Below are 250,223 nucleotides of genomic sequence, written 5' to 3' on the forward strand. Positions count from 1 at the left end.
GATTGTGTACAAGGCAACTTCCTATGTGCCAGTTGCTGGGATCCACAAACAGAGAGAACGAGAGGGCTCTTGCGCTCATGTCCTGCTTGTGGGCTTCCTTCCCATAGGCATCTAACTGGTCGTGGTGAGAACAAGACACTGGACTTCCAGTTGGGCCTTTGGTCTTATCTAGCAGGGCTCTTGTTATATTCATATGTAGAATTCCTGGAAGGGGGAGGGATAGTTTGACACACCTTCATGGAATCATTATTTACATGCTTTCCAGATCCTTGGAGGAAGCTGTGTGGTAATTGAATTGTACTCATCGTTAATTCCAGAGCCTTTAAGAACAACAGTGCCTCTGTTGTTAATATGATTGTTTTGAAACCTTTAAAATGAAACACAATAATTTGAGAATGCGTGGTATTTCTTCCTATGCTTCTAAGTCTAGACTCCTTTCCTTTGCCCTTCCCAGTTTACAAGGAGAGCTGCAAGAACCTCCAAGTTCCAACATAGCCTGGGAAGACATGTTTTTCCAATGACTGGATTTTGTTTGATCTACTCAATCTGTCAGCAATGAGTCAAGCCCATAGGCAGGCAACACAAATAACACCCTCTTTGGGAAGCTGACCAACCATTTTGTTTTCATTTTGTGCATTTTCTTTTGCAAATGGGTTTGAGCTCAGCCTCTGAACTTTCCGTAAACATTTTAGTGAGATCTGTAAAATAAATCTCTGCAGAAGGAGGCGAGAGCAAGAAGGGGGGGGGGGAGAGAGAACCCATATAGTAGCATAGAATCTGTTATGAAAAATATGAGTTATAGCAATGGCTTTTTGATAACCAAAGCTGACTATCCTCTGAGTCATAAAAGAAGACAAACTGTGGAGATGAAATAAAGCAGCAGAAGAGAAGTCATGGCATCCTACAGTACCTGAGAAAAATGAAGGTGTTTATTTTCAAAGCAGTTGACATGGAATTAAAAAGGCATCAGCACAAATATCACATGTCACCTTGACAGAAAGTGTGTGGGTTTGAGGGAAATGGAACAATATTAGAGATTTGTGAACAATTGTCTCAATATAGAATGTGCTCCTCCTTAGAGGAGCTGCCCAGGAGGACTGCCCTGCTTGAGTGCCTGAGAGCCCCATTCCTGCCAGTCACCACCTGGCCAGGGCGGGCCTGACAGGCCTCATAAGGACGGTTGCCACTGCTGCTGTTGCTGCCCAGGAGGACTCCCCTGCTGTGAATGCCTGCAGATCCTGTCCCTGCCTCTCACCACCCTGGCCCAGGGCAGGGCCTGCCCAGGAGAACTCAGAACAGTGCAGAGTTCTTTTTAAAATGTTTTTAAAATTTCTTTTTTACCTTTCTTAATTCTTTTTGGTGTGGAGGGTGGGATGGGTGTTTAGTTGGGTTTGGGAATTTGTTTGATTTTGGTATGTTTGTAATTTTTACTGGTTTTGGTTTTTATTGCTTTATTGTGTTGTTTTGTTTTTATATAGGTTTTATTTTGTTCTTAAGGGGAGGGGTCAAGGCTGCCTGGGAGTGGGTCCCAGCCAACAAAATGGCTGGGGCAGGTTCCACTGCGACAACCGATCTCAGTGATCATGGGGAGGAGGAGGAGTTACGCTAAGACCAGACCATGTCATTACCGAGGAGGCAGGTTTAGTCATTATTTGAGGACTATCTCTGCCTCCGGGTCTGGTCTCATCTTCAGTTGAAGGGCATCACAGTCTGTCACGGCCACAATGTTGTTGTCATCCAATGGCTAAGGAAAGACCATGGACAGTATCCAGTGCATTCATTTCATTAGCACAAGGATTTGTGCTTGCATAATGGAACTACTGCCTCTCCCCCTGTGCGTGTCCAATGTCCTTCCCAGATCTGCTTCAGAGGGTTGATGAAACCCCAGAACAGATTGTGTGGACATGTGGAAGGAGGAGACGGAAGAGGCGAGGAGTTCCATCGCAAAAGCGTAAATCCCTGTGCTAATGGAGTGAATTATTTAGTGCTACATTGGATATAAATCCACAGGTTATAAACTGTGAGGCTTGTATTTGCTCAGAGATATGAAAGGCCAGGAATACTCAGACATGCATTCTGATGAAGTATTTCACCTTATTCATTGAGCTTGAAGTTCAGGTGTTTTCACCTGAAACCTGTTAAGTTCATTGGGGCTGTTTGTTCTGTTTTCCTCCAGGGGAAGGTGTGGGGAAGAGCAGGCCCCCTTCTCCAAAGATGGCTCTCCACTTCCAGAACAGCCTCTGGCCATTTTCTTGTCAAAGGAAGATGGTCTAACAATTAGCCTCTATGGTAACATATCACCTTAGTTTACATAACAATAGACCGTGTCTGTTCAACTGTGGGTTTTTTTAAAAAAACAAAAAACCCCTCCTTGCCCTTCTGTTTTTATAATCACAGAATCACAAAGTTGGAAAGGATCCTGAGAGGCCCTGTAGCCCAGTCTCAGTCCCATAACAGTATCCAACACATACGCAGAGCACCCTTTGGCCAGACCTGCATACACACTATACATTTAAGAAACATGACTCCCCCCAAAGAATCCTGGGAACTTTAGTTTATCCCTCACAGAGCCACAATTTCCAGCACCTTCAAGAGACTAGCATATTTTGGTGGGGATCATGGACCTTAAATGTGTGGTGTGTATGCCACCTGTAATTCTGTGATACAGAAACTGTTTACAAAGAAAGGATGGGAAATGATGCGATAATTCTGTTTTCCTACACAAACATGCTGCTAGCTTTATTACCAAATGGGAATTTTTATTATTATGGGCTGGGGACAATCAGCCCAGGGTCTGAACAAGTATCAGAATGGTCAATGATCAAGGATGATGAGAATTAGAGTCCAGCATCACCTTGGTGTCTTGTCTCTCTCATACACACACACACACACACACACACACACACACACACACGTTGAGGGAAGCCATTCAGAGTCTAGGCCATTTCCCCCAGTCCTGTTTTGTAGGGAGAGCTGTAACTATCATATGAGGGTGAGGGGACAGAGCAGTAGCATTGCACTGGGCAAAGTCGTGACCAGAACAGGGGTAGTTTTGGTTGGCAGCAGTTGCCCCTTCCCTTACGCACTGAAGTATCCAGGTGAAAAAGAGAACAAGGTTCCTGCCCCTTTTATAGTTGTCAAGCTATACTTGCCGAAGTTCCCTTTTCTGTAAAGCTATTGAAAGGTGTAGGAGTCCTGACCTCTTTTGTACCATCCTCTTAGCCTGGATTCTGTAGTGCTTTCTGGAATCAAAATAATACTTGACATGCAGATTCCCACCCGCACCTCCTTAATTGTTTTATTATATTAAATTGCCATGGTTGACGCTAGCTATTCCATTGCTAAAATTGCATTTTCTGTATAATGGTGATAAAAAGAAACATAATAGTATGCCATTATGAGGCGAAAGAAAGCATATTTGTATGGGTTCTACTATCACATCTTCATCTCCTAACATAATGAAGCCATTATTTTCCTATACAGATTATTTTCCTGTAGGAAACACTATTTCCTATGAATATTTTGTGATAGAAACAGTTTTGATTTTCAGGGGCCTATTTTCAAGATGTGGGGTTGACTTGCCTCTGTAAAAAAATGATGTATTAACCACAATACAATATGAAATATGTATGTTCTAGAAAATGTCAGAAATCTGCTGAATCTTGACAACCACAATCTGAGATGAATTTTGTGAATGCCTTAACACTGCTAAATATTTTTATCCTTTAAAGATTTTTCAAGATAACCATCAAATCTACATTGCAATCCTCTACCAGTCAGTTCAGAAAAAAATCCCCATTGTTTTCAATGGGGTTTGCTCCCAAGTAAGAATGTGTAGGATTTGCCAGCTTAATGAGTTTTTGAACAGCATTTTTCTGGATTAGTCCTCATTCATCTTTGGTGCTGAGCACCCTGACCACAGTCTGCCAAAAAGAGATTAGAAAAGCTCAACTATGACACCAAGCTTCACCATCATATGAATGTGCCATTCATTGCTGGAAATCTTGTAAGGACATTTTCACACATGACATCACAAAGTCAAGCTTTCTGTGCTATTTTTGTTAATGTTTTATGAATCCTGTGAATGTGGGCTTCCACATGCCCGCCTCCTTCTCTGGTGAGGCTGCAACAAGAGGATAATATGTCACCAGCTGGGTTCTGAACATGCCGACTCAAAATAAAAGGAATACTATTAGCAAATGGCATTGCCTTCATGCTTCTAGGAGGCTGGTTCCTTACAGAAGGGTCAGAGATTCATAATTCAACAGCTTTCGGAGCCAGCCGTGCTAGAAATAATAATAATAAACCTAATGAAAACTAGCAATATAAACCTAGGAATGTTTACTCAGAAGTCCCACTGTGTTCAGTGAGACTTTCTCAGATGTGTGCCTAGGAGAGCCTCAGAAGAGCAAATGAGAAAGATGTTTGCATGGAGACTGTTTTCAGGAATAACAGGAGGATCTGGAAATAAACAAGAGAAAGATAGAGCAGGAACTGAGAACACAATACTTAGCATTTAGTTAGAATTTTGGGAAGCTTAGGGTGCTTCACATACATTAAAAGTGCAACCCTATAAATGACATGAAAGCAAGTCCCACTGTTTACAATGGAGGTTGCTCCCGAGTTAAGACAGCCTTATTTACTCAACTATCTATGGCTTCCCTTGCGAACCATCTTATCTTCTTATTCTAAAGCCACTTCAGTGGTACCTCAGGTTACATGCACTTCAGGTTACAGATGCTTCAGGTTACAGACTCCGCTAACCTGGAAATAATACCTCTGGTTAAGAACTTTGCTTCAGGATGAGAACAGAAATCGTGCAGCGGCAGCGGGAGGCCCCATTAGCTAAAGTGGTGCTTCAGGTTAAGAACAGTTTCAGGTTAAGAACAGACCTCCAGAACGAATTAAGTTCTTAACCCAAGGTACCACTGTATGTGGCATTTTTCCAAATTAAAACTCACCCACTGCATTTGACATTTGCGGTCACAATCCAGTGGAGTTCTATGCATCCATAGGGAAGAGTGAGGGCATGCAACCATGGTTCTCATTTTCCTATCAAGCATGTGTGCTGCTGCTGAGGCAAAGCGCTTTGGATTGACTCTTTGGCAGATGGCGGCAAAGTGAAAGTCACCGCCATTTCCCTCTATTCAACACTTTCCTCTCTTACTATTCGTGGCACCTGTAAAATGTAGCAGGCCATTATTCAGTTTCCCCCAGAAATATATGGGTTTCTGTCCTTCATGAGTCTGTAATCCCATGGTAGGCTACATGGCATATTTCTTGAGTATTCAGTTTTCCTTAGCTCCTGGACATGCTGCTTGTTAGCCTACAACACATACCATTACTTCCTCTGGGTATGGTGGAAAATATTTTCTAGTAGCTAGAGACTTTATGTCTTGGGAGATCTAGATGGATTTTATTTAAACATTACTTGACGGAGTCATTTGTTTTTTTTCCTTTTCAGGGTAGTGAAGGGATTTGTTTAGTTTACAGGAAAGGGAAGCAAGAGGTGGCATGATGGAAGTTTATAAAATGACACATGCTGTGGAGCAAATGTACAGAGGAAAGTTCTGCCTCCTCTCTCATAACTCTGGAAGGCATTGACATCCAATGAAACTGACTATTGGAAGATTCAGAACCGAGAAAAAGGAAGTGTATATTTAAACTATGAAACTCACCCCCACAAGAAGCAGTGATGGTCACTGACTTTGATGGCTTTAAATGAGGATTAGACAAATTCAGGGAGGCTAAGGCTATCAAGACTACGGTGGGGGGGGGGGTTCAAAAAGTATCTACATGGTGCTTAGAAAATAACTTGCACCTAAATATTAGCAAGACAAAGGAGTTGGTGTTGGACTTTCGGAGGAAGAGAGGGGAACTAGCCCCGTTATATATCGGGGGTGTGGGGTGTGGAGAGAGTCTCTTCCTTTAAATTCCTGGAAGTTTACCTTAGTGAAGACCTCCTTCTACCGGTCCACAATAGAAAGTGTCCTCTCATATTGTATCACAGTGTGATACGTTGACTTGACAGCCATGGACAGAAAGTCTTTACAGAGGGTGGTGAAAACAGCACATGATATCATGGGCTGTCCCCTGAGCCTGCTAGATGACATTGCAAGGGATCGTTGCCTTAGGAGAGTGAGAAAAATCCTCAGGGACGATTCAGACCCCAGCCAGCACCTCTTTAATCTTCTACCCTCGGGCAGGAGATATAGAAGTATAATCAGTTGTACCGACAGGCTAAAAAACAGTTTCTATCCATGGGCTGTTAGGCTGCTGAACAGAAAATAATATACAATGGTACCTCTGGTTAAGAACTTAATTCATTCCAGAGGTCCATTCTTAACCTGAAACTGTTCTTAACCTGAGGTACCACTTTAGCTAATGGAGCGTCCCGCTGCCGCCACACCGCTGCCGTGCGATTTCTGTTCTCATCCTGAGGTAAAGTTCTTAACCCGAGGTACTACTTCTGGTTTAGCGGAGTCTGTAACCTGAAGCATTTGTAACCCGAAGCGTTTGTAACCCGAGGTACCACTGTGTGTTGTGCGACAAGCACACAGAGTGCAATGAGATTGAGTGTTTGGCAGGGGGGTGGGGTGGGGAGGCTTGGTTAATTTCATTGTACACAGGTTGTACATTGGCAATAAAGGTATTATTATTATTATTATTATTATTATTATTATTATTATTATTAGCTTCAAACTAGGATGGCTATGCTCAGCCTCAATGGCTGGAGGCAGTATTGCTTCTGAATACCAGTTGCTGGAAATGGCAGAGAGTGCCTGCTTGCGTATTTCGCACAGGCATCTGCTTGGCCACTGTGAGAACATGATGAGAACATAGGAACAGCCCCTGAAGGATCAGGCCCATGGGCCACCTAGTTCAGCATCCTGTTCTCACAGTGGCCAACCAGATGCCTGTGGGAAAGACGCAAGCAGAATCCGAGTGCAAGAGCCCTCTTTCCTCCTGCCATTTCTAGCAGCTGGTATTTAGAAACATTACTGCCTCCAACCACGGAGGCAGTCAGAGCAGAGCTAGGGAGTGTGGAATATGAGCCCAAGAAACAAAACACCTGTTTGGGGATTTCCTCCTTTTGCGTGTGCTTTATCTCACTGGACGCAGCCTTATCTTTCTTGTTTTCATTGGTTTTACTGTAGATGTTCTGCTTTTCCAAATAAGTATATTAGATGTTTCTCTGCCTTTATAAGAGAATTCCAGCAATCTAGTTTGGCAGCGGCAGCAGCACATGACCAAATAGCAGCTAATGATAACGAAGGGTTTGCAAACAGAACGCAGGGGTGAAAACTAAATGAAAACAAAAACATTTCCAGAGCCTGCAGTGAGATATAATTAGGGCTGTGACATTTCTGAAACACAGTCCAGAAAGAGAATCAATTTTCCAAACAACCCTAAAATGTATTTCATAAAACTGATAGCCTGAAAGCTACTTTAGCCATATCCCCAGATAGTTTAGAGAAAGGTCAGACTTCCTTTGGAAATACTGTGCCTGCCAGGCTACACCTTTATATTCTGTCATGTGCAGGTTGGTGATGTCTTTCCCCCTTATAGGAAGATGGCACTCGTCAGTTTCTAGGGTCACTTTGCAACTCATAATGATCAGACCAGGGTCTTGGAAGCCTGGACTTTCTAATACCTGCCAGATTCTGAAGTCTTGTCACAGCATTTTATGGTCAGTAGAATCAAAGTCTGAACACACACACACATTTGTGTGTGGGCAGTGCAATAGGGGAAAGTGACAAGCTACCCAATGGATAAAGTTCATTCTTCTCCCACGCATGGGTGTAGCCAGGGTTTTTTTTACAGGGGCAGGACTTTTCGGGGGGGGGGCAGAACCGATGTGATTGGACAGTTAAGTATTTTTATTGTTTTACTTGATGGGGGGGGCAGCTGCTCCACTCCCGCCCCCTTGGCTACACCCATGCTCCCAAGTATATCAAACCACTTGAGCCTGAGCACGAAAATATACATGGCTGGCTCTTCCCGAAGGGCTTGTCTGCACTACTTGTTTAGCGCTGATCAAGGACAACTTAGGTATGACATTGAATGTGTCTTTGCGTACGCATTTTCTGCAAATAGTGAATGCAAGCAGCAGAGGAGTTACCGTAAGCCCTTTCTGCTACAACAAGATGAACACTGCCCCATGGAAGATGTTAATTTCACTGGGGCCAGTGAAGGAGTTCATCCCAAAGCCTGCTGTGATCCCAATATTTATCAGTCCTCCCTTCCACAGCAGCTGATGTTTGCATCAAAAAAATGTGTGAGTTAAATGCACATTAATTTGCACCCCAGATTTTCCCCAGAATCAGGACTCAAGGTGGCTTACAAAAATTTAAATGAGCTGTAGTGGTTAGGGGAGGAAAGCAGCTGGTAAACAATTGGAACTGAGATGAGATTGGCACACGACTTTGCCCACCCTGCTCTTCAAATGGAGGGCAAAGGTTGTATGGCAAGCGTTGAGACAATGTCTCAAAATGTCCTACCTTGTGCTTACCCATGCACCTTAGAGCATTGCTTTGAACCACTGATCGTCTAACCTACGTATACCTGATCTATGTTAAGTCATGTAGTGATTTTTCAAATAAAACCTTCAGTGATAATCAAGCTGAGAGTCTGAGTACTGTATCTATGAGTGGGAGCCAAGACACCAGATACCATCTCTATCAAAGCAGCCAAAGGGAGAAAAATCTATTGAGTGTTTTGCTGATTCAATCAATGAAACTAATAAAACTCTCTTTCAAAATGTGTTAAAGTCTGTGTGGCGATTCCATAAAGCCTAGGTAACTGATCAAGAAGACCTTGCTTCTAGTGGAGTGTAAGGACATCTGGACTCATATTTTGCTGCCTGTACTAATGTTTTGAAGAATAATAGAGCATTTTCTGGGGCACGAGCCAAATGGGAAAGTCTCTGGATGTGGAAATGTTTTGGCTTTTCTCATTGTGGCCGGGACATGACAGTTCCTGTTTTTATTCTTTTTCTTGACAAGAGCATCCAGTTCAGATCAATGACATGAGAGTCTCAAAGGCATTTCTGGAACTTCCAAAGCTTCCCTTACCCTTTGTTCCATGTTTCTTTCTCTTGATTTCGTGCCATTGTTCCCAGCTAGACACAACGACCTAAATCCCAGCCACAAACTTTGTTTTACAGTATTTGATACTTTTCACCTAAGTTTCCCCTTGGCAGAAAATAGCTGGAATCCCTAGTCTGGAACATGCGTTGGTGGAATAATGTAAAGGGGGAGAGAGGCAGAAGAAAAGCCTGAAAAATGGAAATACTAATTACTATGACGACAAGAAAAAAAATAAACAAAACTTAAAGGGAGAGGGTTTAAAAAACAAAAAACCACACATTTATATTGTAGAACGAAGGGAGGGGGGAGAGACCAGGCAAGCTTTATTTGCACGGGCTGAAAATTCAGGGAATATTTAGAATCAATCGTAGAATAATAGAATATAGAGCAGGAAGAGAACTTGAAGGTCATCTAGTCTTACAATGCAGGAATCTTACAGCCAATGTGGAGCTCAAACCCATGTCCCTCAGATTAAGAGTCTCATGCTCTACCGAGTGAGCTATGCATGCCAGCTTACCAACATCCTTCTTAAATTGTGGTGTCCAGAACTGGACACAGTACTCTAGGTGTGGTCTGACCAAGGCAGAATCATACTATTTGAATCGTAGCTTTACAGTGATTCGTATTTGTGATCAGTTCAAAGGGGTTCCATTCCTAATGGTGTTACAACTGGTGGCCACCTCATGAGAAGAGAAGACTTCCTGGAAAAGACCCTGATGTTGGGAAAGATGGTGGGCACAAGGAGAAGGGGACGACAGAGGACGAGATGGTTGGATAGTGTTCTCGAAGCTACCAGCATGAGTTTGATCAAACAGCGGGAGGCAGTGGAAGACAGAAGTGCCTGGCGTGCTCTGGTCCATGGGATCGTGAAGAGTCAGACACGACTAAACGACTAAACAACAACATCATTATTAACATAAGCACGTAAACACACACACCTTTTTTCAGGCAAAGAAGATGCTCAGAGTGGGCTACAAATATCGGCAAGGAGATAACTCCTATTCTCAGACTTGAAATCTAAGGCCACTTTCAGACTGTCTCTAATTCTGGGTGGAATTCAATCACATACCAGTAAAGCCAAGTTGTGCAATTCTATCTGACTGGGAGGTCTTGCACAGCAAACTCTCAAAAGACAGATTTCATGTGATAAGGAACATGATGGAGAAAATGCACTGGGACTTGTTTGGCACAACATTGTTTAATCTCCCTGTGGACAGAACAAATGCTCATTAAATAGCCAGTGTTGTCTAGCCTCCCTGCATAGAAATCAAGATGAAGGCAAAATAAATAGGTTGTCTGGAAGTGCACTCAGAGACAAAGATACAAAGGAAAATGGACTGGGGAGAGGGGAGTATGGAGAGAGAGAGAAATGAAATTTAGGAACTGCTTCTTAATTACAGAGACCTTGTAGTGAAGAGCAGGGGAAAATAATCAGAGAAAAGTGACAAGTTGCTGGTTTTTCAATGGAACCATTTGAGATCCTTGCAGTCCTACTTCTCTCACTTTCTTGCAGCCTGATGGGACCAATGTTTCCTTACTATGGTGATATCTCACTCTTCTTCCAGAAACTTCAGATCAGCTTATATGAAGTCCTCTATCTTTACTTCAGAGAGCTAAGAGAATGGCTTAGATGTAAAATGTAGCATGATCAACTGGCTTCTGACCAAGATAAAAGCAGCTGAAGCTTGTAAGGACAGACTTTGATTTCACAAACTCTAAGAACTAGTAAGGACCCAAAGGTTCCAGTTTGTAGCATTGAGTCAAGACACTAAGTACATTATCTGTAAGGAGCTCATGTCAAAAACGATGGTCAAACGAATGATATGCCACAGACCATACATCTCCTGTTCAGTAGTCAAGTGGATGATCAAATGAATGTCTTTGTCCATTCATTTCTTGCAAGGCACTCAGGACAGAGTATATCGTCATATTCTCAAGAGGTAGGGTAGACTGAAAGAAAGTGGCTGGCCCCAAAATCCAATCCTCTATTTAATCATCAGTTGGTTTTGCCCTTCTCTGAAAGAACAAGCACAATGCTGTTTGTTATAATTACTTGTCTTCCTACAAATGCACCTTTTAAAGCAGGGGTGTCATTTGGTTTGATGTTTATCCTCAACATTTTGTTATTTAAAACCCAGCAAGAAATGTTCTTTTGATGGACCTTCTTTCTTTTTCTCGGTGGTGAATTGGTACTCCTTGCCGCTCCTTCGACTTCCGTGTCTTTGGACTTTCAGGCGCATGTTTGGGAGCTGTTTTAATAGGTTATATTTTGACTGTGGTATTTTCCTCACTTTTTCTTGAGACTACTAGGAATTAGAAAGTGGAGCATATATGAGCTATGTACACTGGAATGTTCGTTGCTCAGGGATTTAATGGGCTACTGGAATACACAGACTTCGCCTCAGGTTTCAGCACGCACACTGTAAATCTTCTATACAGATTTTTCTTTTCTTTTCTTTTATTAAAAAAGGAACATGTGCACATGATGCAGAAGTTCAAACAAATGACAGGGCAGCTTGGAAACAATAAAAATGTGATGAACTACAGCACAGTTATGGACCGGCCAAAGGTGAACACCTTTAAGCCTCATTGATTTTTATGGAAAAGTTAGGCAACTTGGCTGGGTTGCTCCTATGGAATTTGTAGAGTGTAAAAGGGTAACAAAATCTGGGGTGGTAAAGGACCATTTCCCTAATAGTGTTGGCTGAAGCAGGAAAGGAAAAGGTGGTCCCTTTCACATTGCCTCATGGCAAGACTGGCCCTCATTGGGTGGGGCGGGGCTCCTTCAGAAGGAATGGTGGCATATAAATTGAATATATAATGATAAAAAATAAAGAAAGATGTGAGCCTATTGAACAGCTGGGGTTTATGCAGGGAGTCTATTTAGGAAGCAGAAAGGTCCAAGTGGGAGAAGGGAATTCACACCATATATTTGAAGCACATTCAATGCCTTTTAAAGCGCATGCTTCCTCTCCACAGAGGATTCTGGGAACTGCAGTTTCCCACTTGTAGACCTACAGTTCTCAGCACCTTGTTCCTATGATTGTTTGGGGGAAGCCATCCGCTTTAAATATGCGTTGAATTTGCTTAAAATATATAGCGTGGTGTCACGTTTTGTGGTGACAGAATGAACGAGACCATTTCAGCACTATTGGAGAATCACATTTTTCATCTTCCTTATGTCAAAAACTGGTTGCAAGAAGAAAACCAGCACCTCAGCAAAGAACTGGGCTGGGACTTTTCTTCTGGATATGTAACTTTTTCTATTTGCAGAGAGGTTTTGTGTGTGTCTCTTTTTTCAACATGGAGACACATTCAAAAGTTGTGTTATTTCATCTGTAATTTAAAATGGTACAGTCCATTCTGTCACCTTATTCCTCCCTCATTCTGCTGAATAGTAGACTGTTTTATGTTTCAGAAACCCTAGTAGGTGTTACTCTGTAAAGGAAGAAGATGGGTTTGAGGGACTTTGAAACTGCATATTTAGCTGTGTCTGCAAAGCCATCCTGGCTCCTATCATGTTTTGGGTGAACATCTGCACAGGGAAGCCTCTTGTATCCATGGAGGTTCCCTGTGCACCTATTTTCCAAAGCAGTTTTTGTAAAAAAAAAAAAAATTAAAATCAAAATCAAAATGTAAACATTACAATGCCTCTGGTAAAAGGAGGAAAGACAAGCAACAGAGAAAACATTGATCAAGATATAAAAAAAATACCAGGTTGTCACTTCATAATATATTCCAGAACAGAACAGGTCCTGTTCTGGATCAGCACTTGCATCATCTCAGATGGCAGGAGGGACCACAAAAGAGCTTCTGATAAGGATCTTAGGACCTAAGCAGGTTTTTGAGGCAAGAGGTGATACCTGAGGTAAGGTTTGGAAAGTTAAAACCAACATCTTAAATCTTTACTTGTGTCTATTATTTGTTTGGTGTATTTTTTGACTCATTTCCTCTTTTGCTTGGAAATATTTTACCCAGATTTAGCTGTTGCTCAATGTTTTTTCCATTTCTGAAGAGAATTCAGCTCTCCTCCAGGCTCCTCATATCATTGCCTGTCTGCAAGTGGAGTTAAGATGTGTTTTCTATGAAGTACTGAAGTCTTTCCGCTGATAGCTCATAACTGTGTTCCTAAGCACACCACATTGGAAGCAAATCAATAGGACCTGACATCTGGTTGGCTCTTGTGAAAACAGAGTCATAGACTAGATCCAGCGGTGCTTCTCTTATGCTCTTATTCTAACTTGAAAGGACATTTCACGTATGCAAAAAGGCACTTTCAAACTTTCACAAAGAAACAAATTACATCATAAAGCAATGCAATGATAAATGCATCTTGGCATTTAATGGGATTAAAAGAGATTTAGCACTCACACACTGTGGTTTTGTTTTATGATTTTAATTGTATGATGTACTTAGTTGAATTGTGATGTTACTGTAACCTACCCTAGAATCATTTGCTGAAGAGCAGGCCATAAGTACAACTAATAAAAATCAATTTTATAATCTTATCCATCAGCTCTTCTAGTACTAGCAATTAGAACAGTCCCATATGCACACTGGCTTTCTCACTGGAATACACGACTTGCAACAAGTTATATATAAAAGGAAACAAAATACAGTTCATCTGTATCAGTAGCATTTTCCTGAAGGTACTCATACATATTTGCTGTATGAAGGTCAAGTGTGCAGAGCAAGGAGAATGAGTATCTCTTGCTGCCACCATGAAGCTATTTTTGGCAGCAAACGGCTTCACCTGAAAGAACATTTCCACCCTTGTTCAGTCCAGACACTGAGGTCCAGTTCTGAGGGCCTTCTGGCGGTTCCTTTATTGCAAGATCTGAAGTTACAGGAAATCAGGAAGAGGACCTTCTCAGTAGTGGCACCCACCCTGTGGAATGTCCTCCCATCAGATGCCAAACAGATAAACAACTATATGACTTTTAGAAGACATCTGAAGGCAGCCCTGTGCAGGGAATTTTTTAAGTTTGAGGTTTTATTGTGTTTTTAACATTTGTTGGGAGCCGCTCAGAGTGGCTAATAATAAAAAAATTGTTGTTATTGTTTGAAAGGAAGCAGCAACTTGCTATGACTGCTCCTAGAAACCAAATAGCACAGGTGTCCTGGGATGTACCAAAATGGGAAAAAGGAAGCGTCATCAAAGATGTCAGAAAGGCACAATCTACAGAGACGGAATAATTTCACTTTCAGCTGGTTTTTGGAACTGGTACCTTTCACACCTATACTAGTTATTACTATACTTATTAGATTTTTTTTCCTAGTTAGGAAAAAAACCACATAATCCAAGGGCAGGGGGAACCGAGATATGTTCAAATACAGTTTGACATTATGTGAAGGTACACCTAAATATGAGGGCGTGGGGAACTCCAGATGTGTCATAAAGGGCAGGTCTAGAATTGCCATGGCTTTCAAGTTCCAGTAGTATATTCTTTTTTAAAAAAAATATTTTATTAAGGATTTTCTTGTTTTACAGAAGTGTAGTGCCTCGTTTTTTGTTTGTTTTTTCCATGTAACATTTTTACAAATCCATTTCATTTGTTGAGGCATTAGGGGGAGAAGAAAAAAGAAAGAGAGAAGAAAAGGGGGGGTGGAGAGAGGGAAGATGGATGGGGGTGGGGTCGGGTGGCGGTGTTTCTATTATGTTTAATGTGTGTAGAGTTTGGTGTCAGCGTTGTTTGTGTTGTTCACTTGTGTTCCTTTGGTGGTGAGAGAGGTTGGGGTTGGCCTAGGGTGTGATTGTTTGCTTGTGATTGGCTGTGGTGATCTTTGTTTTCGTGTGTGAGTGAGGTGGGTGGGTGTTTTGGATCAGGTTAGCCATATTGATTTGTATGCTGTTGGTGGATTATTGTCATTGTCCTGTTGGGCTGTGTGTGTGATAAAGGGGAGCCATACCGGGGTGAAGGTGTCTTCTTCTGTTTGTCCCCGTGTCAGTTTCAGTTTATTAGTTAATTTTTCTAGTAGGGCTGTTTCCCATACTATTTGGTACCATTGGTCCATGCTTACTCCTGACAGGTCTCTCCAGTGTCTGGTTATGGTATTTCTGGCTGCTGAGAGCAGGTGGGTTATGAGTTCTTTGTGGTGTAAATGGGCATTGTTGTCTTGGAAGATGTTTAGTAGGGCCAATTCTGGGGTTATGTCTATTACTTGCTTAGTTATTGTACATATTTCTTGTATGGCTGTCGTCCAGAATAGTTGGATTTTGGGACACTCCCACCACATGTGGAGGTATGTGCCTGTGGAGGTGCACCCTCTCCAGCATTTGGGTGAGGTTCCTGGGTGTATTAGCGCTAGTTTCCTTGGTGTTAGGTACCACCTGTAGGTGAGTTTCAGTGTGAGTTCTTTTCTTTTCATTTATATGGATTTAAAGGGGGGTTTAGACCACATTCTGGTCCATTGAGTGGGGTTAATCTCATAGCCTATGTCATTCTCCCATTGTTTTTTGATTGCGTCTAGGGGCAGTAGTATATTCTTGTTGGCTTTTAGGCTGCCTGTTTATTAAGATGTGGCAGCACCAGTTTGCAGGTGGGGAGGGAGTTACATGCATAATCGTCAAACAAGGGGGAAAGGAAGGGGCTTGACAAAGTATGTAAGGAAGGCATGCAGTGATGAGAATCCCCAGTGTAGATGGAAGCAAGCTAATTCTCTCCTTTCTTCCCCAAATTTTGAAAATTGGCCTAAGACTTCAGTGGAACTTCTCCAGCCTCAAACTGAGCATGAACCATTGTGTTTTGGAGCTTCACTTCACAGCTGTGATTCTTCATGACTCCATTTTTCACATGCTTGTGGTTTTTAATATATCAAAAATGGCTTACAGTAACAAGAGAAGATAAACAACGGCTATCAGTTAAGCAAGGACTGGTAGCGTCAATTTGTAGTTGTCCAAATCTGTAAATAATGGAAAACAACAAATAGTTTCTAAGCTGCCTCTTCTTCTAGAAAAGAAATAGCTTTGAAGGAGAAAGCCTTTTCAGGCACGACTCCACAAAACATGGGCTGCAGGGGGTGGAGTTGGCAAGGATCCATCTGGAGAACAGAATGACTATGTACAGTATGCATGATAATGTCATAATAGGGCTGAGAAGACTTAGATATGGCTGAAACAGACCTGGAAGAACAGATTCATGCCAATAAAGAGATCATGGGAGGAATTCAGTGTAGTGCTATGAAAAATTGTTTCATCAGTGCAAGGTTGTCAGCTTGTCAGAAGGAAGGGTCTTCTTCTCCCCACCCCCTGTATTCTTGGGGATTCTCCTGACCCTCCCAGACCCAATTTCAGGGGACAAGGGGGCTGCAGGGAGGGGAAAGCCCTATTGCGCTAGTGGAAATCCTTGCAAAGGCTTCCTCTAGTGGGACTCATTTATTCACTGAGTCCCACCCAAAGACTCAGTGTTTTAGTATTTGCAATTAGGCTTTGAACCCTAATCGTTTGATCAACTTGTCACAGAGAAACAAGTGTCATGTGTTGCAATTCACTGATGAGATATATCAGGTAATTTCACACTTTTTTTTTCTCCAAGCAGCTGCAAAATCCGAAATAGCTTCCTTTCAATCCACACAATAGCCATTGGCTTCTACAGAGTGAAAATTTCATTAATGGAAAATGTGCTACATATGTTTGCTCTTACTGAGATTTCAGTGTTTGAGGGTCAAGATGAATCATTGCCACAAATTAACTGATTCTGCTCCCCCACCCCATTCCAAGGCACACAATTAGTTTCTTGCATAGATCTATGGGAACCAAGTTCTTCTGAAAAACCAGGTCATGGCAACGACCAGCTGTACTAACTTCATTTGATGAGAAAGTTGTGACCCTTCTTTTCCTTCTGATTTTGGTCATTCATGTCTTTCTTAATGCTGGGTGCTCTCTGTGGTACTGCCTTTGATGACTGCTTTCTCACAGTGATACACTCCTTTTCCTGGGTCTGCTCTGGCATCCTGCCGCCTTCTTTGCGAGTGAAGAAGCTGCTTTTGATCTTTTTGACTATTCATATTATAGGGCAGAAGCTGATATCTTGTCCAGAGGGCCTCACAATATGCTTCACCAACTCAAAGGGGCATCGCCATCATCAACAACCTGCCACCAGTGTGCATAGCACTGGTTTCTTTTTTCTTTTTTAATTTATTTTTATTGAATATTTTATTGGTTTACAGAAGTACATACCTTGTCTCTTTTTTCAGGTTGTACAGTCTTTCTTATAAATCAGTTACATTTGTTGTGAGACATTAGAGTTGGGTACAGTCTAAGGCTGGGGAAGAAGATGGGGGAGAGGAGGGGGGGAGGCTTATATTATTTTGTATAGTGTACATGTGGGGTTTTGTGTCAGCGTCAACTGTGTAGGTTCTCTTTCTATTCATTTATTACATTTCCTTGGTAGTAAGAGGTATTGGGGGGCAGGGTATGGTTGCTTGTCTGTGATTGGTCGCAGTGAGGTTTGTTTGCATTTGTGAGGTGAGGGAGGGCTTGTTGGGTCAGGTAAGCCAGATTGATTCCTATGCTGTCGGTGGATTCTCGTTGTTGTCTTGTTGGGCTGTGTATGTGATAAAGGGCAGCCATACCGGGGTGAAGGCGCCCTCTTCTATTTGTCCCTATGTCAGTTTCAGTTTATTGGTTAGCTTTTCTAGTAAGGCTGTTTCCCATACAATTTGATACCACTGAAGAGGACAGGTTTCTGATCAGAGGGCTTATGATCAATAATTCAACACAGGGAGACAACAGCAGCAGGGGAAGAAAGAGAAGGCAAGGAAGAAGAGGGGGAGAATATGTGTTTCTACAGTAACAATATTTATGCGTAGTTAGTTGGATGTTTTCACACTAGCCTTCATGCAAGGTTTTGGGTATATGGAAAGGAAGAATCTGAATTCCGGCCTTGATCGCTAAGGTTATTATTAATAACACAGCGCTTAGCAGTAATACAGTGGCATTCATTCATTCTTATAAAATCGTGTACCAAGGTACCCGCAATGAGTTTTTCCCCCACTGCCCCCTCCATCAGGAGGTGGCAATGGTGGTTCCCTCCCCTCACCAAAAGTACATGTAGCTGGAAGGGTGACACTGTGCCCCACTTCCTCTTTCAGTTCCAAGTGCTTTTGAAGTCTGTGTTTGGCTGACGTTAACAGAGAAGCTGAACAGAAAATGGAGTGACCAAAATTGGAGGAAAGAAAGGAGAGCAGTCTTGAAAACTAGGAGGGGGGAAACCAGAGGAGTCAGGGGTGAGAAGGAGGAAGGAGAGAGAGATGGCATGCACACACACACCCTTTAGGTGGTTTTTAATTACAAAGAGTAGACCCACTGGAATTAATGTATCTAACTTAGGGCTCTTCCACACCTCCCTTTCACCTGCCACTTTCCCCAGGGAAACCCACTCTTTACCACTGAACCAGAACAAACAGCAATTGTGTTTTCTGTGGATTGCTGTTTGTTCCAATTCAGCAGTAAAGAGCGTGTTTTCCAGGAGAAAGCAGCTTATACCCATTTCTAGAAAGCACAGGTCCCAGCGCCTGCCAACCTAGCAGTTCGAAAGCACCTCTGGGTGCAAGTAGATAAATAGGGGCCGCTTTCTAGCGGGAAGGTAAACGGCGTTTCCGTGTGCGGCTCTGGCTCGCCAGAGCAGCGATGTCACGCTGGACACGTGACCCGGAAGTGTCTCCGGACAGCGCTGGCCCCTGGCCTCTTGAGTGAGATGGGCGCACAACCCCAGAGTCTGTCAAGACTGGCCCGTACGGGCAGGGGTACCTTTACCTTTACCTTTTTAGAAAGCACAGGGCAAGCGGGAAACAAATCAGACCCATGCTTTCTAGGCATGGGACAAGCAGAAGTGTGGACAAGCCCTATGTTATGTTCATTAACTTCAGTGGGTCTACTCTGTGTAAAACTAAAATGAGTATCCCTCCCTGTCTCAGTTGATTGAATTGTAAAAATCGTGGATCTTTCAAGCACTGCTATGATTCCAAAACACAGATCCGAGCTATGAATCTTTATGGATCCTCTTAGGATTCATCTAAGTTGTTTAGTGCACCGAACAAGGTGAAACAGGATTTTCCCCATCTCCCATCCCATATTTCCTTCGCAGGCCTATAGTTCCTGGAGCGGTTTAACAATCAATCATTCTTCCCAGGGAACTCTGGGAATGATAGCTCTGTGAGGGGAATAGGGGGTCTCCTAATAATTCCCAGCTAACTACAGTTCCCAGAATTCTTTGGGGGAAGCCATGACTGGTTAAAGTGGTATGATATTGTTTTAAAATTTATGGTGCAGATGGAGCCTAAAGCTGTTTTGGAATCAACACACAGTACTGGAACATTAAAAGTACCATTGGCTTTGCTGGCTGTTGTCGATGGCAACTGTTTTCCAAAACATCTGGATAACACCAGGTTTGGGAAAAGGCTGGTCTAGATCTAGCTACCATAGTTTGTCAAACAATGTTATCTACTAAAATATATTTTGGGGAGGTGGGAGGAATCTGGAAAGCTGCTTTCGAAGAAAAGCAACAACTTTCTGACAATATTTCCATAGAGATAGTTACAACATCTACAGGGTTGCCAAATTTGAAATCAATATATTTCTGCCAGCTTTCTTGCTCTCTCCCCTCTTGCACCCTGACTTTGAAATACCAAACATGATTAGATCATGCTATGAGATTATTGTCTGCCAATGTTCATGTTTTAAATCATGGTGAACTATGTAACCTTATTGAAAGAATCTTCAGCAGACAAATGTTTGTTTTACACTGAAATAATGAAGGGGGAAAACCTCTGTCAATTTAGTCAGGAGTTAGAGGTACTTTGCAATTTAACACAATAGTTCAGAACTATTTCATCACTGATAATTTACCAGTTTACACTGGAACTATGTTATGTGTGAATTCACTAGAGTTCAAAAATAGTGGGCTCACAATGGTCTGGTTTGCACATCATGTTAAGCCAACCCATGGTGTAATGTGAATTCTGGGGAGGACCTTGAAGCCACTTCACTCCCTGGTTGTTTTTCTGCTGAGGTAAACCATGGTTTGACTCAGTTTGTTCTCCAAACCTGGGCTTGTGATTCAACTCTCTCCAAGCTATCCCAAGCAGTAACCAAGGTTTGTTCTTGGTGTACAGCTTCTTGTGGTTTCTCTGGGAGAGCCAATTATGAGTCAGAGTTTGGATGACAAGCTAAGCCAATCCATGGCTTAGGGTACTGCAGTACTGCAGCAAAATGGCTGAAGAGAAAAGCAGCCACATTCCCCTCTCACACATTTGCGCTAAACAATGGTTAGGCCAATACAACATTACTGAGCTTGTAGTAGTAGTAGTAGTGCTGGTCGTCGTCGTAGTAGTAGTAGTAATTTATTATTTATTCCCCGCCCATCCCCAGCCACTCTGGGCAGCTAGATGTATTTTGAGGAGAGCATCCTGGCCTTTAGAAATGGTTTTCTGCTTGTAATTGAACCTGAGAATATTAAGTGCCTATTTTGCACCTGTGGGCTGCATCCCTCAGGGCCAAAGTAGATGAGATGCTATACATCTTTACATTTTAACAAGATGCACATTTTTAAAAATAATGTTACAGTTGTGTCCTTGGAATGACTTCATGGGTAGAATTTTATCTGGGCTAGTGGTTTGGCTTCCAAGTGAGTGGAGCCTCTTCACTCCTTCCAGGCACCAAGCATCCAAGTAGCACATTTACCAAAGGCAGGATGGGGAGGTGCCTCTGTTCTGGACGACCAAGCCCCTCCTCCCCCACCAAAAATTATATCCTCTCTAGGAAGTTAGCCTCTCTAGGAAGTCTCCTCTCTGTAACTTAACCCTTAGACAGCCATGCAGCATAAATAAATAACCACCTGGGAATCCGAGCCTGCACAAACCACTGCTGTTTTAAAATGTGGATTGAAAAAACAACTTTCTATTTACATAGTTATTTTTGTAACTCTGTAAAACGACTTGGATACTTACTTATTGCATGGTATGTTGTTGTTGTTATTGCTGTTTAGTTGTTTAGTTGTGTCCAACTCTTGGTGACCCCATGGACCAGAGCACGCCAGGCACTCCTGTCTTCCACTGCCTCCCACAGTTTGGTCAGACTCATGTTGGTAGCTTCGAGAACACTATCCAACCATCTCGTCCTCTGTTGTCCCCTTCTCCTTGTACCCTCAATCTTTCCCAACATCAGGGTCTTTTCAGGGAGTCTTCTCTTCTCATGAGGTGGCCAAAGTACTGGAGCCTCAGCTTCAGGATCTGTCCTTCCAGTGAGCTCTCAGGGCTGATTTCCTTACGAATGGAGAGGTTTGATCTTCTTGCAGTCCATGGGACTCTCAAGAGTCTCCTCCAGCACCATAATTCAAAAGCATCAATTCTTCGGCTACCAGCTACCAGCATGAGTTTGACCAAACTGCGGGAGGCAGTGGAAGACAGGAGTGCCTGGCATGCTCTGGTCCATGGGGTCACGAAGAGTCGGACACGACTAAACGACTAAACAACAACAACCTTGGGTTACAGATGCTTCAGGTTACAGACACTTCAAGTTACAGACTCCGCTAACCCAGAAATAGTACCTCGGGTTAAGAACTTTGCTTCAGGGTGAGAACTGAAATTGCGTGGCCGCAATGTGGCAGCAGCAGGAGGCCTCATTAGCTAAAGTCGTGCTTCAGGTTAAGAACAATTTCAGGTTAAGAACGGACTTCCAGAATGAATTAAGTTCTTAACCCGAGGTACCACTGTATTAGCAATAACAATAACAATATCTTGCTGGAAACCACAATTAACGCTACAAATATTTGCACATAAACTCAGGCACAGGCATTTGTGGGGTATTAATTTAAAGCAGTATCAGCAAGATGACCGCATTGTGTGTGCCTTTTAAAGGAAAGAAAAAAATCAGCTGCACAGAGGTGAGTGCATAGGAAGCCCAGCACACCATTCTGGCTTTTAAGTGCTCCTGGAGGAATTTGAACACAGGGCTAGATATTGCACTGCCTGCCCATGTGGTTGAACCTACAGTTCAAAAGGCAGCGTGGGCATAACCAGGATTTTTGTTAGAGGGGGCAGGCTTTTGTTGGGGGGGCAGAACCTCAGATTTGCATTGATTTGCATTGATTTGCATTGATTTGCATTGATTTTCCATGAAGGGCAGTGCATTTCTAGTTGTTGTTCCCTCCTCCAAGTAAGTTATAAAAATGTTCACCTCTGATGCTACAATGTAGTCTGGCATTTCCTTTAACAGACATGTGTTTTGCTACCTCTTTACCGAAAGGGCGCCTGAAGTCAGCAGTTATGTGCTGAAGGGGGAAATAAAAATTAGTGATAATCTTTCATTAAACTGCTGCTTCTGCTCAAGCCTCGGGGCTGCATTCCATTTGAATTTAATTTGTGTTCAGAGATACAGATATGCTTCGGGCTCTCACTGTGCTTACATTTCCCACCCTCCATCTCTCTAAATGCTTTCATCAGGTGGGACTATGACTGCCTGCATTTTAAGCATATTACTTGCCCCAAAGGAACTAGGAAGTGTAATTTGTTAAGGGTGCAGGGAACTCTCGCTCTGTGAAGGGTAAACTACAGATCTTAGAATCCTGTGTTTGTGTGGTGTGTGATTTAAATGCATAGTGTCATACCCTCCAACTTTTCTCCAATGAAAATTGGGACGTCCCATTCCATAATGATAATTTTACTATTTATACCCCACACATCTTACTTTGTTGTCCCAGCCACTCTGGGCAGCTTCCAACAGATATAAAAAAAACACAATAAAGCATTAAACATTAAAAAAAACCCTTCCCTATACAGGATTGCCTTCAGACAGCTTTGGGGTCAGGTAACTCCATACCCTCACAACATTTCTCCAATGAAAATAAGGACATCCTAAGGAAAAGTGGGACATTCCGGGATCAAATCAGAAACCGGGACGGCTTCTCTAAATCAGGGACGTCCCTGGAAAATAGGGATACTTGGAGGGTCTGTAGTGTGTATGCATAGCTGTGTTGCTTCCGACAAGGACCGGCATGAGGGACAGGCATTGTGAGGCATCTATGAGGTCCACACCCTGCAGGGAATACCATGGCCATTCTCTGATGCTCCTGGTTTTGCTATCCTGTTCACTAGTCGTGTCTAAGTACTCAAGTGGAATAGATGAATCCTGGTGTCCTAGGTTCTAGTAGTGCTTGTTATCCAAACACTTCCCTGTCACTTGCCTTATGGCAAAAAAATCAAAATTTGGGCTTGGTGGGTGGGAGGAACTGGGTTTGTTATGCAGGCAGCTTGAATTTCCCAACACACTAATAGCCATGGATAGTCTTATCCTCCATGAATTTGCCTAAGGCTCTTTTTTAAAGCCATCCAAAGGGAGAGTTGCTCTTGTGCTCAGGTCCTGCCTGGGGGTTTCTCAAAGGCATCTGGTTGGCCATTGACAATGGGATGCTGACTTGCATGGTCCATTGGCCTGATCTATCAGGCTCTTCTTGTGTTTGAGTAGCTAGCCATTTCTACAGCTTGTGGGAATATCCTATTACATGAAAGGAGCAAGTAAGATGGTTCTGGAATGGCTTGGGTTTAAAAAGAAAAAGATGAGGAAGATCCTGAGGAAGAGGAGAATTTAAAAGGGAGTGAGAAGCAGCGTAATGAACAGAGGCAGGAACAGGGCTTTTTTCAGTCAGAACCTGCCAGAACTCAGTTCTGGCACCTCTCAGGTGGGCACCATTGCCATTCTAAGAGAACGAGGGAGGCGTTCATGGTGGGTACCTGCACCTTCCCCCACCCCCTAGAAAAGTAGTACTATTTCTCTCTCTCTTTTAGAATGGCAGTGATGTGCACCTGAGAGGTGCCGGAACTGAGTTCTGCAAGCTTCAGAATCAACCAAACTCAGAATCTTCTGAAATAATTTTGCATCCCTTTATTGACTTCATTACATTGGAGTAGAATATCACATTGCATCATCCAGAAGGTTTTCCATTGTTGCAATTTATGAGACTAGCTGTGGTTCTATGTTTAACTACTTTCTAATTTAAGCAAAATTCTCTCCGTTCTATGTCACTTCAGAGAGCACATGGCAGTGGTGGGTGTTGCATGTTTGGATACGGGAGGGGGGAATCACTATGCGGGGGGAAACTCTCACATCATATATTTAGCACACACATTTCTTTCTTTAAGCAGATTTGTATCCTGCCCTTCAATCCCTAGCCATCTTAGCTTCCCATCAGATCAGCTTTAAAAGAAGAGCTGTGGAGTTTCTTTTTTGTTTTAGAAATGGTTGTTAGAAGAATTAATGTATTAGAAAAGCCTGCCTCAGTGTCAGCTGAATGACATAACCTTTTGAGAATCTCCCAAACCCATAATTCTTTCATCTTGGTATCTGTCATAACGCTTTGTTTACATTCAGCACTTCAAAGAAAAAGCTTGCATCTCATCTACGGAGTGCAGTGGAATCATAAAAGCTGCACACAAAATGCAGGGCCCAAAGGGGCTGATAAATATATACAGGAAAAACCCAGAAGCCAAATGTTGCAGTGGGGTTCCAGAGGGCTGGTACACTAGATCACTGCCATGCATTATCCATGGGGCTATGATGGCAATGTTCTGCCTCCACGTTTGGGGGCAGTAGGCTTCTGAATCCCAGTTGCTGGAAACTTCATGAAGGAAAAGTGCTGTTGTACCAAAGTCCTGTTTTTGGGTTTCCCATCGGCAGGCACCTGATTGGCCATTGTGAGAGCAGGATGCTGGACTAGATGGGCAAGTGGCCTGATCCAGCAGCCTCGTCTTATGTTCCTGTTGTATAGTTATTAGTTGGTGCTGAACTTACTTGTAGCTGGGTGGAGTCAGGAGATTCCTGTTGCTGTTCTGCTCCAGCATAAGAAAGACAATGGCTGCTTCCAGGCCATGCCTTTATTGATTATTCACCCCAATTTGTGTGCATAAAGTTTGTGGGGAAGTTAGATGACATTGGGCATTTAATGAGCAATCATTCTGATTTGCTTGCTGTTATACCCAGGTGCATCATGCAAAGCTCATCCCTCTCTTTCAGGTCACTTTTCTTATAGCGATTGAGGGAGATGAGTTTGTTGCACAAAAGCGCCAAATCAGCTTCAACTTCCAACTTAAATTTGCCGCTATGTGATTGAATCACACCTCAATCAAACAGCAGCCCGGAAGCACCCAGTAAGGTTCCTGACTGCAGTGTCTCTCTGGAATTCTGCACATGTTCAGATGCAAAGCAGCCCACATATGCCAAGAGTTAAACCTCGGCACAGAAAAGAGGTTCGAGGGATCCCTGCTGGCTCTGATGCAGCCCTGCTCCAGGTATCTTTCACAAGATACGCGAGGAGCTGCCCCAAGCACATTGTCCGCCCGTTCCCCCGCCCCTCCGCGATGACCTCGTGTCCCTTGCACTCGAGAAGCGCGACGCGTGTGTTGCTGGGCGTCCAACGGGTCCCTTCCTCTCGCTCCCCTCCCGCGCAGAAAGAGTTAAAAGGAGCAGCTGAGAGGTTTTTTGGGGGTGACGTCGTCTTGCTTCTGGCCGTCTGAGGAGTCTCTTGAAGGTAGTTCCCCCTTCTGATGATGAGGGGAGCCGAGCCGAGGTCTGAAATCTGAGAGCCTTCACAGAAGCACCACTTGCAGAGGTCCCAGCAAAAGCTGCTCGCCTGCCTGCCTCCCTTGCCTTGCCTTTTCCTGAGCAGCAGCCACCCGCTTGCCCTGGGCGGCCTGACTCTGAGCAGCATGGAGACAGCACCCTGGACCCACCTGGGACTCGCAGTCCTCTTGCAGCTCCTGTTCATTTCCTGCTTGCCAAGAGGTACTGTAAGTAGGCGACTCGCTTTTTAGGCATGCTTAACAGGACGGGTCTCTGCCGGCGCCCCCGCCCCTTCTAGAGAGACCGGTGCCCTTTTTGGTCTCCCACCGTGTGGTGGGATTAATCCTGTAACCTTCTGGGACGAGTTTCGTGGGAATTTGGAGGAAAACAATAGGATCTGACTGAGCCACACTGCTGGAAATCTACTTTTTGCTTAGTTTCCCTGAAATAGTAGAAAAGAAAAACACCACCCCTTTTTCTTTTAGCAAAGTGTAATTTGTTTAGCTTGCCAAAAGGCAGATTTTCCTTTTCAGTCTGACTCCGAAGAAAAGAGGGGAAGACAAGCAAAACAAAAGCCAGATTTGAGTTCCGACCTGTGCTTTACTTTTGCCAATACTGTTCTACTTTTTTTTTTTTTTTTACTTCAAAGAGAAAATAGTGTGGAAGTTAAACGGGGCTATTTTATTTTATTGCATGGTTGTCGTTTGGATGTTGGCCTGCCAAGCTGGCATGCATAGTGCCAAAATAGTTCTTCTTTCAATATATGTTTGCCGGAACTGTCTCCAAAGCGCGCTGCTTTCATGCCACCTTGTTTTGCCATGGAAGCCCGGGCACCTCTCGCATTCCTTTTGTTGCTCCCAGAGTCCTTTGCAGTCCCTCGCAGGTTACCCTTCTGAGCAATGGGTGGAAAGGCCAGATCAACTTTTTAATAACTAATGGGCAACTGGAAACTCTGGAAACTGAAAGGAGGAAATCCGCAACGTCCCTTGGACAGTATGTGGACATAAAAAGGCACGTTGTGGCGTTCTGTGGGACCCTTAGGCTTTTAGAGTAAGCAGTGGCCTTTTGAAATAAGGAACATAAGCATCCATTTTCCGGGTAAGGAAGCCTGCCGATTGCTGCCTCATTAAAGAAAAGAATGATGGTAAAATCACATGTACCAAGTAAACATTGCAGCATTCCAAACACCCAAGCTCATAGTGTGTATAAATAACTCCATATGTAAAGTTATGCATCAGGTCTTGCGCTCCACTTGAATGCATTTAAAGTCAAATGAAATGGATTTCCTGGGCAATTCCCCCAGGCCAGCAGATTCTGCTTTGGGGCCTTTCAGAAGTCTAGAAGCTCTGGTTGTGGTAAGCATACAAGAGAATTCAGGTAGTCTCTGCATTTGCCTCCGGAAAGTAGTTGAGCAGCTCCCTCTTAAGGGCTTAGTTACGCTGCAGTTTATTACTGCCCAAGCTTGTGCCTTCAGTGCTGAAGCAATCCAATAATAGCACAAGTGTAGCTGTCCGGTTACACAGTTGATTTAAGGAACAATAAAGTATTCCCCTCCCACCTCCCCAGTGCTGTGTGCTATGAACCAGAAAGAGAGTAAGGTTGTGAGAATACACAGTGAGTTTTTTGTGCAGACAAAGGCGATGATGATGGAGACTGGGGAATGGGGGCAAGGGAGAAATAGACCAATAGCTTACTAGGACAGGTCTGTCCTTGGAACTTCCTGCTCTGCTATTAGGTCAACTGTTCTTTTAGCAGGGAAATTTGCCCTCCTCAAAGCAGTTTAAAAACACAGCTTCTGGGAGTATTTAATACCAGCTTCCAGATGTTTTCAATGTAGATGCTGCAGGTCAGGCTACATCAACAGCACTCTGGCACTGTGAACATGGAACATAGATAAGCCCTAACTTTTTCCACCTCAGCGATGAAAGCAAAGATCCCTGGATAAGAACATTTTTGTGGGATACCCCTGCATTTAATTTCCTCAGATAGTAATCCGCATTCCTTCCATAGGATCAGCTTCGTCTGTTGGGTTAATTTCCTATTGCCAAAGTTGCCCTGCAGCCTAACAGTGACAGACTCTCTAGCAGAGTCAGCAATTAGTTTTACCTGCTGAGTCACTTTATAATGCATGATAGTCAATGTTTTCTCTGATATTCAGCTGTGGCTCCCTTGCCTTTACCCTCCATTCTACCTAATTGCTGTACATTAAACACTGCAGGGTAGTGATGGATAGGTGTGGAGAAACAGAAAAAGGGCCTCAATCTGTAAGGGCATTCCTGTCTCCATTTCTCTCCCCTCTATATGTGTATGTCTGAGGGCAGAGCTGTAGCTACAGGGGGCAGGGGGCTAGCAAGGTTTTTTTTGCTCCAGGTGAAGCCTCCAGAAGGGTGCCATGGAGGTTCTCAGTCTGTATGTGTGTGTGTACGCAAATGCGCATGGGTGTGTGTGCCAAAGTGAGCCTGACCCAGGTGAAAGAAAGTCCAGTTTCAGCCCTGCTGAGGGATGGGCCAGGGGCAGGAGAATGCTGTGATGCTGGTCTTTGTCTCCATCTTTGTCACAAACTATGTAACCATCATTCCTTCTCACCTGGACCCCATAGTTTTGTAAGAAATGGGGAGGAATCTGTTCCAGCACACTTGCTCTCACCAATCTATAATTCTCAGAATTCTTTAGGACAGGAGTGAAGAATCGCGGGGCCAGGGACCAAATGTGGCCCTCCAAGCTTCCACATCTGGCCCTAGTGACTCTCCCCCCACCACACCCTCTCTCTAGGCCACACCCATCACCACTGAAGAACCATTCTCAGCCCAGGGGCCTCATTCTCTTCTGGGGGCCACACAGTGGTAGGCGGGGCCAGAGGCAAAAGTGAGCAGAGCAACAGCTGTGAGTTTTACCTTTGCACCATAGGCTACACATTCCGTTCCCCATGCAGAAAAACAAGAGCCATTACCGGAGGTCAATGGCATTTCAGCCAGGCAAAAACACTACAAAGGATGCAAAGCAGAGCCAGTTTAAAGGTAAAGGTAAAGGGACCCCTGACCATTAGGTCCAGTCATGACCGACTCTGGGGTTGCGGCGCTCATCTCGCATTATTGGCCGAGGGAGCCGGCATACAGCTTCCAGATCATGTGGCCAGCATGACTAAGCGCTTCTGGTGAACCAGAGCAGCGCACAGAAACGCCGTTTACCTTCCCGCTGGAGCGGTACCTATTTATCTACCTGCACTTTGACGTGCTTTTGAACTGCTAGGTTGGCAGGAGCTGGGACTGAGCAACAGGAGCTCATCCTGTCGCAGGGATTCGAACCGCCGACCTTCTGATCAGCAAGTCCTAGGTTCTGTGGTTTAACCCACAGCACCACCCGCGTCCCAGAGCCAGTTTTTCCTGGAGAAGAAAGGTGTGGAGACCCCTGAGACTTCCATCCCACACTTACTTATGAGAATACATGGGACGCCTTTGGCTTGCTTGAGGCAGAGTGGGTGGCAGGGAGACGGCAAAAAACACAGAGGCAGTCCCATTTTATCTCCCTAGAGCCAGGAGAGAGAAGATTGGCAGGTGCAGCAGAATTCTTTGATCGAATCAAAGGCATCAAAGGGAGTTTGAGGCAAACATGATGTAAGCAAGCAGCACTTCTGAAGAGAGTGACTGATGCTTTTCTGACCCAGGGAGATTAAAAAAATTCTATCTATGTAGAATTGGGGGTGTGTGGAGTGGGGATAGGATCACAGCTGCAGGCTGTGCCGCTGGCCTGCATCACCTTAGATAAAATGTCTGAAAAGGGCCACTGCAGAACAGCAGGGGCAGGGAGCACTGTGGGTGATGTGCCCAAGATTCCTTCATCTTCCTTCTTCAAAACATGATACCCTGCCTTTCAGTGATATAGGGTTGACACCTTCTGTGCCAGGGATGGATGGAGAAGTCATGGCCCTCCAGACTCCTATAAGCCCCAGCAAGCATGGCCGATGCTCAGGGATGATGGGAGGGATAGCTCAGTTGGTAGAGCACAAGGCTCTTAATCTCAGGGTTGTGGGTTCGAGCCCCCATGAAGCAAAACAATTCCCGCATTGCAGGGGTTTGGATTAGATGACCCTCGTGGTCTCTTCCAGCACTACAATTCTATGATTCTAAGACATGGAAAGCCACAAACTCCTCCTTTCTGTTCTATGCTATTCTTTTACCTGTATATATAGCCTCCCAAAAGGCAAGGTTCCCTTTGGAATGTATGCGATGCTACATGGCAGGGTGTGACCCTTGCCTATGTATGGTGACAACTAGTTAACAGCACTGAAGGCAGTACAGGTTCACTTTTTAGAAGCAGATGCAGTCTCAATAGCGTGTCTGCATGCATGCAACATAAGGACATAAGATGAGCCTACTGGATCAGGCCAATGGCCCACCTAGTCCAGCATGCTGTTCCAACAGTGGCCAACCAGATGCCCCGAGAAGCCTACAAACTGGACATACAGACTCTGCCCACCTGCAACTGCTATTCAGAAGTGCAACACCTCTAACAGTGGAGGTGAAACATACCCTAGCTATTGTAGTTAGCAGCCTTTGCTACCCTTGTCTTCCATGAGCGTGCAGACTATTTAATATAAGGAAAGTTCCATCAGAAGTAAACAAATTCTCTGCATGTTGATCACACCCTTATGTGCTCAGCTTGCTTGGGGATTCTTGGGAGGTTTGGAAAGATGATTCACCAGGATGCATTCCAAACAAATAGTTTTGTACCATGGGGTCAAGCATTATCTGTGTATGTGCAATATTCCTGCCAATCCTGTCCATCCCCCCATCCCCTGAAAATGAGTCACACTCACAAAGCAGAACACAATGGTCAGGTCTTCCAATGCAGCAAATGTATTACATAAATTCTTCATAAGGACCTGAATTTGGGGTGGTGGTCCAAATATCAGTGATATATGTATGTGTGTGTGTGTGTGTGTGTGTGTATGTGTATACACACATATCAGGTAGAAAAATAATGCACCGACAATTAAGGGATCACATTCCACACATTGGCCACCCACCAAACTCATGAAAAAATCTCTTGCAAACTGATTTGCTCAGAGGTCAAAAAGCTGTGTCATGTGTAAAAAAAAAGCAAAACACAAAACCCTGTAAGAGTTTATGTCACATCTTCTATCTGCCAAGAAAAACCTTCATGTTCCCTATATGGCCATAATTAAAAACCCTCCTATGTTTTTATTGAAGTCATAGGAGGGAGCATAGTGATGAGAATATTTGTGCTTTTGAAGACTCCAACTGCTCTTACTTAACCAGAAAGCACCATAAGACTTGGTGTGTGTGTGTGTGTGTGTGTGTGTGTGTGTGTGTGTGTGTGTGTGTAATTACCAGGCACAGAGAAGCCTGAGCAACCTCAGGACTGGAAAGCTCAGTCATTAACTCTTTTTCTCCCTGCCACAGTCCCAGCAAAAACTGCCTCTCCAAAGCTGCTTTTTGCATTTCAAGGGAAATTCCCATAGGTGCCAGGCTTCCCTGTGGTGCTGTTTACATAACAAAGCTTGTTCACATTACAGTAATCATATTTGCACAACTAGTTTGGTCCTTATAAGAACATCACAACAGAGGGCTCCAGCAATCCTTCTAGCACAGCAGCTGAAAAGCATTGAGATGCAAATCTAGACACTGGACCACTTGCATTGTCAGAGCTGTGAGCATACCTTTTTAAAGGGAAATTCCCTTATTCCGAATAGGATTCCTCGCAAGAAAAGGGAAAAGTTGACAGCTATGGCTGTGAGATACAGTGTTTGTTCAAAGCCACTGGTTCCTAACTTCTTTAAATTGCTGTAAAAAGCATTTTGTGAGGGCCTATTCAATGGCCACATGCTCCATGAGCCTGCAGTTTGGGATAGAGTTGCATTGGTGGTTTGGCACAGGGAACAGTGGGTGAAGTCATTACATGTGCCCAGACCATGATGAGAAAAACAGACACTTTTCTGTCAAATAAGACTGATGGAAACATTACCAATGGTTCCAGTTCATTTATGACATACTACATTCACTAACCTAAATGCTTTGCTCCGTTAGAAGAAACAAACACCTCAAATAGCTAAAAGGGAAATATGAGGGTTTGTGGTAAACATACTAGAACCAGGGAAGAAGTATTTCACAAAAAACATGGCACATTTGTATCTTACCAGAGTTACTGTGGTTTAGTGTTACGTCCAAACCAGCATTATCTACTGGCTGGCAGAGGTTCTCCCGTGTTTTAGACCAGTGTTTCCCAACCGGTGTTCCGCGGCACACTAGTGTGCCGCGAGACATTGCCTGGTGTGCCGCGGGAAAAATTAAAAAATTCGAAAGATATCCGGAGAGGCGGCCTTCAGGCGAGTTTTAATTTTAATTTTCCTTCTCCCACTTAATGCCCCACGCTCGCCCGAGCAGCTTGCAGTCCTCGGTAACCACGGCGACCCGAGGGAGGGGAGGGAACAGGGAAGTCGAGGGCGGCAGCGAGCCGCGATGACGTCAGTGGGCTGCGCCGCCTCGCCCTGGCACGGTGTGAGAGCCCCGGCTAGTGGCGCGAGCTTCAGAATAAGTGGGATCCGCGTGCGCAAGACCGAGATCGCGGGTAAGGAGCTCAGCCCTGGGCAGGAGGAAGCGGGGCCGCGCGTGCGGGCCACATCCCCACAGAGAGCGAGCCTCCCCCGGCCCACCACTCCGGGCAGGTCCACTCGCATGAGGGGGCGGCGATGGCGACGGCCGGCAGCTTGCCTGCAATGCCATCCCTCGAGCAGGCGAGGAGCCCGGAGGCTACCAGATGCGAGTCCTCTTTCCCACCCTGCTCGGGAGTCCAGAGCACTTGGTCGCATTCAGGATCTAGAGTGGGGAAGCGGGGCTTGTGTCTGGGCTGGACACATTGGGCTGCCTGTGCCGCTCGACCTGCGGGGAGAAATCAGGGTGGGAGTCACGACCATGAGGCAGGGCTGCCAAGTGTGGCAGAAGAGGACACGGCCGTCGCACCTGTCCTTAGGTAGGAGCTTCTTCCGTGTCAACCTGCTGCCCTAAAGTCTTGGCTTTTTTCTTGGCTTTTTGGCGGTTGGCACAGAAGGAAGGCAAGGGGGAGGGGGGAAAATTGAAACTTACACTTTCGTGCGTCCCTCCCGGCGTGACGCTGCGCGCTGACGTCACGGGGCTGTAATGGTGGTGTGCCTCGAGATTTTTTTCATGAAACAAGTGTGCCTTTGCCCAAAAAAGGTTGGGAAACACTGTTTTAGACTGTATCCAATGAAGTCATTGTGTAAGTTTGTTGGCCCCATCAAAAAATCTGCTCTGGTGCTTCCCCCAACCCCCTGGAGCAGATTGAGGGGGTGGCGTGGATATCAGGGTGTGCAAGAGGAGGAGACGGAGGGCTAGACTTTTAGCCAGTGGCTAGACTGGATCCCACAGACAGAGTGAGAAGGATCTGCTGAGGGTTTCCAGAAATTATGGTCCCCTCCAAATATGTCTTTTGTGTGTGGGGGTGCATTCTACAACATGCCATTGATGCAATAATTGTACAATAGTGGTAAATTCATACCGAACTGTCCACACATCCTTCCACTTTATTAGTTGTTCTGTGATACTTCCCTAGTGTTATAAACGTTATTGCCGTGAGAGGGCACTCTTATACTATAGTGCAAAGAAAGAGGGACATGCACACGCAATATTTGTGGTATGAAATGTTACAGGATTTTAGTAGGAACCTACAGGAGATGCACCAACTGCCAGTGAAGCCGTATGACCACCCAAAAACATTTGCAGGTGCAAATGTTATTGAAAGCATGATCAGGTGTGACCACCCTGGTAACATCATGAGGTTCAATCATGATCAATAAAAAAAGAGAGAGCTTCTGGAAGGTCTCTGATATTCAGAGGCATAAAACCAGTTCATGTATAACAGGAATTCACATCACATAGGAACACAAGAAGAGCCTGCTAGATCAGGCCACGGGCCTGCTGTGGTTTCCAGCAACTTTGTAGATATGTTGAAGCTCTTCTTTAAAACCATCTAAGATAGTGGCCATCACCACATCTTTTGCTGGTGAATCCCATAAGTTGTTTATCCACTGTGTGAAAACGTTCCTTTTGCTGGTGCTGAATCTACTGCCCATAAACTTCACAGAGTGGCTGTAGTGTTAAGAGAAAAGATGTGTGTCTTCCTATCCACTTTCTCCATTCTACGAATAATGTTACAAAACTCTATCCTCCCCTCAAGTCATCTCTCTCTTTCTCCGTCTCTCTCAACGAAAAAATCATAGCTGAATCTGATTCAAGCCAGTGATATGCAGACAAGGGTGCCTATCTGTTTTAGAATGCCTGAGCCTAGCAATGGGAAATCGAATTGCTTCTCTCTCACACATATTAAGGACATGGCTATTTCCTGGCTCACTGAATTTGCAAATGTTTATGTCAGCGCTTAATGACATTTCTCCCTTTGTTCCACCCCAATAAATTAGCCAGTCGCTCCTTCTTACCTTACTGGTGTAATAAGATTGAGATTAATATTAAGGAAGCTGGCACTTCATCTAGACTTTTAATCATTTTTTAGGATAATTAAACCATGGAGCCGGAAGAAAACATGCATTCCTCCCCACCTCCCCTCAGCAAATACCTTTCCATGTAGCTGAGAGAATTATGCTGAGTATAAACACAATAAATCTGTCAGGGAGTCATTTCGGTTGTTCTTCTCTTCCAACAAATGTGTACTTCATGACGGCTAGCTTCTACCTCGACTGTTGAAGGCAGGATCCCTCAGGGTGGCAGTTGCCTGGAATCACAAGTGAGGGCAGAGGGCTATTGTGTCCAGGTCCTGCTTACAGGCTTCCCTAAAGCATGTGGTCCACCAGAGTTAGAATAGGATGCTAGATGGGCCTTTGGCATTATCCAATAGGGTTATTCTTAATAGCACTAAATGTTCCATGTTTCACTGAGGTGTTTTTTGCAATTGTGCTTAGAACTGGCCATGGCTTTTTCTTTGGAAGAGAGGGGAACAGGCCTGGGGCCTGCGGTACCAATTGGGATTGCAGTCTGGGAAGGAGTTATTTTCCCTCTTTGCCTTGTTTTCTGGCCAAATACTGCCCTCCAGAGTGTCTATTTCCCTCCGAAACTGCTGTTTGCTGCAAATAAAAAGATTTCTGGGAATGAATGTGAAACTTGTGTGTTCAGATAAAATGAAACAATTTCCTATGAAGAAAGGAAGCATTATAGCTTGAAGTCAGTTGTGTACTTGATGACGTTCTGAAACCCTTTGTGGTATGTTTTTTCCCTTCTGTACTTTCATCAGAGTTCAAGCTGCCATGGGATTTTTCCTCAATAGAATTCCGAGGCTAAGACATCCAGGGCAAAAAACAAGCTCTGCATGATTTCTTTGCTTTGGTTAAAGAGGCTCTGCTTTAGTAGCCCTCTAGTGTTCATTCATAATTGGAAGACTGCATCCAAACCGATTCTGTGTCGCAAAGCCTCACCTGGCTCATATTTGTGATCCAAACTATGAATAAACCCTCCAATTAGTTGTTGCAAGCCACATCACAGGGCTCAGCCTGTCACCCAGATTTTATAGCCGTTGTTAATAAAAATGGACCCACCTGACTTATAAACCAGGATGGGTCTAAAATTCCAATCTAACTTTTAATAGCCATTGGTGTAATAAACAGCCCATACATTCTGACTATCTGTCTCCATGAATACCAACATATCCTTTGTGTAGAGTTTATTAAACAGGATTATGGAACAGCTGCATAATGCTGGCTCATCCCCTTCCCTGAGCTCAGTGGCGGCCCTGGTAGGGGAAATGGAGACATTCTGGGATCAAATCAGAAGGTAGAATGGCTTTTGTAATTCCAGGACTGTCCCTGGAGAATAGGTACACTTGGAGGGTATGCCTTAGGACGGGTAAATTCTACTGCTACTACAACTACTACTACTACTACTACTAATAATAATAATGTATGAAAATTCCATTGGAATTAGTTAGCTCATAAAAGCACAATGAACATTTGCTTGGAAGTAAGTCCCACTGAACTCAGTGGGGTTTACTTCTAATTAGACATGTATCTGATTGTATTTAGGGAAGAGCCCTACCAAGGGCTTTATTCAGATGCAGGAGCTTAGCTCCAGCACCTCTCAGATGGGCACCATTGCCATTTTAAAAGAACAAGGGAGAAATTCATGGTAAGCTCTGGTACCTCTTTTTCTAGAAAAATAGTGCTCAGTGGTAGAGCATCTGTTTTGCATGGGGAAGGTCCCAGATTCAACCCTCAGCATTTCAAGGTAAGATTCCTTGTCTGAAACTATGGAGAGCTGTTGCCAGTCAGTGTTGATGATACTGGCCTAGATGGACCAATGGTCCGATTTAGTATATAGCAGCTTCCTATGTTTCTAGTCATAGAGACTTCAGTGTGCCTAATTTTGCCAGAAACTTGTGATTTTTTTCTAAGTCACTTTGTGTGTGGAAGGCGTAATCCAGATTGAAGCAGTTTTGTTGCAATGAACATAAAACAGGAAATTTAAGGCCCTGCTGCTGACAAAAATGAAGGACGGTCTTGTTACATTCCTTCCTCTATTCATCTCTGCAACCTCCTCTTATCTCCAGGCTCCACAGTAACAGCCCTCAGGTCTGTCTTTTGGTTGAGGGACACCCTGATAGAATTGTCAGCTCATTAAATTTCAATTTGCTGGATGCAGACAGCATGCCAATGGAAGGAAGATGGAATCTGCAGAATTACTTTCTTAGCCAACAGTCACAATTTTTGCAGTTTCAGTCTGGCGTTACTTAAAGAGGAGTTGGCAGCGTCTGCCAAGTTGAAAACCTTAGGTACTGTTTAAAAAATAACGGTTATACAAATATTCTGCAATGCTCAGATAGGTAGTAGCAACAGTAATAGCAATTCTATTTCAGCTACAGTGCTAAACAGGTAAACCATTAAAAAGATGATAAGGATGCAACAGCAAAAATATAATTCAGTGTTTATACAATTTCCCAATCTGTCATCTGACAACAATAATGTATGTCATATGAAACAAATGCATCGCAGTAGCTATTTTCTCCAGAAAACACCATAAGCTGGAAGGAAATGTGAATCAGATCCCTCTTCTTAGATACTCCAAGCTGAGTGAACAATGTTAAATAAAGCAGAAGTCAGGTCAAGCCTATGGTTTGCCTCTTAATATCTCTAGGATCCTGTTGATGGCATTGTGCAGAAATGGGGTTGAGGTGCTCTCTTTTCAACCCTGGATTCTGTGATAATCAAGATACATTTTGCTGAGTCTCCTGCAACAAGGAACAGTGGCCAAATGACAGTCCTTCGAGTCAGGACATCAAACCACAGATCTCCTGCCTGACATGTTGTTTGGCTGTAATGGAATGGATGACATTCTTCCAATAATGAATTATTCCCTCCCACACACCCCTTCCCTTTGCTTTTCTGCAGGGTATACAGTGATCAATGAAAATTGTCCGGGAGCCGAATGGAATATCATGTGTCGGGAGTGTTGTGAGTATGATCAGATAAAGTGTGTGTGCCCTGGGCGAAAAGAAGTGGTAGGCTACACTATTCCGTGCTGCAGGAATGAGGACAACGAGTGCGACTCCTGTCTAATCCACCCAGGTATGTTGATTTATTGCCCTTATCTGAACCCCCTCACCTTTTGGGTGTTCTCACCAGACATAAATCTTTATTCAATGACCCTGTTTGTAGCTAGGTGGAGCGTGCAGCCTGTTTTGTCTGCCAGACATTGATGATGAATAGGTTCTCTCTCTCTCTCTCTCTCTCTCTCTCTCTCTCTCTCTCTCTCCAGAGATGGATGGGTGCCAATACAAATGGTTTACTGAGTTGATGAAAGTTAATGCATTTAGCATATTGCCGTTAGTACGTCCCCCTTTCTAATAATATAAACTCACGCTCAGAGTCGAAAGTTTCCAGGATTTCACCGTGTATGCCTGGAAGCCCTCCAGAGAGTAAAGTCATTGTTGGCTTCAGCACCAGATGAAGATTTTTCATTCCTGAGTCTCCCAGGCCTGGCTTGCACATTGCCTTACTTAAAAAGATAGGAACAAAGTTGCTGAGCTCAGACTCCGCAAAAGGAATAAGAAAACAATAAAGACAAAGGGATAAGGAAGCAACAGCCAGTAGAACCAAGAAGATAATAGTTCTATTAGGAATTGATCCAAATTGTTTACCCTGGGTCATTATTCTACTTGCAACGCCAGATTTAGGGCAGTGCAGGCGGTTCCCTCGCACAGGGTGCTGAGCTGAGGGGGCACAAAATAACACTATTACTAATACTACAGTACCAATAATAAAACCTGTATTTATATGCAGTGCTTTTCTGGGGGTACGGAGGGGTATGCATACCCCTAACATAGCTGTCAACCGTCCCTCATTGGCGGGAAACTCCCTTATCCCAGCGCCGTGTCCCGCTGCTGCCCCTTACTGATGATGTCCCTTAAATTTCCTGGGTTTCATGCTCGCCCGGCTCGGGAGGGAAGCAGTGGCTCGGGGTCCTCCGCCACGAGAGAGCGCACTGGTGCCGTCGTCCTGGCGCGAGGAGTTCCATCGGCCCTTCCCCGCCCAAGGGGGGAGAGGGAGAGGAGCCCGGAGGTGCCAGCAGTGGTGGCAGCTGAGGAGGCGGCCTGAGGGAGGAGGAAGAGGAGGGGATGGGGAGGGATGCAGAAGGGCGGTGCTTCAGTGGCCACCGCAGCACCACAACCACCTCATGCCGGATTGACAGCATCTGTCAATCCTGCCAATGTATGTAACTCTTTACAATAGCAAAATCCCTTATTTTGGCTGCTGATCCCTTATTTTCGAGGCTGCTGGTCCCTTATTTTCTAATCTGTAAGTTGACAGCTATGACCCCTAAACATTTTGTGAATCTAAGTTTGGCCTCTTTGAGTGGCAATATTTCAATATGAGTAGGAAAATGAGAATACCCCTAAACATTTTTTATTTTAGAAAAAAGCACTGTCTATATGCGTACCTACTGAGAAGATCCATTAAAAAGCAACTGTACCAAAAGAAATTATTTGATTTGAAAATAAGAAATATTTGGAGGAGGGCAAATTTTGTCTTTGCTTAGAGCACCATATAACCAAAGTCTGCTCCTGCTACTTGACATTATCCCAAGGAAATAGTCAAATTCCCTAGATAGTGTTTAGTAAAGGAAGGACTGTACTATATAGGCCAACAGCTTTGCCCAAGTCCTCCGGCTCCTCTATCTTGAAGCCAAGGAACTATAAGTAGATTTAGATATATTATACATTTCCAGCTACAATCTAACCAGGCTGCCAGTCTTTTATCACTTGTTCTGGCTGTCCAGAGCAAACACAGTATGTGACAGCTTGTTTGCTGTAGTGTATTATCTCTGCCATCCACTTTCATTTGCTCCTTTGTAGCCCAATGTACATGCCCAGCAGTTTCAATTCATACTAGGTCTATTTTTTTTTTTTTAAGTGTTTGGAATTTGTGCAGTGTTGTATTTTTGATATAAAAGCCAGGTGTGTTTGTGAGATTCCAACTGTTCTGTGAGACTGAGATACAGATTATGAATGTTCAAACACAGTGCTAAATGTTCAGAGATATTGGGCAGTATTCAGTTAATTCTTGTGTTAGAATAAAGGGATTTCCCTATCCTTTCCCCACATGCATCTTGCTGTGCCCCATAATCCACACTGAAGGCTTGGGGATAAGACCAGAACCGGTTTAAGAGGGTTCAGGGGGACACAAACAAATCACATATATGTGGTTCAGAGCAATTTCCAAACCAAGGTCTGTTCAGTCAGACTAGAAATGTTCTCTAAATGTCATTCCCCATCCAGAAAAAAACTGAACATAGCCTTCCACCCACCAGATGGTTTTTCTCTTCTTTTAGGCTGTATGATTTTTGAAAACTGTAAGTCCTGTCGCAATGGATCCTGGGGAGGAACGCTAGATAACTTCTACATCAAGGGCATCTACTGCGCAGAATGCAGAGCAGGCTGGTATGGAGGAGATTGCATGAGTGAGTATTGTTAGAGACATGTTCCCCAATAGGGAAAAGGGTACTGCTTCGAATATGGCGGAGGGAAGACTGAATGAAGTGGGACTCAAGGAAATGCATGGCTAGGTCCAAAGAGCTACTCATCCAGGACAAGATGCAGATCCTTGCCTTGGCCGACGCAGTTCATAATATTGGATAAGGCGGGAGCCATGAATGGGTGATGCAACGATTTAGCTGAATCCCAACTGCAACAAATAATCTAGTTTATGGATTACAAATATGAATATTGCAACATTTAAAGTCACAGCAAAGCAAGCTATCAATATAAAACAGTTAATGGCAAATGCAATAAACATTCCATTGCAACCATGTGTCAAAAACCAGTAGTCACTGCCTGGCAGTACTTTACTTGTTTGTATCATATTTGCAGGAAATGACACAATGTGGAATAGAGGTTGTGAGGGGTCAAGTTCTTTAAATATCTCCAAGGCTATAGGGGAGACTAGGTAACCTTGCTTTTAAAAAAAGATTTCCATAGTGTACAAATTACAGTAGTACCTCAATCTATCCAGAAGGTGGTGCTCAGAAGCTCTTCCATGAAAAAGGCATTATTAATATATGAAAAGAGTGATTCCTTTCCACCCAGCCATATTCACTATTATGGATTAATGGGGAAACTTATCATTAAGCTAAACGTATGAGGAAACAAAATGTGACAGTGTTTGTCTGTTTTTTAGTTTAGAGAAAAGGTGAGTAAGAGGTGACATGATGGAAGAGTATAATATTATGTATGCAGTGGAGAAAAGTTTTTCTCCCTCCCTCTCATAACACCAGAACTCATGGAGTTCTCATGAAGCTGAATATTGGAAGACTCTGGACAAGCAATAGAAAGCCCTTCTTTACACAGCGCATAGCTAAACTGTGGGGTTTGCTGCCACAAGAGGCGGTGATGGCCATCAACTATGTGCCAAGCTCATAATGCAGCAGCTAGACTGGTGAGTGGGAGCGGCCGCCGAGACCATATAACACCGGTCCTGAAAGACCTACATTGGCTTCCAGTACATTTCTGAACACAATTCAAAGTGTTGGTGCTGACCTTTAAAGCCCTAAACAGCCTCGGCCCAGTATACCTGAAGGAGTGTCTCCACCCCCATCGTTCAGCCCAGACACTGAGGTCTAGCACCGAGGGCCTTCTGGCGGTTCCCTCCCTGCAAGAAGAAAGGTTACAGGGAACCAGGCAGAGGGCCTTCTCGGTAGTGGTGCCCGCTCTGTGGAACACCCTCCCATCAGATGTCAAGCAAATAAACTACCTGACTTTTAGAAGACATCTGAAGGCAGTCCTGTTTAGGGAAGTTTTTAATGTTTGATGTTTTATCGTGTTTTTAATATTCTGTTGGGAGCCGTCCCGAGTGGCTGGGGAAACCCAGCCAGGGGTGTGTGTGTGGCCTTCTTCTTCTTCTTCTTCTTCTTCTTCTTCTTCTTCTTCTTCTTCTTCTTCTTCTTCTTCTTCCACCAGCATTTGTTTGTGGTGTGTGCTTTGCTGCAGTTTTTTATGAGTTTCATGCTTTTGTGGACATAGCAGTCTGTGTTGGTTAGTACAGTGGTACCTCGGGTTAAGAACTTAATTCGTTCTGAAGGTCTGTTCTTAACCTGAATCTGTTCTTAACCTGAGGTACCACTTTAGCTAATGGGGCCTTCCGCTGCTGCTGCCGCCCCACCACCACACAATTTCTGTTCTCATCCTGAAGTAAAGTTCTTAACCCGAGGTACTATTTCTGGGTTAGCAGAGTCTGTAACCTGAAGCATCTGTAACCCGAGGTACCACTGTAGTGGCTATGGCTGAAACAGGGACAGGGGGAGAGAGAAACAGAGTTCTTAGAAATATGAGTGAAATTCAGTGTAGCAATATATGGGGGTATGTGCACGGGGAACAAGGTCTGCTTGTGCAACAGGACTTTCCCTGCTTCTACCTCTGTGCACCTATTATTATTATTATTATTATTATTATTATTATTATTATTTCATTTAATTTATATGCCGCCCTATACCCACAGGTCTCAGGGCACGTAAATCTCTTCTGTGGGTTCCCTCCAACCCCCAGAACAGATTTAGGGATATTTAGGGAGCATGGGTGGTTGGTCCTCAGCTCTGGGCCAATGGCCACAGATGGGAGTTGTAGTTCAGCACTATCTAGAAGGGCTGTAGCTCAGTGATGGAGTATCTGCTTTGCAGTTTAATCCCCAGCATCTGCAGGCAGGGCTGGGAAAGGTTTTCTGTCTGAAACACCAGAGAGCCAGTGCTTGTCACTGTAGGAAAGACAGTGTCTACAGCTGGATCAGCAGTCTGTGCAAGGCAGCATTTTATGTTCCTCACAACAGTGTAGAGAGCATGTCAGAATGCAAAAAGGAAATTCTAATTAAACATCAAGAAGAACTTTTTTACAGTAAGGGCTGTTCGAACAGACTCCCTCAGGAGGTTGTGGACTCTCCTTCCTTAGTGGTTTTTAACCAGAGGTTGGATGGCCATCTGTCATGGATGCTTCATCTGAGATTCCTGCATTGCAGGGGGTTGGACTAGATGATATGTGGCGTCCCTTCCAACTCTGATCCCATTCTTTAAGTACCTATAGGGGCACCCTGAATGATGCCAGGCAACAGACTGGGTGAGACTTGGCTCTGGACCCATCAAAAGTGGGAGAAGACCATCAACAGTGTGATTGGCTTACATATTCTATGTAAGACTATACAAATGAATCAGATGCATATGGTCTGGTGGAAGAGCAAAGTCCTAGTGGACATAGTAGAAAATAAGGCATATTTACCTCTTAACAAGAGTTCCCATATAGCTGTAAAGGATAATACACATTGATAGGGGTTTTTTTTTAAAGTCACCTAAGTCATTTTGAGACAGTGGACCCCACTGGGAGGGGGAGTCCACCATTATTACTTCACACAATCCATATAATGCATTGTGTGAAGTAATAATATCCATCACCCCTATTGATATCTATCTGCCATGAATTTTCTCAGGTGACCTTAAATAAACATAGAATGTAAATTACAATTATTGAGAGGATTAAACGATCTTTCTTTCGCTCTCTCTTTTTCTTTTTGCCTCAAGCAAGAATTTTTGTGTGTCCCACAAAACAGTTTTGCCTCCTTTTCAGATGGCACAGTGGTGCTGACAGTCTTCCAAAATGGATTCTTTTCTCACTCTTCCCTCCCTCTCCGCTCCTCAGAAGCAAGGAAGGATTTGCCAGGATTTGCCATTGTGGGTGTAAATTATTCTTGAGAACTTTCCAGGTCTTTCTCTTCTTCTTCAGGCTTCGGCAAGAGAGAAAAGATCCCTTTGAGTGGAAATGGTGGAGCTGGTTGCTCAATCATTTGTTGAGAGAGAGGTGGCAGGGCATTACATAAACCTCTCCTGAGAGAGCTTCAGATGGCGGAGGGAAATGGAAGATCCACATCTCACCACAGCTATGCTTCATGCAAAAGTTTGTGGCAAATATGAGCCTCTTTCCTTGGGGCCACTCTTTGAATGGCTCTCTCTTTAGCCTCTGGACCACCTGCTTTGTTGGCCAGTCCTATTTCCTTGGCAGGGATTTCTGCAAGTTCAGACCGTAATGTTCTCCCGAGAAAGGTGCACTCAGTATTCCCGGCACGCCAACATCTCTTTGCACCAGTTCTTTCTCGTCAAAAGGCAAGAGCAACAAAGGCAACTCAAAAGCCCCCTTGTAACGAAAGGGGAATGTTCTCTGAGGTGATTCAAGGACCTTGTCAATCCTTCTGAAGAAGGTTTCCTGCAGCTTTGTCTCAGGTTGTTTTGAGGTAGGAGCCAGCAACAGGGCAAGGTTTCCTCTCTCCACTGTGGGAAGCTGCATTATCATGTACGTTGCGGCAGATCCTGGCATATCCCAATAGCATCTTAATGACAGCCATGGGGGCAAAGTAATTAATTCTCCAGCCTTTCACATCAGGAACCAACAAGCCCTGGTGTGGAACGAAACACTTATGATGAACCCTTCCGAGCTTGTTTTCCGTTTCATCAGAGTGCACTTAATTGAGGGTAATTGAGGGTAAACTGACAAAAGGAGATTTTTTTTCTTTTATTAGAACGGACAAGTCTTAACACTGTAGAGTCTTGCAGGAAAGAGGAAATATCATGCTATGGCACATGGCATGTTGCTGGATGTGACAAAGCTGCACCATTCATGGGCTGAGCTTTTTCAGGCCACTGTTCATCCCCCCGCACACATGGGAAATACAGTGAGCCTGCCTACAACCCTAAAAACTGTGGTTTGTTCAGATCTCCCTTGCAACATCTTCTCTGAACACGTAGAGCATGGCTAGGCAAACTAAGGCCCAGGGGCCGGATCTGGCCCAATCGCCTTCTAAATCTGGCCCATGGACGGTCCGGGAATCAGTGTTTTTACATGAGTAGAATGTGTCCTTTTATTTAAAATGCATCTCTGGGTTATTTGTGGGGCCTGCCTGGTGTTTTTACACAAGTAGAATGTGTGCTTTTATTTAAAATGCATCTCTGGGTTATTTGTGGGGCACAGGAATTCGTTCATTCCCCCCCCCAAAAAAAATGTAGTCCGGCCCCCCCCACAAGGTCTGAGGGACAATGGACTGGCCCCCTTGCTCAAAAAGTTTGCTGACAGAGAGGGTTTGGAAGTGGGGCCACTGAGCAAACCCTCTCCTTCTGTTCATCCAGGGAACACACAGATGAGAAGTTCTGAACAAATCTAATGTGGATTGATAATTTACCTGAGTCTGAACCTATGGGGCCACAGTTGTGAGATTGTCTTGCCACACATCGAAGTCCTAATACTTGGGTGCATGCCAAATGTTTCCCCAGCAACAACATGGAAGATGTTGTAGAGGCTAGTAATATGACTTTGATACCTGATACCTAGGCATAACGTCAAAGTGGCAATGAATCCCACTATTTACCAATGGTGACAATGTGCCCAGGAAGCTGAAATAACCAGGAGCTGTGGAAGAGCACGACTGTATTCTATTACCAACCAGTGCTAAAATAATAGATTTAAATTCTACCATGGGCAATCGTTTTTGATTTCCCAGTGTAGTTTCCTATAAGTTAGGAGGTGGTGCAGACACCGCTTCTGACCCATCACATTCAGCAGAAGGCTCACCATCTATATATTGTGGCTGTCCAGGTGGACATAGGAAGCTGCTTTTAACTCAGTCAGCTCAACAAGCTGTAGTTTCAGATCCTGGTTTGAACACACCTCAGTCTCACAGATTGGGACATATAAGCATATGAAGCTGCCTTATCTGGAGTCGCACCACTGGTCCATTTAGCTCTGAGCTATTTCTGAGTCTGTGTTCCCTCACAGAGCCTAATATAAATCTTCTTCTTCTTTCCCTGCCCTTCAGGATGTGGTCAGGTTCTGCAGGCTTCCAAGGGTCAGATCTTGTTGGAGAGTTATCCACTGAATGCCCGCTGTGAGTGGACTATTCATGCTAAACCTGGTTTTGTTGTTGAGTTAAGGTAGGTGGGTGATGCATTTCAGCATACAGATTCTTCTTTTCAAGTTTATGTACATATTTAAGGCTTGTTCAGCCATCAGGCTAGTATTTCAACCCTGAGACCTAGAGGGATTTCCAGTGGAGTTTTTCTGCTCCCCCAACCATTAACATTAATCATAATTAATGGACTAAAAATGGCTGTATTCAGTGCTATTTTTCTAGAAAAGTAGGTGTTGGAATGCCTCCTTTGTTCTTTTAGAATGGCAATGGTGCCTACCTGAGAGGTGCCGGAACTGAATTCCAGCTAGTTCCGGCTGTAAAAAAAAAGCCCTGGCTGTATTTCTTTTCCTGTGTCAGAAATGATGCAGTGAGCATGCTGTTTGCATATGGTGTTAGGTTGTCTTTAAGGAGATAAGTGGTTCCCTGTGTCTGGCCCCAAGAAAACTTACCTGGGAAGAAGCAGAGGGAGGCAGCAATTGTGCATACAGTGGTACCTTGGGTTAAGAACTTAATTCATTCTGGAGGTCCGTTCTTAACCTGAAACTGTTCTTAACCTGAGGTACCACTTTAGATAATGGGGCCTCCTGCTGCCGCTGTGCCGCTGCCGTGTGATTTCTGTTCTCATCCTGAAGCAAAGTTCTTAACCCGAGGTACTATTTCTGGGTTAGCGGAGTCTGTAACCTGAAGCGTCTGTAACCCGAGGTACCACTGTACTCTCAGAATCCTTTTCCCACTGAGGAATAGACTGGGGATTCAAGTCTCCGCATCTCCAGCAGGAAAGTGATGCTATATCACTTGTGTGGGATGCATGAGATCAGGGTCAGGTTGCATGGAAGATTGTGTCCACCTTGATCCTGCTGTTATGCTTCCCACCAGGAGCAGTGGAGTTTATGAGCATTCCTGACTGAATGCTCAAAGCATCACAATTTATCTCGGCCTTTAAAGGGTCCCACACAGGGGCATGGGGCCGAGTAAGTGGGAAAGCTTACTGCAGCAGTGCAGGGGTTTTCAACTGTAGTGGTGTGGTTGATGGGGTGCAGCCACCCTCCCAACATTGGCATTGCTTGGATGGGGATAGGACAGGGCAGTGGCATAGTGTTGGGGCCACAGGACTGGTTACAAACTCAGCCCACCCAGAGGAGTGTCTGCTTACTTGCCTAAGTCATGTGGGAAGCCTTTGCCAGTAGCAAAGGCTATATTTGAAGGCTATCTTGTGAAACTGAAGGTGTAAAGGAAGTTCTTTGGTGGGAGGTTTGTTTCTCACATTTAGGAGCACAGAAGTGATTTAGAAATACAGACATATGTGAGAAATTTTGGCATCTGAATTTGTCAAAAAAAACCCCACCCCTTTTGTGTTCAAGGTTTGCTATGCTGAGTCTGGAGTTTGACTACATGTGCCAGTATGATTACGTGGAGATCCGAGATGGGGACAGCATTGATAGCAGGATAATTAAGCGTTTCTGTGGGAATGACAGGCCTCTCCCAATCCGAAGCACAGGGCCTTCTCTCCATGTTCTCTTCCATTCAGATGGTTCCAAGAACTTTGATGGGTTTCATGCCATCTTTGAAGAAATTACAGGTAAATAGGATGAAAAAGTATAAGATGCATGCCCAACAGCTACCTGGGTGAAAAGTCTTGAGTTATTGAAGTAATCGTGTGACTATATCCCTTGCAGTGGTTTAGCCACATGATTTGGAAGGGGGAAAATCCAATGAGTGTGAAATATGGTCCTGTTTCATTCTACTCGCAAGATTGCCTCTTGCTATTCATATGACTAACTCATCCATGGTTACCTTTTGCCCTGTGCTTTCTAGGCACAGGTCTGTGCTTTTTATTTTGCCCTGCTGCTTTCCCTAGGAAAACCCAATATTTACTGTTGAATCGGAGTAAATGGTAATTCGGAGCAAAAGAAAAAGCATGCAGACATGGACCTGGAAAGCCCAGACCTGTGTCTAGAAATGTGGAGCAAAAGTAAGTGTGGATAAGCCGTTTCTGAATACTTAGCTCTCCATATGTATGTAGCTGTAGAATCCTTTGAAAATTGATCTCAGGAGTTAGAACCTTACTGCTATGGGGCCATAAAACAGTGAATTAACAAAGGGGGGGTTAGATGGTTCTGATTGCCTCTGAGATTTCTCCCCTCTATGCATGGTGCATAAAGCTATACCAGGCTGTTCCAAGTCCCTGCCCTCTTTTTCCCCCCCTTCCAGCTCTAAGGTTTGTAGGTCTCCTTGCCTGACCGTTTCATTTCATGGAGGGGAAGGGTAGGTTGGAGGGAAATTGAGCATGAGGAATAGCTACTTGTCAAAGGGTGTGTCCAGACTTTGTGCAAGGGATTCAAGCACGTGCCGGAAATTTAGGTTGGCACCATTACAGTGGATCAAAGTGCTCTGTTGCCTTGGCACAACAAATCCACTTAAAAATAACAGACTTTCTGCAGTTAGGAAAGTGATGGGGAAATGCACTTTAAGGTGTGGGATGAATGGATGATTAATGGGGAGACACCAAAATATCCCACAAGCAAATAGGATGACCACCTCATAAACCAATCAAAAAGGATGCTCAATAAAGACCAGACATAGTCTAGCTTCCATATAAGCATTATGTGAGCAAATCAGGATGAATGCTCAATAAACAGGTCATCTAGAAGAACCCAGAGACTCCACAATAAGTTATTGGCAAGGATCATAGAACTGTAGAGTTGGAAGGTTGGATGTTAGAGTTGGAATGTTGCATATGGCTTTCACCATGGACTTCCACCTTCCCAAGTCTAACTCTTAGTCCACTGGGGCTTATCACTTCAAATTGGACACCTTACTTACTGGTTGATCTTCTGTATCATGATTTCTCTTTTTGTTATTGCATGAAGGGCAAAGAGTACCATCACAGGAGTTGCTATAAGTAGCACTGTGTTAATTAAGCAGCCTATAAAAAAAAGGAAAAAGGAAAAACAAGAGTCGGCTCTGTGAAATTGAACTTTGTGTGGGGTATGTTGCAGCAAGGCCTCCCACACTCATGGGACTAACGTATTCCATACGGGGCAGAATGAATGGATCTTGTTTCCTCCGCTCAGCGGGAGCCTTTTAGTATTCCACTGCTGCCATCTACTTTTCTTTCCGCCCCATTTTTAGCAGCAATTATTTAGAGATTGGGTGGTTGCTACAGTGGTAATCTATGCAGAGTGGGATATGGAGGGCTTACAGTTTTTAGAAGGAAGCTTTATTGTGTGCCTTATTGTGAGTCTGTCCTGGCCTAATGTGCAGCTGAAATGAAAAGCTTTTAAAACGCTCTCTTTTGCAAGGCCGCTGACACTGTTTATGGGAAAGAATGTGATTTGCATGGGGAGTGAAGAGGCTTGGGGGGGGGGGACTGTGGGATGGAGACCTCTGGCAGCACAAATTTAACAAGATATAGCAGTGTGAAATCCTTCTCTGGACAAAAACCTCAAGGGGTAGCTGAGATCGGTGTAACAAGACGAACAGAGTTTCCTTGGCTGTCCTCCTGTTTATTGCTAAGATCAGGTTGTAGCACTTAAAGACTGTGCAGTGGCCCAGAAGGGATCAGGTGATATCCTTGGCTAGGACCACAATCCTAAGCATTCTTACCAGGAGTCCCATTGAAGTGAATGGAGCTAGCATATGAGGGTTCATGTTTAGGATCAGGCTGCCTGAGGGTCTTTACAACTAAGGAAAATAAAAAGTGGTGGTTTTATTAATCATTGTAGAAACTATAAAATATGCTGTTATATAGTTTCATTTGGGGAGATTTGTTTTTCAACTTTTGGCACTTCTGTTGCTGGGAACTGTCTGTTTACATCAGCTTCATTAAGCCCCTGCTCAGATCTCTCGCTGCCCATGTAGATCTCTTCACTGACATTTCACAATCCTTTGGTCTCTGCAGGGTCTTCTGCTGTAATTGCAACTCTGTGGGTTGTACAGTTTTCCTTCTCCATGGCTTCTTTCCTGCCCATTTTTTTCTAGTCTTCTGAAATCATAAGGGGTCAAGTCTTGGCTGTGACCTAAGTTCCTTGCCAGGTGGCAAAGAAGTTCAGGTGATCTATATGAAAATCACTGGGGTGTCTATTGAGCTGTTTTAGTTCCAGGTTTAGATATTTGTGAAGATAAGGCCACTCTGCCTATGCCCTGTCTTTGAGAAAAATATTGTTCACCATGAAGAATAAGGCTTAGTCAGGTCAGATGTTCTGGTAAATGGAAGAACTTTTAAAATGATTTTCTTCGCAGCATAAGTCTACATTACCACTTAAAAACAGGAACATTCGGTGAAAATACGTTCTCTTACAAAAGTTTTTCACACCTGGATGGCTGTGCATATAAGAGATGAAAGAGATGAAGGAAGCTGTTTTATGATCCTCCTTATACTTTTTTCCAGCTTGTTCTTCCTCTCCATGCCTGAATGACGGAACCTGCATCCTAGATAAAATTGGTGGCTACAAATGTGCTTGCCTTGCTGGCTATACTGGGAACCGCTGTGAAAGCTGTGAGTACATACATCCCTATGCCAGTGAATGTGAATGTACATGAGCTTGATTTGAATTATTGTGTTTTCAGTTAATGCTTAGCATTGCTATACAGAATATTTTATTTATTTGTTTGTTTAAAATTTATATCCTGCTCTTCTTCCCAAAGGAACACAGGCCAGCAGGCTGATGGAGTCTGATAACTGGCACGCAATGGCTAATAATGATAATAACAATAACAAAAATAATGCTTTGGAAGGTGCTGAAGAAAGAATAGCCTGGTCCACACATAAAACTAAGCCATGGTTTACTTAACAAACCTCAATTTAAGCATGAGTTGTCCCACAGATGGCTTGCTTCTCCAAAGTTTGCCTTGTTTTCTAACTGCCCTTGCCTTGTACCTTTGTACTGTGGTGAACATCTGAGATGGGGTTGCCCAACAAACCATGTTTAAGCAAAACAAACCAAAGTTTGTAAACTGCTGGGCAGGGTTCATACATAATGCTAAGTTGGGGTGGGGAAGCTTTTCTGCCTGGTAGGCCAGTTCCCCCCGCCCCCGCCCCCTGCAGGCCAATTTGTCAGGCAAGTGGGACTATCATTTTGTGCTCTTATCTGCTTTTCTGCTTTTAGATGTGACTGTCATTGCCAGTTCCCCACAGCAGCCATTTTGTGACTGGCACTTATGACACCTCAAAATTCCAGTTGTGCCAACAGGCCAAAAATGTTGAAACCCTTGAAATAGGGTAGAGCTATGTATTATTTTAAATAATACAATTCTCTATAAAGGAGTGCATTTTTAATGAAGAACATGAATACCTCATGATGTATACAAAAGAACATTGGGGGGAGGGTAATACATTGATCATCCTGTTCTTTAAGATGCTAAAAGACTTGAGGTGTGCCCCCCAGCTATCTAAATTCTAAAGATCTTAGAATAGGGGTCAGCAAACTTTTTTCAGCAGGGGGCTGGGCCACTGTCCCTCAGACCTTGTGGGGGGCCAGACTATATTTTGGGGGGGTGGGGGGTGGGAATGAACAAATTCCTATGCCCCACAAATAACCCAGAGATGCATTTTAAATAAAAGCACACATTCTACTCATGTAAAAACACACTGATTCTTGGACTGTCCGCGGGCCAGATTTAGAAGGCGATTGGGCCGGATCCAGCCCCTGGGCTTTAGTTTGCCTGCCCATGTCTTAGAATTATGGCAGTCTTTGTTAAAATTCACTCCTGACACACATTTTAAAGATTTCCTTCGGTATTACCAAACAAAACCTGAACATTTTTTTCCTGGGTAGTACATGGGTAAACAGTCCCAACTTTATTTTGATACATAGAGGAGAATCATGAACCTAAAATTATTTCTGTCTGCCTTAATGCTTTCAAAACTAAGCCAGGAACATTTTTATTCCATGTCTTTGAAAGAAGTGGATATACTGTAGCTTTTCTCTAGGCAGATCCTGCTGATATGAGAGACTGTTTCCTGACAGACAAAAAGAAGTGCTTTTGGAATGAGAAAATTGAGGGCAGAATCTTATATACTGACGATCCATTGGCTGAGGGGCTATAGGGTTTGCATGAAGCTCACTGTGCTACCTGAACTGCTGTCCTGGCAGACATCCTGACAGAATGGCTCAGGATATGCTGTCGGAATACTCTGCCAGTGAGAGGACTGAAATAGGGCATGGACATTAGGAGGACAGAGGCAACACAGGGGAGGTCATCCATATGTTGGATATTATATGCCTTCAGTCAAGTATTACACACCCTATTGATGGCACAACATTACACCAGCCCCATAGCTGACCCAGGAATTGCCCCACCTACGAACTTCAGCTGGGGTGTAGGGCAGTAGGACAATGACTGCAAGGGAAGTCTTCTGGGATGCTGTCCCTTCAAGCAAAGTGGTTGAGTTGCAGTAGGTGGATTGGGTCCTGCTTCATAGGTATTTGCATTACCTCAGCAGATAGGGATTCAGAGTGTGGAGGACACCTTTGTAATATCACCCTAAATGGAAGAGTTCTCCTAGAGATTATACAACTGAAATGGCTTAACTTTGAATTGTTAATTTTCCAGTGCTATCATCCTGGTTGTGGATTTGAGGAATTAGGGAATTTTCTATCTTCCCACCACTTTTAGGTGTTATCTCCGTCCTCTTGTAATGCATATGCAATATTGGTTCACCCAGTGCTTTTTCCCCCTTAAAAAATGTTTAGGGGTACTCTCATTTTGACTCAAGTAAACCCCCATGTTATAGTTCAAATCGGAGGAAATAAATACAGTAAATGAACAAAAGTACAAAGAACATGCATTACTCATATTGAAATACTCATATTGAAATACTCAATGAGGCCAAACTTTCATAAGTAAAACACCACACATCCACATTCCACACTGCTTCACATATTAAACACTCGCTTCCGTCTGAGACTCAGGAAACACCATGACAGAAAATGAGGCTGCCATCAGGGGTAGCAGCAGAACTGGTGATTCACCGTGCTAGAGAAGAAGCTAAATATTTTTTAAAATAGTTTCTTCTCCTGTCAGATTCACAAAATGTTTAGGGGCATGCGTCCCCCGCCGTCCCTCCAGAAAAAAAGCACTGGGTTCCCCTGATTCTTCTCTGTGCTTACTGTCAAATTAAATTGTAATAATAATAATAATAATAATAATAATAATAATAATAATAATAATAATTTATTATTTATACCCCGCCCATCTGGCTGGGTTTCCCCAGCCACTCTGGGCGGCTTCCAATAAAACACTAAAATACAATAACCTATTAAACATTAAAAGCTTCCCTAAACAGGGCTGCCTTCAGATGTATTCTAAAAGTGTGAATAGTTAGCATTAGGGATGGATCTCAATGAATTCTCCCCACCCCCTTATTCAAGTGATGCACAGTCCTATATTAATAGAGCAAATTGGATGGGCTAATTTTCATCCTAATTAGCCCACCAGCCTCAATCCCTAGATGTAAAAGAAAACTATTAGAAGCTGCAGCTAGATCTCGTCTGTCTCCATTATCATTATAGCCAGGCAATGGGCTTTGTAATTTATAACTAAAGTGCACTAAACTGGTGCTTAAAGGGCTGCAACAAGATGGAGAGTTGCTGGCACAGTTGGCTAGTGCAACTGTATGTGGACTGAGCAGCTGCAAATTCAAAACAGTTCTAAATATAAATTGGAAGAAGTGGTAAGGGGGCTGGTGAAGGGGAGCATCAGGTGGATGAGGTCCAAATTCTTTGCAGTGGGGAAGGAGCTGCAAATGCACATTAAATGTGTGTGTGGACAAGGCCTGTGCTGTTCTGCTCTTTGCTTGAACCCTTGCTGGACAGCCTGAGGAAGGATAAGAGAAGAGTACAGGACTGTTTGCCACTTACCAGTAGGACCCCTCCACCCACAGATATATCAGCTGCCCTGTGACTATTAACACGAACCCAACCTGCCAGGCTCTCAAGCAAAAGTTGACTCCAGATCTAAGTTAGTCCCATTGATTTCAGTGTGTTTAAGTATGACAAAGTGTGCATTCACACAGTAGTTTATTCCATTTCCCTGTTTTCCTAACTCTTAATTATCTTTTAGATTTCACTTGACATAAAAGCCACTGCTGGAAATATAGTGGAATATAGTGCAGGTTTAGCTTCCATTTTAAAGTTATTTACAAATGGATATTTTTTTCTGGAAGCAAATAACACAGAAATGAGAGCTACATTTCCACAATATTCTGGTATATTTCCGGAAGTGCCTTTTTCTAACATTGGGAAAGCAGCTGTGCGTATGCAGCCGAAGTCTGAATCCAACCCAAAGTATTTTCGTAGCAATTTAACAAACTCTACCCACAGTCAGATTGGACACTTAGGCTGTAAGTAGCCAAAGTTTTGGAAAACTTTAGCATAAATGCTCTCTTCCCCCACCCCACCCCGGTGCTTTATTAACACCTGTTATGTATATGTGGAATACAGTCCTATCCTTGCTCAGCCTCTCTTTGACCAGGCTCAAAATGGTTCTTCCCCCTCTCCTCCCCTCCCCCCTTTCAAGTTGTGTACTGTGTTCCTCTCAGGGGGTGCAGAGCATTCTGGCTCAGTGGGCCTCCCAGGGAATTGCTGGCCTTCTAAGCGAGGGACTCTGACCCCTTTTTGCTCTGAGACTTCCTGTCACCTTTGTCTGAAACAAAGCCCAGCAAGCTCAAGTCCTTGAGTAAATGCTGGGATCTTGTATTGAATGGGGAATTCATTGCTTAGATCCAACTTCCATTTCTTTACGGCTTCCCAGTCTCCCTTGCCAGCCGTTTGACACTTCTCCCGCATCCTAATGAAGGGTGCTCCATTGAGCTAAACTGTGGCGTACTGTGCTATCACTAGCAGCTCCTCAATCGTTCTAGCATCACCCCCTTTTTTCCAGGATAGGCCTGTGAAAGTGCTCTCTTGGTCCTTCCCCTGTGCTTGACTCCTGCCCACTGCCATTGCTCAGCCACACACACAAGGTTTTCAGAAAGACAGTTCTTCAGGGCTTCCTTGTCTTTGCCGACTGACTCATGGGTTTAAAAGGGACACCCTCCCAGCCTCTGGCAGCAGGAGAAGTAGAAACAGCTGCTCTCTGTAGGGTATTGAACATGGTTGTTGTTTTTGGTTTGTTTGTTTTAAAGAGAGAAATTAATCTTTACAGAGTCAGTATTGTGAGACTACTGCTATGATGTTGCTGCACCGATAAAGGGGAGATGTTCATGTGATTACTTGAAATTACTGAGTGCCAAAATTGAACATGCCTTCCTAATATTGGACAGAGGAAAATCTTTTTGTTTGTTTGTTTGTTTAAAAAAATGAATAAGGCTGAAATCCTATACACACCTGGGAACAAGCCCTATTGAAAGCAATGGGGTTTACTTCTGAAAAGATGTATATAGGATTAGACTGCAAGACTTACCTGAATGTAAACCTCAAAGGGACTCGTCTGAGCGGAAATGTATAGGATTGCGCTGTCAGGGATTCACAGTGTGTGGCAGGGAATAAATCACATGCCAAATCTGTGAGGACTAGTGGCATGCCCTGCCAAAGGCACTTTGAAATGTTCCAAAAATATATCGCCCTATATTTTGCATACATTTCATACAGCATCTCATTCCCACCATATCAACCTTTTCAGAATGCAATCGCTCATTATATACTAGGGAAGTTATCAGACTGAATTCCCAAGCAATGCATATAGAGGTGCGCTATCTACAAACAGGATTGAGAAGTAGGGAGCATTAAGTGCAAATTCAAGACACACCACCTACCTGCTGACATCAATGAAGTGGTAGCTGAGGGGTGCTTGCCCGGCTTTGGGAAGGAGGACCCTAGGACCCTGTCAGAGCCCTCACACCTCCTTTCCAAAGCAGGACAAGCCTACCAGGGTCTGAGAAAGCGCCCTCTCTGGCTGCACTGCCCTAAACCCTCCTCTGTAGTGACTCCTGTCTGAAACTCTGGAGACCCATTGTCAGTCTTTGCTGACAATACTGAGCATAGGTGCCAGCTCTCTGGGGCCCTGGGTGCCCAAGCACCCACAAAATTCCCCATGAAGGGGTGGAGCATCCACAAATTTTGGCACCAGGGCCATGCACACTACATGGCACCTACGGCCCCGTGCATCCACAGTCACAGGGCCAAGCTGGCACTCCTGATACTGAGCTAGATTGGCCAGTGGTCTGACTTGACTCAGTACAGTATATGACAACTTCCTATGTCGTGACTGCTGCCCTGAGACCAGTACCTCAAAGACCAAGCAACGTGTAATGGAGGTCCTACTTAATCCCTTTCCTTTTGAGCTTCTCATCCATGAGCTGAGAACAAGGATGCGTGGACTCTGAAAATGACAGCCAAGGTTGCTCCTGAAATCTTCAGAGTGAAATAAAATTTGATGACCTCTTGGCATTGCAAAATGCAGCATAAGGTATATTGCTTAATATATCACGTTGCAATCTGGGAGATGAATTTGTTGAAAAGGAAAGCAGGGCAGAATTACTGAAACTGTGGCAAATCATGCAGGCTGATGGTAATGTCATTAGGCAAACTGTGTGTGTGTGTGTGTGTGTGTGTGTGTGTGTGTGTGTGTGTTGACGGTCAGGAAGGTTAGGCTCCAATTCTGTATTTGGAATTGCAGAACAATGCAGAAGGAAAAACTCAGCTTTCACAGCTCTGCTACTGACTCACCATGTCACCTTGAATTAAGGCATATGGTGGCTTCCCTCCACATATTTGCATTACTTCTAGTGCTGCTGTGATTATTAATGAACTTCAACTGTTGGCTTAAATATTATTGGTAGGAAAAGGTGCATACTTGTAGCAATTCTGTTGATGCCCCAACCAAGGAACTGGATCTGGCCGTGGTTATTCAGATTATGTCCTGACAGGATTGTTATAAGGGGCTCATGTCTTCAGAAGTGTCTGTTGCTTCCAAACAAAGCAGCCAAACTACAGTCTATCTAGTATGGGGTGTTTCAATAATGTCACCTCAGGGTTATTTCAGCTAGGGATGTTGCTCCCCTCTCCTAAACACTCCTCCCACCCTAAATCCTTTATACTAATGACAAATGCATTCTGCAAACGTGGATCGTTGCACAACCAAAATGACACCACCTGTGCATCTCAGAGGGTTGATTTGATTTTATACTTGTATTCCGCTTTCCTAACAGCAGATGTTGAGCTCAAAGCAGCTTACAATAACCACAAGAGCTTTAAAACACACACACACATTGCAGTCACTTATAATATCAAACACAATAGCATTTGAAGCAAACAACAACAACTTCATCAAAACAATGAATACAATTCAATAAAGTCATAGTAACTCATAGCATTGGCAGGATACTTCCTAATCACATGCAACCTTACTCCATAACAACAAAATATTGATTAGCTGTCATTGGGAGTGATTGGCAGGCTTGGGGAAAGCCTGATATACCAAAACAATTTCGGGGGGGAAGTGAAGGCACCCCCCTCCCCAACAAAAATAAAACAGCCCACTAATGTCTCAGCCAGGCTATCCTGAGGTAAGTGGGGAAAGGGCAGGATACAGATTTGGTTTATTGTTATTTTATTATTATTTAAAGAAAATACCATCCTTTATTCAGTCCCACAATCTTCCTTTTAAGCAGCTATTTATTGTGGTGTTTCCTATGTGCTTACCAAGGGATACCTTCTGGAACCTGTTCACAGTATTAATGATAGAAGCATAGAGCGAGAAGGTGAAGTTTGATGGGGACGTTTATAGTTTTCATTCAGCCCAGTCTTATATGCAAACTAGTTCAGTTCTATAATTAAACGGGTTAACCAAATAACCGGAAAGGTTGTATCCAAAGACACAGATTTCTAAGGGATTCAAACAATGCTGATAAAGATCAAGTGGCTAGTTGTAAGCAACAGCCTCCAAGTTGCCTCCGGATGAATACACCCCAGTGGCTGAAACAAGCATACTTTCACATGGTTACTGTCTCATTCACAGACGCATGGAACTGGAAGACACTGGGGTGGGTTCCACTTGGCTGGAAGGGCATGAAAAGATTTTCATTGCTGCTGGGATTACATCATTGCTTTATTCTGGGTGATTCCTGGCTGTTGGGATAACTGCAGAAAAGGATGTTTTGCTCAAACCAGAACTCTAAATCCATGGATGAAAATATACTGTGATGCTCGGTGATCATTACAAGATTCCCTTCCATGTTGTGTACGTGGCACGAGCGAGGAACACGGTCCAAGTGTGCGTGAAGACAGACATTCAAAAGTGTGGTGGAAGTGCCTCGAACACACATTTGCCACATGTGGAAGCATTTGTTTTCCAGGTAGCCTTGCCCTATGCTTGTTCTAGAGCAGGAATAGGCAAACTTGGCCCTCCAGATGTTTTGGGAGTACAACTCCCATGATCCCTAGCTAACAAGACCAGTGTTCAGGGATGATGGGAATTGTAGTCTCAAAACATCTGGAGGGCCGAGTTTGCCTATGCCTGTTCTAGAGAGACAGACTATCCCGAAATTTTCTGTGATTGGAAATTCCTACAGTATTTATCCTTTGCTGCAGTCACAGAGTGATCAGATCAACTTTCTCTAGAATCAATTCTATCTTTTAAAAGATCATATTAATACCTTGAAAATATCAGGTGGATGTAGAGCAGAGCGCCCGGTTCCGTCAGACTGGGTGCCGAACCAATGGGGCACCACAGAGCGTCACTACTATGACATAGTGAATTGAGTAGAATGGGAGGCAAGAGGCGGGGTTGCCAGATTTGGCCTTGCACAGCACACCACTGAAATTTGAAAGACCAAGGTCTGCCCCTAAAAACATGAAGGCAATTTTATTGGGGATAGACAGATCACTCTCTGTTTTTAATCCAAGTCACTTTTCCATGCGTTCACCCATTCTGTACTGTACATTTTATACCATTTCTGCATTTCTCTGTGAATATTTATAAGAAAAAACTTGCATTCGAATTCATATACAAATGCATGGTTTTAAACACACTTTCTCTCAAAATACGCATTTGAAATTGTCTTATGATGAAATTTTTGAGCCGAGAGCAGTGCTGCAACATTTGGAGAAGTGTAAAATCCCACAGATAGCTACATTCTAATCCACATTCCAATCTGATAGGCTTGGTTCAGGTCAATTCACACTGGATTTCACCAGGATCAGATTCTTTATAGCCTCTTGTGGGCCATATTTCAGAGGTATAGGTGGCAAATGTCAATATCGGTGGTCATACTGAAGACAAAGAATGATTATCTAGCTATGGGATATATTATGGATGAGATGTGGGTGGATGAGATTAACCTATGTATTATTTAGCAGTGAATAATGGAGGGGAAAGAGACCAGAAAAAGAAAAGTAGGCTTTATTTATGCAGGGAAGTAATGGAACATGGGTAAAGAACAGTCGGGATTTAGAAAGGATTAATAGGGGAATGTTCAGCAGAAGAAGAAAGTGGTTTTAAATAGGTAATCCAATTTTTCCGTAGCAAATTGAGTATAGAAGCTATTTCTAAATGGCAAATAATTCAAAGTTGAGGAATGTTGCCCATAAGTAATTGAGGAAGAAAGGAATGAAATTATTCTCTTGGTTATTAATAACCCAGAATACTTCACTTAAAAATTCAGATACTCTGTCTTCATTTATTCTAGACTGTCTTTGAGTTCTAGAAATACCCACAGAACATAAATATAACATAGAACATTAAATATAGTTCATTGTAAGAAAAAGAAATCAATGAATATCTGTAGGAAAAAGGCGAGGATGGTATTAAATCCTATCACACACTCGTGGACTTGTACAGTTTTGAGACCCTCACATTTTCTGCCTTGGCACTCCTCCATCAATCAGGAAGAGGGCTGTATGGACTGACCAAAACAACTCTTTTGGCCCAGTCCCTTATCCCTTGTGAGCACAAAATGTGCATGACATGGGGCCTGAGAGATACAGCTTGGTTCCACATGTCTTACCGTGTTCCCTGGGAAGAGGGTTGGGAATTGTTGAGGACAATAGGGGTCTCCTAACAACTCCCAGCATCCTTAACAAACTACAGCTCCCAGAATTCTTTGGGAGAAATTATGACTGTTTAAAGTGTTATCATAGCACTTTAAATGTATGGCGTGAATGTGGCCTGTGTAGGATCCACTGCCAATCACAGAGGACCATGGAGGTCTAGATGGATAAACGGTCTAATAGCCTAGGAAAAGGCACCTTCCTTATGTTCCTATGCCATGTAGTGAAAATTTAAAAATCGACATTGGCCAGAATGTTCTTCATTCACATTAATAATACCTTCATTTGTACTTAATGGTGGTTCTGTACGAAGCTGCTGCCTGAACTTCACCTAATTGGGTTTACTTTTGTTGCCTTTTCATTCTCCTGCAGCACTGAAAACTTGTCCTTTAATCTGTATTACACAGGAAACTTCTTACCAGTGCTGAATATTTAGAAATAATGAAGGACTCTGGTGAGGAAGGTCTTGTATAGTTAAACGTTCCACAAAATTTAACTGACTGCACCAGTGACACAGACATAGTATCACTTTTATTGGTTCCTGGGACTTATATGCTAGAAAGCATTAAAATAAGTCCCATTATTTTAATGTGGCAGTTAAGCATGCCCTCAATATTTTCCCTTTGGAATTAATGGGACCTAAATGTGCTTGGTAGTGGTTGGACAGGATCATTTCCATTCTTTTCTGAAAAATGATGATACAGTTGTAACTCTTTTGTGGCATGGGATAAGATGTCAGCCATCTAGGTCACTCTTTCATTGTTGAGAACCCAACACTTAGAGTTTGGTGGTGCATCTAGAGGGATTTGAGTGTGACTTCTCCCATTTGGATCAGACCCCAGCAGAATATGGTCCTTACAAGTGGAGATATGTACTGAATGTTCCACTATTCCATTCTCTCTCTGAAACCTCTTTCCAGCTAGAGCCACATAGGCAGCTGCAAAGGTTAAATTGGCTTTGAAGGCGGGGGACACTCTTAAAAGGCATTTAAAAAATATATCTTATAAAGGATCCTGTCCTTGGCTAAAACTCTGTTGAATGCACAGGGGGATCTGAAGAGGGGGGAAATCAGTCAGGTTCATGTACCCGACAGGCAACCATTCACACAATGAAAGAAAACTTTCCTATAAAACACACAAGGTAGCAGCACTCATTTCAAAGCCAGCTTCAGAGCTTTTCTTGCACAAAGCAGGAATGAGACAGAAAAAGGATCAAGCTGCAGAGAAACTGCAGGAAACGCTCTAGAGAAGGAAAGGGCTTACAATAGGTTACAAGACAGCATGTGTTGCCCCCATTTTACTGGGTGAAAAGGTCCTGAATGCATATGCTTTTTCATCAGGCAGAATGACAAGGCAGCCAATACGAACCTGAAAACTCTGATGGTAGCAAAGTCATAAAGCATACAGGGCTAGTCCAGGAACTTCTGGCATGTGGTGGCCTTTGCAGCTGCTGCTAATAAACATATGAAATGGCTGGCATTTGCTGCCCTTGGATAGTGATCCACCAACTGGGGCAGATACCTTGTTCCTCTTCACTGGAGGGGCAGCCCTATGTAGCATTGTTACATCAGTATAACATGGCAACTTTTTACATCAGTATAACATGGCAACTAAGCCATAGTTTTTCCAAGGTTTGTCCTATGGTTGCAGTCAGGGTTAAGGAGGGTCCTTGACCATGGTTCTGGGTTTGGACAACACACTAAGCCAAAACCATGGCTTAGCTGCCACACCTCAGTGACTTAAAGAGCCTGGGAAGGAGTAAAATTTCTGTGATTTCCTTGGGAGCCAGTGGTATCACGCTAACCCATGGTTTTGCTTAGTGTGTCGTGCGAACCTGGTCACAGATGAGTACAGAAAACCTAAGGGCCTACTGCTTCAAGTACTTGTATACTCATGCTTTAAGTCAAGTAACTAATGGGATTACTTAGGTGGTAGTATTTAAGATGAAAGATACGTCAGGAATTTGGTAGATTGGAATGAAGTGTGTGCTTTTTTATATAAAAAAGAATTATGTATAGCAGTCTCAATATTTTGATTTTTTTTTGTCTCTGTATCTCTTCCTTCTTAATATTTTTATTACATTCTAAGTAAAGAATCAACTTAACACAGCCCTGTTTTTGTAATAAAGTGGATTTTTTTGAAATATCTGAACTGTCAGTGGTGATGTGTAGGACTCCAGGTGCTCCTGCTCATGGTTTTGTGGAAGGAGATGACTTTAAATACGGGTCCCAGGTTTACTTCAAATGCAACGCAGGTTACACCTTGAAAGGCAGCCGTGTTGCTGACTGTCAGCTGGATGGGAGCTGGTCAAAACATCATTCTGAATGTGGTAAGGATGCTTTACATTTTTTATCAAGTTTCAACCATTATTCCATTATTATTTTCCTTTAAGACTAATTAACAGCAAAGCCAACACGCTATTTTGAGGTAGACGAATTAACAGTGTGACATTAATTCACTTGGTCCCTCTTAATAAGAGGCTACCTGTACAGAAGCCTCAATGTGCTTGTAGTGACTTCCGGTTATCACAGTGAGTACGAGTGCCTGCTCCTGGCAGGCTTTTGCCTGTGCTCCTAATGTCTTGCTCCACTTGGCATCAGCTGCTCTTCCTTAAAGGAAGGACTTGCCCTTGGCAGAGATACAAGGAAACCATTTTCATTTTTTGTATGTTGTGGCTGATGCTTTTCTCCTTCCCTGCTGAGGGCAAAATTGGTCTTTGCCAGAAAGAAAAATGAAAACATTCCATCCAACTATTTCCTTGCTCTTTTTGGCAAGGGATTCTGGGTAAGGGTATTGTGAGGTCTCTTCTTCAAGCTTGGGACAAGGCTTAAACTGGACTGGGTCACTGCCGCCATGGACAGCTGTAGTCTGGATGCCAAAGAGACTTTTGTGCTTGTGGCACTTCTTTAAAAGCCTAACAAATATACCAGTCCAAATGTACAGGTGCACAGCCCTTATTTGCTAACTTGGAATTTTGAAGTCAGAACTGGCATGCATTCCTTGGAAATGGCTGGAAAACAGCTGAAGTGCCATTTTGAATAGTTGGATACAAATCTGAGCCGCACATCTGGCAGGCCATTTTCAAGATTCTTCCAATATTCCATTTAAGTTTCATGATTGAAAACGCATACACTGACCATATTATGTGTAGGTGAATCCCTGTTTCTCCATGCTCAGCAGGATATGCCATTATCCTCCCTCCTCTCCATCAGCCATCACCTTCCTCAAACTCTAGTAAGTCTCCCATTGCTTTTAAAGCACATTCCTCCAAGGCCACCAGCAGTTATATGGCACATCCCAAGTTGCCTGTGCGCAATATAAAGAGCAATTTACTTCTTAATTCTTTCCTTTCCAAATCTCTCTTTATGAGAAGCTGCAGCCAGTGTATGCCGCATTACCTTTGACGTTTCAGGAGTCGCTGAAGCTCTGGGGCTCTGGGCTTGAGTGCCAACCCAGAGAAATGAGAGCCCCACTGAGATAGTAATTGGGGAGCAGAGACAGGTGATAATGAACACGCCACATGCTAAGGCCAGAAAGAGCTCCAGTATATTCATGTGCATAAAAAACAGGTTTCTTGATCACATGGTGAGCACTCCTCTAAAAATGGATGGATTACTACCCAGTGTCAATTTTGCATGAGTTCATTCGAAAGCCTGATCTGTTTCCACATTAATCTATTATTATGGCCAGTCAAGCAGTAATAAATCAAACGGCGGTGTTGTTGCAAACTATCCTTAGTTTTTGCAGTTTGACTTTTGGTTCACCACTTGCTAGATGCAACTATGGAATGCAATGGTCCAATGGAACAACCTTTGCCAACCTGGTGTCCTTGAAATGTTTGAACTACAACTCCCATCAGCCCCAACACAGCTGTGCTGGCTGGGGCTGATGGGAGTTGAAGTCTGAAACATCTGGAGAGCACATCTAGCTTGGCTAAAGCTTGAAGTAACTTCACTGCAATGCTCAATGGAAATTAGATTTCATCAGATCAAACTGTTTATACCTGTAGTGTTATTCTGCGGTTGCAATTACTACTTCTTTAATGCTCATAAAAGGAAAGTCAATAATATGCACGGCATTGTACAATAAGTGTATAAACTGTGGAATGATCTGATGGTCAGGATTAAAACTTTCTGCATGGAAAAATAAAATGTATCCCCTTGCTATTAGTCACAGAAGATAGAAACTGCTCTGATCCTGGTGCTCCACTCAATGGGTACAAGAAAATGATGGACGGTACTGCATTGATGAACGGCCGGTATGCAAAAATTGGGGCAGTCATTACATTCTTTTGCAATAACTCCTATATTCTCAGTGGCAATGAGCAAAGGACCTGCCAAGACAATGGAGAATGGTCAGGAAAACAGCCAATTTGCATTAAAGGTAATTTACAATCCCTTTTATGACAACTAACAATTTGTTGTTTTTTACATTGGCTTAGTTTTATAGCTGAGACATAATGAGATACAAGCTGCTTCATGGCAAATATCAATACAAGGATGGATTGGCGCCCATTGCAGAGGCAGACAGTTTTTGTCAATCATCCTCCATTGCTCTCAATGAAGTTAGAATCTACTCCAGCAGATGTGTATTTCTAGGTTTTTAAAGTGCACATATGCACAAGAAATGACAAAAACTGATTTTCTGCAAAATGTTTGCACCAGAAGCTAAAGAAAGGGCACTTTTGGTTTGTACTTGATGGCTTTCAGTGGTCAGCCATGGGGGCCTGCAAGTAAGGAGGTTCCATGGCTCAATTATTTTCTCATTCTCCGGTGACCCCCCCAATATTTGTTTCCACTGACTGGTAGGATTGTAGTGTCTTCCAGATCAACCTTGACCATTGTCTAGGCAACTGTTGGCATTTACTGTATTTGTCTGCCTTCTGGCATTGACTCTTGTGCTGAAGTTTCACTTGCCTGCCAGACTTCCCTCCAGGCTCATGCCTCTTGCTTTCCACCCTGCCATCAGTGTGATCTTCAATATACATGCTTGGAAGGAAGTCATATTTAAATCCCATTTATTCCAATAGGAACTGAATGTAACGAGGCTGCAATCCTGTACGCACTTACCAGGGGTAAGGTCCATAGAGCTCAGTGGGATTTACTTCTCAGTAAGCATTCAGTGGATTTCACAATTAGACTGGATCCAAATGTGTCATTTGGAATGCTACTCGCCCCAAAGTGGAAAGAAGCAAAGGAAAAATGGATACAAAAACTTCTGGAATATGCAGAAATGGCAAAACTTACCAGAAGAATAAGAAATCAAGATAACAAACTTTTTATAAAAGAATGGAAATGGTTGATTGAATATTTACAGATAAGAACACTGCTAGGATTATTGCAATAACCTGCAGTTTCATAAGAGTATATATTTAAAGTAGATAATTAAATGAATTTGGATATGCAGAAGATAATAAAAAAATAAATTTAAAGAACCGCAGAAAGAGGGGGAAGGAAGTCAGACTTTGAAATGTTAAATTGATTGTGAAACTAATGAAATGTATAAACTTGAAAAGTATAAATAAAAACCAAATGTGTCATTTCTAACATATAGTTATCCAAATAAAGGTAGGTACCTCTGCCCGCCAAATTGCTATTGGACTACAGCTCCCATCATCCTTGACAATTTGCCATGCTGACTGTGGCTGATGGAAGTTGTAGTCGGATAACATCTGGAAGGCCACCAGTTCTCCATCCCTGATCTAGAACTCAAGCTAGTTTACAGTATTTTAACATGTACATACATTTAACATGCACGACTAAACTTCTCTCTGAAAATACCGTATTTTTCCATGTATAAGACTATGCTTTTCCCCATTTTTTTTAAGTTTGAAATTGGGGGTCGTCTTATGCACGGAATGTTTGAAATATTTATTTCTTAATTTTGGGCTCAAAAAATAGAGCTCGTCTTATACATGGGGGTGTCTTATAGATGGAAAAATACGGTAGCTGCTTGAAAAGAAAATTCAGGTGCCGCTATTTTGTATACTGATTGCCTCTCATCTTGAGACATTGCTATTAGGAAAAGGAAAGGATGGACAGGTATATGAAACATAACTTTCGAGTATGGAAAAGAATTGTTGAACATTGTATTTCCCCCCCCCCCTAGCTTGCAGAGAGCCAAAGATCTCTGACCTGGTGAGACAGAAAGTACTCCCTATGCAGGTTCAATCAAGGTGAGATCGCAGTGTCTTAACTACAGTGTTAAAAAGCAATGTTGATATTTTTTTCCTATGTGCCCTAGCTTGTTTCGGCATCCTACCAAATGCTTTGCATGAACAACACTGATGTTCCAGAAATAATGGTTGCTAGTTGGATGGGGGTACACTGGGTATAGACATCCAAGCTGATGAAGTTACCCACAAGACAACACATAGGTAGAGCTGGTCACAGATGTTGTATCATTATCATTATTAGCACTGTAACTAATAATGCCACAGGTGAGACATCCTAGGACTTTCCTATGGATTGCTGCTAGATCTGTTGCAGCTTTCATAGTGAAACCTAAGAGATGAAATGGTGGGGAGGAAGGATCTTCCGAGATCCTACTTTTAATGATAAATTGACTGATTTATTTTAAAGGTAAGCTCTGGACCAGGCTTCCTCAACCTTGGCCCTCCAGTTGTTTTGGGACTACAACTCCCATGATCCCTAGCTAGCAGGACCAGTGTTCAGGGATGCTGGGAATTGTAGTCTCAAAACATCTGGAGGGCCGAGGTTGAGGAAGCCTGCTCAGGACCATCTCACAGCTGTAAGCTTATAAAGGATCCTCACACACAACTCCCAGCACTTGAATGTCTGTCCCCCCCCCACCCCGCCAGTGGGGGCATGGCCATACATTTTGTGGTCCTGTCTCTTTTTCTGCACTTTTAGATTGAGCAGCCATTTTGAAGTCCATGGCACTTTCTCAAAATTCCAAATGTGCCCACTCACCCAAAAAAGTTGGTGATCCCTTCTGGACACATTCCAAGGAATTTTAGATCCATTTGCCACAATCTAGCCCAGTTAGGCATGATTAAACCCACTGCACATCCAGCTCTGAGCTGGATTCTGAGCAATGAAATCTATTGGCTACAAGGACGCAATTAAATCACTTCGGTAGGGTTTGAGCACATGCACAGTTTATCTGAATTGTACCCATTAAACCAGGCACGGCCAGACTTGGCCCTCCAGCTGCTTTGGGACTACAACTCCCATCATCCCTAGCTAACAGGACCAGTGGTCAGGGATGATGGGGATTGTAGTCCCAAAACAGCTGGAGGGCCACGTTTGGCTATGCCTGCATTAAACATTTGCTTATATGTGCCATAAAACACTGTGATGACAGGTTTTGGGTGATATTCCTATGTTCTTTATGCATCGAAACAGAGAAACCCCTTTGCATCGGCTCTATTCATCGACGTTTAACAAGCAGAAGCTGGATGCATACCCAACCAAAAAACCATTACTACCATTTGGAGAACTACCTCCAGGGTTCCAGCATCTTCACACACAGCTTCAGTATGATTGCATTTCTCCTTTCTATCGCCGTTTGGGAAGCAGCCGGAGAACCTGTCTGAAAACAGGGAAGTGGAGCGGGAGAGCTCCTTCATGCATCCCAAGTAAGAAGCCTCTGAAACATATAATACCTTCGAGAAAAACCAAGACAACAGCAGCAGCAATAATAATTTTATCTCTCTTTTATGACAGTCTGTGGAAAGGCAGAAAACACCACTGTTCCAAAAACATCCTCAACCAGATGGCCGTGGCAAGCAGCCATCTATAGGAGGCCCAATGGGGTGAAGGTTCCCAGTCACAGAAAAGGGGCCTGGATATTGATTTGCAGCGGGGCCCTTCTAAACGAGCGCACAGTCGTGGTGGCAGCCCACTGCGTCACCAATCTGGGGAAGGTCACGGTTCTCAAAGCAGCAGACATTAAAGTCGTTCTCGGCAAGTTCTACAGAGATGATGATAGAGACGAAAAGACCATACAGAACTTGCGGGTGAGTAAGGCTTTGAGGCTCCATGACACTGTGCATGTGCAAACAGGTGCAAAGGCCTACAGAAAGGGACCACTGCACATTCAGGACTCTGTGTTGAAACAGAGAGACTATTTGGGGACTGCAAATGTAAGTACAGTCGTACCTTGGTTCTCAAACGCCTTGGTGTTTTGGCTCCCGAATGCTCAAAACCCAGAAGTGTTCTGGTTTCTGAATGTTTTTTGGAAGCCAAATGTCCAGCATGGCTTCCACTTGTGTGCAGGAAGCTCTTGCAGCCAATGGGAAGCTGTGCCTTGGTTTTTGAACAGTTTTGGGAGTTGAGCGGACTTCCGGAATGGATTACATTTGAGAACCAAGGTACGACTGTACTTACATGGTGGTAGATCCCACTAAAATCGCAAAGAAATAAAATAAAAAATGTTTTAAGTACATGATTATGATTAGCACATCACTTGTATTTTTAAAATAATAATGTCTAAATCAAATTTACCAACAAAAGCTGTATGATTGTGTTCCATTGTGTGTGTTTGTAATATAATATAAAATACAATATAATATAATATAAATATAATATAATATAATATAAATATAATATAATATAATATAATATAATATAATATAATAATATACAGTACAATACAATATAATGAGATATATTTCTATTCTACTCTATAATCTCTCACAATGTGATTATATTTCAGTTTCCTCATTAAATGTTTGCCATCTTAGATGAGATTGCTTTTTTTTAAAAAGTGCCAGCTAATACCAGTGCTAATTAGAAAATATATTTAGTAAGGCAGGCATCCAGTATACCCTTGGCTGTGTGCATCATTTCATTTGCTGACTGCATTTTGGAGGAAAAAAACAGTGAAAATCTGAAAGCTTAAAGCTGAACTTGTAAATTTGTTGTCCCTAGTCAGCTCTGCTGGAAGGTTTATTCAGCTGTCATTTGGATCAAGTAGGTTTACCAACTTGAAGTATTATAAAATAACATCTCAGGCAATTTCCTAGCCAGCTATTTGTTACCATGAAACCCATTTGTAGGCAGAGGGCCTATACATTGCTATGATCACTCTACTTATTAGGATTGCCTGGTATTGCAAAATCTTCACCTTCATTTGCCAACGTTTTAAAGACATTTTCTAGTTGGCATCAAGAACTTTTTTTTTAAGTCTGAAGGCTCTACACATTCTCTTCTAGTTACCCAGACCAGACACTTGGGAGTTCTGCACTACAGAGTATTCCCTCTCCCAGTGGCGTAGCGTGGGGGGTGCAGGGGGGGGCCGGCCGCACCGGCCGCAACATCTGGGGTTAGGGCAAATCCACGGGTTAGGGACCGCAAATCCACGGGTTAGGGGGTGCAAATTACTTGCCTTGCCCCGGGTGCTGACAACCCACGCTACGCCACTGCCCTCTCCTTCCCCTCTCCTGGCCCTGGTCATTGCAGATGCAGAATTTTTGCACTTCCAATACTATGATACCTCCATCCCCTGCCAATCTCTGAGAAGCACCCCACAGTATGTTTGCAAAGGATTCTGCCATTCAGCTGTGAAATGTATGCAGATCTGTCCAGTGTAAATGACCTTGCTACAAAATACTGCCACAAAATACTTGCTACAGAAATTACAGTTTAAATGAAAACATGTGGACCTGCCCCAAATTAATTTCCTTTGGTGAATGAAGTATTGTTAGAACAATAGCCATTTGATTTCCTATTCAATAGTGTAATCTTCCAAAAGATCTTTCTAAATAATGACAATGAGTCACCAGGAGAAATGGGACCACCTTACAATGACTAGAGACACCTCAGAATTTCCCAGTTGTATATATTATGTTCCAACACATTTTTGGGAACTGACTGTTTTAACTGGCTTGGTGCTGCAATGTTTTTATCGTATGTTTTAACGTATCGCACACAGTATTCTATTAATATTTATATTTTTTAATGATTGCTTTCCCCCTGGTTTGTTTTTTTAGCTCTTTCTATTTTAGCCTCCTTGAGTCCCTTTCAGGGGGAAAGTATAATAATAATAATAATAATAATAATAATAATAATAATAATAATAAATTTCAAGTAAATTGTGAACTGAAAGTGAAGCTGTTATAATTTGTTGACTATTTCTGGGCTCTTTCCTAGATTTCAGCCATCATAGTTCACCCTAACTATGACCCTATCTTGCTCGACTCCGACATTGCTCTCATTAAACTCCTGGACAAAGGGAAAATCAGCAGCCGTGTCCAACCCATATGCCTGGCATCCATACGCGATATCGATCCACCCGCGGATGACTTGCAGATAATGATCACTGGCTGGAAGATCCTGACAGATGTTGCTGATCCGAGCTACAAGAATGACACCCTCCGCATGGGGACTGTTCAGATGGTAGACTCCCTGTTGTGTGAGCAGCAGTATGAGGAAAACGGCATCCAGGTCAGCGTCACCGAGAGCATGTTTTGTGCCAAGCAGCACCCCACCGCCTTTTCCAACATCTGCCCTGCTGAGACTGGAGGCATTGCGGCTATAGCTTTGCCAGGGAAATCATCTCTGGAGTTAACTTGGCATCTCATGGGGTTAGTGAGCTGGGGCTACGATAAAACATGCAGCCTAGAACTCTATGCCGGCTACACCCGAGCCATCCCTTTCAAAGACTGGATTGAGAAAAACATGAAATGAAACACTCCCCCTACCCTCCCCTCCAATTTTTTTTTTTTTAATGTTAAATATATTCATTTCTCTCACAGTCTCTGATACTTTAGAATTGTCACCCCATTGATGGAGCACCTGGTGAAGCAGGGGTCTCAGCAATTTGATACAGTTTAGCTATCAAGAGGGATGCGGGTGGCGCTGTGGGTTAAACCACAGAGCCTAGGACTTGCCGATCAGAAGGTCGGCGGTTCGAATCCCCATGACGGGGTGAGCTCCCATTGCTCGGTCCCTGCTCCTGCCAACCTAGCAGTTCGAAATCACGTCAAAGTGCGAGTAGATAAATAGGTACCGCTCTGGCGGGAAGGTAAACGGCGTTTCTGTGCGCTGCTCTGGTTCGCCAGAAGCGGTTTAGTCATGCTGGCCACATGACCCGGAAGCTGTACGCCAGCTCCCTCGGCCAATAAAGTGAGATGAGCGCCACAACCCCAGAGTCGGCCACGACTGGACCTAATGGTCAGGGGTCCCTTTACCTTTACCTTTAGCTATCAAGCCAGACCACTTCATCTGTGCCAGAGGCTCTGCACACAGCAGATGGGTTGGCATGTCTCAGCTGCCCCCTTTTCTCCTGGTGGGAGTAGGGCGTGCATGGATGGTGGGTTGTTATGCCAAAAAACACGATGACCAGAAGTAGCAGTCTTCAATCTATATTTAACGATCACCTGAATGAAACAATTAGAATTATTTTCATCCGAGTCTGAGACAGAGAGGAGGCTGGAAAGAGATAATTAGGAGGTTGGGTGAATTTGTTATGGTCACTAGAAGCTATCTATATTGCCGTATTTTATGTTGTATTATTTGCCCTCCTGAGTACATTACACATTCAAATAAACAAAGGTTTCTTTTAAACCTGAAAACCAACACTTTACCATTTATTCCTCCGAGTCTGATCAATCAAAAATAGTTTTTCTCTCTTTGGACAGGTAGAACTAGAAAACTGTAGACCACTGAACTCTATCATTTTTCAAACGTTCTGTCTTGATGGATCCCCTTCCTCATTGACTTGTTTAATGTGTCTGCAGTTGAACACCTACAGATAGAAGAGGATTCTGGCACAAGTTCCAGGACCCCTAGTCAGTTCATGAGGAGAATTGGCCATTGTCCCACAAACACTGAGACTGATGCCTTGAGCACACTTTGAGGTTGCACAAGGTTGGGGGGTGGGGGGTGGCGGTCACTAGGGGTGGGCAAAGTATCTTTCAGGCAAATTTCCCTGCTCTTGGTAATGTTCTCAGCAGTGAATCCCTGAGAACCTCCAAGCAAGAATGCATTTTGAAAACCTTTGATCTAATCCACTGAATTATGGTCCTCCATATTCAGCATTCTAAGAGATTGGTCCATATCATCGAAAGAATAATATGTGCAAACAAATACCAGGGTTCACTGTTCTGTGCTTCTAAAATAGACTCTGTTTCAGGTATTTAGTGCCTTACTAGCTCCTGAGGACTAACCCTTGCCTGTACTTGTACTCGGGCATCTTATTTTCATTGTTGGGTTGACATTTCCTCTTCCAGTCATAGAAACTGCTCATGAACATCATTTTGCACTGGTTCTCAGGAGACCCAAGCAGGTTACTCATTACTATAAGACTGTGCAATCCTGGTCGATAGAAAACAAAAAACATGTTTGGATATCCTATTTTTAAAGTGTTTCTTATCTGAACATGGTCTGAAACTTACACTTGTGAAAGGAAATTAGTAGTGGGATTATCTGAAGACATTAGTTTCAGGGTAGCATATAAGTCTTTCTAAATAAATCAAACACACAAATAGATAGATAGATAGATAGATAGATAGATAGATAAATAGCCTTCTCTTCAATTTCCATAGACAGAAGCATTTTCAGAATCATGACCATTTTTAGCTTTTAATTACTTAATTTCCCCTCATCAATTACATGTTGCTCATATTTCAATTTACTGCACTTTCAAACAGAAAATTACTTCTGAAAAATGTTCTTATTGACAATTTAAAAAGAACATATATTCTAGGAATTAACTGTTAGTGAACATCAGAAGTTCTCTTTCCTAGTTAGATATTACATTTACATGATTTTTTAGACGTTTGAAATTCATCAGAATGCGGTTGTGGGTCCTTAGTGGCACAGAAGTGAAGAGCAGCTTGAGAAAGGAATTTAATTGTTTACTATGGCATGCCTTTGCTTATCCAGGAGTCTCCTCCATTTATAAAAGAATGGGGGGGGGTGTCTTTGTCTCCTTCACATACTTTTCACCATAGTGATTGTATTGCCTTCAAGGAAGTGACTCCCCAAGAGGAAAAACTGAGAGACAGGTGACCTTTGCTGTATAAATTCAATAAATAATAATAATAATAATAATAATAATAATAATAATAATAATGTGGCAATGCTTCAGCACAGAATAGGTTATTTCCAGTACCCGAAGACATCTACCTCTCAGGTGATTCTAAATGGTTATCCCAATCACAAATAATGTGCAAATATGTATATATATTCCAAAAGTATATATATTGCAAAAGAAATTGCATCACTTGCATGTATGTCTTCAAGCAGATGAGAAACTCTCTCTCACTTAACACAGTTTAGTGTTGAACAATCTCCTTGAAGGCTATGTCAAATACTCTACTGTACTAGTATAATAACTCAACTCATGAAAGTAAAGACTAGATAATGTTGCTTAGAGCAGGCACATGGAAACTCCAGCCCTCCAGATGTTTGGGACTACAATTCCCATCATCCCTAGCTAACAGGACCAGTGGTCAGGGATGGTGGGAATTGTAGTCCCAAACATCTGGAGGGCCGGAGTTTGCCTATGCCTGGCTTAGAGGATGCACTTGTGGCAATAAGTTTCCAAATTCAAATCCCAATATATGGGGTTGCAGAGCTAGGAAGGATATCTCCCTGAGCCCTTGAATTATGGCAGCTATCCTGAGTAGATGGACTAATGGATTAGATGATGTTCATTGTAGATGAATTAGTTACCTAACTTAAGGTTCCTTTCGTGAGTTTCCCACCTCCCATCTTGTTCAATGGAAATTGAGGTGCATAGGAATTTCACCAGATGTTGGGCTACAAGTCTCATCATGCTTGACCATTGGCCATGCTGGCTGGGGCTCATGGGAGTCAGAGTCCAGCAAGAATAACTAGAGGCTCACAGATTACCAAACCCTGAAAAAAGAGAATAGGATTTAATTATCTTCAGTAATTGCATTGTAAGCTGCCATGCAGCTGTTAGAAGTACACAGGGGCTGTGTCAAATGCACCTGATTATCTTAGTGCTGGCTCAGGGTGTATTTCGACACAGGGTTCAAGTTAAAGCCAAAGCAAGGGAAAAGCCAGTTTGTACTACAAAAACCCTGATAGAAGTCTAGATCCTCTTAAGAGAAGTGTTGAGATTGAAAACGGCGTTTGACAAGGGAAAAAGAATTGTGCCATTTGAACCAAGTGTAGAGAGAGCTGCTTCATATTTGATTTGATTCTTGAGAGTCTTTTGCTGGCTCATAAAACAAAATCTTTCAATGAAAGCAGGCTTTGATGTAGAACCTAGTATTCCACAGAGAGTGCATTTGAAGTGTCTAAAAGGCATGCTAAGGTTATACCTGCTGCAAATCTAGCATCTCACTATTCATTTGTGTGTGTGTGTGTGTGTGTGTGTGTGTGTGTGTGTGTATCTTAATCTTATATTTAACTGTACCTTTTAAGATAGGACTTGGGGCCTTACTGCTAGATAACCCTTGGGGTCCCTTCCAACTCTACAGTTCTATGATTCTCTGTTATACAAATATGAATGAAACAGAATCTAAATTGTCATTATAAAAATTTGGGAGGTTTCAAGAGGAGCATGGCTTGAAGTAGAGAAATGAGACGCTTCATCTCTTCCCTATGTACAGCTGCCCTACTCTAAATTACAGTGGTACCTCGGGTTAAGTACTTAATTCGTTCCGGAGGTCTGTTCTTAACCAGAAACTGTTCTTAACCTGAAGCACCACTTTAGCTAATGGGGCCTCCCGCTGCAGCTGCCGCGCTGCCGGAGCACGATTTCTGTTCTTATCCTGAAGCAAAGTTCTTAACCTGAAGCACTATTTCTGGGTTAGCGGAGTGTGTAACCTGAAGCGTATGTAACCTGAAGTGTATTTAACCCGAGGTACCACTGTATTTCCCAAACTGTATTTCCATCAATAAATTTCCAAAAGCCCCCTTGTCCATTCCAAATTGTGTCCCCTCCCCGAGTTCCTGCTCATTTTCTTTAAAAAAAAGTTTTCAGGGTTTTCTTAAGTTGTTTTGCTTTTATACAGCCTCTGCCAGAGGAAGGGTGAGGAGGGCTGGCTCAGTAGAAAAGATGACATGACTCCTGTATCTTTAATAGTTGGGTAGAAGATGGAATTTCAGCTTGCCATGCAAGCTATACAACACAGTTCTGAGAAAAGCTGAAAGGTCCCATCTTGCATATATTCTAGGTTAAACTAAAAGGGAAAAAACCCAGTAAAATTTAAGAACATTTGCTTTAGAATGGGATAGTATTGAGATACATAGACCAACAGTCTGACTCAGAATAAGCCACCTTCATATGTTCCCAGGCTCGATTGTTTATAGTTATAGTCACTCTGAATAGAATCTGTGAACTGGTAATTCTCGCCCCGAGACAGCAGAAGTCATAACAAAGTGATGCTTCTGAGCAAGAGCAGAGTGCCATTTCTTTATCGCTGAATGAATGCACAGCTCCCAAACATCTAAAACTTAACTCTTGGATCTCTCTATTATTTGATCTTGTTTCACACTTCCTTTTTTGGAGATCAATGAGCTGCAGTACTTCCTAATGAAAATATCAAGACTGCAACCTTAAGCCTCCTTAACCTTAGTATAGGTGAGCACCATATCTTTTGAGAAGACATGTATAGAATAGCACATGTAAATGATAAAGACTGATAAAACTGATATTTTCGTGTAAGTGCACTGATGACTGGTTAAATGTTGTGGCCAGTACCGTGACCAAAGCTAATCATTTTTTTTTAAAAAAATAAGAAGTACCATTTGTGTCTACACGGAGTTGGTCATGTCCACAGAATAGAAGATGGCAGGATCCCCAGGGACTTGCTCAACAGGGAGCTGGCTTCAGGTACTCTGCATTATAAAGTTGTCTGCAAACATGACATGAAGGTTGGCAACATTAGCCCTGCCATGTGATCATTCCTTGCAGACAACCATAATGCCTGGAGACAGTCCATAGCAGTGGCCAGAGGAGGGATGACCACTGGGAGGAGCTCAGAGAGAAGAAATGCCTTGGTGCATCTGCAGCAGCACAACCAGATGCCTTCATCTGACCCAGCTGCAACAGCAACTTTATGTATTGCCAACAACAATTTATATATTCTGACCACACCCTAGGACTATGTTGATCATTAGTACTAGAACATAATATTTATATTGCATCTTGGGACCTAAACATTGTGCAGAAGGAAGAGCTTAAAACCTAAATGTCAGGTTACACCTCCATATACTGCCTCATTTTCAGTATATGGTCACCCTTATATCATTGCTACCCTTCCCAGGAAGAAAATATCTCAAAAATGTGGAGGTCTAGAGATACAGCTATCACTTCTCTGCAGTAATTTCTACAACCATAGCATACATTTCCAAAGTAACTTGCCCATGATAACTGATGTGAAATGTTCTCCATATGATTGCATCCTTGGAAGATACTGAAGGGGCACTCCACTGAGTGCATGATCCACCCGTGCTTTTACCTGATCTCTCATCATTTGATTCCTGGATTGAAATTCTGGGAACTGAGCACGTGGACTGGCTCAAGTGAAGTATTTGTTGTTGTTTGATTGTGTTAGCATTACTTTGATGCTCCTGTTTTTGAATACTGCATACACACACATATGTAACAGGCTGGACAGAAATAAAATTGCTTGACATCCTGTACCTTTAAGAGTCGATCAGAAGGAGAAATATTTTTGCCTGTGTGCCTTTTTTCATTACAAAATGTTGAGAAACCACAGCTAGTGGAATTTTCCTGTCTAGAAGGTGCAGGAGTCCTCTCATGATTAGAAGCTTAGAACTAAGGGAAAAGATTAAGGGGAAAGGTTCTGTTTGATAAGGAATCAGATGAAGCATGCAAAAATATTTAGAGTCAGGAAGTGGCTTAGGAACGATAAAGGGCGAGGGAGCTAGCTGGAGGCATCTCTCATCAGCACCAACCAGCAAAGCCAAGAGTCAGAGATGATGGTATGTCCAGCAACATCTGCAGGACCCCCCAAATTCCCACCTCTGTTTAGACATGTGTGATGTGGAGAGGACAGAAAAACAGGAAGTAAAGAGAAGAAGGAGATCACTGCTATAATGTTGGTAAGAGTTGACCTGGGTCCACACAGCACATGGTGTTTGCATATTCCTAGGCTAAGTACTATTTGTCAAATAACCCAGTTTGCAAAGATGAAGTTGCTAGAGATAAAGGAGGCATTTCACTAGCAAGCAACAGAGGAGGTCAATATTGCCAAACTGCTTCTTTGCTTCTGCACTCCTTCCTTGAATTACAGCACAGCCGTCTCTTTTCATCCTGCAAGAAAAGCTAATGTACAACTCCAACTTGAGTATTCCTCTAGAAAAAGGCATGGCCAACAGGTAGATTGTGATCTACTGGTAGATCATGGGGTGCTTTTGGTAGATCTCTTGCCCCCCACAAAAAGGGTGAAAACAACAGCAGTGGCTTCCTTAAAAAAGCTCAACAACTCTGCCTTCCTAAAAGAAGCTCAACGACAATGGATAGATCACTGCCAGTTTTTTTTAATACTGTGAGTAGATCGCAGTCTATCGGGAGTTGGACATCCCTGCCCTAGAACAATGATTTCAAGTACTCCAGCAGCCAGTGTTCCACTTCAGAAAAATACCAGTTTATATTCTCCTTTACCGTCTTCTAAGGAAGTTAAAATCTACTGACTACTAAGGATGCCAATTAATAAGAAATTGTTTTGAGAAAGAGAAAAGCAAGCTCACAAAATGCTCCCAATTTCCCAGGAAAGCCCTCTCTTCCCAGCTCTTTCCCCTGCCTGTTTCAACTAGCACTGATTTACCACATCTCCAACAGAGGTCAGCAGAGCCTTGGAGGACTGACTCTTTATCAGTCATTGAAGTTTATAGATGCAGAGAAGCTGCTCATATTTCTTAATGGGCTAAAATGATGCTAACACATGGTGTATCTTCATAGCTGGTTTCTGGGAGTAAATGGGATTTACAGAAGTTTAGTTGCCAAGGGTGCAGGTGGGGGATTTGTTGAGGTGGTGGTGGTTGGATCTCATCCTATTTAGTGAGCCTGCCTTCTTTTGTTCATTTCATCATTCCGTTCCTCAAAAGATTGCATACATATAAATCGGACATTAGACCCAATAAGAGGTGTCCAGTTTGCTGCTATTGCATCGCTTAAATACAAAATACAGAAGAAATACTGTTGCCTTTCCTTTTCTCTAGGAAAAACTGCAGGGAGATGGGAAATAGAGTTGGTCTGTTCTCCTTCCTTGCTTACACCAACACTTTCATAGACCTGCCTGCAGGAACATGAGCAACCACACACACTGAGAAGTAAGTTCCATTGAGTCCATTTAGGCTTACTCCCAGGTAAGGAGGTATTGAGCTGCAGGCCAAAGATGCCTCTTGGGACTTTCCAACAGATATGTAGTAGTGGAAAGAAGAAACACTGGCTCAGCCGCTAAAGAAAGCAGGCAAGCTTATATTAACCAACATCCATTCCACACAAGTCACCCTCATCTCTCCAGAAGGATTTCTTTTAAAAGAAATGTTAGGATTGCATCAGAGTCCCATAGTTTCTCTCCGTTTGGAGTTTCCAGAAACCTCCCTGGTTCTTTGGAAATCTCCCTAACGCTAGCGGATAAGAGCCGCCCTCAACGATAGGGAATCGTATCGAGCCCTATTAATTCTATAAGGCAACTTAGAGAAAGAGAGCGGTCTGACTGGCTGAGAAGCTTATTTGGCTTCCTGTCCTCCTCTGTCTGCGCAGCGTTCAGTAAAGCCGCCCTTTGTCTCGTGTCGCGAGTATTAATTCATTAGTGTACAGTAGCCCCGCCCCCTCCCGCCCGAGTTCCAATCGGATATCCAGGCAGGTTTTAAAGGACAATAAATGTGACAGCATTGGAGTGCGGGGGGGGGGGGTTAACCCCTTCTCTGCCGGCCCAGAGGATGCTCTCTCTCTCTCTCTCTCTCGTGTGTGTGTGTGTGTGTGTGTGTCTTCGTTCTACACATATGATCACAAGCGTCACTTGCCGACAGAATTCCAGCAATGCGAGCGCTTGCACTACTAATTAGTCCGACTTCCCAATTAGCTCTTCCAGGCCGCCGGGAGGCTCCGGAGCTGATAGCGAGTGAGTGGCCGGGTGGGGCGGAGTGCGCGCGCCATGTGGCCCCGCACCTCCACGGTAAACGGCGGAAAGGGTGTGGGAGAGAGCGGAGAGAGCCGCACACGCATTGCAAGCCCGGCGCGGAGCTGCTAATAGGGACGAGGGGGCAATATATTCCCTCGTTAGCAGGGTGGTGGGGGAACCGATAGACGCTTGCTGCTGCTGCTGCCACTGGGATCAGACAACGAGCACAAAAGGAATCGATCGTCTGTGCAGGCTGGTGAGACAGTGGAGACGCCTCCCTCCCCGTCAGCTAATCCAAGCCATCGAGGAAAAGCGTCGAAATAATAATAGCAATGCAAGCGAGCGAGCATGAGGAGGGAGCGAGGGAGGGGGCGTAGAGTTGTGCTCGGCCTCGGAGTTCCCCAGCTGCCGATCTCAGCCCGGGATCGCCTTCATTCCTATAGATCCACGCGTCTTCCCTCCCGGGAGGGCTGCCCCCTCCCTTTATAAAGAGACTCGGGGAGGGGGATTTGCAACCACACCGGGTGATGTCAGCTCTCGCCTAAAATAGAGAGGGATAGACTGCAAATCCACCGTTAAAGCCTTCCAATCCAGCCTCAGCCAACAAACACCATGGCAATGTGAAGTCACCCACCGCCTCTTCCACATACACACAACCCCCTTCGCCTCCCTCCCTCCCTCCCTCACACACACACACACACACAAACAAACACACACAGCACTCCCTCGCCAGGCAGCCCTCCGGATAAGCGCAGAAAGCCAAGGATCGTAGCGCAGGTGCCCACCAGCACACAGCCTCGGAGCCCTTGTCTGTCGTTTGCCATTGACCATCTTCTCTCTTCGCCCCCCCCCCTCCCTCCCCTATTTCATATTCTCTCTCTCTCTCTCTTTCCACTACTACCCTGAAGACATTCAAGCCTCTGGAAGGAGACGTTGAGAAACCTCCCTCCGAGTAGCAGGAGCAAGAGGAGGTGGCGGCGTCGGGGCTTAGATCTCGAGACCAGCCAAGCTTCTTGGATGATCGCCTTTCGGAGCCGGGAGGATTATACAGGGCAGGAACTAAAGGGGTTCTGCGACACCCAAAGATAAAAGGAGAAGAAGAAGTTTCCCCACCCGGAAAGCGGCCGCGCGTGGTTTAAACCCTTGGATTTCTTGGGAAGGCAAGACAGGGGGGCTTCCGCGGGACCATGGCATCGACAGAAGGGTGAGGAGGAAACCGGCTTTTCTGTTCTTTCCCCCCTTCCTTGGTTTGCCGGCAGGGGTGGGGGTGAGAAGATCGGGCTGGGTCTCGAGTGGGTTGCTTTGCTCGTGCGTGGCTGTTCCGTTCCGTTGTTGCGTGTGGGCTTATCAGGCGGCGGGATTCTCCGCGTCCTTCCTGCCGACCCTACAGGATGGAAGAAGCATCCAGCTGCAGCTCAAGGCTGGAGAATGGCATTTCAAATATGAGTCTCCCTTGGGAGAAGGAAAGAGCTTTTCCTCTTCCCTACCGGCTTTAACCCTTGCAAGGGCTGAGGGCTAGCAAACCGCTTTAATAATAATAATAATAATAATAATAATAATAATAATAATAATAATAATAAACTCAAGCCTGCAGTTCTGTGCATCATAAGCCTCATTTAAAAATCAGCGGGGCTTAGTTCAGAGTGGGCATATCATAGGATCGGGTTGCAATCCTATATCCGCTTGCCTGAGAGTAAACCCCATTGCACTTAACGGGACTTACTCCTGAGCAGGCATTGCACTGCAAGGCTGCTCTCCTAGGTGCACTTGAGACTTACTTCTGAATAGACACGAACCCGGCCGCAATCCTCAACATATTCAAGATGCAAGTCCCACTGAACCGAGTGGGACTTCCTGCCGACCAAACATTTGTAAAACAGCAGCAAGAGCTGCTGCTGCTGCTTCCAAATTCTTAAGGGGTTTTGCAAGAGAGAGACTCGTGTCAAATGCCGTTTGCAATGCCCACAAGGGAAAACAACCCGGAATATTACGCTGGAGGGGTTTTTGCGGGTTACTCAAGAGTTATGCATTGTGGAGCAAGCAAGCAAACACAAGTTTCTGGGTAGTATTCATGCCGCGCGGGAATCTTGTTGGAAGCGCGCCTCTTGCGAAACGGTTCCCCGGGGCCCAAGTCAGGCGGCGGGCGGCGCTGGCGATTGGCCGCCTTGCTCGCGTTTGTTTGCAAGTTAATGTCTGGGGCTCCCGCGGGTTTGTCTCGCGTTCTCCGGCGTCTGGGGAGGGCGATCTCCTCTTGATCCGCGCGGGGCTGCTTGTCAGCTTGGATCAGCGTGATCTGCTCTGGACGGGACCTTGTGAGGACAAGGTGTAAAAAAGAAGCAGCTCTGTTTATGTCGGTTGCAGGTGTGGGCGTGCGCGCGCTTCCAACGCGAAAAGGGGATTTAAATCAACCTGCTGCCGCTTCAGCTGCACATTGCTGGAAGGCGCGCGCTCACCCAATTGTTCGCACTCCTGGTGGGAAGGGAAATATATGCGCAGTACCTGGACCAAGACAGGTTACCCGGCAGGAGGTTGTTCCAAAACTGCAAGCACTCTGCAGCTGCAAGCTCTCTGCTTTCCTGGGTGCAGGGACCCTGGTCCATAGGAAATCTCTGCAGACCAAGAAATCTGCCCCGTATTAATAAGGCGAAGCCCTTTTAGCGCCATCCTATCTATGCGTGTCTACTCAAAAGTAAGCCCCACTGAATTGCACACTTAATGATGTGTTGTAACTCCAGCGAATGCGAATCTCATGTTGGCACAGCCCTGTGTTAGCACTGCTGGCATTTTCCTCTTTGCAGCCGTCCTGCTCAAAGGTAAATGAAGAGGGATTAAAGGAAAGGTAGTGGTTGGGGGATGCAAGTGGACATTGATCTAGTTCTCATTGGAAGAGGAACTACCCATTTGCTAGTATGCTCTGTGCATATCAGAATAGATACTTCTTGTTTTAGGATGGCTACAGCACTAAATGCTATAAAGTCCCCATTGACTTCAGTTAGATATTTAAGCTTCTGCTGAACTCTTTCCTTTTGAGGTCAGTGGAGCCTGAACGTACGGCTGTATCGTTTAACCCATGAGATTAATTATACAAACAGCAGGTGGCAAATGTCATATTAAAAGAGCAAAGCCCACCTATGCATGAGAGGAGGAAGGTGAGGGGTGATGCTTCTCCTAAGATTATGTCCACTGTGAAGCATATGTGCATCATCTCCCAACAATGTATATTTTCTTCAACACTATTGATTTTGTATGCAGATTAAACAAATTGATTAACCAATGAATATACTAAACTTCCATTTCTTGAACTGGGTGACATCTTAGTTCAGAGTCCCTAATGTTGGCTAGATTGTTTCCATTGTGAAATGCTTTTCCAAAGGTTTGCATTTCCTCTAGTGATTGTTTAATAATAATAGCTACATGTTGTTGTTGTTTTACTACAATTTGCCTAGCATTTCATCTCTGTATCTCAGTAGTTCTTATAACAGTTCTGTAAAGGTACAGCAATATCATCATCCACGTATATACTGGATGGAGAACATGAATATAAGTTATGAATATAAGTTCACTCACAGCTATTTGCCAATCACCCATTCCCACCACCCTTCTGAGTAATACCCCTTCCCACCTTCTCACTATATAGAAGGATCTGGCAACTTCTGTTTCAGTGTATCTGAAGAAGTGTGCATGCACACGAAAGCTCATACCAAGAACTAACTTAGTTGGTCTTTAAGGTGCTACTGGAAGGAATTTTTTTTTGTTATGAATATAAGTGCCTTCTTTGCTCACCTGACATTTGAAGTAAAGATATCTAGCTCCTGGCTCATAAACACTATTCAGGGATGGTGAACCTATAACTCTCCAGATGTTGGGTCAGCTACAGTTCCCATCCTCCCTGGCCATTGGCTGTTCTGATTAGACGTTCCTCGGGTCATACCATAAACATACACCAGTTTTTAAAACCCTAAACTGGAAAAACCAATATATTAACATGTCTTTTGCCTGAGACCCCTTACAATACAACCATTGGGTTTTACTTTGGCCACCTAATGAGAAGAGAAGACTCCCTGGAAAAGACCCTGATGTTGGGAAAGATGGAGGGCACAAGGAGAAGGGGGCGACAGAGGACAAGATGGTTGGATAGTGTTCTCGAAGCTACCAGCATGAGTCTGACCAAACTGCGGGAGGCAGTGGAAGACAGGAGCGCCTGGCATGCTCTGGTCCATGGGGTCACAAAGAGTTGGACACAACTAAACGACTAAACAACAACAAATCAACTCATACTTGCATATAGATAGTATGTAGTACTCATTTCTGTCTCCCCCCAATCTATATTTCTCAGTTTCTTCAGAGAAGTGCACATGTTCATTCTGTTTTAATAGTAAAAGTAATGTAGACATTGGGCCAGTTTATACATAAACATTAATGAACCTTCCTGGAGTTCTCAATAGTTGATGACTTGGTTGAACATGTAAACTGAAAAACATTCTGTTTGTAGTGGTATGAGACTGACATGCAACTTCTACCTGTTGTGTTTCGCTCTGTAATGGCTCTTCGCATCTTCAAGTCATCATTTGAGGCTGCAGTCATCAGATGGTGTGATTCAAAAGTGTAAACCAGCTCACTTATTCAAGGGAATTCAAAGTCTGTGACTTTGGAATTCAGACTAACATAAGTACTGCTCTGGAAATATTAGTATTACTTTAAAGTCACTGATGAAGAAATATTAATATTTCTGTGCCATAAGCTGTAATCTATACTTTTTGAGCAATTTCCAGAGTGGTAGCCATGTTAGTCTATTGCTGCAAAAAAAACCAAACCACATTGTCATCCTATGCATGCTTACTCAGAAGTACCAGTAAGTATTATTGTGTCTAATGGGGTGTACAGCCTAAAACATATGTTTAGGTTGGCTGCCAAAGAGTTTTGTGGCAGCTCAAAAAGTAACATTGATTTGACAAACGTGTTGATGGGCTAGAGTTGACTTCATTAGAAGCAGGGAATGATATATCTGATGGTGTGTGTGTGTGTGTGTGTGTGTGTGGGAGCGGGTGGCACTGTGGTCTAAACCACTGAGCCTCTTGGGCTTGCCGATTGGAAGGTCGGTGGTTCGAATCTGCATGATGGGGTGAGCTCCTGTTGCTCTGTCCCAGCTTCTGCCAATCTAGCAGTTTGAAAGCACACCAGTGCAAGTAGATAAACAGGTTCTGCTGCGGCAGCAAGGTAAATGGTGTTTCCATGCACTCTGGTTTCCATCACAGTCTTCCGTTGTGCCAAAAGTGATTTAGTCATGCTGGCCAGATGAGCCGGAAAGCTCATCTGTGTGTGGAAAAACACCGGCTCCCTTGGCCTGAAAAGTGAGATGGGGGGCGCAACCCCATAGTTGCCTTTCACTGGACGTAACCGTCCAGGGGTCCTTTACCTTTTTACCAAGAGAAAGAGAGAGAATGTTAGCAAGAGAAGTGAGAAAGAAATAGAGTGCAAGAAATACTGACAGTGCTAACTTTAAAGCTTTTAGTATGTAAAATAATTATAGTGACCCCCTTCACAAAGCAGTGTTGATGAAAACAGAACATCTTGGCACTGGGAAGCCATTGTTTTGGATTTGTTCTTCTGGCATGAGCAAGGGAAAGGACTGTTTCTCAGTGGCTGAGCACATGCTCTGTATGTAGAAGGTCTAAACTGAAGGTCTGGAGCACTGGAGAGAATACTGAGCTAAAAAGGTAAAGGTAAAGGACCCCTGACAGTTAAGTCCAGTCGTGAACAACTCTGGGGTTGCGGCACTCATCTTGCTTTACTGGCCAAGGGAGCCGACGTTTATCCGTCGACAGTTTTTCTGGGTCATGTGGCCAGCATGACTAAGCCGCTTCTGGCAAAACCAGAGCAGGACACGGAAATGCTTCCTGCCAGAGCGGTACCTATTTATCTACTTGCACTTTAATGCGCTTTCGAACTGCTAGGTGGGCAGGAGCAGGGAGTGAGCAACGGAAGCTCACCCCGTCGCAGGGATTTGAACCACCTACCTTTTGATCGGCAAGCCCAGGGCTCAGTGGTTTAGACCACAGCGCCACCTGCATCCCTGGCCAAAAGTCTGACTCTGTGAAAGGTAGCTTTCTGTATTCCAAAGTTTAACTCATGATAGCAAACCTGATCTGGGAAGTGGGAGTCTGAACCTCTATAAACTGACTTCTAAAATTGGCAACATCCAAATGCTTTGGATATTAGTACAGAGACAAGAGTGAGATTATCCACAGGAGATCTTGAGCAATGTTGTGATACATGGAGAAGCACGTTCAGATAGTTAGAAATGGGACCTTGAGCACAAAAGCAAAAGAGGGAGCGTGCAGGGCTTAATGACTATGCCATATAGTGAGATTGATGTCCTCAAGTATACACATTGCATTGCTTATCTGTGTGCAGCATAGTCCAGTGCATATTTACTTAAGACATAAATCCCACTCTGTACAATAGAGGCCTCTTTGTCACAGCCTTCACCATTTGCCACACTCTGGATGGTCATTTGAGGCATTGGACTTACCTGCGCTGTTGCTTCTAGCTGTAAACAATAAAATATTCAATGGAATGTCAAATCCACACTCTCTCTTAAAATGTTAATCATGTTTGAAAATGCTAAGCAGGAAGGTGAGCTGCTGTGTACAGATGCAGCTGTGATAATAAGAAAGCACTCTGAAGCACTTTCAGATGTTTTTCATTTGAAGCATTTTTGTCCTGCTCTTCTGCTGCAAAGGAATCCTGGCGTGAGATACAAAATCATTAGTAAGGCGCAAATGTAAGTAAGGCAATATGACACACAAAGAAAAAGAGAGGGAAAGGGTAAAGGGAAAAAAGCAAGCTCAGGCACCAGCTATTAATGTAACAGTATTTATAACAGCTGTCATGGGTTGTCTGGTGGAATGGCTTCTTCAGATACATCCAAAGGCAGCTGGTATATCTGCAGAGGTGATAGAATAGCCCTGCTTCCCTTTGATTTGGACCCCGATGGAACAGGTTCCTCCAAGCAATGAGGGCCTCCAACCACACAACACTTCAAAGCATGCTGAGCCTGTGGACATTCAGCTAAGCATCTTAAGTTCCCCCTTCAGACTTTGCACTCAACATGTGAAGGTCTAGCAGTGGAGTTCTGAGATATTCACATCTAGGGTGAAACAGCCCTGCGCCTCCCTCCACACATCCTCTGAAAGCAAGGGGTAATGTCTGAAGAAGAGGGGTACTGTCTACTGAGTAGGTGTCATTATACACCCATTGCAGTGCCATGTCTGTATCCCATTTCTAGCTTCTTAGTAAGCCTCTAAACTGTGTTTATAGGAATCAAAGTTCATGGGTTCATGAAAGTAGCAGGTTGCTGTCACAGGGCGGTGGTACTGACCTTTGGCAACAACAGGGCATCTTTGCAAATGCCATCTTACGTATGTGGATTGAGTCTAAGTCATACTCGGAACAGATCCATTGAAATCCATCAACATGACCAGCTCAATGTCTCTATGCTGACTTATTTTATTTATTTCACTTCAGTATTTAAAAAAATAAACAAATAAATGCACTGACTTGGTTGGATACAGCCTTTTGTTGGGGAACTTGAGATTCTCCAGATGATGTTGAATTCCAAGTCTCATCAGCCCCAGCAAGCATGACTAATAGTCAGGGACGATAGAAGTTCCACATCCTTATACTACACAATGAATGCCTCCAAAGTCTTAAGCATCTCTACCTAAATTGCTTTGCTACTCGGTTTCATTGATTTATTCCCTCTGGATACTGTGTACAAGCTCTTTATACCAGCCAAACTCTTGTACTAAATTTAGGATTTAAGTTCAGGATCTGTAAAGTATAAAAGGGGCCAAAAGGGAGAGGGAAGAACAGCAGTATGTAACTCCTCAGTCATTTACATTGAAACACTATAAAATTGCCATAGGGATAAAGAAGTTTCAGGATTACACTGTGATTTCTTTCTTCCCACCCCCTTCTAATCTTTGTACTTGAGCTGGTCAATGCAATGGAGCCCATGGCATCAATAAAGAGTGGACCAATAAACTCACTCTGTTTGGCTATCGGCAAAACCTGCCTTGTAATGCTTAGAGTACCACACCAGTAATGGTTCACATGGCAGTTTGCTGGTGGCCCACCAGCTTCCATTGCTCAGCATCCCTGCAAGAGAAAGCGGGACCCAATGCCCTTAATGACGGATGTTGTCAGGAGAATGTTGCAGGCAGAGGAGTGACTACTTCAGCACCACGCATATGGCAGTATCCAATTAACTTGTTCCATCAATGCAAGGTTTTCCACTTGCCCAGCAAAACCTCCCCGCTCCCATATTCCCCTAAATCTCCTTTGGAGGAAAGTTGCATTGTGCAAGCGGAAAGTTTGTTAGATACTGCCCATAGTCACTGGGTGAATAATAGTGCTTGATGTTGGCTGGTGACCTCAGAGCTTGCTCAATGTCTGCATCTGGATTGCGGAATTATGCCTTGAGGTGCTGGTCTCTAAGCTTTGTGGCAGTGGTACAGGCAGGCTAATCATTGAACTATGATTAGAGAGCCAGTGTGGTGGTGTGGTTAAGAGCAGTAGTCTCGTAATCTGGGGAACCGGGTTCGTGTCTCTGCTTCTCCACATGCAGCTGCTGGGTGACCTTGGGCTAGTCACACTTCTTTGAAGTCTCTCAGCCCCACTCACCTCACAGAGTGTTTGTTGTGGGGGAGGAAGGGAAAGGAGAATGTTAGCCGCTTTGAGACTCCTGAAGGGGAGTGAAAGGCGGGATATGAAATCCAAACTCTTCTTCTTCTTCTTCTTCTTCTATGCAAATTATGCACATATTTATTGGGCTTCAAGGTGTTCCCTGGGGAATCACCTGCCTAGGTTTTTTAGGACACTCTAGAAGAAGCAACTCCCAATATTACCGGTATATTCAGAATATAATCAATAACTAGTCTTAACCATAAAGTACAACCAGAAAAAATATCAAAATACCAGCAATATCAGTAGAACTTAATTTGTTCTGGAGGTCTGTTCTTAACCTGAAACTGTTCTTAACTAGAGGCATGCTTTTGCTAAGGTCCTCCCCAAGCATGCAGATACTTCCCTATTGGGCACAGGTACTGCTGTTTAGGCTTTCTACTTAGAGAAGGAGAAGCTCCCAGCCCCTTTTTCGCATTGTACATTTGGCAAAGCCCTTGTAATGGCACATAATCTGGTTTAGTTGTTTTCTGACACAGCGTTACACACACACACCTGAGAATAACAAGATTTGTCAACACAGTTTGATTTACAATGATGGTAATGAATTGCCGGTTCCTTGGGGGTGCTTTCTTTTTTCGTGAATCCCCTTAAAAACTTTGCACAAAACTACCCCAACCTCTGTTTTGCTTCTGCCATTTGTTCTTTTTCAGGGGGCAGGGGAACACCACCATTTCTTTTGAAGTGGCAAGAAGTTTTAAATTGACGCTGTATGAATATGCACCTGCTGGTAAAAATAGATGCACCCACATGCACGCTCTGAGTACAAATATATGTGGGAGGTGAGGAGATGAATGGTTATTTTTAAACCAGACTTGCAGCACGATAGGAATTATTTTCTCTAAATGAATGCCTCCTAATTGGAGGATAAGTTAACTGAGCTAATAACGGTGTATGCTACACCTAACATTTTTAAATCTTCATGTAAACCAGGGATTTTCAACTTCCATGTTTCCAGAAGCCACACACTTCTCCAGGCAACTTTTTTTTGGTGGGGGAGGAGGAAGGAATTCAATGTCTAAACTAATAGTCACACAAGTTGTTATTCGGCAAGAAAGCTGGTACCATCTGGCAGTCACAGGAGTGAGCCATTGCATAAGAATGTATACTACATATTACATACGATGCAGTACATAAAAAATATATACAACATGCCAAATCTAAAAGAAATATAGAACATTAAGGAACTGAATATCTGTTTTTTAAAACGTGAAATTATTGTTCAAGAAAATGTAGATTGTTTTATTTTTTACTACTACACTATGAAAAATGTGATAGGGTACCTAGAAACAGATAAACTTTTGGAGGGCCCAGTCTGTCGACTTAACCTATACAGTGGTACCTCGGGTTAAGTACTTAATTCATTCCGGAGGTCCGTTCTTAACCTGAAACTGCCGCGCCACCGGAGCCCGATTTCTGTTCTCATCCTGAAGCAAAGTTCTTAACCTGAAGCATTATTTCTGGGTTAGCGGAGTCTGCAACCTGAAGCGTATGTAACCTGAGGTACCACTGTACAAAGGATTGCCATATTGTTGCTAAATCAGAATAATTTCTGGATTCAGGTTAGATATCCTACTTCAAGACTGCAGGATTTAAAACTATGGCAGGGTTCAATGATATTACATCCTAGATCTCAAGATTCACCACGTGAACTTCAAAACTGTCATAGTATGAATATATCCACCCCACCCTGCAGCCACGTAAAAACAGCAGCTGTTTGAAAGCTGCTCAGAGATTTGCAGCCTAAGGAGCAGTCCCTGCTGAAAGATTAGTGAGCAAAGTGGAGGTGAAGAGGTCAGGTGGGTAAAAAAGATGCAGCTAATTCTCCTGTTGTGCGGCTTATTTCATGCCCAACGAAACAAAAACGTTCTAAGGGTATATCCTTAGAAGAGGGTAACTTGTGTGGCCTCCCAGTTCTCCCCACTACCACAAGTAACTACCAAAAAGAGAAAGGAAAAGATGACTTGTGTTGTCTTCTTCTTCTGGGTGGAATGCTCTGTCACAAGAGACTAGGGCCCTGCAGGATTTGACATCTTTCCGCAGGGCCTGCAAGACAGAGCTGTTCCACCTGGCCTTTGGTTTGGGCTCAGTCTGACCCTTATGTTTCCCTCCCCTTATGGTTTTGATCTATGGGCTACTTTTAAAATGAGGCTGCATTTTAAATTGTATTTTAACCTGTATTTTAAATTGGTCCTCCCCCCTATTATGTTTTTATTGTAATTTTACTGGTGTTAGCCGCCCTGAGCCCGGCTCTGGCCAGGGAGGGCGGGGTATTTTTAAAAATTTTATTATTATTATTATTCTTTTTGGTGCTAATTCATGCCTATTGATGCAAATTTAGAAATAATTACTGTAGCGTCCAACATTTCTCTCCATAGTGGGGAAGACTAGGTGGCCTATGTAGCTGCTATCCAAATGCTAACTCTCAGAAGTGGAACTTAAAACTTCCTGCTCTTCTTTCTTATGGTTTTGTATCTTTAATCTGGACTTGGACAAGATAGCCTTCAAGAAGAACACTTTCAAATAGAAGACTGTCCTCTGCAACGCAGGGCCCATGGCTACCCTAGCATTAAATGATTTCTAACTTAACAGTTGCAACTAGTGTAATACACACACAGGTAACTTGAATTTTCACAAAGTGGAACACCTCTTATTAGATAAATTAGCACTGTAGACTTTCAGTCCCACCACAATTCCATGATTGCAGAAGCTCCAAAATGTGTCATGGTTTGTGAAAGAGAGAGACCGTGGAAAGCAACTCACATATGATTCATCTATCCATGCATGGACACCAGGAGAGACTATTGAAGGCTGTTCATACACATGGGTTGACAATGCATCAGACTAATAAAGGACAATATTTGATGGGAAAGAAAACCTTTTCCAGAGGAATGATAATATTATACAGAACTGTTCTTAATTGTTCCCTAGGGCCCTGATCCTGAAGTCTTTGCACATAACAAGGTCTTGTGTCTCATTTGTACTACATGGATAAAAACCCTTCTTCAACAGCACATATTGCTTATCTATTCAGCTTACTGGCTAATTTACATTTATATGCCACTGAATAATGGCTAACCATATATATAAAATAGCTACCTAGAAAGATATACCATGAAACAGTACCAGGGGATAAAAACCAAGGCAACAATACTAATAGGAACGAAAAATTCATAGATCTTAAAAGTCCAAAACTATCAGAAGTTCTATTGATCACTGGAAGATTATAAGATGTAAATGCCAAGGAAAGTGAAAATGGGTCTTCATCTGCTACTGAAAAGGCCAACGAGTTTGGAAAAGCATCACAGAAGCCACGGCTTTCCCTGGTGGTCACTTGCTGCATGTAATTTGGTGGAGGGGGGCCTGGAGAGGGCATCTCAGAAAGATCGTATGGGCTTGGCTAGGTTTCTGTGAGAGAAGGCAATCCTTTAGTTTAGATGACTTGGTAATAAGCCATTTTAGGGATTTCAAGCAGGCCTGGGGAACTGTTGCACCTCTAGGTGTTGATGGACTTAAAACCCCAGCATTCCCGATCCTTGGCCACAGTGGCTGGGGCTGAAGAGAGTCAGAGTCAAAACAACACCTTGAAGCCCAAAGAAGTTGAGGGTTAAGTTAAGACCAGCACTTTGAATTGGGCCTAGAATCAGAACAGAAACAAGCTCAGGTGAACAAAGAACTGGCATCATATGATCATACTGCCACAAAAGTTGGGTGCTGCCCCCACTCTCTGCCAAGTGGTAGCAAGATTCTGGGCACTCACCCAGGGTCTGTGTTCTTTTGGAGAATTGGTGACATGGTAGAGACTGTTGTAGGTTTAAGAAATATGATTTATCCACCTATTTACACCTTCAGTCTGCATGGAGGGAGTCCAGATCTTACAGCACGGTCATTTCATTTCCATCCAGCACTGGAGTCATAGGCATCTCTCCCAGCCAGCCTGCCCAAGATGGATCTTAGTCTTTTTCTTCTCCCTTCTTCTTCCCAGCACACCTTGCTTAAGACGCTCTTTCCTTGTCACTTCCCACCCAGTTACCTTGGCAACCCTCTGTCTGCCCAGGCCCATGATTCCACTTAGAAGGGCCATCAACACCTTTTGTCATGTTAATGCCTGTATCCCAGGCTTGGAAAGGAAGCTTAGCCTGTATTTTTCCACTGGCCTGCAATCTTCCCTTCAAAATAATCAAAATCCAGGATTTGGGAGGGTGCCCTCTCAAAATCTATAATAATAGTATCCCATCTTAGTTAGCGATCTTGCAGGCTTACCTTTGAACCAACTTTGAAGTTAGGATCCAACACTATATATTTAATTTAAGCAATGTAAAGATTTCACTGAGCCTAAGCCTAATTTGCATATTATTGCATTCAAATAGCCGTATTTTAGAGAGATTTTAAATATCTGATATTGATGTATTAATTAAATGGACAAAACTAACATGTTTCTCCTTACAGATAGGTAGCCGTGTTGGTCTGCCATAGTCAAAACAAAAAAAAATCCTTCCAGTAGCACCTTAAAGACCAACTAAGTTAGTTCTTGGTATGAGCTTTCGTGTGCATGCACACTGTGTGTATCTGAAGAAGTGTGCATGCACACGAAAGCTCATACCAAGAACTAACTTAGTTGGTCTTTAAGGTGCTACTGGAAGGAATTTTTTATGTTTCTCCTTGTTCATCTGTTCATAAATACGTTCCTTCTCCCACCCTGATAATTGGGTGTGGTAATTATACTCACTTCTGCACCCTCCACCCCATAGCAAATGGGTCAGTTCCTTACCTTAGAATATTACTTAGGGGATGGTGTTATATCGATGACAGAAAATCTGTTATAAATATTTCTGTTGTATAGTTAGGACCGGGAGAAATTTCATATGATTCCCAACAGGTGGCAGTACATGTCAAGGGTTTTCTTCCCCCATACTAAGTGGCCAAACTGCAGCTATATCTATCTATCTTCTGAAATGATATTTCTCTATATTTTTAGTTTTTTAAAGGTCCTGAATGATAGTGAACACAGAAAGATCACCCTCCTCCCCTTTTCACCCCATGTTAGCCCCAGAGAATGAATGACATGAAAATGTAGCTATGTATTTCAAAATAACTGTAAAAGATGGCTTCACATCCATAATCTTTAATTCTACTAAATGGCTGTTATGGCGCAACTGATCATAAAAGATCACGAAGAGCTATTTTATTTATTAATTCAAAATGAAATTTTTTCAGTCTCCAGTCTTCTTTTTGTGTGTTTTATATTGATTATCATTGGTTTTACTGCTGGCTTTTTCAATTGAACTTTATAGGTGACGGTTTTTTATGTTTGTTTTACGTAAACCACTTGGAGTTCATGCCTGATGAAAAGTGGGATGCAAGAACTCCAAAACAAGGAAGACAGGAAATATTTATAGGTCTGCCATTCTGTCACTAGAAAAGCCCACGCAGCTAAGAAACCTATTAAAAAACAAACCATGCAATATATAGGATTATACACAGAGAAGGTTTGCAGGTAGGTAGAGACACATAGGTGTACACCTGTGTGCTGTATGCAGAAAGAGAAACAGTATGGCTGGTTTTAAATTGGGTTTTAGCTGTAATACAAGCTCTTTCCCAGTAGATCCCCCTCACTCACTCACACCACAAAAAAGCACCCAGTGGACTCTGTCTCCACACCCCACACCCCCAATCTGTCCAACCACTCCCAGAATCAAAAAGACGACTTGGGAGTAATCTTCACTGAAATTAATCTAACTTCTGAGAAAAATGGCATTTTCCTCAAATGGTTTATTGGGAACAATAACTAATAAAATACTAATTTGACTCCTAGTCACAATAATGTTAAAGATATGACCTAGTAATATGCTGGGAACATAAATCATCCTGTCAGAAAGAAAGAAAGAAAGAAAGAAAGAAAGAAAGAAAGAAAGAAAGAAAGAGGATGGGTGTGGTGATCTGTGTTTCAACATGCATATTATCTTGCAGTAATTCCTAATACAATATGAAGTCTTGTCTAGCGGGGCAGTAAAGTAGGAAACAAAGGCCCTTCAAGCCGTTTCTTGAAGAGGCATACTTAATCATCAATCCGTAAACTAGGAGCTGCCCAGGTCATGTTGAAAAACATAAATAAAAATAATTTCTTTATATATTTCACAAAATTTATATGCGGCTTCACACACACACACACACACACTTTTTATTGATATTTTCATTTTCATTTGAGTTCCTCTGCTTTAAGGGTTCAGCATTGGTTACATTATAGCTTTTTCATTTTTTGTGTGGACAAGAAGCCTGTGAGCAAGTTGGACTGAGAGAGTGATTTGCCCAGTGACCTCTGCTAACCACACTGGTTATTGTCATGGTGCAAGCAAGTACTATAAGAAAATTATAATTCTTTGTACAGTGTGGTCGATGGATTCCATGGCAGTAATGGAGAAGAAGCGGTCTATGCTGACCTCTAGTCGCATTAGCTCATGGTGACCAGCCTGTGCAATCTGCAGGATTTAGATTTGACATGCTGCTGCTGCTGCAACCACCACCATATACCTCAACCCAAAAGTAAAAGGTAAAGGCAAAGGGACCCCTGACCATTAGGTCCAGCCGTGACCGACTCTGGGGTTGCGGCGCTCATCTCACTTTACTGGCCGAGGGAGTGGCCAGCATGACTAAGCCGCATGACTAAGCCGCTTCTGGCGAACCAGAGCAACCCAAAAGTAGGGTATGCTAAAAGCCAAATCCAGGGTGAATCTTGTGCATGCCAACATTAGTTTCTTGAAATTGCCTGGCTACAGTCGAAATATATAAAAATAAATAAATAAAATTGTCCAGTAGCACATTAGACACCAACTAAGTTTGTTCTTGGTGTAAGCTTTTGTGTGCATGCACACGAAAGCTTATACCAAGAACAAACTTAGATGGTCTCTAAGGTGCTACTGGACAATTTTTTATGTAGATTTTGACTGCGTCAGACCAACATGCTACCTGGCTACAGTTTGACATGGGAGGAGTCAGCATAGGTTGTCTTTTCCTCTAAGCCTGCTATGGGCTGAGCTGCTTGTGGGAACAGGCCTTTAGGAGCAGGAAGAAACTGGCACAGAAAAATGTGTGTCATGAGGAGTAAGATATAGGCACAGCGAACCTCCAAATTTCAGTGTTGGTTTGTCAGAGATGCGTTCTGTGTAATTAGCTTTACTAGATCATTATAATTGGAGAGGCAGGAAAGGCACTTTCAGGAAAGGTTTCCTAAAAAAACTAGAAATGTGTCAGCCTTCTGAGCTGGGGCATAGCAATTAACGCTGCAGCTCAGCTTCCGTCATGCTTTCTTAGTTGTATATAGTTACCAGAAAGACAATGCATGAGAAATGTTACTCTTATTTACAGTTTGAACCCTTGACCAAATCCCCAGCAAGGATGTTTAGGCTAGCAGGATATGAGAAGGAAGCTGTTTTTAGTAAGCAAGAGAATTTTGAAGTGCAAGCAGAGGGAATAAATGGGAAGTTAGGAGATTGGGGGAAAGGGGGGGCAGGAAGCGGATACCTGAGGGCAGCAGCAAAAAGTGGAATGGTGGCACATTGGAAGTGGATGGTAAGGGCTAATTTTAGAAACTATTGGTGTTATAACTATTGGTCCTATAACTATTCATCCCATCAATATTAATGTATAAAGAGTTGGTGATGATTTGAGGGTATAACCCCAGGAATGTGGGGAAGCAGGAAGGAGCTAGGTGAGAAGTTAGAGATTGGCAGCCCTGAAGAGAAGAGAATTACCGGTATCTCATATTTTCTGGGTTTCACCATCGTATTTCCTTCTGCAAAAATTAAAATAAATACATATATCCTCATAAACTCAGCAGAATTGCAACATATGGATGTGGTGGAGATAAGGAACACATTTAGAAGAGGAACTGAGAAACTGATCCCAGCCAAAAAGGCCTTAGCTGAATAAAGCTGTGAGGAGATCGCTCACAGATGGCATGCAGACATTTTATTTGAAAATTAAGATAATGATATTCAGCTAAAAAAACCTGGTCGTTTCAGCATCAATTAGGAATGCTTATAAATACTATTGGATTTTCCATACCCCACAAATAAAAGCCCAGATTAATGGTACAGGGTCTTTTAAAAATCTAAAACATCACTGCTTGCTCTTTAAAACAACAACATCCTGGCTGATAACGTCTTTGACACTTTCCTTTTCTGAGTAAATGGCTCCTTCCATATATGTAACTATCACATTGAAAGTAGCTTATCTCATCTTGTTAAAACTAGATGTGGAAATGGAAGATCTTGATTTATGAGTTAGACGTTTTGTATGAGTAAGACACAGAAAGTTCACTTTCTGTACAGCAGATCTGAGATATGATGGGCTTCTCCATTAAGTCTTTAACAATGGCGATTACTAGACAAGGCTGGAATGGGAAACCTGTGGCACTTCACATGTTGATGGAATTCATCTCCCATCAACCACAGCCAGCAAGGTGGGGGATTATGGGACTTAGAGTTCAACAACATTTGGAGAACCATGGGCGCCCCATTTCTGTGTTATGCTGTTAGGTAGGAAGGACACTGAGACAGATTTCCCCCCCAAGTGCCTATTTGGTGCACTTCCTGCCAGTGGTCAAGGAAAATGACATGACTCAGAAAGAGTAGTGACCAAACTCCCCTCAGCTTGAATCACAACTGGATCACCAATTGCAACCTTCACACACAATTGCTGAAAAAGAATGGGTCACATTTGTTGCACATGGTGCTTTGGTATTATAGTGGAGGCCAGGCAGGAAAGGCTGTGCATTAACTCGACAAGGTTGCCTTTCCTACCATCTGTGTCAGTGGCTGCCAATGTACAGTACAATGGAACCCATGAGGGCTTCCCCCAATGGCCACAAAGTATCCAATGCCTTGCTGTCCCCTTGTCATGAGGTGGTGAGTGTGGTTACCTTTTTCTCACTTGAAAAGAACACAGAGCTGAAGGAGGAAGGTGGAAGAGGGACACTTTCCCACTTCCTCTTTCAGCTCTATGCACTTCTAATGACTCAGACTAATTCTAATGGATCTGACTGCTACCCAGCTCCCATAGAAAAGTGAATTTTTCCTGTGTGCGCCCTTCCTTTCTGTCTGTGGCAGGAGTCTGATATGGAGGAAGGGTGGGGAGAAAGATGACCAGAGGGGAGTGGTACCCATGACAGTTAATAAAAAATCCAAACATGTCCATAAGTCTTAAAAACAAAATGGGAATCACTGATCTACAACAGGGATGATAATATCTTGTGCCACAATTTCTTGCCGACACAAACTCCATATTTGCAAACATGGAATGCTGCACAGAGGAGTAGATGGCGGTGTCATCCACGACACACTGTGAGGCAGGGAAGCTCAGGCCAGGTTTGGCTCCCAGAAGAAAACTATACTATATCTGTTGAACTATTCACTGCAAGTGAACAAAGGTCACAGTGGTGATCCAATTACAGTAGTACCTCTGGTTACGAACTTAATTCATTCCAGAGGTCCATTCTTAACCTGAAACCGTTCTTAACCTGAGGTACCACTTTAGTTAATGGGGCCTCCCACTGCCACCGCACCACTGGCACACGATTTCTGTTCTCATCCTGAGGTAAAGTTCTTAACCCTAGGTACTTCTTCCAGGTTAGTGGAGTCTGTAACCTGAGGTGTTTGTAACCCGAGGTACCACTGTATTGTTAAATTCTCCAGACCACCACATTTGCATTTCCCCATAATTCTCCCTACCCAATTTGTTGTGGCATTGGTGTTTATGGGTAGTTTTGAGGGTCTGTTGTTCATGAGGCAAGGTGTTCTCCTTCACACTGTCAGAGGCTTTTGTTTTCCCAACAACCAGCCTCGCTTGATTTGCTTTTGTGAAGGTCACGTTTATGGGATGCATGCCCTGCCCTTGGGGCATATGTGAGGAGCCATGGTGTTATTTTGCAAATTACATACCTGTTTCCAAAATGCAACGAACACGCACACACCAACTGGCCACACCAGCACAGCAGCTGCCTTCTTGGACACCTTGTCTGGGAAATGCAGACTACATAGGTACTCAACAGGCACAGTTTGTAATAGTCACAGTTTAAATTGTGAACGGAAGAGCGTTTGCAGAGAGTTCACCTCAAAATATATTTGTATACAGTAAGATGAGTAGATTTCACATTGCATGCCGTATATCAAACACATGCATTCAGAAATCTGTCTGCCTCGAGGCAGCCCTGAAACTGGATGCCTGTGGGGCTGCCCCACATACAGAGGTTTATTGCTGGGTGTTAGTTCTTTCTCATGTGCAGCACCCAGATTTAACTCACTGTTTGGCAGGATTAGAGTAATACTTGTAAAAGACAAAATATACTGGGAAAGTTAATAATTGATACAACATATTTGGGGGGGGGGGGAGGATAAGTTCAATAAAAAAGGATGGACAATGGAAACCAGAGAAGAATCCTAAATGTAAAGGTGATTGATTTGTTTAAACTGAAATTTGTTATGTAAAATTTAATAACAATAAAAAATATTTAAGTTACTGTTTGGAGGCAAATATTTGCAGGTGGTGTAACTAAATTATGGTCCAGACCTCCACATTTGTACAAGCATCACTTTAAAACACGCATGCACATACACACTGAAACTTGTCTTTTAATGTGCAAAATGTGAACCTTCACCCAAAACCACCTTCTTTTCTGTGGACATCCCACTAAATTAATAGTTTTGCCCTGGGTCCAAAGAACTACACAATTAGTTCATGTGCCCAAGGGAGTTTTAAACTTGTGTTGCACAAACTATGTTCCCCTATGCTGTATGACAAACATCCTCCTCAGCTTTTGGGGTTCCAGTAATGAAACTAATAAGGACAGCCTCGCTTCTCTTTGTTCTTTACCTACCAAAAGAACCTGTGTATTTTGCCAAAGGTGGAGGCAGAACTGAGTTAACAGCAGAGATGGGGGATCAGCCATTATGTGTTTTCCCATCCCCAGGAGGCCTGGGTGCAACCTGAAACCTGTAAAGCACCTGAACAGGCCTCATTTGAATGTCTGCTACTTTCTCTCACACTCTGTATTAAAACTCTTACAAAACACAGACCAACAGGCCCTCCCCACTTCTCCTGCCTCATCTGCCTCCGGTATTTTGTTTTGTTTTGTTTTTTTGCCATCTAGCTTGATGAAGAGTTGTTGATGAAGAGAAATCTAGCACACTATTTTGTGACTTTTTGGGGAAGCCTTGCTTGAATATTTATTTTTGGAAGTTATCTCTTATTATCTGCATATTGCTATCTGTTGAAAATCCACAGCAAGCAGATTTCAAAGGTTTATGGACTTACATATTTTAGTTAATATAATGTTAAACTTTTACTGCTTGGCCCAAAAGCAAACTGGACTGTGTTTTTAAGTAGAATTTAAGGAGCAATGCATTTTTGCATTTTAGTAGAGCAGTGAAATTTTATTAAGGATGTCATAACCACCATCAATGACAGTGGTAGGATTCTTTTCCTTTTAGCAGTGGTGTTTTCCCTCTTGCCCATCCAAGAATTACAATATATCCAAATTGCATATAATGAGTTACTAATAAATGCGCGCACACACACACACACACACACAGAGAGAGAGAGAGAGAGAGAGAGAGAGAGAGAGAGCAACATACTGGCAGAAGAACAGTAACATGCATTGCTTTCCTGCCAACATATCACTCATCAAAGAAAAAAACAATGACGTGCAATGGCTTGGCAGCCACCCTTGGTCCCAGCTCTCCAAACCTGATCATGCCATCACTGCTGCTTTAACATTAAGAAATCCATGAACCTGACAACAAGAAGACAACCAACCCCCAATAATTTATGCAATATGATTGCTAATCAGCTCTTAACTCAGTATCTGTGAATACTTGTTGGAGAATGTTTAGGCCTGGAGCTATTAACCAGAGTGCCATTTGTGGAGCATTCAGTCTTCTAACTCCCAGGCCCAGCATTACAATGGTGTACGCATCGCAGTGCCTTCAGAAAGATAGGGTTGCCATTTTTGTGCATCCAATCCCTCTCACAATTATTTTTTTTATAATTAAAAAAAAAAACACACCAATGGGCTCCAGTCCACCTTTTGCTTTGTTGTTGTTGTTTAGTCATGTCCAACTCTTCGTGACCTCATGGACCAGAGCATGCCAGGCACTCCTGCCTCCCACAGCTTGGTCAAACTCAAGTTAGTAGCTTCAAGAACACTGTCCAACCATCTCATCCTCTGCCGTCCCCTTTTCCTTGTGCCCTCAATCTTTCCCAACATTAGGGTCTTTTCCAGGGAGTCTTCTCTTCTTATGAGGTGGCCAAAGTATTGGAGCCTCAGCTTCATGATCTGTCCTTCCAGTGTCCTTTAGGTATGCAAAATAATGTAAGGCTGGCAATGTCCAAAGAACACCAAAATGTGGTGTCAGGGCCGCCTCAGGTCCCAGCTCACAAGAGACCAACGCCAAGTCCACTTTATTTACAAAAGTCTTTATTGAAGTACATTGTTTGTTCCACAGCCGAGGCGCGCAGCCCCACGTCTGTTACGCTTAGACCGCTGAAGTCCCCTCTGAATCAGTCCCGCCTCCACACCAGTTTAAGAGGCTTTTGCTGGTCCACCTCTTCCTGTCCTTCCTTTTCCGCAGGGTCTTTCTGCCCCCCTGGGTTCCTTCCCTCCTGCTTTCCCCTGACGCTGAGTCCCCAGACGCCTGTTCCCCCCTCCTCCGTGCTTTGGGACCAGGCTCCTCCTCCGGGCTCTCCGCATTTCCGCGCGCCTCCACATTTGAACTTGGCGCGCGTTCGCTACCCCTGACCTTCCTCTTGACAGTTACACTACTCTCTGTACTACTCTCCGCCCCTTCCGGCAGGACGTCTTGCCCCGATCTCCTTCCCCTCTCTGCTTCCTGCTCTGCTTCGTCTGTCACACTGGGAACTCCACCCTCTTCACTCCGTTCCGGCGGGGAAGCCGGCCCCGATCTCCAACTCCCACTCGGGGTTTCCCTGCTGCTCCCCTGCTCCTGATGAGTCCCCCCTGTGGCTCCCCTTGGCCTGACCAGGGGCGCCCCCTTTTGGGAATCCTCCGATTCACTTGAAAGACTCATGGAAACCCTCAAGTCATTGTCCTCCTCCTCCTCCTCGTTCCTGGATTCTTCCCCCTCGCTCTCAGTCTCCTCCCTCATCTGTGCCTCTCTCCCTGAACCCCTGACATGTGGCATTGTGTTTCTGCCAGAAACAGCACCCAGACTGAGTGCTGCCCAGTGACAGAAATGAGTGAGGTTTTTTGATCCTGCCCTCCCCCCCCCCCCAGCCTCCTAGTTGGGCACAATGGAGGCACTCAAATGCTGTAGAGAAAGGAGGAGAGGGAAGAACCCCTTCTGGTTTTTTGCTTAGGATTCTGATGGCTGTCGGCCTCATACATAATCATATGTTGTGTTGAACAATCCCCCCCCCCCCGTAAGAATTGTCTGGGAGTTTTAGAACAAAACTCTTACAAAGCTTTGTGGATTGTTGCACTGTGGAATGCAACTCAGTTTCCAGGCATGCAGCGAAGTAGGGCAAATGTTGGAGGAGGGCTGATTTTCATTTCAAACTATTGTGTGTTGCCTCCCTCTGATCCTTCCATGGTTGGAGCACACAAAGATGGCCTCGGATGATTATCACAGGACCCGGGTCGGTTCATGTGCAGCAAGGTGGTCTTTGAGGTACTAGGGTCCTGAGCTGCATAACCAGGATGACCATTATGATGGTATGAGTTTTTTGACAGTGGAACAGACTCCCTTGAAAGGTGCTGGAGTCTCCTTCATTTGTGGTTTTAAAGAAGAGGTTGGGTGGCTTTAGTTGGATGCTTTAGTTGATATTCTTGCATTGCAGGGGGATGCATTAGATAACCCTCGAGGTCCCTTTTAACCCTCCAGCTCTGTGGTCTATAAGGTGTTATAGGTCAAAGCCAGCACTTTGAATTGAGCCAATGCATTCAGCCAGAATTGGTATTATACATTCAGACCATCCTGCCTCAGTCAACAATCTGCCTGCCTGTCAGGTGTGCATGCAGGAGCCAGGCCTTGTGACCAGGACTGGGGCCTTCCTAAGTTTGTTCTGAAGAGACAAGGCATGGCTTCACAGGTGAGGCCGATTGGTAACTCATAGCACCTGGTGGCAAGAGCTGGGAAGGGATATAATGTCAGCATTTCCCTTCAGCTCTTTGCCACAGCAACACGTTCCCTGCCTTGCTGTGTTTGGTTCCTTGACTCCTTGCTCCTCAGACCCCTGCCTTTGTAATTCCTTGCTTCCTGACCCTCGGACCCTTGGCTTCTTGACTCCCAGCTCTCTGACCCTCAGACTCTTGGCTTCCCGACTCCTGGCTTCTGGACTCCCGTTCCTGCTCCCACCCCGCCATCTTGCCCCTGGTCCCAATGTCCCCAACTGGGACTTCGATCTCCCATGAACCGGACCGTGACACTGCCTAATTGCATACTACCTGCGGTTTCCAAACCACATTCATAGGCAGCCCAATGTAAAATGCACTGCAATAGTCAAGCATAGAGGACAGATCGGAGCACAGCTAGGCCACAAGTCAAAGCTGAAGGAAGGCACTCTGCACCACCAAGGCCACTAGGGCCTCAAGTGATAGTAATGGATTCAGAAATACCCACAAGCTACCTATGTGCTCCATCAAAGGGAGTGTAACCCCATCCAAAGGGGAACCACCCACCAGCAGTGCCTCAGTCCTGTCTGGATTAAGCTTCGCTTTCTTGGCTCTCGTTGAATCAATTCTCAAGGCAGTAGATCAAACCAGCACTGCTGCACTTGTGAAGGAGAAGTATAGTTGTGTGTCATCAGCATGTTGCTTACAATGTATTCTAAAACACCTGATGACCGCACTCACTAGTTTCATGTAGATGTTGAAGAAAGAACCCTCAAGTCTCCACAGGGCTGAACAAAACTTCCCAAGTACCACCCTCTGAAAGCAACCATCCCATCAAGACTGGAACCATAGCAACACAGTGCCGCCACCCGCAACTCACAGCCACCCCTGCAGAATACATTGGATGGTGGTATCGAAAGCCTCTGAGAGATTGAGGAAAGTTCACAGGAACAGACTCCCCATGCCCTTCTCTCAACTGAGGTAAACTGGGCAACTCAGGCAGTTCCCATTAACAAAACCAGGCCTAAACCCTGATCGAAGTGGATCTAGGAAATGGGTTTCATCCAAGAAAGCCCAGATATGTGTAACACACATTTGATACTGCCTTGCATGCCTGCTGTGTTGAGGTTTGAGTACATTTTCTCTGTGCTCTTCTGCCTCAATTCTATTCAAGACCCAGAGGGAATGAGAAGGTTGGCTGGCTCACAAAGACTAGAGGAATGCTTTTAATATAACAATATCCAGTTGCTGAATCGGAAACAATCAGGTCTCTTAGCTGATGTGATTAATACTTCTTTTTGTACACATTGACTGGTTTATGAATGAGGTTAAAAATACTGTATGGCTTCAAGCATACATCAATAGTGTGTGGCTGCAAGCATACTGTGGTTTCTTTTAAAAAACCAACAATCCCAAAGCATTTCCCGTTCATCACTGCTGCTAATTACCTACCTTCTGCTAAGAACTTCAGCCAGTGTCCATTATGATTTTTACACAAGTTGGAAAGAGCATATACATTCAAGACGCTCATTTCTCCTTCAGAGGTAGTCCAGGGAACTGAGAGAGATACAGGCCTGGAATGTGTGCCCATAACAGGAGAAAAGAGCGTGATCACCACCTCATTTATAGTAATGGAGTCTTTGTAAATGTTTATGAGACACTGTGCTTGCTCTGGAATTCAGTGGCCATCGCGTGCTTAGCAGCACATGCCTGAAATGTTAGCAAATGCATTTTTCATTGTTGCTCTGGTCTTGCGTTATCTTCTTCGTTCGGAATCTGATTTGGAATGATAAAGGAATTAGCAACAGGAAAAGAAAAAGTAAAGATGGGTTCTGTATTAACATCTCCCATATAATGGAAAACAAAACGTGCTGTTACATTATTATTTTAAATGGCACTGAATGTACCTCTCATTAAAGTGCCTCTCAGGGCACTTTCAACTGAACTGTGTGTTGAAAATTCACCTTGATATGTTGCAGGCAGATTAGGCGGCCTCGGCTATTTAATGAGCATTCACTCTCATTTGTGTCACAGCAAGTGTTACCCCATATTTTCCACTGCATTTTCCTTATTGGGGGAAAAATGGGGAGGGGGCAAGCGGGTTTGTTGTGCAAGAGCTCCAAATTAGCTTTAATTATGCAACCTGAACATGCCAGTATGTAATGGAATCCCACCTGAAAATAGCAACAGTCTGGAAGTGTAATTAAAAGAGCACAGAAACTCCCTGCTCCATGCACAACCTAAGACAGAAGACCCTTGATCTAATATTGGAAGACCCTATCCCCAGCTCTTCCATCTTCTCCTTTCTATTTTATTCAGCCACATTAGGAAAGAATGTGAATTTTGCGTCGATAAAAAAAGCATCAAGTTAAATAATTTCAGCAGTGTGAATTGGTTTCTCCACCATGATGCTAAAAATATCTCGTGAAGAAAATGAAAGCCATCAGATAAAAGGCAGGTGCGTGTCTGAGCATGCCTGCTATCTGGGAGATTCTGAGAAATCACAAATGGTAGGTGTGCCACTCCAGTCTTTCAGCTGGCCTTTTTTTTTTGGGGGGGGGATAATGCTTTTGGTTTTGCAAGAGGGCCTATGAAGGAGGATTAATTGAAAAGGCATTCGGTGTCTTCTTGCAGCTCACCACAAATCTGCACTAAGATTTATCAAGAGATCAGCCTTGTCCGTGGACCAGCAAAGATTAGCTGGGCTTTAAAATAAAACTCTTTGAAAAAGTTCACTAAAAATAAACTACTGCGCATTTATCCACACAGAGAGGCACAGAGAGTACGCAGGGAGGTTACGGAATAGATTATGTGATGCAGTGGTTGAAAAAAGCACAGATCTACATGGGGGGGGGGGAATAAAAGCAAAAGTTCAACATGGTTGTGGCTCTGCTCTTTGCTTTACGTTACACTGCCTTAGAGGTGTGCATGTGCAGTCTTGCTGAATGAGGCTTCCAATGAATATATAGGTCAGGTTTTCCAAGCTGTATGTGAAGTCAGGAATAGCCAACTTTTGTATTTGTGGGGTGGGGCTGTCACTCTGCCATCCAGCTACCAGTTTGGGTGTTGGAATAATACATCCTTTCATGGTTGTTCAGGTTCTAGAATAGAATTGTCATTTCCTGGCCATAGGGAATTCACGAATGTGGAGCACAAGTGTTCAGACGCTATGTGGGCATCATTTGCAGGGGTAAAAAATGGAAGGGTTTCCTGAAAACAGTGGCAGATTGGGCACAGGGCTGACCCTACCAGTGGGCACAAAGAGGCCCCAGGTGGCAGGTGCTGTGGGTCGTGGGATGGTGGTGAGATGTTGATCGATAAGGCTGTGTGTACCCTGTGCAGCTCCTCAAAGAGACTGTGGAGAATGTTGCAATTGATATTTGATTGCCAGTCCAGTCAGCTTTTATACATAGAATATAGAGGAAGCCATTTTGTTTTTTGCCTCAGGCTGCACAGTGGCCACAGTTTTGCCTTTCCCAAATGCACATGAGATGACAACACAAAAACTCAAAGCAAACACAGCCTCTTTCCTTAATTTAAAGTGGTTTGTTAGGAATCTTAGAGGGCTCCTTAACAAATGGAATAGTGGCAGGAGAAAGCAGTGATAGGCCTGAAGACTACAAAGGTTTAAATTTGACTTACTTAGCAGTGTCAACACCTTTTGGTATCTTCAAATTAGGTTGCCATATCTTCCTTGGAGGCGGGTGATTAACAAGATTAAAGGCAATCAAAGCTCATGGGTGTTTGTTTTGCTCTTCATTATAGACTTTACATGATATTAGAATAGATAATATTAATGGAGCAAAGGTAAAACCCACAACCATTAACAGTGGGGATTTTCCAATCCTGAAACTGGTTTTGCAGAACCTACACAATGCCTAGATGCCCAATCATCTCTTTGATCATGCCATATGGATAATGTTAACTGCTTTGTGTCTGCTTTGTGGTGGCATTTGAATTTTAATTTTTTATTTCTAGGTAGAAATAAATTCTCTATCCTGCATGCACTATTTTGCCATCCATGAGAAGGACTAAAGTATCTTCTCTTGCATTCGTCTTATAACTTGATTAAACGTGTTTCACATGTTTGGCATGTATAGCAGGAATGGGGAACCTTTTTGCCTCCATGAGTGAGATTCTCATCAGGATTGGCCTTGTAGGCCAAATTTGAGCCCTCCACCTCAGCAAACCACATTGTATCATTATGACATTGTATGATTGGCAGGTGGCTGGGGGCTCCCAATCTGTCAAAATCTCTTGTGTGGGGCTCCCAAGTGCCCAACAGCCAGCTGGGCACAAGTGGCATTGCCCCATGCTGCTCATGAGAGGTCCAGAGGGTGGCAACACGAGGACAGGCCTTTTTTTGGGCAGTGGCTCCACATCTGTAGAATGCTCTCCCCAGGGAGAGCACCCTTTGCAAGCTCATGAATACCAAGTGAAGGCATTATTTGCCCCCTCTGTCTGCTACTGTGGTTTCATTTTAGCAATGTGGCATTCTAGTTCTGTAAGGTTTATACTGACTTAGCTAGGGGGTAGGACCCAAATGAATGAGTTTGAATTAAAAAGGGGGGGGATTTCAACAGAACTTTAGGAAGAACTTGGAAGCTGCTAGGCCCTTCCTTCCTTATTGATTTTATGCACAGAAACATACAAATATATATCTGTATGAGGCATATATAGAATTCTGAACTTGAAAGATACAGTAGAGACAGTAGATAATAATCCTTTCTGGAGACTAACAAGCACAGCAAAAATTGCAGAGGATTTACTCTCTACAAAGCATGGTACAAAGGTAGAATCAGAATCGTAGAGTTGAAAGGGACATCTGAGGGTCATCTAGTCCAACCCTGTGCAAGCAGGAATTTCAACTAAAGCATCAATGACAGGTAGGCATCCAACCTCTGGTTTAAAAATTCCAAAGAAGGAGAGTCCACAATCTCCAAAGGAGTTTGTTGCACTGCTGAACAGTTCTTACTGTCAGAAAGTTCTACCTGATGTTTAGTTGGAAACTTCTTTCTTGTAACTTGAATCCAAGTGTTACTTTTATTCTTACTGTGACTTCAGCATAAATAAGCTACTCTGTGCTTCACAAGGTAGCATACTGCAATGATAGCATTGCTTGTCTTTCTGAAGACATTTTTAATCCAAGGCTGATAAAAAAACCCCTCAATTATGGGTTTCTTGCATTGGCAGGACATGGGACGAGATGATCTTTGTGGTACCCCCAACTCTGATTCTGTGACCCAGATACTTTTAATTATTTGTTCAGCTATATCTTGTTTCAGAAGCATCAGTTCAGCACAATGAGAGTAATTTTAAGTTGTGCCAGGTATCTCTGGAAAATTAAGTGGAACATTGTTTTTCAAATATCCCACATTAGCATTTTAGAGATAGTAATTAACGTGCTAGGAAATATTAGATTCCAGTTCACATTCTCTTTCTAAGGAGCTCACTTGGGAAGCATTAGGGCAACAAAATATTGCTTCATATATCATCTGCGTGCAAACACCTTAGTATTTTGGAACAAATTTGTCACAGGGCTGGCAGTAATGGCACAAACAGTTATTGAGCCTTAAACGCTGGAAAGGAATCATGGTCAAATTACCTCTGATTTCTAAATAAACAGAGTAGATGGCAAAGACCTGAGTGGTGTTTGGTGCTAGTCCAGTGAGGTCAGTAGAGCTAAAATGTAAATTAGCTTTAAAATTTGAATGAAGCAGCCAAGAAATAGAATTAAGATGTGTCTGCCTTTGTTTACATCAGTGCCCTGCAGATTAATCTGTGGTCCAGATGAACTATTAGGCTTAGCTGTAGTTTAATTGCCTGAAAACTTGCAGTTTTAAAATCCCTAATAGTTCAGAATATATGCCTCTTGATCCAACCCATTTCTAGGAGTCCACTAGTCATATTTCTATTTATGGGAATGTCCTCTTTATCATGAAGAGTGGAAGTACCACATTTTGTGGAACATGGCACATTCTATGTGTATGCAGTGGTACCTCAGGTTACAGACGCTTCAGGTTACAGACTCCGATAACCCAGAAATAGTACCTCAGGTTAAGAACTTTGCTTCAGGATGAGAAAAAGAAATCATGCAGCAGCGGCGCAGTGGCGGCGCAGCGGCAGCAGGAGGCCCCCATTAGCTAAAGTGGTACCTCAGGTTAAGAACAGTTTCAGGTTAAGAACGGACCTCCAGAACGAATTAAGTTCTTAACCCGAGGTACCACTGTAGTTTCCTGTCTGGGACACCTTACTTGTCTTTGGGCTGGTTCACCTGATCTCTAATTCTGTGACAACCTGTGGCCATTCTTTTAACCAATGATTTGGCAAGCTAGAGTTGAACTTAGTTGTAAAGGGAAAACCACCACTGGATCTTGGCTAACTTTCTTCCACAAAGTGTAAGTTAACACCAGCAAGGGAACAGAATTGTTCTAATGGGTGGAGATCATGAGTCCATCAAGAAAAACAGGAGAGGCCATTTATAGACTCAACGATGGATGTGATAGGTAAAAGTGTCCCATCTCGATTCATAATGCTTTCACTCCACTTGGAAAGCTGTAGGGAAAAGATCAGGCTTTCTCAAAGACTTCTTCAAAGCTGAGAAGGCTCTGGACAGGAAGAATTCCTCTGATGCTATCACATCTCCCTGCTTCCGGTTTTCCTCCTTTCCCTTTCCACACTTTCCCAAATATACTAGCTTCTGAGAGCTCTTCCTAAATTATCACGGTATTCTGTGCATGCCAAGCATCTCCAGTGCTTCCAGAAAAGACTACCTGGGGCCTGCTGTATGTATCTCACCTCATGTCTCCTCCTCCCTATTAAGACCAAAGGTAGCCTCAGGAAGATAGGTTAATGACCAAAGTACTAGATCCTGGGGATGGGGGCAGTTTCCCACTCAAGTCTCCCCCCAGCGATGGCAGAAAAATAGTTTGGGTACCCAAAATAGCATGGGAATATATTTCTTTTGCTACATTTATATTCCACCTTCCTTCTATTATGGAACCCAAGGCAGTGCCTGTGTCCCAGGTGGTCACTAATCTGGGGACTAATCAGACCCAAACATGCAAGGTGGTAGCCTAGTGAACCTTCAGACCACACCCTGGGAAACAGGTTTTCCCTGCATGGGGGAACTGAACAAGAACATTCAGCAAAACAACAACAGCAGGCAGGGCAGAAAGGTCAAAGAGCTCCTGCTCCAGTTGCTAATGGTCCTCTAGTTAAGAGATGAGTTTTCTGACGCTTTTAACATAAAACATGGAGGGAAGGATGCATGCAACTGTATATCATGTATATTTTAAGCAAGGATCCCATTTACCCAAATCTTTTGCACTGAATCAACACATGAGAGGAGAGAACAAAGACAAGTATGCTTCCACGATCCGACCCCCTTGCTCCCCTGTAAACCCCCCCCCCAAGGGTTGGAAAGTCAGAACACTGCATTGTGTGGGGAGCCTACATGAATAGGCAAGCACCCATTTACCAATGTGTGGATGATGGTGATGGGGACTGCAGTGGGGTGCAAAGGTTGTGCACTTGTCTCTGCTTTGCCTGTGGATTAAACCAAGGGGGGGGGAATCCTGAAATAAGGCTAAAGTGAGAAGAAGCGGGGGGCATTTTACATGCCTTTCAAATGAGTGAAATTAATTTCCACTTTGCATTGGAACGTAGGCAGGGGGAAAATGTGTCTTTGTATGTTGGATAAATGTTACTGATGCAAAATGAATTCATACAGACCATCACTTAGATCCACGCACTCACATAAACACTCCAGTGTAATGGAGAAATGAGATCTCAAACAAAGAGGGAGAGAGAGAGATTCTCTGCAGCATGCCAGAGGAATAGGGTTGTGGATTTTTTTTCCACACTGTTCCTTCCCTACTTCCCCTGTCACAGTAAAAGATAAATGAACTTAGCTGACACTGTTATTGTTTCCTATAATTGCAGCTATGTGCCTATACTAAGGAAGATGAAATACAGAGTCTTTGCTTCCCTAGAGACCTCTGGGAGACAAGGGAGGGGAAATGCAACAGAATACAGTAACGTGTGCATCATTAAGGGAGGCACTGGAACTGCCTTGAATCAACATGCATTTTTCAGCAACACAACATATGAATTCTGTCATCTTGAACGAGCGATCAGGATGGCAAGGAACAGACAAGCGGGGTTCCACTGAGGCCATGTTGGGTGAGATTTTCTCTTAACTAGCCTGTAGTTGAAAAAAGGAACAGAAAGCTCTAGGGCTAATCAGCGATGAGTAGAAATGGCATACCAGACCATGTTAAATGAATAAAGAAGATGTCACAGGAATCCCAAGGCTCCCCCCACAACTCAATTCCCTTCCTGTAATGCAACTATTGCTTGAAAGAGTCCTATATTTGGGGCATTCTATGAATAGCAGATGACAGTGAGCCTGTAGGCTGTACAGTGAGAGATGCGTTGTTTGTGCATATGTAGTTTGTAAGACAGCTTGGATAATTGTGCTTATGGGTGTCCCCCTGAGTACAGTACAATGTGCTTGATTTTCTTTCCATGCCAGTCCTTAAAAAAAAAAAAAACAACCCGCTACGTTTAGATCTAATAAAATAATATTTCTCTGGTGACCTTCAGAATATTCTGGAATTAAAAATAGAAGCTGCACATGTTGTTAATGAAAGACTAGGCTGCTTCGCAGATGTGGCAACCAAAATATGAATGGGTCAGTGACTGGCCTAAATAAAGGAAATTAAAAGTAGGGGAAATAAAATGAGAAATGCAGAGAGCCAAGGGATGCAGTGGTTTCACATAGCGAACACAGCAAATTCTATGAAGATCTCAGGGCGGTTCACAAAGTAAATTTACAAAATGAGTACACAAAATACATAACAAAAAACACCAAAGCCAAACCAATACCCGCCCCCCCCCCACTCCCACAAATACATTTAAAAGGCTGTAGGTTGTTTAATGAGACCTGGTTATAGAGAAACATTTTTACCTGGCCTCTAAAGAAGCATCACTGAAACCAAAGAGTAGGAGGCTGTACGTCTGCAGACCCATGTGACACAACACACACTGCCACTCCCCATCCTCAGCTGCAGGTTTTGTTGCATGGGATGCCATTTCGGGCCATCACACAAAGCAAAACAAAACCAAAAAACCTGTTGTTGAAGACAAATGAGAGGAAACGACATAAGCGATTGCTAATTTGAAGTCTGCCAGGTTTTATTCTGGGCACAGACAGAGTATCTGCTAAATTTGTAATGGGACGTGTTTCAACTTTCAAACCTAAAAATGTTCTACATAACTAGCAAAGCTCCTCTTTATTTAGCTTTGGTATGCGTGCTTTACAAAAATCCATGCTTCACGTTTCAGCTGTCTTGCTATATAAAGGTCTGTAGGTCTCTGCTTATTTAGAGACCTAGATTTATTCCATTAAGGCTTGGCATCTTCTCCTCTTTGTGTGAATCACATCCATCAGAAATCAAACTGAAGTTACAGTGAATTCTCTCCAGGGGCTTACAGCAGTAAGTCTCTACTGAGAATTTTAACTAAATTTTCTGGCTACATATTTATAAGGGTTCTGTTGTGATTATGCAGCAACAAAATCTTGCAGGTCTTTGCCCTTCTGCCCTCCTTTGTTCTGCTGTTTTGAATTACCAAATGATCATTCTGAAGAAGAATTCGGCTGTGAATTGGTGCTGCTCTTACAAGATGATGTTACAGGAAGTGGTGTGGGAATCAGCAGCAAAAGAAAACGCTTAGAAAGAAGAAAACAGGATACCGGCTGGTCTGCGCATATTGTACAGTTCTTCTCACTCACTCGACAAACACAAATATTTGACATTCTGTCAGCTGTAAATTTAAGAAACCCAGTTTTCTAGTCCTCATGTGACTCAAACCCTGTGAATCCACAGGCTGAGGATGTTTCAGAAAATAGGTGAAGAATGAACCTGGGTTTCCTTGAATATCCCATCTATTTCATAATTTTCAGACCCAGTTTATTGTTCTGCCGGCCAGTTCTAAAACAAGGTGAAGATAGCTAATGTTTTATCCAATAGAGGACATGTACAACTCTGTGAATGAAGGTGCAGTCAGGTTGTTTGACCGGCTAGGGATGTGGAGAGCAGGGGTTTCAATCCTACTATCAAACATCTGAAAAGTTTGGCCCTATTAAATTTGCAGGGCTATGCATAAGCAACCATGGCTGCTTGTCCGGTCTGTGAAAACTTGCTTTTTGCACTCATAATTTCTTACTCATCTTGCTTCTCATATGTATGGTCTTTAAGTGGATTGCATAATACTGTATACTTCTCTGCTAAGAAAAAGGCTAGAAAGGGAAAGGGGATCAGTCATAGGAATGATGCGAATATGGTTGACATGATCTGTGCTGCTGAAATTAGCATATAAAATCTATGTTATATTTGGCGGCATAACTGTTCCATGAAATAAAGCTAAGAAAGAGCTTAGTGAAGTCCATAATATGTATTGAATCTCATCCCTTAAAAAGACAATCAAGCTTAATGTGAGATGGAGGGTGTCCGGAAATTTTAAAAGAGGTTCAAACACAGGCATTGTAGAAATAAATTGCATAAACCTGCTTCATATTTGTATAAGTAATTCATATGTAACCTTTATTGCAATTGAAACAAAAGGAGCATAATATAAATTAAATGGTTAGTTTTCCTTGTGACTGCTTTTCTTTCCTGCATAATTCAATTTTGAGATGGAATTACAGTTGTTCTATTTCCAGCACAGATGGCGCATAAAACAGGCAGTGCATACACTTATTTTTTTAATAGGTCATTTTAAATGTTTCCCTTCCACCACATAAAGCTGTGTGGTTCTCAAATTCAGGCAAAATGTGCCTGCTGCTGAAAACAATGTGGCCATTTTTTCACACCTATTTAAAAATAAGGTGAAATGTATGACTTATGTTCTGTTAATCTATGATATCATAGGTTAATGCAAATTCTTCAAAGGAGGGTTAGAGCAATCGTATACAACTTAGTGTGGTGGTTTTCACTTTTTTCAGGCTCTTGTGAGAGGGACTTCTAATGGGGAAAGAGCAAGACCACAAAGAACAACTGCACTGCTTTGAAGTTCACGTTGTACTTCACACCTGAAAAACTGGTTGTGACCTACAAGCTGAACACAGCAGACCACCATATGGTTTAAGGGAGTCTACAAGGCACTGAAGGAAAGTTCTCTTGTGGGCTGGCTTCCTAGAACTGACAAAAATGTAACCTAAAGGCCACAAAACGTTGCTGCAGGTCACAAGTTGTGCAGTACCTATTTTACATTGTGTCATCGCTTCTGCTGTTTGCATTAGGCTTCCCAGCCTTCCCTGAACTGGTGTCCTCCAGATGTTTGGGACTACAACCCCTACCATCCCCAAGCAATTGGCCATGGCTAAGGAGAGTTATTGACCGAAACATTGGTGGAACCAATGGTGTAGCATGGGGGGGCAGTGGGGCCATTGCCCCAAGCACACAATCGTGGGGGGACAGGGACGGATGAACCAGGCATCCCTACAGAGTTCCCCATGGCGCACCCTCTGCATCCCGCCCCTGCCCGGCATGCAAGCGGCCACCTGGTGGCAACAAGGGCTGGGGAGTGGAGGGTGAAGATCACCCTCTGCACACCATCCCTGACTGCCACGCGAGTGCTTGCCCAGCAGCAGGGCCAGGTGAGTGGAGAGGCTGCTCTTCACCCTCCACTCTCTTGCCCTCTCTGTCGACGGGGGGGGGGGGGCAGAGAAGTGAGGATAAGCAGCTGTGGCAGTGACTTCCAAGTTCTGGGGAGATCATGCGAGAGGCCCATGAGATCTCGCTGGAATCTGGAAACTGCTTCCATAGCTGCACGACCCAGCAAGTGAGGCTTTGGCAGGGATGCAGGCTGGCACTTTGCCACTCAAAGAAAATAAGGAGATAGGGTACTGCTTGGACAGTCTGGACTGGATTGTAGGGATAGCTATATGAGCTCTGGCTTCCTCCAGACTACCTTTGTTCATAGTCTGTGTAATGCTGCCGTACCTTTTTTTTTTTTAAAAAAAAAACCTTTCCCAAGTAATCCCATCTGTGTTGCCCACAACTATGAAGCATAGCCCCTCTAATTATATCTAATTGTGTTTGTGGATTTCCCACCTTTTATTTGAAGCACACCTAAAAGCTTTGATCCAGCAACTTAAAGGGGACACAGGTAAGCATCAGGATGCTAAAGAGGAGATACATCTGTATTTAAACGGGTGACACATCTGGAAAATTGCTTCTGTGTGCTGACATCCTTTACTGCATTGAGGCAAATGCAATTGTAGCCATCGTAGTCACAATGTCTACTAGAGTGTTTCATTTCTGTGTGCATATCACAAAACATTGGAAGATGACTGTGGTTGCCTTTAGAAATGGGTGTGAATTACGGTAGTCTGACTTTGACACTAAATGGCCATGGCTTTGATATAGCATCAGCAGCTTGATAAGTGTACAAACATAATAGGGAGACTTCTCTGTGGTAGTACAAATTACTCCCATGGTGCAGTAATGCTCTTTTTAAAAGCCCATAGGTGGTTTAATTAGCCAAAGGCCTGGGAGAAGAGGAATATTTTTGACTGGCACCTAAAGATATGTGACAAAGGCACCAAGCGAGCTTCTCTGGGGAGAGCCCCTGTTGAAATGACCCATTCTTGTGCCAGTACCATCTAGGCCTCTCATGTAGGGGGCACACAAAGAAGGACCCCAGATGATAATCATAGGGTCCAGGTTGGTTCATATGGGGAGAGGCGGTCTTTGAGGTATTGCGGTCCTGAGCTGTTTTAAGGCTTTATTGGTCAAAACCAGCACTTTGAATTGGACTGGAAACTAATTGGCAGCCAGTGTAGTTGGTCTAGGTGTTATATGCTCAATCTATCTTGCCCCAGAGAGCAACCTGGCCACCAGATTTTCCACCTGCTGAAGTTTCCGAACCACCACCAGATGCAGGCCCACGTATACCACATTGCAGAATCTAACCTAGAGGTTACCAGAGCATAAATGACAGTCCAGCACATCCACTGCCACGGCTGCAGATGTAAAGGAAAAGTTGAGCTAATTGTCGTGCAAAGAGGAAGACATGGAGTTTCTTTCAGCTTTTCTAAACTATGGCTTGAGGAACCTCAAAACTTGTTGGTATTTCAATAAAGAATTTTTTCATCCCAACCCCCCCCCTAAAAAAAACACTTGTTGGTACAAAAAATAAATGTGTGCACCATGGGGAATAATAGCACTACAGAGCATTTTCCGAGTGTCTGATAATCATTTATATCCTGAGTGTTGTGGGTTGTGTGTGTGTGTTTTAGTGGAGTTCAGCTCCAGGTATTGAATAAGTAGAGAGGCCTCTTGCAGCCTATTTATCTATTACATAATAGCCAGCAGAGAATGACCCTCATCACTTAGGTCTAGCATCAGACACCAACTGATGTAAGAGAAAATTCCAGATCTAATTACACCCAGTCTTCACGCCAGAAGGAAGGATCGGCGCAATATGGTCTTCTAAAGGACAATGGAGGATTAAGAGGAATACTGAGGTGAGAGACCCTAGGGAGTCTCCTCTGCCTTACACTTACTGTAATTAACACACTAGCTAATTTGATCCTGCCTTTTAATTTGCGCACAGTCTCACACTGGTGTTCTAAGCTAATGGAAACTGATGGGACAGAACTGTAGGCTGATAATAAGATATCAGCAGGAAGTTTTGGAGGTCCTTAGCAGTGTGCTGAATGATCTAATAGAAACAGGTGAAGCATGCTTCAAATAAAAGGCAGGAAGTCCATGAATACAATTAAATATAATTAGATGGGCTATGCCCCATAGTATGTGATATCACAAAGCTAACAGAGGCGGACTTTTTTATGAATTGTGAAGAAGACACCTAGCTGGTTCTCTCTTAGTTAAAAGGGCACATACAAGAAAAGGTGGGCCCTGTCAATCTAGTGTGGGGCTCCTGGTCCCATGACGGATTCCTCCTTCTGCCATATTGCTTGAGGCAGTGGGCAACACAGATGGCCACTCAAAGAAAACAAGGTAGGGTAATAGGATTTCTGCTTGGACAGTCTGCACTGGATTGTAGGGTTAGCCTTACGAGCTCTGGAATCCTTCAAATTACCTTTGCTCATAGGCTGCCCTACCTTTTTTTTAACCTTTCCCCAATAATCCCGTTTTTCATGCACTCGTGTTTCCAATTTATTTATTTTGTTATAGCTGTGACAACTTGGAACTTGTTCATTATAAATTAAGAAACCAGGAAAGGAAATAAAGGAGGGTGGGCCGTAGCCCAGTGGCTACGGAGATGGATCTGCCATGGAAAGTGTCCTGTACCAATCTTGGGCCTTGACTCAATCATGGTTTCCCCTAGTAGGTTTAGGTATCTTACTCTCCCTCAGCCTTTCCCATTCCCACCTCTAATGTGGCAAGACCACAAGGCTGAGTAAGGATTACTGAGATGGTATGTGTTCTTTCAGCATTTAATGGAAGCAGAAGAGTTTGGGCCACTCCGTCCCCCACCCCCACCCTGGAGGAACGTGCTGTATGTATTCTGGCTCCCTTCATGATGTAGACTCCTGCACAGCCCAGATTTCACATCACAGAAGAGTCTACACTATAGAACAAGCTCTCATTTAGAGAACTCCTCCTCTCTCCAAAAGGTGAATGGAGGAGGATGAGGCAAGTAGGACTTGTGGGAGTGGAACTAGCAGTCCTGCTCTCTCACTCCATGGGATTGTTGTGAGGAGGAAACCCAAATGTGGCTTATATCATTATGAAGTTTTATTTTAAACTATTTTTTCCTATTTATTTTGTGCCATTATAAGTCTATCTATCCATCTGTCTGTCTATCTGTCTGTCTGTCTGTCTGCCTATCCATCTATCTGTCTATGTTGTTAGAAGTTTTAAACGTTAGGGACATGAGGCCAAGAAGAATGTCTGTATAACTGAAAGTAACTTCCCTCACCTATGGAAATGACAGAAGGCAGCAGCTGAGCTATGTGATACTCCAAATCTCTGAATCAACTAACACAAATGGTATGTCTTATGTCTGAGAAATAAAAACATAAGGAGATTAAAGGGGCATATTGAGTGAGAGACAGAGGAACACAGATTGACCTCGGTTAACTTCGGAAAGCTTCTTTAGAAGAAGAAAAGTATGTTGTACGGTTACAAGTCCAACCCGGGGAGATGGGCTCCCTTTCTAGTGCTGCTTATCAGAAACAGGAGGTATTGGTGTAGCAAATGATCTTATGAAGAAACAGGTGTTTTAAACAGTCTGGATTACCCCCGTTAATCTGCTTATCCTGAGTTAACTGAAGAGATTGGCTGCCATGTAGCGTCTAGCTTCATTCACAATCCAATCTTTTATTTATGCATGAGGATAAAAAATGAAGGGAAATGTGCATTTGTGGTACCGCAGTGTATACAGATGCCTGACTTGAAGTCGGGTCAGTTGTATTTGGGTGCATGTGCAGAGGAAGCAATACTGCAATCATTTCCATACGTTCTGGGTTTATTTAGCACCTTCGGGGAAAAGTAATGCATGAGCAAACCCTAGCTTTATTGTCATCAGTGAGTAGCTATTATTTGGACATGCAGTTGCAGTCCATAAGGGAAAGGCTGCTGCTGTGCCAAATGAAAACTTTTGGTGGCCGTTATCAACTCCTTTCACACCACCCATTTCTGAAAGAAATTACGGGCTCCTAAATTAAGCACAACAACTGCAGCTGTAGTGTGATATCACAAAGTGGAACAGGCACACTATTAATTTGACCTGCAAAAGCCTCCGGTTGCTAGTCTGGCTGTCAGTTTCCGTTCTCAGCCAAACCTATGTGAATGAAAAAGCTTTGCTGGAATATAAACTTATGGAGCCAAAGAGGGGGAATGCAGGTAGGATTCCACCCAGTTGTTCCGTAGGAAGTAAATCTTGTCTCCATTTTTATTGAAAGGATAATGAATTTACAAAAAGGCCATGGGGTGACAGATCTGGCATTTATTTTAAAAAGGAATTGGATTCTTGAAGGACAAGTTTTTAAAATATTTGGATATACCTTAAGCTGCCCCTGTTCTCTGTTGCTGCAAATGGGCAGAGCCCCTGACTTATGTGTAAGTCTAAAATGTAAGTCTAAAAATAGCAATGTCTTGTAGCGTCTTAGAAACAAACAAATTTATTATGTCATAAGCTGTTGTGGACCACAGCTCACTATAAGGCATCCATATAACATCTCCATCTGCTTAGAGTGGCCGTGTATCCTATCCTACAGAGGACGACCCTCTAGTTAAAGGGCTGTCCTCTATTTGATTGAGTCCTCTTTTTAAAATTCTGTCTGGTTCAAGTCTAGTTTAAAGATAAAGAACCATACAAAGGGAGTTACCCATAAACATCTGGACATCACACTGAATAGCCACACAGGTTACCAAGTCATAGTCTTCCCTACCATGGTGGTGCATGTTGCATGTCTATTTAAATTGTAATGATAATTTATAAGCTTGCACCACTACGTATAAATACATATATTTGTAGGTACATATTCGTATGTACAAACTTAATGCAAATCTTTGCTTCTTTTGTTCTCTTCTTGGTGATGCACACATAATTCAAGCACTGACAGTAGTTTAAGCATCAGAAAGACCCGCTGGGCATTTTCTGGTTTCTGGCATAAATTTCAGGAATATTTACACAATTGTGATGGCTGGAACCTTGGTGTAGTTAAAAAAAAAAAAAAGGAAGCTCCAGTCTCAGAGTCCCAAAACATCTACATGATTTTTTGATCCCTGTGTGATGCCAAACAAAATCCTAAACCCTACCTGAAGCTTTTGTAAAACTGAGAGGCAGAAATCTCTCTCTCCCACAATCACATTGAGAAAACGTGGTTAAACCTAGCACTGTTTCTTCCATGACTACAGAGGGGAAAGACATGATTAAACAACATCAAGGCCTTAGTCATAAAACACAATTGCTGGAGTGTTTAAAATATTCAGAGAGCAGTAAGCATTAACAACACCAGATTTCATCTTATAAAATTCTGTATTGCAAATTGAAACAAAGTGTTCCATCCTAGATCCTTTTAAAGGTTAAGTGGCTGTGGCAAGAAGTGTTAATATTGTGCATAAAGTGACATTCTCTAAAAATAAATATTTAGAGCGTGGGCATTTTTCTTATTAAGACCTAATCAGTCATCTAGAAAGTTGCTTTTTATGGCAGAAAAGCAGGGTTCTGAGAACCCCAGATTCTGGGCACTATCCCATTCAAAAGCTTCTAGTACTGAAAGTCACCATAACAGGAAAAGCAGGGCACAATCCACCCAGGGTTACTGTACAGCCCTAAACAGGCTTGCTCAAAAGTATGTCCCATTTAGTTCAATTGGACTTATTCCCCAGTATAACACAATGGGCTTAAGCACTTTGTAGTGTCATTGATACCAATGGGAGTTCAGAATGTGATTTAAATCACCCCAACTGAAATATTTGGCACTTCAAAGCACAGAACTTCAATGAGACAATGCCCAAACACTATGGCATAAATGCAGAATTCCCAGCGTGGAATTGAATATTTTCTGGATATTTTTTGCTCACAGCATGATTATTGATGTTAGCTAATTATCACATTTTTAATCTGTCTATCACTGTCTTAGTCATGAATCAGAGTTCTGAATAGGATACATTTTGCTCCTTGAACTTTTGTCATGAAATCACTATGAATGCAAGGTCTTCTGAATTTGATAGACTACATCTGACACATGACTGACTTTGAAAAGAATGCACCTTTTGTTAAGTAATAATGATAAGCAAATTATTATTTAAAACATGTGCAAACCCCCTTTTAATAAAACTTTTTAAAATTGCAGCTCATAATGATGATTTCAGACTTTTGCTTGCAATTTTAAAATAGTGTTACAAAATAAATAGATAGCAAAAGGGCTTTCTAAATGCTCTTTCAAAATCATGATGATGATGAGATGTTTTAGAGAACATTACTCACACGCTCTGGGATGAAGACGCAAGACTGTTATGGGTCTAACAAATGGTCACAATTTAAAGTGATCTGCAATGAGATAAATATCTCTGCAGGAGCCTTAATTCAACCCAAAAGGTGTGGGCTACTAACTCTTAAAGGGAGAACTGGGATGACACACTTTGTGTCTACCTTACATGAGAAACTCCATCCTGGCTCCAAGAGCAAGATGGACTTTTGGCCTCATCCAGGAGAGATCTTCCTAACAATGGTAACTTCAAGACTAGATTACTGCCCCATACTCTTTGTGTGGCTTCCCTTACAGCTGGTCCAAAATGGCAGCCTTCCATGTCATCTCTCACACTCCAAGCCTTGGGAGCAGACTGTAAGGGGGACAGGGAATCAGCAAAAAGGGCTCCCCTCTCCTTTCTATTCATGAAATCCTCTGTTCTGATGGATTAAATGATTACTTCTGAATGGAAGGGGAGCATTGAATAAAACTTCAAGTCATTCAAGGGGTGGTGGTTCAGCTTCAAGAATGCTTGAAAGAAACTGACTGATCCATTCCAGTCTGGCTCTGGGGCCAGTTTGGCGCTGAAACCACCTTGGTCACCTTGGTAAATGACATTTGTTGGGGGAGAGATCATTTCTTAGGTGAGAGATATGGGGTCTGCAACCTTGCTCATTCTCCTTGAATGAATGGCTTCCAGTACCATTGACTTTCTCCTTGAATGGCTTTCAATACCACTCAATACTTGTGGAATGTGACAGGGAGGTGAGGGTCAGGGGCATTGTACTTCAGTAGTTCCATACCTACCTCAAGAATAGTTTCCAGAGAGTAGTTATTGGGAGGGTGCACTGCTGAGCACCAAGGGAGCTGTCATTAGGAGATATGGAGTGAGCTGTCATCGATACACAGATGACACCCAGCTCTACTCCATCTGAGTCAGGAGAGGCAGTACTTATTTATTTATTATTAAATTTGTTAGTCGCTTTATTTTGCCCACGGCAACCTAAAGTGACTTACAACCAACCAACCAACCAACCAACCAACCAACCAACCAACCAACCAACCAAACTGATAACAAACTCCGCATAGATACATTAAAACTAAGAGGAATGAGAAATAAATAAATTGAAATACATTACAGCTGAGGTGCTTAGAGACAGTGATGGACTAGATGTGAGCCAATAAACTGAGGTGGAATCTTGAAAAGGGAGAGGTGTTATGTGTTCCAAGTTCTCAAGTCCGGGAGGTGGGGAGATATCCTGTTCATGATCCAAAGGCAAGGTCAGGCAGAAGTCCATGAGCAATGCCTTATGGTGAAGGATGGGTAATAAATCAAATAAATAATAATAATAATAATAATTGTAGATGGGTGCCTGTGAAAAATCAGCATTGGAATTAAAGCCTACTGTGTAAACACATGAGTTCTTTAATCACGCTATGCTGCCTTTTAGCCCTTGCCTTTAAGTTCTGCCTTGTGACTCTCCATTTCATCCTAGATTATGTTTATATAATGCACTTTAGAATCTGCAAGAGAAAACACGCAGTCACAGAGAACATTTCTGAAGTTGAGAATATTATGCAATTTGTCATTTTTGAGATGGCTGAGGATAATTCCAGCTAAAAATCGGGGCAAAGAATTTACTCTTCAATCTACAACAACACTGTTAAGCGCGGTTTGGTGTAAACACAAGACTTCTAAATTTTTAAACATACTTGACTGGGCGTGGGAATCAGGGAGAACAAATGAATGTTGACTGGAACAGGGCCTTGAACTCTTCTGTGTTCATTTCTCTTTGGTTATATTGAAAGAATCTCCCATTGGGACAAAAGTGTTGGCAGCAACTAGAGATAGGGGACAATTAATGTCCCCAGAAATACCTCTCTCCATATTCCAGTCCTGATCGAGATTCTGTAAGAGTTGGGCAAAAACATATCCCCAGCCATCCATTGTTGAAATAACAGCTGGAAGCTCCCAGGTTGTTACCTTCTATGTCCAATGGGCCAGAGAATGGGAATGTGTGACTTCCTTGTCCAGGGCTTCTGTTGACAAGCACTCATTAGTTGAATCCCACTCATTGGTCTTCAAAAGGCATTTAAAGACCATTACTGTCTCCAGCTCATGAATTACCTGAGGGAAGGCATTTCAGAGAGTGGGTACTATCACTTTTGTATTGCCACCAAGTGACAACATGAGAAATATATACTTGTTGATGATGTTCAGTGTATATATATATATATATATATATTTCTGATTTCAGACACATCTGAGGAAGGCTGAGTATAAAAATAGCACACCTGGGTAACCTATTTAGTTTGCCGCTCGGTTCATTTCACATACACACCAGGGGGCCTTGAGGCTTCCTTTCAATCTTTTTTATAGCAGTGCATTCAGTTATCAGTGTGTGAAGGATAGGATTCTATTGGGTTGAGAGTGGGGGCAAGGAAGGGGGGGGGGGGTAAAGAGAAACCCTGAAAAAGAAGGTTGCTGTTAAACTACGGAAGGAACCAGGAAAAATGCTTTACTCTAGATGAGAAGAATTGGATCGGTTTTTCAAAGCTTCCCTCTGCAAAAAGCCTTTTCGGTTCCACCAGATGGCATGCACTCATCAAATCAGGCTGCACTGTGATCATATATACTTGCTCCAAGAAACAGCTGTCAAAAAGGATAAAGCCGTACATACTAAGCTTTAGGACCTAAAATAATTTGTCACAAGAGATTCTATTATGCTACACTTGATTTCTGTAATCCTTTTAACATCTCACAGAAATGTAGCACATCCTCAAAAATGAAGGGATTTAGGGTGGGGGTTGTTTTGCTTTCATCGTCTTGTATCCAAATGGCTCTTAATGGGATTGCTCCTTCTAACTAATGAAAGCAGGCTACGCCTAATGACTCTGTAAGGGAGATGCTGCCTGGTAAGAAATCACAGTGATGATAACAACCCCAGTTAGAGTTGTTGGGGTTTTTTTTTTAGGGGAAGGTATTAAGTATGAAGGCAGGCCAAAAAGAGAGAGAGAGAATAATTTAGGAAATAAGAAGCATTAATGACATGGAATTGTAGGATCAGGCAAGATCAGTGTGCTTAAGCATGGAACTCAGTATTGTACTATTACAATCATTCCATTAGTGCAAGCATTTCTCCTTACTAGATGGGATAATCTCCTTTCACCTCCTCTGGTATACTGTTCTGGGGTTCTCCTGGACACACTCACACCCCAAGCCAATTTGGGGTGGAGGTGCACAGGGGGGGAAGAGGAAGAAAAGGACTGTTGCACTAGCGAGGCTCATTGCAGTAGTTCTCACTAGCGCTAGTACAACAGTTTCATTAAATCTGGCCCTAAGGCAGCAGTCTTGGACCCCAGCCTTCACAAACCTGGTTCCTTTCAGATGTTTTGGACTAGAACCCCAGGCTAGGGCTGATGGGAGCTGTAGTCCAAAAACATTTGGAAGTAACCAGCTTGGTGAAGGCTGCTATGCCCACTTCCCTGGGAGAAAGCACCACTGAGCTTAGTGGGACTTAGTTCTGAGTAAGCATGTGGAGGTCTGCACTGCTAAGATGCTTCACTCAAAGCCCAAGTTAGGTCATGTGGGTCAAGCAACCACTTCCCTAGGGATTGCTGCAGTTGCCTCTTGAGCTCACCTCACCTCTGTGCCTTAATTATAATACTGAACTGAGATAAACACACAGTCAGTTCCATTAGGAATCCATTTTCCTTATCTGCAGCTGCCTTGGAATGCAGCCTCACCTGTGGCCAATTGATCTGTCCTGAGTATTCTGCTTCTAGCCTAGTTAGGAACCCTTACAAGGAAGCAGGAAGATATTGCTGACAGACTGGTCTACTAGGGCAGGTAGGACAAAGTTATATTCTGTTACTCTTTGTCCCTCCCTGAAACTAATCTGCCTGGTTGGTTGGCCTGTTTTGCACAATTTCTCTAGGCCCAGCACAAACTTGAAACATGGGCGTGGGTGGGCCTGAAAGTTCAACACACATATGACTTAGAGTGCTTCTGAATTGTTAGGAGGAATTCAAGCACAAACCAGAAATTTAGGTTTGCCCAGTTAAAGTGGATTAAAGCAACCAGTCACCCTAGCACAACAGTTCCTTTTTTTAAGGTGCACACATGGCAGCTAGGACCATAATGAGGAGATGTACTGAAAAGTGTGGGGTGAATGAATGTTTAATGGTAAGGTGTATAAGCACCCCACAAGCAAATCAAGATGAATGGTCATTGTATAACTGCTATGTAAACCAATCAGAAGATGCTAAATAAAGACTGGACATAGTCCAACTACCATATAAGCTTTGTGCAAGCAAATCAGGATGAATGCTCAATGAACAGGTTTTCTCGAGGAACCCTCAAATGTGCATGCTAACTCATGGGACAACAGTGATGGGGCTGGGAAGAAATGGATGCCATCATGGTGGGGGTGGAGACGTTTTCTAGAAGTCCTTGACAACATGCTTTGCCCCTCTTCATGCAAATGATGCACAAAGGGGGCCTGTGTTTGTCCTTATGAAACCTGAAGCAGTGATTTCACTGAAATGGCACCAATGTGTAAAAATGCAACATTGTATTCCATGTGAAAAGCACAACTATTGCACAGATGTTCAAGATTTCTATCAAGGATCAGACTAGTAGACTACTGTGAGTCAGAGAAACCCAAATTAGAAATTGTATCAGCGCCAATCCATTCAAATTAACCTTGGTAAACAAATATTGCCTAGCCCAAACCAATGATGTTATGAGGGACTTAGGAGTCAAAATCAGGCCACAGGCTTATAACATTAGTCTAATATACACAACTGGAAGTAATGTATATGAAAGGGATGATGTTCAATAACTGCCTGACACAGCAAAGACAATCTAGATTTCCTTGGATTCACAATCATCCCGATTAGCAATTCAGCACCACAACAACCATGCTGGTAGGCTGGCCATCATTTTATCTTCTTCACCATGTCTGGACCACACAGCCTGACATTTCATACAGGGATAGCCCCAAGGATGAAAAGGCTGTAGGCAAAGTGGCATCTAGATTCTCCTCAGTCGGTCAGCCCTATCAGGCCTGCTTGGTGGCTGCAGCACTCTGGTCAGTACTGGAAGCAGGCTCAAGTGCCTGAGTCTTTCTGCATTTTAACTTCCCACAGTGCTCCAGAGTGATACTGGATACATCAGGGAGATTGTAGGAAATTAATATGTCAGTGAAATCCAACCATCCAGCACTGCAAAGAGCGTCAAGCTATTTTTTTTAAAAAAAATTATGTGGGGCTCAGGGCAAGTGGCAGCAGTAGGCCCTGCTGGAGCACTGGGGTCCTAGCAGTTTCCCAGTGCTGGGTACCCAGCAAGTATAGATTGTTGTTGTTGTTTAGTCGTTTAGTCGTGTCTGACTCTTCGTGACCTCATGGACCAGAGCACGCCAGGCACTTCTGTCCTCCACTGCCTCCCGCAGTTTGATCAAACTCATGCTGGTAGCTTCAAGAACACCATCCAACCATCTCATCCTCTGTCATCCCCTTCTCCTTGTGCCCTCCATCTTTCCCAACATCAGGGTCTTTTCCAGGGAGTCTTCTCTTCTCATGAGGTGGCCAAAGTATTGGAGCCTCAGCTTCAGGATCTGTCCTTCCAGTGAGCACTCAGGTCTGATTTCCTTAAGAATGGATACGTTTGATCTTCTTGCAGTCCATGGGACTCTCAAGAGTCTCCTCCAGCACCATAATTCAAAAGCATCAATTCTTCGGCGATCAGCCTTCTTTATGGTCCAGCTCTCACTTCCATACATCACTACTGGGAAAACCATGGCTTTTACTATACGGACCTTTGTTGGCAAGGTGATGTCTCTGCTTTTTAAGATGTTGTCTAGGTTTGCCATCGCCTTTCTCCCAAGGAGCAGGCGTCTTTTAATTTCGTGACTGCTGTCACCATCTGCAGTGATCATGGAGCTCAAGAAAGTAAAATCTCTCACTGCCTCCATTTCTTCCCCTTCTATTTGCCAGGAGGTGATGGGCCCAGTGGCCATGATCTTCGTTTTTTTGATGTTGAGCTTCAGACCATATTTTGCGCTCTCCTCTTTCACCCTCATTAAAGGGTTCTTTAATTCCTCCTCACTTTCTGCCATCAAGGTTGTGTCATCTGCATATCTGAGGTTGTTGATATTTCTTCCGGCAATCTTAATTCCGGCTTGGGATTCATCCAGCCCAGCCTTTCGCATGATGAATTCTGCATATAAGTTAAATAAGCAGGGAGACAATATACAGCCTTGCCGTACTCCTTTCCCAATTTTGAACCAATCAGTTGTTCCGTATCCAGTTCTAACTGTAGCTTCTTGTCCCACATAGAGATTTCTCAGGAGACAGATGAGGTGATCAGGCACTCCCATTTCTTTAAGAACTTGCCATAGTTTGCTGTGGTCGACACAGTCAAAGGCTTTTGCATAGTCAATGAAGCAGAAGTAGATGTCTTTCTGGAACTCTCTAGCTTTCTCCATAATCCAGCGCATGTTTGCAATTTGGTCTCTGGTTCCTCTGCCTCTTCTAAATCCAGCTTCAACTTCTGGGAGTTCTCGATCCACATACTGCTTGAGCCTTCCTTGTAGAATTTTAAGCATAACCTTGCTAGCATGTGAAATGAGTGCAATTGTGCGGTAGTTGGAGCATTTTTTGGCACTGCCTTTCTTTGGGATTGGCATGTAGACTGATCTTCTCCAATCCTCTGGCCACTGCTGAGTTTTCCAAATTTGCTGGCATATTGAGTGTAGCACCTTAACAGCATCATCTTTTAAAATTTTAAACAGTTCAGCTGGAATACCATCACTTCCACTGGCCTTGTTATTTGCAGTGCTTTCTAAGGCCCATTTGACTTCACTCTCCAGGATGTCTGGCTCTAGGTCAGCAACCACACTACATGGGGTGTACGAGTATAGTATACGTACGGCAAGTATAGATGTATAGAAGTATAGGTGTACGGCAAGTATTGCTACCCACCCTGAATTCATAGGTTCTGGCTCTCTCCCCACTCCCCACTTGCTATATATCTATGTATTATAAGATCTCTATCCAATCAATCAATCATTAGATAGAAAGTCAATAATATATACCTTGTGTGCAGTTCCCTCTAAAGTCCAGTAGTTTAACCTATGCATGTTTCACTAGACATATATGTCATTTGAAACACAGAAGCTCTCACGGAGTAAGTAAATGGGCCAAACAAATAATCTCAGTATTTATCTTGGCTTTAGTTGAGCTAGCAGAGGGGGGAGCATTTGGATAGGTTTCTATTCTGCAGCTAAGAATCTCCTGGCAGCATCTATGAGAAGCACAGACAACAGCAGCCAAGGAAAGAACAGTGGAAACACGCTTAAATCCCATGTAATAAAATGCAGATGTATGAGAAGAATCTTGAGCAGTCGTTACTTCATAGTTCATATTTATTCCAAGTCACTGCTAGGAATGGCTACCCCTGGAAAGGATGCCTTCCTCTTATGTTTTGCTGTCCTTATTAATGGATCTGAACTGTTCACACATGGATCTAAGATTCACCAGAATGCTGGAGTGCTAGAAGTCAAGGTTTCACATTTGGGCAAATACAGTACTGTATTTGCATTTTCTTGGTAGGCCAAGGCAGAACTTCAATACTTGAGCTATCTGGTTCTACAGTTCACATACTCATTGACGGGTGTGCAGTGGACCTCACCAAGTTCTGCATTTTTTCAGTGGGTTTTTAATATAGATTTTGTTTGAGGTGGTTGTGGAAGAACCTAATCAAAACTTGAACTTGATCAGCATTTTTAACTTTCACATTTCATCACATATTCCACATTGGAGTACATTCTCTTTCCAAAATTGTTTAAAATAGCTGCATTGTTTCTGATACTGATGATAAAAGGATAGATAAACAATTGTGCTTTTCACGTTGCACAAATAGTTTTCACTCATCTGTCCATGATGGTCAGTCTTAGGGATGAAAAACCTTCTCTCATTAGTTTATTCATCTTCTCCAAAGCATATGCTCAAAGTCCACTATTTTACCCAAAGTGTATCAGTTTCCTTGTGAAACCTTACCATTTCACTGGAGACAATTTACAGCAGACAAGTTTCTTCTAGCTACGATATAAACATATCTGGCAGAGGAGATGTGGTGAAATGAAGAAGGAACAGGCTTAGAGTTCATTTGCTTTGCAGATTGCAACCCTCGTCTCCAATGTATGTTTTTCCATCAGTATTAAGATGGGATAATGGCCATTTATTCTTTTTTGTTGGCAATAGCAATGGGTACACTCATAGAAGTTACAATTTTTTTCTTTATTTCCTTCAATGTTGATTTATATTAAAATCAATATAGTGGAGCACAACCTTGCTTTTGTTTCTTGATCTCTGTGGCTTCTGTTACCATTGACTATGATATCCTCCTGGCTCCATGGAATGGAAATTGTGGCCCTTGTGTTACAGTAGTTCTGTTCCTATCTAAGGGACCAAGTCCAGAGAGTAGCACTAGGGGAGTGCTTTTTGGGCCCCACACAGTTACTACCCCCAATTCTGTTTAGTATCTGCATGCAGGTGCTGAGAATTGTCGTCAGGAGTCTGGAGCAAGGTACCATCAGTATGCTGATGACACTCCACTCTATTTCATCACAACTTCTGGATCAGGAGAGGCAGGGTGCAATCTTGGGATGGATGAGGGGAAATTGGCAGGGCTTAAATCCTGGTAAGATGGGTGGGTGAGGGGGCCCCATGTTCAAGAAATCGGACAGTTGTGTGCCCTGAACACGGTTGCAATTGCCCTGAAGGAGAAGATATGCAGTTTGGTAGTGGTTTTGGATTCTTCTCTGTCACTGGAGGCCCAGGTAGCCTCAGTGGCGAGAATTGCCTTTTAGCAACCAGCCATTGACCTGCAATCCACCGCATGTAACAAAAATGTCCAAAATGTTCATAAACATGCCTGTTGCAACTGAACTAGAGCTCAATGCTTCATCAGATTCTAGACAACCATTTAGCAACCAATTGGTGTCCCTAGAAAGGTTATTAAGAAAAAGTCTTCTTTGAAAGAAAAGGATGCCAGAATTTATAGCCCCTGACAAAGTTATTAAACCAAATATTGTTTTAATTATGAACACTTCAGTGCTGCTATTCTACCCTGCCCCCCCCCACATATATTGTGCATACTTACTTGAAAGAGGGTTTTTTTTTAGCCCCATGGGGCACATTAGTCCAGCTGAAATGCCCAGAAAAGCAGCCACAGTGTTTCTGTATCTTTTCTGCAATTCATGGACTTAATACAGTTTCTTTGGAGAGTTGGACATTGAACCCCTAATAATAATAAAAGGTCACAGTGCAGTTGCAACTAATACAAAATTCTGAACGTAAGAATTTTGATACCATGGTTCTAAAATCAAAGAATCCTCTTTCAAAATGCAGGCTCATTAAAACAAGACAGATGTCCAGGAAAACAATGATGTGTGAATTGTGCAACAGTACATACAAAATGAAGATGGTGCTGACAGAAATGAATCCACATTTTACGAGGCATATTGTGGGCGGGGGGGGGGGCAGCTTGCTTAGGCTAAATGTTGTCACATATGTATTTGGAAATTGTGTGACTTTATTTCCATGATGATAAACTTCCCAAGCCACGTTGCTGGACACTCATGGAGAAGTGATTCAGTGCCCCTTGAATTAAAACAGAGATCTGAATATGGATTTTCTGATTCTCAGTAAACTTCTGCAGAAAGGGTCATGTTCCTTGGCTTTAGGGAGTTGAACATCATAGAAATAAAGTCACAAGATAGTCTTCACATTTTCCAAATGCAAACTTTTTTTTGTGAAAGCATGTTTTTCTTCTCGTCAAAGCCGTTTCATGGAGGACAGACAGTCAACATCATGCTCTCTTCTGCTCAAATCCTGGTGATTCTTATCTCATGAGTTGCACAATGTAAAAGAACAACCTTGACATGAATATACAAACAAAAACCGATTTGTCTTTGGTGTCCCCTTACGCGTCATCTCCTTCCTTTTATGCAGACGTTTCTTGTATTCAGAGTGTTTTGTTTTCTTATGTATGGTGTGGAGAAGGTGGCTAGAGAAAAGTTGTTCTCTCTCTTTCATAGTTCTAGATCTGGAAGCTGAATGCTGGAAAAGTCAGGAACCACAATCCTCATCCTTGTGGGTAGTATGAAGCAGTCGCTTTCCCATCCATGTTCATCCTTGGGAATTGGTATTTAGCCAACACGTTTTCTGCTGAACCTCAGTTAATGTGAAGCAGCTCTGACGCAGCAATGTTCAGATGTGTTGGCCGAAAGAGACACAGAGATGCAATCTATAATAAGTTGAGCCTGAGCTGTAAACAACTCGTGAAATACTTCAGTTATCACATAAAGTAGAATTGTTGGGAGCGCAAGCCTTATGCTTGATTTTGAGGCTCATTAAAAGTTTTTGGTCTCATTAAAGTACATATTTCAATCTCATTAAAAAGTTAACGTTTGGGGCTGGCAGCTGTGATGAGGCAGATGGCACCATAAAAAGAAAAAAGAAAAGATAAGGCTATACCTCAGATTCTGAAGAACGTGGTTAAAGAGCTACTTTGAATCACGCCAAGCTGGCTCCACATCACTCAGGCAGGAAGTCTTTAGCTTCAATGCAGTGGCTGAATTGAAAGACTTAGGAATTGGGAGAACTCCGGAAGAGAAGCACTGCTCTCACCCAACTATCTATGCATTCTTCTGATTCTTTCTGGCTTTCTGAACAGTAGTTCCTTTTTCTTTTCTTCAGAGAACATTTTCTCTGGTTGTTTGCTATGTCCCAAATGCTTTGCTGTGGAGATCCGATTTGTTCAGTCCCTCCTAACGTTTCCATTTGCTTTTCCAAACTGATTTCTGTCAGTGTTTATATAGGCATGTTCATTTCCCCCCTCCGGTTTCTCTCATTTTAAGAAATTTTCCCCGATTTCTTATATTTGATTTTTTTAGATCAGTGGCAAGTGGTGTCTGCGACTGTCCTTACATATCAGTGTCCTCTAAGTCCCTCCAGCCAGAATGGCCAATGATGAGAGTTGTAATCTAAGAACATCTTCTGGGCCAGAGGTTCAACACTCCTATTTAGATTTTAAACACATGGAGAAGACCTTAGTTTTAAATTTCTGTGCAGAATATAGTTGTATTACGCATATAATAAGTAAGAATATTTTAGCTCCTGTACTTACTATTTTAGCTTCCAAGGAAGGAAACCTACAAATAATTTTGTAACACTAAGAAGTCATGGTGAACAACATGATAGTAAACTGGTTGATTTCTCCTTTGTGACAACATAAAGTCTTGCATACTCCAACCTTACACTGTCTTAATTTCCCCTGCTTCTTTTATTTAGTGCCAACAACATGCCAAAGCAGGTAGAAGTGCGAATGCATGAAAGCCACCTGAGTCCAGTGGAGGTTCGGAAGAAGAACATATGTGTGCGGCTCTGCCTTTCGCTCAGAAAAAATCTGCTTCTTTCACTTACTGTATTTGGTAAGTAAAATTCTCTGGTTCATGAATGTAATTCTTTTTTGCAGCTGGATTGTTTCCTCTTATAATCCTATACAGTGGTACCTTGGGTTACAGATGCTTCAGGTTACGAACACTTCAGGTTACAGACTCCGCTAACCCGGAAGTAGTATCTCGGGTTAAGAACTTTGCCCCAGGATGAGAACAGAAATCGTGTGGTGGCAGCGGGAGGCCCCATTAGCTAAAGTGGTACCTCAGGTTAAGAACGGACCTGTGGAATGAATTAAGTTCATAACCAGAGGTACCACTGTACCTCCCTTTCTGTTATCATTACAGTAGTGCAGCCAGCGGCGGAGCAAGGCGATCGAGCATCTGGGGCCGCACGTGTATCCTGCTCCCAGGGGCATGGCCAGCTACCTGTGGGGCAGGGCGAGCCGGGGCAGGATGCTCTGCGGGGCCTCTGGAGTCTGCCTGCCTCCTCCCACTCAGCCCAAGCCACCGTGTCTCTCTCAGGGGAGATGTGTGCCTCGGGCACGCTGCAGGCCCCACGGTGAGTGCCACCCGGCATTTTGCACCCCCCTCAGTGGTGACACCTGGGGCAGACTGCCTCCACCGCACCCCCTTCCTCTGCCCCTGGGCGCAGCTAGTTAATTTTGGACCCTGGATGTTATGGTCTTTCAGGGTGGGAGCTTTAGATGGCTATGTGTATTACTTCAGTTGTGAAGCACACCATTAGCATTTCTCTTTTCCTCTCTGCTCCCACACCTCTGGTCCACGCTTGTAACAGATGTAGAAGCAGTTACATTAGAGCCAAAAGTAATTGGGGGGAGGGAGCAAAAAAGAAAAAGAAAAAAGAAAAAGTTGGCAAGCCTGGTAAAAAAGAAAGAAAGAAATACTCTGTGTGTGTGCAGTTTCAGTTTTTTAATTCACATAAATCTTAGCACCATTGTGACTAGTGAAATAAAATGAGGTTTACTGTACTTCTGATGCATTTATTTGGGAATAAACATCATTTTGTGGTAGAAAATCAGGACCACCCCAGTCATAAGGCAGAATAAGACAATTTTCTCCAGTGGTGGGTTTCCCTGGGATGCTTGCTTCCCTCATTATTACCCGCAACACAAGACAAGGCTCTCCTCCACCACTGTCAATACCATATTCTCCTTCCTGCCTCACATCACTTTGCGAAAGGACAGAGAATAGGTCCTTCTTCAGAACTGAGGCATTCTGGGTGAGATGGCTAGGATGTTTGCACTGCTACCATAGTTTGGTAGATTTTCTTAATATATATACATATAAAAACACAAATTCAGAGGTTACAACGCTACCTGCTGCAGCAGACTAGGATGGCATTAGCAGGCTTTTGCCCAGAAGGCCAGACTCTGAAGAAGGATCCCCACTGAAAGTCCTGTTATGGTAGCAGGATCTGTTGAGTTGCTAGCTCAACAACTTAGCTGAATCCAGACCATGGTTTCTAAGTGCCTCGTGGACAGGGCTGGAATAGATGTTTGGCGGAGAGAGAATGAACACTATCAAAACTGAGTGTATATGGGGTATGAAAGAAGGATGTCAGTCTTTACCTCCGTTAGTAAGAGATGGAGAGGAGATGCAGATGATTGCTGGGAGGGTATCCTGCCACAAGCAAGAGGTTATTGAAAGCTAATTATGGTGGACCTCTGTGGAATGTTTTTTTTTTTTTTTGAATGGCAATCTCCCCTACACCCCATTTTATCTCTGTGTTAGGTATTATTCTCCCTGCTGTTCAGTTTTAAGCTGTTAAATTAGGGTAGTTTATTTGTATTGTTTATGCAAAGACTGATTTATTTATTACAATTACTTATTATTAGTTCCTGAATCATTGTTTTCTTATTATTTCTGTTAAAAAAATTGTTATGTTTGTTCATCTGATATCTTGTGAGCCACATTGGGAACAATTTTGTGGGAAAGTGGCATACAGTAAGACCAATGATGGTGATGATTAAGTGTCCCAGGGCCATGACGGGATTGGAGATCCTTCTCACTCTCATAGGCTTTCTCACTCTCATAGGCCACCAGCTTAACATCACAGCCTAGATGAGCAGCCCTGGAAATACTGCGTGGATTTCAGCATCAACACAAGCATTTTTACTTGCCCAATGGAGTGATCTGCCCTCTCCTCCCTCTGCATGTTGATCACAGCGTTCTCCTAACCCTCCTAAGCAGATTTGGGGTGGGCATAGGGGGACTCATGGTGCTGGCTTTTGCTAGCCCAACAACTTAGTTGAATTTGGCCCATTGATTAGAAATGTAAATCCCTGTCCTTGTTTCAGAGGAATCCTATAGTGGAACAGGCCATGCTGGGCATCAAAATTCAAATAATTTTTCTGTTCTCTAGGAAATTCAATTTAGTTCATTTCACCAGGGCTGAAGATGGAGGCGAGGTAGAGATCTCTCTCCTGTCAGGAGAAAGGAGGAAGAAAAGAAATTTATCCCTGGTCTTTCCTCCCCTTACAGGCTGCTGATACTTTTTAGCTCGCTCTTTTGCTGTGCACTAGGGACTAGGCCAGTGATACAGTGATCTAGTTTTCTCAATTGCCTTCTGGGTATCGCAGCTTCCAAATATGGAGCAGTTTGACATTTTAGTGTGGTTCACTGGCTTCATGCCCAGGCTTACTAGATTGATTTTTCGTTTTTTCTTTTAATGTTACAGTACAGTGAGCCTAACAGCCAAACGCATGGCCTTCACAGAGCCTGCCTTTATTCCCTTCAGCTTGAATGGACAGCTGTGCTGTTAGAAGAGAAGGCTGTGTAGATAGCCTGAACTAAATATATTCCTGTCCTGAAAGATTTAGAAATGGTGTATTTATTTTGACATCAGCTTTTGGCTCAGATTGATAGTTGTGAGATATCTGTGAGCCTTTCCCAGCAGGATCCCACAACAATTATTTTTGGTTAGATTAAAGCTGCACCCTGGGAAATCTACACACCACTCTAATGATGGATAGCCCTGTTGCGGAGACTGCTGCATTTTGAGCCTGTGAAGGAGGGGTATAGAAACCACAGGCACAAAATTCAGTTTTTCAGAAATTGTCTGAGGGTGCATGCGTTTGCTACCTTATTGAAGCTAAGGGTGCTGCCAGATGGAGTTGTGACTGTATATGTGAGATCAGTGCTCCTCATGCATGCATGGGTTACGGATATCACAATAAAAAATTAAACAATTGTCCAGTAGCACCTTAGAGACCAACTAAGTTTGTTCTGGGTATAAGCTTTTGTGTGCGTGCACACTTCTTCAGATACACTTCTTCAGAAGTGTGCATGCACATGAAAGCTTATACCCAGAACAAACTTAGTTGGTCTCTAAGGGGCTACTGGACAAAAAAAAATTCCGACTGCGTCAGACCAACATGGCTACCTACCTGAATCTGATATCACAATGACAGCCCATGTTTTTCCTCATTTCATTCAGATTTAACCATCTTCTCTATACAAAATCCAATAATATTCGAGGACGCTTGCCTCATAACAAGTCTGACAATTGATCTATATAACTCAGTACTGTCTGCTTGGGGACGTGGGTGGCGCTGCGGGTTAAACCACAGCCTAGGAATTGCCAATCAGAAGGTCAGCGGTTCGAATCCCCATGACGGGGTGAGCTCCCGTTGCTCGGTCCCTGCTCTTGCCAACCTAGCAGTTCGAAAGCACGTCAAAGTGCAAGTAGATAAATAGGTACTGCTCAGGCAGGAAGGTAAACGGTGTTTCCGTGCACTGCTCTGGTTCGCCAGAAGCAGCTTAGTCATGCTGGCCAAATGACCCGGAAGCTGTACGCCGGCTCCCTCGGCCATTAAAGCGAGATGAGCACCACAACCCCAGAGTCAGCCACAACTGGACCTAACGGTCAGGGGTCCCTTTACCTTTTACTGTCTACTCTGGCTGACAGTGGCTCTCCACCATTCCCAGCCCTACCCGGAAATGGTAGGGATTGAACTTGGGACAATGATCTTCCACTGAGCTACAATTCTCTCTCCAACTCAATGTTCTGGTCACGGCTAGACTCTGGGGCCATGGCACCCCCATTCATCTCCTCTTCATTTCAATGTCCTCTAAGCAATAACACAGGAGGCTGTGAATGAGCTAAACCATTGGTCCATCTAGCTCAATATTGTTTACACTGACGGGCAGCAGCTCTTCAAGATGTCAGGTGGAGTCTCTCCCAGTTCCTATCTGGAGACAGCAGGGACTTAAACTGAGACCTTTTGAATGCAAAGATACCCTGCCACTGAGCTAAGGCTCTTCCCATCTGGTATTTTCTCATTCACCCCTATTGGAACCATGGCCTAGGAATGGGTATTGCTTTTATTGATGACTGTCATTTTCCCTACTGCTGTGTAAAATCCCTAGAAAATGTACATTTTCTGTAAGTCCTCTGTGTATATAATTAGTTCCTGGGTCAAGGGGAAGTACTTGAAGAGGGAGCTTCCTGTAGAGGTAAGTGAAAGCAGGAAGCCCATTTATGTCCTGGGGACTGAGGAGAAAGTGGGTCTCCCTGACTGGAAAAGAAAAAGCTGTTCGTGTGACCTTTCATCTCAGATAGCTCCCTTTTCCCTCAGCTCATATAAATAGGCACTGCTGGTTGCTATACAACCTTCTGGTTTAGCCACATTGGAATGCTTGCCATTATGGTTGGACAGAATAATATAAATAGCTATTAGGAGGAAGATGGAATTGGTAATTTTAGGAGGACACTGAAAGCTGAACACCTACCCAATCACGCAGTGCAATCCTATATGTCCACCCAGAAATAAGCTCCACTGTGTTCAGTTTTCCAGCTGTGTATAGGAATGCTTTATCCTCAAGTACCTGGACCTGATTTTTCTGAGGTGGTCAGAAGTGACTAGTTTCACTCCTTGGGACTGTTAGGATGGAAGGCAGGGAGACCAATAGTAAGTGGAGCCAGAGCCAATAAAAGGCAGTCAACTGATTGTAATTTTATCCCCATCCTCCTCACTGCTGATTTCTGGAGGAGGAAGCAGGGTTAGCCAAAGTTGTGTGCCCTCCAGATGTTTTGGACTACACAACATCAGCCTCAGCCAAAGTGGCCATTGGATAGGGATAGTGAGAGTCCACAACATTCAGGGTCAGCTGGGTCAACATTCAGGGTCAACATTCAGGGTCAGCTCCCTCAGGTCCGCTCGCCAAGCCATGCTCTCTTGAGGCCACTGCGGATTAGCGCATTTGAATCAGTGGGTTTGACGGGGACCCGTGAGCCTCTGCAGCAGCCAAGGGGGACATGCTGCACACAAAATGGAGCATTGCGTCCAGGCAGCAAGGGAGGGAAGGCTGCAACCGCCACTCACCGAGGAGGATCGGTGAGTGGCCATTATTGGCACAGCTAGCTCTGGTTCAAAACTGTGTTTTGACAGGATTATTCTATTATGTGGTGAATTGAAACTCAATTACTCAAATCCTTTCTTCTGTGTCCTCCCTTTTTTATCCAGGTGTCATCATGGGCGCATTGTGTGGGGCACTTCTTCGCATGGCGGCACCTATTAATCCTGATGTCATCATGTTGATAGCCTTCCCAGGAGATATCCTGATGCGGATGCTAAAAATGTTGATTCTTCCTTTAATTATCTCAAGCTTAATCACAGGTGAGATCTGTTCTAAACAATTAGAAGGTTAATCTTTTGTGAGAGATTAAGACCTATAGAGTAATACTCACAGCTTTATACACTCTCATAACAGTATGTGTGTTCTTCATATTAATGTACCGACATTATCCTTAAAAATTGTCTCCAAAACACCGCTAAGTAACTCCTTGTGCAAAGTCCGCAATTGTGTACCACCTTTATTAAGATCAATTGGAAGGATTGCAAAATTTTGGCAAGCTTTTGAGTTTGCCAGAACACTTCATCAGGCAAGTTGTTACACAAATATGTTACATCTAGACATCAGGGTTATAAGTCGGGATTTATTTTCTCAAGAAGAGTGAAAGCAGCCATTGATTCTTTATCCCAGAATCCTCAGTGTGTAACCTTATGGATGTAGTACCTGTGCGGGACTTGCTCAGCCTGTGATCTCCATCTTAGAACTGTGTGCAAGCTGACCTCATGGTTTTAATAGCCAGAGTAATTGTTCTACTTTGTTGTTGTTTTCCTCTTCCCATCACTCCCTGCCTGATGTTTTCATATGTGTCCAAACTTCAGAACAGCATCTTTAACTCACCACAATGCATTTTTATACAGGTCTGTCTGGCTTGGATGCTAAGGCTAGCGGTCGGTTAGGTACAAGAGCAATGGTTTACTATATGTCCACGACGATCATTGCTGCTATATTGGGAGTTATTCTGGTCTTAGCCATTCACCCCGGCAATCCAAAGCTCAAGAAACAGCTGGGAGAAGGAAAGAAGAACGACGAAGTGTCCAGCCTTGATGCTTTCTTGGATCTTATCCGAAACTTGTTCCCAGAAAACCTCGTACAAGCATGCTTTCAGCAGGTGAATGACAAACCTTTGCCTCCTACTAATATCCTGTGTGTGAAAACCATGACACTAAAAAAAGAACCGAAGAAACTAAAAACTAGATTTGCAGCTGTAAATTTAGCTTGTTTTATACTTATCAGTACAAAATAACAAACAGCAGTGCTTCTACTGAGTTCCTCATTCTTTGCACTGTTCAGTTTGCATTGTAGTTTATTTTAGTGCTTCATTCTTGATGAAAACATTCTTCAGTTTTTTTCTTTCCTACTCCATATACCTTCAGAATTTCTTTTTGTTTCCCTGGAGCTTGAAAAGTCTGTCTTTTGTGTGGAAGGAGAGGAGAAGCACAGAAATGCTTTTGATTTCCATGCCATTTGACGAGCTTTTCAGTTAAAGATTTTCCGTCAATGGACATGCGCTCTGAACTAATTTGCCTGGTTTTAATTAAAGTCTGTTAAGCTTAATGTGATTAGCTTTGATTGGATCCAGACCTGCCCTATCACTAGGCAGAGTGAGGCAGCCAATTCTGAGCATCTTGAAAGAGCAGCATATTGCTAATGATCTAATTTATTATTATTGTGTTTGTACTGCCAAACTGGAGGTGAAGTGCTTGTGAGGTTTTTTTCTGCCCTAGGTAACTAAATAACTTCACAGGTACTTGGAGGGCAGGCCCAGTTGCTTCCCGGGCAGCAAAATATCTGACCAGAGCATGCTTTATATCTTACTCCACATAGACATTTATTTTTCATGTATTTCACTTAACAGGGCTGGGAATATGGTATAGTCTTATTATTTTTATTAATATTTTTTTAAAAAATAATTTCATTTATAAAGAAATAAAGTGATAAGAGAAAAAGAAAAGAAGGGTTTGGAAAACAAAACTGCAGAAAGTACAGTGTAATACAATTAGTAAAATCAATTACATTTCCACATATTGGTATATAGATATAAACAATATTATTATCTTAATACATATGTAATTATTAATAGCCTACTGCATTCTGTATAAACTCATAACAAATGTCAATATGTTCATCCAGACAAAGCTTGTGTCTGTAAGCAATCTGTTCATAAGCTGTGAGTGTTGTCAGGTTGTCAATCCATTGATTAAAAGGGATCATATCTTTATTCTTCCAGTTCATCACTATCAGTCTCTTAGCCAGAATTAGGGCACATGGAATCCATTTTTGTTGTTCCATTCTCTGCTTCCATGCAATACGAATATAATTCAAAAGAACGTTCTCCGAATTTTTTTAACTTTTTCTGTACAATCATATTTATATAATCCAGCACTTTCTCCCAGAACTTAGTAAGTATAGAACACTGTAAAGACATAAAGAGGCATTATCCTTGTTTCATCTCCAGCAAATAACTACTTTAGGGCTGGGGATATATTATAATTATTCGTACAGAAATATCTGTAAAATCTGATGCATTGAAGGCTGTTTCTATTCTTCAGCACATTGCTTAGAGAATACAATGCCACCGTGGCCACTTTTGCATGGGGGAAAACAATTTGATGTCTGGAAGAAAAGTGCCCAGGCAGTCAAAAGTTCTTGGCACTGAGCAAACCTATGGTGGGTGTATTCACCTACTTAGGGGTGAGGCATGTCACTGGATGATTGCTGGGGAGGGAAGGAAGTTTTTCCTGCAGTTGCCTATTCTACTCTTACTAAGTAGATAAACATTTCAGGCTGTAGTCATATTTCATCAGAAAAATATATTAAGATGATTTTTTTAAGGGTGGTATGAATGTTAGCCATGTTGTTCATGCTTTCTGCTCTACACACATGTATGAGCAGCCTTTTTCCTGAAGCTAAATTATTTGACAGTTACACAGACTTTTTTTTTTAAATGATCCAAGCAAGATCCACTGCCAAACCTTTGCTAAGTATGCCTGAATGGCACCATTTAAAGGATTTTAAGTGCTATGTTATCTGAGGTCGTAGCTCTAGGCTGTACCGTGTGGGTGGGGAGCAGAGGAAGGACAGGACCACATAGGGAGACAGATGCAAACTGCTGCAGAACTAAGCTAGCTGCATTTTCCCTCTCTCTTACCTTGCACCCAAGAGCACCTAAAAGCCCGGTCCTCAACTCTATTTACCAAGAAGTAAGATTAACAGATTACAGTGGGGCTACCTTCCATGTAAACGTGCTTAGAATTGTAATCAAATCTGAGTGGCTTTAAAGGGCATGTTTATTCGATATACCATCAAAAGAAGAGTCAAATATGTAGAGGCAGTACGTTCCCAAAATTAGAACAGCATGCATTAAACGCTGAAATGAACTCTTCCTTTCCAGCTAATTGTATTTTACTGAAAGTGACAACTGGGCCCCTCAATGGGTAGAAAGCTGAGGAATGGGATAGTGGGCTGAAAGGGAAGCAAGTAGCTAGCTTACATTAGCCCCATCAGTCCTTTTATCACCCTCCCGGTGCTTATAATATTGAAAGACATGTTTATTCACGGTATCATCAAAAGGAGAGTCACATGGGTAGACAGTGTGTTCCAAAAAGTAGAACAATGTGTGTTCTGTTGCGCTGGTCTCTCCCTTTCCAGTTAATTGTGCTTAACAGGATGTGGGAATCGCCCCCTTGACTGGTAGAAAGCTGAAAGACTGGCTAAATGGGCTGACTGGGAAGCAAGCTACTAACTTCTTATATTGGCACTCTCACTCCTTTTATAAATCTCTGGGTGACTGTAATGTTAATGTCTTCTGGCAAGCAGCTCCTTTCAATTACTTCACTATTTTTTTGAGCTTTCTTTGTTCGTCGACAGTCACTTCGGTCAAGTATTTGTTAAGGTTAAGATGGATAGCTCAGCTGGTTAAGCACGACACTCTTAGTCTCAAGGTCGTGGGCGTGAGCCCCACGTTGGGCAAAAGACCACAGTCATGGACCTAACTTAGACATGTTTATTAATTTCAATGGGTCTACTCAGAGTAAAAGCTAGCAGAATACTACTCCCTGCCCACACTGTGTGTCAGCCACGATCTACAGAAGTGGGGAAAGACAGGCTTGGCCTCGGATCCAGGTTCTGTCATGTGGTGACATTGCTTGCGATTGCTGTGGCAGCCAGGGGCATTCTGAGGCGGGGTGGGTGTCATTCCAAAGGGGGGGAGACAATATGCCGACCTCTGATTGGCGGCACCTCCCAGGGCACGCACCGCTCACCACACCCCCCCAGTGTACGCCACACCCCCGGGACACGCACTATGCCCTCACGGGTGGCGCACCATGCCTCCTGGGACCAGCGCCAATCCGGGTACCAGAGCAGGTTGCTCCGCCTCTGATGGCAGCTGTAGACTGGCACAACTACCTGTTTCCCCAGCTCCACCTCCAGCCTGCATGCTTGGTTGGGCTGTGGATATGATGGTTGTCACAATCCCTTCTATTGGGTTGCGTCTGTGGTAAGGGTTAGAGTTGAGCCATTAGCTTTCATTGGCATTTATTCACAGGTCAGCGTGTTTGCAGCCCTAAGCAAGTGGCAGCCCAACAAATAAAAGTTGCATTTCGACCCCTTTTTAACTCCAGAATTTTACTTATTAAAATAAAAGAACCCCTTGCCGTACGTACCATCTTATGAACCTTCTTAAGAGAGACATTAGGCCAAATGGCTAAACTTCTTTCTTCTGGGCCTATGAATCTGGCAATCTATACAACCATGTTTCCTGTTTTATCTGATCACATATACAATTTTACCTGTATGTAAGGAAAAGGCTTCTTGGATCCTTTCTAGCAAAGATGCTAGATTCTGCTTGGTGGCCAACAGAGGCCCTTAGACATCATGTGCACTCTTACTGCCAGTCTACACAATAACTTTCGTTTCTTACATTAGTTTTCATACTGGTGGCTGCAGAATCCTGGAGTGCTTTCCAGGGTCCCTCAACAAGAAAAACAACTTCCTTGGCTTATCAGTTCACCTGCAGGGACAGTAATGTACAACAGGCTCAGCATTCTGTATGAACTGATTATCACCCTTTAACTCTTCCAAGAATCCTGTGCAATCCTTACCTGTCAACATGAAACCCTCCTTGAAGCTCAAAAAGTTGAGAATTGTGGTTTTAGAAAAATCCAAGAATAACAGTACTTGCCTCCTGCAGGTAGACATACCTGTCAACAGTGGCAGCCAGTGAGGTCATTTGTTAGGGGGGGAAATACTATTGCTGGTGGTTGCAAAGCAGTAGAGGGAGAAAGGGAATTTCCACTTTCACCTTTTGGCACCAGGAACTGGAGGTAGGGATTGGTCTGGGCCCTAGACATTTGGTTGCCTGAGGGAACTGGAAATGCCCCGGCAAGCTGGGTTACATAATATCCATTATTAAGATATTTTGACATGTGAGACTGAATATTCTACAAGCATCTCTCCCATTCTGACTGCAGAAATAGAATAAAAAAATGAAATAGCTAACCACTTGTTGCCATTTCATGAGGGACAGCTCTTTACTCTGTCTAATGTTAGGGCCAGATGGTGCAATTGCTGAATGGATAATTCCTCAGATTTGAGTGCATGGTGCTGACATCAGCAGGGGTAACTCCACTCTGTAACTCTGCACTTGCATATGAGTGACAGTGGGACGTCCCACCTCCTCCGGTGCCTAATGGTAAGGCTCTAGCACAACTTTTAATATTATACAGTGGTACCTCTGGTTACAAACTTAATTCATTCTGGAGGTCCGTTCTTAACCTGAGGTACCATTTTAGCTAATGGGACCTCCTGCTGCCGCCATGCCACTGCTGCACGATTTCTGTTCTCATCCTGAGGTAAAGTTCTTAACCCGAGGTACTACTTCCGGGTTAGCAGAGTCTGTAACCTGAGGTGTTTTGTAACCCAAGGTACCACTGTACTGTGCAAGAGTTAAACTTTGCACTCGCCTTCTGTTGGATCCCACACATTGTGGTAGTAGTAGTAGTGATAATAATCATAATCATAATATACAGTCTTCTATTTCAAGAATAAATGTTTTCCAAATAGCTTACAGGGAACTCAATAGAAGCCATTGTCTCAATGATTTTCATCACCTGCCTAACATAGGTACTGGGTGAACAGTTACCGTAAATGGCAATGCGCCTATAGGGGAAGGGCTGTAGCTGAGTGGTAGAACTTCTGTTTTGCCTGCAGAAGGTCCCGGGTTCAAGGGCAGGAATTTACCTTTTCCTCTGTTCCCACATGATTTCTACTAGCAGTTTTACCTAGCAAGCCACTTTATCAGCTGCTTCTGCCTATCAGCTTTTGAACATTCAACAGGGTGAGTTTGACTCATTCCTAAGACTTGATGTCTGTGGCCCTTTGCCCCGGAATAATTGAAGAAAAGACAAGCAGGTATGGTTTTGTAATCTTTGCCTTTATTCAAGCCATCTCCCTAAAATCAAGATAGTAAGAAACTGTGATACTTGAAGGGTGAGCAATGAATGTCAACTTACTATGGTGTTTAATTCTAAACTATGCGTCTCCTGCTTAATTGGCAAGCAAAGGGAATAATTAAGTAATTAGCAGTTAACTACTTAAAATTAAAGTCCTGCTAGACCTTCCTACAAGACCTTGAAGCTGAACTATTTAGCAGCTCCAGTATAGGAAATATCTTCATCCACAAACAAACAAATCTGCACAGCTTGCAAGAGTTTTCAGACTGCCATAATTTGCTTTGAACTAGCACTTTATTCCATTTCCTGTGACTTTAACAGGTGCAGGTTAATTAGAAATTCAGTAGATACAATTCCCACCCCCAAATATACAGCAAGAGAAATTTGAGGCTGGGCTTTTTTATTCTGGCAAGATCAAAATACCTCCATGTCCTGCTTGTTTGCGGACTTCCTGTAGGCATCTGGTTGGCTGATGTGAGAACAGGATATGGGACATGGGACCGAGGACTCTTGTTTTGATCCAGCAGGGCTCTTTGTATGTTACGGAGTCCAAGAAGTAATTTAACGTTTTGTCTACTTTTGTCCAGAGTATCAAATGGAAGGGACTGGTTGACGTGGAGACGAACTAGAGCGGCCTGTATCTAATACAAATTAATGGAATTTCAAGCTGCGTATCAAAGCCTTAGTGTTGTTAAGACAAGTTTAAGACAAGGGCCTGTATTGTAGTTACAGGGGAGGAAAGCCTAACTTGTGTTGACTCCCAGACATTTTTGCACATTCTGGGACATTGGTATGTACTTGTAGCCACTGGCTTTTTATTATGGTTCCTGTTGGTATACCAGGAATTAAATCAAGCCTGCATTGGGCATGCATGACTGACTCAGTGTGTACTAGAACAGGTGGAAGTCAGTGTGACCAAAGCTTTTCCCACAGCTGCATACAGTGCCTTAGTGATGAGAATAAATCCTGATGTGACAGTCCTTGATAACGACAGGCCTGGTCTCACCAAGGCTGCCAAAACTCCATAATTTTGCTTTGTTTCCAATAAGGTCTTCAGCAATAACCCTTCAGTTGCAGGAAATTCTGCTGTTCTCAGAGCCTTTGTAATGTTTTAAAGATGACAGAATTCTCAAGATAATAATCAACTCCATGAAAATATGTAAGAATTTTGGCTTCCTTAAGAGCTTCTGCTTTTGCTTGCTGCATTTCAAAGCCACACATTTCCGCAGGGTGCTCAGGCACATTTTTTTAGATTATTAATAAGATGTGAATGTAGTAAAATGGTTAGCGCAATCTGCATTGTTCCCTTAATCATTCATGATGCCGCTATGACTGGCAGCTTAGCAGAAAGAACAAATATAACTGTTAGCTGATTTTCCTAACTTTGTTATCTGACTAAATTGTCTGGCGAATTAACTCTTCCCCTTTTATTGAGCAAACTGCATGTGTGATTTCAGCAAGACAAAATCAACTTTGCACAGACGCTTTAGGAAGTACCTCCTGCAGACTTGAATGCCTTGCATTCCCACTGCATAGTAAAAAGGACACACAGCATTTTTTAATGACTGGTAACCTATTTTTGAATATCCACTAGATTTAGAAATTCTGCCTCTGTTCCATTGCCAGCTAGACCTTTCAAGTCATTCTTCGAATGGAGTTCGTAGATTATGGCTTGTATACAACAAAGTTGTCCTGTTTGCACAAAGACTCCTGCTTGCTCAATGAAACTTTCCCTCCCTCTCCTCTCCCTATGTACCCCCCTAAATATGCTCTGGAAGCTTGGGGGGAAACTCAGAACAGATTTTGGGGAGCTCAGAGGGCTGACAGGCATGGGAGATACCATCGTACATGTGCGCATCCTTGTGTGAATGGAATTACTTTCTTTGATACAACCCAAACTATTTATCTACTTCTCACAGAAACGATAGATAAAAATATTAGTACAGTAGTACCTCGGGTTGCATACGCTTCAGGTTACAGATTCCGCTAACCCAGAAATAGTGCTTCAGGTTAAGAACTTTGCTTCAGGATGAGAACAGAAATCGTGCTCCGGCGGCGTGGCAGCAGCAGGAGGCCCCATTAGCTAAAGTGGTGCTTCAGGTTAAGAACAGTTTCAGGTTAAGTACGGACCTCCGGAACTAATTAAGTACTTAACCTGAGGTACCACTGTACATCCAAAGATGAAAGTAAACATTGTGGGAATCATTGTACCTGCATTTGGATTTGTTCCCATATAATTTCCCTCCTGATTTGGGTAGAGTTATTGCTTTATTATAGTGATGTTTCCCCAAGGGTGGTTTTTAGGAAGCATCAGAGATGTCTTGTGTTGTTGTGCTTTCTGATGGCAGAGTTGGATTTGTGTCTCAGTCCACAGACCTTAGCACAGAGCAGCAAGGTGCATACACAAAACTGGCAATGTCCAGGGCTCCCCAAACCACAAGAGCCCTGACTGACCACCCAGAGAGCAGCAGGTGATGGAGGCAGTAGCAGAGAGGCCCTGTATCAGCATCTCCGCCAACAAGGGCATGCTGGGACTGTCACTCGCCGCCACCACGGCATCCTTTCCTTCTTTAATTTAACATCCTTTTATAGTTAGGCAGCAGCCAAGCATGTCCATGGTTACAGATGCTCATGTTATTTTTACTTTAAATATATATTATTCTTTGTCTACAACAAAACAGTGCTGAATCTCAAGTTTATCATCAGGGCAGCTGAAGCACAGTACATTTTCTTTCTGTAGTCATGATGATGCTAATTAAATGAGTTCTTTAAAATGGGAAACGGCACATGTTCAAAGTACTTCTTTTTTATTAGGGCTGGCAAACTGCTTTTTGTTTAATTTTTGCTCTAACATAACAAGGATACAAAAACTCTTGTAAAGCATGGAATGGAGATGGGGGAAGAAGCAAATGATGTAATTGTGTACTGCAGTAACATAGAGCTATGTAAATGTGTTTGTGCAAGGTTACTGAAGACAATAAAGTCCAGGGTCTAAATTTACCTAGTTGCACTGGTGATTTGCAAGGGCAGGTGCCAGAAGAAATTTAGAAGGGGGATTTCAAGCTCAGACTTTGCACTGCTTATGTAGCAGGTAACTTTACACCTAAATTTGCAGCCCTGTATTTTGATTCTTTCAGATTCAAACAGTCACCAAGAAAGTGCTTGTCCCTCAAGAGATCGATGAACCAGCCAATGCAACAGACTCCATCTTTGACATGTTGAATGAAACAGAAGTGACGCCAGAACCTCAGCTAGTCATTAAGAAAGGCCTCGAATTTAAGGATGGCATGAATGTCTTAGGTATGGGAACACTTTTAGTGCATGTGTGCTTCACGGTTATTATTGTATCAATATTGTGCATTGTTTTGAATATATTGTTATCTTGTCGTAACCCACCCTGGGACCTTAAGGTAAGAACGCTAACTAAATGATTAAATGTTTTATTGCATTCATATTATATATGCTGTAAAATGCCTTCAGACTTTTAAATTTAAAATATATGTAAAGCAATGTTCAAGTCCAATAAATCATATCACATATCCTTTACATATACTCACATTTACATATTCATTTTTGCATATCCTCCTCTGTTTATCTGTATGGTTGCAGGTGATTCCAAATCTGTTCAGTCATTGAGCATTTACACACATATACAGATGAATGCTTATCCATCTAAAAGCGGCATATGTTTATATCATTTGGTCATCGTGACAATCTTTTATATTATGATAGATTTTTTAGGAGATAAAATAAGAACAGTACATGCTTGAGTTTTCCTAGGAACACTGTTCTTCCTAGCATGGGGCAGGACTGATGGGACTTATAGGCCAAAACACCTGAAGAGCACCAAGTCATCATATAACAGGTTACTGCAAGATATTAATAGTTGTATCACATGCATCACTTGTGCGAGGGAAATTTGCCATTATCTTTTCCCCACTCTGTTCCTTGTGCCCCCCAAAAAAAACTTCTCCTGAGAGTAGAATAACACTTAGGACCCTTCCAGACCGGTGTTTTACTGGGGGTGTATTCTGCAACATGTTCATGACACAAAAATAGTCTGAACTGACTTGAAGCCTGATTTAGTAAGGTTTATTTATTTATATTTTAATTAATTAATAAGATTGCAGGAGTGTGGGTGCTTCGTTTTGACAGAGCCTCAGTAGCGTTTAATATTTTAGCATTCTTTCAACAGGACTCATTGGGTTCTTCATTGCTTTTGGTATTGCAATGGGCAAGATGGGAGAACAAGCCAAGATGATGGTGGATTTCTTCAATATCTTGAACGAGATTGTAATGAAGCTGGTAACCATGATTATGTGGTGAGTCAAAGTCATCATCTGCCAAGACACGCTAAATCCAGTTGTATTCTAGACATCATTTTGTAGCTTTTCTGTAATTTCTGCATGACCTACCTCACTATATTGGTCTGAAGCTACAGCACTTATTTCGATTGTTTGCTTTTCACAGTTGTATCCTGCCCTTAGCCCACAAAGCTCAGAATGGCATAAACAGGAGTTTTCCCCCCTCAACAGCTAGGCAGCCAGAACAGAATGTGTGAAGTTGGACCAAACTCAACCTGGGGAATTAATGGGATGCTGAGAGATTTGAGTTGAGGTCTTGTCAGTTCAAGTTCAGATGTGCCACACCACACCTCATTTGGTCAGAGAATCAAATGAGGCTGTTGCTATGTTTTTGCATATTTAATTTACTGTGGATACTCTGGGCTTTCTTCTATCAGAACACACTGGATTAGCCACAGAAGAACTTGATCTTCGCACAGCCACTGTCCCTGCATCACTGCTGGGACCGATTCCTAATACGATACATCAACAGAAGGCTTACCTTCAACCCATGACTCTTGTTCATTTGCATAGAAGAGAACATTTAGTCTATGGAGACACATTCCTTTATTTCATATCCAAAGGGACATTCTTTCCTATTATTTATGGCTACTCTCTTAGGAAAAGATCCACCCCCTCCAGCAGCTTTGGTGATTTATGAAACTCTTGTGAACACCATAATGACATAAAACAAAATTGGGCATCTGCTAAGGATGTTTCGTAACCCTTATTTAAGGATTATCCTCAGTGACCATTTCAGGAAGCAGACTGCCTGGCACCTGAGAAAACTGTGCAAAATGGGGATTGTGCGAAGCTCATAGAAGCTCCTGATTGATTTGCTGCTTCTGGGCAATGCTTGGATGGTTCATGAGAAGGTCAGATGGAGAGCAGACATTCCTTTTTTTAAAAAGCCCAGTTCCAGTTTTGCTTCCTAAATCTATCTCTCTATAAAAAATTAAGTTTCAGATTGCAAAAAAAGAAAGTTAATATAGAGCATAAGAGTGGAGATTCCTTTAAGCCACCTGCTGCTCAGCAAAATTAATCATCATCAACGATAAATAAAGCTCTCTCTGACACAGTAACCCTTGTTGGTGGGTAGGCACCAGAAATTGCTTGGGAGCCTGATATAGCCCACAGGACATGGGGTAGCCACTCCTGCTTCAAGGCCATTGTTGAAACCTTCACCTCTATTCCTGCCTGCATGGAATCCCAGCTGGAAGCTTTTCAGTAGCTTGAGTTCTGGGTATGGGCAGGGCCAGTGAGTCTCTTTGTGGGAGGTCTGGCAAGCCACCCATTCGCTAAGTGGTGTCATTATTAACTGCTGGAGGGGATGGATCATAGGAAAGAAAACAACCAAACAAAAGGTTTGCTTCTACGATATTATCAGCATGTATTAGGTTTGTCAGCAAGCAAGGTTTCGGCTGGTCTGCAAAACATTTTACTGTCTGGGCACAAGCAATGTACTGGCACAAGCAATGAAAAGCTCAGCTGAGTCAGTTAACCATCCTAACTGCCTGGCAAAAGCCACCACTAGACTTTCAGGAATTGTAAGGCTTTCTCTGGTCCAAGAAATTATCAGGGCTCTAATAATACAGTACTGCTTCTGTCGTAGCCACTCTCACAGTGCTTATCTATTAGGGGTGGAGAATTTTCCCCCCTTCTATCAAGAGCCCTTGACACACAGAATAAATCAACTACTGCTACCAGCACCCCCTGCACACAAAGGGGAGAATGCATCTGTCCTGTCTCAAAAGGGCTTTAAAATTTGGCAGTTTGTGCTGACGGAAAGCCAGCCTATTTGCACTTTCACCTCTGAAGGCACAGATCAGTTTTCAAACGTGCCAATCCTCAGGCAGAAGAGCTTTGAAGATGCTCTGGTGGCTGAGAGCCACCCCCATCTGCTTCTTCAAAGGTAAAAATAGATCTGGTCCCCTATCAGCCAGCCACTTTCAAAGCTGTCCTCAAGACTGTGGACTGAATTAAGCCAACAGGATAGTGCTATTTCAGTCAGTTTCTGCAGCATAGGGCCATGCAGCCCCTGGTCCCATCATTCAATAGTGGGGGTGTTTGGGGCTGAAAGGTTTTCCATCAAAAGGTGATAATTTAAAGCTACATGGTATAGCTTTATCAGCTGCCCTTATGATGCCGTTTCTGTTTTGAGACACAGACTTCTGCAACTGCATTCTTGTTTAATGCCGCGTTTTCTTCTAGGTACTCGCCACTGGGCATTGCCTGCCTCATCTGTGGAAAAATCATTGCAATCAAGGACCTGGAAGTAGTTGCTAGGCAACTTGGAATGTACATGGTAACTGTGATCATAGGCCTTATCATCCATGGAGGGATCTTCTTGCCTTTGCTGTACTTCGTGGTGACAAGGAAAAACCCCTTCTCATTCTTTGTGGGCATCTTTCAGGCATGGATTACTGCGCTAGGCACTGCTTCGAGGTATTTGATATGAAATGCAAAGTTAGCAACACGTTCAGGGCCATTATAAATACTTTGCTAACCAGACTTTCTCAGCTGAATGTGTGTGGATTAGCAATACCTGTGAGCTGATCAATTAACCTAAAAATGAAGAAAAGGTGTAAACCGGATTTCACGTGCCCACAAACTCAAACCTGGTTCATAGCATTAACTGCTGTGATTGCAGCTACTTGGTTCAGATGACATCTGTTCCCTCAGGGATTGCCTGCAGGAATTGGGGCTGGGTGAAAGTCTTCTCCAGGGCTGGCCTAGACCATATAATGCTGCATTGGAAGTATCATTTTCAGGGCTTTTTTTCCAGCCCGGAACTGAGTTCTGGAACCCCCTCAGATGGTGCCATTGCCACTCTAAGAGAATGAGGGAGGTGTTCATGGTGAGTTCTGGCACCTCTTTTTCTAGAAAAAAAAGCACTGGTCATTTTACCATATGACATCTAAATGAGGTAAGGGAGCTGGGCATGTTTAGCCTGGAGAAGAGGGGGTTAAGGGGTGATATGATAGTCATGTTCAAATATATAAAAGGATGTCATATAGAGGAGGGAGAAAGGTTGTTTTCTGCTGCTCCAGAGAAGCAGACACGAAGCAATGGATCCAAACTACAAGAAAGAAGATTCCACCTAAACATTAGGAAGAACTTCCTGACAGTAAGAGCTGTTCGACAGTGGAATTTGCTGCCAAGGAGTGTGGTGGAGTCTCCTTCTTTGGAGGTCTCTAAGCAGAGGCTTGACAACCATATGTCAGGAGTGCTCTGATGGTATTTCCTGCTTGGCAGGGGGTTGGACTCGATGGCCCTTGTGGTCTATTCCAACTCTATGATTCTATGATTCTATGAAATGCCATGTTAGTCCGTTCACAACTTTGATGGACAATTCATATGATGATGGATTCATCTCATATAAGAGTATAAAGGTGAATGGAGATGACAGAAATCCTTCCCTAAGCCCAGCACCCCAGGCCTAGATCACCTGCCCTAAATCCAGTCCCAGACTTGTCCTTAGCACCGATAACCGCTGGGTCTTTTCTAGTTTTCCTCTTCAGAAGTCTGACATATCTTTCCAATCAGGCAAGGCTTTCCACTTTTAGTCATGATCTTCTCTGCTTTTCCAGCAGAACCTTCTCAGGTTTCAGACATATGCCCCCACCCCAGTTAATAGGAGGCTGTCATCTCCCTCTCTTCCCAAGGCACCTCTGCCAACTGACCTCTCCTTCTCTGAGTTCTTTAGTCCCTATGACAACTAGGAGTAGTTATGTTATTAGAAATCATATCAGAGTTTTTAAAAATACTGTACAATAGCATGCATGGGGGGGGTTTCTTCTGAACATGGGGGTGTGAGGTTTAATTGTTTCCTCCCCAGTTGCATTCCCAACAAAAAATTTTCCTGTAACTATGAACCTTAAAAACTAAAGATCTTATTGGAGCCAAAGTGAGATTTTGCTTTGTGGCTCATTGCCATATGCGAGGGGTACGGTTTTTGTTGGAATTGTAACTAAGGAGGTAAGGGTTGCTGTCCTTCAGGTGAAATATTCCATCATGCCTGCTATCAATTTTGGGTTGTTTAAACAAATCATCTGCCTTGGTTTCTAATGGCACATGTTGTCACATCTGGTTTTACCCGCATTCAACAACTGTCAAAATATATACATCTACAGGGGCAAGCTTTGATCAAAACACTGTGCATAAGCAATTTTACAATCATAGAATTTATACGCTTCCATCAGTTCCAGGACGGATGAGGCAGAAGTTGAACTGTGGACAGACAGAGACCTGGTGAATGTGTGTGTAAGATGCCTAGTTGCTCCCCCAGAGTGTCAATAGAGCTATCTGTCCCAGGAAGTCTGAATTTTTCCTATAGCTTTTCATTTTGCTTTCTCCTTCAGTGCTGGTACACTGCCTGTTACCTTTCGCTGCCTTGAAGAAAACTTGGGCATTGATAAGCGTGTGACAAGATTTGTCTTGCCTGTTGGGGCCACTATTAACATGGATGGGACTGCCCTATATGAAGCTGTGGCAGCTATCTTCATAGCACAGATGAATGGAATTGCGCTGGATGGTGGACAGATAGTCACTGTCAGGTGGGTTTCTTGTCCTACACTGGAGATGGTGAAAACATGAACATTACAGACCTTGCCTGTTGCAAAGCAGTTTAAAGTTGTGAGCCTCCATTGTAATAAACAGTGAAAAGCCTTGGCTGCTTTTGCCAGTTCCCAAGTAGAGCATCACGTATTGCAACCTACATGGGAATTACACAGTTTTCTACATGAAGTAATTTCTGTGTAGGGATTTGTAAGACATGAAAGCAGACCTTGATTTCTGTCTATAACCTGCTTTCAGAGGCAGTGCTAATGTGTTGTGTAGAGATTTTCATTGTACTTGATTATAAATAATGGAAAATAAATATACTCAAGTTTAAAGGTAAAGGTACCCCTGCCCGTACGGGCCAGTCGTGTCTGACTCTAGGGTTGTGCGCCCATCTCACTTAAGAGACCTGGGGCCAGCGCTGTCCGGAGACACTTCCGGGTCACGTGGCCAGCGTGATGAAGCTGCTCTGGCGAGCCAGCACCAGCGCAGCACACAGAAACGCCATTTACCTTCCCGCTATAAAGTGGTACCTATTTATCTACTTGCACTTGGGGGTGCTTTCGAACTGCTAGGTGGGCAGGAGCTGGGACCGAAAGACGGGAGCTCACCCTGCCGCGGGGATTCGAACCGCCGACCATGCGATCGGCAAGTCCTAGGCACTGAGGTTTTACCCACAGCGCCACCCGTGTCCCATACTCAAGTTAGCATGAGTTAAATAAATCACATATTGCTTTAATCAAAAATCATTAAATAAGAGTGCTTATGGAAAACAAATGTTTTTTTTTGCAAAATCAAAAGACTGGTGTGTTAATAAAACTACTTTAAACTCAGTCAAAATCTTCTAAATTACAATATTAGAGGCTGCACTGAAATAACAGGGAATGTGTTCCTACAGAAGTTGGAGTGATCAAGCAGTTCCCATATTTGTAAGAGAAACACTAACTAAGAGAAGGCCCAACTAAACAAGTGAATGTGTTTAATTTCACAGTCTGACAGCTACGCTTGCAAGTGTTGGAGCTGCGAGTATACCCAGTGCAGGATTGGTGACCATGCTTCTCATCCTCACTGCAGTGGGCCTTCCCACACAGGACATCAGCTTACTTGTTGCTGTAGATTGGCTTTTGTAAGTAACATTAAAGAAACTTGTCACTTTTCTCCAAACAGTGATGATGTGGCTTAACTACCCATTCAGGTGTCAACTCCTTCATGATCAATAATGCTTGCTACGAGAAGCACTCCTGGATGTGCAGCAGCTGACCAATGTTTATGCAACAAAGCATTTAAAGGAAATGCACACAGATTGTTTCTGATACCCAACTGTAGCGAACTTGGAGTGGAGCAGAAATCGGCAAGCATTGTTTGCAGATAGTAGGAGGATGTTAACTTAAAGCATGTGGTTGTTTGCTGTTTCAAGGAAATGTCATTGAAGTAAAAACATTTCACTTGATGGAGAAGTCCTGCCTCCTAAATGGACAAAGCCATAATTCAGCTGCAGAGGCAAGGTGTTAGCGAGGGGGTAGGGCTAAGGGCTTACCATTGTGTTTCTGATCATTCTCATGTGGTAAAAAATACCTGTCCCCTGAAGCAAGCCCTGTGGCGAACTGTGCTGCTGACATTTGCTTCTTTAGAAAAGGTCAGATTGAGCAAGACAATATCATGGCAGCGCAAAGGAAAAGAAGCTCAAACCTTCCATAGAGGAATTGATGCCATAGAGGAACTGATGGGAGTATCTGGGCTTTTCACAGCACAATCCTAGGCATCTTCTGAGAAATAATTGAGAGATTTCGCACTGATTCACACAATCTTCCCTGGGCCTTTTTTCAAATTAGTTTCACTTTACTGTGCATTTGTGTGTGTTAAGAGTGCACTATACAAAATACTCAATAAAATACTGTTAGAAATAATTGCAGCTTTATAGTATGGTCATGTAATATACAGACCTTCCTCTCTTCTTTTTCTTGTAAAGGCTATTTCACCCTAAAAAGAATTCTTCTGAGACAGGTCTTCTGTCAGGTTTTAAACCTGAAGTGGCCCATAATTAGTCTACTTAGATCAGGGGTGCCCAAACTTCAAAGAGGACCAGATTTGATGTGAGGGCCAACCAAGTGTGAGGGCTTTTTGAACTTTTTTTGTGAAATGAAGTTGAGCTTTTTTTACAATTTTACCCCAAAGTTCTTAAGCTTTTTTTTAGAATTGAAGTTTACCCCAAAGTTGTTGAGCTTTTTCTTGGATTTTACCTCAGGGCATTTACTGCCACGGGGGCTGGATTAAATCGACTGGCAGGCCTGATTAGGCCGCCAAAACAGAAAAAGAGAGAGAGAAAATAGTAAGAACATGTCCCCAGTAAGAGTATTGCTGTTATGCATGTGATGTCTAGATTGCAGGTAGTTTGGATTCCAGGAGATCTTCCCATTGGTGCTGGTGGGGCAGCTTGAAATCCTTTCCCAAAGGACTATTGTATCTAGCAATTATATCAGTGCACCTTGTAAGTCTGTTACAGTTACTGAATAAAGCAGAAATATATTTTATTGTTGAGAAGCACCCAAGCAAACTTCTTACAAGTCCTGAGGTATAAAATATGTCTGGGGTTTTTTAAGTACTTTTGGTATGAGCTAAATAGACTGACATGAATGAAATCTGGGAAGAAGGAAAAAAACATGGGGAAAAAACATACAAGGGTAGTCATTCTTCATTATGAAAACTGAAATATTAAGAAACCAGGTCATTCACTTAAAATTTATCAGGAGTAAACCTTTTCCAATTTATTATACTGTGTCAATCCTGATTCAAAATTGCTGTAATACTGGGTTGCAAACTCCATCTTTAAAATTATATAAAATATGCTGGATTTTATTTTATTTCTTTTGCTCTGTTTAGTGTAGGGAAGATATATACAGACTTCACAAGGAAATCTTTTTTAAAGTGTTCTGATCTCCTGCTGTTCCTCCACTCCAAAGTGAACAAAAATGGCATTTTAAAGAACAGTGTTATTTGTCCACAGCTGGAATTAATCCAGAGTCATTAGTGGTAGCCAAGAACTGCAAGTTTCCAAAGGGGAAATTGACAAGCTTAGCAAATGTCACGGAAAGGTCTCCAGCACAGAGATGCTATGCCCAAAGAAATGGAGAATTAGAAAGGGCCTTCTTGTGTAAATGGTTCATGTTCAGCTTCTAAAATGCTCGCTGAAATGTAGAGCTACCACTGCAAATTTAGCGTGAACACCTGATTTTTCTTCCCCTTTGGCATTCTGTGAAACCAAGCCAAAAAATCCATGATTTATGACTGAAAAATGCCTGGGGGAATCACATTTTAATTTTTAGTACTTAGGCCTGGTGCTAAATAATAAGTTGAGGAACAATGAGGGCCTATGTAAATGAAATGGACATACCATGAAGGTTGTCTGAAATTACTCTCTATGGTAGCTTTCTCCACATAGGAAGGTTTCAGCATGCAGTGCAACACCTCACAGAAGGGGGATGTTTCTCCATCTCACTGCAAACTTACAAAATGATTGTTGTGGAATGAAGAAAACCACCTGATTGGCACAATGACTGACTGCCATGATACACAGATGTAGTCATCATGGGAAGCAGTTGAATTAAAGGTTCTCTGACCCCTATTAAAACTGGGCTGGTAGTAAGTGAACCGCCACACCTACAGATGCCAGGCTTCTTTGGGGCAAGTGTTTCACAATTGTACACTTCATATCCACACACAGTGATAAGGAATGGGTGCTGCAAGTGGATTGTTTCATGCAATCTAACTGAAATTTATAACCGACCTGCTGCTGAACGCTATTTTGGCACCTGTTTATAGAAGGTTCGGTATTGGTCATCTACAAGGAAACAGATTTCTAAGCGTCATCTCCTTTGGCAGTGGCTTAACAGGTGAAGACAAAAGAGAAGGGCATTTTAAATGATATGTATATCATTCTAAATTGTTGGTGCATTCCAACAATAATCTTAAACAGATTATTTTTGAAACCATGATATTAAGAAGAGAATGAAACAAAAATGGTAATCTGATTAGCATTTTAGAATAAAATCAGTGTATTCAATGACCATTTCTATTCAATTCCCTGCTTCTGTTTCTGAAAAAAATGTATTTTGACCATATCTTAGGCTTGCCATATGTCAGGAAAATGCCTGACATGTTCTGGTTTTCGGGTGTAAAAATGGTGTATGGGGAGAATTTTGCTGAATAGGCAAAATGTCAGGGAAAACCCAGATGTATGGCAACGTGATGGAAAAAGCAGTGGAAACAGTTCCAAAAAGCTTAAAATCACTATTTTGGTGAAGGCAAGTTGGGTTTGTTCCTAAAAAAGCCCAAGAACTTTGCAGGTGTCAGGAACCTACCATATCTGTACTGTGATCTGATAATAATTATTTTTGTGTGGAACACTTATAAAGTGCTTAAAATACACTAAGCAATGTTAGAAGTTTGGTAAAAATGGGGATGTGACTGCACAGACCTTCTATGAATCTGGTTTTTTTCAGTAGGGCAAAATCTACAGTCATGTCACTATTTGATTACATAGATGAACCTTTAAAAGAAAAAGAGTTGCCCCATTTTTTTCCACTTCTTGATGGGATTTCTCTGTACAAAATGAACATGTGCAGCTTCTCAGAAATCCCAAGAGACTGTGGGAACTACCCATTTTTTTCCCTTTGCAGCATCAGGGTCATGCAAATTATGAGATCTCTTGACTATAATTCTTTTTCAAATGTTAAAAGGAACATAAAGCTAGTAAAGGTTAAAGTAACCACTTTAGGTGTAAGATATGACACTCAGGTCTACTTTAACATCCTGCTGATGCTTTGCTATTGCAGAGATCGAATGAGAACCTCTGTCAATGTTGTGGGAGATTCCTTTGGAGCTGGCATTGTCTATCACCTCTCCAAGGCAGAGTTGGAAAACATTGATGCCCATCACAAAGGGCACGAAGATATTGAAATGACCAAGACACAGTCCATTTATGATGACATGAAAAACCACAGGGAAAACAACTCAAACCAGTGTGTTTATACAGCCCACAACTCTGTCATAATAGATGAGTGCAAGGTACCTTTCACATTTATGGATATTGAGACTTGCATCTAGTCAATCATACTTCATCTTCCTTTGTTTTTTAACCTGCATGTATTTTTTTAAAAAATGTATCACTAATAATGGGACAATGCTGCATGCTATGTTGATCAGTTTAAAGACGTGGGTACATATATTGTTTGCTTTCTTTGAGTATTTAAATTGCTAATGCATGCCATGTTTACAAATAACATTGTGTTCTACAGGGTGTTTTGGAAGGCAGTGCAATGCAATGGGGGAATATTGTTCAGTTAAGCATTCTTATAGCTTCCCGTTACAAGAAAGGTTGCAAATGCAGTTAATAAGGCCTATAGATAAATAGGAGAATTGATGTGGCAATTGGAACGGTTAAAACTGCCTAAAAACAAACAAACAAAAAAATCTCCACCATTTTCTCCTCCAGATCAGAGCAATTCTGTTGCCTTTGTGTGTTTGGAGAATCCATGATGGAGCAGCTACCACATTTAAAGCCCTGCTGAGTAGCTGTAGCCTGAGCAGGAGGCTTCCCCTCTCTGTTGGCATCTTCTGTTTCTTTCCCTCCCCTCTCATGGACCGCAGGTGGTGAAGGGGGTCAACAACACCAATTCCAGGGGTGACATAGTTTGGGAGCTTTGGGGGGAGTGTGTCAGGGGAACTAGGGGACTTAGAATCCTGTAGGTCCATGACCTCCCCCAACATGCCTCCTGAACTCCATGTTTCAGACCACACCACCGGTGGAACACCACTAACAGGCCATACAAGAGGATCTCCAGCATCGTAAGTGTCATCCTGCTGGAGGACTTCTCTTTCCACTGGTGGAATGGCACTTCCTCCACTTCTTCTCATCCCCCAGCCAACCAAATGTGATTTTGGCCTTTTAAATGATATTTAAAAGTGACAGTTCAGAGCGCAAGATAGTTAACTGTTTGGAAACAGAAGTTCAGTCGAATCCAGAGATTTTTCTTGTGCATCCTGCAGGGAGGAGCAGAAGCAACACAAAAGTCATTTGTTTCAGTGGGTTATGTTCCAGGAGCCTGCCATTTTCCCGAGTAGAAAAAGGCAGAAATTGGAAGCACACTTCCTTGCTTCTTTTGAAATCAACAGCAGATACTTCCAAGTGAACGTAATTAAGATCAGGCTGTAAGGAAACTGGAGGAGAAAATATGAAGCTGTTTCTATTTATATACAGTTAGGGGGAGCAAAGATATGCTCAAGAAAGAAGCACATTCTCATGCTTTCCCTGAACCCAAATAAATGCAAAGCCTGTCCTATTGTGGATCGATGCTTTCCATGACACACTGTAGAGACACATGCACTGTACCTCGTCCTCAGCAACTGAGAGCTCTTGTGCTCGCCATAATATTTATGCTTTATTTTCATTTTCATTGTGGGCCATTCCAATGCCATTTTTTGTGATTTCTGTCTATTGCTGTTTGTAAATTATTTGGTTCAAGAAGAGATTATAACAAGAATTGACCTGACCAAGAGTTACATGAACTTGAGGAAACTCCATGGCTGAATGAGAAACTAATTTGGATGCTTTGCATCTTGCTTCCAAACTCATCCTTGTGGACGCATCACTGTTGTCTAGCATGATGTCTGAATGTAGCCATTGGCGAGACTGGGCCTGGCTGGAGAATTGAACTGAACAAACATTTTTCTTTAGGCAGATCTACAGTTTTCCCTAATGTGCTGTCATTAAAGGATTGCCATAGCCATTTCAGATTTTGATTAATGTTTCAGCTGGATAGTCATCAAGCTCACTTACTTGATACTGATATTTCTAAGTCCCAGTAGGGAGAACAGAGGAGAGAAACCATTGATGGCTGCGTACAACATCAGGTTTCTAAAATCACACAAGTAATTTAAAAATAACAAAGCTTTGCCTGTAACTAAAAACAATTTGACAGAAAGGCTTTATAAATATGCCAGTTCTAAAGAAAGGCACCATTGCTCTGACATTATGCCTAGGACCTGAGTTTATTTCTCTGAAGTAGGCATCTACTGTTTTAAACATTTCTCAGATCACATAGTTATGTATAATAATAAAGTGTAGAAGAATCCCATGGTTAAAAAATTGAGCCCCTTTGAGTTAAGCACATAGTTCAGTCATGCTCATTTAAATACTGTATATTGAAAATCTGGACAGAAAAGTTGTTGAGCCTTTAAAATATTATTATTTTAAGTTTTGACCAAACTTTTTGAGTCTTTTTGCATGCAAAGTCTCAACAAACATCGCCGAAAACGACAATGCCTACAGGGGTTGCCATATGTCCGGATTTCCCCAGACATTTCAGCGATTCCTGCCCAGACTCAGTTTCCAACTGCTGATTGCCAGCTATGTACAGGAAATTCCAGACACATGGCAACCCTATTAAATTTGTCTGGATTATTCCTGATAAGTTTAAAAAATTACAAGCAGTGCAGAAAAGTATGTGAATGAAATTGTAGAAAATGCCCTGCAAGAGAGAAGTTTGCTGCAACTCTGGTCAGTGGTTGTTGTTTCTTTGTCTCAAGTATTAATATAATGACATGTCATTTCTACTTAATATTCTAAACAGCTTCCTAGTTTGATTGCTTTGCACAGCTAATGTATGCTTTATTAGCAAGCTATGTCGATTGTTGTTGCATGGGCTGTTTTTCTGTATTATTATTTTTTTAAATCACAATTCACATCACTTCCTTTGCAAACTAACCTATAATTTCAGTTCCAAATATGTGGTGTATTCTGTTCTTTATAATGCATGTGTTTCCCTTTTAATTATCTAAGAAAGAGGCTGGCTTTGTTTCAAACATGGGTACATTGTCATGATTTCATGTCCCAATGCTCCCATGCGTCCAGTTTGTCCATCATGTGGAATATCAGTCCTGTCTTTAAGTTTTCATGCGAAGCTGAGGACAGTAACATGAAAGGTAAGCTAGGAAATAATGGGGTTCTGTTTAGAATTAGATGAAAGACTCCCTTACTATGTAAAGGTCCAGTTCATTTCTGCCCAGTCAAACAAGCACATTGGCCATTTTGGCTTATCTAGCCATGCATAGCACATCTCCACTGGGGGAAAAAGGTGGCGCATGGCTGGCTGTGGGGTTGTTGTTTTTTTCCTTTAGAAAAAATATTGACTGCTGAGATGTTGCTTACAAGCCAGTATTTCCCATGGAATGATTTACCATTCATGGTCTTCCACAATTGTTATCAAGTTAACATTGAAGTGTGAACTTTTAACTGAGACTCTGATATGGCTGTTTGTGGTTTTGTATGTAAAATGCAGCCTTGTTAAGTATGGTTTGACTCAGTTGTAAGTTGCACCTTCAACATTACACGATCGGACACAGTAGTGAACAATGATGTTTCCCAGCAGGTCCTTGTGGAGGATCAATTCTGCCGTTTGCTACTTAGCTTTTTGTAACATATGTGCATATGTATGTGTGTATGATTCACATATACCGGTATGTGTAATCTGTGCACATCGGGCCTATAGACATGATTTCTCAACATTCTGCTTTGCGGACAGAGCACTATTGTAATTTTGAGTTCTTCCTGCAGATTGAGAAACATTGAAAGGGCAGAACTGATTCAGTACAAAATAAAAACACGTATGTATATTTTCACACATGGATTTAATGTAAATCTTGTAAATATTCAGTTTTGCTGTTTAATTCTTGACATTTCTCGCAAAAGTGCCTTGATCTTTAAGTTAGGTGTTGATGACAATTATTTACAGGTCACCCTGGCAACAAACGGCAAATCTGCAGACTTCAATGCTGTTGAAGAAGAACCTTGGAAACATGAGAAATAAGGAAGGAACAATCCAGGTCCACCTCTAATAAGCCCCAGAAGTTGTCTTGTGATAAAAGCTGGTATCAAGATTCAAGAAGATTTTTCACTGTCTTCATTTAGTATAAAAACTATTTGCTTATTTAATGCTCTTAACGGAAACTTAGAAACAGTCTCATAAAGTCATTGCTCCTTTAGCATCTTTGCCAAATAATTCATAACCATCTCTCTCAATTGTGTCACCACTTGAATGGATGTGGCTGAAGGACACTCTGTCAGTTCAAGAGATGTATTTTTGCTGGGCTTCCTCTGTTCAACTCAAGAATGTAGATGCTGCAAAAGAGGAAAGATCAGAAAGGCCCGATGGCTGGTGAGACTCGGGCTAATAAGCATTAAGTATAATGTAAAGGGTGCAGTCTTTTGCAATGCCTCTTCTCCTGCTGTAGATGTCAACCAGCACCTTGGTGCATATCAAATACAGTTAGCACTGTGGACTGTAATATATGATCACTGTAAATGTTTTATATGTGCTTTATTAATACGTGGCATATGATATTCTCAGTTCCCTATTATTCATGCCATCCTCACATCGATGGTCATATCCCAGTTCTTTTAACCATCCAGAGCCCCATGCATGCCAGATCTATGTAGTCACCCAGGGGATATCATTTTCGTCATTTCCATCACCCAATACTTGAAGGTATAGGAAAAATGATTTGCAGTTTATAGTGGTGGGTGGGTGTGAATGCCTGTGTGCACAGTCCCCAAAAATGAATTAACCCCTGGGCAGCATGTATACATGGCTTGACCATGATTTTTTCTCCAATTGAGTTCAATGGACTGTATTGCCAGTATATAAATTTAGGTGTGGAATATGTAGTTTTCAGAGCTAATAAACCATCCCAGATTGTATGCCATTCATACTAGCAACTAGCACAATTCTGATTATCCATACAAGGAGAAACATAGACTGCAATATGTGGCTGTCTCAATCCAGCGACGTCAAAGTACCATATAGATGCATATCACTGGTATTTCAGCAGGAAAATCTGCAGCAAGTAATATCTTGTCACCCTTTTGCTGAGACCTGGGATGGAATAAGGTGCTATTCTTTAGGGATAAAATGTCTGCAAATAAATCACATCTTTTGCATTCATTTTGCTAAAAAGAAACTTAGCAGGTTTAATATTGTTTAACAGCTGGAAGCTATTTATACACTGGCGAAAATGTTTTATATGTTTGGTCCTTGTGAACAGAGAACTGAAACGTAAGATATGGTAACAATCTTGTCAGTTATATCTTGTTTGTACAAATGGGTTTGGGTAAAGAATATCCATTCAGAATTGTAACAGAATTCTATTTAGTAATTGTTGTGATGCCCAAACTGCAATAATTCCTTGACAACCCATCATAAAAGGACACGCTGCCACAGCAAATATCTGCAAGTTGGAGCAGGAAAGATTGAATCTCTTGTTGATAGATCATAGAATTGCAGAGTTGGAAGGGTCAGTGAGGGTCATTTAGTCCAACCATCTGCAATGCAGGAATCTTTTGCCCAACATGGTGCTAGAGCCAAAAATATGGAGATAAAGTGTCTCATGCTCTACTAACTGAGCCACTCTGAACATGTTTGCCTTCCTGCAGACTTATACAGAGTATTGTCCTTCGCCAAACAGGCATGAAGGATTTCCCATAGGTTTCAACAGAATCATGTTTCTCCCCTTTGCTCTCTCTGCACACATGAACGTAACTTTGCAGGCTGAGTCATAGGAGGACTGGCTTTGTCTCCCATTAAACCAGCCTGTGCACCCACTCTTCTTGATCACCTTGAATTCTGGATGTCATATAATTTAACTAAGCGGCCAGAGATGGGGTGGGGTAGGCTGTGTGGGAGAGCTGTGCTCATATCTTTCATTTCCCAGCTAATTTGACGCACTGAAGGGAAAGAGGAGAAACAGCTCTGCTGATTCCTTGACATAAAGGCAGTGTGCTCTTCTGGGAAGGAATCTACCAGTGGATTTTTATATTCTGATATTATACTTTTCATGGAATACATACATTTTGTAGAACTGAAGGCCCTACCCCATCTTTTGTGCACATGCTCATGTTAACATCAATGAGGTACCATGGGGATTGCTTACACAGGTATTTCTATTCTTCCCCACATCACTTTATACTTGGCTGCTTTTCAGTGCACAATTAGAATGAGCAAACAAGGTACTGAGCCAGCAATGTGATTTCCAGACCCCTGTCTAGGGTAATGGTTTGAGCAACACTAATAAAAAAAATACCCCATTGCTTTTATTTTATTTTATAAACTAGGAAGATGTTCTCAAATTGAAACGGGGATAAATTCCACATGTGTGCAGAGTTAAGATTTTTTGAATGGATATCAACAGAAAGAACACCTTTTACAAAACTGGGGGGTGGGGGAGGGGTTTTTGTATGTTTTATAACTCAGGGAATTTCAATCTTACGATACTCCTTTCCCAACAATATAAAACAGGGAGAGGGAAGCAACTATTATATTGGAGGCCTGCATATTTTATCTTCTAGATAAATGCTATTACATAATTCTGTTGTGCTAACTGGTCAACTGACTGTCCACAAGTATTTCTATTTAATTATGAAGTCTAAATATCCTTAGCTGCCATTTCATAGTTTGCTTAGCCAATATGAATCTAGGTTGCTAAACCAGGAAAAAAAATAAAATAAAAACGAACCCTGTAAGTAGTCACAACACTAACACACATTCCTTTTTTTAATAGACACTTCTTCCAACTTGCAAATGTTCTATATTTTCAACATGAATTTGCACACTATGCTTTTTCCTACTAGCCTGAGGCATGCCATCTTTCGATACTATGTTCCATTCCTCTCTTATTAGGATGCAGCTTCTACCAAGGGGCATGTAAAATCAACTGTAATCATCTCTGCAACCTAATCTCCCATCTCCAACTGTCCCTTCTGCCCAGACTTGTGATAGTAATCTATACAGAATCAGTGACAGGAAACAATTAAAAGTATTATTTGTAGGAAGTTATACAGAAGACCCTGACATTTCACCAACACTTCAAGCTCTTTCCAGCAAGAGTGTGCATAGTAAGAGCATGTGTGTGTTTTAGTGCTTTCCCTGCTTAGGCTCAAAACCTTTCCCTTTTAGTTTCAGTCATTCCTGGGCAGGTGAATGCTTAAGTAAGTAGCAGGTGAGAAACGATTTCCACTTCATTTGCTTCTCTTGACTAATTTTGCACCAGCACTTTGGATAAAATGATTTCTTTGCTCAGGTCTCGCTTGCTAGTCTGCATAATTAAGAGGACCTTGCTTTTACCTCTTTGTAGATTCTTTATCAAAGGGATCTAAGATTTCAAAATGCTGATAATCTGCCTCACATTGTCGTCAAGGGAAATGAAGGACGGTGAGCACTTTGCATTAGACCTTCTCTAGCATCCCACTCGCTTGAAAAAGGTGACCAGGTTGTAATTTTGTATTGCTCTTGGGTGGCTTGGCTTTGTTCTTTGGCTAGTACCATTTAAGGACTTCAGAAAATAATTAATGGCATAAGGTGACATCCAGCATGAGTCATACTCAGAGCAGACCTGTTGAAATTGAGTACATTGATTTGCATGGGTCTGCTTGGACTATAACTAATGGGTGGGTACACTTAGGCTCCCTTGCACCTTTGGCAAAAAGACACATCCCCCTCTTATCTTGCACCCTTGCAAGAGGATCCTGCACATGTCTCCTGGTCTCCCTGAGCAGGGAAGAAGCAGCCTGGGGAGTGTGTGGACCGGCAAGTGGGCTCCTACTTAACCTGACCAACCCCTAGATACACCCCTGGGTGGGTATCTTCCTTAGATTTCAAGGACAGCAGGCTGAGGTTTGGTCTTTGCTGGTGGCAATTCCATTGATGTTCTGCCTTCAGTGGATTTCCATAGGACATAATCAGTAATTCATACTTGTATAAGTAAATCTCTTGAGTGTGGGGAAGGATCCAAACTCTTGTGCCCTATTCCTATTTACTTTAACCCTCCTCTACATAAGAAGCTGGAGTTTCTCCTTTTCTTCTCATAGCTCCTTGGCTCTCCTCCCCTCTCATTTGTATCTCCTCTAATCTTTTCTTCTACCAAATGTCTCACCTGTACTTCTCTAGTTTCTCAAAACAAAAAAACAAACAAAAAAGCCCCTCTCTCTTCCTGCCCAGACATGACCCTGGGCCTGGAGCTCCTTCTATCTTTCTCTTGTTCATCATTGTGATACCTGTTATCTCGCAGCTACTAACATTTTTTCAAGCAGCCACTCTAGCCATGTTACTCCATCTCTAATGCACTTCTTTTCTCTACATGGAGAGAGAACTTTATGATGCCTGAACATCAGTGGGCTGGGCAGAGGTTCATTGAGATACATGGGATAGGTAAGGAAGAAGAGGGAGCTGGTCCTCCATATGTAATGGAGGTATGAAGCAATGAAACAGAATGATGACAGTCCTCCAGTGTTACTGGTCAACATTTGTCACAATTAAGCGTATTGTTTTCCATTTATTGTCCACACAACTTCAGTGGGGTAGCATTTTATGTCACTATTTGGGTTAAAATGGCTTGAGTTCGGCATAATGCATGTGTAGTTATCTAGTCACCAGTATTACATTCATTCTGATTATGTGACTAAGCCAAGTTCTTAAGCAGACCAAGCTTTGTGTTGCTGCAAGTTTGCCTACTATGCACTGAATGGCATCACACACTTGCTTGGATGTTTGGTTATAACACAAGTCAACCTACCTACATTTCAGCTGACTGAAAGCAGCCTCTAAGCCACCCAACACTCTCTCAGTTGTCTTGGAACAGCCTTAACCAGCGGATAAAGAGAATTCATTATCCAACCCAGTCTTTGTTGGGTTTATTACGGTATTTCTTAAAAGGCAGAAAGCAAATATGTGCACATAGGACCTCTACATATTCAGGGATCCCCATTCCATTAACTGGAGGGATCTGATTTATTCCTTCAAATCTGATCTATTGCTGGAACAAGAAGATTATTTGAAATTAAGTTCCTTTTCAATCAGTGGCACACACATCCCTCAACTATTGTCTTTAAAACCAGGGTTTGTGCACATTTATTCAAGACAAGGACACAATTTAATACTGTGAGTCTTTCACATTAACAGTATTTTGTACATAGCACATAATGCTTCACAGGGATTTTTTTCATTGATTTTTCTACAGCTTTGGAAGCTTATTTGCAAATCTTGATTACCAGTTGATATTTTTCAGTCAGTGCTGTAGATTCCAACATTCTATTTTTTAACTTCTTCCAAGCTTCTTCTTCAAGCTTCCTTTTGAATACTGCAACAACAAAAATCCCCTTCTTTCCTGTCCTTCCTAGTGTGAACTGTAATTTATGGAATGCATGAGGAAAATATGTATTTCTACTTCTAAATACATCTTCAATTCTAATGTAGGCATTTATTCATACCTTTTGTCCAGCAGCCACAAACTACAGTGTAGACTGAATTAACAAATTTAGTATCTGTAATTTGCAGACATACTGATATTTTCTTATACTGTTTACAGACATACCAATATTTTGTTATACAACCTTATAAGACAGAGAGAGAAAGCTACAATATTTACAGGGAATCCATATTAAAGGGGAAATGGAAAATTTTCTTATAACATATATAGATTCATAAAAATTATCTGTGTTATATTAAATTAACGTAACCCTGTAAACTTTATTTATAACCTCTAAGCAAAGCACAAATAGGAAATAAAGGTGTCTTTAAATGCTGCAGTTCATTATGGAACACTATGTTGTTATAATAATCTTAAGATTGATCAGATGAACAAATGATTGATCTGTTATTTTTGATACTTACAGTGTAATCCTATGCATGTTTACTCGGACAAAAGACCCACTGTGTTAAACAGTGCTTACTCCCTAGTAAGTGTGTTTAGAATCACAGCCTTAACCTGGTGTCTTTACCAGGAGAATTAGGAAGGGTCTCCACCCTGCAATATACAAAGAGTCTGATCCAGAATAATTTATTCACCAGTATATTTTGTCCCCCAACCCTTCTCCTTACTGCATTTTCCTGTAGTCCCCAAAGTTTCCAATGGAATCGATTACAAAGTCTGTGTACTTTAGGATTGCAGCTTCTGAAGAAGGCCCTGATCCAGCTGTAGTCATGGGCCATCAGGCATAAGAACTGGTGTCCCGTAATTGGCATCAAGTGATGCATCCAGCTAGTTCAAAGTGGCTTGGGTGAGAATCATAACGTGGAAGGAGATGAGCATCTGTATTTATTTATGTGCACAGACGATATTTGCTGGATTGGCCAGAAGCCTTCAGAGACCAGGCCTGCAGTTCCTCCACAGTCTTTTCTAGACTGGCTAAAGTAACTGGCTTTGCCAGTTCACTTCAAAGCCAGATCACAAGTTTTGCTGTTCGACAAATACTGTACAAGAAAGGAGGCGGCAGCAAAGCCGATAAGGGGTCATAGTTATTTAATGAATAACAGCCCAAACTTAGCCATGTGTACTCGGAAGTGAGTCCTGTTGAATTCAAGGGGGGTTATTCCCGGGTATGTGGGTTTTATGCAGGGGGAAGGGAACAGAAGACAGGCAAATGGCCACATTCAATGGCCTGCTGAGCTCTTGCTGGTGTAGTCAGAAGTGAGGTTGGAATGGATCTTTTGTTTTTCCTTGTCTTCTTCCTGACCAAGAATTTATTTTAGGCTAGGACACAAAGGTTTCCACAGGGAGAGTATCAACGAAGCTGGATCTTCCTCTGGAGGGCAGAGCTTTGCCCTTATAGTGTGAAATTGAATCGGTTTTATGGCCATGGAACACCTCAGTGATCATAGGGTTGCAGGGTCTGTCACGTAAAATGATATTTATACAAGTTCAGACAATGTAAGGAACTGCAGAACTGTGTTTCATGTCTTTGCCTTTGTACAAAAGGACCAAACAACATTCTTATGGGACCATGTCAATCGACTTGCACATATAGAAATACCTCCTGATTTTTAAGACATTTATAAGAAAGCAAGCGGTATATTTTTCACCAGGATGAATGAGATCTGTTTTTCTTTTATTTCCTTAGCAGTTAATTATAAAGTATCTCTAGTCCTATGGCCTTGCTATTACCCAAGCACATTGAATGAGCAAATAAGAGTTATTAAAACCTGAGGAACAGCTTAAATACAATGTAGATGTTGTCTCTTGGCACACCAACTGCACAGCACACAGAACAGAGGATATGTACTGAAACCATCAACGATCCATGAAACAGGTATATTTAACTAGAGAAACCTGTTGTACATGCCTTGCGTTTGGGTGAGCAAACTGTACAGTAGATCTAGAATGTCGTCAATGTAAACTTATTTTGTAATCCTCTTCTATTTTAAAAGCAGAGTTTTCAAATACTCTTGTAATTAGAGCCAAATGTGTTCTAGTGGTAAGATAAAAGTACTAATGATAGCTGTCAAAGCATGACACTCTTATGAATACCAGTCTTGGTGCGTTGTTTTCCGCATGAAGAACAGTGCCTCTCCGCACTTTGTGTAGATAATGTAGCTTATCTTCGTGTAATTTCAGTGAAATTGTGTATACAGTATTAATAGTTGCCATTTGGTTTTTAATTTAACATCAGTTATGCTGGAGTAGAAACTTTATAATATGTTCCGAAAAGAATTTGGGTTGGGTTGGCTGCTTGTCAGTATTTCCATCCCCAGGTATTTATCAGAATAATCTCCATAGGCAGATAACTGGTTTTATATGTTGATAATATAAACATGTTGGTGCATGTCAAAGTCTGAATAATTGTTGGAACCTTTTATTGCAGCCGACTCATTGTACATATGTTAGTCTTTGTTTTTATATATCTAACCAGCAGCATGCGAGTGTGTGTGTATGTTTGTAAATCCCTGGCACTTAGTGAATGTGACTGGCCGTCTCATTTTGCTGCACTGTGAATGCAATATCACTGCTACATTAAAGAATTAATGTAGGCATATTATTCTGAGTTTATAATATTAATATATTTTCGTCTGTATACCTGATATGTTGGAAATGTAGAGACATGATTATTAGTAAGTCGCTGCATCAGTTAGCTCATTGGTCAGAAGTAAAAACAAACCTTGCTGTACTCTTTACTTTGGATGCCATGCTTATCGTTTGCAATTGCAATGTCTGTTTCTGCTTTGCAACATGGACTCCTGCTGTCATCCAACAACATTTCAAGATTCCTCTGATGTTCATTTGCTTTCACTTGTTCACTGACAACAGTATCCACTGAAGAATCTGCATAACCTGAGCCTGTCATTTTGCTTTAAATCAAGGCACAGACATGCCTGTTAATAGACACTGGACTGTTTCCAGCTAAGTTTACTCAGAATAGACACACTGAAATTAATGGACCCAAATTGGCCAAATCCATTAATTTCAATGGATCTACTCTGGGTTTATCTAATGCTGGATGCAAGCCTATCATTATCATTCTTAAGATTTGTGTTACACCAGCTAGCCAGAAGCACAGAGGCAAATACTGCTTTCATTTTTCAAAAGTAAGCATATGAAAAATTATAACAGATCCCATTCATGTCAGTTTTGGAAACAGACAAACAACTGTGTTTTTGAGGTGTGCTTTACCTGTTGTGTTTATGTGCAGTTGTATCTCAGAATTTCCATGCACCAGTAATCATACTTTTTATATATTAAGAATTTGAATGTCTCTGATAATAAAGAAGCTCTCTGAAAAAGAGCTACTAGTGGAAAGGCTGGCAGGATTCACTGTTGCTTTCACTCAATAAATGTAGCACCTTTACTGTGGCATATTCCATGGGATAAAATATCCCATACGGAAGCTAGTTGTCATCTGCCTTAAAAGTACTCTATAACTATTCCTTTTTTCGATTCCGGCTTACCTATTGTGAATTGCCTTTAGCAATTGCTGAAGTGGCAAATCACTCTGAGCCTGATGACCGCAAGTGTGTGAGACAACAAAAGGGGAAAGCCACAAAATCTCAAGATCTGTGCATGTGTTCTTTTTCATATGCAACTATGGGCGAAATCCTATACACATTCATGTGGGGGTAAGTTACATTAAACTCAATGGAACTTATTTCCGAGTAGATATGTATAGGACTGTGCTGTTTAGGGAAATTATTGCGCTCAGGGCCTTTGAGATCATGGCCATTGTGTATATCATCAATTTGCAGTTCTTCCCTTGAAATGTGATGTGATCCATTTAGAATACATCCAAAAGAAACCATAAGCCTGGTCTTTGACATTGATTGGAAGTGTTCATCTGGGAATCGAAATGATGTACTTGTACAGTTCCTGTACCACATTTTGTGTAAAGACTAATGAATGCAGATGCGAAAACTTTCTATTAACTCTGGTTACTTTCTTGTATATTGTAATGCGAATGCCTCATTTACTGAGTATTATTATTTTTTTGTAGTTTATAGTTCTAATTCTCCTAATCTTTATCTATACCTCCTTTAGTAACTACAGTATTTGCTTTTAATACTTTCTTACTGTGTGAACTGATTTCTGTAACTTATGTATAAAACAAAACTGGACATTCTTTATATACTGGAAATAATCAGCGAAGACAATATTTCACTAAGTGTTGTACTTTTTATGTACATATCATCAATAAATGTGGATTCATAATTTTAACAGTTAGAGTGAGTGTCAATTATTACATATCAACTCTGAAAAGAATATGTTATGTGTTTGTGCAAAGTATTTTATTCCCCAACACTATTTGTACTTAGTATATGTAAATCTCTATTTTAAATTACTTATACATGGGGAGTTGTTTCGAGTATGACTCAGCTAAGGAAGTCTGTTCTTTTCTGGCAAAGAGGTCTGAAACCATACGTCTGACACAACCAAGCTTGCCTTGTTACTTAAATTTTGTGGTTTCGATATACCAAAGTTGATCAGAGAATAAATAATCTAAAATCAAAGGTTTCCAGTTGTCCCAGTGCAACGTGCTTTCTAGGCCAACGCTGTCCATGCACCGCAGGCTGTTACATCAAAGCAGGTGAACCAATGTTAGCTGAAGGACATTGCACTTGGGTAGCAGACTTGTCTCTTAAGCAGCTAATTATGTCCAACACAGAAACAGAAAACCAATTTTTAAACTCCTAAGCAGTGATGCTTCAGTCAGGGAGTTGGGGAACAAAAAAGGGCTGGAAAACTACTTTTATTATTTTATTCATGTCAGGACCAGGGATATTGGGTGTTTTTGTTTAAAGGAAATATCATCTGGCTTCAACTTAGAAAACAATGGAGATCGTTTCTGTAGAAGAAAACTGCCAAGCGTCAGTAAGTGTTTATAACTTTTGGAGACCACCAGTGTCCCTGATACAAATGGGGGGGGGGGGAGAGCAATGAAATAAATAAGCCACAGCTGTTTGAACATGCTGGCTAGAAGAAAATCCTCTGCCAGTGACTCAAGGACATCTAAAAGACGTCTGCTGACACCACTGTGCCTTGGAAAGGGAGTGAATGAATGACATTCTAATTGTTCCCACATGACACTAAAACAGTAAAAATGGTTCTCTCCACTTAGAAAGAATCCACAGGAGTGGGGGCTTTTAAAAGGTGGGTTCAAAAAGAGGGTATGCTGCTAGGAATCCATAGCATTTCTGACTGTAAAGAAAACTAGGATTTTGCAGTGGCAATGGTGAATAAAATAAGAAACAATTCGTAGTGTTATTATCTGACAAGGTGCAAACATGTTTAAACAGCCAGAGCAGGGTGGAGGGCTGATGTTCGTCTACACAGTGTAGTGTGATCCAGATTAACAATGTGGTACAGATGTCAATGCTTACCCCGAGCTGTAGCATTGATGCATGGAACACTCCTTCCACAAACAGGCCTACATTTCTGCATTGGTATGATAATGTGCATGGTGTTAATTAGGAAGTAATTAGGAGTTTTTAGTTTTTTAAAAAAAATATGTCTCTTAAGAAAATTGGACATAAGAACAAGGAACTGTGGTGATATATTTGCAACTATTTACTGTTATTCAGCTTCATAATATTTGTGTTTGATTTTCTCAGAGATTTTTATGTTAGTTTCTTCTTAGTCCTACAGGTGAGTTGTATTTCTCATAGCATTTGTCATGTGTAACCAAAAGGCCATTTATAGCTTTCTACTGGAAAGGAAGCGATCATTTGCTATTCATCTCTGTGGCATATGGAGGCTGCTGTGGTTATCTTTATGTGCCTGGTGCAATCAAATGAAGTGTCTGAAGGAAAGGTTAAAACCCCTCTCCAACATCATGTTGCAAATATGATTCAGGTAATATGAGACGAATGGACTGTGTACATGCTAGTTTCCTAAGAAGGAACATAGTCTCAGCAGAGTGCAACCACCACCATAGTGCTGCTATGCACAAAAGGAACTTATTGCCCACACACGGCCTGCTAGGATGGGAAATGTGTATGCAAAGGAATGCTGTACATGTGTGGTTCTTGGACCTCTGAATGGTTCTTGAAGCTACCAGTAGCAGACAGTGTGTTGCAGCAATGGCACTCACCTGACCTCTGATCAGCCGCATTGCTGCTGCTTTCAGGAAAGGAGAGTTAAGTGTGGTGCAAATGTACCAGCAGAGCCAATCTGGCACCTCTGCTAGTGTGTCTGCACTGCACCAGCCTCCCCTTCTTCCTAGTAAGCAGCTGTGATACAACTTATGAGTGCCATCACCCCACCCAACCATCTAACTAGGAGTTAAATGTGCTGTTTCTGACATTAGGCTGGCAGCCATGCATGGAACTCCAAAATGGAAAGAGTTATTTGAAGTAGACACAACACCCAGACATATAGGGTTTCGATTCAGATCCCCAATTCATTGGAAACATACAAAGGATCCCATAGAAAATCTACTGTTGTACATCCATTATACCTAAATGTGGTGTAGTCAAATGGAGCTGAATTAATACTTTTAACAAATATTCCAACTATGAACCATGCAATAGATATGCAACTTTGAAATGCAAAAACAACACCACAGATTATTTAGATTATAGAGAATAAAAATTTATTTGCTATAAAATCAATTTTATTCTTACTCGCCTTTCCACCCTATTAAAAATTGTTACTGGACATTCCTGGAATTTTTGGATAAATTTGTCTTTCTGTATTCAATTACTTCAGCACACAATTCCAAATATCAAGAAGTGAGTGAGATTCAAAAAGATGACAAATCCTTCAGGGCTAAGTGACAAATAAGAATTCTGTTCTGAAGTCTCCCATTGCAATTAATATTGACGTTCTAGGCCTCAAGGTTATGCTCAGTACCTTAATGCCTTAAAGGCACTGGCTAGAGATCCTGGTGACTCCATTACAATATAATGAGGGGAAAGCTGCACAAGTTAGGGGAAATAAGTTGAAGTTGGTATTCTGCCTTATCAAACAGTAGACCACAATTGGGAGACGGGTGATGTTGGTGGTCGCCCATCTGAACCGGGCAAAATTAAGCAATCTTGAGCAGAGGAAACACGACATTTTTATCTTGTACCTGACCATTAAAAATAGAGAAAGAAGAAAATGTATGCTTAATTATGCTTCAAAGACATCAGTAGCTCATTGCATTTGTGAGTTCTAGTCCCAGTTCCGTGCATTGTTTTTTTGCTTCTTCACCTCTGATGAAATTGGATTGGCGCAGCTCTCTTACACGCCACTCTTCAAGGCCACTTCTTGTTGGTTCTGCGTTTCATCAATTGCCTGGAATTCATCTGTTTGGTTTTCTGGTTTCTCATCATGCACCAAATGAACCATTTCCCGAGATCTACTGGCTTCTCCATTCAATCCACCCTTGTTTTTCTCATTTATGCCTCCTTTGCCATTGTTGATAATAAGTTTTTGCTTCTGCCCACATCTAATGGAAAGGAAAAAACATGGGATGTCAAAGCACACAATCACATTAAAAAGTGAAGTAAAACTCACCGATTCTATCTGGGTTAATCAAAGCTTTAAAACATAAGAAAAGTCCAACTTCCTGCCCTCACTTTGGCCAACAAGATGCCTATGGGAAACCTGCAAGTATGCATGTAGTATTTAATCTCGTGATATTTGAAGAAAAACTATGTTTTCAGTTAGGATGCCATTTTGATTTATAGCTTCCAGACTGAACCATTTTAAAGGAAATGTTATCTGCATTTGATCATGGTTGGTCTGTGCTTGTCTGCTTCTTTCAAGACAAAGGAAGAAAACAGCAGCTATGAAAGGTCAGAGACTATCATTAATTAGTAAACGTTTATGTCCACACTTAGATCCATGCATCAACTTACAAACTAGCAGGAAATACTTCTGAAAAGTACCTTCTGTGTGGTAGATAAGATAAAAACAACAACAATGAAGTAACATGACTTTGATAGGACTGGAATGCAGATTGCAGCCAAAGTAGTAATTCTCAGTCCACAGTCAGTAGAGAGCTGTCTGCTCATGACTCAAAATGGGTTAACAGTATAGGATCATCTACAGTTACAGGCAGGTTGGTGCTTTGCTGCGTGGCAAAGAAGCCCACAAAAGTTACAAGCCTGCAATTTTTACTATCGTGCTGAGAGCTGGAAGGAGGAGGACAAGGAGCTCCATCTCTCCTCTAACCTACTGCATTTCTATGCTGGGCCCAGAAGACAGGGCTTCCTTGCTTTGGCAGCCTACTTGATTTCTATGCTGGTTGCATAGGACGAAAGGAGAGCTCCATCCCTCCTGTGCCTGCCTGCTCTCACAGTGGCCACCTAGATGCCTATGGGATGCCCACATGCAGGACTGAGCATCCTTTAGGAAAATACTTGTATAGTGCAATTTCATGTCAAAGGGGAAAAAACACATTAAAAATACATAGTTGACAACCTCTCTCTCCCTCTCATCTATCTATCCATCCACACACCCACTATAAAAACAAGAAAAAATTACTGATTACCAGCTAACTATTACAGTTGCAAGGTTAAAAGATATTCAGAAGCATAAAGAAGTTCCTTCATTGCTTACTTATTTAAATATTTACCAGCCACACTTTTGTATAAATGCACTATTGTGTGCCTTGACGTGTGCTTTTCAATGGACATCTCTTGAAAGAAGGAGCTGCTTTCTCCTTTGTATTATTTAAAGATGTCAGATCTTGGATCTTGGAATTTCCCAGCAACAAGACTAAAAGAAAGTTCTGGCACCAACCAGTGGAAATTTACAAAAGCCATTCCTTACCTCCTTCGACTGTTCACAGCAATGCAAACACCAAGTATCAATGCCAGTGCCAAGAGAGAAGCAACTACAATAAGCCAATCTGTGGGTGGAAGTTCGAGGGAGGGGAAAAAACATGGAAACTTTTACTGGCTAGTCATCTGGATAGAGAGTTGACACAGTAGTTGACATAGTATCATTAATAACCCCACTTTATTTCCTTAAAGGACCCATGCTTATTGTTTTCTTTCAATGTATGAAGCAACAGAGTGAGGTTTCCTCTCAGGTCTGGCTCACAAATATTCTTTCCTCCCCTGCATGCCCATATAAATGGCAAAAATAACTGTATGGAGACTCTTTTGTGAGAAGTGGGAAGCATACAGAAACCTGATCATAACAGCTGGTACACAGCACTGCTGTGACTAAGAAAATGGCTGCTGGTTGTTTCCAGGTTCTTCCTTCGTTATGCTAAGATTTCTCCACAAGGCTGTGTATCCACATACAAGGCTGCATGGAATACTTGCAAGGAACTAGCATGGTGCTGCAATATTATTTTTAAAGGTGGGTTCAGCCAGGTGCCTGCCCCTGCCCCTGGACTCCCCATCTCTGACCCAGATAGGATGAGCTAGCAAACAACGATGGTGCTGAAAAGAAACAGTAGTAGCTGCTGCCTCCTGCTTCCTCACAGGCTCTGTCTGGCAGTGGCAACTAGCAACAATGACACTGAGGGAGACCAGTGAGAGCGACTTGCCCCCGGGCTCCCCAAGAACTGATAACTAAGTTCCTGAGACTTTCCCTCCTGTTTCCTGCTACACTGACCTTGCAAATACATGAAGCCACTTTATAATGAATCTGGTGGCCTGTGTAACCAAGTGTTTTCCTTGTCTGCCTGGCAGAAGATCCTGAAAGGTAAGGTGACGGTCTTGCCTAGACTGAACCTTTAACTTAATTTCTCAGTGATTTAACCTAAGAAGTTCTACATGCAAAGCATCTAGAGCTGTGGTTCCCAAAGTGGGGCACACGCCCCACACGGGGGCAATTTGAGAACGAGTTATTAACAGTGAATGGCCTTTTAAGCTTCCTCCACGTGAATAGGAGTTCACTTCTTAAATAATAAGAATTATATGTCACCGGGGTGGGGTGGGGAACCAGGATTTTAGAGATGCTGAGGTGGGGCATGGCCATAAAAAGATTGGGAACCACTGACCTAGAGGCTCACCACTTCCAGTGGCGGCAGTGAGAGGAGCAATCACAAACCAATAGGACTTTATAATAAACATAAATGGTAAAAGTAAAGACACCAACCTGGTATGATAGCCATTCGTGGCTCGCTTTTTGGCGATTCCCCTGTCTGGTCAATGTGTGTCCCTCTTCCGGACCCCTTCGGGTCATTTGGGTTATCACCTAGATAAAAAACAAACATGCATTACTCACAAAACATTAGAGCTGTGTTATATAAATCTGGAGCCCTTGAGTTTTCACAGACAAAAAAAAATACATGATATTGTCAAAGGAAACACAGGTGTGTTGAGTTTCATAACAAAGCCCTATTCCTTGACACGGGAATGGTAAAGTACAAGGATAAAGGTAAAGGTAAAGGTACCCCTGCCCGTACGGGCCAGTCTTGCCAGACTCTGGGGTTGTGCGCCCATCTCACTCAAGAGGCCGGTGGCCAGCGCTGTCCGGAGACACTTCCGGGTCACATGGCCAGCGTGACGAAGCTGCTCTGGCGAGCCAGAGCCGCACACAGAAACGCCGTTTACCTTCCCGCCAGTAAGCGGTCCCTATTTATCTACTTGCACCCAGGGGTGCTTTCGAACTGCTAGGTTGGCAGGCGCTGGGACTGAGCAACGGGAGCGCACCCCGCCGCGGGGATTCGAACCGCCGACCTTTCGATCGGCAAATCCTAGGCGCTGAGGCTTTTACCCACAGCGCCACCCGCGTCCCTAAGTACAAGGATACAGCAGTGCTTAAGCTCCATATAAACCATAGTTTCCTCAGAGCTTTCATTTGGGTTTCTCCCTATCACACCTTGTTTGCCAACCATTTCAAAAAGCCTTCTTTTGTAAAATACTGGCAGGCTATGCTAAGGAAAGGGGAAAGGGGGATCCATTACTCTATGAAAATTAAAATCAGTTTTCCAAACCATGATAAAATGCTTTCTTCTTTTAAATTTCCAGCTAGTTTATATTTATTGTATTCTTTAGCCCTGTATTTTGAGTTCTTCTGTGAAGTGTATCCCTGTAGCAATCAGGGTGAAACTGCCTTTCCATAACTCCACATACACTTATCAAATGCATGCAAACACCACAGACGTTAGCTAATATTGCTATGTGTAATTGTTTGTAGTGATAGTTATAGTAATATGTATTAATATGTTACTAATTTGAAAATAGTTCCCAGAAGTGAGAAAAGGGAGAAAAATCAACTAATCTCCAAAACTGGAGAGACAGAAAGATTGTTGAGAAACGATCACACACCTTCCTTCGACTAGTGCAAACGCATTCATTAAAATCAGAGTTTGATCATGCATCTTTGCAAGAAGCCATGAAATAAACAGAATGTAATCACAGTGAGATTTCCATCTAAAAGCTATTTGTTTCCACACCACATTTCCCCAGGATTTTGATGTATGGAAAAGTAAAGGTTAGCTTAGCTGAAGTTCCTGGAATTTATAACTCTTACTGGCAGTAGGCGATGATGGATGTTTGTCAGAACCACTGTCAATTTCAGGAAAAACTCCAGGTAATACATAATCTTGAGTGCCATTTACAAGAGGCTCATCTTCAGTGCTCCATTCAGGACGCAATCCATGTAACTGTGGATCTTGTGTTGATTCTTCAGCTTTGGTTCCATCCTTTGAGACTACTGCTGTTGTAATGATGGTTGAATTAACTATTAACTATCAATTAACCTTGAAATTTGCAGAATTAAAACCGGTTTGTTTTTTTTGTTTTACAAAATTCCTACTATACTGAAAGTTTAAAAAGAACAAAATAGGGAAGGTTGCAATGTTTATGATCTGTTCATGAAACCTTCCAGTAGTAATGGACAGAGACTCAAGTGATCAACAGCCAGAAGCAGCTCAGATCAAAGTAACATTGGATCCAAGAACCATTTGGCAAAAGATGCCACATTAGAGTGTGCATACACATGGAAATATTGTCTAATAATAAAATTCATGCATGGCTCCTGCTAACAAGCCCATTAACCCACACCACGCTTGGGAAGTAAGGTGTCGTCATTTCCTTCCCTTTTCCAAAACTTAAACAAACCCACTGGCTCAAATTCAGTCCGATTTTTATCTCTACAGAGATAAATACTGAAGAAATGTAAAGCACACCAGCAGTTTGGAAAGCCCAAGAATATGCCAGGAACAACAAAGTGAAATGAATAATCAATATATCAGTTCTTACTACAGATATTAAGAGATGCTCTAATTGTCTACCTAAAAAGAAACACTAGCCACTGAAACTAGGAAGGAAACGAGTCTCTAAAGTACACCAAAAACTTCAACACACTGCCATGTTTAAGCAAGAATCCTGCAAAACCTTACATCTTGGCATTAATACTGACATAAAGACAGTATTTAAAGACATCACTAGGCTCTCAAGTAGGAGATGTAATAGCAGATAGCATAATAGATACATTTTGTGAAGGATCATTAGCTTCACATGATAGCAAAATGACATAATTGAAACAATAAATGCAAATATTTGCAGAACGGAATAGAGAAATCATGACCTAAATTGTTTTAGAAAATTATTCCCCTGTACATATCATACTCTCCTGCCCCCCCCCCTGCAAAAAAACACACATATGTTTGGGAAACAGTCAATTTGATCACAACTCAAAATGCAATACTCCTTCAACAAATTTACGTTGTGTAAACCTGCAGTGCCTGGCAAACAGACAAGTACTTCTCACAATCTTGGTGGCTATCAAAATGGTCATGGCTATCACAATCACATGTGCTCCCTTAGCCACAATTAAAGAATATTAAGCAAGGAATTTTGACAGGGAAATTTCAAAACTGAAGTTCAAAGATATGGAAATGTCATTAGGCTGCAACTGCTTACAAATGATTTTATGACATTATTTTATGAGGTGATCTCCACATGGTACAGTCCCCAAGTAGCAACTTCAACACATTCGTTTTACCAATAAGGTCCTGGCCAAGGTAACAATTTAGTTTCTGTTCCTCGACCTTATATAAGTTCAGGTTACATGCAATTTAATTTTCGGTGTCTGTTTTAAAATAGACATGAAAATTAACAACATGAGATTATCTCACCTAAGATAGACAGGGTTAAAAGGAATCCCACCACCATTCTACTGAATACCTGTATGATCAGTATTATTTTTTTGACTTATTCCTCTTCGAGGAACAATTCCAGGAACTAAGACATCTGCTGTTGATTTCGTCGTGTATTTGTCTTCATGACCCCATTGCCTCACTGGTTCTGGGGTTGAATCTTCTTTGGCCACATCTATGGCAATGGTAAATGAATTGAGATTGTAAAAATAGCAAAACTGTTAGCTGCTTTTCACTCTGATCCACTGACTTCTTAATCTACCAGCAGAATATTTCTATCCAAACAACATGCTGGGATGCCAGATTTGCTACAATTCAGAAAAGACTTTGACAGTGATCTGGCTTCCCCCTTGGTTTTATTTTCTGACCCAACATCTGACATCACCAGCTGACACTGACAGTTGATTAGGCATGCAGAAAATTTCATCAACTTGACAATGACATTTGTGTTATATACTTTTGATGGAAGAGAAAACTATTCATGAGCTACAGCCAAGTACAGTTGTGGATGAGAGCCCACGTTCTTCAACCTTCTGCTCTCTACTCACCACTCCCTTTCTCACACACTCATTTCAACTCTTCTACAGGTTTTAACTTGGGCTAATTTTATTATAAATCATGTCATAATTAAATGATCATCACAGCAAACATCATTATTTGACTCTGGGTGATTGGCATATGCAAATAATAATCATAATGAATGAGATATAAAGAATTAAAATGTAAGACTTAGTTTCAGAACCATATTTGTATATCTTGTTTGTTTATGTTCTACAAGCTCTACACATGATCAGAAATTTAAACCAAAGGACATTATGCCCTACAGACTAGCTTGAGAACAAAACAAAACATCAGCATAGAAATACCTGGTCAGGTACTATCAAGTTATTGTGTTGTGGAATGAATGCTATTGTCTATATTGCCAGGCCTGTTTTTTCTGGAGCCAGCTATATAAACTTGATGGGAGGAACATCTCCTTTAAATGGGGTTTGCATAAAATCAACTCTTAGAACAGGAGTTGTTCCTTATTATTATTAAGGAATAGCAAGCTTGCCTCTAGTGAGAGAACTTTTAATTCTAATTTTCAGAAGGCTATGCCTCAGTACAATTTATGCCCTAATCCCTATTTTGAACAAATCACTTGTCCTTGTCATGTATCATTGCCTAAAAATATCCCCATAGGGCACTTTCAACTCTCAGAGGCTAGAGCTAACATTCAAAAGTTAAAATCAGAGGATTTCCTAGAGCATGAGACATCGATCCCAAAGAATCAGTCCCTCTCAAATTGCCCGAAAACAGCAACCTTATGTTAAAAGGAACAAATAATATTCTTAGGTTAGAATTCCAACCTTAAAATCTAGACATTAATCAACATTTCCGTTTGGTGGAAAGGCGGGGTACAGATTTAAAGAATGACAAATGCTTTGTTTCAAAAACAGTGCTTCATTTCATACATTGTGATGAAATGAATAGATTATTCAGCGCAATACCTGTTTGTTTGCTTTCACTATCTGAATCAACTCCCATCGGTATACCATCTCTAGAAGTATTTGTGGGATATATTTCTTCAGCATCCCAGCCTGGCTGATGAATGGGAGGTAATGGTTGTTGAGTTGAGTCTTCATGATCGTTGTGTATGACAGCTGTTTGGTGAATCAATGATGAACTTAGGTTTGGACGTGTTAAAATACAAAATGATGGCTTTTGCAAGCCACTCCCCTCCCAATAACTCACTGCGCAATGTTCTCAGCTTTACTCATATTTACATGCAATTACATTTCTTGTGCACCTTACATGTTCAACTATATTTACTGAATGAAAATAAGAATCCAGTTGTGAGCAATGTGATTCCCCACACCATCACCAATCACCACATAATTAAGAATCTGCCACAACTACCTGTATGATAGAAATTATCTATGTTATTGTTTCCAGCTGGAGGAATAACTTCTATGGGTACTTCATCCTTCGTGCTGTTTGTAGAATAATCATCTTCTCTACCCGATTCATGATGTATATCATGTACCGTTGGATCACGAGTAGCAACTTCATGTTTGATATCATCACTGGAACCCACAGCTATGATAATGATGGTTGGGTTGGGTTAATGTTAAGTGTTCTGTAACATTTGCAGAACTACATCCCACATGATTTGCTTAGCAGCGCATTTAATTTTTTAAAATTAGTATTGCTAATGGATATCCATTACCACATTTTAGTGGATCTCAATGCAAATTTAGTTTCCTTACAAACCAGGACACAAAAGGAATATAATTCATTTGGAATATATCAACAGAATGAAAAAACAAAAACAAAACAAAAATGCACACTTCCTCTTTATAGTTACATGAAATGTTTTCTTTTTATTCTAACTTTCTGATAGAGGAATACTACTAAGTAGCAAGTTATCTCTAGATATTTGCAGTGTATTTTATTGTTACTTAAAAGCTTTACTGTGTGCATGAATGAAAAATGGATGTTCAAGGCTTATACCATAACTATAGGTAAAGGGGCCCCTGACCACTAGGTCTAGTTGTGGCCGACTCTGGGGTTGCGGCGCTCATCTTGCTTTATCGGCCGAGGGAGCCGGCGTACAGCTTCCAGGTCATGTGGCCAGCATAACTAAGCCACTTCTGGTGAACCAGAGCAGCGCATGGAAATGCCGTTTACCTTCCCGCCAGAGCGGTACCTATTTATCTACTTGCACTTTGACGTGCTTTCGAACTGCTAGGTTGGCAGGAGCAGGGACCGAGCAACGGGAGCTCACCCCATTGCGGGGATTCAAACTACCAACCTGATCGGCAAGCCCTAGGCTCTGTGGTTTAACCCACAGCGCCACCCACGTCCCACCTTAACTATAGACCACTGCTATTCCAATGATACTGGAATCAAGTTTAAATATTATGATTGCATGGCCAGTTCTCATATCAATTACAGACCATTGTGCCCTATCATGACACGAGCATCTTCCTTGTTTTGTTTAATGTCAATGAATTTCTATACAGTGGTACTTCGGGTTACAGACTCCGCTAACCCGGAAGTAGTACCTCGGGTTAAGAACTTTGCCCCAGGATGAGAACAGAAATTGCACACAAGCAGTGCAGCAGGCTCCATTAGCTAAGGTGGTACCTCAGGTTAAGAAAGGTTTCAGGTTAAGAACAGACCTCCGGAACGAATTAAGTTCGTAACCCGAGGTACCACTGTAATTGATTTCAGTAAGATTAAAATTGCAACCTGTTATCTAGCTCAATACAGCAGCCTAATTCATCTAGAACGTAACAAAGAGAATATCTGAATTTTCTTCTTCTTGCTTGTACCTATATGTGAAGTTTCATTTCCATGCACGTATTCAACTGAAGAAATAATTCCAGGTACAAAATAATCTGTTGACGTGTTTGAAGGATGCCTGTGTTCATTGTTCTGGCCAGGATGTGCATCTTGAGTAGAATCTTCATGGTCACTACCACCATCAGAGACCACAGCTGTCACAATATAGTTAGATCATTCATTCATTCATTCATTACAATGCTTATGTAATCTATTACGAAATTGTTTACTGAGAGGCACGTTACCTGGCCTTCTACTGCACATAGATTCAAGTTACAAGAAAGGAGATTCCAGCTAAACATTAGGAAGAACCTTCTGACAATAGGAGTAGCCTAACAGTGGAACGGACTCCCTTAGTAGGTGAGGGACTCTCCTTCACTGGAGGTTTTTAAGCAGAGATTAGATGGTCAACTGTTGTGGAAACTTTTGTTGAGATTCCTGCATTGCAGGGGCTTGGACCAGATGGCCTTTGGGGGTCTCCTCCAACTCTATAATTCTATGGTTATGTATTGGGAGGCTTCTGACTCTTTCTAAATAATGCATATGTTAGCCCATCAGCATCCCTAAAGGGCATGTTGATGGCAGAATTTCCTTCAAAAGATTTCAATGAAACAGATTGGTTTAACAACAAAAAAATTGTATCTCTACAAGACTATTCATGTACAGTTTTGTTTTGTTTGTGTAACTTGGAGGCGTAATGCCAAGTAGCCCTTCAGCCCTAGATTTATTTGCATTTTACCTGTCCTTACTACTCCACCACTAAATTACTCCATTCATCTGACTGACTAAGTCAGTGGTCACTGTCATCCCTGAAAGTCGCAGTTATGGCAATTTATTTCTGTACTTTCTGCATTTATACACCCACCTTCTAACAGTGACTCATAAAAAACACACACCTGGGTTTGAAGGCTAAGTATGGAGAGTCGTCTCCTGTAATTACTGACTCTGCTTTTAAGTGGGTTATGAATACCATTATTTTGTTGCAAATGAATGGAACTTTATTATCAACTGGCAGAGAGAATGAGAGTACAGTGGTGCCCCACAAGACGAATGCCTCACAAGACGAAAAACCCGCTAGACGAAAGGGTTTTCCGTTTCGGAGGCGCTTCGCAAGACGAATTTCCCTATGGGCTTGCTTCGCAAGACAAAAACATCTTGCGAGTCTCGCCATTTCCCCCCCGCTTCCCCCCCCTTTTTCAAAGCCGCTAAGCTGTTAATAGCCTTTTAACAGCTTAGCTGCTAAGCCTTTAATAGCCGCTAAGCCGCTAAATTGCTAATAGCGCTAAGCCGCTAATGGGGCTGCTTCGCAAGACGAAAAAACCACTAGACGAAGAGAATCACGGAACGGATTCTTTTCGTCTTGCGAGGCATCACTGTAGTTGGGATAACTCTTCAAATGGAGTACGGTGACAATGCAGTACATTTGAAAAATAATACAAAGAACTGCAAATTTATTAAAGTTCTATTTCCTGGGAGGTACCTGTATGATGCGTCTCCCTTTCATGCTTTCCTTCACTTGAAAGAATAATTATAGGTGGGATATTATCCATAGTTGTGTTTGTGGTATCTTCATCTTCACTTCCCCACCCAGGATGCATTGCATGTGGTTTTTGTGTGGTGTCTTCCTGCTTGCCATTATCACTGGAGGCAACAGCTGTTGTAATGATGGTTTGAATATTTTTCAAATGTTACATAGGTATCGTTCTTTTCATCAGTTCTTACCAAGTGCTATGTTTTGTTGAATTGAATCAATATCGTATCAAGTTTTTAAGTATAATTACGTTTAGTCTGATGGCATTTACCTACTATGATTTACAGTTCAAGTACCTTTCATCCAACACCAGAAGAATTAAAAGCCATTAGAATTCCTGTACTTGGAAGACACCCAAGGAGATGTTTCCATTTCAAGACTGCTTCAACTTGGAAGAGTTATTTCAGGCAGGAGATAATCTCAAGCAGCAAACAAATTTTGCATACTTTTTCATCACACCATGCTTCCTGTGTTTAGTGAAAGTCCATTTATTTAAATGGAGTCAGGATTACATCTTTACATAGTTTGAGATAGCTTCTAATTTATCTAGAGAGATTACTGAAAAAAGAAGTAAAATGTTTTTACTATTTTTCCAGTCAATACCTGTGTCTGAACGTTCATTTTCATGCTCACTTTCAGCTGCATGAAGAATTCCAGGCAGCAAATGATTTCCAGATGTGTTTGTGAGATGTTTTTCTTCATTATCCTGTCCAGAATGCTCACTGTGCAACATTGTATCCCGACCGGAATCTTCATAGTCAGTGCTATCACTGGAGACTACTGCTGTTACAAAGATGGCTGGGTCAGTTTTGAATTCTCTGCTTTCACATGCGCTTCACTAAGTGCAATTCTACTTAACCCTAATATGGAAAGTGGAAATCAGTAACCACAATAGCCGTTTTAGATGAGACAGAACTATAGCTCTATCCAAAACGTATTCTATGGCTATAAAATCTACACAGAAAACAGGGCCAGTATACCTGAATGAGCGTCTCCACCCCCATCGTTCTGCCCGGACACTGAGGTCCAGCGCCGAGGGCCTTCTGGCGGTTCCCTCACTGCAAGAAGCAAAGTTACAGGGAACCAGGCAGAGGGCCTTCTCGGTAGTGGCGCCTTCCCTGTGGAATGCCCTCCCACCAGATGTCAAAGAATAAACAACTATCTGACGTTTAGAAGGCATCAGAAGGCAGCCCTGTTTAGGGACATTTTTAATGACTGATGTTTTAATGTATTTTTAATCTTTTGTTGGAAGCCGCCCAGAGTGGCTGGGGAAACACAACCAGATGGGGGGTTAATTATTATTATTATTATTATTTCTAATTTAGCTAAAAGATTTAATGATAATGAATCACTGCCTGTACCTGTATGTGGCATTTCCTTTTTACTCGCTTTTTATTCTGAGGAATGATTCTAGGTGGCTAATTAAATTTAGATGTATTTGCAAGGTATTTATTGTCACTGTCCCAGCCAAGATCATATACAACCATCTCTGCTTCATGAATCTTTTGAAGCCTCTTGTCTGGGAAAGCAAATCTTTCTGCCATAGGACTCATTTTGCCGGACTCTGGAGTATTTATAAATACTTGTCCAGATCAAGTCAACATAGGCCTTTGGTCATCAACCTCAATGGAAGACTAAAGTAACCCAGTCTAAAAAAAGAAAAGGCAAGAATAGGTGGGTTTTTTAAAAAAAAAAACCTTTTCATGTTTTTCTCTCTCTAGCTGCAATAAATTTGCCTTCACTGCCCAAGAGGATATAAACTAGCCTACATGTGTGAATCATGAGAGGAATCTTTGTAGTTCATTCCAACAGCTGCTATAATAATGTCTGAATCTGTTTTAAAGACAACAAATGGTAGCCTGATAAAGAATAGACCCATTAAAATCAGTGGACTGGAATAACATGAATCCATTCATTTCAGTGGATCAGCTCTTGATTTAGTTAGACAATACCCTATGTTAGCAGTTTCCTCATAATTATTTGATGCCCATCTTATCTAGCTTTACGGGCACTATCAGAATTTTAGGTGAAGTCAATTAAAATATTAGGTTAAGGCTTAAGCAGTATTAATTATTAGGTTAAGACTGAACTCCATATGCATTGTCAAAGTAATAAATTCCATCTGGGGAAACAATAACCTCCAATCTAACACGCCACATTTCTCAAATTCTTTTCCCAAAGAAGTATGCATGGCTTCATCTTTAAGTGGACCAAGAAGACTTCAAAAACATTTCTGTTTTGCTTAGAAATTTACTGATGTGCTATGCAAGCTTGCTACTATTTTCTTGTGGATTTGGGGTTTTCTAAATTGTTTTTAAATTTATTGTTTGATCTTGAGTTTACATATTTGTCAGTCATCTTGTGGAAGTTTTGTCGTTGTTGTTTTGAAAGGTGACTATACATTTATTAAATGAATTTAAAAAGTGTAGAAAAGTTTAACAATGCCGAATTTTCTTTTTCTTCCTAGTACCCGAATGAGATATTTCCAAATCCTCTTCATGCTTGTTTACACTTGAAATGAGACCAGGCATAATTCCATTTTTAGATGTTTTTGTAGGATATCAATTTTCATTGCTCCCACCAAGATGGATCTCATTAATCTATATACCATGATTATCAGTCTTCACGGTTAATCTTACCCGTGGAGACCACAACTGCTCCAATGATGACTGAATCAATACCACATTTTCACTATCAGGCCCATGTTATGTAGATTAAATAATTTTCTTAGGATGTATCAGTAGTTAAGGCTGCAATCCTGATTCATGCTGACTTCATAGGAGTCATGATTACACCCTTCGTAGGAAATAATAATGATTGGGGCTGAATAGAACTTTTCTGAGATATACCTGTATAAATGGATTCATTTTTTTGCTCATTTTCACTTGGATGAATAATTTCAGGTAGTGTCTCTTTGCTGGATGAGTTTGTGGGGTATCTTTCTTCATTGGACCATTCAGGATATATGCCATGAGATGGTGGGCCTTGAGTGGATTCTTCAACTTTCATCCCATTATCTGCTTTTGTGGTGAAGTATTTGTTAATTTAATATATGCAGAACCACTGTCTATTGTACATGCATCTTGCAGTTCAATATGAATCCAGCTACACTGGTGGCACGCAAGAAAAAGGGGTGCCTTTTAGGGGTCTGTTTATCTGTCACTAAGTCAAGATTCTCTATTACACTTTTAGTATAAGCACTTTTCAATAAAAAAATAACCAGTTCATATTTCAGTTAATTCATTTTAGTTAAATCCTTTGAAACAATATCTTATCTAGCCATTATTATGTACATGTGAAGCAAGCATTTTGTATTCCACAGCTATAAAATGATTTTGGTTTTAGTTAAATGGTATGAAGACAACATATTTTGTTCATTTCTTATTTGCAGACAGCTAGGTTTCTAAAAAAAGAAAAGAAATAAGCTTGCAAAGGAGTTATTTTGACTTCCTCATAGACACATGCTGTTTATGGCACAATTACCAAGTATTTGTAAAAACAAATTTGTTCTTTCAATGTTGTGATGGCAAAGCAGGCAACATAAATAAAAATTAGTAAATACTGTAGATAATTTTGGTTATCTACAGTAAATGTGGAGTATTTTCTACTTGAAGAAACGCTAAAACAACAGTAATGGGCTGCATCTACACAACAGAGGCCCAAGCAAAATAATTGTGTGTAAAGCACTCTGACACTAATATTCTTGGTGTCAGAGATTGAATTATATTGGGGAAGTGGTGTCAAGATGAAATAAAACTATTATGATATGAAGCCCTACTCAGATGATGAAATGTGACTTATCTGTTTGAATGGAATAGTGGCTCTTCTCAAAGCTACCTCTTTTGAAAACTTAGGTGCCTCTGATGCAAAAGAACATGGGTCCACCATTCTTTAACACTGACTGAGGTAGCAGGACAGAGAAATGTGCGTAGGATCCTGCAGAAGGGATGGTGCCATTTGGAAGTTGGGCCTCCATGGACTGGCGGTAATGCCATCCATTATTGGGAATGCTAACAATCCATTATTAATGGAAGGTTTTGTCAGACTGCCATGATTATCTTAGTGCCCTAGTATTGGAATACTAGGAATTCACTTTAAAGGGTAGTAAGAAGGCCTAAATATATGTGAGATGCAGGTCTGTGAATGTAGCTGCCGTGTAAGGGGCAGGTGAACTGGATCAGAACCGTGACATAGGAGGGGCTGCTGCTTTCCTCCTGTGCAATTACCACAATAAAAATTGCTTCCGTTTTTGAAGCCATGTTTCACCCCAAATGGAGAAGCATCAGACCACAGTTCTAATAAAGGCTGGACTTCTCACCGAGACATAAAGGCCTTCCTATTCGCTGACATAAAAGAGAAATAGAACTGAACATAGGAAGATTACATTAACATCCTGCAGGCAGTACCTGTCTGAGAAGATTCATTGTCATGAAGCTTCTCACTTTGAGGAATAAGTGTTTCTAGGACACCAAGGATCGTTCTGTTTGTGGCAGAACCACTTCTCCGCCCAGGTTTGCCCACTGCTGATAACTGATCTTGATGTGATTCTTCACGTTCAGCACTTTCATTGAAGGCTAGAACTATTGTAGCAATGATAAATAATGCAGGAATCAGTAACTCAATATTTTGGATTTCCGTGTGTTTAGTAGATAGTGAGAGACTCAGAAAGTTCTGTGTGTGAACTCCAATGGAAGCAGGCTTCCCCAATTGTTTCACCATAGGATGGAAACCTTATTTAGGCATGTAGAATCACCACAGAATTTAATAGGGAAGCCCATTCTGCCTGTCAGAACTCTCACCTCAACAAGGTGCCACTGTACTGAGGTGGTTATTTGAATCAGTATAGTTCAGACCTTCCATGGGGAAGAAGCTTGACTCAGTGGCAGAGAATCTGCTTTGCATGCAGAAGGGTTCCATCTCTAGCATCTCCACATAGGACTGGGAAAGACTTTGTCTGAAACCTGGCAGAGCTGCTACTACTCAGTGTAGACTGTCCATCTTGAGCTAGATGGACCAGTGGTGTGACTCAGTATGAGGCAGCTTCCTGTGTTTGAGATGGCATGCTAATCACTAGTTAGTGCAAGAAGAGGTATAATTTTATCATTTTATATAATTTTTCTTTCTGTGTGGAAATGGATAGAATGACTAATGCACAAACCAATTCGGCCAAAATGCTTGGATGAAAATTCAGTCTTCTTACAGAATCAGCTACTTCCACTGAGTTCAGTAGGCTTACATCAGCTTAAACCCAGATTCTTCAATTTGCATACTGTAGCAATAAGTCTGGCAACCAATACAACTCAAGCCGCTGCATTGCCACAACAGGGATAACACACAGATAACTTCAGAATAACCAAACAGCAAAGTGGTCTTGATTTATACCTCTGTGTTCTCACACACGGCACATCCTTAACATTCGGTCAAACCACTGGCCCATCAAGCCCAGTACAGTCTACTTTTAGATATTTATATAGGTTTACTAGCAAATGGTATAAACATAAATTTTATCAGTATTACATATCTGGGGTACTTTTGACACTGATAGATTGTACCTATCTATTTAAAATGTAACTAAAAATAATGGGAGAAAAATGACTACGAAGAGCAAAACTCTCAACAATTTGGAACTCACATCTCTAATATATGGAAGAATAACTAAAGGAAACTCACAACGCCCACCAACCCCTTGACTAAAAGTTCTAATTTTAAGTATGGTTAAACACCATTTCTCCAGAAACCTGGATCAGGAAATGAAAGCAAACAATCCAAATGAAAATCTAATTCTACAGTTCACTATTGGTTCTGATACCTGTATGGTGGGAAGATTCTTCCTCCAGAGTTCTTTCTCTTTCACTTGATGGAACAAGCACAGGATGCAATACGTCTGAAGCTGTGGTTGTAGGTAATGTGTCTTCAGTTTCTAATCCAGAGAGAGCACCATCTAGTGGATTCTGAGTTGAGTCTTCCTGCTTGAAGAAATCATCACTGGAGGACCCAGCTGTTATGATGATGTTTTGAATAAGTTGCAGTGTTATGCTTGCTGAACAACCATCCAGATTGTTCACTTTATCTTGTTAAACTAGACATGGCTTGCTTTTTCAATTATGTGCATAAGCAAGAGGAGGAAAGTAGATAATTTTTTTGGAAAGTATTGTTGAATTCACAGCCACCCAGTGTCATCACCTCGATTATCAGAAGTTGCTGATTTTCCAGACAGTGCCCCAGAGACCAGTAGGAATAGCGGAAAGGCGTGTAACAGTATTACAGGCAGAAAAGATGTGACAACAGCTTGCACCATTAACTGATCTATCAAACGTCTTTGATAGATGCCAAGGCTTTGTACAACTGAAATCACAACACCATCTTAAGTCCATAAACTTTCTCTTTCTTGTCTTCTTTTTCTTCTTCCTTTTTCATTGAAATTGTACTTTTTGGAATATGTTTAGACGTTTGTTCCAGGCACTAAGGCCAAATGCTGCAGATAGATAATGTTGGTTCACACATTCAACTTGAAAAAAATATTTTGGCTGGCATTCTGAGCCAGATGTAGTTCAACCATTTCAGCATAGCCTTATACAGTTCTAAAGGTGCTGCTGTTTAAATCCAAGGAAACCGTCAGAAGCATCTTGAGGTACCACCACCACACCACCAGATTTTTCCTTCAGAGTCAAACCTTTTCCCAGCATTCAGCAGGAAGCATAATGTGTTGAACATTATGATGACTGCCTGAGATGAGCCCAAGAGAACATGCTTTAGATTTTGACAAATAACACCAAGCCCACAGAAAGCCCTTTGCAATAGGCAAGCAAGGTAGACCCCATCTGCAAGAGAAAATGCTAATACATTTCCATAAGAAACCAAACCAAAATTGCAATGCAAGTTGTGTATGTGTTTGTATAGATGCCATTTATTCATCTTTCATTCCCTAATATTGCAATCGTCCTCTAATGTTGGCAAATCTATGCCCTTGGGTTCAAAAGATCTCTGTTTTCATGTGTTTGAATAGCAGTTTATATAGTTCTTTCTTTAAAACAAAGTGAAGCATCACAAAATGAGCTCATGTTAGCTCCCAACTTTCTAAACAAGGAACTGATTTGAGCCAATTTTGTGAAGTCTACAAGCACTGGCTACTTGAAAAACACAGCGGCCACTTGATTTGGTATGGGCCAATCTCATCATGTTTCTATGCTGACTTTTACTGGCTGCGTGTCTGATCTATGTGTACTTTAGCACTGCCAAACTCCCTTTGTGTAGCACTGAATTGAGGCCAACGTGGTTACATATGACAGCACTTTAAAAAATACTGCTTTAAGATATGGTTAGACAGGGATGACATGTTGGTTTGGAACTTCTGCAAATTTCAGGGAACTTTGGAGTCTAAAATAAATTCAGATTTGGGATTTGTGACTCACTCTTGCTTAGCCAAAGCCAAATAACACGTGAGCCTTGGGTTTCATGGTTTTGTTAAGATTTAACAGAACACATCTGGGGGGAAATGCCTTCAAATGTGTGACTCTGCTTTCTTTTTTTAAAGTAATCACAGCATATTATCTGCAGATGTAGTAGCAGATATACTACAGATGTAGCACTGCACCATGATTCTAGTTATTAACTAACTTCTAGACTTTGATACTGTGAGAGTTGATGCTGACATGAAAGAGGTAGTGTCAAGATCATGCTTTAGTACTCATACCAGTAGCTGTTGAATAATGTTCATCATCACCTAGAGGAACAATTCGGGGTAGCACATCCTCCCTTGTGCCATTTGTTGAATATCTGACTTCACTGTCTTTTTCAGAGTGTACACCATGCAGAAATGAATCATGGGCCGAGTCATCATGCTTGACATCTTTGGTGGAGACCACAGCTGTTGTGACAATAGTTGAATTGATATTTATTTGACTATATTCCACACTACCACCAACCAATTAACATTGGTATTATTTCTTGGGCATAACACATGGGTATAACATAAGCCATCTATATTGTACAGGTATTTTTAATGCACAGCTCACATATCCATGACGTTTCGTCTTTAGCATCAAGTGGAAACTTACATGGGTGAGAGAACCCTCTGAAATTCACCATCGCAGGCACAACAATTTGAAATCAAATGCAATACTTTACAGTGGACAGTTCACACATGTCCATTGAATGCCATCAAATACTGAATAAATAAACAACCAACCATGAATCAGGAGTATGTCCTCTTTAGATTGCAAATATTCACTCTGGCTGAAAATTGTTGCAAGAGTAGTAGATCTGCAAGCAAAACCCATGATACGGGATAGAAATTTTCCCAAATGAACATTTTTCTAGTTTATGTTTCCTAAGTGGCAATGAATGGCTGCCAATTGCTAATGTAATATTGGGAAAGTCTGGACGTTTCAAAGGTTTTGTTCTATTTACTTAAACACAAGTACAATAAATATACTAGGTTAGAAAATTTTCTGATGCAAACCCTTCTGGAAAACCCACATCAATGGGCAAATGTCAGGATTATAGCCCTCAAATGTCTTGGAAAAATAGAATTTGGGAAACTTAACATTTTACTTTTGTTTTTAAATGATTTCATCAGAGTGGCAGAGACAAATTCTGCGTTTATTTTAAGTTCAGGTGGGCAATCGCACAATAGTGCCACTAGTTTTGTACTACTGCTGAAGAAAATTGCAATCATGACCACTGATGAGTTTCAGAGATCATTACAAAAATCCAAACTCAACCCTTCTGTTACCATCAAGTGCTATGCATACTAACCTTTCCACTTATAACCAAAGGTTGTCATTAAAACAAAAACTGGGATTGGTTCTGTGCTTTGAAGAGCAACTTGATACAGAAAAGTAAGGGTACTTCTACACTGTCGTCACTCCTGGGTGCTGCTCAGTCATGTACCAGCAAACTCAGGTTATACAATTAAAGAAGGTTTGGCACTCTTGTGCAACAAATCTGCTTCTACTAAAAATTAGTCTTAAATGCAATGGAAAGTGTGTAAAGTGTGGGATAACAATGGCTTTATTAAATAAAAATAGTAAGTAAGTAAGCAAGCAAGCAACCAAGCAAGTAAGTAAGTAAGGCTGTTGCTGAAGGCACAAAAATATATGTCTCCAACTACTGTATAAAATTATGTTGGAAAACAGTAAAATAAAGTTTTGATCCACAGAATTTTTTTCTTTGAAATGCACTCTTTGACTTACGATTTGCTTTGCTTCACTATGGAAGAACTATAGCAAAATGCATGATTCATGCAATACAATGAGACCCACTACACTTCTGATAGATACAAATGACTACAAGCCGCTTGACTGATTTCACTAAATTGCATTTTCCACAATTAGAGAAAGAATAATCCAGGAAGATATGCACAACATATGTTAGTTTAACATATAACTTGATGCTTGTTGCTAAACCCAAAGAATAGCTTTTACCACCACCACAAAACAACCACCATCTCACCATAGCAAAATAAATTTGACCTCATAGACCACCTGCGCACAAATAACATGAATGATAAAAGTCAGAGCCTAGAGATTAAGTGTACTGATAGGAATGGTACTTTTCCAAATACAACTGAAGGCACCAGCACACTTTGCAATGTCCCCATCATAGACATAATCCAATGCAAAAGAAACCAAAGTAGTTTAAGGATGTTTACCAAGGAAAGCGTTGTTTCATAATATGCATTCCTAGGACAAATGCCTAACAGATACCAGTGCGAAGAGGTAAGGCAAGTCAGAGCTAAATGAAGCTCAAGCATAAAACACAAAATGAGACTTTTATTTTATAAGTATGCACCCAAGTTTCCATTTCCAGACTAAGCCAATAGGATTGTACCATTATCATATGCAAACACGAAGTCCTGCTCCCAGTTTAGGATATGCATAGAAATAATGGCAGAGTAAAATAATTCATGGTACTCAATTAAACCTTCTTTGCTTTGTGTTGTCTATTATTAAGCAGTAATCTTGCATTATATCTAGAATTGCATTATAAATTAATTTTGGATTCGATGTTGTGGTATTTCTGAATTATGTATGGCGCAAACTATTCCATATAGATTATCATTTATTACTTCTAGAGGGCTTAATATGTACACATACATCCAAATCCCATGGTTTACTGAGACACATCTAATGACTTTCATTATAGCGCAGTGCATACATTACAGGAATTAATGCTTACTGGTTTTTGATGGCCGAGGTTCGTTATCACCACTGCTGTTCCATTCAAGAACGGTTTCAGGATTTAAGTGCCCAGACCCTTCTCCATAATGATCATCATCATCATCGCCACCATCATCATCATCACCAACAACATCATGATGTTCTTCAGAACTCTTATCTAGTGATTTGATTATGTAAACCTACAATAAGCTTTTAATATCATTATCCATTTCCCAATCACCAAAGTAAGTATTATCCATCCTTATCCTTCTCTTTCTTATTTGTGGTAGTGTTTTCAGAGCTTCTCATTAGAGATGAATAATGAGTAAGAGATTAATAATGTGTAATAGATTTATTGGGTGGAAATAAACCAACCAGTGGTGGCGGTGCAACAATGTACAGTGGGCATCAAATCAGTAAGAGTGTCTGTGATCCAGTGCATGGCAAGAAGATGGTTGAGTTGGTTACAGTTGCCTTGTATCACTGTATCACAAGGCATTGTGAGTGATATAATAAAGAGAAGAGAGAGCATTTACAAGGCACTCAATAAACCAGGATATGCTCCTGGGAGGCACTGCAAGATCCTTTGGATCCCACTAGAGAAAAGTTGGAGCTCTGAATACGGGTGATTTGACAAGAATCTCAGTGGAAATGCTATATTCTTACTGTATACTTTGCTACCATAAGAAAAGAGACAGTTACACAGAAGTTAGAGACAGCACAAGAGAATTTTCAGTTTATGCATCCCACTGCCACCACAAATAATGGAGCTGGCATTAAGAACAACCAGTGGATAAGAAGAAATAAAGTTATTGACAAAGCAACCCAATATTAGGATGCTTTGAGGAGTTATTAAAAGATCAGGGGATCTCAGCAATACATAGATGCAGCAATAGAAGATACATATTCAGTCCAAATGAATATTCATGCATATTCAGTCCGAACTGTATATTCAGATCCAAAGATTTCTGACTAAGTGGGGCTTTATTGAATAGAAAAATCCTTACAGAATTAGGGGCTGTTTTCTACAATCAACACACTACTTCTGATGTTACCATTAAGTTTGTATTCTAGACCATTATAAACGATTGTTAGCAGTTAATTTTTTTACCCCAAGTTCCTTCAATGGGATGATTCACCTCCTTAAAATCAATACTGATGGACACTTTCTCATGTGAGTTGTGATGAGGGCTGACAGCTGTTCAGACAACAGAGGAATGAGTTATGATATTTTTATTTGTTAAGCCAACATTTCCCAGCTAAGCTACTATCCATCAACACCTTCCTGAATAAACAACTTGTCTGCCAACAATAAGATTAATAAGAGGAAGGGAGAAAGAGGCTTAACAGTTAGGCGTTTGGTGCTTAATTCAAGAAAGAGGGGTCTGTTCCTATAGTTCTTGCATTGACTTCTCACAGGAATTGAAAACCTTGTAGTATTTATCAAAATCAGAAGAGTTTATTTATACACTAGAGAGAAGTTAGCTTAGGGCACAGAAAAGGAGCAGGACATTGATAAAATAAAGCCAAATATAATATTAACCAATAAGGAAGCAAAATAAAGAGGAGGAAAAATTAAGTGAGGGTATTGAATCCTTTTATTTAATTGTGGTGCATCTACAAGCCATTTTAGTGAATCCCAAAGCCCTTACTCACACCCGCCCACCAAAGTTTTACCATATGTATTTTTGTGCTTACAATGGGTGGAATCCAATCAGGGCACTTACGATAACAGAAGACTTTTGATTCAGCAGGTGCCTCTGCTAATGGACAGGGAGGGCAAAAGATTTTCCCCAATTCACTCTTCGTCCTGCAATCCATCCCCACTATAGCTTATACTGTGTTTTGGAAGGTACCCCTAGTTTCTGGAGCTGTTTTTCAGGGGCACTGTGGAAGAGATCAGCAAATGTTTCCTCCTCTCAACCACTGGATCAAAAGCCCTTCCATAAGCTCAGGGAAGGGTAAGAACGAGGATTCCTTTCTGTATGTATGTATGCAAAGGGTTACCCGTTATTGACTATATTATTTTTTCTGATTTTAGAGTTTCCTCTGTTTAAACCTTGCATAAGAGAAAAATAGGACAAAGTGTCAGGCCAAGAAGCACTGCTCACAAAACTGTCCTCAAAAGATCACTAAGAGAACTGGATCTCATAAAGTCATTTGCCCATTTTTTGTCTCTCTTGTTTCCCATTGCTAATTGGCCACAGTAAGCTGCTATTTTTTTATTCCTGTTTGCAACTTTGATTTGGTTTAAAGAGAAATGTCAAGCTGATGTGGTCAAGAATCCTTAAATAGGAGGAAGAAAATACAAGGCTTTGTGTGTTTGTTATAGGCTACAGAAAGATCAGTTATAATGACTATTTTTCTGGTCCATGGTAACGCCAGAACTGTCTAATAATGCTGGACTATGGTTTAGTGCTACATTCATGAGCAAGAAAGAGCTGCCATGAGACTTGCGTTTGTGCATTCCTTCTGCCCCTTTCTGATCACAGGGAGAATATTTGTTTTCATTTTCTGAGAAACCTGGCTTGCCATTAAGTAGGAACTAGGGACAGTGGTTTAAGAGAAGCTGTGGTTATTTAAACAAGCCTGGTTCATAACTCAAGGTTTGAAGTTGGCTTGTTCGGACACTGATCAGAGTTTGGTTTACACCAATCTCTGGTTCATATGTTATCAGTTAAGATTCTTTAAAACTGGAACTAAATGCTCCAGAAGCCTTCTCCCTGCCACATGGAAGGAGAGTAGAAAACAAGCATGCCCAAGACTCACAGAAGCTTCCTTCACTTTCTGCATGGTTTGTCGCCTAAACCATGGTTTATCATTATGTGCAAATGCAGTGAATGTGAAAATCATCTAGGTTATACCAGACTACAGTATAATACGAGGCTAAGGTATCACAGTGTAATAAAATTGTTAAGAGTAATGAAGAAAGCCAAAACAATGCCTTTCTGGATTCAGAATATGAATGGCAATTACAGCAGTGAATGTTTTGACAAGATAATGATTTCATGTCAACGGGCTTTTGTGACAGTTCTCAGAAAAATATAGCTATGAAGTTTTAATTGGTGCCTAAAAGAGGAGAAGTGGAAAGGAGAAAGCCATGACTAAATTATAATTATTGAAAATAATGACAAAGCAAATGGAAGAGAGTACAATGCAAGACTATGGAACTAGTTCCTCTTCTACAGCTACATGGGGAAGATACCTGATAAAGCTAGTTTACACAGCAAAGATTTTACCCTAATTCTTATTTTCACAACTAACTTTTATCCATTATTGCGTATATCTAAAACAATTTCAAAATGATCCATATTATTTAGAAATATTTGAATTGAGCAGTGCTGCAGAAGGCTTCCCATATTGCACATTGCAAGGAAAGATGCATGTGTGTGCTTAGTATGCGCGTACCTTTTTCACAGGCACATATGCGAAGCTGAGGAATTAATACCTTCTTAAAAGGTAAAGGGACCCCTGACCATTAGGTCCAGTCGTGACCGACTCTGGGGTTGCGGCGCTCATCTCGCTTTATTGGCCGAGGGAGCCGGCGTACAGCTTCCGGGTCATGTGGCCAGCATGACTAAGCCACTTCTGGAGAACCAGAGCAGCGCACGGAAACGCCGTTTACCTTCCCGCCAGAGCAGCACCTATTTATCTACTTGCACTTTGACGTGCTTTCGAACTGCTAGGTTGGCAGGAGCTGGGACCGAACAACAGGAGCTCACCCCGTTGCGGGGATTCGAACCGCCAACCTTCTGATCGGCAACTGCTAGGCTCTGTGGTTTAACCCACAGCGCCACCCAATACCTTCTTGGCCAGAGGGAATTGCTGCATTGTGCTACAATCAGGTAACAACAATGAACCTGCTAGGTCAATCCACGTGACCACTTCCAGCATAGTAATTGCTGTGCACTTCCACTGGCAGTTCTCCCGTAGCTACATGCAGTACAGTATACTGATTTGTGCTTCCGCACGATGGTACAAGTGGTTGGAGAAAAGAGGACCTGCGGTCAATTTGTGCACTGGTCTACATGCCCCTGGCCGCCACATGACTGCATTCCGCTCATATTGCCAGTGCTCAAGCACAACAGTCACTGTGCTGGAGGCAACTGCAATGCTGGTTTCAGTCACAGCAGGCAAAAGAAGACTAGCAGCAACTTCTCATTGAGAAGATGAGTTTCTTGCCCAAGCATTTTTAAGAGCGGGGGGTGGCAAACTGACTAGAACATTTGTAAGGCGTTACCCTTCCTGGAAGTTGCGTTGCGCACTTCTTTGTGTTCCTCCGACTGCCACCATGAAGGGAATTCTTCAGGAAGCTCTCGAACTTGAGTAGAGTTTTCAGGGCGCTTCTCATTGTTTGACACTTCACCAGCTGTAATGATGGCAGAGTAACTAACAGGTTGGATATATGCTGTGGCAGATTAACTCCATTAATCTGTCTTCCATCACCATCACCAGGACTTCCTCTTAATGGAGAATGAAGGATCACGTCCTGTGTTCTTGAATGGCGTTAATGTTGAGTTTGTTTGTTTGTTTGTTTGTTTGTTTGTTTGTTTGTTTATACAACACAGGCAAATAGTCCTCAGCTTGGCCATAATCCAAAATAAGGAAAATGTATAAAGGGGCACCAACAGAGAGAAAAGAAGCCAGAATAACACACTAAATGGTATGAATAATGTGAGTGCAAATTAAAGATGTGAAGGCTGAGTGTATGTTGGGAGAATAAGCAAGTATGAGTAAGCTTCAGAAAATATCTACAAGGCCATTTTCCCAGTAAAAAGAATTGTGCTTACTGATACTAGGAGAAAGCTGAGTTTTTCTGCCATACTTATCCCCTTCGAGTCCAGGTGTTTTGTATTCTTCTGTTGGATCTTCTTGCTTCTCATGTGAGTCTAAATCTGTCATGATGAAGTTAAAGGGTTGTAAAGATTTTCATTTTTATCCACAACATATTTGAATATTTAGCCATAACTGGAAAAGCAAAACTGGAATTTAGTGCTCTTGTGCTAGAGCACAAATGGACCCATCGTGGGATCTTCCCTCTTCTGCTATGAGGATGGTTTAAGGAGTTACTTGCTGAACATTTTCCATCGTTATTTACTTCTGTTCCAGTGCTGAGTCTTGGTCTTTTCCTTGTGGCCATGCAGAGAAACAGAAGAGCGCTATCATTTCCTCATCCATTCATTTACATCACTCTGTGAGATGAGGAGATGTAAACCTGATGGAGAGCATTCTCAATGATAAGAGGGAAAAGCAGCAGCAATCCAAAGGGGGAAAAGCCTTGGTGGAGAGGAAGAGATCAATGAGAAGAAAGAAAAATCTCACTGGTGAGAAGACAAACCAAGTGGTATCTTTCCATTTCAGCACAATGGAAAATGTGAGAGTGAATATAGCAAAGAGGTTCATGCTGGAAATTTTTCATGTATTTTTTTTCCAAATGACAGCTTGTTGCTTTCATGTTTATTCTAAGAACGGCAATTCTTAGTTTTCAGCTTTGAGTTCCCAAAACATGTGCAAGGAATGGCATTTATTCTTCACCCAGAATGTAACATTGCCCATTTTCTTCGATGATTTCCAGTACAGCGACATTCATTATCATCTGGCAATCAGTAATTATCTATTAGGTTCGCAGAATCAGACAAAATTGGAAGGGGTATTGCAGGGAATATAGCCCAGCCCACTGCTCAGTGCAGGCTGCAACCATGGCATCCCTGAGAGATGGCCATCCAGCCTCTTCTTAAATGAAGCATAGAACTAGACTTCAGATGGGTTCGTTCCCCAAGAAGCAACACAAGCATAGCAGGATTAGCAGTCAACTGAAGCTTCTTCCCATACTTAAGGTTTCATCTAACCAAAGTTTAGTGTACAGAAATGTATGGTATAAATACATACTAAGCATACAACAGAATGTATTCAGTGCTTGGCTGGAATGCAATTCGGTTGACAAAATAGAAATCTTAGGCAGGGGAATTTGTTTCGCAAACACAAAGACCCCCAGAAACAACAGGGGTGCATCAAGAGGATGAAGCAGCTAAGAGGAAGACCCCCAATCCCTGGTTGCACCAGCGCACAGATCAACAGGCTCAGGAGGACCTTTGATCTAGTTATAGAGCAGAACTGCAGAGAAAAGACCACTGTTTTATTCAGCCTCAAAATTAAACTTAAAACAACTTAAAACAATTATTTATTTTGCAGATGATGTCCTGGTGATAATGTGCAACATGGACAACTGTAACAAGAGACCAAATAAATAAATAAATAAATAACCAATTCTAGATCAAACAGCTGCAGCAATTTTAAAGTACCATTAATTATACATTTATAAAATCAAGAAGTTGGTTTGGTCCAGGCTAGTGGACTAATTAGATTAGTGCTAAGTGGTTTTATTGGCTGGCTCTTTAATACTCCTTATATCAGCTTGCCCTTTTCATGAACTTATATAGTTTGGGAGTATCTAGCTTATGAACTTGCCATCATTTCTCAAAAAGCTGGTTTGAATCTCCAATCGCTATAATTCCTTAGACCACCCTTGAAGCGAGAAAGCTGAGATCAAGATTAGAAACGCACACGTATTCACAAGTTTCTGCTCCGCTGCCAATTCCACAACTCTACTGTTGCAAGTTAGAATGACATGTAAGCAGCAGACCCACAACTATTATCTGTGAAAAGCTGTGGTGTGAATTGCACAAGATTTTCCAGTGAAGGCAACTGTACAAGTGATGTGCAAAACTGGTTCAAATCTGTACTGCTGTCTACGTTTTGACGCAAACATTTAAATCGTGCAGTTATGAATGACAATACGCATGCAGTGTAAAGCCGGTGATTCAAACACACTGCTTTTGCAGGTATTGGCCTCAAATTCTTGCTGTCCCAGCATGCAGGACATATTTCACACATCCCTAATACCAATCTTCCTTCCAGCACCTTCACGCCCTGCCCTGGCTTCCGGAGCATCAGCTGTTAGTGAAGCCTTTCTCCGTGTTATGCATTGCTACATGAAGGGAAGTCACCACCACCAGTGCAAATTGTACATTTTACTCAACATCAGGAGTTACCTTGCACTGAGGGGGGAGGGGAGAATTAACATTATTTTAAGAAGCAGGAAATAACTAGTGACACTGCTGTGTGAGACCATTAAAATACATTTTTATTGCTAGCATGCAGCTAATTTCCTTCTTGCTCATCATTTCTTCAAGAAGTCCCAAAGTAAACCTAAACAGGTTTATCTAGAAAGTTGCAATGTCAACCACATCATTCAGCAGCTAAAAAGTACATTTCAGTGAATGATCAAAAGAAGCCCATTTAAATGGCAGTGCTGGCCAACTTGCATGTATTGAGATGACCATACAAATAAAGGATAAATGATGCCTTAATAATAGTTCGTGTGAAAAGTGGTGATCCAGAGAGATATCAAAATCATCTGGGCTCTGGTCAGAGAATTCATTCTCTCTCTCTCTCTCTCTCTCTCTCTCTCTCTCTCTCTCTCTCTCACACACACACACACACACACACACACAGAGAGAGAGAGAGAGAGAGAGAGAGAGAGAGAGAGAGAGAGACATATATTTCATGAGACACAAAATTAAGTGCATACAAAGAAGTCCAAGATGAAAGCAACATTTTTAACTCCTATCAGGAAAACCTGGATCACAGAATCTCAAACTGAAGCTTCTCTCCATCCCTGAGAGATGACCAGATGAATCTAGACTTCTAATTCAAACAAATAACCATAGAACTACCCTTTAGATTTTCAATGAATATTTTTTAGTTTTTCTATATTGTCCAACTGAGAAAAAAGGGATCCTCAAGCACCATTCTGCCAGTATGGCCTCAATTAACTGAAAACCACAGACTCATGCAGTATGTATCAAAAGGAAAAATGCCTTTCACAAATGGAAGACAGCTTTCTGAAGAGCCTAGTTGCATATTTCCAGAAGACGTCTGGACATCTGACACAATAGCACACTGGAGATATTAATGCAATAGTTTAATTAATCACAACTTTAAATACAGACTTGCAGAGGCTAGATTTGGCAAACTTGTACATTCTACATAGCACTGCTTCATAGAGTGGGCATCAGGCCCATGCACAGTCCACCACTACAAGTAGAATTTATTTGTGATCAGCATACATACACTAACCATGAGATCAGTCTTTCCCTTTTTTGAGGGAGACATATCATGCCTCTGGACCAATCAGACATGCCGCACTAGGGACGAAGAACAACACTGATCGCGAGCTCACCACTGCAAGGATGTACACAACTACACAACATAAGGATTGTGCAAACTAATCCTTATTCAATCTTACTTCTACCACACATCAGATTTCCCTTCTTGTCTCTTCCAGAAGCACAGAAAAAATTACAGAAAATGTACCTAATACAATTGTTACACTTACTAGGACTTTGGGGCTGCTGGTCTTTAGAATGTCCTCCTTCATGGTGGCCATCATGTGTATTTGGAACATCAGTTGCATCTTCATCTTTCTCCACAAAAGGCTCTTTTGAGGTAAAAGTACCATCATCTGTGTAATAATAGATAAATAAGTTGCATAATGGATAAATGAGTTACCTACCACCCATACTGTTTTCATTATGAATTCTTCGAACAACTTTGTGCATTGTTTCATTATATTACTGGAGCAGTACTCTAGTTTCTGCTATAATAGACTAACAAGGGCACTACTCTAGAATTTATCGGCACTATGTTAGATGAATCATTTACAATATTCTTTTGTTTATGGCAGAAGGAAATTATCCTCATTGATAGTTGCTACTTTTTCACATCATGACTTAAATAGTAAATCCCAGTGATACCTGTATGATGAGGAAAACGTGATGAGATACCCGGACTGATAACATTGGGATCTGTCGTTGGTCTGTCATTTGCAGAACCACTGCCACCAGTATTTTCATCTTCATTAATGGGTGGCCGTTTTGTGAATCTCTCTCCATCAATATAGTGTGATCCATCAGGATTGTATATTTCTGTCGGAAAGAGGAAGTAAGGAATTAAACATAGCTGAACAGAGGAACATTTCCAGCAAGATAGCTGTCCTGTCGCAGTACTATCTCCCATGTGGTAACTTACCACAGAACCTGTGCCTTCAACTACTTAGAGCCAAGTTCAAACCTTGTTTTAAGCAGCAGTGAGTGTCACACTTACATATTCCCATCAGTTCTACGAAGAGGCAACCAGTGTTTATTGTTACATCTGAATCGGGAACTCTGATTAGTTCAAACTAAACTATGGTTTTTGAAACAAGCCAGGATGATAAACTATGGTTTGATTCTGGTTTGTTTAAAAAAAACAATTTAAGTTTAGACTAACCACAGTTTATCCTTCTTAGGCTTAATGATAAACTGCAGTAAATTAAAAAGAAGCAATGGGTGTTTCCAATCTCCTCATGGACATAATACAGGAGGAGAGAGAAAGCTGGAGTGTACAAGCCTAAGGATTGTTTGCATAGTCCTAAATTGCGGTTAGCATTGTGACCAAATTGGGCTAAATGTCAAGATCCTGCCAAATGATGAGGAAAACCTTTCCACATATGCATACGTATGAGAAAACAAGTGGTTATATTCTCCTGACCACTTTTAGAATGTTTTATGTACAAAGTAGCTAGATGCACATTGTACAAGTCATCTCTTCTTCGTAAAACGTAGCCATTTTGTGGTTATCGTGCACTTAAGGCACTCTGCCCTGTGGGAACCTTTTTGTACTCTGAATTGTGGCATGCACTGTCTATGTAATGGCATTTGCTGCTAGGATAGTAAAATGTTTTCCAACGAAGTACAATACAGAAGGCCATGCACCTCCAGACTTCCCTATGGTGCTTACTTTTTGCAGGAGACTCATAAAGCCAATCGGTTAGAAGGAGTATGTAGCAAAAATCCTTTGGAGAACAATTTGCTAGGCTTGAACTATCCATGACAGATTATCATTTAAAGGATCGCAGGGGAAGAGGTGTTACACGCTCCTTCATTTTCCAGTTGTTCTGTTCGTTGTACAATAGCCAATCTAAATGTGCTTTGCTACAACTTGAAACTATTTCTTTCTAGTCTTCAGTGCTTTTGATAGACAGTTTTGATAGTTATTTAGATATATTAAAACAATTATTGTGTCTTGTGAATATTACATTCAAGAACTGTCTGCCGCCTGTAACAATCTACTTCATTGTACCGTTGACAGGATAATCAGTATGTTTGATAAACTATCCAATACAGTGACTTATTCAAGTCTGACAATGTGTTCTGGATTCAACCAAGGCAGGCAATGTGTGTTAAAATAAACGTCCATCAAGGAAGAAGATGCACAAATGCTTCTTGTAATGTACCAAAAAGAACATGGAGATTAATGCATGTGCTTCAAAGGCTCTAAGCCAAGAAATAGTCAGTGGGAGACAGGTTAGAGGGCAGAAACACCTATACACACAAAATTTTGCTGCAGGGTCTCACTTATTTAATTTGATAATAATATGGCTGATTTTTTATCACCTCTGAATGATCTTATAAGGCCTAATTCTAGCAGATAAATGGAAAACAAATAGTTTAAAAATCGGGCAGATGATTATACCATGAAGTTGTACTAGATTATACTAAATACCTATAGGAGGTTATTCTATTCTAAAATGTATACAAAACTCTATACATTTTCTGAATATGCTTTCTTATGGCACATTAAAAGTTTGCAAAGGTTTGTTTCAGAGCCTGCAAAATATAGCTCAACACAAAAATGTATGAAATTCAGCTCTTACCTATTTTGCTATCTTCATCAGGCCAAATGGAGTATAACTTTATGACGGGGTCACAAACTATGTCCCTTGATTCTACAAAGGGGAGAGCAAAATATTATCTGGTTAATTTTTGTTAGAAGCAACAAAGGAAATGAGAACTGACACTAAAGCGGTGGCTATGCAACAGGTTTCAACCATCCCATGGACAAAAGTAAGTCTTCCACACCTGTAGGTTTAGGGTCTTGAATTTGGAATTGGCACACACACTACATTCATTCATTCATTCATTCACTTGCTAAATTTATATCCCACTTTTCCTACCATAGAAGCTGACAAACAAGTAGTAAAACGTATTTAAAACAATGCCAATACAAATGCAAATTGTAATCATGCTAAGTGTGAGTTTCTGTTAAAAAATAGAAGCTGAGATGCATAATTAGAACGTAAAGCAGATAAATCCTTAAAAACCTGACAGCAGTTCCAAATTTGCATGGCCTGTAACTGTTTGTGTTTATCAGAAGCATCATCTCCTTCCTAACTGCCCCATACACTCAAGAATGTTGTAGTTAGACCTTTCCTGCTTTTTAAGCCAGCATCATGTGAAAATTTAATTTTGTGGGGAGGGACGGAGGGAGGGAGAGGACTCTCACTGTTCAGCCACATATCAGCTTCTTAGGACATATCAGCCCCATCTGGACCGCAATGCAAATGTTTATTTCTCAGGACACTGAGATCCTGCCTAAATCCACCAGACTTCATTAGCCAAATGGGATATGATGGCGACAGCTGTACACTGAAGCCTGAACCATTTATTGAGGTTTGCCACAGTCATATATTAAGCAGTGGGTAGGGTCCAATTTTAAGAGCAATTTTTGTGGAGAAGTACACCAAATGCATGAGGAGGCCTCTACATTTCTGATCTGCATACTGGGTTTTTTGTTGCCTGCTGGAAATTGCAAAAAAGTGGGGAGGGGTTGGGCCACAATATATGATGACTGGTTGAATATGTTCAACTTGGTGTGTCAGCAGTTATGCAGGCATGCCAAAAAAATCTGTTTTTAGCATATGTCTCCTGCATATTCTGCTTTGTAAGATATAACATTTATTTCAACAAACTGAGACATAGCATGTGCGGCGGCAAAATATCTCTGTTAGGAAGCATGTGAACAAACCCAAACATACCTGATGAATTGAAGCAATATGTATCATATTTGTCGGATATATTTGATGAAAGTACGTATATCCCAGTGTGGTTTGCTGCACAGAGCGCATAAGGGGTGTGTCGAGGAACTACAATTTTTTCTTCTATATAACCATATCTAGGAAAAAGAGGCATAAACATATTGATGCATCTAGATATATAACCAATGTACACAGAATTGTATACTACCACAAAGCATCTGTGAAGGAACCACATCAACCAAACTGAAGGAGCGTCTTTCCCCCCATCATTCAGCCCAGACACTGAGATCTAGCTCTGAGGATATTTTGACAGTTCCCTCACTTCGAGAAGTGAAACTACACGGAACCAGGCAGAGGGCCTTCTCCGCTAGTGGGGCCCACCCTGTGGAACGACCTCCCATCAGATGTCAAGGAAATAAACAACTATCTGATGTTTAGAAGACATCTGAAGGCAGCCCTGTATGGGGAAGTTTTTAAAGCTTGAAGCTTTACTGTGGTTTTATAATTTGTTGGAAGGCGCTCAGAGTAGCGGGGGCAACTCAGTCAGATGGGTAGCATATAAATACTACTACAACTACTGGAGACTGACTCTGATTCTGTCCACATAATTGATGTGTGTGTGTGTGTGTGTGTGTATCTTTCAAGCCATGATCCATCCTGCACTCTACTAGATATTTTAAATGAATTACAGTGGTGCCCCGCAAGACGAATGCCTCGCAAGACGAAAAACCCGCTAGACGAAAGGGTTTTCCGTTTTTGAGTTGCTTCGCAAGACGAAAACGTCTTGTGAGTCTTGCGATTTTTTTCACTCCCCCCCCCCTTTTTCTAAGCCGCTAAGCCGCTAATAGCCTTTTAGCCGCTAAGCCGCTAAGCCTTTAATAGCCGCTAAGCCGCTAAACCGCTAATAGCGCTAATCCGCTAAGCCGCTAATAGGGTTGCTTCGCAAGACGAAAAAACCGCTAGACGAAGAGACTCGTGGAACGGATTGTTTTCGTCTTGCGAGGCACCACTGTATAGAACAATTATGGCACTTAAGTACTGCAGCGGATTCAACCATTTGGGAAAATGCTTTGGAAGGTCCAAGTTAGAGTCCCAGAAACTCTGCTCTTCTAGAGACAGCAGGTGTAGCAGCAGATGGGACATATTATTGTTATTCTTAATATTGCTGTATTGAATATGTGTACACTACAATGGGTTCCAGATGTTTTGCTTTTGTTTTATTTTTTAAATAGAAATGCTCATTGTAGGAAATGGAAGGGACAATATTTGAGTAAGAGAGAACATGCAGGCATCTGACTCCGTGTACTTCTGATATCTCTTGTTTAAAATAAAAATCCCAGGTAACAGGGTTGAGAAACAGTGCTATCTGAAATTCTAGAAAGCAACTGCACACAGCTTAGACAGTACTGAGCTAGTCATAGGTAGGTAGCCATGTTGGTCTGCTGTAGTCAAAACAAAACAAAAAAATTCCTTCCAGTAGCACCTCAGGGACTAAGTAAGTTTGTTATGGGTATGAGCTTTCGTGTGCATGCACACTGTATCTGAAGAAGTGTGCATGCACACGAAAGCTCCATACCCATAACAAATTTAGTTGGTCTCTAAGGTGCTACTGAAAGTACTGAGCTAGATAGACTAAAGGCTTGATTCATTATTAGGTGGCGTCATTGATTAATTGGATGTAACAATAATATAAATTATTTGTCAGGTGTGTACTGGTCATTAGGAATGGCATTAGGACATTGGATTTGGAAAGGGAAGGAATTTTCCTGCAGCACAATTGGCAGGCCCACTGTCTTGGGGCATCTGAAGCTATTTGCTGTGTAAGCTGCTGTGTTCTGAATTCCAGATGTCACTGTGGTGGGTGGGGATAAAATATTAAAGGGTGAATGGCCCCTTATTTACACAAAGGGTTATACTAGGGAGCTACATTTGATCTCTTTCCGGTCTGTGTTCCATTAACCCAGTCTCTATATTTTCCTAACTTACCAGCAGAAGAAACTGACGGGGTTATTGCAAGAAAGGGCAGAGCACAACAGTGAAGGAGAAGCAAGGATGATGAAAAACATACCACGCTCTAAACTTTGCAAAGCTTCAATAAAATGTTGAAATGTAGCAATAATCTACACATGGAATCCTGGCTAAAATAAGTAACGTCCCCCTTGCTGTTCTGTACTGAGCATAGGGCTTTCCAGCATATATGGAACTCCATAAACTGATTCAATGAACGTTTCAGTGAAACATGTGGTTAATAAAATTATGTAACAAATGAAGGTTATTTTGCAGTACTATCCTGAGTTTCTAGTACATTTAGTACCAATTTCCTTTAAATCTTCTTTGCCAAAAAGGTTTATTAAAAGTTAATCAACATCTCTTTTAAAAATGGCTTTTGATTGGGGAGAGACAGCTAAGGACTCATCTACACTTCCGCTTACTCTCTGTATAGAAAGCACGGGTCCTAAAGGTTTTCCATTTGAAACCTGCTGAATTGTAGGCAAGCATCAATCTGCGTAAAACCCAATCAGCGTTTGATCCAGTTCAGTGGTAAAGAGTGGGTTTTCCTTGGGGGAAAGCAGAGGCACAAGCAGAAATTTGGACAGGCTCTAAGGTAGCCACTGCTGAAACTCTGGCTTGTATAGAATGCTGCTGTTCCATTTGTGCAACTATCACCCACTAGTGCAACAGATTTTCCCACCCTCCTCTGCAGTCGACTGCACAACCTCAGAGAGAGGTTGTGTAGCAGCTAGCACTGATTTTGAGGGGTGAGCAGAGACTGGAGAAGAATAAAACGTCTTATTTCATGAGTGGAATGCTGTTCATGCAGTGCTGGATACAACCCTCTGGTTCAGGATTGAGGTGCAGAAAATTATACCCCATTAATGTGATCCCTGTCAACCTGGGACTGATTTCCAAGTACATGTGTGTAGAATCAGGCTGTTAAAAGTGTTACTTCTTTTGTTCTGAGGTGTACAGTAAAGCCACTGTACTATAGCAATGGCTTTTTAATAACAGACCAACTCAAGCAGAAAGTGAAGCCCTTTTCAGATGAATGCACAGGGACACTGGCATTGTGGCACTAGTTTCCTGCAAAATATGACAGGGCTCCTCTAATGGTTTGCCTTAAAACCTGTGGAAATTCCCTGCTCCACAAAAGGTGCAGAAGCTCTGATTCCCCGCCCCCTTGACCAGTCTCTTCTTGTTTCACCCTACACCCTTTCATTATGACCTGAATTAGGATCTTCCTTAGGCACTCATTGCATTAAATATTCAGAAATCATCTCCCATAAACTAGCAAGGCTTAAGGTAATATCATGCAACAGACAGTTTCGGGAGCCTTTTCCCTTCCAGTTGTGGAACTTGAACGCAACAGTTAGGTCCCAGTTTCCTCACTGAGCCACGGTCCGGGCCTTAGAAACATGGGTAATTCTTGTCCACCACTATTTCCACTGTACTATTAAGGTCACTACATTTCAAAACATTGGCAAAACATGCTGTTGCCAATCTGTGTCCAACAACAAAATCTACCAAACCAGAACCTGTTTCTTCAGAGCCAATGCATGTCTGATGTGACAGAGTTGCCAGGGTTGTTTAGCATGGTATGTACAAAGCAACCCTGAACCATCTCATCCTCTGTAACAAGCCTAGGCACCCTACTAATCTTTTAAACCTCTTGCATAAGAAAATAAATCATAATATGGGATATTCAGCTGTCCATTATGGAAAGAATCTCTCCAATGAAATTTAGAAGGATCTTTAAGGTTCCGTCTCATCCTTACTACATGTGGCTGTGATCTAAGAGAACATGCGTTCTGTTTGAATACTTTAAAGATAGGAAAAAATATCTACTGGGTAGATAGTCTCACCACTGCCATTACTGCAAGAAGGCCCTATCTAGAATTGCAATAACCTTTCCAGAGCCCCTTGGGAAGGATGGGCTATAAATAAAAAGGAATTAGTTAAATCATTTTTGCTCCTTGGGCAGGATTCAACTAATGAGTCCTGCTAGCAGAAGTCTGCACGAGGACTTACACAACAGGGCTTTCCCCCACACCTCCCAGCTTGGGGTGGTGGGTGGGAAAAAGCCAGAACGCTGCATTAAAAAAGAAGAAGAATTTTGCCAATTGCGCCTGAAGAGACTTTTCTATACCTTCATTGACCAGTATTTTGGATAAGATGGTTCCTTCATATTTTTCTACTATAATTCTGTTTATCCCATTAATTTATATCCCATACCCTGCAAAAAGGAATAATAATGCAACTCAGGCCCTTAGGGAAAACAAGACTGTGAAGACCTTTTGCTAATGCTTCCTGGAGACTATGCAACTATTAATAACTCTGCTTGACATTTATTCCATACACAGTTAAATATTTTTGAACAATTGCACCATCAGAAACTAACTAATCTAATTACTTACCATGCTAATTAGGCTGATTACTTTCCATACCAATGAATTTGCCTTTACTCCGCGCATTTTGAAAGTACTCTTACACAAGTCCAAGCACTGTGTAGCTCACAAACCAGCAATAAAATTCACATCATAAAGATGCAAAAGCAATGCAGTTAAACCTTTTGACAGAATGGACTTAGGAGTACTTAGGTGGTTGTGTTATAGACAAGAAGGTGGTGCTTTATCAATTTGCTTTCCCTCGGTTGCATGTTCATAAAATTTAATTATTAGTAATGGTGCCACACACACGGCCTAAGCTAATTTAATATGTTAAGTTAATGAGGCATATGTTGCCCTTAGGCTGCGGTTCTGCTTCCATGTAGTTGCCCAAGGTAAGTAACAATCCCTTCCAGACAACCCAACTGCCAGATCAATGTGGAAGCTGCCCTGTGGCACGTACATCTCTGCAGGTGGGCAGGAATGTTGGTAAATATTTATTGTACTTATACGCAATGCTGATGATGATGTTTGGCACAGCAAAGTGACTAACAGGGTAATTAGCAGCAGGAGATGGGAAGTCTCGCTCAAATCTTGCCTTGGCTGGGTACTGCCTAGGTGGCCTTAAGGCAAACAAAACATTATTCTCTCTGTCTCTCCATCTGACATGGGGTAATGCTACATTAATCCCGCATCTTACGTGCATCTGACCTGTGCAATTTCAGCCATATGCAGTTGAAGGCAGGCTGATTGAAATTGCACAAGTCCCCAAGCAAGGCAGAAGAGAACTTAAAAGCTATTTTCATGCTGAGTCTGCTTGGAGTTACGGAGTGCAAAAAGAGCTCTTAAGCTCTCCACCTTGCTTGCTGGGCCACACCTGCTCGGCACGCTATGGGATGCTCAGTGAGATCTCGCAGGAGCATCCCTAGCCTTCTAGAACCATTGCACTGAGCAGGCATTGCCCCACAAGCACAGTTGAGTGCTTAAAAGCTCTTTTCATGCTGGTTAAGCCAAGTGGACCTGGTGCAAAAAAAAACTTTTAAGTGCTCCACCTGGCTTGCTGGGCAAGGCCCCCTCAGCACACCAGCTCTGAGAGTGCTGGAGATATTCTCTCTCCCCCTCACCTGCTTGCCGTGGGGCAGCTCCAAGCGTTTGACTACACACAATTTTCGCATATGCGAACCCTTGGGGCTGAATGAAAGATGTCGGATTACTGTGCTGTCCTATTTTACAGGCTTGTTCTAAGGCAGGGGGTGGGGAACCAGTGTCGCTCCAGTCGTTACTGGACTTCAATTCCCAAAAACAAACTATCCTGTAGATTTCCTACCTGCAGGTTTCAAATCCTTGGTCATAAGCTTTCTGCATCTGGTCCCATGTTGGAAGGGTGCTGTTGAGAGCTTTACAAAGCTCAATGGCCTCTTCTCTTGAAAGGCTATAACGGCGATTTTTCTCAACATGGAAAACACCTGCATATCTGCAACTTATATTCAAATCTGTGAATTAGAGAAAAACAAAGAACTGATTACACAATGATACTGGCCATTACATTTTAAATACCGTATCAGATGTTTGGCTGTTTCCAAATCTTAGTAAAAATTTTATTGGCGTTATTGAACCATTTATTTAACCAAAAGCATTTTAAGCAAACCATACAATTCTGGAAGGAGCAGAGGAGATTTTACGTTTTTGACCTTACACTCAAGACGTATCTCAGAATTTGGTGGGCAGCACTGCACAAAAGGGCCTTGGAAATGATAAGTAGTTATTTTACATTACAAATGAAGTTTTCCATGACAGGAGCATGTTGGAGTTAGTTTCCTCTTGATAATACTTTCTATATAATCTGAAACATATCTATTTACATTAGCATAAACCTTCTCTAAGGACTGGCATTGGTTCAAAATCCTTTTTTTTTTTTTTTTGCGTCAGAAAAATTTGCTGAACAGAACATGTCAAGAGGAGAGGAAATGTTCAAGGTTCGTATCTACATTCAAGTTTGAAATAAGTATTAGTTTGAAATGCAAAGGTGGGTTATGCGGATTTTGTAAGCATGGAATGCTCACTATTTAATGAAGAGAACTAGCACTTGCAAGTGCAAAGGATACATCTTCCACAAGCAGAATGGCAACTGTGCTTGGATTCCAACATGGGAGCAAGTGGGGCATTCTTACCCAACATTCTTTACGTTTATTTTTTCCCCTTTCGAAGGCAACACTGGCCTTGTCAAGCATACCAAGGAATAAATAAATGCATAAATCTCTTCACCAATTAGTAAAGTCACAATTAGTAAAGACTAGTTCATGTGCCGGTGACAGCAGCCACGAAATTAAAAGACCCCTGATTCTTGGGAGAAGGGCAATGACAGGCCTAGACAGCATCTTGAGAAGTAGAGACGTCACCTTGCCAACAAAGTTAAAGCCATGGTTTTCCCAGTAGTGATGTATGGAAGTGAGAGCTGGACCATAAAGAAGGCTGATCGCCGAAGAATTGATGCTTTTGAATTATGGTGCTGGAGAAGACTCTTGAGAGTCCCATGGACTGCAAGAAGATCAAACGCATCCATTCTTAAGGAAATCAGCCCTGAGTGCTCACTGGAAGGACAGATTGTGAAGCTGAGGCTCCAGTACTTTGGCCACCTCATGAGAAGAGAAGACTCCCTGGAGAAGACACTGATGCTGGGAAAGATGGAGGGCACAAGGAGAAGGGGGCGACAGAGGACGAGATTGTTGGATAGTGTTTTCGAGGTTACCAGCATGAGTATGACCAAACTGCGGGAAGTAGTGGAGGACAGAGGTGCCTGGCGTGCTCTGGTCCATGGGGTCACGAAGAGTCGGACACGACTAAACGACTAAACAACAACAAAGTTCATGTGCCAAATTTGCAGTTGTCCACAACTTTTGTCAAGCATTCCTTTAACTGGAATTCTGCAAAGTGTTGCGGCCCAGTTTGCAAGTGGCATAAACCAGTCATAGTATGAGGGAGAGGAACTCAGATTCACACACACACACACACACACACACACACACACACACACACTTTCCCTCTCCCTCTCTCTGGAAGGTTTTTTAAAATCATGGCTTAATTCCTGACTACATTCTCAGTATTAATACTACAGCCCTTCTCCAATAATTTGGCTTTACATCAAATAAACCATTGTGTCAGAAAACATCGTGCAATCAAACAGGGACGCGGACTTATAAAAAATATTGGGGGGGGCCCGGGAAAGCTCATGAATAATAAATAAGCTCATGAATATGCAAATAAAGTGGCGCCGCCTCCTCGTGAGCGAATAGGGGAGAGCGTGCTGCGCCTATTAATCAGCTCCAAAGGAAATTGCGTGGAGCTTTTGCTCGGGAGGGAGGGCAGGAGGCATGCAGCCCGCCCCTCCCTGTGCATTTTGGGCTGGGAGAGGGGCGGCGATGGCGCTCTGCTGGAGGGGCGCCGGAGATTATTGGGGGGGCAGAGCCCCCCCAAACGAATTTTTGAGGGGGCTCGGGCCCCCTCAAGCCCCATGGAGTCGGCGCCTATGCAATCAAACATACAGGAGGTAAATGGTGTCCTTCTAAGGCCCTTAGCACCATCCTAAATATTCTCCTTCCCTAATAAGAAAGACAGACTATAGCAGAGGTTGTCGTTGTTTAGTCATTTAGTCGTGTCCGACTCTTCGTGACCCCATGGACTGCCAGGCACTCCTATCTTCCACTGCCTCCCGCAGTTTGATCAAACTCATGCTGGTACCTTCGAGAACACTGTCCAACCATCTCGTCCTCTGTCATCCCCTTCTCCTTGTGCTCTCCATCTTGCGTGCTTTCCCAACATCAGGGTCTTTTCCAGGGAGTCTTCTCATGAGGTGGCCAAAGTATTGGAGTCTCAGCTTCATGATCTGTCCTTCCAGTGAGCACTCAAGGCTGATTTCCTTAAGAATGGATAGGTTTGATCTTCTTGCAGTCCATGGGACTCTCAAGAGTCTCCTCCAGCACCATAATTCAAAAGCATCAATTCTTTGGGGATCAGCCTTCTTGATGGTCCAGCTCTCACTTCCATACATCACTACTGGGAAAACCATGGCTTTAACTATACAGACCTTTGTTGGCAAGGTGATGTCTCTGCTTTAGCAGAGGTAGGGAGCGGGTAATGCTTCTCACAGCATGGAAATATCACCTGCTAATGTCTGCAGAGAAAGCTGCTGTTAAGGAGATAAGAGTAGGAGCCAGTGGCAATCCTAAAGGAAGTCCTCTCAATTGTGATCTGAGAGAAGTGCCCTTAAGTGGTGTCCGTTGCTGATCCATTAAGCATGATAGACTTGTGTTGCCTAAGTCTTCCATCCCATTTGCAATGCAATCAGAAATTGGGCCCCAGCTTTTTTCTTCTCCCTTTGTCCTTCATAGCTGGCAGGCACAGGCATGGCAATGTTGTTTTCCTGACACCATGTGATGTTCCATAGCTGGAAGCCAATATTGTTTAATAATGGCTCTTAAGAGAGGCAAAACTCGAACAAGCTGTAATTGTCCTAATCATTAATCTTGGCCAGCCCATAAGACTTTGGTGATTCAACATGAAACCATGAAATGCCCCTGAGCATGTTTCACTTTTTTTTGTTTGTTTCACATTTTAAAGAGCATGGAGATTGTTAACCCACAAGCACAAGCCTTCATAGCCAAGCCTTTGCCTGTCTTCTTTTTCTTCTATCTGCCTTGTATCCTGTAACCTCTGCAGCAGAACGCCCTGTAAGACCATTGCTAGTCAGCTGTAGGCCCCACGGCTGATAAAGAAGGGGAACTGGGCAAAGTGGTGGCAACAATCCCTTACAAAGAATGAAGCAGGGATTTTGCTGCACTTCCTACTGAGGGTCCATCTGAATTGGAAGTGAAATTTGCAATGGATTCACATTTCAGTCCTAACACAGAGCAAAAGCTTTTAGCTCTGAGGACAGTAGCAACAAAACTCCACCAGATGGTTGAAGTCAGGCCACAACTCTAGTTTTTCTCAGAAACAATTATCCCTCTGTCCTCCATGAGCCACATTCCTTGTTCTTCTCCCTCCATGATTCTGATGCCTGTTGGCAACTACTGTGGCAGGATATGACAGAAGCAAGATGGAGAATTATCAGTGATTCTGCCCTCACCTACAGAGGGAACCTGCCTTCCATTAGTTCCTTCCCTACAGAGATTTGAAAAGCCCCACTCCTGGCAGAACCAGTAAAACAATTGGGTCTTTGTTTCCACCTGACCCGCTTCCAACCACATCTCCAATGGCTTGAAATTGCAAGCTGAATAGGAAAAATGGCTGCTGGGGAGATTGTTAAGCAACCCTATATGCTACTACATAGAACCCTAAATGCTACTACAATAAGCTTCCCAATGGCCACTATTTTTCTTTTTTTATATACATTTTTATTGATTTTTTAAACATATCAGTTCCAACAGTCGTACAACATGTCTTCTCATCTTATACAATATTTTAGACTTCTGTCAACACCTCTGATGATTTTCCGTTCTTTGTCACTTGGCCACTATTTTTCTTCAGGAAAAGCTGCAGTTTAGGCTGAAGTATACACATTTGAATCCTTTCCAAGCGACTATCTCTCTTTCAGAGAGATTTCTGTGCCTTGTTTTAAAGACACTTCCCATATGATGATACTCTGGATATCACCTTCCATGTGGGAAAATGGCATCTAGTTTGCATAAAGCATGTTTAAGGCCTCCTTTTCATCATGGGTAAGGGACAATGGCCCAAAACCACAACTGTGTGGCTATTCAGTGCATGCAGACGTGGGGGAACAGATACAGTACACTCAACTTTCCCACAAAGAAGTGATATTTGTTTAGGAAATTGCCATGTGGCTTTCAGAAACCAAGGGCTCAAATATAAGAGCCAAAGAGTCTTTTTCATCCCTGCTAACATAACCACACAGAGCTAATCATTCACAACAGCCTGGCTTTGCATCCGTTACTTGAAATAAGTATATGCAAACATTGCTCCTCTATGACGAATGTTGAATGTGCATAATAATGAGGGTTATTTTCCCCTCTGTGTTTTCTTTCCTTTTTAAGTACAGAACCAGCAGGTTTCACACTCAGACAGGCTACCATTTTATATTTTAAAACTTGGTGCACCATGTAATTAAGAGATGTGTAGGCACATCAAAGTGACTGCAGCAGCAAAGTATTTGCAGAAATATTGCTTTGCTTCACGGAAAAAAAGGCAAAGAGAACTAGTATTTAAGCATGCAAAACTGCAGATGGTTGCCATGGGGACCAGGAAGTGCTCATCTAACTTTGGGATTTTCGTTTCTGGTTTCTGCGGTTCAGAGCAGAATGTTTGAGACATGGGCAGGATGTGAGAAGTGGAGCCTGTAAGCTCCAATAATATTAGGGTTTTGATGGCGCAAAGCATCGTTCTTCTATATGTTTGCCCTGAATTCAGATTTAAGCTGTTGTGCTGTGTTATTTGTCCCTGAATATGAGCACCAATAGGCATTTTATGGATTAGTATCTCATAAAGCTTCTGTACAGCCAAGCATGAGCTAAATTATCTTTTCAGTCTGTTGAATTCTGAGGTGGGGAACATGTAGCCCTCCCAGGTGCTGTTGAGACTCCCATGAACCTCAGCCAGTATGACAAATAATCAAAGAAGATATGGTTGGAGACCAATAACATCCACCTCTGTTCTAAACCATTTGCATTTTGTTATGCTGCTTTCTGAATCTTTATATATCTGGAAACGGAACCAGGTTAAAATGGAGTTCCACAGGTTGTTTCCTTATCAGACAGCGTGGCTAAATTCCCGTTGCAGTTCCTATGTCAAATTACAACATGCCCACTAGACGCATCTCCCACAAACTGTCTAATCGTATTGTTACATGTGCTCCACCTCTCTGAATTGTGCTAAGTTTGACTGGTTTTTATTTCCTTTCAGAGCTTTGGTGGAGGCGCAGCTTATATACCACAAACAGCAAAATCTATTGCCCTTTGTCGGTTCTGCAGAAACAGGCAATCCCCAAAAGGGTGCTTTCCAGAGTTCAAGGCTGGTCTTCTCTCTCTGCCCCACTCAAAACTGCAATTTGTGTTTCTGTTTCAGGGAGAGTGGGGGAGAAAGACATGTTTTCTGCTAAAACTGGCTCTCACATTTCAGAGAGGTATCTATTTCCTAGCCATTTTAGGCCATTTACCAGTAACGTCTTTAACAATAGATGTGCCTGGCAACTTGGAACATTTATAGTCATTCTGGCCTCTCCTTAACCTTCCTGTCCCAAACTTCAGGCTCCTTGAAAGTATTTATCACACCCACACAACTTCTTTTCAAACACACCTTGTTCACGGACCTTAGTTTGGTCGCTCATATTTGTATGTGCAGTATGTATGTGTTAAATCAGATTCATTACAATAATTGTGTCTTCATCATTACCATTTATTTGGGCTACAGATAAAACCAAGCTGCAGTGTGAAGCTTTGAAAAACCCAATGGCTTTTTGATGAATTATGTCTGATTTCACAGCACATAAATACAAGGAAAATATGCATTGAGTAGTATGAAATTCATCTCAGATCCAACTTTGATTAATGTTTACATTTTCCTCTAATCTGGTTTCTGTTTCCTGACTCAAATATGCCAGATGGTTTAATATAATCACTATCAGGAGAAAAGTCATTGGGTGCAACACAAAGGAAGTTTACCAATCCCAAATTTCATTGAAATAAAATTACAGTGGTACCTCGCAAGACGAATGCCTCGCAAGACAAAAAACTCGCTAGATGAAAGGTTTTTCCATTTTCGATTTGCCTCGCAAGACGAATTTCCCCTATGGGCTTGCTTCGCAAGACGAAAACGTCTCGCGACTTTGTTTTCTTTGTCTAAAAACAAAGACATGTTTTGTTTATAAAGTTAATTTATTTTCCCTTCAATTTTTGAACTGCTCTTTACAGTATGTGTGACTTTAAAGAGCAGTTAATAAACTGTTGTTGTACCAAATTTGGCTTTGTTTGGACTTTTTTTGACCATAGGAACGCATTAATTGATTTTCAATGCATTCCTATGGGATTTCGTGCTTCGCAAGACGAAAAATTCGCCAGACGACAAAAATTGCGGAACGAATTAATTTCGTCTTGCGGGACACCACTGTATTGTGCTTTAAAGTGGGTGAAACTGCATGCTTTAGTTCCAGTGACTACAGTAGCCAGGCCTACACAACCTAGTAAAAAATTTCTTTCTGGCATTCTTAATATATGAACAACCGGGACCATTCCGCCCCGCCCCCCCCTGCGTGCTTCTTTTTTTTTACAATGCATTGGCAAAAGGAAGGTCACATCTTTTTAATTTATTTACACCCCACTGTTGAAAGACATCAAAATAGAAATTCAGCATTATACACAACACTGAGCAATACCATTCCAGGTCTTTTACTTTCCCCCCTGGTTCTCAATAAAACACTCTAAACACAAAGCAGGAGTGCTCTTTACAATGCAAGCTGAGCTTCACAACTACTTCTGGCAATGCTTAGCAATTAAAACAAACGTCCCATGGTGACTAAAGAATAACTACAGTGGTGCCTCGCAAGACAAAATTAATTCGTTCTGCGAGTTTTGTCGTCTTGCGATTTTTTTCGTCTTGCAAAGCACAGTGTTGGGAAAGTTTTGGAAAAGCTTCAAAAATCACCAAAGTCTTTAAAAACCTCAAAAAAGGCTACCACACCGCGTTCTATGAGTTGCTCCTTGAAGTCAAGTCGCAACTGTATTAACGGTGTTAAGAAAAAGGAAACAAACTTGCAAGACGTTTCCGTCTTGCGAAGCAAGCCCATAGGGAAAATCGTCTTGCGAAGCAACTCAAAAAACAAAAAACCCTTTCGTCTAGCGAGTTTTTTGTCTTGCGAGGCATTCGTCTTGCGAGGTACCACTGTATTTCCCAATATTTCAGTTGCTCTATTGAAGCTGAACAGAGAATCGGGTTCCTATAGGTGAGCCTGTCCCCAAAGACATCATCCATGAACCAGCTTGAGACCATTGTATTACTTTATATTTTACTTTTGGAAAATATATTTTGTTTTCAAACATATTGTTTGTTTCAAGAGGGTGACAGCATCTCTTTACCAAAAAAGGTTGGCTAGTGTGGTATTTAAAACTTAAGATAATAAGATACCATAGAGAGATTTCACAAATGTCACAGACATATGAATTGGCAAGCGTATTTAGGATTAGATGTTCCACTGGATAATGGCTACAGACAACTATGAGTAATAAAGTAGTACCACAGACAGGATGATTGGTGACATGGAGATACGTCTGAGTAAAATTCCACAGGGTGTTGCATGGGGTGCAGTCTTCCCATTTAGCTTCTTAGCTTGATGAGAAAGTCACCTCAAGCGACTAGCATTTCTTGAGTATATCTGCTTTGTTTGTCGCCCATTGTGGTTTGTTTAAGTTGAGCATGATTATTCCATCTACATGGGGGATGATTTATTATCCGTGGACAATAAGCACGAGTGGTATAAGCCATGGCATTTAAATATTAAAGCATTAATATCCACATTTTGCCCCATGCCTAGACCAATGCTGAAGTATATGCTGAAGTGTCTCCAAAAAAAATTACACATCGCTTGGGAAGACAGACGAAGTAATGCCAGTGTACTGGAAGAAGCAAAGATCCCCAGTGTTGAAGCAATGATTCTTCAACATCAACTTTGTTGGACTGGTCATGTTGTTCAGATGCCTGATTATCGTCTTCCAAAGCAACTACTCTATTCCGAACTTAAAAATGGAAAGCATAATGCTGGTGGTCAACAAAAGAGGTTTAAAGTATCTCTCAAAGCAAATCTTTAAAAATGAAGTATAAACACTGGTAACTGGGAAACACGGGGCCTGCGAGCGCTCCAATTGGAGAACAGCCTTTACCAAAGATGTCATGGGCTTTGAAGACGCGCAAACTCAGGATGAAAGGGAGAAACATGCTAAGAGGAAGGCACATTTGGCAAACCCTCACCGTGATCAACTCCCACCCAGAAACCTATGTCCCCACTGTGGAAGGACGTGTGGATCCAGAATTGGCCTCCACAGTCATTTATGGAGTCACTGTTAAGACCAAGTTTATGGAAGACAATCTTACTTTGGTATGAGTGATCGCCAAAGAAGAAGATATCAGCGAAGACTTCAACAGCAGACTTAGGCTAAGAGAGACTGATTTGCTGAAGGGCACCAGTAAGCTCTACTTCCTGTAAGCAACGTCCAATTCTTTGTCCACTAGCAATTTCAAAGAGAATGGCGTCATGAATCAAACCACAGAGTGATGTATGTGCCAGCACAGTGTAGCGGTTAGAGTGGCAATATATGCTCAAAGACAAATCACCACTAGGCCATGAAACTCACTGTATGACACTGGGTCACACACTTGTGACTCAGGCTAACCTAAAGAATGGAGAAACTACATGTGCTAGCCTTGACCAACATGGTACCAACTCTCACCAGTAACATCCAGTAACCCTTGCAGACTTGAGTTTATGGAGTTGTACTCTAAAACATCTATAGCAAGTTAGCAAAAGCTGATGTATGCCACCTTGATGGCAATGACAATTTATTAGATTTGTACACTGCCCTTCATCCAAAGATCACAGGGCAGGTCACAACAGAAAAATACAAAATGAGAACTCAAAATACACAAAACAAAAATGAACTAATAACTCCTCTCCCACAAAAAGTATCTAAAAGCTCATAGAAAATCAGCATTATTTCCATAAAAATCAAACACTGATGGACCCCACACTGAAGAGTCCACGGGGCCAAAGAGCACTCCCCAAACATCACCCTCTGGAAACGACCATCCAAGTAGGACCAGAACCACCGCAAAGTGATGCCACCCACTGTCAGGGACTGGGCAGCAGGAATGGTGGAGACAGCCTCCCCAACCTAACCCTTCCAGGGAAGAGGAAGACAGTATAGATTCACAACAGTGGTTTGAGGGAGGTCACGGCTCAGAGGCAGGTGAGGGGATTGATACAAGTGATTTTATCCTCAAAATGCTTTGCAAACAAGTCGCAGAGAGCTTGTGTCCTCGCCCAAAGCTCTGGAGAATACCAGGGAGCCAAGCAGGCTACACAAAGCAGGAGAGGGCGCTCAGGGGCGATCGTGTCAACGACCCAATCCATTTTCTTGGGAAAGGAAGCTCTTGCCACAACATATGGAGACATAGTTGCTGAGCCCTGGGAACATGGAATGAGCAATGGAAAAAACCTTACAAAAATGGCATCAAAACTGCTGATCATGCTATGTTGGTTCCTCAAAGCTTCATACTTCTAAAAAGTGCTACTTAGCTGTATCTACCACAGAACATTCTGTGCACTGCAAAGTATTCTGGGGCATGTTTAATTTGTTTTCTGATTGCTGGTGAGGCTTGAGCCTGTGCCTGAGAATGTACCAAATTCCCAGCAGTTGGGTAACAATAAGATGGCCAACTTGCCTTTCAGAAAAACTTGTCTGCCTGCCATTACTTGCCACTGAGGTGTCACCAATAAAAAACATTTGTGGATTTTTGGACATGTCTCCAACACCATTTTAAAGTTTTGTTGTTTTTGTTCTTACTTTTTTTTAGGGAACCCTTTTGATATCAGTTTGTCAGCAATGGAACCCCATGTGCATTCTGGAATGCTAGTGACAATATTCTAGGAGGGTGAGCACCATACCTCCTAGCTGCTATGCTCAGCAGAAATGGGCCAGCAATCTATTCAAGTGCAACTTGTGAACCCTGACTGACCTTTTCAATAAGGAACCAGGTAAGTTTCTGATGAAATCCAGAGTCTCCCAAGCAGTTTCCAAGCAAGTTATTTATATCATAGTTAGCACTTTGTAGTGCAGAAAAAGTGAGTCATATTTAATTCTGAAAGTAAGATCAGCCATCCTATGAAGGCCTTAGATTTTATCCTTTCTACTTTGTCATCCTATATTTCCTCTAAGTTTAGAGTGGCACACATTGTTCTTCTCCCTCCACCACGCCCCATTTTATTTTCAGAAGTTAGCAGACAGTGATGAGCTCAAATTCACTGAGCTTCAAGGCTGAGTAAGGATTTGAACCCAGATCTCCCCATTCCTAATTCAATACTCTGACCACCAAACCACAATGGCTTACCTTGTATATGTATGTGCTTTCATAATGAGTTGAGCAGAGAACAGGCAAAGTGGTTCTCTCCAGTTGTACACTACAACTCAGCCAGCATGGCCAATAGCCTAGGGCGAAGGGCGTTGTGGTTCAAAACCATGCTGGCTGCCCCTGGATTAGACTGCCACAGAATCTAATCTGGCACATTAAATAACTACATTAAATCAGCTTTATGGAGATGAAGTAAGGAACACTGAGCCAAGCAAATGGAGGCACATTGTGTAGGTACAAGTAGGAACAAGACATTGCTTTCATTTCCTCAGCAACAACCGCTTTCTCTTTTTCTTCACTTCTCTTTTTTTTTTAATGCTGCTAACAGGAGTTTCAAATATGCTTAATCTGTATGACAACCGTTGTTGGGGTAAACACACCGCCATCCTCCATACGGTGTCAAAACGCTGGCCAAACTCCCTTCCTTGCTATGCTAAACATTATGCGATTTACAATAGCTTCACCTCAAAATAGAACAACAGTCTTTGGGCCGCATCAGAATATGGCACAGCTGTGCAGTTGCGGCAGATGTTGCAAAGGAAAACTGAAGAGCTCAGGCAGTGAAGTCACCATTTGTCAATTTAGACGATGATCAGGCATGGCCTCTGGAGAAGTAGAGATCATTAAAAGCATAGCCAGTCACCAATGACCTTACTGGAAAGCAGCTCACAGCACAGAGAACCTTTGGTGTAATCCCAGTTACTACGCAAGGGGGGTAACAGATTTTAACCTCTTCTGGCACTCTTCTAAGAATTCAGCTGAAGCCACTTAAGGGAAATGCAAGCTGGGGGAATACTGAAATTTATATGTGATCAATTGTTTTAGATTAAAACAAAACAAAAGCAAAACAAAGCATACTCATTTGGGCTATGTAGCCAGAAGGAAGTCCATGAATAATCATATTAAGCCATAGCACAGTCTTCTGCCAAAAGCAGACAATGTGAAGTGAGCAGCCTTTTTTGCATTCAAAATGTCCATGATGCAATTACTGTTCATGCTATTGGCCAAGCATCTTTGCACAATCAATTTAAAAAGCACCGTGAAAAACTATAAATAACTTTTAACTGAAATAAGAGGCAACACTCATTCATATTCAGAAGTAAAATGCTTTGTTAAATGCTTCCATCAGAGTTCCACAGAGCTATCCAATACTGACTGTTTTGTTTCTAAACAGTCTTAAACGGAAAGTTCATTAGAGAAGAAAAAACAGACAGTAGCCAAGTACAAGGAGGAAAGAAAAAGCACTCACTGAACGCTAAACCATCTGTTGACTTCACTAAAAGCTTTTGTATCAGAAATGGCAGCAAAGGGGAGGTTTTAGCTTTAGATGACTTTTAAACATCTTGAATACCAGCCAGTTAATACAAGCACACATGACGTCCACCAGCAACCTTGACAAAAAGGATGAAACAGACTAGACTATGCCTGAAAAAGGAAAGAAGTCAAGCCCAGAAACTACTGATGGGAGGAGAATGTGGTTTAAAAATAAAACTGGATTAAAGAAATTCGTGGAAGAATTCATGGTGCCTCCACGTGTCCTGATAAGCTGCTCACTTTCATAGCAATGCTTGCATAGGACCATCAAACCTCCATGGAGGGCATGTAAAGAGAAAAAAGAGCTGTGGAGAATCTGAAAATAGTGAGAGAACAGTTAGGTGTATGCGAAAGCTTGGTTCAGTCAAAAAGACCAAACTATGGCACAGCCGTAATGGACTTCAAGCTCACTCCCATTCAGCCCTTTTCACATCAATTGTAAAGGTACCCTATGCTTGGAAAGACTCAAACCATATTTCTTGGGACTCCACAGAATTTTTATATGGCATTGTTTATGAGCTTTTGATAGAACACAGTTAATTGGAAGAATCGAAGGGGAAATGTTACTTTGAAGATGATGAGAACAAATGATTCATTCCAAATAACATCCACAGCAAAGTTTGTGGTTAGGTTTGTTTCCTGTTAATTTTGTTTCCTTCTCAGTTTAGTCTTTTGGTTACTCAGACTGCTTCAGTTACTCTTCTTCCCTGACTTGGTTAGTTTTACAGTTAGGCCTCTCCTCATTCTCTTTCTTGCTAGATCTAGGATTGTCACAGAACCTGCAAATTTGCACCTTCACCCCTGAACTAGCCGAGCATCGTTTTAGCTGCACTTGCCTATACCTGACCAATCCACTACCACCCATTTGTCAAGTCTTTCCCCTTGTCAAGACAAAGTCAAGGAGTGGCTGCACCAAACCCAGACCTGCAGGGTAAACTGTAGTTGTGTTGTTGCAAACCCACAGGAATGGAAAATACTTTTTTTTAAAGCCATACTCTGCTTATTCCCAGTAGTGTATACCTCACTCATTCTGGAACAACAATTAAGTGTTGTTAAAAAAACATGGGCAGTCTCCACTTCATATTAGAGAACCAGCTTCTATTTAACACTGCGGATTCACCAAGTGTGTACAAAAGTTTCTACTTTACTCCTACCATGGCACTTACTTTTCACACTTTTTAACCACTGCCACCATATACCTGTACTATGCTGTTTACCTTCATTTATAGAACTATAGTTGTCTGGAAATGGAGACGCTTATATAAAACGGATGGTAAAATCTTAGTTCCTTCTCCTATATGTATATGCCATATAGAGTGGTACCTTGGGTTACATACGCTTCAGGTTACAGACTCCACTAACCCAGAAATAGTGCTTCAGGTTAAGAACTTTGCTTCAGGATGAGAACAGAAATCGTGCTCCGGCGGTGCGGCAGCAGCAGGAGGCCCCATTAGCTAAGGTGGTGCTTCAGGTTAAGAACAGTTTCAGGTTAAGTACGGACCTCCGGAACGAATTAAGTACTTAACCCAAGGTACCACTGTACCTTTATTCTCTTCTCTCCAGTCAGTCAATCTCAACACCACCAGGTACAGAAGAATCTGCAGACTAGACTTTTCTCTCTCTGGTCAGCTCCAGAAGCTCCTGGCTGAACTCTTCCTCAGTGCTCACAGTCCTTCGATGACCTCTCTGACAATCTTCAGCTGAAGCCAGAAATTCAGCTCTCTCAGACTATACTGCCAGGTATTTCCCAACTTCAATAGCCTCCTGCCTTCCATCATATTCTGCCTTTTCTCCTGTCTTCTTCATATTTAGCCTTTTCACCCAGCTCCTTCTTCTATTCCCTTGCATTTCCTAGTCTCATTTTCCCTGAACATTGGTAGAACTGGCCTTTTTATTTGCCAGCCTGCCCTTCTAACAATCAAATTTGAATGGCATAGCATTCTCCCTCTCATCAGACCACTTTTCCAATCCAGTAAGTTCCCAAAAAATTTGCCTAGCAAGCCAATCAGAAGATTTTTTTTTACAGCCCACTACTTCTGTATAAGAAGAACCCATCTCTCCGCAGTCTGGTCTTACACAACTAACTGCCAGCTGCCAACCACCTACTTAATAATACAAGCTTAACCCTTCGCATAACTCCACATACACAGCAACTCTTCCATGTTGTATAAAAACAAACCCTGTCCCAGTAAATGTCTTTCTCCACATAGCCCATTAGCAATACAACCAGGAAAAGGTGGGGCATCACCAGGAACATCATCATCTCCTGTGCTTGTTCCTTTGCCAGGGACCTTAATAACACTTTGCCAGCCTTTCCTGGAACTGCAATAACCAGGAACCAGGTCTGACTAAAGACAAGAGTACCACAATAAATACTGCAAATGCAACAGGATGGCAATGATGTCATCCGGATGATCCATAATAATTGAGTGAACAAATGAATGCCGGTTCTAGAGAAAACAGCTATATAGAAATACACCTTAATTCAAACAAGCATCAATGTTCCGGACCAGCTGCAGCTTACAAACAGTTCGTTTATGTTTCAAATAGAAATAGATGTTCAGCATTAACATTCACTTTTACATATGTCAGAAGAGGGTGGCAACATGGTTTTGTAACATAGCCAACACTGCAGTCAGCTATGGAGTGTTTCCATTATTGTGGATGTTTGCTTGTTTGGTCTGGGGCAGCTGTCCTTTAATCTTCGCTGGAAGGGAAATTGTGAAGCAACAGAAATTTTGGAGACATCTTGTAGGTATATATTTCTAGCATGCAGACATCTGGGAGCTTCAAGTTTCATCATTTTCCAAGTGTGGGTGTATTGTTACGCAACCCATTAAGGAGGGAGTATAGTAACTAAAAAGGCAGTTGTCTGACAAAGATAGCTGAAACAAAGTCCTATTTCAACAAATAAAAACTTTTATCTATTTATATATAGAAGGGGTTAAGCAAGAGGGTAATATCTTATTGCCATTTTAGACTTTCAACAGCACATTTGAACCTTGTCTGAAGGATGGTATTTTGAAACCTGCCTTAACAAATCTGGTGAAGGAGCTCTGTTATGATTCATGTATTACACATTAGGTAGTAATAAGTGATGATGCAGCTGTTTTCTTATGTCAGAGATCATTCATTGCCAGTGTAAGGGCTTATCATTCTTTATTGTGTGAATCAGTATCAGTGTATCATAACCTAGCGGAAGAAGGAGTAGCATAACATTGTTAGTATGGTGAAGTAATGCAAGGGACGACTAGTACAAGACAGGCTTATTTTTTTACCTACATAGTTTTATTTTCTGATTTGCTTTGTTGAATTTTAAAAAGGGGTGCTGCCTAAGGTTTCACAGGCACCACCCAGCTGGCTTCTTAGCAATGCTAGGGAGATCAGTTATAAGCTACATTTGAACACTGTTAAAGCGTGTTCTCCTTCATGGAGAGCATGTGTTGCGGTGGGGTCTTACAAGACATCCCACTGTTCCTGGACGGGTAAAGGTAGTTGGCCACCATTGCGATTGGACTCCTCATGTCATTGGGGAGAATTTGTTGTTGCCATTTTTTGATTGACAGCCAAGAAGTTTTATATTCCCGGCACACAGCGTTGAGCTTCCTCTTTTTGCTGCACGCATTGGATCACCCTCCCTATATTTAGGGTTGTTTGCTTGACCTTGCTATGCCTGTCATGGGGTCGTCTGCTTTGGTGGCAGGGGCCTGGTAGGAATTTTGTCCATTTGGCCGATTGGCTGGTGCCATTTGGTTTTTGACTACTGCGTAGCAAATCATCACAACTTGTAAGGTTGTGGTTAGGCATCGGTTGATTTTTGGTTGGTGGAGGGGCATGGATTGGCTGTGCCTGCCCCTCCAATGCTGCTGCTGCAAGGGTATTCCGTTAAAGGAATCCAGGGGCTCGCCATGCTTTTGTCCGAACCCCTGTCAAGGGGCTAGGGCCACACAAGAGCCCCTGGGAGCATTTAGGGAGAGGTGAGGCATGGTTCCCAGCTCCATCTTTCTCCCCAAAATGTTTTCCCTTTCTGACTTTCGCGGGTGTGGGGACAGCTAGTCGCAACCAATGCCTAAGCAAACCACTCACATTTTTTGTATTTTAATAAAGCTGTGGCCAAAATTATGCCAAAAACCTTAAACAAAAAATCTGTGTGAATTGTGTTTTATTGGGGTGGCTTGGGTACCTCGACACGCAATAGTTTCATAGATTCCACATGACTACCTGTTCACTGGCCCAGTTCAGCAGAACACCTTGCAGAACAGCATAAAGGGTAGATCTGGAGTAAATGGGGAACAAACACAGGCTGACATTTTGATACCACCAACATCAGGTGGATGCTGTGAAAACCTTGCATGGGTGAAATCATCTATATCCCACACCCTGGGAGTGAAATAGACATGTGTCTGAGAATTTAGTAGATAACGTTATTATCATTTGGCAGACATAAACACATCTTTCTGCCAATCCCTGGCAGTGATGTGTTCTCCTTAGTTGGTGAATTGTCTCAGATATTTCAGGAGGGGGTTATTCCAATTTGAAATAAATCTTCTCTGTGGTTGCTAAGGGATGTTTCCAATCTCTCTAAAGAACTTTGCACTGACTTCAAAACATCAGTCAAGTTATCCTCTTTCCCATTTCAAATTCTGCCATTGATTTTGTCACCTTTTTACAATCAAGCAGACATTTATTGACTTTTCCATGGCGTTTCCCTCCTTAATTTCTGTGTTCCCATTTAATACCCTTACTTCAGAAATCTCCTCAGTCCAGTAACACCTTCATCCTAGTTTTCCCTCCCGATTTCATCTTATACTGTGTATTTCCTTTGTTGGGACATTTTCTATACATGCATATCTCCCAGATACTCACTTGGAAAGCTCAAAATCAATGCTTTGGCATTTCAAACTATAGGCAACTTTTCACTATATATTGAGTCAGATGGAATACACTGTTAATATAAACAGAACCACAGTCTACTCACTGTCACAGATTATGCTGCAGGCGTAGAGGTGTTTCTTTGAGTTTCATAGGCTTCTGTATTGTGCTGGAGGTGCCAGAAAAAGGAAACACCCACAATTCTGATTTGCATTGCTTGTTTATGTGTGCCCCTATCTCTACAGATGAATCTTGGCAGAGGAGCGTGCACTGCATGCCAGAGATGCAAGAGACCCTGTGATATGATTCAGCATAAAGCATTATATCTTTCAACTCCTTTATATGTCAGTGAAACAAAGGTTTGGCTGCTGATGTGACCCTAGTGCTCTTTATTTAGTTAGAGCATGTAGACCCTAATTTGCATTAGCACTTTCCTGAATGAAAGCTATCTTACTTGTGATTCAGCTTGCCTACTGGGCTGTTGCAGGGGGTGAAGTCACATTGCGTTAGGGGGGAATTGCTTGCAAAGTTGCACATACTTGGCAAAATTGCATGCAAAAAAATGCATATATGGGAAGAAATGCATATGCAAATATACAAATTTTCATACAAGCCTTTTGATTTTTTTTATACATGAACGTATAAAAGAGCAGTTTGAGGAAGAGCAGTTTGAGGAAGAAAATAAGGGACAGGGAAGGGATGTAGCATACCTCTGCCTGTCAGTTCTCCACTCTGAGGCTAGGCATGCACTATACCTTTAATGCACATTCAAAGCATATCTTTTCACTTAAAGAATTCTGGGCACTGTAGTTTGTTAAAGGTTATAACTCTGTACAGGATAAAAGACAGTGCCCAGAATTAATGAGAGAAAGAATATGACTGGAATAGTATGATGTGTACATACCCTGACTCAACCTGTCACTAAGAAGCTTCCTGACCCAAAAAAGTGGGTTTATTAAAAACTACATTGAAATTTGGGGGGGGGGGTTCAATACTCAAGTTTACATAATGTTTAGTTAGATTCTTATTTTATTTTTATTTCATTTACTGAATTTGTATACCGCCCTGCATCCGCAGATCTCAGGGCGATTTACAACATAAGCCACCTTAAAAACCACCAGACAAATCTGCAACGGCCTGAGGGGGAAAGATCAAAGCACCACAGAAGTTGACTCCAAGGATTGTTGCGTCTTTGTTGCGTCTTGAAGACCCCCAAGACACCCCCGAATAACAACACGTTTCACACATCATTTTTGTTTTGGTTTTTGGCATAATTTTGGCCACAACTTTATTGAATTACAGTATGTGAGTGGTTGCTTAGGCATTGGTTAGCAACTATCTGTTCCCATTTGAAGGTAGGAACAGAACTGACAAGCACACCTGTGCGGAAGTCAGTAAGGATAAACAATTTTGGGGAGAGAATATAGCTGGGTGCCAGGCTCTCACCTCTCCCCAAATGCTCCCAGGGGCCCTTGCGTGGCCCTAGCCCTTTGTCAGGGATTCGGACAAAAGCATGGCGAGCCCCTGGATTCCTTTAACAGAATACCCTTGCAGCAGCAGCATTGGAGAGGCAGGCACAGCCAACCACATCCCCTCCACCATCCAAAAAATTAACCAATGCCTAACCGCAACCTTACAAGTTGTGACGACTTGCTACGCAGTAGGCAAACCCAAATGGCCCCAGCCAATCAGCCAAATGGTAAAATTCCTACCAGGCCCCTGCCCCAATGGCAGACGACCCCATGACAGGCATAGCAAGGTCAGTGCAAACAAACCCTAAATAAAGGGAGGGTGGGCGTGTGATCCGATGTGCGCAGCAAAAAGAGGAAGTTCAACGCTGCGCACAGGGAACATATATACATCAATCAAATAAAATTGCAACAATAAATTTTCTGCAACAATTGAAGGTGTCCAATCAAATTTGTGGCCATCCAAACTAACCCGCTCAGCAACAGGGGATGTCATGGTTGCTCCATGAAGGAGAATCCGCTTTGCCATCTTAATCACACTCCAACCAGTTATCTCATGATCAAATATTTAATGCTGATAACACTGCTTTGACCCCATTCCATATTCCCTACCAAAGGATGGGGTATGAAACATGTTAACACTGCTTTCCAAATAAGCTGTATTATAACTTCACCATTCTCAGAAATATGTTTGAAAGAATGAAAGAATGTGTTTAAGACTGGATATACAAGAAGTCAGACCTGCAATTCTTCTGTTATAGCTATTTAACTAGCAAAGGGTCCTCTAAGGATCCTAAAAGATTGTGTAAGTTAAAAGCTGCTTGGCAGCAGCTATCATTACGTCAGGGCTGGAACTTGCTGTCGGCAAAAATCAGATCTAAGTTTCAAGATGCTTCCTGATTTTCCTCAGATTTAGGAGAATTACTTTTTCAAGGTGACAATAAAAGCTGTAGTATTGGTACAGACAAATCTCTTGGTGAGACAGTCCACACACATGGGTGACATTTGATTATTGTCGTGGTGATATGATTTAGGGGTTTGCCATTGATCTGAGCAAACTCTTCATTTAGAGCTGAAACAGAAAAGTGGACGTCTCACATGATTTATCTGTTGCTGAGCATTGCAGACTCCAGATACCTGAAATTGATGGTTTGAATTTTCCTCTTAACTTTTGATAACTTCTGGTTATCTTCTTTTGAGAACTTCTGGTTCTTCATAATTCCCATACAGCATCACAGATTCTGTTAGCAGAACATTTAAGCGTAGTGGAGCAGGCTTTTTGCTGCTGGTGCAAAATTCTTGCATTTTAGGGCAACAGCCTTTAAGTAGTAGTTGGGTTATCTGGCAGGGGAGATACCTTGATCATGAAGATTTTTCTAGGGTAGGCTCATCCACTACATTCCAGGTGTGGGGACCCCTGCAGTTTCCCCAAATATGGGAAACTCAACCACCTAATCTGTCAGGTTGCCATAGGTCAACCAATCCAAATTACTAAAATGCCTGAAAATTAAAGTTATCACCAGGTACCAGATATTCATTAAACTAGGGGGAAGGTGAGCTTCTCTGGTGAGGATATTCCAAATGCATGAGTGAGAAGGTCACTAGCCTTCCAGTCACTAGCCACCTAACCCCAAACTGTAGTGTGGCCCAGACAAGGACTTCTGATGAACATCCCTAGGTTCTGGTAGGCTAGAAGGTGCCCCTACTGAAAATATATATTTATTGAAAAGCTCCCACGTGAAATCTGAGAGCATCCACCTCTTTTTGTGTGAGACAAGGGTTAAGAGCTATCTTTGACAGCTATCTGCATTTTCTTTTCCTCTTTCTGTTTTTGTTTTTATTTAGATAAGTGTTTTAATTGTATTATGAAAAAGCTTTTATGGATTATTATTATTTTTTGAGATAATGCCACTAGCTCACTGTTAACTACTTTCACAATTATTCATTTAGTGTCAAAGATTCTGTCCATTCTGCAGCTCATGGTACTGCCGAAGGTCCTCCTAGCACCAGCACATCTGTGCCTACAGGTGCAGAAGTTAGAGACTAAGCCTGATTGACAGCTCTGGGTTTAGCCATCCTTAAAATTAAAAAAAAAAAGCCCTGCCCAGTCATGTTGGCATTTTCTAAATAATACAGAAAAGTTTTCCAGGCACCTGGAAGTCACACACATTTCAGTATGGGAAGTTGAGGCATGAAAAAGTTGTAATGCTTAGGATATTTGCCCATGCATGCTACATCTGATTGCTTAGGTCCACACCCAGAAGCAAGCAAACAAAAAAACCCCCACAAAGTGAAAATCGGCATCACGTACTCACTTCCCTTTGGCAATGCCTTGCACAGCAGTTCTCCAAAATCAAAGCATCATGTCATGACTTGCAGTAAGTATACTGCAGACCCTTTTCCTTTTTGGGGAGTTTGTTAATGCCAGAATCAACCATTTCCTTTCCATAGGTAAAGGTAAAGGTCCAGTCGCAGACAACTCTGGGGTTGCGGCGCTCATTTCGCATTATTGATCGAAGGAGCCAGCGTACAGCTTCCTGGTTATGTGGCCAGCATGACTAAGCCGCTTCTGGTGAACCAGAGCAGCGCACAGAAACGCCGTTTACCTTCCCGCCAGAGCAGTACCTATTTATCTACTTGCACTTTGATGTGCGTTCGAACTGCTAGGTTGGCAGAAGCAGGGACCGAGCAACGGGAGCTCACCCTGTTGCGGGGATTTGAACCGCCAACCTTCTGATCGGCAAGTCCTAGGCTCTGTGGTTTAACCCACAGCGCCACCCGCATCCCTTCCTTTCCATACCCTTCTCCAAATTAAGTGCCAGTGCTGGAATCACTTGAGAATGGTGCCATTCCTAGCAAACAAGGCAGCCTTTTTAGCACAGCATGCCTGATCGTTATTTTCTGCAAGCTCAAAAGAGTGTTGGTTCATCTTTGGTGTGAGTTTAAATCCTTATTGAGTTTTGACATATGTTACTTATTTATGGATATTATAGATTAGTATACTACAAAGTCTATTTATTTGGACAGTGCTATTTCTTTAGCCTACAGTCTTAAACACTTAACTGGTAATAAAACCCATTAAACACAATGAGCCTTACTTCTGAGTAGACAAATATAGAATCATACAACTGTCGGCTTGGAAGGGATCCCGAGGGTCATCTAGTCCACACCCTGCAATGCAGGAATCTCAACTAGATCATTCATGTCTTGTTAGGTCTTGAGTATCACCACTTGTGTTTTTTTGTTTCAAGCTTGTATATACTGGTAATTATTGAAGTTCCCTAAGAATGAGCATGACATGAGCCAGCCATTGTTCAGCACTTTTAAGCCCAACATATTTCCGTGAGGAAAACTGAATCACGAGCTTAACCTTCCCCCCAAATCAAGGTCACCACAAAGAGTTATCTTTGGCAGCATAATTACCTGTGCAATTAATAGTTTTTTAAAAAAAAATCAAAGAAAAATTATACACAAAATAAGCATGCAACAGCTGAGCTCAGGATTAGAGCAGAATTCCTCAGTAGCGTTCCACGGCTTGGCAAGTTAGTTCAGAGGATGTTTGCAAAGTGCTTAGAACTTGCAACATACATTTAAACAAAATAATTCTCTCAGTTTACTTCAAGGGAAATGTGCATGTGGATATTTGTCCACATTGTGTATACCAATAAAGGATTAAGAAGCAGAGAGAGAGTTGTGTAAAACTGCACATTCATTAAATGGAATTAAAAGAAAGCCATTTAAGGCACCCGCTTTCTTATTTCTTTTCTGGTCTTTTCAATCTTCTTCTTCTACATTATTTAATTCACATCCAAACATCCCCTTCACGCTATGGGTGGGGTCAGCAAAAGCCAGGAGCAGGGAAATCGCAGCCAGCAGCTGCTGATGATACAGTAGATGCAACACTACCAGAGAGACTGCTTGTGGTTTGAAGATCAGGGAACTGACAAGCTGTCAGATTTGGCATTCTCCTCTTTCCAACCGGGATTCTATCTGCAGCATCATCTGTCAAATATATATTATTCAACATGTTTTTATACCCCAGTGAAAGTTTACTTGAAATTTATTGTGCAACCGCACTAAAAAAAAGTTGGGTGGTTTCAACTGAAATCCCACAATGGGTGACTGAAATTAGAAAAGTTATCTTATAACTCTGAAGGGCAGGATGTTGGTTAAGGGAATGTCAAGAGTGCTTGATATATGAATTTCATAAACTGAAAACATTTCGCATGGTCTAAAAAAAGGCTAGTACCTGCATGCACCACTATGTGTCCTTGAATGCACTATTCCACTGCTCATAGCATCATAGAATTGTAGAGTTGGAAGGGACCATGAGGGTCATCTGGTCCAAGCTAAAATGCAACAAATTCATAAGCTTTATGGTGTATTATAAACTGTAATGGATAAAAACAGACCAATGGGCCACCTAGCCCAGCATCTGGTTCTCCCAGTGGCCAACCAGATGCCTGTGGAAAACCCACAAACAGGACACATGCACAAGAACACTCTCTCCTCCTGCAGTTTTCAGCAACTAATACTCAGAAGTGTACTGCAGCTGACCATGGGGGCAGAACATAGCTATCATGGATAGTGGCCAATAGGGTCACCATATTTCAAAAAGTGAAAATCGCAACAAAAATTGACAGTTTTGAGCTATTTTTAAGGGAAATCGACAAAAACGACACTACCAACATGGGTTGCCATACACATGGAATTTTCCCAGACATTTTGCTGATTTCCGCCCGGACACTGCTTCCGAATGCAGTATTCTGGGTATGTCTGGGAAATTCCAGGTGTATGGCAACCCTAGCAGCCTATGATAGCCTTTATCTTCAAGTAATTTGTCCGATCCTATCCCAAGGTCTTGTTCCCAGTCAGTCACTGACAGTTCAGGCCGCATGAGCTTTTATGTGAAATTACGAGGCCCCTCAAAACATGCACACCTTACATTTGTTTACACAGACTTGCACCTGCCATTTTACCCCATATTCACTAAGTTTGGAGGTGCCCTTTCAGAGCTCTTCACAACCTTTTTTGTTTTAACAACCCAGAACAACTTAATATCATAAAAAACTTGGCAACTTCACTGCTCACCCTTAACTCTGGGTCATTCATAAACAAGTTTAAAAGTATATTCCCAATAGAAATCCTTGGTGAAGTCCACTTTCTATATTCCTCCATCTGGATAACTGTCCATTTATTCCTCTCTGCTTCCTGATACTTAACTAGTTCCTGATCCTCAAGAGGACATTTCCTCTTATTCCATGACTGCTAAGCTTATTCAGGAGTCTTCAGTGAGGTACTTTTCAGATTTTGTACTTTTCTCCACGTGTAAGTGACTTCCAAGCATCAAATGCGTTCTACTTAAAGCAACTTATGGCTGCTGTTGAAATTCCATGTTTTGGACAAGCTGTAATCAGCTAGCTTGCTAAGAGCTAGTGGCTGTGCAATGTGTTCCAAACTCCCCAGATAACCTAGGAATCCAAGATGCAATGCATGTCTTCACCATTATGCTAGTGATGGCCACCAGAAGAAAAAGGATGAAAAGCGGGGAGAAAAGACTGTGTCAAAATCCACTCTGTGCATTGTCGTGTGGACCCCAAAGATGTATCATGGCTCCAGCTGCAGCACTAAACTCTGACTGTGGTTGGATGTAGGCAAATAAGCTGAAATACAAGGGGGCGGAGAGTACTGTTTTGTGTAGAAAGTTCCCATCTGGATGGAGGTTTGCAACCTGTTCTGGATAGAGTTGCACTGCCCTTGATGAATCAGGTACACATCTTGGATGGCCTTCTGGACCTGGTGCTATTTGTTGTAATAGTTAGGTGCCATCAGCGTCCTGGTGGCATCAAACTCCCAAACTCCAGCTGTTTCACGTAAATGTTAAAGAGCACGGAGGCCAGAACAGAAGCAAGGGAGCCCAGAAGGATACCATGGTCAAGAGTATAAAAAGCTGCTGAAAGGTCCCACAGAACCAACTGGGACAACTCTCCCTATCCAATTGCTGGCAGATGTCATCTACCGAGGTGATCAAAACCGTCTCTATCCCATAATCAGGCCTGAAACCAAACTGGAATGGATCTAGATAATCTGACTCGTCCAGAAACCCCTGGAGCTCAGATGCTACCACACATTCCTGTACCCTGCCTACATCCATATGAACCTGCCTGAACCTTAGGATCATTCACCTCAGAGATTGTTTCTTGGGTCTGCCAGGAAAAAACAGGTTGACAACATCTAAGACAGAGCTTTAGTTGGCTTTGAATCTTTAGAACTGCCTCCCCCCCCCCCCCATCATTGACAGACCCCTTTTGGTTGCTTTTTAATCAGCTCTAATGACTCATTTGTTTTACTTAAGACTTCTCTGATTAATTTTTACTACTTTTAATAATGAGGTCTCTCTGGATCCTTATGCTTAAGACTCCATGATTGGAACTCTGTCATTCTGGATTTGTGTTGTTTTTGGTTGGTGTCTAGTTTCCATTAATTTACATTGTCTAATTTTACTGTAATTATTCTTTATCTATTGGTGAAAAGCCGCCTCGTTAGAACATTGCCCTAAAAAGTGGAGCGTAAATATTTAAAATAACTCAATAAATATAAAGCTTCTCAGGAAAATACTAATAAAATACTACACTAATCTGTGAATCCAGCCCCACACTTTGTGTTCTGCCCTTGCTGGAGTCATGCAAACAACGTGGACCAGGTTGGAACTAGAATAAACTGGAACACCATTCTATTTTGAATTGTAGGCATTGTAATTGTAACTGCTGAATGAGAAAAGAGAGTTGCGATTGTGTACACTGTAAGGTAACTGTTTCCATGGCTTTTGAAGGGGGGGTGGGAATCATTGTTTTGGCCATCCTCTGCAGTAAACAGTCAAACCACAACATCTATTCAGAGCAAGTGTTGTTAAACTTAAGTTTAAACTGTTTATGCCACACATTTGTGTCTTGCTCTTGAGTAGTTGAATGTTCAGAAGACTGGGTGGCTTTTGCATTTGCAGGTTAGATGTTAAAAGACTCTTTTAAATTTCAAGGCTGCATCACTTGTATCTGCGAGGTTATATTTAGAAAATATAAAACAGAGAAGAGAGAGCCATGAGCCATATTTTCCTGCTGAAAACCTTGTAGCCAGTTTAAGAGAGAAAAGGGGTGGAACAGGGAACAAGCCACATGATTCGGTAATTGCCCTCCTTATGAAATTATACCTCAGAGAAGTATTTGAATTCAGTTATGACAATGCATAAACCAATTCACATTAACTCTTTGTAGCATTCTGCACCTAGATTTCTGCTCACTGGAGGTATCCTGTGGACATGTATCCTAAGGAAAAAAGCTGAACACACTGGAAAGGTCTTAATAGAAGTAAAATTATCCAATGTTTCATAAACTTTTTCTCATTAAGATACGTCTGTCCTTCCCATCCTTCCCTCCAGTTTTGCCAATTTTGCTGATGCTTGTTATTTAATAGCTCAGACAGCAGGTTCAACCTGAAAGGTATTGTTTCCTAACAAAAGCAGATTATTTCCATGTTGTGATTTATTTGCTGAACTGCAGCCATTTTGTCATTACAATAAAAGGGCGGGGTAACATAAACAAAGAAAGGCTTTGAAATATTTCAGGCTTTAATTTTCGGTAAGGTTTTTGGTTTTGGTTCCAGTGTTTTTAACTTTTGTGATATTATGATCGCTCTCATGATACAGCCAGAAGGGACCCTTTAATTTTCAAATGAGGCATAAGGGTTTTTTATTAGTTGGTTTGCAATTTAAAATTTATTTAACCATAACTTTGGTGCAAAAGGTAAGGGACCCCTGGATCCAGTCAAAGGCGACTATGGGATTGTGATGCTCATCTCACTTCACGCCAAAAGAGCCTGCGTTTGTCTACAGACAACTTTCCAGGTCATGTGGCCAGCATGACTAAACCCACTCCAGCATTGCTTGGGACTGTGTTGTAACCATCTTCAATTCTTCCTTTGCTGCTCCTCCCCCCCCCTTCTCTACCCCTCTTGCTTCCAGAAAGTATCATCTTCCAGTCCCTCTCTCAAGCAGATCCAGGAATCCACAACTGCAGCTGTAATGACCTCACACTTCTTGCTTGGATTGCATTTTTGCTGCACTCTCATTCATGCTGCTAGGATTATTCCCTCGGCCAGTTGCGAAAACCAGAATACAACTTTGACATTTTGTGGTAGCGGGTCATGTTATTATCATATCTGGGGCATCCCCAGCATGCGGGAAACTTTTCATAGACATTTATTTATTTTATACCCTGCCCTTCCTCACAAAGAAGCCCAGGATGGCAAACCCATAAACAATAAATCATCTGAAAAATCCCAATACAGATGCAGACTATAAGAGATCTCTACATAAAAAAACACTTGTTGGAAGAGGCAGGCTTTCAGTAGGCACAAAAAGAGACAGCAGAGAAGGAGCCTAATATTTAATGGGAGGAAATTCCCAAAGGTACCTTAAATACTCTCAAGTCTCTCAACCCTGCCCCCCCAAACTACAACAATGCCTATAAGGGAGGGGGAAATCTATAACTGTTCTCCAACAACATTCATGTACTGTCAGCGGCTGCCTCAGGTCCCAGCTCACAAAGGACCAACGCCAGTTGCTCTTTATAAACAAAAGTCTTTATTGTGGTTCATTGTTGGTTTGACATCCGTGGCGCGCAGCGCTACGTCTGAGTCCTTAGACCGGCGAAGTCCCGTCTGAATCCGCCCCTCCTTTACACCAGTTCAATACCCGAGCTTTGCTCCACCTCTTCCTTTCCTCCCTCTGCTCCTTTCGCCTCCGGGTCCTCCTGCCCTCTGGGGTCCCAACCCTCCTGGACTCTTTGGAGGCGGATTCTTCTGACTCCTCCCCCTGTCTCCGGCGGGCTTTGGGACCTGGCTCCCAATCCGGATTTTCTGCTGTCCCTCGCGCCTCTACATTTGAACTTGGCGCTCGCGCCCAGCCGCCCACTTTCCTCCTAACGGCTACACTGCTCCCTTCACTGCTTTCTCCTTCCGGGAGGCTGGACGGCCCTGCTCTCTCCTCCCCCTCCACTCTCTGATGGAGGCGTGGTCAGTCCTGCCTCACTCCCTCCTCCTGCAGGAGGAGGCTTTTGTTCTAATCTGTGGGATTCTTCCCCCCCCCCGCTGCGCTCTGGTGGGGAAGCTGCCCCTGATTTCCAGCTGCCGCTTGGCGACTCCCCACTGGCCCCCCTTGCCCTGACCCTGGGGGCCTCCTTCTGGGAATCTTCTGATTCGCTGGAGAGACTCAGGGAATCTCTCTGGTCACTGTCACACCCTCCTGCGCTCCCCTCCGATTGTTCCCCTTCGCTCTCCATCTCCTCCTTCTCCTGTGGCTCAGTCCCTGAGCCCCTGACATGTACTATTTCTTTTAGCTGGGTATGTGTCAACAAGTTCTTCTGGGCAGCTTACGACAAGAAAAAAATTCAAATGCACAAGAAGGCAGGCCAACAATAAAGCATATAAAAGCAGTATAAGAACAAGAAGCAGAAGCAAAATGATTTAAAACCCTAGGAAAACAATAAATTTTTTGCTTGGCACCAAAATGGCATCAAGGTAGGCACCGGGCTTTCTCTGTGACAAAGGGATTCCGTATCCTGGCTACCACCACTGAGATGCCCCTTGTCTCAGTAGGACCTCACCTGGTGGGTGAACCAAAGGAAGGAACTGGGAAGAAGCTCTTAAGGTCAGAGTACGTACATGTGGACAAAGGCAATCTTCCAGGAACTTTGGTCCCACACCAATAAAGACTTTAAAGATCAAAACCAGAATTCTGAACTGGGTCCAGAAATGGACACATGAGAATCCAAAGGGAAACACAGACCTGACAAGGTGTGGCTTTGTGAAGTTCCAGCTCAGGCATATCACTTAATACACCTAATTACCTTAGTCTGATCGTGAAATGGCCAAAATAACAGCACTTGAAAAACAGCATAAAGAAAGGATATTAGATTCATTACAAGTGTGAATAAAGGGCATACCGTATAAAATACAGTTTGACAGTCATCCTGTTCAGAAGGCAGAAAAACAGAACCCTCTTTAAGAACAGTAGACAGAATCCCATTCTCTTCTATAGGTAACGTTTCTGGTTTCATCACCTCACCTTACTTAGACTGCCTCTTCAGCATAAGGACTTCGCCTTTCTATGTGTCCCTTGCTATTTCTTGGCACTCCCAAGTCTTCTATTACCAAACCCTGGAGATATCTGGATACACCCAAATAAATGAGGCTGCTTTTCACTTTCATTGCAAGGCCCAACCTATACACTACCGATAGAGGCAGAACCACTCCCATGCTGCGCCTAACATTTGAAGGAAGGAATTCAAGAACCCAAGGCCAGCACATGGTTCCTATCCATGCCTCATGGTACAGAGACATTGATATGGGAAGCAATGATGTGTCACTAGCTCTGCCGAGCCAGATCTGGTTCCATCGAATGTTTCCAGGAGTAGTGGTTGAGGAGCCATGCTGCAGCAACTTCCAGGAGCACATAAACTGAGTATCAAAAAGGTTCTAGATTAAATAGATTGCACTATTGAAGAGTCAATTGCCCCGGGCATAGGAATGAAAGGCAATTTGGATCTGTAGCCTTTGGCAGCTGGGAACTGGGAGATCTGGGTTTAAATTACTTGAATGGGTGGCTTTGTGCAATCTGCTGTTTCTTAGGGTACTTCAAGACCGTCATTATTTCAGTCACATACACACAAACTCAGGTTGTTAAAAGGATAGCAACAAACCTGTTCTCCCAAAAGACTGGACCTTATGCAATAAGGAAAGTGATGGGGAAATGCCCTGGAAAAGGTGGGATAACATTTGTTTTGATGCAGCCATCATCTAACTTCTCTGCAAACAAATCGGAAGGAATGCTCATTACAAAGCAAGTGTCTAATCTCCTTGCAAACAAATCAGGATGGCTGCTCAGTGACTAAGTCTCCACTTGGCCTCAGCAAAATGGAAATAATTGTATAGCTATTTTAAGGGGGAAAGACAAAGCTTTCCAAGCTTTGACGTCTTCAGTCGGAGCTGGAAAATGCAAGAGTCATTGTCACTCATTCTAGACAATACTGACCTAGCTGGACAAATGGTCTGAATCAGTACAAGGTAACAAGGACTATAAAGTACTTTGTAACTCATTTGTCACATCCTAATCCTGCTTCTGTTTCACAAATCTCATGGCAGCATATACGGTATTATCCAAGAAGAATCTGGCAAGCTACAGGTTAAACTAAGAGACAGTAGTGGGCCCCAGGACATCCACAAGGCTTTATAGCTGAGCATGTCTCCGGCTGTGGACTAGAATCCGATATCCCACTACAGGACCTGTCAGAAAAGCGACAAAAACACTAAAGAGAATTCCATCTAGTCCTGTAGAATTGTCTGTATTCAGATATACCGAGATAGGAAGATACAGTTCTTTCTTTTTTGAAGAGAGCTGAAAACAGTTTGAGACGTTACATGCCATGCATTGTCTGCCTCCCCAACTGTTTTCATTGCTTCTACTCCTATAAAATCTTCCCACTGAAAAAAACAAACTACTGTATTGCCCGTCTCCATCTCAGGGTGGTGCTGGTGGAGGGAACCAAGTGCAGTTGCAAAGCCATTTGTCACTATAAAGCTTGCCTGGAATGTACCACATACCAACCAAAATATAATGTAGCTATAATCTAATACCTTGCTAAACCCTTAAAGAAACTCTCCTGCAAGACATACATGCGGCTTGACATGTTTTTTCCTAACCACACCGAGGATTAGATGGGAAGGGGAGATCCTTCTCTCTTTTCTACAGCTAAAATGCAACACAACCCAGAGTAATTGCAGGCTGCGCTTATTTATAGAAGGTTTGGCAGTTCATAAAAGGGAATATTAGCTGAGCAAGGAATAACTAAATAAGAAACATAGCCATTCTAAAGTATACATATGTACATACACATGTTATATCTAATCCAAAATGTTAGTCACACCTCATATATCACAAACCAAGAACACCTCCTTATGTTTGAAAAGTGCATACTTGGGTACTTGGTAGTGTGTGTGTGTGTGTGTGTTAAAGTAAAACCTTGATCACCGAAGAAGTATTTCTGAAAGCAGTGCTGCAAAAAAATTAAAAAATTCTGGAAATTCCGAAAACGTGGTTAGAACCGTGCACTCTGACACACCCATTTAAGAATCGGTAGAGCAACCTATTATCCAATTTACTTCTTTATGCTCAAATAAGTATTAAAAACACTAAGGCGCCAAAGCCTCTTTTTAAAAAAGTATTTTGTAAGCTTCCAATGATCTGGGGAGGGGGGTGGATAAGGATAATAGATTCCCTTCAAAACAGCTCAAGGCAATTTCTATTACAATGGGTCTCTGTTGAAGGCACAGTTATTTCTTCGCAAATACTTGTGGTTCTGTATCACATCAAACTTTTAAAGACTTATTTTGTCATTCGGGGCATGTGATTTTCTTAAATGCATGAGCACTTTCATTGCCAAACAAGCATTTCGTTTTATTATTCAGGCAGACTTCGGAAAGCTAGCTGGGGGGCAAGGAGGGAAATGAGCTGCCCATTCCTGCCAGACTGGCTTAAAGTTTGCTTCTAAACCTCCTCACTAGTCATGCTCAAATTAAAGTTCTGAAAGCCAGCGAGCACTTTTCACTTTCTGCCCTGAAAACTCTCCAAATTTCATTCCCAGCATGGAGAAGAGAAGTCGTTATGGCTTCTGCATCTTGCAAGCATGCAAGCGCTTGCTTCTCCTGCAAGCTCAAGAATACAGCTATTGTAAGGTTTCCTTCCCCTCCCTCCGTCCGATGTCTACTTCACAGAAGGAACGGAGCAAAAATAAATACATAACTGTGGCTTGCAAGCCTGAATATGGACCAGATGTGCAGAAGCTCATTTCTCTGTCCAGCAAACATTGTTAGCTTTAAACCTCAGTGTTTCAAGCTTAAAGAACCTTCTATACTTCTCTATCCTGCCTTCCACACAAAACACACCCATGCATCCCTCTTGCAATAAAAATTTCACAGGTTCCCTTTCAGTGTCTTTGTCACGCGGGAAACGCACAGTAAAATGTCAATGAAGTTGAACAGTCCATCTGGCAAGCCGGAGCAAGTTTTTGCTCTCCGAAGTATCTCATACGCTCATCGGCTAGTATAAGGGATTTCATTCATAAGCCACTTACCTATCCGGGCTAAAGAAAGCTGCAACAAGTAAAATCCAACAGCTGCACCCAACCAGACCTTGGCCATTGTTTCCTCTCTTCGAGTTAATGTGTAAAAGTCAAGGAGCTCCTCTCTCCCTGCCTGCACAAAGGAGGGGCAGGAAGCAAAAGGAAGGAGAAAAAAGGTCCCAGGTCTTGTTAAGTCTGCACGGAGAGGCAGCGTCGGAAGTTTGCTGCAGTTTTTATTCCAATTCAAAGTAACTGAAGGAGTGACACAACAGGGAGGGGAGCGGAATCAAAAGTCACACCCATCTTGAAACAAAAGTGACTAGGCAAAAAAGGGGAGGGGAGAAGGCTACTACTTATGAGTAAGCAGTTACCAGCAGCAATTAGTGGAGGCTCCAAATGTCTTTTACTCATCACAGGGAAGCCTTACTGGAGCAGCTGTGCTGGGAATTGTCTGCAATTCTTCATGCTTAGCAAGGAGGAGAGAAGCTGCCCTCAAAGACCTAAAGTCTATACAAAAGATCCGGAATAACCGAGGCTTTAGAAGTACGTCCGTTTTAATATATATATTTTTCCTTGTGAATTGACAGCACAAGGTAGAGAGTTAAAACAAAGAATGACATTTCTCTGTAGGTTTGCCAGTAATCCCGATCCATTCACTTCTGCATAAGACATAAGAGCATATAATTTTATTTTTAATGTTCTGCTAAGAGCTGCTTGCACATTTCACAGAAGTGAGCAAGGGGAGAGGGAGGCCACTTTTCCATCATTTCTACTTTTGGGCTCTGTGGAGGCTAAAATCCAAAGTGAACATCAGCGCATCAAACCCATGGTGAAATGTGCATGCTCCAGAAGTGGGTACCTCTCACACATGTTATTCTAGAATCGATGGATACTGAGTACCCTCCCCCATGTGGTTCACACACAATCTAGACCAGGCATCCCCAAACGTGGCCTCCCAGCTGTTTTGAGACTACAGTTCCCATCATCCCTGACCACTGGTCCTGTTAGCTAGGGATGATGGGAGTTGTAGTCCCAAAACAGCTGGAGGGCTGATTTTTCGAATGCCTGATCTAGACTCTCTGAAAAGGCTTCTTGAGCAACTAGCTTCATTCTGAAATTAAAAACTGTTTCCATTGCATTGAGTTCGCATTACCCTACAGTGTGTCCATTTGAAAACATTGCATTGGAGGTGCTGGGGGGGTATCCACACCTGCCCAATGACATTGTGAACCGAAGTACAGTGGTACCTCGGGTTACATACGCTTCAGGTTACATATGCTTCAGGTTACAGACTCCACTAACCCAGAAATAGTGCTTCAGGTTAAGAATTTTGCTTCAGTATAAGAACAGAAATCGTGCTCTGGCAGCGTGGCGGCAGCAGGAGGCCCCATTAGCTAAAGTGGTGCTTCAGGTTAAGAACAGTTTCAGGTTATGAACAGAGCTCCGGAACGAATTAAGTACTTAACTCGAGGTACCACTGTATGTGAATATGAACTTACGACATGGTTTATCTCTGTAGATCATGGCATGAGAATAAGATTGACATAATTTAATCATGACATGCAGTTCTCCATCCTAACTTGGTACATACCTGGTACTGGACTCCTCTCTGGAACACTTCACACCTTGAGAAGGTCAATACATGCAAATCCAGTTGCTAGCAGTTCAAACTCCTGACAAGACCTTCAAGCTAATGGTGGTACAGGAGGCAGACAAAGAGATGGCCAGGTTCAGTTAACTGCTCGCTATCACACTTCTTCCGCCCTTTTGTTAAGCAAAACACAGAGAGTGAGAAGCAAACAGGATGGCAGACAGTTTTTAGCCATTTCTCACTAGGATGAGCAAGGTGAGAAACGGCAGGAAATGCGGGGGGGGGGGGGCAGCAATTGGGGGGGGGAGGCAGCAATTGCTCATCTCAAAGCCCGTACCTTCCCCCTTGGAGGCATGAGCTAAGAACCCCAACATTCCCAGTAGTTAGCTAACAATCCTAGCTCCAAGGTAACAGCACACACACCTGCTTCACTTTGTTGTTTAGTCGTTTAGTCGTGTCCGACTCTTCGTGACCCCATGGACCAGAGCACGCCAGGCACTCCTGTCTTCCACTGCCTCCCGCAGTTTGGTCAGGCTCATGTTTGTAGCTTCGAGAACACTATCCAACCATCTCATCCTCTGTCGTCCCCTTCTCCTAGTGCCCTCCATCTTTCCCAACATCAGGGTCTTTTCCAGGGAGTCTTCTCTTCTCATGAGGTGGCCAAAGTATTGGAGCCTCAACTTCACGATCTGTCCTTCCAGTGAGCACTCAGGGCTGATTTCCTTAAGAATGGATGCGTTTGATCTTCTTGCAGTCCATGGGACTCTCAAGAGTCTCCTCCAGCACCATAATTCAAAAGCATCAATTCTTCGGCGATCAGCCTTCTTTATGGTCCAGCTCTCACTTCCATACATCACTACTGGGAAAACCATGGCTTTAACTATACGGACCTTTGTTGGTAAGGTGATGTCTCTACTTTTTAAGATGTTGTCTAGATTTGCGTCTGCATATCTGATGACATGTGTCATCTGCATATCTGAGGTTGTTGATATTTCTTCCGGCGATCTTAATTCCGGCTTGGGATTCATCCAGCCCAGCCTTTCGCATGATGAATTCTGCATATAAGTTAAATAAGCAGGGGGACAATATACAGCCTTGTCGTACTCCTTTCCCAATTTTGAACCAATCAGTTGTTCCATATCCAGTTCTAACTGTAGCTTCTTGTCCCACATAGAGATTTCTCAGGAGACAGATGAGGTGATCAGGCACTCCCATTTCTTTAAGAACTTGCCATAGTTTGCTGTGGTCGACATAGTCAAAGGCTTTTGCATAGTCAATGAAGCAGAAGTAGATGTCTTTCTGGAACTCTCTAGCTTTCTCCATAATCCAGCGCATGTTTGCAATTTGGTCTCTGGTTCCTCTGCCTCTTCTAAATCCAGCTTGCACTTCTGGGAGTTCTCGGTCCACATACTGCTTAAGCCTGCCTTGTAGAATTTTAAGCATAACCTTGCTAGCGTGTGAAATGAGTGCAATTGTGTGGTAGTTGGAGCATTCTTTGGCACTTCCCTTCTTTGGGATTGGGATGTAGACTGATCTTCTCCAATCCTCTGGCCACTGCTGAGTTTTCCAAATTTGCTGGCATATTGAGTGTAGCACCTTAACAGCATCATATTTTAAAATTTTAAATAATTCAGCTGGAATATCATCACTTCCACTGGCCTTGTTATTAGCGATGCTTTCTAAGGCCCATTTGACTTCACTTTCCAGGATGTCTGGCTCAAGGTCAGCAACCACACTACCTGGGGTATACGAGACATCAATTTCTTTCTGGTATAGTTCCTCTGTGTATTCTTGCCACCTCTTCTTGATGTCTTCTGCTTCTGTTAGGTCCTTTCCACTTTTGTCTTTTATTATGGAAATCTTTGTACAAAATGTTCCTTTCATATCTCCAATTTTCTTGAACAGATCTCTGGTTTTTCCCATTCTATTGTTTTCCTCTATTTCTTTGCATTGCTCGTTTAAGAAGGCCTTCTTGTCTCTCCTTGCTATTTTTTGGAAATCTGCATTCAATTTCCTGTATCTTTCACTATCTCCCTCGCATTTTGCTTGCCTTCTCTCCCCCGCTATTTGTAAGGCCTCGTTGGACAGCCACTTTGCTTTCTTGCATTTCCTTTTCATTGGGATGGTTTTAGTTGCTGCCTCTTGTATAATGTTACGAGCCTCCATCCATAGTTCTTCAGGCACTCTGTCCACCAAATCTAAATCCTTAAACCTGTTCCTCACTTCCACTGTGTATTCATAAGGGATTTGACTTAGATTGTATCTTACCGGCCCAGTGGTTTTTCCTACTTTCTTCAGTTTAAGCTTGAATTTTGCTATAAGAAGCTGATGATCTGAGCCACAGTCAGCTCCAGGTCTTGTTTTTGCTGACTGTATAGAGCTTCTCCATCTTTGGCTGCAGAGAATATAATCAATCTGATTTCGATGCTGCCCATCTGGTGATGTCCATGTGTAGAGTCGTCTCTTGTGTTGTTGGAAAAGAGTGTTTGTGATGACCAGCTTGTTCTCTTGACAGAACTCTATTAGTCTTTGCCCTGCTTCGTTTTGAACTCCAAGGCCAAACTTGCCAGTTGTTCCTTTTATCTCTTGACTCCCTACTTTAGCATTCCAATCCCCTATTATGAGCAGAACATCCTTCTTTGGTGTCACTTCTATAAGGTCTTGTAAGTCTTCATAGAATTGGTCAATTTCAGTTTCTTCAGCACCAGTAGTTGGTGCATAAACTTGGATTACTGTGATGTTAAAAGGTCTGCCTTGGATTCGTATCGAGATCATTCTATCATTTTTGAGATTGCATCCCAGTACAGCTTTCACCACTCTTTTGTTGACTATGAGGGCCACTCCATTTCTTTTACGGGTTTCTTGCCCACAGTAGTAGATATGATAGTCATCCGAACTGAATTCGCCCATTCCCGTCCATTTTAGTTCACTGATGCCCAGGATGTCAATATTTATTCTTGCCATCTCATTTTTGACCACATCCAACTTACCAACGTTCATGGTTCTTACATTCCAGGTTCCTATGCAATATTTTTCTTTACAGCATTGGACTTTCCTTTCGCTTCCATGCATATCCGCAACTGAGCGTCCTTTCGGCTTTGGCTCAGCCGCTTCATCAGCTCTGGATCTACTTGTACTTGTCCTCCGCTCTTCCCCAGTAGCATGTTGGACACCTTCCGACCTGAGGGGCTCATCTTCCAGCGTCATAACTTTTATATGCCTGTTGTCTTTGTCCATGGAGTTTTCTTGGCAGGGATACTGGAGTGGCTTGCCAGTTCCTGCTCCAGGTGGATCACGTTTGGTCAAAACTCTCCACTATGACCTGTCCATCTTGGGTGGCCCTGCACGGCATAGCTCATAGCTTCTCTGAGTTATTCAAGCCCCTTCGCCACGGCAAGGCAGTGATCCATGAAGGAGTGCTTCACTTTAGGGCAGATATATTCTTCCATCTCATGTCTTGCTCTTAGCGGGGGCCCTGCTGGCAAAATTGCCACACCCACATTTCTGTAGGCTCTTCAGCATAGGTAATCTTTCACCCTTCAGATCAAGGGTGTGTGTGTGTGTGTTGTAGGAGTTGCTGCCTCCTTAAACTGTAATTGTGCAGTCTGAAGAAACATTTACCGGTATATATTCTGTCTCTTGTATTTCATATAACAAGCCAAGCTTTTTTTATTCCTTTGGTGTGAAAAGTTCTTTTGGCATAAGGTTTTGGGTTACCGCATATTCATAACAGGCACACTTCATAACTCCAGCCAAAGACCCTAAACCTCTCAGCAGTGTGTATATGAGTGCTTGAACATGTATGTGGGTTCAGACTGCAACAATGCTGTGGGTGGGCGGATACCAAGATGGCCACCTTCATTCACTCAGGGCATGTGCAGAGACGAAAAGGCATGGATAATCCAATCAAGGGGCAGGTTTCAAATGCACACCAAGTAACCACAGCTACCCTTGTGGATAGTACAATCTAACATCAATCTAGATTGAATGCAACATGTTGAGGACAAGCATAAGCAATTCCAGGCTCAGCAAAAATAAAAATGAAATGAAATAAATGGTGTTACAAACCTGGCTAGTGTGTACACAGCCACATATATTTCTTTAGGTAGATATGTGCCATAATCCACTACAGATGTTACACCTAAAAGAGCCCTCCCAAAAGAGGGAACGTTAGTTACTCATGTATCCTCCAGCCTAATTTTTGCATCATATCTGAAGTTACCCTCGAGCTGAGAACAATTGATCCAGACAGCATAAATCAGAATTTCTGTACTTCTTCCATTACTATTGACATAGGCTAAGGACAGGCGTTGCGGCTGTATTATCCTTGAAATCATTTGAAGGTTCAAAGCGAGTTCAGATGTGAGTTCCTATCAAGGCAAAAGTAAACATGATGTGAAAGATCTGTGATCACATAGTCCATGTTTTGGGGTATTTAATTTTTTTAAAATAAAGCTGCAGAAGAACCTGATGCATATAAAGCTCATTTGTGCCGTTTTCTCAATCAAAATTAAGACCTCCAGGTATAGGGCGGTGTATAAGTTGAATAAATAACAATAATAATAATAATAATAATAATAATAATAATAATAATAATAATTGCCCCCAAACCTAAAATTTACCTCTCACTATATATGCACTATATACGTGGGTGGCGCTGTGGGTTAAACCACAGAGCCTAGGGCTTGCCAATCAGAAGGTTGGCAGTTCGAATCCCCACGACGGGGTGAACTCCCGTTGTTCGGTCCCTGCTCCTGCCCACCTAGCAGTTCAAAAGCACATCAAGTGCAAGTAGATAAATAGGTATCACTCTGGCAGGAAGGTAAACAGCGTTTCCGTGTGCTGCTCTGGTTCGCCAGGAGTGGCTTAGTCATGCTGGCCACATGACCCGGAAGCTGTACGTCGGCTCCCTCGGCCAATAAAGTGAGATAAGCACCGCAACTCCAGAGTCATCCATGACTGGACCTATCAGTCGGGGGTCTCTTTACCTTTATATATGCAGGGGAAGCATGCAAGTGCCATGCATGGACAGCTTCCTCAGCACAATGATCTTGATAAATCTGGAATTTGTAAGTTATGGTGTAAAAATCCAGTCCTGGTATAAATTCTGTTCCAGGCAAATAATAACTGAAAGAAGAAATGCACTCTAGTTATTAGAAACTCAAAGTCCTGTCTGCACATAGCTTGACTCTCTTGCACAGAACATGTCAAACTTGAGAGGGAACTGACCTAGCATTCATCAGGTTGTTGACAATTGGACTGCCTATATGCAAGCAGGTTTAAAAGGTAACCAAATATCACTTTTTTAAAAACTACATGTAGTTTTTTTTACATATAGTTTTTTTCTGTGAACCGCCCTGAGATCTCCAGGTATAGATTGGTATGTAAATTCAATAAATGTAAAATGTAAATGTAAATACATATATACAGTTTTATTGATTTCCAATACATAACAATTACAAAAGGGGGGGGGGATACAAGGTGGGATTTTTGTTTTGTTTCCAAAGATCACCTTTCAGGACCTAAGTGTACCTAAGAATTTTACTGTGACTAAAAAGGATGCATTAATAATGATCGTACCAGATATGACTTCATTCCCCCCTCCCCACCAAGGCCCAGAACATATAAATGTTTATAACTCCCTAGAAAATAAAGAATGCAATGGTTTTGATAATAAATTTTGTCCAGTAGCTTCTAGCTGGCATCCATTTTTATTGATTCCTGAGATTTTGAATGTTTTTTATTTCAAATTTGTTTAGATTTATATCTATGTAAAACTTCATACATGTTGGTGAAAATAATAAAACATGAACACAAAGAAGCGTTTGAAAT

At 42.2% G+C, this 250,223-nt stretch overlaps 3 protein-coding genes across 18 annotated transcripts; 2 read left to right on the forward strand and 1 right to left on the reverse strand.

Moving 5' to 3' along the window:
- The first annotated feature begins 25,472 nt into the window (after positions 1-25,472).
- Positions 25,473-70,644, forward strand: PAMR1 (peptidase domain containing associated with muscle regeneration 1). 2 transcript variants are annotated; one of them, XM_028727966.2, is made up of 12 exons: positions 25,473-25,871; positions 37,073-37,249; positions 39,513-39,641; positions 45,023-45,137; positions 46,477-46,694; positions 49,506-49,613; positions 61,264-61,434; positions 63,276-63,488; positions 65,214-65,280; positions 66,473-66,705; positions 66,794-67,086; positions 69,221-70,644. In XM_028727966.2, the coding sequence occupies exons 2-12, from the start codon at positions 37,120-37,122 to the stop codon at positions 69,755-69,757; spliced, it is 2,214 nt and encodes a 737-aa protein (XP_028583799.2). In that variant the 5' UTR covers positions 25,473-25,871; positions 37,073-37,119; the 3' UTR covers positions 69,758-70,644. The 2 variants fall into 2 exon arrangements, with proteins under 2 accessions (XP_028583799.2, XP_028583789.2); XM_028727956.2 differs by having other exon boundaries at positions 25,473-25,866.
- Positions 70,645-78,001: 7,357 nt separating this feature from the next.
- SLC1A2 (solute carrier family 1 member 2) lies at positions 78,002-169,691 on the forward strand. 3 transcript variants are annotated; one of them, XM_077929210.1, is made up of 13 exons: positions 78,232-78,400; positions 79,053-79,348; positions 130,329-130,468; positions 135,922-136,074; positions 136,669-136,919; positions 145,401-145,563; positions 146,459-146,585; positions 148,818-149,051; positions 150,968-151,162; positions 152,158-152,292; positions 155,999-156,230; positions 159,778-159,827; positions 159,956-169,691. In XM_077929210.1, exons 2-12 carry the CDS (start codon positions 79,332-79,334, stop codon positions 159,790-159,792), a joined length of 1,662 nt encoding a protein of 553 aa, XP_077785336.1. In that variant the 5' UTR covers positions 78,232-78,400; positions 79,053-79,331; the 3' UTR covers positions 159,793-159,827; positions 159,956-169,691. The 3 variants fall into 3 exon arrangements, with proteins under 3 accessions (XP_028583976.1, XP_028583972.1, XP_077785336.1); XM_028728143.2 differs by lacking the exons at positions 78,232-78,400; positions 159,778-159,827 and adding an exon at positions 78,002-78,144; XM_028728139.2 differs by lacking the exon at positions 159,778-159,827 and having other exon boundaries at positions 78,231-78,400.
- Positions 169,692-172,039: 2,348 nt separating this feature from the next.
- Positions 172,040-243,174, reverse strand: CD44 (CD44 molecule (IN blood group)). 13 transcript variants are annotated; one of them, XM_077929148.1, is made up of 20 exons: positions 242,813-243,174; positions 211,169-211,334; positions 205,460-205,596; positions 204,299-204,370; positions 202,359-202,529; positions 201,941-202,066; positions 191,076-191,249; positions 189,192-189,380; positions 187,789-187,962; positions 186,232-186,399; positions 183,986-184,165; positions 183,332-183,505; positions 181,842-182,006; positions 180,424-180,603; positions 180,015-180,167; positions 178,553-178,699; positions 176,895-177,080; positions 175,515-175,613; positions 174,234-174,312; positions 172,040-172,905 (listed from the first exon to the last, which is right to left on the reverse strand). In XM_077929148.1, the coding sequence occupies exons 1-20, from the start codon at positions 242,877-242,879 to the stop codon at positions 172,698-172,700; spliced, it is 3,015 nt and encodes a 1,004-aa protein (XP_077785274.1). In that variant the 5' UTR covers positions 242,880-243,174; the 3' UTR covers positions 172,040-172,697. The 13 variants fall into 13 exon arrangements, with proteins under 13 accessions (XP_077785274.1, XP_077785275.1, XP_077785284.1 ...); XM_077929149.1 differs by having other exon boundaries at positions 176,895-177,077; positions 186,232-186,402; XM_077929158.1 differs by having other exon boundaries at positions 186,232-186,402; positions 191,106-191,249; positions 242,813-243,173.
- Between the last annotated feature and the right edge of the window lie 7,049 nt (positions 243,175-250,223).

The sequence above is a fragment of the Podarcis muralis genome, chromosome 1 (genome assembly GCF_964188315.1).
Source record: "Podarcis muralis chromosome 1, rPodMur119.hap1.1, whole genome shotgun sequence".
Lineage (NCBI taxonomy): Eukaryota > Metazoa > Chordata > Lepidosauria > Squamata > Lacertidae > Podarcis > Podarcis muralis.

Coding starts and splice junctions, on each gene's coding strand:
- PAMR1 (XM_028727956.2), top strand. CDS start 25,791: ATGGAGACAGCACCCTGGACCCACCTGGGACTCGCAGTCCTCTTGCAG. Junction 25,867..37,072: donor CATTTCCTGCTTGCCAAGAG/GTACTGTAAGTA, acceptor GCTTTTCTGCAG/GGTATACAGTGATCAATGAA. Junction 37,250..39,512: donor CTCCTGTCTAATCCACCCAG/GTATGTTGATTT, acceptor CTCTTCTTTTAG/GCTGTATGATTTTTGAAAAC.
- SLC1A2 (XM_028728143.2), top strand. Junction 130,469..135,921: donor TCTTTCACTTACTGTATTTG/GTAAGTAAAATT, acceptor TTTTTTATCCAG/GTGTCATCATGGGCGCATTG. Junction 146,586..148,817: donor CTGGTAACCATGATTATGTG/GTGAGTCAAAGT, acceptor GTTTTCTTCTAG/GTACTCGCCACTGGGCATTG.
- CD44 (XM_028728109.2), bottom strand. CDS start 242,879: ATGGCCAAGGTCTGGTTGGGTGCAGCTGTTGGATTTTACTTGTTGCAG. Junction 204,371..205,459: donor ATATTGCTTCAATTCATCAG/GTATGTTTGGGT, acceptor TCCCCTTTGTAG/AATCAAGGGACATAGTTTGT. Junction 187,963..189,191: donor AGAATCTTCCCACCATACAG/GTATCAGAACCA, acceptor TTGCTACAATAG/TTCTAGCCTTCAATGAAAGT.